The sequence below is a fragment of the Phalacrocorax carbo genome, chromosome 24 (genome assembly GCF_963921805.1).
Source record: "Phalacrocorax carbo chromosome 24, bPhaCar2.1, whole genome shotgun sequence".
NCBI lineage: Eukaryota > Metazoa > Chordata > Aves > Suliformes > Phalacrocoracidae > Phalacrocorax > Phalacrocorax carbo.
The window spans coordinates 5,775,916-6,055,991 of record NC_087536.1 but is presented as its reverse complement, the minus strand read 5'-3'; the positions used below and the strand labels follow the sequence as shown (position 1 = coordinate 6,055,991).

At 50.4% G+C, this 280,076-nt stretch overlaps 7 protein-coding genes, 2 long non-coding RNA genes and 1 other non-coding gene across 21 annotated transcripts; 6 read left to right on the top strand and 4 right to left on the bottom strand.

Annotated features, from left to right (window-relative positions):
• The first annotated feature begins 33,366 nt into the window (after positions 1-33,366).
• Positions 33,367-74,639, top strand: DUSP26 (dual specificity phosphatase 26). The gene is made up of 9 exons (XM_064472715.1): positions 33,367-33,473; positions 45,891-45,963; positions 52,863-53,056; positions 67,823-67,929; positions 68,396-68,462; positions 70,326-70,490; positions 72,536-72,808; positions 73,190-73,398; positions 73,865-74,639. The coding sequence occupies exons 7-9, from the start codon at positions 72,630-72,632 to the stop codon at positions 74,062-74,064; spliced, it is 588 nt and encodes a 195-aa protein (XP_064328785.1). The 5' UTR covers positions 33,367-33,473; positions 45,891-45,963; positions 52,863-53,056; positions 67,823-67,929; positions 68,396-68,462; positions 70,326-70,490; positions 72,536-72,629; the 3' UTR covers positions 74,065-74,639.
• A 145-nt stretch (positions 74,640-74,784) lies between these two features.
• RNF122 (ring finger protein 122) lies at positions 74,785-85,108 on the top strand. Its single transcript, XM_064472716.1, has 6 exons — positions 74,785-76,839; positions 82,086-82,242; positions 83,189-83,234; positions 83,492-83,533; positions 84,391-84,473; positions 84,563-85,108. The coding sequence occupies exons 1-6, from the start codon at positions 76,815-76,817 to the stop codon at positions 84,675-84,677; spliced, it is 468 nt and encodes a 155-aa protein (XP_064328786.1). The 5' UTR covers positions 74,785-76,814; the 3' UTR covers positions 84,678-85,108.
• Positions 85,109-85,393: 285 nt separating this feature from the next.
• LOC135317157 (small nucleolar RNA U13) lies at positions 85,394-85,488 on the bottom strand. The gene has a single exon (XR_010376258.1). It is a non-coding gene; the product is annotated as a small nucleolar RNA U13 (small nucleolar RNA).
• Positions 85,489-85,756: 268 nt separating this feature from the next.
• TTI2 (TELO2 interacting protein 2) lies at positions 85,757-108,648 on the top strand. Of its 7 annotated transcripts, none has more exons than XR_010376211.1 (10): positions 85,757-86,623; positions 86,896-87,082; positions 87,575-87,667; positions 88,041-88,225; positions 88,314-88,457; positions 89,024-89,186; positions 89,475-89,582; positions 95,121-95,264; positions 98,620-98,742; positions 108,426-108,648. XR_010376211.1 is itself a non-coding variant. In XM_009505130.2 (7 exons), exons 1-7 carry the CDS (start codon positions 85,971-85,973, stop codon positions 89,553-89,555), a joined length of 1,506 nt encoding a protein of 501 aa, XP_009503425.2. In that variant the 5' UTR covers positions 85,757-85,970; the 3' UTR covers positions 89,556-89,610. The 7 variants fall into 7 exon arrangements, 1 of the variants encoding a protein (XP_009503425.2); XR_010376214.1 differs by lacking the exon at positions 108,426-108,648 and adding an exon at positions 104,309-104,449; XR_010376213.1 differs by lacking the exon at positions 108,426-108,648 and adding an exon at positions 103,385-103,546.
• MAK16 (MAK16 homolog) lies at positions 89,578-93,079 on the bottom strand. Its single transcript, XM_064472714.1, has 10 exons — positions 92,996-93,079; positions 92,538-92,587; positions 92,231-92,340; positions 92,010-92,074; positions 91,750-91,901; positions 91,405-91,459; positions 91,242-91,316; positions 90,772-90,882; positions 90,473-90,529; positions 89,578-90,192 (listed from the first exon to the last, which is right to left on the bottom strand). The coding sequence occupies exons 1-10, from the start codon at positions 93,008-93,010 to the stop codon at positions 90,007-90,009; spliced, it is 876 nt and encodes a 291-aa protein (XP_064328784.1). The 5' UTR covers positions 93,011-93,079; the 3' UTR covers positions 89,578-90,006.
• SLC18A1 (solute carrier family 18 member A1) lies at positions 95,778-103,666 on the bottom strand. Its single transcript, XM_064472717.1, has 15 exons — positions 103,538-103,666; positions 102,959-103,319; positions 102,258-102,316; positions 101,908-101,991; positions 101,525-101,617; positions 101,124-101,213; positions 100,130-100,173; positions 99,909-99,969; positions 99,675-99,770; positions 97,814-97,892; positions 97,643-97,694; positions 97,367-97,430; positions 97,147-97,266; positions 96,808-96,941; positions 95,778-96,496 (listed from the first exon to the last, which is right to left on the bottom strand). The coding sequence occupies exons 1-15, from the start codon at positions 103,659-103,661 to the stop codon at positions 96,383-96,385; spliced, it is 1,575 nt and encodes a 524-aa protein (XP_064328787.1). The 5' UTR covers positions 103,662-103,666; the 3' UTR covers positions 95,778-96,382.
• Positions 108,649-109,696: 1,048 nt separating the features above from the next.
• ATP6V1B2 (ATPase H+ transporting V1 subunit B2) lies at positions 109,697-118,222 on the top strand. The gene is made up of 14 exons (XM_064472712.1): positions 109,697-109,846; positions 112,798-112,853; positions 113,544-113,642; positions 114,286-114,379; positions 114,480-114,557; positions 115,030-115,169; positions 115,309-115,410; positions 115,779-115,876; positions 116,128-116,251; positions 116,683-116,833; positions 117,219-117,301; positions 117,391-117,495; positions 117,719-117,848; positions 117,966-118,222. Exons 1-14 carry the CDS (start codon positions 109,735-109,737, stop codon positions 118,106-118,108), a joined length of 1,515 nt encoding a protein of 504 aa, XP_064328782.1. The 5' UTR covers positions 109,697-109,734; the 3' UTR covers positions 118,109-118,222.
• Positions 118,223-124,827: 6,605 nt separating this feature from the next.
• LZTS1 (leucine zipper tumor suppressor 1) lies at positions 124,828-145,368 on the bottom strand. 2 transcript variants are annotated; one of them, XM_064472905.1, is made up of 4 exons: positions 145,281-145,368; positions 130,336-130,820; positions 129,093-129,914; positions 124,828-127,775 (listed from the first exon to the last, which is right to left on the bottom strand). In XM_064472905.1, the coding sequence occupies exons 2-4, from the start codon at positions 130,684-130,686 to the stop codon at positions 127,110-127,112; spliced, it is 1,839 nt and encodes a 612-aa protein (XP_064328975.1). In that variant the 5' UTR covers positions 130,687-130,820; positions 145,281-145,368; the 3' UTR covers positions 124,828-127,109. The 2 variants fall into 2 exon arrangements, with proteins under 2 accessions (XP_064328975.1, XP_064328974.1); XM_064472904.1 differs by lacking the exon at positions 145,281-145,368 and adding an exon at positions 144,625-144,752.
• Positions 145,369-145,385: 17 nt separating this feature from the next.
• On the top strand, positions 145,386-148,746 carry LOC135317148 (uncharacterized). Of its 4 annotated transcripts, none has more exons than XR_010376252.1 (4): positions 145,386-145,552; positions 146,077-147,832; positions 148,006-148,123; positions 148,453-148,746. It is a non-coding gene; the product is annotated as an uncharacterized LOC135317148 (long non-coding RNA). The 4 variants fall into 4 exon arrangements; XR_010376251.1 differs by having other exon boundaries at positions 145,386-146,210; positions 147,099-147,832; XR_010376253.1 differs by having other exon boundaries at positions 145,386-146,210; positions 148,453-148,733.
• A 6,011-nt stretch (positions 148,747-154,757) lies between these two features.
• On the top strand, positions 154,758-277,762 carry LOC135317092 (uncharacterized). Of its 2 annotated transcripts, XR_010376205.1 has the most exons (5): positions 154,758-154,935; positions 259,723-259,810; positions 276,118-276,255; positions 276,350-276,416; positions 277,120-277,762. It is a non-coding gene; the product is annotated as an uncharacterized LOC135317092 (long non-coding RNA). The 2 variants fall into 2 exon arrangements; XR_010376204.1 differs by lacking the exon at positions 277,120-277,762 and having other exon boundaries at positions 276,350-276,917.
• Positions 277,763-280,076: the final 2,314 nt, after the last annotated feature.

Genomic DNA, 280,076 nt, shown 5'->3' with positions numbered 1-280,076 from the left:
CTGTTTGCCCTCTTCTGCCTTAAATACCCGCCTTCCTCCACAGGTGGGCTGGGGAGAACAGCCCCGCCCCATCAGCCCTGGCCTGACGCGGCCCACCTGGGCCGGGCGGAGCTCGCCGCTGGGCTATAAAACCCCCCTCAGTAGCGCTGTCCTTCTTCTAGAGACGGCTGTTGTGTGTTCTCTTCGCCTCAGCTGCCTGCAGTGCTGCTGAGGCGCTCGCTGCTCCTCCTCCTCAGCTACAGGTACCTGCAGTCTTGTCTATTGGAGTTGGGGGGGTTGCTGTTTCCTTCCTGAATTAAATGTTTGGCTTTAAGGGATGGCTGGCTTTGCTGGGGGCCTGTAGCAAGGTCGGGCTTTGTGTTGGGCCTTGGTTAAGCGATATGGGCTGAGGCTGTGCCCGGGCCTGTCCCCTGAGGGGGTAAGAACAGGCCTTAGGCCCTGCCTGCAGTAACACACAGGAGCTTGAGGGAGGGTCTCTGAATTTTTGCCCTTAGCACCTATTTATCAAAAACATGTATAATTACATGCATGTTCCTTTTTCAGGTTAAGTGTAGGTGGCCTGTCCAGCTTAAAAAAGTCAAGTAATAATTCTCAAATTTCGAAAAAAGATGATGTGTCATGATTTCAAGTCTGCTTTAGTCCCTACTTACTCTTTCAGTCCTTGGCTGACCTTAGCTGCCGCTGCTGCTCCCGTGCAGCAGAAGGAATCTGGATGAGGAGCCAAGCCTAACGGTTTAGGCTCTTCTCAGGCTGTGTCCTCTTGTTTCCCTCTGGTGCCAAGAGGGCACAGAGAACACAGTGGGGGAAATCCTTCAGGCTTTAAAAAGTGTCATTTTCTTGCCCTTTAGGCCCTTCTAATGTATTATTTTATCTTATTTGCTGTTTTTATCATGCTGTAACCTGGTGTGCTTCTCAGCATCAAAGAACATTGCTTTATTGTGACATTTTCAAATGAAAACTACATGGCAGTAATAGCTTTCCAAAGAGTGTTCATTTAGCTTGGCAACATTTATGTGTGGCAGGGAGAAGTAGAAGGGGGAGGAAAAAACCCCAACTCTACATAAAACTGGTGCTTTGAGCAAAACTCTATGATGATTATTTAGCAAACAAGCTCCTCTATTAGAATAGCAGAGAGGAAGATTGCATATCCAGACTAAATTACACTTTACAGGGAGATGGCACAGAATGGCTTTCTGCTGAGGTTATGCTTAAATTATAGCTGTTGCTAAAGCAAACAGCTCACAGTTTATATGTGAATTTGAATTATGTATCCAGCAGGCAGTATGTTTATAAAAAAAAACGAAGTCAAGTCAATAGAATGCTAAATTGCAACCACATTTGTAAAGGACAAAAATAACTCTGGTAGCAGGGCATCAAAAATGAACTGCAAACATGCATTATTTGCGTTGTCCAGCACTCTTAAGGGGAACAGTTTGGCTCTTGAATGCCCCAGGAATCATTGCCAATGATAAAATTGTAAAGTCACTAGATAAGTTTGAGTCCTGTATTTGTTTGTTTCATTTGGGACTTTCAGTCCATTAAAGTTGCCCAGTGCTTTGGAGGAGTATGTTCATAAATGTATAGAGTGTGGTGGTGGATGGTTTAGGATATCTTCTGGAGATCTTACTGTAGTAAGATGACTTATCTACATTACTTGGTGCAAATGAATACCGAGTGTTTGGAGCTAGATGTGGATTTGTTACCTCTATTGCATGAACTGGAGGCAATGTTTTCAAAGCAGGTTAGATTGAAAACACTGGTCCCTGGAGTGCTGCAGGGCACCTCAGGGTCCTAATGCACATTGGTGCTTATTTTTTTAAGTTAAGGTGCATGGAACATAGAGACTTGATTTTAAACATGGTTTGAATTTAGATGTGATGGCTGCAGCAGTTCTTTTTGTCCATCTGTGTGCTCCACCTCTCCACATAGGTTATGATCTCGACAGCAAGGGAGGTGGATACAGTTTGGCCCTATGTCTGTTAGTCTACGCAAAAAAATTGTCATCACTAAGTAGTGAACTGTGGCTAAGGCGTTGCACATCTGATTTGCTTTCCTAATAGAGCAATGGTAAGTCCTTCTGGGGCTGTGGGTCAAGTGTGAAGGGAGAGTCCCATGAGGGAGTTAGTGGCTGAGCTGGTGCTTCCTGGGAGATCTGTCCTTGCTCTGCTGCTAAAATGCTGTTCAGAGCGCCAGCACTGAGAGCACATGCTGAGCAATGCTTTGTGAAGTTCATAATGCCCAAGTGTTATAGTGGGCATAAAGGTAAACCTCTACAGTGTATCCCTTTCATTTGAAACCATTTGTTTTCTAATATTGTTTTTCTTGCTGTCTTTTAATAAAACTGGGCAATTGTTTTTTCTGTTCCAAGAAAATTCTTTATTATTTTTTCCATTGTTATAAATATGAGTAGAGCATATAAAGTCTCTAATGAAGATCAAAGTAGTATTGTTCTTGTTGTTTTATCATTACAAAGGGATGTGTAAAAGACAAACAAGACAGGCTTCCTCTGCCTCTTGGAGTGGAATTGTGCTAAGTAGAGTCTTAGAAAGACCATGGGTGTTCACGTACTGCATATTTACTATGCTCTGTCTAATTGCTTTTAATTGGAAGTACAAGCCTTAAATTTGTGATCCAATAACTGTAATGGTAGGATTGTCAGGACATTCTCCTCACCAGCCTTTTTATTAGAACTGAAGTAAAATGATAATGCAAGATTCAGTCAAGCATTTTCTCTGTAACATTTCAAACTGTCACTTAAAATGTACAAACATTCCTGAGCAAGGGAGATTTTTTCTACTCCCACCCTTTTATTCCTTTGTGATAACTCCCCTAACAGTACCTTTGACAGCTGAACATGGTTTCTGACTTGTGATCAAAACCACAAGGGAAATCAGTCAGTTCCTCCCCTTGTCTTGCTCTTCCTCCCCCTTTCTTGTGCAATGCCAGCCCTGTGCAAGTCAAATCTAATGCTCCCACTAAAAGATGCTGGTAATCAAATAATTACTTTTTTATACTATCATTTAGTTAATGCTTTATTATCCCAGGAACAGTTTTAACCTGGCTGAGGGGGGGAAAGACTGTTTGAAATGTATAGGAAAACTGTAACTTCCAAACTGAAATGTGAAGAGGTGGGAATATAACTGGTGTATAAAGGAAGCAGTGACACATACTGCAAGGATGCAGAGCTTCTCAATAGCTAAAAATGTGAGAAGGTGCATCTCAATACTTCTAAAAGCTCATCATTAGCTTTAAAAACAGGCTGTTTTTAAAGGACTTTAGGAAATGGGACATGAAGAATGGTTAAATAGATCTTCAGTCTCGCACGTGAAGCTTTCAGTGTTGAAGCCTTGAGAGCAAGGGCAAGAAATGGAAGGTGGAGAATGCCCTAAATATTTCCCTCTACTGAACTGTAACAAGCCAGCTTTGAACTCTCAAGGAGGCATGTAAATATGCACTAGGTATTTTTTCCTGTCTGTAAGGACCAGCTTCATATAAAGGCCTTATGAGAGAGGAGATGCAGCTGCTCAGCAAATGCACATGGAAAATTGTGGCAGATGCTCTCAAATGGAGAATCAAGAACCAGGAGAAAGAAAATGGAAGATTGAAAGCATGTGTAAAATGCTAAGGGTGTGACTGTGCAGTTGGTATATGGCACAAATTGAAATCTGTTAGGTATCTCAGGTATGTGGATATGTAAGGTACTTGCACAAATTCTAGAGTAGTAAGTTCCCCATCATTAAAGTAATGAAGAGAAACTAAATAAAAATAAGAAAAATAGGGCAGAAATGGATAAGTACTAACTGCTGCTGCTGTACCTGAAGGAACTCTTTTTCCCTCTACTTGCTTAGGACACACATTATTTACCTCCTGTGAATCTAAAAGGTCTTCCTGATTTGTTCTAACACCAATCCAGATGATAGACATGAAACTTCATGGAGTGTCTCCCAGTAGTCGCAGCATCTTGTGTACTGAAAGGATCTGTTACTTGCCTTTGTAAAGAAAGTGGAGGTAAGAGTAAGAGAAGCTTGTCTTCAGCTGCACTAAGGCTCCTCCAAAGAACGGGAGTGTGAGAAGGTTTGCCCACAAGCTGCACCAGAGTGAGGTTTCCTGAGCTCTTACATCTTAATTGGCTTACGATATAACACCAGAGAATAGGTCAGAGGGACAGAGCTATTTGTCAGACTTATTATTAACACTGGGCAGGTTTAGTGTGTAGTCCTCCTGGGGAGGGAACATGTTCTGTACTGAGTGTGGGAGAGAGAGCAAATAGATGGAGTTGAGCAGTAAATCTAGAGATAAATGACTCATGAAGATGGAAGCAGCCTATAACTTGTCCATGCATTACACAGAAAGGTTGAGATAAATAAGGGGCTATCTTTTTCCAGGAAAAGAAGTAGAAACTGAGAGAAATAGGTGGAGATGTAGGATGGCATCCCAGCAGGCTGTGACAAAAGGGTAGTTAGTGCAACTAAGCATTAACAATGACTAAGTGAAAATTAATGCTTTGACGTGGCATTTGCTGCTGTGCTGAGCTATAGAAAGCCAAATGAGATGCAAGAGTCCGTATTTGGAGGTAAGCTTACATTCATGGAATACTTAGTTTGTGGAAATGGATCTTTGACACTGAGGAGGGCTGGGTGTAGTTCATGGTTTTCCCACGTCTGGATTAGCTGGGGAGAAACACAAAAGCACTGTCTCCCAAGTTCCCCACCTACATTTTTCTGTCCTTAGGCTGGTTTCCTGAAAGAACAAAAATTCAGTGGTCACACTGCACGTATGTCTGTTGCTGTGTCTTTAGGACTGGGATTGTTTCTTACTGTGTTAAGATAGAGCATCTAGAGCACTGGGGTCTAACTTTTTGGGGAGATACTAGTCCTTAATGAAACACAAATGAAAATAAAGGTGGCTTGGTCTCAAGGGGAGATAAGATATAAGCAGTGTCTTAGACAAGCACTTGGGATTGTGGCAGAGTTTGCAGAATTAAATTTTTAGCTCCTTGATTTTCTTGTTTTAGTTAAGAACTTGCCTGTCATTGCATTACTGGTGAAGAATTAACTCTAAGGTGCTTATTGTGTAAGCCACTGTGACATTCAGGGTGCAGTTGTGTTGATTCATAATCTCTTGGTCCCAGATGTTAAGGAATAACTGATATGCTGTCATGAAACAAATATGCAGATGTGTATCACTGAACAAGCCATGAGCAAATGCAGCCATCTTTTTATGTATGCATGAACAGAAGTGCTATTGGGAACTGCCAGAAAATGTTGCATTAAGATACAAATTTTTTACATTTTTTTCCAGAAAGGTCTCCTGGAAAATTTCCATCAAAATGTTAAAAAATGAGTTTAGAATAGTAATCAATCAGTTTTAATGTACAGCACCAAACATAAGGAGGCCAAAACCCTTTTTGGCCTTTCTAGATTCTAATATAATACAAACAAAACCCAGTAATCTAATTATTTCTTCCCTTTATTTTTTGAGATATAAAATACCAACATAAAGGGAGGGGGAAGTAAGGAAGGACCTGTAATTGTTTTACAGAAGCTATTAAAATGTGCTATTAAAATAAACTTAATGAATAGATATTAATATCTGGTTAGGGCTGCTCTGACCTCCTGTCTTATAGGTCCCATTTATGTCTTGTTTGATGAAAGTTCTCTGAGACTGCGAAGCAAAAGGGCAAACTGATTTATGAACAAGACTTATTGTTGCACTGGCAGATTTGTATAATGAGAAATATATTAAATCTAATGAAGGGAAAGCGTGCCTTTCCAAGTCAGTAACTTTCCACCATGATGAAGTGATTCAATATCCCTCAGTGGATTAATTTAGATGATGCAGTAAGGCATGCAGCCACTGTTGCAGCCTCTTGCACTAATGACAAATGTTAAACAATTTCGAGTATTTGTTTTCTCTTTTTAAGTGGTGTTGATACTGAGAAGAGGTTCACTAAGTGATGAGTTAACAAGTCCCCCAATGCCAATGTCCCTGATGATTGTCTTGGAAGAAGATGCATCAAAGCCTCTGTTACTTTATACAGGAGAATATTGTGGCGTATTCCATTTGACAAGAATTGACTATAGGTGATAATTTTTCAGCCACCAGCCCCTACAGATTAAAACTGTATCTTCAGTCCATTAGTTGTGTGTTTATAGTCCTTAATGTTTAGGTTTAGGGAGGGAGTTGTGGCTGGCAGTACATTACAGTAAGAAATGTGCAAGAAGCAGCATGATGAACCGAACTCAGAGCCAACGTTTTCAGAGCAGACATTTCCTTATCAAGAACAACTCTCCTAAGGCTGGAGACTTTCCACTTTCTGAAAAGGAGTGTGTACAACCTCACCTCTACATGCTCTATAACTCTGTATAGCTCCGTTACTTTCAGCTTAAATCTAGTGGTACATTGGCTTGAGGTCTACACAGTCTAAGCTTGCCTAACTTGTTCCAGAACTGTGTGCCTGGAAACATAGCACATATGAAGGACCTGCTGCTTGAAATTGAGAAGACATGTGGAAAAAGATGAAGATGGCATAATGTACATGGCCAACATCACAAGTATCTGCCTTCATTCAAGGTTTGGACTCTGCAGTTAGGGTGTTCTGGGTTAATCAGATGCCTGGGACCATGCCTGAATGTAGCTGCCTTTGTGCTCTAAGAAATGGTCATGCTCAATGTAGATATGCCCTTAGTACTAGAAGCTTCGACCTGAAATCTTGATGTCCTCTTAGTGAAGTGGCAGAGCACCATTTAGGGAGCAGGGGCTGCAAGTACCTTCCTGACTTTCTCTGCTTTGAAATATTGGACAGATTTGTGTCAAGGGAAAAAATGAAAAATTAGTGAGGTGTAGTGGAAAATATTTCCCCTCCTATCCCACTAAAAATATTGATAAAACAAAGGAAAGTCTGTAGAGATGGTGGAAAACAAGGCCAAAGAAGCCAAACACTGATAAACTTAATTAAATTTCTAATGAAAACAGAGGCAGCCTGTGGTGATTACTCTGTGTAACTGAGACTAATACACCAATTAGGCTAATTCATCCCCTGGTGCTCTAAACACAGTTATAAACTTAATCTATACTTCTGACGTGTCAACAATTGATTTCTTTCGTTTTGGAAGCTCCTGGTTTGGACATGGAAAGCAGCAGATACTTGTTCACCAGGGAGATGCCATGTAGGAACAGATAATGTCCTACAGGCAGTGTGTTGTCCTCAAGGGATTCTCTTTTCTTTCTTTCTCTTAATTTTTCACAGGAACCCTGATCTGTACTGAACACTTAATGAGCCCAGTTTATTATTAATTATTAATTAGTGAATTCAGCACTTGGAAAATATTATCTATGCTGGAACAAATGCACAACGGATGGAGAAATTCCTTATGTCTTTGGGATGAGTGAAACCTCCTGCACGAGGTGAAGCTCAAACCATTTCTGTTGGTCTTCGTGTTTTGGGGCCTGATGTTGCAAACCTGACCAAAGCATCAGGCTCATAGAAACTAATTTGAGCCAAAACAGAAATAGTTACTTTCTAATGTATGAGACAAAATAATGGATGTTGGAAATGGTGTGATTCCTGCTTTATTTATAAAATGCCATTGGATAGCAGTTACTAAACCCCAGCTGTTTAAAAAGACACAGAGGTTCAGAACTGCAAGAACAGTTTGTGTATTTATGACTGCCAGAATGCAGGTCTGTGTACCGGATTAATCCCATTTTGTGATCTTGCAGAAGTTTTAAGATGTGTTTAAGCTTTTGACATGTCTGCACACTGATAAATTTGGTTGCATACAGGAATTAGATAGTAGAAAGGTCAGCAACTGCCTGATGCCTGTTCTGTGTATCCTGGAAACAAATCCTGGGCAAGATAGAAGGGAGAAGAAACATCTAGCAACTTTGGCTCAGTTGCCTGTCAATAATGTAAACTTGGATCAGCTAGTTAGATACAGTGGCTGTACCAAATAAATACTGTCTCTGGCAATTAGCAACACTTAATTTTGAAAATGAGCTAATACAATCAATTATGTCTTTTAATTTGCTAGACAGTATTTTACAGGGTTTAATTTTCTGCTACTACACCTTTCAAATTATCTTCAGGTGCTGTTTTGAATGTCATCATTGATGCTTATTCTGAAACTATTAGCACTGAAGGTGCCCCCACATATACAGCCTCCTCCAACCACCCACAAAATATGTTAGTGTTCTGTGGGATAGAGGAAGGTGGCAGAAGATGTCTTGGCCCATAATGGATCCAACCTTTTCCTGTGTCATCAAAACTTTTTGATTACCAGATCAAGGGGTGTGAATCTGTTCTGCTGCCCTATGAAGCATGTGTCTGGCATGTTTTACTTTATCGCAACCTGCTGAAGGCTAACACTATTTCAGGGGGTTTTACAGGAGTAGATTAGAATTATTACTAGCAGGAGGATATGCAGTATGCAGATTGTGAATGGCATAAAGAGTGTGTGTGTATGCATGTATTTCTTTGCCTCCCCCTCTGAATCAGATAAGCCGTGCTGAGCTGCCTTGGGTTTGCACAGAATTTGGAATCAAAAGTTTAAAGAGAAAGCTTAAATTAAGGAGCTGCTTTTTAGGTAGGAATTGAATATGTGGATAAACTATGACCTACTAATCTGGTATTTCATTCATAGCTGTGGCTAGTAATAGATGGTAAATGCTAGTTGTAGCTTCTCTCTTCTGTTGTGTTCCCCCAAGCAAATGTAGCGTTCCTGGTAATTCAGCAGAAGGGAGGGATGGAGAATGGCTGAGTTTTAATGGTGATCCAGCTGGGGAGAGGTGGTGTGCATCCAGGCTCTGCATTTTTGGTTGCAGCTGATGAATCTTAATGGAGCGGAGAAACTCCAAGCTTATACTGTCTGTGTGCTCAGGGTTTAAGCGATCACTTGGTAGTGGGTTTGAATTCTTTGCTAGGTGAGATCCAGGGGGCAAAGGGGGAGGTTGTTCTCTAGCCCAGGGTACAGCCTGCTGCTTAGGGTGGCCCCCATTTTGTTTTTTCTTATGAAATTCCCTACGTCTGCAGAGACAAAGGGTGCTGCTTCTGTGCCTGCTCTCCTTTCTTCTCTCCAGTGCTGCCTTCCTGGCATGTTGTCATGCTGCCTTCTGTTCTGCAGTGGGTGTGTTTAGAGACAGGCAGGACTTGGGGTATGCCACCTACTCTGCAAACAGCTCCTGAGAATATATTTTCTCTGAATTTATTGGAAAAAGTTCTTGAGCTCATGTTTCTCAGTTACTGGAAAGGTAGTAAAGAAGCTGCCTTCCTCCCTGGAGGGACAGACCATGGCTCAGTGGTCTTACATCTATTGCACACAGTATCTGATTCTTCTGTGTGTTTCCTTACTAAGTCGTGAAGTATTTGAGGATGTTGTGAAACAGAAGTCTTTTATTCATTCTCATACAGTTTGGACTTGAGAAATACATAGCGCTCTCTTTGGTGGCACTTGTCTCGCCAGAAGGCTTCCTTGTGCCTGGCCTAGGCAGAAAAAAATGCATTTAAATCAAAGCAATTATATTTATGCAAATATAGTGAATGCGCTTTTCATTTTTTATTTGCCATGAGTTATGATTGCAAAAAAGCCATGGTTGAATAAAGGGCCAGTAGGCATTGCTGGCATTTGATTTCCTTCCCTTGAAAGGACTTCAAAGCAATGTGGTCGAGTTATGGCTGTATATATGGGGTCATTTCATTGAGGATCTTCTCCATTTCCTCTTTAAATCAGCTGGGCTCAGCAGGAGACCCAAGCATAAATCCAGAGTCAGAAGCAAACTTGCTCTGTGCCTCCAAGCTTCTTGTATTGTTAGGCAGTAGCAGCCACAAACAACCTGTAGTTACCAAGGCTATTTTCTTATAGTGTGTAACCCTTTCTTCAGAAACTTCTAAAACATACATAAGTCGGCACCTATCCAAGTAGTCCTGTCCCAACTTTGAGCCACTTCACAAGCAGCTGCTGAAGTCAGAAGCCCAGAATTGAATGTAATAATAAATTTAGTCAATTTACAGAAATAATGTGATTTCCTAAAACATGGGAATTAGCAAGTCAAGCCCAGAGAATTAAAATTGCCCAGAGGCTCAGATGCTGTGAAAGAATCCAGTAAAACTCCATCTAAAGTTAGTAAGAAACAGAACACAGCATCTGTTTTTATTATGACATCCTTAAGGTCAGACCAGCAATGGGGAGGGGAAGAAATTAAAATGTAGTTTCTCTGAAGACACTATTTTACAACACTTTTTGCTTGTAGCTTGTTAATTTTCACGGCAGAGTTGCCTTGGGATGTGAATTAAAGAAACAGATGAAAAAAGTCTTGTGCCTCTAACTGTACTGAAGGCCCTATGCATACTCCTGTGCCTTTGATGAGAAACATTAAACATTTTTAATTTAGCACATCAATTTGAAAATCTAATTTTTTTAATGCTTTGTAGCAGCAGACGCTTTTCACGGTGCTGTCACTACCATAGAAGAATTATGAGAAACTTGAACCGCGAAAAGTAAATTAGAAAAATCTCATTTCAGTTACTCTAAAAAGAGGGGAAATTAGATTTTGATTAAAATCACTCACACATACAATTTTAGGTAAACTAATTTAGCAAGACTGACTATATAATTTTTTTTGCTTGCCTCCGTGTCCTTTTAGCGGCAGCTGCAATGGCCTTGTACGAGCATCTCCTCTAACAGCCAGTAGGAGAGGAAGAGCGGTGAAGTGTGGTCTGTTCCTTGAGCAGTTGTAAGGCTATGGAGAAGAGCTACTTGTTTAATTTGTCAATGAGAAGTCAATAATTAAAGAAAATAGAATTTGTCATTGAAATGTGCCTTATTGGATATTTTATTTTTCTTCTCAATCTGCTTAATTAACTATAAGAACAGTCAGTTAATTTGAGCTGCTCAAAATTCTGGTATCTTTGGAAGGAGTTGTACATTTTGACTTGGAGGATGAGTGAGTGATTTCCACGAGGCACTGACTCTCTGCTTTTTTTAGTTCATGATGATTCATGAATTCTTGATGAATACAGTATGATTTTTCTGAAATATATTTGTCATTTTAAACTATTGACTCTATAATGACAGCATCTCATTTTTGAGCTACCATTTGTTTGAAAGGTGCTTATTGAGAGCTGTGTTTGATCTTTAAATGCATTCTGTGGTTTTAGTTTTGATATGGGTGATCAATTATATAGCCTTATTTTTTCTGTGCTAGTAGTCGTTAAGAGACAGGTTTACAGTGCAACTATCCACAGTGTTTGTGAAAAGTTTTTGTATTGTGTATGAACAGAAGCAATAAAACAGTTCCCACACTTCTTAGTGGTTAATCCTTGTAAGTACTTTATAAAATAGATAATTGAGTTATAAAAGAGCATGAGAGTAGAGGAAAATATTAAGGCTCTGAATCTGTACCACAGAGCTCTGCAGCAGAGGATGAGAACACTGGAATCCCAAACCCTGAGCTTTTGCTAATTCTTCCATCGTGTGTTTAAGGAACTGGATGTCTGATGTTGTGGTTTCACATGCAAGGTAAGGATTCTTCCTGTCTCACCTTCACTGGCCTTAGGTGTACAGTGATTATAGAACATCTTTTAGTAACCCCAGCTCCTTTCCTTGGGAGGAGTGGTACGCAACTGCACGCAACCTGAGGTGATGGTGTTTAAGCACTTCTGCATCCCAGGCTGGTAAAAGCAATAAATGTTCAACTGAAAATAACTGATTCCATGTTCTACATTTGGCAGTAGTTTGCATTTGACAACAATTTTGTGCACTGTCAGTAGCTTCCGAAGGTCCTAACCTTATCACCTGAACAGGTCTTAGTGGGACCACAGTGACAGATTGCATTAGACTGTTGCACAGGGATGAACTACATCCGTGTAGTGCTGCAGAGTGTTCTACTTTCAGTGTTCTGTTTCTCTTCATCAGTAACCCAGATGCAATAATAAAATATGTACTTTTTCCCTGGATGGTTGGATCAACTAAAGTCAGCTGGCTTTTATCTTTCTTGCTTTGATTTAATTTGAATATCCTTATATCAGAAATACCATGATTAAAGATGAAATGCATAAAGTGCTAAATGAATTTATTTGGTCCTAATATCTATGAGCTGTTTGTACATTTTTTAACTCCAGACCAGAACATTTGCGAGAATATACAAATGACAATTTCTTATTTTGTTTTAGGGACCTATGAGGGGATGGAGTGAGACGTGTCCCTGAGGAGAATTTAAGATGAAATACTGTATGCCTCAATATGTGGGGAGCTGAACTGCATAGGCTGGTGCAAAGGGAGTGAAGCGGGAACAGCTCACAGCGGTAAGATTACATGCCCTGTGCATTGGCATGCACGATTACACCAAATAGAACAGTGTCAGGACCAAGCAATAACATAAGGCATCACAGGAGGCGGAAGTGATTGATATGCTAAAGGAAAAAAAACATAAAGATGATGCAGGATAAGCTTTTGTACAAAAACATAACCTTAAAGATGACAAGGCCAATTGACTCTCTGTCCCAATCCAGTTTCTCTCATCACCCTAAGCTTATGTTCTGTATGGAAGCATGAGAAATGTTAGTCTGTCTCTTTTAATCACTTGTATTAAATGCTGCTTTGTTCACTTGCATCTCAGGGAGCAACACGATCTCCCTGCGGGTAAATTTTCAGCTGGTACAACTCAGCTTAGCACCAGGATCTTCAATAGAAGTATGTAATTTGTGCCCATGGTGAACCTGCCCCGTAAGTGTGATGCCCAAGCCTTTTTATTGCTCTAGCTTTTAAACTGCAGATTGCTCGCATTGTTTTTCCCCTCCTTCACAATATGTTCCCTTTTTATTAGCTTGTTCTAACCTTTTTAGTATATGATTAAATTATTTGGTAGTTTTATTACAAGATCCATAAAATAAGTAATTTACAGAGAACATTAAAATCAGTTTTATTTCAATAATAACTATTTCCACTGTAATGGTTCTGGTGTAACTGAGTCAAGTGAGAAAACTGACCTCTCTGTATCAAGAATTCCTTTGATACTTGAGCCAGTTTTTGCTATGGCAAGATGAATGACCTGAGCACCCTGGTAGTGGCTGAAGTTTTGATAGTTACATAACTTTTGTAAGGTAGCTGCACAAAATCCCAGCTGAAGCCATATTTGAGATCTGACTTCTCATCCTATTTCCATGTGAAAGAAGATATGAACATCATCTCAGACCCTTGTGTGGCAAAAATAGAGCACTTAGCTTTAAGCTGGTGTTTGAGTCAACCCCATCCAGAATCTGAAGCCGTATTTTCAGGCGAGGACCTGCTAATAAATATTGCTGAAATAGGGCCAAAAGTAGGAAGAGACCTACATATCTCCTAAGTACTGTCTAGGTCCTCAAAATAGAGGGGAAAGATGAAATTTCAACTGGCATGTCAGGTGTTGCACAGGTTTTCTGCACTGGGGAAAAAGATCGACGATCTGTATTGCACTCTCAGATTGAACTGATGTTGACTTCCCAATTTCCAGCCTGTAATTGGGCATGAGATTCACTTGGTTGCTGAAGGGACTGGTTGATAACTGTGGAGTGGGCTGTACTGATCAAAAGAAATAAAAAGACAGTGAAGGTGGCAGGTGTTTTTGTCTCTAATGAAGGCTAACTGGTGGAGTGCTGAGCTGAACACAGGAGTTTCTCCCTGCTGTTAGGAACAGGCTGGTAGCCAGTGCACACCTGCCCTTGTGACACCAAGGGTCACTTCATTACAGCAGGAGGTCCCTGTTGCAGCCAAGGGGAAGAATATGTGTCAAAGTTTGCAGGAGGAAATAAAAGTTGGAAGGTGCCTGTGTATAAGCCAATGAAAGGAAACATCTAGACTGCATGATGGGTAAGTTATTGCTCTGTACGGCCTTAGAGCTGCAATAGCTACTTGCTGGTGTCAAAAAGAAAGCTGTGATTTAGTGTTAAGGCCAAAGTTTGGAGATCTGGCGTGCTTAGTTGAGTATATTGCTGCTGCTTTTCTGTATGTTCCCAGGGAGAAATCGCCATGTCCTACCGAATACTGTTCACTGGAGAAGGTCAGAAAAGTTATAGCTGTTATGTGGGAAATAACTTAAAGGGAATAACTAGTTTTCCATTTTTCCTATGGGAATTTTCTCTGGAAAAGAAAGTATTATTTCTCTTCTCTTTTCCACCTTCTGTTTTTCATCTTCTATTTTTATAAATAGAAAAAGAAAAGGGACAGTCAACTCAGTGAAAAATAAGAAGCTTTGCTCTTCTATAGAAACTAGAAAAATAGGTGGCAACAAGTTAAAGGGGGGGGGGGAATATTATGTAAAAAAGCTTTGTTTTTCCCAGAAAAAGTACTCTATTAGGTTTGCTAGTTATTCTTGAAGTGCTTTTGGTGACTTTCCTATGTAAGTATGAAGTATCCTAAACAAGTAGATGTTTTCATATGGAAAAAATCCTGTGGTCTCTTGCCTGATGCACTGTTTCCTGTAGGCATTGGAAAACATTGGAGAAAATGTTGGTTTAGGTTTTGTACATTAAAATGATTTCTTAAGCTCCTGTAATCTAGGAGAGCACTTTTTCCAGAGCATGACCCAGGGTACCAGTGGTGAATGCATGCATCCTGCCACAGGGTGGGTTTGGGGCACAGCCCAGCTGTACACCTGGGCCTGGAAGTCTGGCACTGCTCCCAGGGCTTGGTCGGGAGCAAGTGCTGTGGCTATTCCTGCTCCGCTGCGGTGAGGGAACTGGTTTGGCAGTATGTCATGATTGTGTGATGCAGGACACTGACAAAAGATTCTCCATCTGTTTTTTCTACTGTCTTGGTAGGAGTTTTCTGTCACTGAGGTGTCCTGAGGATATAATTTATAAATTAATCTGAATACCATACACACTTAATCTTTCTCCCTAAGCAAATGTTGGCAGTTGGAGGCCATCAGTGTCCCATTATTACGTGAGGATGATCTGAGCTATCTGTGGGTTTGCCAAGGCTGATATTTATTTCCTTCCTTTCGTGTGTGTGTTTGGCCAGGAGAACATAGGAGCCAGTGCCCTTTTCTTTCTGCCCTGCAGCCATTTTCCAGAGCAGTGAATCACACTCACATGGGGGTGCAGCCAAGCACATGGTTAGAAGTCGTGGTTGGAAGCTCTTTTTATGCAGACAGGAGCTTATTAATGTCAGCTAAATCCATGGTGGTAGGAAGTGAATGTGGCAATGCTACCTGTGGAAACCAGAGAGCTGCCTACTCTCACTGTGTCCTGCTCACAGGTGCTTGAGAGTTCACTGGAAATATAAGAGAATCTACCTGCCTCCCAGTATTGCATTTAAATGTACGTCCTAAACATGGAATAAGAAATATAATTAGGAAAAAGAAAATTAAATTGCCCAATGTCTTTACAATATAACTGACTGATAGGAGGTAATAGGCTTTAATATGTTGTCATTCATCTTAGCTGTGCTCCCATGTACACCTTCCTAAATCTGGAGTAAGTCTGTTTCACTCAATGGTGCACAAAGTATTAAAAGGAGTTGGAACTGGTGGTCTGTTGCCCTCTCAAGGAGCAATACCACATCTTTTTGCACAGGAAATGTAGCTTCCCAACAGTGTGATGGCAAGCAGAGCGTCTGCTCTCAGGAGATCCAAGGAAGGTATGATTTCTGCTGTGTCCCTGCAGAGGAACAGAAGATTATTTAAATTATATAGTTGGGCACTAAGGCAGCAACTCAGTGAATAAGTCTGTGCAGCCAGATTCTAGTCACCCACAGGGATGGGTTAGGTGTTGAACCACGCATTGACTGGTCTAAATGAAAAGGTAGGTTAGTTTGTGTTTCATTACTGGGTAAAGACTAGAAGAGTGAAGATTTATAAAGTTAGGTGATGCTGTGTCCCTCTATCACTTTTTTCCTTTCTTACTTGACTCTTTCTTTGTATTCAGACAAAATCTCCAAGGTAAGGAGGGAGGGGTGTGCTGCTTAATAGACTTGATTTCCTGAGGATGTCATCTAGACCAACTTCCTTCTGCTGGTGGTCTTGCTGAAACATAGGTACAAAATGCCTGTGTGGCCAGTTGGGATAGCACTTACCTGTAGAAGATGATTCTGCTCAGCCCAGGTTGTTTTAAGTCTGATTTAAAACCAGAGTGTTTAAATGCCCTGTGGGCAGTGATATACCCTGTACACACAAATTTATACATAGCCCTGTAATAGACATCACAGAATTGTAGAGAGGTTTGGGTTGGAAGGGACCTTTAAAAGTCAGCTAGTCCAACCCCCTGCAGTGAGCAGGGACATCTTCAGCTAGATGAGGTTGCTCAGAGCCCTGTCCAGCCTGGCCTTGAGTGTTTCCAGGGGTTGGGCATCAACCACCTCTCTGGGCTATATATGTGTATACTTCAATTTCTCTGAACTAAACCACTCGGAGCTGAAATTTTGGTCCTAATTTAATGGAATTCAGTGTCAAAAGGACTAATCAGTGAGTGCAGATTTTTACCTGCCATCTTTTCAGTCTTTGAATGAGAATCCATCCAGGACTGTGATCATCCCCTCTGCTGGTCTCTTAACACCTATTTTGCTATTGCATAGTGAGGTTCCATTTCTCATCTCCTGGCTTGGAGATGCTCCAAATCTGGCCACAGGTGTATCACTGGTACACAGGAATGGAAACGCTCTCTACAAATTAGTTTTCTCCATGTTCTTGGGTTTGAAACACAATCAGCAAAAATTAATTTACAACAATTCCTAGCAATAGGTGAGTGGCAAGTTTCCCAAGGACAGACTAGCAGGAATCTGGAAGTGATTGAACAGAAATAACCAGGCAGATTTTGATACTGAAATAAGTGGTAAAAATGTATTGCGTTACTATTAGCTGTAGTAGTAATAGTGGGAATAGTCATACTGGTAGCTGTTATGAAAAATCTCAAATCTAAAATTACTAATTACTATCAGCACTGTTAATCAAGCTGTGAAATCCTTCAACTGGTATCTAGAAAAATAAACCCTTGGTCTTCATTATGGCTGTCACTGAGGGGCAGGCTGTGCTGGAATCTCTCTGGACTGTCGTGCTTGCCCTCAGAGACAGTGTTCAAAGTATAACACAAGGAGCAACAGCTGGATTCTGCAGGCAGATGTGGGGAGCAGCGAGTCAGACTGCTGTGATTAGTGAGATAAGCAGCAATCACAGCACACCAGCTGCCTTGTCACTTCCAAGGTTTTTGCAACCTGCTGTAGCTTCTGCAGTGCCTCAGCCTAGGCAAGTCCCTAACATCTGTGTGCAGAGATCAGACTTCTCTGCAGACCTGGAGCTCACCTGTGTGAAGCATTAAAAGATCTTCGACAGTGAGCTCTGCAGTTACTGCCTGCCAACCTGAGGTACCTGTGGCTCCCCTTCTGTGAGGTGGATGTAGTCCAGAGCTTTATTGGTGCTCATGGCATTTTGAGACCCCTCCTCAGTCCCAGGTGAGCCATTTCTTCACTGTTTTCTGAACTCTGTCCTGACCTGTATGCTGAGGCATTGTTTCAATCTAAAGGCAGATGACATTTTTCCCTGATTGCCAGATCCTTATGATATGATGTGACCTGATAAGTGTCAGCAGAATGCATCCATCTGGCCTTACTTGGTTTGATAAAGCGGCAATGAAGCGAGATCCAAGTTATCTGTGGAGAACACAAGTGCCCACATGGGCACCCTCTGTGCACCCCCGAGTGTGCTTCTCTAGTGCTTCTGTTCAAACATGTTTGATAATTCTCTACCCATGGGGTAAAGCAGAGGACCTCTGTGTGGCCTGGAAGCAGCCTGTCTTCAAGACCTTGGTAAAACCCCAAAGTGTTCCTGGGGCTTCGTCAACAACTGGCAGTTTATTTAGCTGTGGCTGTACTCCTGACAAGGCAGTGGTTTCACAAGACACTGAGGGCTGGTGGTTGTGAATGGGTGTAGTTATTGTAACCACAGCCTTTTACTTCATTTGCTATCAAGTGCTGAAAGTATAACTATGCTACTGGTTTTCTTGGACACCCTCTATCAATGGCATACACTTATCCCAGAAAGCCTCACACTTAAGACAGGGAATGATGCCAAATGCTCTGGAAACAAGAGTAACACCAAGAGATGCTCATAGCCACAATGGCAAAAGCGGTTTAAAATATTACTGCCTTGCCTTTATTACCACTAGCCTTCCCATATAATAAAACGTAGCAATGTTCCAAAGCAGTGCAAGGCTGGTCACTAAGCTCAGAGTGCCTACTGCAGCAGCTATAACTAAGCCAAATTTTTTCACTAAAGTGTATGAAGAGAGTTCATGTGCTCTGTTTTACCAGAAAACCTTTAAGGATAGTATCTTTTGTCAAAAGAACAATTTAAACCATTGCAGCTATTTTGATAGTGAATCTTTTCTATAACCTAAGAGCTAGTTCCTTCCCTGATGCAATGATGTCCTAAAAGCGTAAGGCATATGTGGAGGAAAAGGCAGGGTGATAGTTTCCATTTTACAGGTGGCAAATGAGGGACATGATGGGATTTTTCCCCAAACTTCACAGGAACTGATAAAAACCACCAGACTTCAGTGGAAACGTAGCCATTTTACAGTTATATTATGGGAGGCAAGTGCAGCTTGTGGCTGCAACTGCAAGGTGATGCTCTGATTTCAAATTTTCTTGTTCAGTGTTGGATGGGGGGAGCTGGGTGAAAGCAGTGAAGCTGCTGAGGGGACTGTATAAAATGTGCCCGTGTAATTACAGGCCAGGGAAAGGTGATGGTTGAGAGCCTATAGTCTTTCAGCACATTTAATAAAGAACTCTTGCCTGCTGCAGCAGCTGGGGCTAACAAAGCAGTGTTTGCATATACTTGATGTTTAACCTGAGACCGTTCATGACTTCCAGTTAGTGTGTGTCTGTTCACTGAGGGTCAGAAGGCTGCAGAACAAGTCAGCTTATAACCTCTCTCCTTAGAGCAGTTCCTTGCATAGTGCTCTCCTCTATCTGCTGTGAATGCCAGCTGGATGGATATAAACACAGGAGGGTTTTTGCATATGGGAAAATACACCAGGAGAGGAGGGGGGATGTGGAAACCTCCCTGCAGAGAGTGGCATAAATTATCTCTTGAAGAGCAAGGCTGTGGCCCATCACCATTACCTGAATTACAGGTCTTTAGTCTGAATGGCTTCAAAGCAAGCTATGCTTTTGTATATTACCCCTTCATCCTTGAATATTTAGAAGATGAAAGGAATGATTTCAAGCACCACTGGGGTACGTAGGCAGGAACAGAACATTCTGTTATTGTGTAGACAGAGGATGTCTCTTAAGGTAGAAACTATGAGCACAATTACATTGAAATGCTCATTTCTAATGGCTTATGGGATATGCCTGGAAATACAGTTTACCTATGTGTGTTCTGACCAATTCGGGCCAAAAGTAGGACCTACCAGAAGGCCTGTGGTCTTAAAGTTTTCAGCTCAGTGTTTGATCTGCTGGACAAGTCTCAAGTCAAAGCTGCTGAAAGCTAGCTAAAAACAATGGGTGAAGTTAGTTTATAATTCCATTAATAATTACAAATAATACTCTTGATTTTTCAGAAGAAAATACCTAGTAACAATAGCAACAAACCTCCATTTTTGGGGGCTTTCTGGTAGACCAGAAAGCAGCTCTTGCGAGACATAACTTTGTATGATGCCAAGGAGAAATGAGAGCTAATAAATGCAGAATATACATCACCCGTTTACATTTATTGCACATTAAACCTCGGCACACACAAAAGATAACGACAGATGCAAATTGAGAGCACTCGAACAGTGTGTCTGTCGATGGGGAATGGGCACTGAGCCAGAGACCCATATTTTCTGCGACCACATGTTTTGAGGGAGGGTCAGGGAGGAACCAAGCCTGCAATGCAGGGTCTGTTAGACTGCAGGTTAACCGCACCAGGGAAGTCTGCTAGCACCTTTCCTTCTGTTCCACATCCAGATTCACCACAATTACTTGCAGGGATGGGTCTGAAGCGGAAGCCAAAATACCACCTTCGCAAGCTTAGAATTCTGATCCAGGCAGCCTATCTTGGACTCATACAACTGTTCATTTGTATTACGGCAGCAGTGAGGAGCCCCAGCTGAGATCAAAGTCCCATTGTACAAATGTAGAAAAGGCAGTCCCTAGCTGGAAGAATTTGATATAAATAGACAATTTGGACAAAGGAGTTAGCAGCCCTCTTGCTCAGGTGGGGTGACACTGAACTTTGGTCACACACATAAGATCCCATGTGGAGTGTATGGAGGAGCTGGAAATAGCCTTCCACTGCGCTGTCCTTGTGCCAGTGTGTTAACAAGGCAAGCTGTCGGCTCTAGGAAGCCGCTGGCTAGTTCATTCTTTCTCCTTATTCTGTGTATTCAAACTGTTTACTCTTCTTAGATCACTTTTCTTTAGTCAATCAGCACAAGAGTCTGCTCCTCTAATGCAGAAACTCCCCTTTCAGATGGGAGCAGCGGAGCAAGATGCAAATGTCTGCACAGCTGGAGCATAGTTATAGTACTGGAGAAACATCTGGACAGAACACAGAGCACTTAATGTTACAAGCGAGTGAGTTGATGGGTCTCTATCAAAATAGTCACCTGGGCAATTACCTAGAGATCTGATCCTTGTTCAAGTATGCATTTTAAAGAAACAATGCTGGCACCAAAAACTGAATGTATTTGTCTTCAGCCTTTCTGTCTCTCCCCTCCTCCTGTGAGCGAATTGCTACAAGAACATTTTGCTGCTTCCTTTGCTTCTGCTGTGCCAAAGATAAACAGCCTGTCAGCGCAATGCTGAAAAGGAACAGAGAAAGGGGGCTGGAAGTAGTTTAATTACTAAGAGTGCTTGTTTTGTGTATGGTGATTGCTTCCTATGATACAGTAACTTCTCTTTCCCTATGCAAGCATGGTGTTTCTATTTATCAGGATGAAACTGAAGCAGCAAATTACAGAGGGAGAAGGAGCAACTGTATTGCTCTATTTGTAAGCAAAACTGGCAGTGTGTGTGATAAAGCAGGAGTTCCTGTTGGAAGCCTATTATGGATTTTCTCTCTGCAGAATTCTAGCTCTTCGGCCCTTCCTTGTACTTCCTGTTCTTAATTAGATGTTAAAAGATTGCCCCAGTTCTTGCCAAGTTTGAAAGAGTTAGATACTATTCCCATTTTACAGAGGGGAAACCTAAGACACAGAGCAACTTCTATGTATGAACATTGGTAGTTACCGTTTTTAACACCAAAAATGTGTTGAAGCTGGAAAATCACATATAATGGACAGCAAAGCTGACTCTGCTCTAGCTCCTGGCTTGCAGGGAGCTGCCTCATTTGGGTCCAGAGCTGCACCAGAAAACCTGCCTCAGTGCAGCGATGCAACTGGCTGGAAAGATGTGGTCCAGCCAGTGGATTCATCTGCAGATTCATGTGCAGCACTGGGGGCTCTGGCAGTGGGGGGAAGGGTTCTGTTTACGTTAGGTAACATTTCTATAATCACCTTTCCTGTTTAATTTTCTGTGCTTTGTGCTGCCTGCTAGGGATCGTTAAGCAATACTCTAGTTATTGCTGCATATCACTTAGTGTGCTTTGCTCTAATAAGCTTTTGTAAATAAAACCCAGAGAGATGAAAAGGCCAATGCCTGATTACGAGCTACCAATTTTGTCTCATTAAGTTCTTATAAGGGGGAAAAAAGTAAATAGAATCTTTATCAATCTTATACACTTACAGTGCTGAAGAGAGCTTTCCACATTCATTAAGGAGGATGCTGAGAATAGAGATGCGTTTCTAGGCGCTTTTGGCTTATGAAGCTGTTAAGGGGTATTTTACTGAAGATCAGCTTTTACTTCAATCAAAAGATGAGAAGGTAAAGATGGAACCAAAGGAATCATAAAATATTTATATGCAGAGTTTGGAAGAGGCCAATAGACAATGGTATTCCATTTTCATTCTTCAAATGTGTTTACTGGCAATGTTACGGATACTAAAAGAACTTCCTGCATTTCTGTTTTGGAGCTGTTTACATGGGATTACCAATAAATGTGGAAAAATATAATACAGGAACCGTACACAATTAGGTTGACCTGTCTGCTGATCAACAGGAACTTACCTGCCCTTTTGTATTTCTTTTCTACATCTACAATTAAAAAACCAAACCTGAAATAGATGTCACTTATCTGTTTCCATCTTTTATCATCCATACTTTCTTGAATGCTAGTCAACAAACCAAATTTACTATTGTGTTCATTTGACTATTCCAGTAAGAATATCCATAAATCTCCCTAAGCAAAACTTAACACCTAACTTCACCTCTTACTAGATAAACACCTTTACATGAAAAGCCTTCCTGTTGCAGGTATTTCCCTAAAATTTGGGGTAACGTTTTCTCCGAAGTCTGCAACTGGAAAATGCTGGCCATCTATGAGCACACCCTGGAATTTTCATTGCCAATTTGAAATGAGGAGAATCCCAATGGGTTCCCTGCAGGGGCCAGGCTAGTAGCTTGTGTAAGTATCCTTGCTTTATTAGTTACGTATTATATCTCTTCCAATTCACTGAATACATAAAATCCTCCATTATTCTGTCTTCGATTATATAGCCCCCTTTTATCTCCTTGCATTTCCATACTCCAGCTTCAGTGCCCTTGTGTTTCTTTCCTCCATTAAGACAAGCAATTCATTCATCAGAGAAATTCATGAAATACATGAGTAGAGACGCCTCAGTTAGCTAATTTCTTGTGGGCGTCAAAGAACAAGTAGATGATTTAAAAATTATAATAGCATTTTCATATGGTGGAGATATAGAGTGGAATTTTTCTTTTCGCTTTTCATGTTTCTCAGGTTTTATTTAGTCTTTTTACCCAGCATTCACAGCTTTGACCTCTATCATTTCTGATCATTCCTCCTTTCATCCTGTTTAGGAACAAGAGGAATCTTCCCCACGAGGTACAATGGCAAGGAGCTTAACCTTAGCCCCTTCCTTTAAATACTGAACAGAAATCATCCATTAACATTAGCTGAATGAAACCTGCGCTCCCAAAACTGCTTGGCATTATTATATTGACATTCCTGACCTCTGATATTTGAAGCCTGACCATTTTTCTGGTGTGCTTTTCTCTGAAAACCACTTTGACGCACTGCATATGAAGTGATCTTTAGTTCTAGGCTGCTCAGGAGCTGTGGGTGTTGGAAAGGCATTCAGTAAGCATTGTGTTTGAAAACTGGGCGCTTTGCTGTCTTAGTTGTGGTGGCTTGGGTTGGATTTCCTGCCTTCAGCGATCGTGCCACCATGACTGAACTCTCTGCCTGCTTCTGCTGTACACATTTGTGTCGTAACTGCAGCCCCTTCTCGCTGTACCCGCTCTTCTGCACTCTCTGGGCTGTGCAGTGCTCTTTTCATTCTGTTCATGGGCTTGGATGGTGCCAAGGTGTGCTCTCAGCCATTGCAGACTGTCTCGGGCTGTAGCCTCCAATGCATGAAGCTGATGCTGCAGAAGCTTGGAAAAGGTTTTGTGAAGCCTGTAGTTCCTCTGGGACAAGTGGCTACTCAGGGTCTGAGAGAGCCTGGAGGACTTGTCCTTCCAGTACTTCCATTTCTGTTAAAACCTCGCTAAGGCTGCTTAGCTGGTGATGCCATGCACCAGTCTGTACCTCTGGCTAAAAGCGAGCTGAGCAGTGGCAGGAGGAATACAGATACACCAGACATGTTAATGGAGAAGGCATACATGTGGGTGCCAGACTTAAATATGCCTTGTGAAGTTAAACAATACAGTTTTAATCTACAGGCAACTTGATTTAATGTTTTCTTTAATAAAAAAAAAAGCCTATTTGCCAAAGAGTACTGCCCTTAACAGTAAATGCAACAGCACCACCTTTGGGTTCTGGAAGAAAATGCACTTTGAGCCGCAGCTACTTTCCTCCTGTTTTTCTGTGTAGCTGACTTATCTGCTGCATTGATGAAGATTTAATATGAATAGTAAAACTTGAGGGGGGGGGAGGATCTGCTGCAGTACTGAAGTAGCCTATCACAGGGTAGAAGCAATGGCAGGTCCAGAGCCATTGTATACATGATGTCTTGATGCTGGTAGTCAGATGGTAAGCACAGAATGTAGGGACCAACTCAGACTTTGTAGGCTATACGAGGACCCAGAGTCAGGCTAGAGTGAATTTTCCCACCTCTATTTCTTTTTTTTTTTTTGCATCTGGCAATAATTCATGCTAATGTTATGCATTTTAATTAGAAAGATTAGCTCCATGAATAGCGAGCCAGGTACTTCTTCCTCAGGAAAGAAGGTTTTGAATCTTTTGCTCTCACTTAGAGAATGTGTGTGTCTGCCTGAGACTGCATCAGATGGGCACATGTGGCTGTGCAAATACGCAAGCATGCATACGTGATGGTTATGCTGATCAGCGCAGCTGAGCATATGCCCAGACTTCATGCCCGTGTGTCCAGGGGCAGTCAGATATCTGCATAAGCAAGTGCTTGTATGAACATCATTCATGCAGCTTTCATGCTGGTGGTGTATGTGTGTGCTCCCATTGATATGCTGGGGGCTTACTGTCTTTACATCAATACATCTATAGGTGATGCCTGTGTGTACACAGATAGTTGTTGTGCTTGCTTAAGAACCTGATCCCTATATAACTCCTTGTGCGCACGTGGGAGTGTTTGCACAAATACCAGTGAAGTTTAAAAAAATTCCAGTAGAAGTAATTGGGTATATTTATTATTGTCAGTGCATTCAGGGAGATTCCTGACCAGAACAACTTTTCCCCCTAAGAAACAAAACAAAGCCCCAAACAACCAAGTAAATGAAGTAAAAATGCTATTGCTTTTATGTGTGGAAGGTGAAATCTAAACCTTGTTAGCCCTTGCTCTTTCACATGGTCTAAGCAACTGGAAACTCACTAATCACAGGGAGATAAACTGGAGAAGTGTTGCTAACAAGCCTTCAAACTGACAGCAGGATTTGGCAGGGTTGCTGTACTGCTGTGTTGAAAGTCTTTAAACTTTAGGGGTCATTATCCTCTGACCCTGGAAAAACCCCTACCAGATATCCACATGCACTGGCTGCACAGTTCTCACTCTTAATTGGACACCCAAGCGTGCTAAGGAGCATCTGACATGGCTTGACAGACTATCTGCATAGTTTTCATGTCTCTACTTTGCACCTTTACAGAACAAGAGAACGGCTTGTTCTGTGTCTGTCCAAGATGGTCATCAGCCTCGTACCAAACTGTGGATGCCAGTCAGAAAGCTCCCCTGGGCTCCAGCAGTCTTTAAGCCAGACCTGGCCAAATCCTCTGCTCTTGTTAGGTATTTGTGTGAGTGTAAATACAACTCCAAACTTGATCCTTTGCATCAGTGTTCACAGGATCCGCAGAGATTAGCGACCTGCAAAACACCTCTTTGCATTTTGTGTTCACAGCCAATCCTATGAACTGGCCCCTTTACATTCAGGCTTGATATTCCTGGGAGTACAGTCCTTCAGCACTATTATCCTTCAGTCTGCTTAGCTTTCAGCAAGGTCATTTCCTCACCTCTCTTGTGTCCTCTGTCATTACCTCTTCCTATGCTTGCTTTGATGCAATTGATTTCATTGCTGTTTCTCAACTCCCCAAAGGGTTTTTCTCAGATCCTGCCAAACATGCTACTGTCATGTACCTCTTAGCAGTGTCTAGCTAGCCTCTTAAGACCCTTTAATTGAAAAGGCTCCTAAGATGTAGCCCTGTATGCCTGTATCATTTGAAGTAGCTGTATTTTTTCCTCATAGTTCACTTGCGTATAATGCTTAAAGGACTAAAATTAGTGAAGAGGGATTTTGCCTATTCTGTCTCCTGCTTTTCATTCCCTCCCTGATCTCAGAGGCAACGGTAAAAGTGAGGATGTGCCTGTCCACAGCCACAAAAAGAGATCAGCTCCCTGGGGTGGAAAGGACAAAGCCCAGATTTGTATTGGTTCGTCTTATGCTACCACTGCTCTGCTCACTTCCCATGGGTTCTGACACTGGAAGACTGAGCACAGCGCTGATTCCACAAAAACTTGTCTGATCTATGCTGTGGTCTCATCCTCATGTTGTCAGAGCCCCCTGAGCCTCTTTTTGAGGCAGAGTACATTTAGCCACATGCAGCTCTTCCTGGAAGAAGCTGCAAATGCAGAGCAGTGTTTGAGATGAGCCCCCCGAGATCACTTGCTGCATGTACCTTGTTGTCCCTAGAAAGGTCTCTGGGGCCATGTGCTCTCGGAGGTTGGGGTAAGCTGTGCATTTTTACAGATCTGTGCAATGCTATAAATCTGCACGGTGCTTTGCACGCATAATTTTAAGTCGCTGTGAAAAATAAATGATAGCAGCATTTTCACACAACCCAATCCTGCCAGGTGCCATGGCTTTCCTGGGGAATAGGATGGTGCCAACTCCCTCTGACCTTGGTGCTTGAGATGCTGTTGTGGTCTCAGGGATGCATCCAGGTAACCTCTCTGGACCAGGACCTTCATTAGCAGTACTTCCATACTGCATCCATTAGAACCAATTATCAGCTGAATTATCAATAACTCATAGAATTATTAAGGTTGGAAAAGACATCTAAGATCACCAAGTCCAACTGTCACCCCAACACCCCCAGGCCTCCTAAACCATGCTCTGAAGTGCTGCATCTACACATTTTTTTTAACACAAGAGCAGTGTGGTGGCAGTAATGGGTGACCTGTTGGACTAGCAAGCAAATGTGTCTTGAGAGAGTTCCTTCACGGGAAGGGAGGAAGGAGCAAGCAAATGTCGCTACTTCTGTAACGTTTCTTTAGGGGAAAAAAAGTAAGCAAATGAGGTGGAATAAAAGCTGCAGAATGGAACACCCCTGGTCCTTTGCTACTGAATGTAGTTTTTCATTTAGAACCAAGAAGGTGGTTCAGAATGGGAGCAGCACAAGGGGCACACAAGTGTAGGTGCCATCCCAGGCAAATCTCAAAGAGTATCTTGAAGAATTTGTGCGATTAGCTGGAGTTACACAAAGATGCACAAACAACCTTGGCAGAATGGCATAGAGCAAAAAGGGGAAAAAAAAATCCAGTGCTTCACGGTGTCTGATGCTATTTTGTCTTTTGATGTTTGTTTTCTGCACAGTGCCAGCAATTTTTGTCATCTCTTGTGCATGTTGCCAAGTCTATTATTCAGGATGATTCCTGCTTTAAATATTTTTAGCAGCAGCGGATCTTTAATCATGGGGAAATTGTTTTCAGGAATGATTATTTTATGTGCATCCAAAAGCGTTTGTGATCATCTTGTGGCCAAGGGACAAAGTAGGAAGGATGGGACAAACTCAAAGGCCATTAAGGAGAAGGATGTTTCATTTGGATGAAACAACTGATCTCTGCCCTCTGCTGAATCTGTAGGGTGCTTTTGGCTGGTAATGATAAATTCAATCTGTGACCAGAGAAAGCAGCCTACCCTCTGATATCCATAATGCTGGAAATTAGGTATTTATCTGCAGCATGTTTGTGATGAGCTAAGTAAATCATAACTGTAGAAGAGACCTTTTAATGCTCCAGTATATACATTGTTCTTTTGAAAGAAGTAATGGCTTTTGATGCTTGAGAGTTAGATACCCAGCTGGTGTGCGTCTGTATAGCTCCATTGACTTCATTAAGGAAACAGCAAACTGGAGAGAGCACAAATGTAAAGTCAAGCTTGTTTATTTCATTCCTAAGATCCTGGAATAAAACAGTCTGATTTTTGAAAAATCCTATTAAGAATTTAAGAACTGTGGCTTTGGAGCTAAGTGAGACATTGACCTTGAATTTGTTCCCCCTATGAGGTAACTGTCACCCAGGATACACTGGTGTTTGAGTATTCACCTCCATGAATTTTATTTGCTGTGTTTGTGTGCTAAATACTTCTGATGATGTTACCTCAGTATCAGAGGATTGAAGGTTCAGATAAGCACGTAAAATCTCAGATGTTTATCTGAATCAATCTTGGAATGTAAAATTAATATAAAAACTGAACAGGAGCGCAGCTTTTCTAATAGCCTATCTGCAGGACTCCTATTGATTACTATTTGTATTAAGGAAGCACCTGTAGTTGTCTACTGAAATTAAAGGCTGGCATTTTTCATAGTCACGCTTAAAATCTGTAGTCAGGGCGTGCAAACTCAGAAATGTGCTCGCAACATGCATTCATAGGGATTTCTGTGCTGCTGGTGAAGCAACAAAGATGTTGAAGCTTGTTTGTACAGGTAGACATATCAAAACTAATCCAAATGAACTTTCAAAGCAGACTAATTATGTGACCTTAAATCGTGGTGTGGACAACCTCTGTCAAAACTAAAGGAAACATAATTCAGTGTGGATGTAGGATTAGAAAAGACCAAGCCCCACAGCTTTCTGAGCTACCACCTGTCAGGTGCACTGTGGTTAGTGACCATGCACAGCTTTTACCCTGGCTCGATTGTAAAGCAAAATCCCAGTGAAGCGAACGTTTTCCTTGGCAGTTAGGATGGGCTAAGAGCATATGCACAGGCAGCTTCTGCCCGATATGAAGTTATTAAGTCGTGGTAACTTGATTGCTCTCGACAATACCTGTTCTCTCTGGATGGAATTAAAAGTTGCTTCAGTTATGAACGTGTGTCCTCATGAGGCTAACTGTGTTTTAACTAAACCATTCTAAATTCACATCATTAGTTAATTAGGATCAACTTTCCTAAGTATCTCAGTATTGTATAGGAAAACTAGGGCAGAACAGGGAGAGACGTTAAGCAGCAACTTCATTAGCCAAGATTGTCTTTTCTGTCTTTGCAGCTAGATGTTTTCCACAGTATATTTTAGTATTTTGCTCTCGGTCCTTCTCTGAGCCTACTGACAGGAAGAGAATGTAAAAGGACAAAGCAAGTAAGAAACCCCATAGAATATTTTGGCCCTTCCAGACGGAGCTGTTGTTCAAGGTCCAGCCTGGGTCCTGTATAGACACAATAGCTGGTTCTTATTTTAGCCCAGGGTATGTGGCCCACCTCTGGATTCTGATGCTTGCTCTCTAGGCTGTATCATTGAGCACAGTGGTATTTTATGACTTCCCCAGAGCTGTCACCTCTGCAGAGCACTGCCTCACAGCCCCGAGCTGTTTGACACTGGGGTGCTGCCAGTCCCTTATGCCGTGTGTGTGTGTGTGTAGCTCTCAGTAATGGTAATTTAGGCAACGTGGGATCCTACTGCTGTGACAATCCAGGGCGTAGTCTTAGAGCTGCCCCTCTCCAGCCGGACCTAATCTTTCCCAGCTAGAACGCTGTCAGCTTGGAGCTGGAGGTTTTACCTCAACAGAAAATTACAACAACTGACAGGACCTAGGTTAGTTATAGTAAATTAGCTTTGGTGACACTCGTAGAGGAACAAGCGTGCAAACAGTCTCTGAAGGAGTTTAGCTGCTGCTTGCTGACTAAATCAAGATGGGATGGCATGTGGATTCCCCTCCTTCCTTTGTTTTAACCGGGGGCAGCAGCCTGCACTGCAGTGCTTGGGCTGATCCAGCAAGAGGCATTACTCAGAATGGAAACTTACGATGCAATCAATTTGGTAATTTTTGAAGAATAGGAATTGAAATCCAGAAGAGCAATTCCTTGTCTCTTTTGCAGAAATATGTAGGAGTTGGTTCATTCTGAGTTATTACAATGTGTGCCAGTCAAAAGGGGTGTGTGAAACAGGCTAAAATGAGGCATATTATATTTCTGTTACTGGTACTGTTGCTGCAGTCTAGCTTTCATTAACCAATTCCTCAATGGCATAGACATACCTGCCTCAGGAAATTAATAAGTGTGATTGAGACCATCTTCTGGGTCATGTGGGCTCTAATCAACTCTAAGTCAAAATTAAATGTATTGGGGAGAGTTTAAGCTTAATAAATCTTATATCCTGGGTGGTTCCAAACATATCCTTATGCCTTGCTTAGAAGGAAGCTTAGAAATAAGATAATTCGGTTGATATAAGCATTTGAGGGCAAGGTCTGTCATTTTCTTTTGTCTTTGTATGATAGTTTTCTTGTTATACCTGTAGGTGCTTGCTATAATAAATACAATGGCATAATGTACATGCAGAGCTGCAGTACAGGGGCTGCCTTGGGTCAGCACTGAGGTCAACAGAAGACCTAGGAAGGAAGAAACCCTCCCTGCTTGAATAATAATCTGATGTGTATTTGTTACTTAGCCCTGCAGAGAATCAATAGGTGAAATATTGATAGTACTGGGCCAGAACAGGTATATTTCAAGCTGATGCTAAATGCAAAACATAATCACGTGCTTAAAATCTAAGGTGCTGTATACATGCGTTAAAAGAGATGACTGTAATGAAATTGGCCCCAGGAGCATAATTCAGTACTCATTAGCCTCCTCGCTTTCATGATTATAGTAATCCAAGGAAGGAGACAAGGAGATGGCTGAGGTAATCCTACTAGTGATCTTTAAAAAAAAAAAAACAAAAAACTTGTTTTAAATCTCTTATAATTTTGAGCTGAAAAGAAACCTGATCATTAAATACAATGAACAATCCCAAAGCAAACCTGAAACAAATCAGACTGTTTCTTTTTTTAGTTCCTACATCCTTTTTCCTTTTCTTAATATAGCAGTTTCTCTGTGGCACTGTAAATGCAAACAAATGAGAAGGGCCCCAAGAAGGGACTACATTGTCTGCAAATGAGCTAATACAATGCAGTCCATGATTTGGCTGATCCCTTGGCACTCCAGTAACAGAGCTGTTAAGTATGGTAATTACACAGTCCAATCAAGAGGTTAAGGGCTGCTCTGGTTGCTTTACCAGGTGGGGCTCTGATATGTATGAAAGATTTCAGGGCCACCAGCTGTTCATGGAAACTCAGATAACTCAAAACATCAGTTTTGCAGCTTTTCATCAGGAAGAATTCCTGGGCCTGTCAGTTCACGCTGCAAAGGTGGTGTCGTAGCAAGGGGAGAACATCACGGGGGAAGGGAGCTGGAAAAAGAGGCCTTGCAAGCCTGTTGCAGAATCCAGCTTCCTTCATTAAGCTGCTGTTGCAAACCAGGGCTTTCACAGAAACATGAGGCAGTCTGCTTCTGTGGGAGAGCCATGTACCATTTGCTTTTCATTCTTTAAATCACTTTAAGGCTTCTAGTTAGGAAACAGACCTGTAAGACTTACAGCAACCAATCTGCCATCACCAAGAGCAGGTAGCTATGTAAAATTTACTGAGAGAATATTTCTAGGATTGCAAGCTTTTAAGGGGATAGAAAGGAGATATTCAAAGTCTCCAAAGGGATTTATAATGTTGCTAGTTTTTGTGATTCTATCAGTACAAGTCTCTCAATATTTACTGTTTGTTCTTAAGGCTGCATTTGTTGCAGAGATGCGATTACATGTGAATCTCAGCATTATGCATTTGTTTCTTTAGGTTAGAAACAAGGGTTTCTAACCCTTGTAGATTTAGAGGAAAAATGGGAGATGTGCCACACCCATACCCTGGGGCAAACAGAAAGAAATCTAATCTCGAACTTCAAAGATATTTCATAAATTTAACCAGATTTTTGCATTTTGAGCTGTCTTTGACACATGATAGCCTTAGAGCTGTATACTGCCTCTGTATCTCAGTTTCCCTGTCTACCATACTTGAGGCAAGTTGCTGTCTTGATAGTACTGTGACCAGTCCAGAGGAAGTTTTCTGTTCATCAAAAGTCGCTCAGGTGTAAATACCTAATTCCTAATGCTGTATGTTTATACATCTGTACCAGAAGGATATGCCTCAATCTCCAAGACTCACTGGTTTCCTCTGGGCTGCGATGGGACAGGGATACAGCAGTGCAATTTCAGCCACTTCCTCTCCTGCCAGAGCCAGAACCACATGTGTTTGGAAGCTTTTTTTCAGAGATGTGCTCCCTTCACCCATATTTCTACTACCTCACAGCCAAAGCAGGGCCACGTCCTGGCCACTGCATCCCAGCCTAGTAGTGCACTAAGCCACAGATCTTCTTTTACCCTCTGACAGTGTCACTGTCTTCTCTAATGTAATTAAATGATAATTATTCCCTGTCCAGAACATTTACTTATAGTCTGTAGAAGTATTGAAGTTGATTAAACACATATGCTGCTGGTAGATAGTTCCTCCAATCACATATGGAGTGATAAAGGGTTAGCTAAGGGAGAACAAAAAATAATGCAATACCCTGCTGCTGCAAAAGAAAGGGCAACTGAAAAAAGTGGAGTCTGTAAGAGCAGGAAGGCCTACATACAACAAAAAGACCTCTTGGCATAAGGTAGGGCTAAGGCAGTAGGGAGAACAGGCCTATAGATGTTTTGAGAGAGCTGGGAGAGCTTTTCTTACCTCTTTAGCTGGTAGAGGCCAATTATCCGCACCGCCAAAGCTGACCGTTCAGCCAAGAGACAATCCTAATACTCTGCCCTCACCAGGTGTCCGTGTAATTGCTTTGTTACAGTTTGTGAGGTGCACATGCTTGTCTTTGAATTAAGTGCAAAAGCAGAGAGATGGCTTACCTACACACATGCCAGATCTGGTCTGTCCATCTGCCTATGTTTGTCTATGTGTCCATATGTCTAGTCATCTATTTATTCCTATATTTATTTGCTGCTGTTTTACATATATCTTTTCTGAATCCTGATAGAACAAATGGAACTAGAGGGGCAATGTTAAGAATTATTTCATGGTGTGATTTCCTGCATGCCGGAATTGTTAGGCAAGGTCTGAGGTATACGTAGGAACACCATCCTGTCTGACAAAGCTGGCTTAGGGCTAAGAGCAGTTCAGGGTTAGCACCAAGGGGCCCAGCTGCTATGATGTTTTCCCCCTCAGGAATGCCTGTGTGGGCACTGGTACAGGAACACTGCACTGTCCCGAGCCCCCACGTACTATGAATCACCAACAGTGGAAACCCATGGCGGTTTTGGGCCTGAAGAAGACAACGGAGGAAAGTTCGCAGGCTTTCAGGAATAGAAAGAACTTCAGTTGCCAGGGCTTTCAAAGAATTCTATTTAACTAGTATGAAAACTACTATGAAGCCAAGCTATTTCCTCATTCCCTGATTTCATGGACTAGATGCAAACTGCTGAAGGTGGCCATCTTTCTCACCACAAACAAATATATCTTTATGATCTTAAAAGCATTAGTAAGAGTGCAAGATGAAAGGGACAGAAATAGCACTTCCTTTCACAGTGTAATTGCCTGTATTCCATCTGGGGAAGAAGTGTGCGTTTTCTAATTTGCAGAAGTCACAATCTAAAATCCTTTAAAATGTACTTGCTTTTTTTCCCCCTTGTTCCTCCCATGGAAAAAAGTGCTGAGGTAGATTTTTCTTTCCCTGTAAACAGGATGTATTTTATCATTGTGGTAGGTATGCTGCAAGCCTTTACAAAGAAAAGAGAGTGGAAGTCAGAGTGAGAGAGAATGACAAAAGCTTCACAGATTGAATTTGCTCCCCTGTATACTGGAGGGAAGGAATAGGAGCATGTTGGTATGGAATGAGGTCTTTGATCATATGAAAAAGTGGAGGAAGCTGCAGAGGTAGGGGCAATTTTTGAATAACTAATAACTAAGAAAAAATTGTTTAGTGCACACTCTTTGCTCAGAATTTATTCCTTTCTAATCAGTACCTCTGACAACTTGCTTTTCTGCTGCTGCTGTCAGCAAAGTTTCACAGAAGACCCAGGTTCCTTTTCCTGCTGCTTCAGTGACAAGGCTGAGTTACTTGGGCTGGGTATTTTATAAGACTATAACCTGCTGAAACACAGGTTTACATTTGCCCACCTTCTTGACCCACACATTCTTCTGCCCACGTAACTTTCTGTTAACCTGGCTGTACCTCAGGGCTGTTTATTTTTTAATATACACCTGCGTGGTACCTTAGTACAAGGGTGAGGTCCAGAGTCTCTTGCTGCAGCTGTAAATGACAGAAATATCTATCTCTTACTGCCAGGAAATAGCGTACCATGAGGACTCCCTTCTGCAAGACTTACTTTCCCTTTCCAGAAAAAGCCATGGAGGATTTTTCCCCTAAGGGAGGCCATGGCTATCTATGAGAAGCTCAAATGTTAGGGTCCAGCCTGTAATTTGGTTGTACATCCAAGGTCTCCAAGCCTGAGATGCAGTTTAGATGAGATCACGCCTTTGAGCCGGTTCCATGTGCTGTTACCCTCTCCAATGCTTTGCCCATCAGTGGCTACAAATTAGTGTCCCCCACTCTCCGAGACAGGCCCTTGCCAGGCATGTGATACAGCTTTCTGACTCAGCCTTTGGATAAATTGAAAGCTCTACATGACCATCTATCTTGCTCTGGTACACGAACAGATGATGAGTAGACCCTATTCTGGTTCATCCTCTGCTCATCCATCATCCTCCCTGCCACCTGTTCCCTTAATGAAGGGAACAGAGACAGATGAGAGCTAGCCAGACAAATGGACAAAGACTGACAAAGGGATACACTCCTGGGTTTACCGCTCTTAGCACCGTATGAATAACAGATACATGGAGCTAACTGAACTACTTCCCCATGATGGAAGCTCTTCCAATTGTTTTTTTTCCCCCGATATTTTTTTTTTCTTAGGGATTTGCAGGTAAGTTAACTTGGGAACAGTATCTACACAGACAGGCACACCTTTGTGGAGGATGCAGGTGAAGCAGGAATCATTAACCAAAAGATATTGGGGGAATGACTCCCTCTGTAGAATGCTAATGTACTTTTGTGATATAGCCTGCTACGACACGGCGCACAGAAAGGAAGGATGATGTCTCTGTATGAGCAGGAGAACCCTGTAGCTTCATGTCTCACGTTTTTATAAGGAAGCTAACCCAAAGGTGGTTGGTATCGGGCAAGGCTGCAGTAGCTGTTGGATCAAGCTTACATTTACAGAGTAAAACATCTGCAGCTTTAATTGTACTCAGTACTTTTATGGCAAGTAGATTTGCAAAAGCAGTTTGCAAAAGCAGGCACTCTAGTGCACTGTCCCTTGTGCCATGTTGGTACGTCACCCTGTGCACGCCAGTCATGCAAGAGAGATGATAAAAAATATCTCCCTGGCAACCTTCTCATTTCTGATCTTAGGTTACCGCTACCTACAAGGAGAAAGTCTATGCTTAAATTTGACTGTCAGAAAACAGTGACAGAGCACTAGTTTCCTGGCAGGCTTGTCTCTCCCAGAGAAACCACTACAGAGTTTCCTCTAACCCAGAGAAGGTCTGCTCCTGTGCCAAGAGGACATGTAAAGGCACCATCTGGAGCCCCCTGCTACAGTGGTATTAGCAGAGACGTCCAACTGAACTGACTTGCAATGAAAGTGCCATTTGTTTTTAGAAGGGAAAATGGAAATTCATTATCCTGCAGGAGGGGGAGGTGACACTAGCATATTCTGCCCCAGCTGCCAGTTTCAGTAAGCATCGGTACAAACTGAGAGTAGAAGTTCCCAAACATTTACACTGATTCAGAAAGTTGCAGTAGGAAAGCCAGCTTGTCTCCATCGTGTAGTGTCTGGCTTTCTCTTCTCCTGTGGAGTTATTTCAGGTCAGCTCATGCTGAGAGTTCCCTGCTAAAGACTACTGCTGCCCTCATCATTGCTAATATATATTGACATACTCAAGAATCTCCACCCTCGTTTAACTTGACAGAAAATATTACGCTTCTGTAAGTACTGTTGATGCAATAAGTTACGGCCGTAAGCTCACCTGTCACCTTCTTAGGAGTGGGAAAGGATGAGGATGCAGTCTTTGAAGTCTCTTTGCTCAGTGGGTTTTTGAACAAGGCAGAAGAAAATTCTGAGAGGGGTGGGTTTTTTGTTTTTTCTGTTTTAAAGCAAACTGGTTTTGTTATAGAAAACAAAAGAATGTGTGCTTAGCTTTTTGTTGTATACCCTTTTTTTTTTTGGAAATACCTTGGAATAGAAAACCTTTGTCCTGACCTCACCCAGGATTTTCCTACCTTTCTGCATAACCCAAAGGGATATTACGCCAGCTGTATGCAGGACTGTCTGTATTTCTCTTCTTGTGGTTATTGCCAAGAGGATTCAGTAACTAGCGTGGATGCTCAGGGATTCGAGGGAACAACCTGATAAGAATGCAGTTGGCGTTACTGTGGCGCACACACAACTCAGCCGCAGAATGCCAGTGCTCTGCTTCCAGACAAACTCTGCTCATTGCCACTGGCAGTTTGCTCTATGGGATGGATGCGTGGTCAAGACATAATATAAAAGCACTGAAAAACTGTTGCAACCTGCCGAGCCACCTGCAGATTGCAAAGTGTGCCTGATTATAGATAAAACCAGACCTGGTGAGATGCTATTGCATTCAAGTTGTACTGTGTTCTTTAGAGACAGGTAGCTGACTCCCCGGGTGAAAGCAAATACCTGATTAACTCTGGCACAGTGTTTGGCAGATCTGCAGAGCCCTGGGAAAAAAGAGAAGCACAAAGAGAGGGATCCATGAGCAATAATTAATTGCCATACTCAATGTTTTACTGAGAGGCAATTATGCTGTTCTAAAACTGCCTTTTCTTTTTCTCTTCTTGTTCGAGCTTTGTCAAACTTTCCATCCATCAAATCCTTTTTCGAGTGAGCATCTCAGCGATGACTGTGTTTTCAGTCCTGACTGGGTACCAATGCTATAATAAACACAAATATCTTCCAGGCCTCTGATCACATCCAATACAAAAGCCACATGAACACTAATTGTCTCCCTGTGTACTACTTCTGGATGCTGTACACAGGCTGTGATGAACTTACCAGCTTGTTTGGCACCATCCAGATGAAGCGAGGGCACTGCCAGTTATGCTTCTGTACCTCCTTTGCCAGCAGATAATTAGACCTGCACGAGGTGGTCCTTGCAAACAATATGATACTCACCTGATTTAGCAGGAGATACAGGTTATGTTCTTTGCAAGATTCATGAACTTTTCAACCTATACAGATTCTCGCCCTGCTCAGATAAGGATAACATCTGAACATCTCACTAGCAGCATGAATGCTTTATTCTACCGATGCTGCCGCTAGCTAAACAAGGATTATTCCCGTTTTATAGGAAGAACTGAACCACAGAGGGATCAAATGACTTATCACAGGGTATAGGTGGTGGCACCAGAAAATGGATGTAGTTCTGCTGCCTATCAGCTACTTTGATTCACGTCTCTGAATCTGACTGCACATGGTTATTGGTGACCATTTAGTGGCTTTGCCTCAAAGTCAATTGAAGCTGGCAATTTTTCAGGGTTTCAGGGTAAAATCAGATGCCATTTGTCATTGGGTTCCATTGTTTAGTCACACAATAGGACAGTAAATTTCTTGCACATAATGTCCTACAAGGACAGAGAATAGAAAAAGGCAAATCTCCCATTGCCTTCAAGTGAATCTCTGCCTGCCCATCTTGCAGCACCAGAGTATTTGAAGAGGACTGGGAGCTTGTTTAGATTAATGGGAACCAAGCACAGTCAGGGGTAGGGAAGGCTGCAGTGATTTAATATCATGTAACTAAGGAAAGAGAAAGGTGCCTTTCTGCCTTAGCTGAAAGGAGGATGGGAAAAGACAGCTCTCTCCTTCCCTAAACGAAGCCATCTGCAACACTTCCAATTTAAATCCAAATAATATCTGAGGTTTGGGATTCGGCAGCAAACTAGCTTTGAGTCCTTAATCCCAGTGCCTGATGTTTGGGGGTGTTGGGATTTGGAGCTAATTAATTCAGCCACCTGTAATTTTCGCTCACATGTACTGTCTGCCTTTTCCTTAGATATATCATATGGTTTGGAAGGCTGAGACAATGCTGGCCTGAATCCTAATCCCCCATACTGCCTTTTTTTTAAAATCTTTCCCTTATTCTTTTTTTCCCAACGCTTTTTCTTGTTTCTTGTTCTTTTCTTCCATCTTTCTCCTGTTGCTGTCTCCCTCTTCTGGGTACTTACTCAAAAAAAAAAAAAAGAAATATCTGACATTCAGTAAGCAATTCGGCTCTGCACGGATGGATCAGCCTTGTTCCCTTCAGGGCCGTCTGCAGAATGATGCTCCCAGTGCCTGTCCCAGTCTCCCTGGCTGGTTTCATCTAGCACAAAAGATTCAGTGCTGAGTGCTCCTGTTGGGCACAAGGCTTCAGGTGATAAATATTGCAAGATCCAGAAAGCCCAGGAGTCCTGTCCTGATTTCTTTCCCTTGGCAGTGAAAGGATGGGAGAAGAATGAAAAGATAATTAGTTTGGAGTTTTCAGAAATGAAATGGAAAAGGTTAGTTCGTTCCCTTCTAATGCCAAGTGAAAGCTTGGGCTTAAACTATCCAGGGTGCAAGGTTCTGCAGGCAGCGAATGTGTCTGCTTGCTTGTTTGCAAAACACCCTCTGCTCTTTTGTTCCTGTAAAAATAACGCCTTGCAATAACTGAAGCTGGAGTCAGTTTTCCCACATCTGTAGAGCCTAGAGCTGTTATTTTTTATGACTGCTTTTCATATTACATTAGTGCCAAGTGAGCCTGGGAGCCTGATTCTACTGGGTGCTGCACACACAGGCAGCAGGAGGCAGCTGCAGCCCGAGCAGCTTGCTTGCAGCCCGAGGCCTCCAGCCAGGAACGAGCTCTCTGCAGCAGTTCTGGGCATCGTACAGAGGCTTAATGGCTTCAGTGGGAGCACCACACTAACAGGGGTGTCCCTTCAGATCTTATGCAGGCCCGGAGGCTAATGGGTACGTGAAAAAATGAAGAAGGATGGAAGATGTCAGAGCAACAGGAACAAGATAGTGTTGTTGCATTGGTTACTTTCACATCCAGCTTTTAGGTGCCTAATACAGATGCACTAAACCGATCAACAGTACAAGGCTCATCTCGTCCTCTGTCCTTCCAGTATCAGCAGGATTGTGAGCTCCTGAGCTAGTCTGTTAGAATTTCCAAATCCCCACCAGATTTACCTTGGTTTTGCAAGGGAAAATGATCAGGCTTTGCAAGACTTCCTACTTCAATCCCTGTTTTCCTGGGCTGTTAAGGATGGCTGGTAATAAAACTTCCCCTAAGCTACATTGGTCATTTCACTTTACATAATTTGGTAGCAAACTTCAGAAAATCCTGCAGCTGCAAGCCCTTCGCATGGTTTGGAGCTCCCTCCTGCAAATTATGTCCTATCACTCCTGCCTGATTGTAAGTGTGCCTGGCAGATTCAGGTGTGTGAAAACCCTTCTTTGTCTCCTGCTACTTAAGCAAGCATCAGCTTATATTCTTGTCGCATGCAATCAGGCAGCAGAGCTGTAGTTTCTGGTGCTGGCAGCTGTTCATTAATATTGTTGTCCATGCTTGGATCTCTTGTGAGGACTTGGGTGAAGCACTTTGATACTGGTACGGTCAGACTGCTAATGCATGCTGCCACTGTTTCTTTTGCAGAAATCTTTCTTTTGAAGGTACCTAGAGGCCACCCAGGTTGTTTCAGTTGAAGGTCAGAGGACATCTGCAGTGGTAGCAACAAATAGGCCAAAAGAACCCTGGAGCTCTTGGGCCATTGCTGTTTGAATGAGATAAAGTTATAACTATTTAACATTCCTGGGTGTGAAATTAGAATGATCACATAATCTCCTTAGTCTCTGACTACAGGTCCAGCGTGGGAATATGAATCTTAATTGGTATTTTCTTATCAATACACTCAAGTTGAGGGATTAAGGATAAGAGTCTTAATACAACCTGAATTTTTGGAAGATGCTTCTGATTTTAGTGTGATCAAAGAAGCATCACTGGTGCAGAGAGAGCCTGGGGAGAAGGAGTGTAGGAACACGAACGTCAGTTCTCAAGGTGCACATACTCTGTACACATGGTCCCACCGTGCTGTTCTTCCCCTGCACACCTAATGTACAGGCTGTGCAAAATGTCTCAAAGAATCAGTAACACAGACGGATAAGAAATGCAAGTGCACTGTCATTTGGTCTCTAGGTAGTTTTTTAGGCATTTTATTGGTATGACAGTGCTTTAAACGATCTCCCATAAAAGAGATCTGTGACCATGTGAATAAATACACAAAGGACTCCTGTTGATTGCTCTATTTTTATTTGCCATTTAAAGTTAAGGGCACGGTTAAAAACTTTGCTGAACAGTGATGATAAGATGAATCCCCTTAATACATACCAAAAGATGCATTACAACCACAGATTGCATCCCCTCTGTCTTCTCCTAAATACGGCGTCAAGTATTACTGTGTTAATGCAAAATTCCTGCCATCCTAACAAATGAAGAGTGGCAGGTATAATATACCATCAAACCAGTCCCAGAGCACCAGCTGCTGGCTTTGTCAAGGTGATCTGAAGCAACAACAGGGTGTGTGGATTGGTGTATTTTCCTCTGATTAAGTGCAAACTCAGGGCTCCTTGGAGTACATTAGTGTGCAGGAATGCCCTCGGTGCGAGACTGCCTGCCAACACGCATCCGTGTCCATCTTCATTTACAGTGAAAGGCAGAGGTTTGTACCTTCTGTGGTAGTAAATGGGCAAATATGACTGCAATAACCAAATCTGCAGTTCACTTCTGTTGTGGGAGCTCTTCCTATTTGTTCTCTCCGTCAGCTCCAAGTTGCATTTCTCTCTTATGTCAGCTATAACTATATATCTCATCCCTCCTTCCCTGCTCCCCCTTGTTCCCTAGGGCCTTTCCTGTGAAGTTCTTGTATTTCATTCATTCTTAACTGCAGTTATGCCCTCTGCCTGACCATCAACCTTAGAAGTTGAATGGATACAAGGAAATACTGCTATGTAGGGGGATATTTCCATCACCTTACTCTCTGAAACGTCTGGGTTCAAAGCACGTCTCCATAGAGTCCTCTCACCGTTGCGAGACAAATTCCTCCTGTGAGCAATTCAGAGCCAGACCTAGCTTAGGAGCAGAGACAGCTTGGACTGAGGAGCCAACCGTATCAGTTTAATAACCATTCTTTTGCGAATGAGAACTTCTGTGCAGACAACCCTGGGCACAGAGATGATAAGGCAAGCACCCCCACTTGTTTTCATTTTTCATTGCTGTCAAGCAGGAAGATCACAAGATTTGGCTTTTGTATCATAGCGTATATAACACTGGGCTGTGTCTTCTTTTTAAAGCGTTCAGTGTTGGCGGCTGACAGAGCCATAGCCCAGACAGTGGCCTAATCCAGGCTGAGTTGCAGAGTTGCCTGCATGAACATGCATCAGGCCTGATTCTCCTCTCAGAAAACTGTATATCAGAAATATTTACAATTGTGTATTCCCACCTTGTAACCAGCCAAAGAGTTGTACTTTCTTTTCTTAGCTTCAGTGGCTGAAAGGTTAGAAAGAGAAGAGGATATTTTATTCCTAGAACTCAGAGCATTTAGCATTTTCTTCCTTATACAGACGGAGGTGGGGACACATGGAGGGGCATGACTGCATATATTAAGGATGTCATATATGTAGTTAGCGGCAAACTGGGAAAAAGTCTCGTAAGTCCCAAGACCAAAGTGTATTAGAGAGAGCAGAGGAAACGCCTTGCAGAAAACTACAAACATTTTCTTTCCAGGGATCCAGAATGCCATCTAACTCAAACAGCCACCAGTACTGTTCTTGGCACTGTAGTGTCAAATCTCCTGAAATTGCCCTGCTGTTTAATCCTTCATGCTTAGCATAACACGATGCTTAATTAAATGTACCGTTTCCTCTTCCAAGTAACGTTTCAGGAGTAAATGGAGCCCTTGGCCTCAATGAACAGGCCATTTTGTGTGTAGTTATTAGAGTCAGTTTGTGAAACGAGCTTGCTGTGCTGCCGGGATGGTTATTTTAATACAGCTGTCAAAGACAGAAACTGCTCGCATCACAGAGGGCGAAGGTAAGGCTGCCCGGCGCAGGGCAGCCTCCCTGCTCTAATGCGGCGCAGCCTGGAAGATCTCCAGCCCTGGGATGCAATGCAGCATCCCAGTCTAGCCCCAGTCGCTCAGGCTGGAGCATGACAAAGCAGGACTTTCTTACTGATGAGAGCAGGAACAGGCCATGTTATACCACTGCGCAGGGCTGGTGAGCCCACCCAGGCTGTGCTGTTATCCGCCTGCTTTAAGTGATCTTTTTTTTCTCTGTGTGGCATAGCATCAAACTCCTGAACTTAGGAGCCTGGTGATACCTGGCTCCTTAGTGCAAGACACCTGTTTTTAGAGCACTGCCAGCATAGCAAAAGTGTGCATTTGCTGAAACCTAAACCTGTGTGGGGAAACAACAAATTTCTGCATGGAGCAGAGCTATCAGTTTATGCCTACAGCTGTGTAAGCATGCTTTGGCCATGCTCAGGGCCAGCTGGATGTCAGCCAGGCCTGAAGTGGAAGCCATATAGAGGTATTAGTGCAGCGCCAGCACCAGGCTAGTAAACCCTCCTGAGAGGCTGGGCATATTACCCTGGGCTCAGTAGTGCTTTAAAACTGGTTCACCTCTTTTGGACTGGAGCTGGCTCACATCTGCCCATAGCTGACCCTGTAGATACTCCCTTAAATCCATCATTTGCATGCTCGTTCTCTGCATAATGATGAATCTCCCCCAGTATAATTACTGTCCAACTCCAGTCCCTGAGGTGAGAAGCTGGTTCCAAGGAGTTAAAAGCATATCCAGGAAAGTTTGGGTGATCTGGTATGCACAGGCTCGCACTATCTGGAATAGTTCAGTTGAGGAGGCTGCACTTAATTAAAACTGCAAAATGGAACAATTAGCAGAGGCTGGAAATTTCCTACAGCCTCAGCTGAGTGTAATGGGTGTTTTCTACTCTCTGTATTTATCTTACTGTTAATCTGTAGCTATCAATTAAAATAATTCTCCAAACTTTGATGGGTCCATTTGGAAACTACTTGGATAACAATAGAATTATTTCACTTTTCTGTTGCGAAGCTTATTTTGCCTTCACTTTCTTTTTAGTGCTTGCCATTATTAAAGGGAGTTTGTGCTCTGATCTTGGACCTGGTATGGTACGGAGGATGCAGTTGGGGTACCGGCACTGGCTGGGCTGCCAGAAAGGGCAGAAGTATCATTTATGGCAGTTTTCAGGTGCTGCAGTAACTCCCAGTTGTTCTAACAGTTTTAGTCAGTTGAGGGAAAACATGCAGCAGAGTCTAGGGCCGGGAAAGAGCAGCTGAGGTATGGAGCCTTTGAAGTCTGAAAATTGATTTTCTTCAAAAGGGAAAAAGCTTCCTATCAGCTCACAGCTACAGTCATGGGCAGCGGTGGCTTTTTCCTGTAGTCACAGTTCAAATCTGGACTAAGAGTTAAAGAATAAATAGTGTGTAATGCTTAGTCAGTCACAAAGCATTACTTTAGGTCCATTTTCTGCTCGTCAGGCTGGGGGCATCTAATTGAATTGGCACTGGTGAGAAACTATATTGCCAGTTCAGGGTGTCACAAACTTCTGCTGATGCAAGGAGGCACAGCGCACGAATTCAGTATGAACCACACAGCTTCTGCTAATGTGTCACCCCGTCTGCGTGTCCCAGGCCACCTTGCAGGGAGGCTTGCTGGGCTTAGGGGTGGTTTAAGTGACGCCATTCTGTCCTGGCTCGCTCTGTTTGCATGGTAACAAGGCTGGCTGTTCTGGTGCATGTGCGTTGTTGGGGGTTTTTTTAATCCAATGTAGGCGCTGTTCTTTCAGGCTGTTTCACACAAGTTGCTGGGCAGGCAGAAATAACCTGTATTGTCCCCTGGCCTCAGGCAGTGCTCAGAGCTGTAGCACAGGGACAGCAGCTCTCCCTCCCTGCCCCCTCTCAGGGGAGCCCTCCAGTTCCACCTTAGCATTTGATTCAATAATCATGAATAAACTGTGGGAAGAGCTGACCTTTGCAGTGACCCTTCCCGCACAAAGCTCATGTTCTAGCTGAGAGCTGCATTTTTGTTTTTAGCATGAGTTTTAAGCACTCTAATTAAATCAGGGACCTGGTTTAATAATCCTGGTTGGCTCAGGCAGCTGAGACAATTCGTTCACAGTTGCTTTATTAATGCGGTGGTAATCTCCAGGTTGGGAGTTCACTGCTTTATTCATTCATCCTATTCTTTGGGAATGGGGAATGATTTTTAAAGCAGTCCATGCTCTAGCTGGGAAGGCCCAGCCTGCAGCCCAGTGCATAGGTTTAAAGCACTTGCCCGAAGAGGGTGGAGAAGGATGGAGCAAGGAAACCACACTGGCAGTTTTCCCTCAGGCTTTCACATTATGCCATTTTGTGTTTCCGCAGCACCTGGCATAGTTCAGGCCTGTTAAGCCTCGCATCTGAGCTCCTGGGCACCCACTGCAATTAATAAATCTGTTGTCACCTGTCCATGGTCAGAGCAAGCCTAGCAAAACCCTGACCAGGTTTTGAGCTGAAAATCATATTGTTCTGTAAGCCATAACTATGTGGCTTTGACTATGGAGCTTCCTGTATGTGTCTTGGATTAGAATTTATTCTAGTACCCTCCCTGTAAAACTGATATATTCATCCGATGGCTGATGCTGTTTGCACTCACTAGGGTGTAAACCAGCAGCCACCCAATTCAAATTGACAGCTACACCACATAAAAATTGGTGTGAGCAAGAGGAGAATCAGTCCCCTGTGTATTTTCAAGGTGTAGAATGAAATGCCTTTCAAAATGCTGCATAATATACAACGTAGCGAGCATGCAGGATGGCTTGATTTCTCTTGGTTCTCCAATATATGTAAGAGGATAGAGATATAAAAAGAAAAAATATGCATTGCTCATTACATGGAAACTATATCACAAAATGGCTCTAAGGCAGATATATCTTCTCAGATGACACCAGTTTCTTAGTAAAATATCTGACGTCTCAAGTATTGTAAATCACCGTTGCTGTGTTGACACAAGTGAAGCTGCATTGATTTACACCAACCGATGATCTGGCCTTTATTCATTATTATGGCCTCAAATTAATCCCTCCGGAGAAAAACAGAGAAGTTTGGAAAGTTGGGCTAGTTAGTTGTGCGTGTGTATTCAGTCACGAGGACTTCCAGAGCCTCAGATAAAGAAAAACATTCAAACAAAGCAAAGATGAGTAACTGACGGTCACAACTGTGATTATAAGGTATAATTACAATTAGCTGCACAAGGGTCTTAATCGTGAAAATAATTACGTCAGCTGTTTCCAAAAGAAAGGGGAAGGTAATTAAGTGGCCCAAAGGGGTGACAAAACATAGCACAGGAGTGAGAGAGACGGTGTTGACAGAAGGAGAACCCGAGGGTGCTTAGAGGCCAAGTCCACTGGATATTTACTATTGCCTCAAGGCTTTCTGAAGAAAGAAATGCAGGGAGTCAAGCTCATAGCTCTAATAGTGAGCTGTTTAGGTTGATTGATCCAATTTTAACACCACTAGAAAATGGGGAAAAAAGGAGTCTCAGGGATACAGCTACTGGGTTTCTAATCTTTGTTAGGTTAGGGCTGTCTTTATTTCTTTTGCAATGCGATTAAGACCAGACCAGTCCTCAAGCCACCTCTCCTCTACTAGACTGTACTACCAAAGGAAGCTTATTGTTGTGTCCCACAAAATAAGTCTTGAGGCAGCTACCCAATTTTTAGACAATATGTATACAGCAAGTCATTTCTGTTTCTCATGGCGTTGTTTTAGCTGGCTGTACTGGGAGCATGCTTTTGGTCCTTCCCCTCTTTTTGCTTAGACAGCTACTTCTTGTTCCAGCTGGTGTTGGGTGAATCAAATATTGCAGCCTCCAGAGCAGGTCATTGTGCCACAGGATATCTGTCAGAAAACCCAACCGTCCATTCCCTTACACACACATCGTGAATTATAAAAAGCTCTCTTCAGGGAGTGAGGGTGGCAGGGTCCTGTAATTTATCTTGCATGAAATGAGCTTGTTTGAATGGACTGGAAAAGCCAAGCCATTAATTTAGAACAGCTTCTGGACTCTGCAGAGCTGCAATTCCATTCTACATATCCACTGCTGTAAAAGTTAAGGGATTTTAATACCCTTTCCTTTTTTTTTTTAATTTTTTTATTTTGTCCTGCTGCAGACTTAGTGCTGGCTGCTCCCGTTGCACGCTTCTGAATGCTTCTTCACCTCACCAGTCGTGTGTGAACAATTCAGTGAGTTTGCTCAGAGTAAATCCTCTTCTTTAAACTCATTAAAGTGTGCCAAACCTCTCCAAGAGCCATTTGACAAACTCCCCTGAGTAGCAAAGTAATGTTTATTATGATTATTATTACTATTATTATTTTTCTCTCAGCCCATCTGTAATGTAAACACCATTATGTTTTAATTATCTGTTTGAAAAGGAGATTTAAAAGTGAATCCTGCAGGAACCTGGCCAGCATACACAACAGAAATCCCCTTGAGAGTCACTTCAGGAGGTGAAATCTGACATGGGAGGCATCAAAGATGCACTGGAAGGGACAGGGCTGAACGTCACGGCCATCCTGTACCCACAAAGTCTTTTGTCCCATACTAGTGGGACTGCAAGTTGATGGAGCACCCCCTCCAAGAGGGTGGATTTCCAGGTCTACTCTCAGCTGTGCGTTAGGGGAAGGAAGGTGCTGGCAAAAGGATTCTCTATATTTGGTAAAGGGATTGTCACCCGTTCAGCAGAGAAGGGACTTGGGAACTAAAGGAGCATCATCCTAAAGATGAGGGAATGAAAATGCATTGGTTGCCATGGTGCCTCATCTCAGACACGATGATCATAACAAGCATGAGATCACGCAGGCGGCGTACCTCTGCAGACCCCATACACATCAACAGCTGGAGATCTGGTGTTCTTGGCCAGCTTTTCAGATCCCCTTTTTTCTCCCTCGCTCCTAAGCCAGCTCTGTCCTCTCCTCCTGTCGTGCCCTACAAAGGGAACAAGGAGTCTCTGTTCTGTGCTGGTTTTCCTCCCCTTTCTCATGCTTAGGACTGTGTTTTAATGTGCAGGATTTGGTGGGGAACACTTGGACTCACCCAAGTAAAGGAATAGGGAAGGTAAGTTTTTAGGACAGGTGACCAAAGGGCATGCAAATGCATTCAGGAATTTAAAAATGCTGCCAAAAGGAAAGGCAGACTGAGGGAGTGAAGTCAGATCAAAAACAAGGCAGGAATGAATTGTGGCAAAACCCAAAAAACATGTGTCTCTTCTTAAGCTTGAAGTAAACTCAGCTTTGTGACCCCTTTTTCACACCCTTGCATTGGGACAAATCTATTTGCCAGTCCTCCTCCGCAATGTAATCACTCCACTGTTTAATGTTCTGCATTTTCCATTATTGCTAATCTCCTCAAATGAAAGGCAGGAACCCAGGCTGCTCCTGCGCCAGTGCCAGAGCCAACGCGTTAATCGCAGCCCTCCTGCCTGCCAGGACTGTGGGAGGAGGATTCCCTCCTGGCCATCCGTCTCTTCCTGGCCATCCCCTGTGCTGATGGCAGTGAAATCATCTGTAGGGAGGATGGACAGCAATGCACAATGGTCTTCTGGACTGCAAAGCCCTTTTTCCCCTTCCTGTGCTCCAGAGAGGTCAGCAGCCCCCCAGGAGAAAGTCCTGAAACATCATGACTTACATGTAACCCAAACACCTTAAAACTAAAGGGTTCCCAGAAACTTGGAAGAGGCCCTCCTGCATCTTGCAAATCCACAAAGCTTATAATTCCTTTGGGAGGAATGACACTGTGAAGATGCGAGATGAGAATATTAACACCCCCAGGGTTACCAAACATGCTGGTTTTGGCTGGGATAGAGTTAATTTTCTTCACAGTGGCTACTATGGGGCTGTGTTTTGCATTTGTGCTGGAAATAGAGCTGATAACCCAGGGATGGTTTTGTTCTGGCTGAGCAGGGCTTGCACAGAGCCAAGGCCTTTCATGCCTCTCACCCACCCCACCAGTGAGTGGGCTGGAGGCACACAAGGAGCATTGGCACAGGCTGCCCAGAGAGGTGGGGGAGTCACCATCCCTGGGGGGGTTCAAACAATGTGTAGCCGTGGCACTTGGGGGCATGGTTTAGGAGGCCTGGGGGTGTTGGGTTGGAGGTTGGACTTGATGGTCCTAGAGGTCTTCTCCAACCTTAATGATTCTATGGTTCCATAAGGAGCTGGGGGGGGCACACAGCTGGGACAGTGACCCCAACTGACCCAAGGGGTGTCCCACAGGAAGGGGGGACGTTGGGAGCGATGGCATTTCTCTCCCCAAGTCACCGTTACACATGATGGAGCCCCGCTGCCCTGGAGATGGCTGAACACCTGCCTGCCCTTGGGAAGGAGTGAGGGAATCCCTTGGTTTGCTTTGCTTGTGTGCGTGGCTTTTGCTTTACCTGTTAAACTGTCTTTATCTCAAACCATGAGTTTTTTTACTTTTACCCTTCCGATTCTCTCCCCCATCCCAGTGCGGGGGAGGGAGCAAGTGAGTGGCTGTGTGGAGCTGGGGTTAAATCATGACACCAAATTAAAAAAATTGATTTTTAATAACTCTAACCATCTCGTCAGCTTTCATTAGTCTCCTCTTTGGCTTCATAGTGTTGGGCATGAAGAATATGAGGATTTGAAGAATTAACTGAATTAATGAGGGCTGATTATTAATGCTCAGAGCTCAATAAAACAGGGAGAGAGAGAAATAAAACACCAAAAAATTAGCTGAAAATAAGGGTAATCTTTCATTCCCCCAAAATGAGATACATTGAATTATTGCTATACTTAAAATTGAAGCACCGAAGGAATGGAAATAAATACCTCCCATTAGCTATTGGAGGACCTGTGAAATTTACTGCAAGCAAATGTCCAAGTCAGGGGAAGAGGATGATAATGAGGAGGCGGTACCAAAGACTGCAGCTGAGGCTTTGGGCAACTCCTTGTGGGCCAGACTTTGAAAAACGCTCAGCCTCTGTATTGTGCCCAGATCACCAAAGAACCCAGTGCCACTTCTGCCCTGCCCAGGGGTCACAGGGGATCCTGGAGTGGGGAGAACCTCGTCCATAATCGGAAGCTGTTTAGGGGTTCAGCTCCTCTAAAGGTTTTAGTATTCAGTCTTGTAAAAGGCCTGCTCCTTTGCTCCTTTGAATATCTGAATATCTGATTTAATTCCTCATCTCCAATGGGAGTTGTACAGACAGAATCATTAGTGCTCCCCTGTGTTTAGGTTGCAAAATCTTCAGGAGAGGGATTGTGAAGTCTGAACTTAGTCCAGGCCTGCAGTCACAACTGTAGTGCAGATATCACTAGCAGTGATCCCTACCTCTCCTCCATCCCAAAGGCCTAACCAGCTTCGCCCTTACAAGAACACCAAAGTACTTAATTATCTGCATAGAAAGAAATACAGAATTGACTGCCATTGCTCCTTGTCAACGGGTGGCATCGTCCAGGATTGTCAGGGCTAATGGTAATTGATGTTTCCTTTCACACCTGCTCTCTTTCCTGCTTTATTAAGCCTCTGCAAACACTGCTGTCTCTGGGGAAACAGTGGGAGTGGAGGAGGAAGCCTGTGGAAGAGAACAATTCCGGTTGTTCAGCACAGCGCTTTTCTAAATTGCATTCAGCCTCTTTTGCAGAGTAATAAAGTGTTGTCTGAAAGGCAGCATGGAGTTTTAATTTTCTCATTGTCAATGGATGCTGTAATCACGTAATTAACAAAGTGCGGGAGATAGTCATTTAAAGCAAGCCGAGAAAGCCAGGACATGAAGCAGATGCTTGGGGGAGTGGAGCAACTTTATTTGAGCTCTTCTAGACCTGGAGACCTTTTTAGTACTTGAAAGATGGAGGAATCACGTTTGGATAACAGGAGTAGTTAAAAGAAGCAGTGTGCTTTGCTTTGCTATTTCATCCCTGTATGAACTTAAAAATTCAAGGGTTAAGTTTTCCCCTGCATTTCCCCAGTCTGAGAGCCTGGGTACTCAGCGAGGGGTAAATCCTAGCATCCAGTCCACTGGCTTCTGTGGTCCCTGGTCTCTATGGTCTTGTGGCCCCAAACCTCATGCTGCTTTTTCTCCTGCAACTTCAAGATTTGTCCCTACCCCAGCAGTCTTCACTATAGGTATTTTTCACAGCCACTGCACCTCTGCCGAAGTTCATCACTGGTTGGAGAGAGCCCTGACTGCTTTATATTACAATGACACCAGCGTTTCTTCTGCTGTGGTTTTGTGTTTTTCTCAGAAGCGAGCAAAGGGCTTTTTGGACCAAATAGCAGCAGTGCCTCCCCCTCCTGATAGAGCTGTGAGGGTGTTGGGGTTGTCATGGCACCCGCACAGCCATAGCCTACGTGTGTCATATCAGAGTAATCAGCAATCTGCGGAGAGACAGCAGGCGGTGATACGTAACCAATAACTTCTCATACTCTGTGATCAGCAATAGGCAGCTGATGACTTTTTCAAAGTAACTCTAATAACCCAGTGCACAGACCACGGGCACAAATGTGGCAGCTGCATCCAGACAGCTCCTCGTGCAGCCCCGAAGCCCGTTGTGCTGGGTGGGCAACGGCTGCTGTGCCTTAGCCCCGGCCTGGAGTCAGATTTTCTAGAGCTGGAGTGAGTAGTGAGCATGGTGGTCTCTCCTCTGTTCTGCACCAGCTCGCCTCGTGGCTTTGGCACGTGCCAAGGCCACTTGAATATTCCACCGCAAATGCTGGCTGCATGCCTGCATGCTGCGTAAGCGCCCCCGGGCTGCTCCAGTGCTTGGCCTTGGGGATGCCGAGTGTGGACCGGGTCTTGCAGGTGCTGAGAACAAGAGGAGACCTGTCAGTGCATCTCTTCTCCGCAGAGCCTTTCCTCAGCATGAGCCAAGAACTAGAGGGGGTCAGGCCATGGTGTGCCCAGCAGCCTCCGTAAAGCTTCCTCTTACCCTTCCTCTTTCTCTTCATTGGCAGATATTTTAGGGTGAGGAAATCTAATCTATCTGTAGGGAAAACTTTCTTCCTCAGTGGCTATTGCCCAAAGAAAGAGACTGTCTGAAGGAAGAAGAGAGGTGCTATTTTTTATGCAGGAAATGCCTCTCTATGTCTAAGAACCCAGTAAACAATTACAGCAATGGAAGGATCCTGGAGATTTAGAGATGCAAGAATGCTGACAAAGGCTAAGCTTGACCCATTTATCTCTCAGCCCCTCTCAGCATATTTAGCAGCAGCTAAGAAGCACCTCACAAAATTGAAACCCGTGAATTTAAATGATAGCCCCTTCTGTTCTGGCTTTTTAATTTCACATCCCTTGGATACTCCCTTCCCCACTTGGAAATATGGAGTCCTCTTTGTCTCCAGTGATATACGACGTGTCTGTCCCCACCTCCACACTGCTGAACTGGAAATTGTTTATAAAATGGACATTATGGGTCTGCTGACTTTAATTATGAGGAGATACCAGCTCACAGGTCACAGGCAATGAAGGCTTTGGGAGGAGGTGAGGCTTGAAGGGCTGGTTTGTGGACCAAAGTGAGCTCAAGGAAATGTTGCAGGTAGTCCAAGGTCACAGTGTTCCTCCAGATCCTTGCTGCTGTGAAGCTCCTTTAACTATCAGACCCCTTTTAAAGAAGTTCTTTGCTTTATACCTCATTAACTGAGAAAGAAATCACCCAACAGAGCCCATAATTTTGTACGCCTGACCTGTGGATGCTCTGTATTTATATGGCTTTGAAGAAACCATCAAGATTTCTAGTAGTATTTATAGTACGATAGCGTTTACAGGACCTGGCTGAGAACAAGACCTACAGTACGAGGTCTCATACATACATAGTGAAAGTGCATGAGGTACGAGCTTATGGGCTTTAAAGCTGAGGGAGCAAATAGGCTGCAGGATTGCGTAGGAGGGCAGTGCTGGAGAGCAGTCCGGGTCTGACACCCCGCTAACAGGGCCATGCATGTGACTGCCCATAAGCATCAAAGTAGAACTCAGTGGAGCTGTGCTGAAATCCAGTATCCTCTCAAGGCTTCAGTATGTACTGGGATTTAATGGGGAATGGTTTGGGACAGAGAGTGCTAATGGAACTGCCCCTACAGTCAATGGAAGGAAGTAGCTGCAATTCTTGGGTAAATCCTCTCTAGGAGATGACATTACTGCTTGATATTGCACCCCTAAGTAGCGTGCGATGTGCATGCCTCACTGCTGTCGTGAACCCAGGCATCGTAGCTGGTGGTTTACCTCTCAGTGCCTCATTTAGTGTTTTGGGTGTAGGGCCAGGAACCAAAGACCTCCAACATCTCATTTTTACCCATAACATCACCACATCTGTGCAAAATTGATGCCAGGTTTATACACAAGCACTGGCTCAGTGGAGTGACTCCCAGTTTGCGTGGGAGTAAATAAAAGGAACATGATTTCTGTGCGTGCTGCACACAGTCCCTGCTAAGATTTTCTCTGGGACTGTCCCTGTCTGCAGTCGCCCTTCCAGACAGGAGAATAGGAAACCTTGCTGGTAGCTACAGTGCTAGCAGCAGTGCAGAGCTTGTCTCTCATCTGCAGGTCACTGCTTGCACAGCCCGCAGCCACCCACAACAGTAATTATTCACAGCTCTTTAAATTCCTTTTGTACTGCTCCACTGCAATTTTAAATCACTCCATCAGTTGTGACAGTTTATGAGAGCTGATGTGGCTCATCCTCTGGAACAGACAAGCGGGCATAGGAGAGATTATTCCATGAACTCCATTTTATTTTTTACCCTGTATCTTCCCTGATCCTTAAGCTTCCCCTCTTTTTTTTTTTTTCTTCCCCTTGAGCAACTCTTGTCAGCAGGGCTGGAGCCCAAGTTATTTTTTTCATAATGCCCCAGTGTGTTCACAGCTCCACCACTCCTCCACAAATGACAGGCTCCGTATTGTGCCAGGGAAAGGTAAATTGTTAAGTGCATTTACTTCTGTTAACACAATAGTCGACACAGCGCAGCCTCCTGTTTGAGCTGCCAGGCTTCGTATGACTTTCAAGCAGCTGTCACTTAGGTACCTTGGAAGGATAAACTGCACTCTGAAAACGCAAAGGTGTGGGGAAAGTATTTGTTTATGTAGCTCCTGTAAATGATGAGCCCTATTAATTAATCACTCCCTTTCCAGGATAGGTGTCAGAATCAGACAAGAGCCAATCAGTAAACATGGGAGCACGAGTACCCTGCAGGAGCGGTGCTGGCAGCAGCAGCAGGGAACAGGACGAGGCGGAGAAGGAGCCGTGCCAGGGAATGAAGGCATGACCCCCGCTGGTGTGTTAGACCCCAGGATAAGCTGTCCCAGAACTGACCAAGGCCTTACAGGTAAACTGTAACATCCCTCCTTAGCTTCCCCCCAGCAATGTGTAATAGCAATAGCCCTACTGAAAGTTAACAGGCTGTGCCAATGTAAAAATCACTGAAGCCTAGAATTTTAAAATTTGTTTAGGTGCCTAACAGCCACTGAAGGCAATGACAGCTACTGTGGAAAGATTCCTGTTGATTGCAACAGATACTCATCTGAGATGGCAATGTAAGACAGGATCAGGGAATGGTTTGATGTGGCCCTGTTGGTTTCTTCTAATGTTACTCTACAGGTGGTCCCAGTCTCACTGAACGCCTGCACAAGCCAGGGTTCTTCAGAAAAAGAGGCATGTTCAGATGTAAAACTCAAGCAATAAATTGTTTCCAAATGCACGGCTAGGTCAAGGGAAGAAGTCAGCAATCCCTGGGCAGTTTTATGATCTAATTTCATTTCTCAAGTGTATCAGTCTGTGGTTCATATAGTCCCTGACATATGTACTTGGCCAAAACCTAGGAATAGGAGTGTGTGGGTGGCAGAATAACTCTGGATGAGACAGGAATATAGACTCTTTATCAGCAGAGTGAAATCATCAACCCTTTATTGGTCTGAATTGCTTACCTTCACTCTCCTACCGAGTCAGATCTCAGGCTGATATATAGCAGCTGAGCATCTTCCTCATGGCAGCATTATCAGCAGAGAATGAAGTCCTTAGAAATGTGCATTAATCATCTAGAAGGAAGCGTGTGCATCGACACACGCAGCTGAATTTCGCCTTAAGGTGTATCAGTTTTGTCTCCATTGAAAATGGTGGCTGTGTCGTCACAGCCAAAGGCAGAATTCATGCCAGCGTGGTTTGGAGCAGCAGATCAGACCAAGGCGTAAACATGGCCAGGGCCTTCTCTTCTCACATTCCTTTACAAAACTGGCCAAGGTGAGCCTGCATTTGTTTGATATCCTCACTGCATTCAGAAGCATAGAGAATTATTTCAGGCTTTGTGCTGAGAGCTGTAGTCCCCTTCTACTCCAGACAACAGCTGTATGAGGCCACCCGAGTGTCTGAGGAGAGGAATTAAGCCGCAAGATGGCTGCTGAGGTCATGTAACACCATGAAAGCTGTAATTTTCCTGCAATTGATTTTCTAAAGACAACTGGTGGTCTGTGTGCAGTGAAAGCTAATTTAAACAAGAAAGATGAGTCTTTCCAACACACCTTGATTGGCAATTGTGATAAATTCCTATAATTACTATTGACTCCACAGAGGTTTTTCGTTTGTTAAAGATGTTGCTGGGATGACAGCCCAACAATGAATAAAACAGGTGAAGGTGAAAGTCGCATTAAATGCCTGTCTTTGCAGAGTTCCCTGAGTAAATCTGTGATGAACCACGAGTCTTCCTTCTCTCTCCCACCAGCACCTCACCTCCCATAGTCAGAAAATGGACACTGAAGTTGTTCTGTTCTGTTTTCTGGCCAGGTAGTTTCCAACATGGTCATTTATTATTCAGGCCTTGTACTAGAACATGGAGCAATGTGTGCTTGAATCACATGGGGTTTAGTCACAGGAATAAAATATTTACAAATGTGAACTGCTTAGCAAGTCTCTATGGCGTCTACCAAGCATTGAGAAATTAGGAGGGTCATCCAGAAATACTTTGATCTCTTTTTAAAAAGTCACAAGTTTAACAATGCTATAATACATGTGGCATCTTCATCTTCTGGTTTCAGATTCTTCAAGTTGCTCTTGCTTCATGTTTTCAAGCTTTTGTCATTCCCCCTCTCCTTTTAAGAGAAATGGAAATTGTGATGTTTTTGCTGTGATTCAGCTGCTAAAATTGTAAGAAAAAATCAGAGCTGAGACCCACAAAAACATAGCAAAACCAGGCAACATTACTACACCCCCCAAAATTCATGAGGAGCTTTGCAAAGCCCTAATCTCTAAGCAGCCTTTCCAGAACTGTTTGAAGGTTGTTCTTGCCTCAAAGCTTCCAGGACAAGAAGAACAAGGAAAAACGAGAACTGCAGATGGATGCTGTGTTAAATCAGCAGCGGCTGGGAGGAGTCCTGGGCTCTGATGCATTGACTTCAGCAGGATTTGGAAGGAGCCCAGGAAAGAAAGAGATCCAGAGCTGTTTTGCTTCCCTTAAGGAATGAAAGTATGAGGCCAGGTTACTCAAGAGCTCATGCTGGATACTGAGCTCTTTTAACAAGCAGACCACACGTCCACTAAGTTCATTATTCCCTTCCCTGCTCTTTGGAGACGCCCCAGAGCCCATACTGTTTTGTAACTTCACAGATTAAGAAACACAGGCCTGGAGTTTCAACGAATGCCAGTCTGCATGACCAAACCCAAAGGGGTCAGATATTTTCCCTCTGAAAAGAAAACTACATGTTTACATGCACTATTTGTTTCCAACAGAAAAACAGTTTATAAGTGACAGACAGAGGCCACGTCTTCTGTGTGAAACACTCAAAAGCAAGCAGGAATCATATTGGCCACACACAAACCTGCCTCTCTGCATTATACATTTTCATACCTTAAATTCGGCCAATTGTGTGGGTGTGGAAAGCTCAGCCAGAAGCCGTGTGTCTTGCAGTGAAGAAGTGAGTGAACACAAAGCAACAGAAAGGAAAAGAACAGCAGGTAAAATGAGTGCCTTGTAGGAGTCCTCCATCATTACTGCAATGATGATTTGACTCGTGTACTTTTGCTTTTGGGCTGTTTCCCTCCGTGGAGACAGAACACTTAATGATAAAATACCACCTTTGTTAAAGCAGAACTAATATTTAACAGCTGCAGAGCAACCAGTTCACACTGGAGTCAGCTTCTTCAGTGGAGAAGGAAGGGGGAAATGTCAAGGGCACAGCAGGTGCTGCAGTTTCCTCCCAGCCTGCTCGCGTCTGTCCTTAAAGTGGGTTTATAGATAGCTCATGAGTGGGTCCATAGGCAAACTGCAGATCCAGCACTACACACGTGTACATGGATCTGCGACATGTGCAAGTCACGGCTGTGAACACACTTGGACGCCTGCAAGGTGTGGTGTTACCTCTCTTCACCTGGCAGCGCTGGAGCTGGAGCCGATGTGTCCCCACGGCCCCCTGCATATCTAAGAGCCACCAGATACACGCACTAACGTAGACATACCTTATTACAGGTATCAACATGCAACTACGCAAACTCCCACAGGACTGCAGCCACCTCAGGGGTACATGACCCTGCTCACAGCTGCAGAAAGGTCTCGGCTTTGCTTCCCACCCTGAAGAAGTTGGGAGCTGTGAACAGCTAAAACCATACCAGCCGCAGTCCATCCAGCCCCTCCAACACTTTGTGAAAGAAGCTGACGGAGACCACTCATAGGCAAACTTTTTCATGGGGAATGAACATTCAGGTCCCAGCTTAGCCCTGCGTACAAACTGCAGTCTTGGGGTATTTGCCCTGGAGGAGGAGGGCAGACTGCCCGGCATGCACACACAGAGCAGGCTGCTGAGCCAACAGAGGAAGGGAAAATACAAGCACATCCTACAGAAATATGTGACAAGACACGGGAAATTCTTCAGGCAGAAAAGTCACTGCAGTTTTGTGTTCCATAAGAACTTTCTGGGCAGAGAAAGAGTGAACTTCTGGCGCTAATGGACATTTCTGAATCAGCTCTTCCAGTGACTGCTGAGACTGTGCTGGAAAGCTCAGCACAGGAATTTGACGGACTGAGCCTTTCCAGTGACTAGGTTACTATTCTCAGTAAGGGTCTGTGTTCAACTCAAAGACCTCCATGCTGAAAAGGAGGGCGAAACATCCTTTATCTCCCCAAATCTATGTTTGAAGGCCCAGTTGTCTCCTTTAGATTCTCACTGGTTTTAGTGGGATGTGCAAGGGAAGCGAGGGCAGAATCAGGACTTGGAACTTGCCTTTTGCCCACTGACAAGGGAAGAGGCAGGCCTTCAGAAAGGTGTCCTGACTACATCTTGCCAAATTGGGAACTTATTTTCACTGGGACAGCTGCTGTGGACTTGGTCCCACCAGAGTGTCCTGGAAATAACCCCACAGAAAGCTCACAGGTACAGATCTGTGTTACAGTGCGAGAGGAGTAAGTGGGAAACTGGGTCCTATGTCTGCGGTGGGGAAAGACAGATCTCCAAAGATTAGTTCCCTCACTTATAGTTTGCCATTGTTTCCTGTTAACTGCGTCATCCAAAATAAGCCCCTTTTCACTTCTTTCTTAACCACCTCCATGCCAACAGAGCCCTACGATTCCCAGCGGAGTTACTTTGTAGATACGCTGTTTTGGTGAATGGCAGAATTTGTCCTGTCCTGTTGCTACACAATACTTTCCTATCGTTCCCACCATTCCTAGGTAATTACAATAGCTCTGCATTATTGCAAGGCTTATATTATTGGCATAACTCTCCTCCTTCTCTGGAATTCCAGGAGTATGTATACATATTCCTGATATATTCTGTGTTCTAGCTAAAGCTTGGCGAGTGCAATATGTGTTTCACACCAGTTACAGCTATAGCGTGAGTAATTTGGGGGAGGAGGGAGGTAAGTGAGCAGAAAAAGAAAGAGCTTCTCCAAATCCTTCAGCTCTTCACTTGGACACTGTGAATGAGATATTTAAATACGTTGCCGTGGAAACAATCAAAGAGGGGGTCTTTTTGTGTGTGTGTGTGAGTGTGTGTGTTTTAGTAATCCCAAAAGGGCTATTTAATTGGAATCAACCACAGCTTTTTATCTGTGTTTTAAATTGGAGAGAAATAAAAAGAAGAAGCTGCCAGAAAAGGAACATTAAATAAAAAGGGGGAAAAAAAAAGCCCACATGAAACAAGATGGGGGGAGAAAGAGAAATCAAAAGAATACATTTACTGTAACCAGCAAAGGATTCATTAGGGTTACAACAAAGCTCAGTTCAATTTCCCTCCTATTGACATTAACGAGTTTGATGTAGGTCCAGCCTGAAAGGCAGCAAGAACATCTTTCTCTCTCCCACTCTGCGCCTGGTCCCCGGGGACCAAGCAGCTGCCTGTAAATTGCTCCACACAAGGGGAATAAGGTTTTCTTCTTTCCTCCTTGCATTTGTCTTTGTCCAACCGCACCTGCACTGAGCAGTGCCCTAGGAGCCTGCCCTGCCACTCTCCCCTCATCGCAGCACCTCTCCTCCCTCCTGGACCCTCTGACTGGGACACGCCATTTTACTCTCGATGGACCTAAGATGTTATTTATTACTATCCTGCAGCTTGAATACATTGAGCTTGCCAGGGTTATTTTTGGTTCCAACAACAGCCCTTCTAGGCTCGTAATTAAGTATTATTATTGTTAATGTTAGTATTGAAGTTGCTGTTTAAGTTAAAGGACACTATTACTGTAAGAACAACCTCACTGTGAGTAAACTTATGCTAGAAATTAGATTTCTACGCATTGGAAAGACTGATCCTGGACTAAGGGCTGCAGGAGAGGAAGCCTAACACTTTTAAGAGGTAATTTGGTGGGGCACGAATGAGGTTTTATCTCAAAGAGCTGAACTTCATGGTTCCAGAAGGTCTTTTCCAATCTCTTGCTCCTCTGTTTTATGCTTTTTGTATTAAAATGAGATGTGAAAGGGTCTGAATTACAATGCAGTGTGTATTCAGTCACGCACACAGAGAGTAGGAGCCAGTTCCTGACCCTTGTGTAAAAAGACAAGATTACATTTGAGATTAATTCTGCATGGACAGAGGTGCCAGTACTTGCACATTAAGGAAGGGGCATTGATCGCGGAAGCCAGGATCAGGCTCTGATGTTCTGCTGCAGAGAGAGCCAGCACAAAATTAGCACACAAAATAGACAGTAGCTGGGAGGAGTCCAGAGGCACAGCAGAAGGAAAGGACTTGAATCAAGGTCCAGTTTTAGTGTTATTTTTAGACACAGCACATTTTCACCATCCTCTGGAGAGGAAATGGGAGAATGATGCTTGGTCCTGCTGCCTTTCTAAAGGACTTGGAGCTCAGGTGACAGAAGTAGTTAGATGTTTTTGTCACTATTAATAATCACCTATTGGACTCATAAGTGCGGTTGTTAGAAACTGGGAATGCTCAGGGAGGTGAAGAAATGAGAACAAGAGCAGGACCAAGCTAATTCTGCCTCAGCTTGTGTGACCTTGCAGACTGGCTCCGTCACACTGAGAGATCTGTGTGAAGAGGTCGTGGCTGTGATGGAAGTGCTCTGCGCTTGGTACTGTCCCAACGCACAAGAAAAGCAGTCTGTCAGAGATAAGCCTCAGAGACACTGTCAGGAGCAGCTTTACCTCATGGACCAGAAATTAGGGCATGCTCAGCTCCCATCAGTTGAAAGCATTATGTTCTGGCAATCTTCTCCCTTCCCACTTGTCCGTTCCTTGACTGGATCTTCCAGTTTTCAACCACGACAGCTCCAAGCCCTAGTTCAAGGGCAGAAACCTCTGCTTGATTCTCCTTCCTTTTCACCATAAACCAAACTCCTCCTACCAGCCTTTCCCTTTCACTCCCCCCACTCTTTGAAACTGGCACCTTCCTTGAAGAAGAATAGCAAGAAAGAAAATGTATAGCTGTAATAGATTTTCCCCACTGGAGTGTACATTAAATTTAAGGCTTTGCTCTGGACACTGAATGGTTGGTCATTAACGCACCTCGAACCAGCAGCATAAAACAATCCTCATAAGTGCTACCATGAAAAATGGTGGCAGAGATCAGAAGTGATCAGAATGCAGACGGGAGCTGCAGCTCTCGGCGTAAAAATGATTAATGAAAAATCCCCAGCATCCTTTCTTCTCTTTGCAAGCAAGGAAGCGAGCGAGCTTGACAAGAACAACGGCTCCTCATGTGAGGAGGATAATAGCAGGAATGATATGTCTCCAGGAGATTCCCAAGGCCTTGTGTGCGCATAATAAATTGCCCTTGTCACTTTTGGGAAACTTATGAAGAAAGATCGCCAAAACCAGCCGAAGCAGTGAGGGAAAAGAACAAAAGATTCAGTCCAAAAGAGCCCAGCCTTGTGTGGGAGATGCACCGGCTCCGCTCACCCCTTTCCTCCATTTGCTCAGCAAAGTGATTTTGAAGAGAACAGAAGGAGCTGGGTCCCCAGGCTCATAAAGTATCTGTCAGTGTATGACGGCAGTAAAGCCAAGAAAGGGACCGCAAGATGCGGAGCTGCAGATCTTAAACCCTGTGTTAGAGAGCAGAGGAAGCCCCTGAAATGCTGGGCTGTGCTGCCATGGCAGATGCTTGCAGTCAGGTGTCCAGGTGACTGACAAGGATGTCATGGTAGGGAAGCGCTTTGGCTTAGGAGGGCTTGCTTTCTTCCTGAATTGTGTCAAATTTCTCGTGCAAATGGTGCAAATCAGCTAATCTCGTCCTGCCTCAGTTCCCTACCTGTAAAACCGAAATGTTTCCTTTCTATGCTTCCTTGGCTACTTACATTGGGATTCTTCGGGGCAGGCGCTATCTCCCACTGTACATGTGCAGCCCACAGCTCAAGAACGTGATCCCGCAAATACAAAAGCCAATTGTCATACAGATGCAGCCAAGCCTTTAGATACTGCTCCAGTTCTCCTTTAGGCATGCAGTGGCATGCAAGCCCTGCCACACAGGCTGAGCTTTACCCCTGTGAGTTTGCATAAGCCCACTGGTGAGGTGAGGAGGGATTCAAAGAAGGGGGTCACACTGGGAAATCTGCTTTAATTTCCTGCTCTGCCTCGAGCTTCTGTGTGACACTGTAAATCACTGACAGCAAGAAACGTGAAGACAGATGAAGTTTGCAATGCTTGACTGGTACTGCCCAAAGCACACTGGGACCATCTAACGGAGTGCAATCAACACAGCTCCGGGCAGCTGTTTGTGCATATTCAGGAAAGGCAGTTTAACAGAGCAGGGGTCCTTCAGGCAGTGACTCAGGAGCGAGATAAGTTTCCTTTTGTGAGTCAGCTGGTAAGACTTAGGACCTTGCAAATGATCTTTGTGGATTTTTCCTTTAGTGTCTCTCTGTCAAGCTCTCTATATTTTAATGATGGGGATGGCAGCACTTGCTGTTATCCCTCTTACCCGCGGGCATTTGTTTGAACACCTGCTGCAGGTGGTTCATCCTCCCTTGCTAAAGCACCGTCGACCTCAGGTGTGCGAATATTTCCATTAATACCTGCCAGGTGTGTGGAGACGATAAAGGCAGGTCCTGCATTGATGGCTGCTCTTTGGATTTCTGCCATAGCTCCAGGACTGGCTGTGAAAGGAGGGCTGGCCAGCGGAGGGTAAAAGTACCCCTTGGCAGAACAGGGATGACCACGGTCAAACAGATGCCACTAATTCTGCATTGTTATTCCACTGAGGATAACAGAGAGGAATGGCTTTTGCTCAAGCACCAGGCCTGTGTGGGGAGATAACAGCCCATTGAGGCCAGGCCAGCGCTGTTGTTGGTGAGAAACCCATCGTGGAGTCAGAGGAGGAGCTTCATACCACTTTCTACCTCTGGGCAGTATCAATCATCCGAGAGCCGCTGCGCAGCAGTGACTCCCCTCACCAGGATGGCCTCACCTGGACACACTTGTTTACCTGCTGTCATATCCCATTAGTCCCAGTGCTTTATGCAAGGCAGGCTCTGGCCTCCCAGGCTCAGCCAGGTTCTCTCAAGGTATTTGCCTTCCTCTGTGCAGCACTGGAATAATAGCGGCCAGTAGCAGGGTCATTTATTTGGCCTTTCATCCTTCAGCAAGATGGATGAGGATACTGATAAATAGCTGCCTCTATGAGAAAGCCTGGTTTTGGTCTGTAGCTCTCATATGCGGCTGTATGAATTGTCTCCCTGCTCACCTGTTTCATGAACAACCGTTAAAGACTTCTGGATCTTTGAATGCTGTGCCCAGGGTTAAAGCTGGGCCTTATCATAAGGGCTGGGGATTTTCTGCTCCCTTACTGTAAATAAAAGCGACTTTCTTCTCTGCTTACAGTCAGAAGCTTCCCTTGGGACAGTGTCTCCAAGGAAGCCCCACAGACGCCCCTGGGGTTGCATTAAATCTTCATGGATTTCACAGCCTGTTAAGTGTCCGATCCCTTGGCATTTCCCAGCTCTGAAGGCACTCCGTTCCCGAGGGACTGATAGTTGCTGTAACTTCCAGGCCAAGGAACCACAGCTGCGTATCCCTCAGGAGAAGGGCAGAGGGACAAACATCCTCATTGGTTACAGAAAAGTTAGGAAAAGGAAAGCTGTGCCGTGGGAGTGCTGTGCAGGAAGCTTAGGTTCAGGGCTGGTTTTGCTTCAGCTCCCTGCATGACTTTGCAGCAGTCACTGTGCAGAAGTATGTGCTTTAATTTTCTCTCCTGTTTCTGAGCTTTTTTTCCCATTATTTTCTGTTTTGTCTATGCAAGACAGAACTCAGGATAGATTTAGATACCTGCATTCTGTGTCTGTACATTTCCTAGTGCCATGGGACACTGATTTCATTTGGATTTCTAATTTATTTCACAATACTGTGGAATAATTAGAATTATTAAAGCCAAAATGTTCTTTGCTGCCTGTTTCTATTAGGCAAAGCAGCTCAGACTGTCAGGTCTTTGGGGAGGGAGGAGGAGGTTTGTTTTTTACCCCCTCCCAATCTTTTGTCCTTCATGACCTTTACTTCTTTTGCTAAAATTAACATTTGTGCAAAAAAACAGAGGTAGAAAATTGGTCCCTCTTCCCATTGCACCAAACATTCCTGCGATGAAAGGTTATTTTTTTCATAGCTGTGCTGTAGGGCATATTGGATGATATGATCTGCCCTTTCTCAGGGTAAATCATCAGCTTTGTTTTCCTTCTTTCGTTATTACTATCCTCTCCCTGGGACATGAGTACTTTCCATGTTGACTGTAACATTACTGTCTCTGCTGGTAGCAGATGGAAAGCCAAGCTGGAGGTACAAGCCATGTTGCCATTAAGAGCCAGCAGCAAAACGTAATGGTTTCTAATGTAACTCTTCAAGTCATTGACAGAGCTGTTTCTCAAAAAGAAAAAAAAAAAAACAAACCCACAAAACAACCCAACCCTGAGGCACAACTAAGTGTACTGGTAAAACCCTGTCTTTAATATGTTGAGAGTTTCACAACTGGTTTTGATGCAACTGGGAATTTTTAGCTTTTTATTGGAATAAATCAATCAATCGAGAGCTTTCCTGGGCATAAGCAAGAAAGAATTCCCATCCTATGAAATCAAGCAGCCACGTTTTCAAAGGGAGGACTATTCCTGGCAATCTAATTTGAAACATCAGTTTGGGGTCTAATCAGCTGAAGCAAATCAGGCCCACGTAATCTTGAGTGCATGCAATGAAAATCAGAATTTCTGTCTGCTGGGGAGAGCCCATGTGCCTGCATTTGTTCTAAGAAAATGAGCGATTTAGAAATGGCAAAACATTTTGTTGCAGTTTGTTAACTTAAATTGTTCATTTTGGGTTGACCCAGTGTAATTATTCTCCCCTGCTGACATCTTTGCATTTCGTAATGAGCTAAAGGTTCCTATGCAGATATGAAGTTCACATGTGGATTCTGGTCTCGGTTGGGCTGGTTTCATGCTGGTGCTGAGCCATGGGCTTCAGGGGCATCCTGCTTGTTAACTTGCATAGGCAACGCAAAGATTGTAGCTGGATCACTCTCGTATAGCCAAGGCAGGAGGGCGGTTAAGGTGTCCTGCTAGAGATCCAGGCTGTCTGGGTCCCCGCTTTGTTCAGAATGGGCACTAGAGGCACATCTCCCTTGCCGCGGCTGTGAAAGGCAGCTGGCCGCCGCGGGTAGGGAGTGCCGGGAAGGCCGAATGTGGACTCGAGCCGTGCCACTTTCCTGGATCTTTGGATATTAAAGTTAATATCCCTTGACTGTTGACTTGCCAAGGCCTCTACAAGCTTTCTAGAGCCCCATTGCTGGGATCTAGAGCATCAGTGCTCGCCCAGTTTAGAGATCCCGTACAGCCAGCTGCCATTAGAGAGCAAACTCTGAACTCAGAAGGAAAGAGAGGAGCTGATTTTGATTCATTTCACTTGCAAATTTAGTGCCTCGCCATTGTTACATCTTTAGGAGCCCTATAGCCAGTATGGGATTTTAAAAGCTTTCTGTATTAGCTGTCTCTCCCTTGCCCCATTCCCGCTCCGCCCCCCAGCCTCCTCATTCCCTATTCAAGGAGCTGCGGTGAGCCTTTGTGCTCCGAGCCCCCAGCAGTCACCATTGCGTCTCCGTTCATGGTTCATCAACAAAGAGAAACCTTATCTTCTGATGGACACATACAGAACATTCTCTGTGACATTTAAATCTCCCTTTGTAGCCAACTCAGATATTTTTGCTGTTAAAAGAAGACCGTACAGCCGGGTGATTTCATTACTGCAAATGTTATTACAGTGAAAGCCTGTTTAAGACATAATGTCACTGAAGGGAAAATAGGATCTAGCAGCAAGTGTGGCCTGATGGAGGGTGCTGGGATTCATCACAGGCTGAAAGAAACCTCTCAAACATCAGACCTGCTAATGGAGCAGCTTTTTTCTTCATCAAATCAAACCAGCCACTTCCTCAAAGCCCTAAGGCTAGGAATTAGAAAGAAGGTTGAAAGGAATTAGGCACCCAACTCTCACTGACTTTATATCTGAGCTCCTAAGCTGTTCTTGCTGCTTTAGAAATCATAGCTGGGCTGCTGGGGTTCTTAGTACCGGAGAGACAGTGAATAGAAATGCATTGTGTTAACAGCAGCCACAGGCCTCAAAGAGACACCGTGGCTGCGTGTCCATGTTGGTAATGATTAGTTCTTGGTCCGAGAACACTCGAGAAATAATCACAGACAGGTCCCCGCCTCCCTGAAGCCAGTGTGAATTTGCTAGGGACCTGGTCCCAGTTTCCACCCTGACGCAGATATAATTCCTTTCCTCTCCAAAGCAGATTTCCCTAAGGATTTTGGATTTGCAAGAGTAAAATCTGAGCTTCTAGAGTCAGAGGTGTCGCGCAGACTGATCAGCAGTCAGCTCTGGGAGCGGGTGGCTTTGCACCCGTGGGTTTGAGCCGCACTCTGCAGATGTGGTGGCTGGTTACACAGCAGAGCCATCCAAATGGACCTGCACCATGCTCCCAGCCCTCTGCTTTTGAGCTACTGGTTTCTAGTGTTGATTGGCTCTGTTTTGAAGATCGCTTTGCTATGCAAGATAGATGTGACCTTCATCTTAGCCTTTAAAAAGTGCAAGTAGCTCAGACTCCTTGCTAATGGGGATCGTGAATGTCTCAGCTGTGCTCCCTTCCGGGGGGTGTGGGTAGTTCCATTTGACGTCTTTCCGAGTGTTGAAACACAATGAGTATCAGGTCAACAGCAAACCTCCCACCAGCTTCAAGAAGGTTTGGACTGTGCCCCAGCCTGCTCTGCTAACAAGATGTGACAAGCTGAAGTGAATAGTTAGACAGAAAGCATCAGGATTTCACAGCATATTTTGCCAGTAACTTACTGTTTTTTCAGCTGTTTTTTCTTTGATTCCCCCCCGCCCCCCCGCGCTGTAGCAACTCAAACCTATCCCAGGCTGCTTCTGACATTAACAAGACAGTGGATGACAGGCAAAATGTGTCCACGAGCAATTCAGAGTCTCCCCGCTAAGTAATAATAAACACTGCAAGTTTGCAACAAAGCAAGCAGCTGTCTTTCTCCCTCTGGACAAGGTCTGCTTCCTCACAAATTGAGGCTCTGCAGGTTTTACAGCTGTCGGACAATGAGTCTGGTGCCTGTTATTTCCTCCTCTTTTTTTTTCTTCTTTTTCTTTCTTTTAATGGAAAATATCTCAGCATTGCCAAAACTCAAGTGGCCCCCTCCAGCAGTGAATCAATACAGCCAAGTGACGAGGCTTTAACTTTCTGGCGGACGCTACTGGAACGGGCACAGAGGGGTTGTGTTACTTGCACATCCTCTCTTCCAAGGGTTTATTACTTTCGATCACATTTCTTACAGGGAAGGAGATATGTATCTGGGGGCTGGGAGAGGATTTAAGAGCAGACAACTTCTGTCCCAGCAGTGCTGAGGGTGAGGAGGCTGGGGTGGGTGGGCTGGACTAGGGAGAGCCGCTGGCAGGGTGGTCACCTTGAGCTTTGCAATTTCCTTCCAGACTTCTAGAGCATGTATGGAGCCCCAAAAGAGATCTTTATCCCTGACCTAAATGTAGGCAAGTAGAGGTTGAAGATTACTCTTTATTACTTCATTACTTTGCTAGAGAGTTGATCCTACCTTGGATTCACTGGCCACATGACTGTAACCTTTTCAGATAAATATTCTACGAAATATTGAGGCAGCTTGCAGTCGACCCCACCTTTACAACACTTCATCCATGGTGCAGTTAGAGAGGAGCCCCTGCCACAGTGCGAGTGGTGGATCTACCTCCCCTAGCTGATGTTTATTGCCCCCTCAGCTGAGCACACAATTCCTCCTGGGCAATTTCAGTGCCAAGTAGATTACATTTGTTCAAACCCCTTTCGGTCTGTGGCTGTAATGCTGCTGTCATCCTGCACTACCTTTTTCAACACCACCTTCTTACCCTAACTTACAGTAGGCTTAATTTTACCTTGTTATGCCACAGCTATCTGTGGCCTCTGCCCTCCCTCCATCTGCCACCCTCCTCTGCAGTGGGTCTATCAAATAGCACACGTTGGATGAAATACATGTATTCTTTCTGTTTATGATTGAGTATAATAAAGTCTGGCTGCTGTGCCTTCCAGGTGGCTTTCGGACGTGCAGCATTTAGTGCGTGAAGTGATTGATCTCTGATCTTTAAAATAGAGCTGTGAAGACCACGGTGAATTTGCATGCATGGGGAGTATAAAGCCAGGAAATCACAGCTCTGAAACTTTCTAACCCCTGCCCTTTATTTCCTTGTGTTGAGTTTTCCATGTCTGACAATGAGCACAGTGGTGATTTATGTATAACCAGAGCAGCCTCCAGTGGTTGGATCTGTGAACTTTTCCAAGCAGTCCTTTATGTCGGCTCACTTGTGGTTTTTGTAGACCCCAACCCTGATGCCCCCTGCTCTGAGCTCATCAGAGAAGGGGGGAGAGCTGGGAGCTGTGGGTGCCCCACTTATTCTGCTGGGAGCTGATGCCTTCCCTAATTGAGCTGAAAACAGCCTCTCCATCCTTGCTGCCGGAGACCTGCTGCGCACAGCAGTTTTTGACAATAGCTGAGATACAGGGATATCATATCTGCCTGTGCCAGCATCCCACCCCTGTCGTAACAGCAGCAGCCCCCCCGGCAGGCAAGTCTGCCCATAAGGGGATATAGGAAATCTCTGCCAGTGCTATCCTTAACCTGTCCAGCCCTCTGTGCGGTGGTGCTGGTGGCTGCGGGAAGCCAGACCTTACCTCTCTGTGTCTCTGTAGCTGTGCTCCTACATAATCTTTATCTGCCAAGGACCAGATGATCCTCCTCGGTTAGTGGCTCAGGCATCGTGGAGTGATAAAGCTCGCGGGGAAGTGAGGCTGCAGGACAACTTTGTGTGCTGTCCTGCAGCTGGACGCTTCCCAGAGGGAACAGCTTTGAGAGAATTGCTGCCAGGAGGACCGAGAGTTTTGGGGTTGTCTTTTAAATTCTCTCCCTGTGCCTTGGTGATTAGTTCTCAGAGTGGTTTTTGTTTCTTAGGGCCCTTCAGGGCAAAACAGGTGGGACACAGGACTCTGACCTGGGGGTGATTAGAAGGAGGTGGGGAAACCGAGCAAGATGTATGCCAAAGCCACAACAAACCCCAAGCAGTGTTTGTGCCCCCGCCGAGCCTGCAGACCAGTTCCAGTGCTCTGAGTGGCCTCTCGTCTTCCAGGACAGGAGCTTCACAGGCGATGTACTGAGCTGATAAATCCTACCGGGGGCAAGGAGCAACTCGGTCTCTGCTACATCACTGATGTTTATGGAAAACAAGGAGAGGAGGTGAGGCAAAGAGGTCTAGTTTGTGTCTAAGAAACTTCCCTTAGAAAAAGATAGATTGCTGACACTTTTCCTTGATGCAGCTGCCCAGGCATTTCAAAGCATCTGAGATTTCATTATCTACGAAGCAGTCGCTGGCTTTGTTGGGGACTTCTGGCTGCTTTACAAAGCAATTCCAGTATTATTATTGGAATAAAAACATAACAACTACTAATCCTCTGCTTAAATGACCAGTAAGTTCCCTGCAGGCAATGCTCTGCCAAAACATTTATCCACCTAATTTTATTTCATGCAGTTTTTTAAATTCGGATTTAACCTTTTGTGGTGGGTGTTGTAGGCACTTCTCTTTAGAATTGCATTTTACAGACTACTGGGAACGTGGTTCTTTGGTGCAGGAGAGGGAGAGGGCCTCTGCTTGTCCACGTTAAAGGGGTCTCACAGAGCTGTGAAAGTGAAAATTTCCTTTTAGGTCACTCGACCCCTGTGTTTTGGAGGAGCGCTACCAGGCAGAAGGGAAAAGCTCAACCTTTCTGCAGGTAAGTGGAATCAAACCCCGTAGGGTACAGGACAGGCTTTTCCCAGGATGGCAGCATCACACAGCAGTGAAATACTGTTAGTTCAGTGAGGATAGCGAAGCCAGCCCTTGCCCAGGACCTCCTGGGCTCTGTCCCTTGCTGTCGCCTGTGAGCCCCGGGGCCTCTGGGCATGGAGGAAGGGGATGAATCAGGTCACTGGGTGCTGCTTCTCATGTGTTGCACAGGAGCCAAAGGGTGGGACCAGCAACTGCTCCTCGCTGCCTGTCGCCTGGGAGAGGCAGCTGCCAGCAGGGCAGCACTTCTTGAGGGCAGAAGCTTTTGGAGGCCATGCCAGGAGAGGGTGAGGCTGCTCCTGCCCAGCCCGTGGGGCTGTACCTAGTAGCTCTGCTGGCTTGGCATGGACAGAGCTGGAGCCTCGGTTCCCTGAGGATCAGGTGAGTGTAGCTGGCAGGAGGGCTCATGGGGGCCCCCTGGATCTGCAGCTCTGAGAGCTTTGTCAGTCTTGCGTATGGGTCTCTCCTGGGACTTGTCAGCACAGGGTGAATATTTCTGCAGGTGCAAAGGAACTGGAACAGACAAAGCCCATCATCCCTGGTACCCAGCTCCTACAGCGGCCAACAGTTACTGCTTGGGGAAAGCAATTAAGAGCAGGGCATATCCCAGATGCTTTCCTGAGCACATCCTCCAGCCTCTGGGGCATTATCAGCTTCCAGGGCTGAAGCCGTATCCAGAACTTCATGGGGAAGGCTGAGAGATCTGAAATCCAGGTGTGTCCAAAATCTTTTTGAGCCCATGAATGCTGTTAACCTCCAGTACAGCTCCTGACAGCCCTGTCATTGAGCTATGCACGGTGCGGGGAAAAAACAGGCCTGTGATATACTGAAAGGTGTGTGCTGCTTTGAGGCTGCGCTCCTGGGACCTGCGCTGTCTGTGATGGATCTTGAAAAAGCCCATCGTGTGTACATACTGCGGCGCAGGTGGGGCGGGACGGGTGTCGGGTGATGCTGAGTTCATCCTTGAAGCTTCTGAGGTTGCATCCTGGGATAACCACAAGTTCAGCTGAAAACAAGACAGGAAATTTTCCTAGTTTTTAATCAAATAGGAGTGGGGGGAGGGAATGGCATAAATCTTCTTGGGATATGTCACTTGGCCTGGAACAGCATGTTTCGATTCTTCCCCAGGTTGTTTTTCCCACCACGCTCCTACATTCTGATTTGAGTCAAACTTTTAAATTAAAAGCCAGCACTTCAAAAGGGAGAGAATATTCTGCCTGGAAAATGTTTAACTGAAATATTGCAGCACTTCTGAAATGAATGGTGTCATTTGGAAAATGTCAAAACAAAAAGCTTCAATCTTTCGAGTTTCCTCTTTTTTTCTCCCCCACCCCCCCACCCCCCAAAAAAAGCATTCCCTGACTTTCACATGAATTTGTAAATAGTTTGTCATGTCACCACATATATCTTCCCTCCCCGGCTTATTTTCTTAGCAAAGGAAGACAATGTCATCAAGCCCTGGCTCTGCCAAAGAGACCCTGGCAGAGGGGGAGGACAAGGTCAAGTGTTAAAAAAAAAAAAAACAAATGAAGAAGCATCCCCTAGAGATGGCTACAGATTTATGATATGGGTAATCATGTCATCAGCACCACTTTATCGGCTTTTTCTTCTCTCCTTCTCTGCGCGCCTGTGGCTTTTGGTTTGCTGGAGGAGGAGTGAGAGAAAAGCTGGCAGGAGAATTTTGATATGTTATTGTTGCTGTTGTTTTTGCCTGCGTAGTAATGGGCACTTATATGTGGATGTCTGTGCATGCTTGCATGCGATCTCTGCGGTTGTGTCCGTCTCTCTCATTCCTCCCTTATCCGTCCAGGCACAGCATGATATAAACAAACCTGCCTCTGGACATGTCATGGCTTAAAATAGATGTTCATACATCAGCCTTTCTACAGCAGCGGCGGCAGCAGCAGGAAGACATGGCCGACTGGATCTGACTACAACACTCACTTTGAGCAGAGAAATCACAGCCCTCATAAAGGTAGAGTAACGGGGTGGGCGTCTCCTTCCTCCTGCGTGTCTGTCTGTCTGTCTCTGCAGTGTGCGGGGCTGAGCAGCCTGCGCTTGTTCAGCGATGCCTCTTCAGAGCTCGCTCTGTGCATCTAGGCAGGCTCTGGCTGTCTCCCCTCCCTCCGAGCATGGCACGACTGGCAGAGGGGCTCCAGAGGCAGCCATGAGCGTGCTCGGAGGAGCAGGGTCTGAGCCCCCGGGCTTGGCTACCAAAAGGGGGTGGGGTACAGCCGATGCCTGTGAGGCTTTTGGGTGCCAGGAGTGCTTTGGGGTCTGTTGTGAGGTCTTGGATGTGGGGCGGTTTCTCTTCCCCTGCAGCACTTTGAGGGGGCTGGCATGGTGGTGTGTTGGGGGTGGGATGCTGGAAGCCAGCTTTGGGCCCGAGGTTTCTAGAGCTACATCCCAGGATAGGTGTGGATTGCTATTTTTCCAGCCAGCTGTAGCAATAAGAGGATCTGCTATTTGGCTAGTTACAGCCTTATACTGATGACTTAGTTCCTTTTTTCAGACCCTTCTGCTGTTTCTTAATGCTGCCCGGGGCTGATGGCATACGGCTGTGCTGCAGCCAAGGTCACACAAGGTTTAAGGGCCCCAACACATGGCCATGCCAAATGCCTTTGCCAGGTGGGGTTTGCCAAGTCTGAATTCCCAGCATGGAGGAGTCCAAAATTCATCGGGACAGGGGAGCTGTGTCAGGGGGAGATCTGACCCGTACCCTGTGCTCAGTGCCAGGGATGGCAGCGCAGGCAGGGCTGACCTCTCCTGTGCAGCATCCCAGCATGCCAGGGAGGGTCTGAACCGCCACCCTGGAATGGGGAGTGGGGAGGGAGACAGCCATGAGTCTCTCTGGACTGCCTCTGAGCTCCCCTAGCCCTTGCAATGTTTTCCTCCTCTGCACATTGCCAAGAAATGGCTGGAGGCTTCTTCCTTCTGCACCGTTGGCTGCTGGCTGGCGCCTTAGGCAAAATGTCAAAGCAGACATGCTCTGCTCCAGCCTGGCCAGCCCAAGGTCGCTGTGTTTCCTCCCCCTAGTCCCAGAGACAACTGGCCAGCACTGAGCTGCTGCTGGGGAAACTGTGATGGGATGCTCTTTGGATGCCTTCCAGGGCAGCAGCATGATGGTGGGAAAGAGAATTGTATTCTCATGTGGGGGGTGTTCTGTCAGTGGGGCAGCAGCAGACGAGCAAAAAAAGGCAGCTCTGCTGAATGTTTGGCTGCAGGGACTGTTAACTGCTCCGCGTGGGTAAGGCTGTCCAGGGAGGTTCTTGCAGATGTGTGACAAGTATCAGCATGATCTAAAGGTTTGAGAGCAGAGCTGTGTCCTAGAGGATCTGCTCTGTAAAATGAGCTTTCTCATCCCCTGAAATTAACTCTTCCTACCCCAAACCAGTCCTAGATGTCCAAATGCAGCTGCAGGGCTGCGGTACTTGGAGGGGTTAATCCTGCCTCTCCCTCCCTGCAGGCTTTTGTGCCTGGTCCGTAGGAGCCCGGGGTCCTGGCCAGACTCTGCATGTTGCCATATGGAATCCTCCACCTGTTTGGGGGTTTTTCCTCCCCAGTCCTGGTGGCTTGCCCAGACCTGGCCGCCTTTCATTGCTTCTGATCGCAGGTTGGCAGCATCAGTTCTCGAGCTGGCATTGTCCCGCTGGCAGGCAAAGCCCCAGAGTCAGCTCAGAAGGAAGGTGGTCCTGTGTAGAACATCTCTTGCCAATGTGGCATCAACCCAAAGTCGTGGGGCTGGAGCAAAACCCCAGTCTGTGGAGACAGCGATCTGGCTGCCTCTCTGGCTTCCCTCACCAGCCCTGGCATCATAAACTTCTCCCCAGCAGTATTGCTTCTTGGAAGGGAGTGTAGGTGATACTCTGTCTCACAGTGGGAACCACTGGGTAGCTGACTTGACACTGCCCTCTCATCAGAAAGGTGAGAATTGCCTGCTTTGAGCCAGTATTTCTATAAAAGGAATGGAGTGAGAGATCCCCAGTGTTTCTAATGGCATCTCCACTGCTTCCATGACAGGACCGTGGGTGGCAGCAGCAGCAGAAGCGACCTCCAGGCCACTCTCCGGCCTTCACGAACCCACAGGTATGCCTTGTGGGTCTCGGCAGCTCCAATGGCTTTCCTGTCCAGGTTCTCCAGGAATGGCACCAGGTCACCGAGCCGGGGCTCACGGGAAGAGCGCAACAACCACCCCATCCTCAGCGTCTTTGAGCTTGAAAGGTTGCTGTACACGGGAAAGACGGCCTGTAATCATGCTGATGAGGTCTGGCCGGGACTCTACCTGGGCGATCAGTATGTATCGGAAGGGGACAAGAACGGGGCGGGTCAGGGCTATTTTTGTGAAATGGGGAAATCTGGGAGGGGGAGGCTGGGAAATGTGAGGGGGAGGATGACACAACGGGTGTGGTACATTGGGACAAAGGAGGAGGAAGGACATAAGCACGGCTGTGCAGAGAGTTCAGAGCGCTGCTGTGGTGGGGTAGGCAGAGGTGGAATGTTTGTGGCGTCAGGGACTGTGGTATTGACTTAGAAGTTAAGAATCTAAAGAGTCTGGCATTTTTCCTTTGCATCCAGCTTTCTCAGATGTAAATTTTTGTCCATGCAAAAGTGTCCTTGGAAACTTTTATTTTGACTAAACTGGCGCATCTCTGTGCTGTTTCTTACTCTCTGCAGAGATATAGCGGCCAACCGGCGTGAGCTGGCCCACCTGCGCATCACCCACATCCTCAACGCCTCACACAGCAAGTGGAGGGGGGGTGCTGAGTACTACGAGGGCACGGGCATCCGCTACCTGGGCATCGAGGCCCATGACTCACCTTCCTTCGACATGAGCCCCTACTTTTACCCTGCAGCTGACTTCATCCACCAAGCGCTGAATGAAGGTCAGTGGTAAAGATTTCTGGGAGAGAAGTGGGGAACAGGGATGGGAAGAAACTGCCCTGAGCAGGTGGGAAGCTAGACTGACGTCCTATTGCTAAGCATCCTAGAAAAGAAAGGTATTTCTAGCCTGGGATGGTGTCTTCCGCACTGGATCACCTCCTCCAAAGAGGGAACAGGCTAGATGAGAGCACTGTCCCCCCAGTCACAGCCCCAACCTGTCTCCTGAGCTGTGGCTGGTCCTATTTAGTCTGTTTTGGGAGATCACAATACACTGATACCCTTTGCCAAGAGGGGGGGACCTTAGCACATCACTGTCATACTGTAACTGGGGTCCTACATCCAACCCCAGAGGCTGCACACCTGAGCCACAGCTCCAGAACACACCATGGCACACAGTTGGGTTCCTCAGTATTTTTTTAATGGGCATATTTGGTCTGTGGTGACACAGCCCCTGTGTTTCACTCCCAGGAAGGATCCTTGTGCACTGTGCTGTCGGGGTGAGCAGGTCGGCCACTTTGGTCCTCGCCTACCTCATGATCCGCCACCACATGCCCCTTGTAGAAGCCATAAAGACAGTCAAGGACCACCGTGGTATCATCCCCAACCGGGGTTTCTTGCGCCAGCTGGTTGCCCTGGACAATTCCCTGAGGCTGAAGAGGAGTGCGTGAAGGAGGACGAGAGGGGTTGTGCGGTGGGAGCGTTGTGTGTGCGATGCTCACCTGACCCCGATGCCCGCTGAGTGGCAGAGGTAGGGCTTTCCTCACGGTGCAGACGCTTGGCAGCTAACGGGTTACATGCAACTGGCCCCTGGGCCTCCCCCTCCGCTAAGGGGGTCCCCAGACATGCGAGCTATTCCTAGTGGTAAAGCATAGGCCCTCAACCTGCAATCTTGCCACCTAGGTAGGCCTAGTGTATAGCCTCCTTCCCAGCCTGCTCGCTCCAAGATGTCTCTGGAGGGACTCAGCCCCACGTTTCAGGTTACTCTATCCCTGTTGGCTCCCAGAAGCCTTCAAGGCTCCGTTCTCCCATGCGGCAGATGCATTTGCCAAGCCAGTCCTGTCCCTCCCTCCTCCTCCTGTCCTCTGTGTGTTCTGTGTCCTGTTTCCCATTCGTTTTTGGTCTGTGTAGCAATGTGAATTAGGTCTGGTGTGTGGGCTCAGGCAAACAGGCCTTTTGTCGTAGTGTTTGGATGTCCTCATGCCTAGTGTTAACCTGTGAAAATAAAAACAGTGCTAAGGAAAAAGCTTGGCCATCCCTTGTGTGCTTGGGGACAGACTTTTATGCATTCAGGCTGGGATCCGTCGCAGGAGTTGGTGAGAGAGGATTGCCCTGAGTGCTCTGGGTTGAGATGGACCCGAGTCCTCCCAGAGCTGAACTTGTCAGACCCCACTGGTGGCCAGTGCCTCTGCTGCGCCTCCCCACTCTTTTTTTTCTGGCAGTGGGGACAGAAAGGGGGGCTCCTGGTGAAAAGCAGAGCCAGGCGGGCAGTCACCATCCATCACAAGGTGGCGATGTCAGTCTCCACAGGCAGGCACCAAGCTATCCATCCAGGCTTGCAGAAGGGCGGGCTGTCCACTGGGGCCTGCAAAAAACACCTTCGCTGCTTGCAGAGGGGATGGGTGAGCCGAACCCCAGGAGGGTGGCCAGGGCCAGGAGCGAGCGTCGCGGTGGCACTGGCCACATGAGTGCTGGGTGGCCCCACGGGTGCTGGGCTGCCCCTGCACACTGCCAGCACTCATTGTGCACCCGCTCTTATTATAGCCCCATTCTTCCTCTGCTTCCTGAGGGCGCATGAAGCACTGCTCAGCTGCCGGCTATATGTTGTGCTGAGATCACATAAACATGTAGTGAGAGGAGCCCAAAGGTGTGCCGCTGGGCTTGGGGCGCGCTGAGGCCCGAGCTGTAGCCCCCCACCTCTGCTATCCGGTGGCCCCAAACAGCCCTGCCCCAGGGAACGCCTGCCTTTAGCTCGGGTGCAATAGGGAGAGCAAATTTTAGTTTGCAGCAGCTGTGGTGTCCTCTCTGTGTGTTGCCCAGCTTCTGGGCTCGGGGGCTCTGCTCTCACAGGCCCCTGAAATGCCCTGGGGTGCTCAGGGCATGGCACCATCCCAGAAAGATGCTGGCAGAGAGAACAGCCCAACTGCTGGCAGCAGGTCCAAGGTTACCCCGAGCAAGGGCTGCAGACACCGAGGCAAGGAGGAACTGCCATTGGGCAACACACAGGGGCTGGTCACGCTCTGTGGCGGCACTGGGTGCTGCTGGGACCGTTGGACATGCCAGAAGCTTCGGCGGGGGGGATTGCAGCTTGGCAAGGTCCTGGGGGGGCTGTAAAATGCCTCCTGTCTGATTTTGCAATTCTGCTTTGTGCTCCTTGCTGCTGTGAAGCTCCCTTTGTGCAGCCTGCTGCTGATCAGCCCCCGAATGCTGAGCGTGGCGGCTGTTTGACAAAGCTGGGATCAGGGAGGCTCTGAGCATGAGGGGAGATTGTGTTTGGAGGATCAGCAAACTAATCCAGGGAACGAAATCACTGACAGAGCCTGTGGTGCGCTGTACCTTACTGTGTGCTTGCAGTGGCCAGGCACCTGCGTTGGGAGATCGAAGTGTAGCATGGGAAAGTACCCCAATTCTGGGAGGGCTGTCTGCACAGCCCCAGCCGCTGGCCGCAGAAACCTGCCTGGTCCCTGGGGCGCTTGGTGGAGGAGGGTACACAGAGCCCACGGTGCTGCCATCCCTGGCACGTGGCACGTGGGGGGCACACGGAGCCGTTTCACAGCCCCGCGCTGCCAGTCCTGCTGCCCTCATGGTCACCAGTCACCTGCAGGATCCACGGTTTGGATGGAGGCGCTGATCATGTCCAAAACCATCCCCTGCACAAGACCGAGAGCCGCCAGGAGCTCAGCGTGTTCCGGGCAGTTCCCGCAAAGGGCTGGTGCGTGCACAAGGACGGGCCGGGCTCCAGCCAGGAGGCACATGCGGCAGGTAATCCAAACTTGCGTCACGGTAGTGCATTTTTGCGGGGCGACGGGGCCGTATTTGAGCAGAGCCCCTCGCCCGTGCGCGTTTTGCGGGAACCCACGTGGCAAAAAAGGCACGTCGTGGGCACATGGACCACGGGGATGCGCGTGGCGGGAACGAGGATTGCTGAAACGTGCGTGGTGGGAACCGTGCACGGCGGGAGCAGCCTGGGCGCGGGCTTCTCATCGCCCACGGCCCGGGGAAACCGTGCCTGCAGCTCCCCACGCCTCGCTTTGCTCCAGCTCCGGCGGGGAGCCGGGGCTGCCGGGGCGGGGTTTGCGGGCAGGGCTGCTCCCGGCCGCTCAGCCCAGCCTAGCCCAGCCCAGCCCAGCCTAGCCCAGCCCATCCCCGCTCCCGGCCATGGCCCGGCGGAGCCTTCCCGGCCCCGCGGAGCGGCTGCCGGATGCCCCCCTTCCAGTGGTGCAACGGTGAGAGCGGGGTCCGGGGGGGCGCGGGGTGGGGGGCGATGGGGACGGCGGGGGGGAGGCTGCGGGGCGTAAATTTGGGGGGAGCCGGCATCCCACATCCCTCCCCCCCAGCTCCTCCGTGCTGCTCGGGAGAGTTTCTCCTGGCTGCCGGTCCCTGCCCGCCCTTCCTTGCCCCCTTCCCTCCCCTTCCAGCCCCGTTTGCGGGGTCCCCGGGGCCGTGCGGGGCAGGGGCGAGCCGGGGAAGCAGTTTTACTTCCAGAGCAACGAGTCCTGCTCAGCTCCTAGGAATAAAGCCAATCACTACATAAGTTTGCCATGCTTTCGCTTCGTGTGCTGGTTGCAATGAAAAAAAAAAAAACAAACCACCAAACCCCAACCCACCCCTCTTTCATGTGCCCGCAGAAGTGGAATAAACTTATTTTTAAAGGACCCCAGACAAGGCCCTGGCTCCTTGCTCTCGTGTTCGCTCTAAGAAGTTCTCAGGAACATGGAACTGAGTTTGCACATGTGAGGGGGTTTTGATTTAAATGAGAAGTGGTTTATTTTTATGACTAAGTAGTTGAGAAGCGCTGGGAATTCCACCATCAAAGCCCTGCCTGAGCAACAAAGGCTGGGTTATTCTAGTTTATGAAAGGGTTACAGCCTTTGAAGCTAAATATAATGCAACCAGCGGCTTTCTCTCCTGTAACACATACCTTGTGTGTTCTTGTGCGACGTGGGGGATAAGAAGCCACCGGTCCTGCAGGCAGTTAGCCTGGGTCATGTGGCGAGTGCTTGGCTTTCCATTAAACGGAGGACATATAAATGTTCCTCAGCAGAAAAGGCAAACTTGGTTGTGTTAAAGAAACATCCTAAATAAGAGAGACTTTGCTTCTCGAGGCTCTGAGAAGCCACAGCTCTCCTCAGCTTCCCAAGGCGCGGGCTTTGGGATTCACCGCGAACAGAGCTCACCCTTGTTCAAAGGCCAGGACGTGGGTTGAGGAGAGCAGCCGCGGGTATCTGACTTGTACGTCTTGGCTTTAAGCCCTGAGCTTGCAAATATTTAAATCAAGTGAGTCCAGCAAAATTGCTTATCTGTGCGCTACTAAGGACCTTTGCAGAATTGGGGCTGTTGGTGTAAATAAGTCTGAGACCCAGTAAAGAAATCACATTTTCAACCTAAATAGGTATATTCAAAATTAATATCTTAACGGACAGTGTATACTGTGCTGCCTTGGCGTTTCAGCTCCTCTTTTGCATCACAGTTTTTCCTCCTGTTGCTCAGCTGTAGTTTAGGGGACTTCCTAGTCACCGGGCACGAGCCAGGTAACTTCAGTTGGAGGGGAGCTGGTTACCCCCCATGGAGAACTGCTTGGCTTAGGGGCAGCTTTTGCAGGAAGCCTATTCCAGCATCCCGGCAAAAATTATATGGAAGCTGCATTCAATTTTCTGATGCAAAGCCCACAGCTTTTGTGTGGGAGTAAAAAGAATGGTTTTATTTAATGACCTGCTGAGTTCTCTATTTGTTTTATTGAACAAGAATTGGGGTGAGGTAGAAGCTCTGCTCAGCAAAAACCCCATGCCTGCACAGAACGGGCAGAAACTTGCGTCTGCCCTGACTTGAAATACTGTAAAATACTGCAAACTCTTGTGTCCGGAGGGCCAAACCACGGGGCGTCACTGGAGCACGAAGGTCTGCCTTTGCAGATGTGCCGGCCAGGCTGTTTAGTGGGGTCGTGATGGTTAAGTCATGCTTTAGGGTTTGGTGTGCGGGGGGAGCAGGGCTGGGGTCACCCCATTAGCCAGCTCAGCCAGAGGTGCTGTGTGTCCTCACCGCAGCTTGCAGCAGGGGTATTTAGGCCAGCTCAGCACTTAAATCTGCCAGGAAGCCATGTGGGTTGGACAAGGAGGTGAAACCCACAGCCCCGATGGGTCGAACTCCACCCTTGCTGCTTCTGCTTATGGGGGGGGGGTTTTGCAGGTTGCATGAAAAAACACTCCGCTGGCACGATGAACCACCCATCTGAGCATCCTTCTTGTAGTGAGAAGGGTCCAGAAAGTCAGTGCGAGTCTGTAGGCACTTTCACTGATTTCTAGTGGCCCCTCTTTTCTCATTTTTCAACTAAATAATTGTTCTAGCATGCTACCTTCAGGGATTCTGGTTTCAGGTACAAAACTGTTAGACTTAAGCTGGTGAAATGGATTGTTTCGATTTGGGTTTGGTGCCCATCAGATCTTCATTTCGTGTTGGTTAAAACCAGATTTGATCCATTCCCCTTGAACTAAAAATACGGATGCCTTTGTCAGGCGAAGGGGTTTGCGCTAATCAAAACCATCGCTCAGCCAACGCGCCCACCATGTCGATGAGCTCTCGTGGGGAGGAGCGGGAGGGGAAGGGGCTGGCCAGGTTTGGGAGGACCTCGCTTTTCGCATTGCCTCGCTGAGACCCGCTGCTTGAGGGGTTGTCCTGGCAGGACCTTCTCATCTCAGCCGAGCCGATGGCTGCTCCCCGGCCTGGGAAGGGCACCTCCCCGGAGCCGCGCTCGCTTTTCAGCATCGCAGCCTGGAGCTCATGAATTCTTGAAAGCCTATTTAACAGGAATGAGCCTTGCTAAGCTGGTGAGTCTAAAATTAGCCTTGCCAGCTGTGTTGCGGCTGGCAGGGACATCTTAGTCCGGCTCCTCTCTGCTTCTTTCGGCACGGGGCTGCAAGTTACAGCGTCTCTTGTTCCCCCTCAGTTTTTCCCCTGCTGCTGGTCTGATGCCCCTCTCTCGGCACCCATGTGGCTTTTACGTGCAGCTGTTACCGCTTGTGGGGAATTCAGGTGTCTAACGTGGAGCAGGACTCAGCAAGCAGCTTGTGGGCTTGAGGAGTACGATTTCTGCCCTGCGGGATGGGGCACAGCTGGGCAGAGCGCTGGGGACTTAGGGACAACCCCGTGCAGAGGAGCGATGCCTGGGTGTGATGTTCAGGGGTTCGTACGCTGGGTTTTGAGACCCTCAGGATGAGCGCAGAGGGCTGCGCTGGGGGGCTTAGCATGGGATTGGCAGCGTTTGTCTCCCTTGGGGCTCTCCTTTCCAGCCCACCTGGTGCTTCTCCTGGAAAACCTCTGGGACGCACATCCCAGCCTTTCCCTGTGCTCTGCAGAGCTGATTCTCCTCCTGCTATTCCCTGACAATGGCTTTTCCATCTCTTCACGGGTGGCCACGCAGCTGCCCACGGAGCAGGTCCAGGTCACCCCTCGCTGGCTGGTAGGGAGCTGCGGCACGTGCCCCTCTCCCCTCGCCTCTCCCAGGCTGTAACTCGGGGTCGTTTGGCTGTTTCTGTCGCTCCTGTGGCATGGAGGGGAACGGCTGGTGCTTTTCAGCAGATTCTTGGAATAGCTCTCGGTTTGAAATACACGTAGGAAGCGTTATTGTTTCACTCGTGACCCATTATTGTTACCAAAACCCCACCACTCTCTGGCCAGCTCCAAATGAGGCTTCCTCATCCATCAACAGCTGCTCTGCAGCCTGTGTCCCACCACCACGTGCACCGGCATTACCTCCCTTGGTTACTTAGTGGCTTTATTCCAAGCTGATATAACCTTTTCTCTTTTTTTTTTTAGCATTTCTCAATCATTTCCAGCAGGGAAATGGAAAAAAAAAAACCTTTCTTATTGTCTTTTCCTGCACCTGGTGGTCTCCAGAGCAGAAGGCTGGGAAAGGAGGACCCAGCAATCCAGTCCTCCCTTTCTCGCTCCGTAGGTGAGGTGGCTGACGAATGGTCTCTGGCGATTACTAAGAGGCAAAGATTGGCAAGTGGCTCTGCCCTCTGTAGCAGGAAAAACCCATTTCCTACAGTCCAGACGCTCGTCTGGTGCCTGCTCCGGCTGCACGGCGGCAGACCCCGGTCCCCGGAGCCGAGCGCCTCTCTGGCCGCGGTGGCCTTGCCCATTGCATCAACGGGGCACGTAAATTCAAAGCGCACCACAAAGCAGATACCGGGGATCAGCTGGGAATTGAGTGTCGCAGGGCAGGATCTCACCCCAGGGGTGCTGCCTGCCCGTCCTGCTCGGGCTCCCCTTGCTATGCAGATGTCCTGGGCCTCCCTGGAGCAGCTGCAGGGGGCCTCTCCCCATCGCGGCGGGGGGAAACCAGACAGACCAAACCTGGGATCTCGCCGCCTGTGCAGAGGTTTCTGCCGCCCGCTCTCTTCCTGTCTTTGCGCTCCATGGTGGAGAGCAAATTTCATTCCCTCATGAGAAACAGGCAAAGGGTTTTAGTGGGCTGTAATTAAACCCAGAAGTGTTTCTGTAGGGGCTTTTTGATGAGATTGCGCAGCGCGGGAACAGAGGGTGCTGAGCGGAAGGGGCGGGGGGAGATGCTCCGTGGAGCACAGATGGGGCTCGGGGGCTGCTCTCCTTTAAAGTCCCATCCGAGTGAGATCTGATGAGAAATCAAAGCTCCAGCTCTTGTGGGGTCAGCATGATTTCGAGACATGAAAAGCGGTGCTTATTTAGTGCCAGAGCCTGACTTTCCATCAGCTCCCAGCAGAGGCAGCTGCCGCGGGTCTGGTGTTTCATGCCTTTCCCCCTAGGTTAGGTGGGGACCCTCCTGGGATGGCCGTGCTGTCACCGGCCCTGCGTGACACCCTCCTCTGCGTTTCCCCCCGTGGTGTCAGACTTGAGCGAGACGCGGTGGCGCGGGCAGCATCGCGTGGCTGGTGTGTGCGGGCACCCACGGTTTTGCTTGGAAAGGGGATTTGGTCACTGTGGTGCTGAATGTGCTCCTGCGCAGCCCCGGCGCTTCCACCAGCTCCAAGGACGAACCAGCCACTTGCTCTTTCTGGCTCCCATGGAGCAATGACAGACGCCAACTGTTCTTGTTTTTCAAGCTCTTTTTTCACTTTGTCCTTCACTAAATCCCCTTCCAGCCTCCATGTATTTCTCTGGAGATGAAAGCACGGGGCCTCCTTTTCTCCCAGATGCCTGGATTCTGCCTGGGGTACGTTTGCGCTGCTGGAGAAGGGTTTTGTGATGGTAGAAATGCAGCAGTGGCTGCTGCCTGTGCCGCGCTGAGCTGCTCTAAGGGGCTGCTGCTCTTCCCAGGGAGATCTCCAATTCACAGGCCACGAGATGATGTCTTGGCATCGGTTTCTGCCCACTTTGCAAACTCTGGAGGGGATGGAGTCAGTCCAGGCTCCCTCCCCTCTCACGGCACATCATCTTCACCTCTTTTTCCCCCTCTTCCGTCCTAAATGCTGACTTTTCTCTTCCCCCCTCAAAGGGTGCTCCTGCAGTCTGGGGCTGATTTATACCAGTAGACGCTGCACGATGCCTCCCATCACATTCCAGGACCTGCCACTGAACATCTACATGGTCATTTTTGGCACCGGTATCTTTGTCTTCGTGCTCAGCCTCATCTTCTGCTGCTACTTCATCAGGTGAGCCGGGGGCCGTGGCAGTGGGTTGGCATCCCTGGGGCACCCCCCGCCCTTCCCAGCACCCTGTGGTTTTGTCCCGTAACGCGGGAGCCGCTCGCCACGAGCCCCGAGAAGTGGGGCCGGCCGCCTGCCGTGCTCGAGCCAGGCGTGCTCGTGGTCCCCTGCGGCTGGAGCAGGGCAGGAAACGCAGGAAGGGGCTCTTGTTTTTCAGGGAACCGCGTGGAGGGACGCATTGTGTCGGGCAGGGAAGGAGCCGTGCTACACGGGAGAGGATGTGTCTTTACATTACACTCCCTGTTCAGGGAGGGCTATTTTTAAACCCAAAGCTGAGGCAGCAGCTGGTGTTTCTGCAGCGCCCGGCTGGCTCAGTCCTTCCCTGAGGGATGCCCTGGCTCCACCGATGTCCCATGCATCTCTCAGCCATTTTTGAGTCTGCAGAAGCACGTCCCGGTGCCTCGGTTGGAGGACAAGCGAAGGCTACAAGCGGTCCCCCTTCTCCCCATCTCTTGCTGGGTTTCTCTGCCAGGCGGTTTTCCCCAGCGCCTTTGCCCTGGCCAAGGTCACAGCAGGGCTGGGAGCTGCCAGCGGGCAAGTGCTGGAAATACAGCATTTCCTGCGCCACGAACGACTTCCTAAGGCAAACAATCAGGGCTGCCGGCTGCTGGCTCTTATCGCTCCCCACTGCCCATTCCTGCCGGCGCTGGGGGCGGCACGGGGCCCCGCGGCACTGCTCTGCCCAGGGCACGGCCTTGGGCTGGTCCTGCCCGCAGCCACGCTGCTCCGATGGCACAAGCGCAGCCTCAGAGCTGCTTATCCCCGAATGCTGGTTGGGAAGGGGCGTGTCCCCCTGATTTCAGGTGCCTGCATATATTTTCAGCTGCACTGCTCAGGCGTGACCCTTGAGGATGCCGTAAAACTGACGGTGCCTTTTTCTCCCCCTCTCCAGCAAACTGCGGCACCAGGCTCAGAGCGAGAGGTTCGGGTACAAGGAGGTAAAGTCGATGGTTGTTTCCCGCACATACCCCACAGCAGCTCGGGGCCGAGCGGGAGGTGGGCGCAGGGGGGTGGGGACGCAGCAGGGGCCGATGCTGCTCATCCCAGCTGGGCGCACTCAAAAGCAATGTGACGGGACACGCTGCCCGCTGCGCCCGGGCTCCTCCTGCCCCAGCCCGGCTCAGTTCAGCTCCCACTGGGGGTCCTGGCAAAATCCTTCCCAATGTTAAATTCTCTGCCTCCTTTTCTCCCTCAGGTGGTTTTGAAGGGCGATGCCCGGAGGCTGAACGTGCATGGGGTGAGTGGTGCCGCTTCTGGGTTGGGATGGAGCCGGGGCCAAAGGGGATGGTGCTGAGGGGCACGTCCCCCCTGCTCCACGGGGTTGAAGGCAGCTTGCGGGTGGAGCGAGGCCAGGATTGGGACGTGTCGGCACCATGTGGTTGGGAATCAGGAGGAAAACCCCTTTTCACCTTGAATCCTGGGTTCCGTTTTGGGCCCCTCAGGACAAGAAGGCCCTTGAGGTGCTGGAGCATGTCCAGAGAAGGGCAGCGGAGCTGGGGCAGGGTCTGGAGCACAAGTGTGCTGGGGGGCGGCTGAGGGGGCTGGGGGGGTTTAGCCTGGAGAAGAGGGGGCTGAGGGGAGCCCTTCTCGCTCTCCACAGCTGCCTGAGAGGGGCTGGAGTGAGGGGGGGGCTGGTCTCTGCTCCCAATAACAAGCAATAGGATGAGAAGAAACAGCCTCAAGCTGCGCCAGGGCAGGTTTAGGTTGGATATCGGGAAAATTTCTCCACTGCAAGAGCGGTCAGGCCCTGGCACAGGCTGCCCAGAGAGGTGGGGGCGTCACCGTCCCTGGGGGAGTTCAAACAACATGTAGCCGTGGCACCTGGGGACATGGTTTAGGAGGCTTGGGGGTGCTGGGGTGATGGTTGGACTTGATGATCCCAGAGGTCTTCTCCAACCTTAACGATTCTCTGCTTCCCCGGGGGCGGTTTGGGAACTGGGCTGAACTTCCAGCTGGAAATACCTGGGAAGAGGCGCCGCAACAGTGGCACTTCCCCAGCCACGGCATTTCTGGTGGGAGCGGGGCCACGCGTGGATCTCACGCTGGGTCCCACATGTTCCCACCCACCCTCACCCTCCGTCTCGCCTCCCGCAGCAGACCTGTGCCGTCTGCCTGGAAGATTTTAAGGTGAAGGAGGAGCTGGGGGTGCTGCCGTGCCAGCACGCCTTCCACAGAAAGTGAGTACGGCCAGGGCGGCGGCGGAGGGCTGCGGGCGGGCGGGTTTCCCCGGTGGGGATTCGCATCCTCCCACGTTTCTGCCCCGCAGGTGCCTGGTGAAGTGGCTGGAGGTGCGCTGCGTTTGCCCCATGTGCAACAAGCCCATGGCGGGTCCGGCGCAACCCCGCGCCGGCATCGGCACCCTCCTGGATGAGCTGGTGTGAGCAGCCCCGCTCCTCGTCGGCCAGATCCCGCCGGGGCCGCGGCGGCTCCGCAGCGTCCCCCGCACGCGGCATCGCCCATCCCCGCGTGTCCCAGGGGGATCCAGCGGTTCGTCTCGAAGGATTCGGCATTTCCAAGCTGGGATTTTTATCTTGCAGGTCGCGGCTTCGGTTTTGGGGTGGGGGCGGGTTTGTTCGGTTGGGTTTTTTTACGTCGACCCAGTTGCGCCCCACGGGGTCGGTGTGGGGCCGGCGCCGCCCGGGGTTGCCCGTGAGAAGCGGAACCCCATGGCGCAGGCGGGGGCCGCGGCCTCCACTTTTCCTGCACAGAGTATTTTTGTACCTGACCCCCTCCGGGCCCCGCGGCCCCGCGCAGGGGAGGGGGAATGTACAGTTTTGTGTAAAACAACCATTAAATGGACAATTTCTCAGCCCGTGGGAGCTGCGGGGACTGTTTCGGGGAGAGCCCAAACGACGCTGCTGCGGGGGGTGGGGGGGAGGGAGCAGAGACACCCCCCGCCGCGGAGAGGGGACGCGCTCGCCCGTGACCCCGCACGCGCGTCAGCGCGCGTCACCCGCTCTTTAAAACGGAGCAAAAAGAGCCCAAAGTGCCCGAAACAGCCGCGAAACGAAGCCGCGCTGTTGCCTTCCCACGCCGCTGCTTTTGAATAAACACGGAATAATATGACGTCACCAGCGACGCCCCTGACCCCGCCGGCGCTCAGAAGGGACTGTGCTACGTCGTAACGCAGGGCGCACACGTCACGCAACCGCGTGCCACTCCCATTCATCATGCGCTATGAACCGGAAGGATCGGGCGCGCGTTTCCCGCGCCCGAACCCAATACTGCGCCACTCTCCTCTAGGTCGGGGCGAGGAGAGACCCCCGCCCCAGCTCTGCCGCACCCACCGGTGCGGGCCCCGCTGCACCAACCGGCCCCGCGCTCACAGCCTCCTCCCGCCCCTGCCCGGGCCGCACGGCCGCCTCTTCCCCGCACACCGGTGCGTTATTACCCATGCTAATTTATTCTCATAGTGTCACGCCCCCAGCCGCCACCTTTACGGCAAAGTTGGGATTTTGCGACAGCGGCGCGGTTTGCGGCGGCGGCCGGGGTAGATGGTCGCCCGTTACTTTGAGGCGACCCGGGGCGCTCCTCGCACGGCGCCGCTGCCTGCGGCCAGCACGGGCACGTGTGTGTGAAGGCGTGCGTGGGGGTGTGTGTTAAGGGGGGTTTAGAGTGGGGGAGGTCACGCCGCAGGGTAGGAAGCGGCCCCGGGGTGCGGCCCCGGCCAGGCCATGGAGCTCAGCGGCCTTGTGCGAGCCCTGGGGTCGGAGGGGCCGCGGGACGGGTCGCAGCCGCCCCACGCTGTCCCGCCGGCCGAGCAAGTCCTGCTCCAGGTCGGGCTGCTGCTCTCCGAGGGGGCCGGCGGCGCCGCCAAGGCCGGTGTGGTCAGAGACCTGGGAGCGCTGGTCCAGGCTGCGGACTGCCGGTGGCTGTTCGGAGGCCTGAGCCCCGCCACGCTGGGTGAGGTGGTGGCTGCGCTGAACGGCTACGCAGCACCCCCAAAGCAGGAGCAAGATGCCGCGGATCTCCCCGGTAAGGACAGCGCGTACGCTGCCACGGCCGAGAGAGCGGCGGAGGTTGGCGCCGTGTTTCTACACCTGCTTGCGAAGCTGGAAGCTGCCAAGACCCAGGAGTCTCTGGGCGTCCCCGTGATGGGTCCAATCCTGTGCCGTGTGATGGGGCCCATCTACATCTTTGCCGCAACGCATATTACGGAGCAGCCCTGGACAAACGTGAGGTCTCAGTCGGTGGCGCAGGAGCTGCTGGTGCTGCTGCCTCAGGCCGCAGGCTGCGGGTCAGTGGCTGAATTCCTTCGGGGAAAGAATGAAAATGAGGAAGGAAGATTTGCAGCAGTGATGGGGCTCCTGAAAGAGGAGTTAACCAAGTGAGTAGGAAGGGGAGAGTGGTGACTGAGAGGGTGGTGTGTTTGGCTGGTCTCTACGTAGGAAATACTGGAAACTTTGGGGAACCTGTGTGAGCTCAGGCATCACAAGATATTCAACAATAAATATGGGGCAAGAGCTTTATCAATACCCCAGTGATGGAAGGCTGGAGGGGGGATCAGTCAGAGCTTATTGTCAGCTGCGAGGCCCAGATGCGTAAGAGATGAGCGTTAATTACTTCCAGTGTTCACTGAGCTTATGTTTATATTTCCAGAGACACTTGGAAGCGTAACCCTGCCACAAAGTTTGTGTTCTCCTGGACGCTGCCGCATGTCACCCGGCCCTGGCTTAGCCATCACCTGGAGCGTGTCCTCCCTCCGTCGCTGCTCATCTCGGATGACTACCGGGAGGAGAATAAAATCCTGGGTGTGCGCTGCCTACACCACATCATTCTCAACGTGGTGAGGGATTTGAGAAATTAGATCCCTTCCTGGGTGTTGCTGGAAGGAAGGGTGGGTTGGATACCTGTTAGGATTCCTAACTTGTAATCCTGGTTCTGCTGTTAACATTGCAACTCTGCTCCGTGCTGTCCCTGTGTGTTTAAATACATGCAGTTCTTATACCTGTTATGCTAAGGAAACAATCACTTTGCCACCTTTTGAACTCAGCCAGTTTGCATATCGGCCTGACAGTGGTTTGCAGAGCAGGATATTAAAGTAATGCCAGTGGAACTGCAGCCGGGGAGGCAAAGCAAAGCGGCTGCTCCTGTGCGTAGCAGGGTTTAACCTGCATTTATTATGGCTCCCGCTTTCTTGTAAGCAGTGTTCCTAATGCACAGTATGTGCATGGGTTGTTTTCATAAGACCTGGGCTTGTGAAGGCCGCTCTCTTTTGTTAGGTTAAGCGGGTGCTGAATGTGATGCACAGCAATAATGTTCTGTTCTCTTGTTGCAGCCAGCTGCTGATCTGTGCCAGTTCAACAGGGCTCAGGTCGTGTACCATGCCCTTTACAACCATCTCTATTCGCGAGAGGCCCCTCTCATTCAGGTAGGACAGCAGAAGGTCACTTTAATCTGCCTGTGGCATTGCGTATCAGCCCTACGAGGGATAGCCAGTGTGAGGAGGCGGAATCCCCTTCCTTGCAGACAGTCCAGTCAGGCCATTACTAGCTGATGCCCATGGCCAGGAGACAAAGTAACTCAATAGACTTCAGGAAAATCTCAAAGTGGAGAGAAGACCTCTCACCTCCTGTCCCCTTTCAGGTGACAGCCTTGCTGAAGAGGGCGGTAACAGGTAGAAGTGGTTGGGTATGTCAGGTGAACTGCAGCAGCTGTGGGTGGTCAGCGGGGTTGGAAGTTGCTGGTGTTTTGGAGAGAACACCAGCAGGATTGCCCACGTTTACTGTCTCACACCGAACCAGGCAGTACTGCTGTGCCTGCTAGACTTGCTGCCCATCCTGGAGAGGGCCCAGCGGCAGCAGAAGCAGGCCAGACCAACCGCGCCCTGCGATGAGGTGCTGCAGCTGGTTCTGACCCACATGGAGGCAGAGCATCGCCTTGCGCTGCGGCGGGTGTACGCCAGGACCCTGCCTGCCTTTGTGCAGAGGTGAGAGCAGCAACTGCAGCCCTGCGGGGACTTACTTTGGCCTTGGTTTATATGTCCCGTCTCAGCCTGTGTTTCTTCGTGTCGGCAGGCTTGGCATCCTGATAGCGCGGCACCTGAAAAGGCTGGAGCGAGTTATCCTGGGGTACCTGGAAGTCTGTGATGGCCCCGAGGAAGAAGCTCGACTGGGAATACTGGAGACACTGCAACGCACCATAGAGCACGCTTGGCCCAGGTACTGGTCTGGGTGCGAAGGATGCTGTAGAAAGCATATCCTGAATGCTGTCCCTCTTTTGGAGCCAAAGTTACTGTTGCTTGAGGAAAAGGCCCGGAAGTCTTAATGGAGAAATCCGTCATGGGGTGGAATCACTGGCATTACTGCTTTGCCGAAAAACCTAGCCCAAAAGTTAAGCTGGGTCCTCATCATTTTGATCTGACTCTGCCTGTTCTAGAAGCATCAGCTTGGCTAAAAACTAAATCTGTGTTCTTTGCAGAGAGCAGAACTATGGAGTAAGCCCTGTGCTGCAAATTAGGCTGCCCAATAAGAGGCATTCATGATACACCCTCTCTGTGTGCAGGGCCTGTCCCCTCCCTCTGGTGGGCATACTGACCGAGGCAGCTTCTCCAGCCTCAGCGCTGAAGCAGTTGCTCGCCTTAGCTCAGCTACAGCCCTGCTCCGCACATAAATGGCAACTAGCGGCTCCTGCCTCAAGTGCCTCGGAGCTGCTAAGTGAGGCTGTGCTTTCCCCTGGCTTGCGAAAAGGATTGAGAATAAGGCACGGTTGCTGTTTCCCTTTGCAGAATGCCGTGCAGACTCCCTGTGCTCCTCAAAGCCCTGCTGAAGATGATCTGGGATGTACACACTGACCAAGGCTCAACGCCAGAGCCGGTAAAAGCCACCTTGCTCCAGAGCGCCACGGAGTGCCTCATCCTGCTGGATCGGTGCTCTGAAGGGCAAGTGAAGGTGAGCCAGGGACCCAGCACTGCTTCGCCTCCGATCCCGTCCCCCTTGGCAGGGGTAGCACGCTGTACCCAAGAGCCCCCTTGCTTCCTCAGCCCAGCAGTGTTTTGAAAGCATCCATTTCTACCGACCTCAACATTAGTACTTGATTGATAAGTACCTTGGTACATACTGACAGGCATCTATATATGCTTTGTATAATTCTCTTTCCAACAGATAGCTGGGAGAGGGTTGATAACACCATAAATCTGTGTGCCGAGGCACTGGAAATTGCTGCTTTGCTCGTTTCAGGTCCTGCTGGCAGGCGTGTACAGCAGCTGTGAGGAGAACCGCGTACGGGAATGCATCAGGAAAGTGCAGGAGAACACGTGAGGCGTGGCTGATCCCACCCCGCTTTTTGTACAGTAAAAGTTTTTATTTATTTAAAGTTACTGTCTTTCTCATCCCACTCCTGTTAGCCCCGTACCTCCCCCTGACAAGACACACTGGTGTGCTCACCTAGCCACCCGCGGGCTTCTCCTGCTTTAGAACGAAGCAGCAGTGCCCCCCGGGCCAGGAGCCTCCCTGCAGCGCAGTCCAAGCTGAGCCGCGCGTGGCTGTAGAGAAGGTGGGGAGTCGTCTTCCCTAAAACTGTGCTTCCCGCAAGAGTGGTACGCACTTGCGGCAATTGCCAGGGGTCAGGACAGGAACCCTTCTTCTCTTAAAGAAAATTAATAATTAGAATATTGAAAAAAGAGTAATTTGAGGGTCCCGCATGGAGTGGCGAAAGCTGGAAGGAGTTCTAGTGACGGATCTGAGTACAAAACGCGAGTTCAGGGAGGAGTCAGGCTGCTTTTGTTTTGGTGGCTGGCTCTGTTTCTTCTTCATACTCTATTTCAATGTAGGGACGTTTTCTTCTGGCTGGTCCTTTCAGGGGAGTTTTCCCCTTAGATTTGGAGCGAGAGGCTTTCTGCTCTTCTTCTTCCTCTTCCTGCTCCTCTTCACTACTTGTCTCCAACTTATCCATGTCCTGAGAAGGAAAGATGAGAGTGATGTCAAAGCACGCTGTGTAACTAAACCTCCTCTTTCTGCAAAATTATCTCATGTATCTGATTCCACTTTATAATTCCTGGCTCCAGGCTGTCTAGCCGGAGGAGTTGGGGTGTAGTGGGTACAGGGCAGTCTGACTGTATCATTATGTCCACAAATCTGATTTTACTGGCTCTTATCCCATCACCAGAGACGCTAAGAGGGTGGAGGTTACTTTCAAACAGCTCAGCCTGACAGTTCGGACCTGGTGCTTCACCTACCTCGAAGTCACTGAGGTCACTGTCGTCTGCTTCCACAAACTCTCTTTTATCCGTGTCCTGTAAGAAATGAAGTCAGCTGCTAGTACGTGCCCGCTGAGCACAGTACAGTGTCACAACCCGCAGTGGAAGAGCCATCGAGGCCACCCCTTGCACACACGCGCTTCTTTTCGAGTTCACCTCTCCTAATCTGTTCCTCTCACCCCAACATTCACACTACAACGCCCAGCGTGCAGGTGAATTAGAGGTGCTGCACCAGGCCAGGGAAGGATTAACTGCGGTGCTGTGCCTGAAAGCATTACCTCTTCATCTTCCTCTTCATTCTCTGCGTCGGACTCGCTCTCGCTTTCTGCATCTTGCTGTTGCAGAGCTTTGTCAAAGGCGTGGATGGGGAAGTTGTAAATGTCTCCGTACTGAAAGGGAAAACGTGGATTTTCTGAGAGTCGCAGGAGGAAGACAGCTGTTGGTGGTGGGCTCATCTAAACCCTCTGGGCTGCACGGAGGCAGTGTCAACCTAGGGTGGAATTGTGGCTCAGCCCCTTCCCTAGCTCCGAAGCACCCACTCCTGTACAGAAAACAAGGGGGTCCGTGTTTTGGGGGAGCAAGTCCTCCAGCCTCTTGCAAAGCCACTCGAAGGGCAGCACGCAGTCGTCCCCTACCCCCCAACCCGGGCGATGCTCCTCTTTCACACCAACGCCCGCGTCCCTCCCTGGAGGGCCAGAGGGCAGCAGGCGCAGTTTTACTGCTGTGCTCTGAAGGCAGCGATCCTTACTGTGTCCTGCTTCAGTCTTTCCAGTAATTCCTTCTCAATGGCGTTATCCAGCTGAGCAGCGATCAAGGCTTTCTCCTAATGGAGTGAAGAGGAGCTGTGTCAGTTCAAAAGATGGGTGGAACAGAAGCAATAGACAGGAGATGACATGAAAGAGTGGTTTTACCTCTCTTCTCTTCTCTCGCCTTTCAATCTTCCTGCGTAAAGGAACGAGCTTCCTCCTACAGGGAGCAAGAGCCAGTTAGTGAATCTGCCACCCTCTTGTGTAGCAGATGAGCAAAAGCTCATTCAGGGTGTCAACCAGCAGCTGCATCACTAGAAACGTGGCTGCAACTAGTTTAAGTGCATTTATACAAGCAGACCACGCTGCAGCTGCATCCATTTCAGCCAGGTTCATTTATGAGCCTGCCAAAGCCTCGGGAAAACAGCTTGGGGCGCGAGGGCTGTGAGCGCAGCCAGCGACAGCGGCTCGATAAGCCAAGCCGTGATCGCTCTTAGTCGTGTCACTCACTGGCGCTTGAGCGTCAGCTTCCGGATGCGGATGAGGTACTGCGTGATCTTGGTGAATCGCTGCTTGCATTTGTGTCGGATGAACCGTGGCCAGTAGATGAGGTTCTCGTCTATCTCCTCCAGTGCCTTCTCGTAGTTCTTGCTGAGCAGGACCTGGAGTGGGGCAAGGGTTGAGCTGGGGAGCGGCAACAAAGCGGGGACACGTCGCTCCCTGGTTAGGTGGGAGCACGCTTGGTTAGAGGTCCACTCTCCTTAACTCACCCGTTCCCAGAGTCGACGGGGAAAAGCTGCCCGTTCTATCGTCTTCATGTACAGGTAACACCGCCCTAAAGCAGAGAGGAACGCGGTGAGCCCCGGAGGGAAACGCCAGAGCGTGCCCCGGACAGCGGGACAGGGCTCAGAGCTGGGGTGCCCGCAGGTGTAGGTACTGCCCCCCTCCCCACCACCCGAAGGGGTGTTCGCTGCAGCTGCGGGACTCTCACCCTTTTCCTCCCTGACGGTGGCATACTGGCTGTTCGCCAGCGGGCAGGAGGAGCGGTTGCACAGACCCGTCAGGTTATACTCATTGCGGCAGAAATTCTGTGTTTTTGTCCTAGAAAGTAAAAAAAATGAGATAAAGGGGAACAGAAGGAGCGCCCCACGGCACGCCCTGCCCCTTGCAGCTGCCCACGTCGCCCTCCGTGCCTGTCACGGGTGACCGTAAGGATGAGGGGAATGCACTGGGGCCTGAGGGGCACCCACATTTCTGTCCCCCTGCGCCCCGTGGACCACCCCCCTGTGCAAACTCACGTTATCTTGTAGGAGCAGAACTGCCTGTTTCCCAGTGTGTCCCAGACAACCTGTGAGGACAAACAGCGGGTGACACAGACTGCCACCACTCACCCAGCGCCCTGTCAGCCCCCTGGCTCCTGCAGCCCCCGGTGAGGGTCTAAAAGGGGGACACCCTACAAAAATGGGGTCCCCTCTCTGCGTCCCACTGTGAGGAAGGGCGCAGGGCAACAAGAAGCGGAGGGACACCACATCTCCCGCTGCCATGTTGCCATTTACAGCCCCCCCCGGGTCTATCTGCCCCCCAAACTCCTCGGGATGGGGGGGGGGACCCCAACGCCACGTGGTGGGTTTGGCGGGGAATGGGGGACGCGCCCCAGCCGGACGCAACCGACAGAGCGGCGGGGCGGGCGCTGATTGGCTGCGGCGCGGCCGCCTGGCGGCGGGGCGGACGGAACCGAATCAACCGGCGGACTCACGTCGTCCGAGTGCATGGTGGCGGCGGAGGCGGCGGCGGCGGCCTAGAGCGCCGCCATGGCCGGAAGGGGCGGGGCGAGGCGAGGTCTCGCGAGAGCGGAGGGGCCTGAGGGGAGGGGAAGGGCGGGGCTGGGCCTGTCATGGCGGCGCGGCCCGGCCAGGGGCTGTCAGGGCGGGGAAATAGAAATAAACCCGTGTCCCGGCGCTGGCCGAACCGTGTGTCCTTGTATCCTCCCTGAGGCATTGGTGTGGCCGCAGGAGGGGTCCGGCTTTGGGCCGCCTCTCCTCTATCGTTCGTCTGCGCTGTTGGCCGTAGGAAATGGCAGCGGCCTCGGTGAGGGAGGGGACGAGCCATTTCGTCAGCTGCTCCCCACAGAGACCCACGGGGTTTAATTTGGCACCGTAAAAGCTGTGAGGGAAACGTTTGTCTGCAGATTCTCCCCGTTGCCTCTGCAGATTCTCCCCGTTGCCTCCACAGCTGCTAAGGCCCGACTTGCCTCCCTCCGGCTTCCCGAGGTGCAGAGCTATTTTATATGTTTTATGTAAACCTATAGAGAGAGAGCCATTTTGCTGTTTATATCACTCTTAACAATGAATTTTTTTCAGTAGGGTGGGTAAAAAATCAGGTTGTTCAATGCAAAGATTATGGCCTGGTTCTTCACTCGGAGCAGAGAAACTCCATCAATGTCATTAGCGCTGCAAAGAAGTTATTAAATGAAGCAGATGTGGATGGTGAAGCGTGGCTGGGTGAGGTGCCTAGGGGGGGGTTGGCTGGCGAGGAGCCCACCGTGCAGGGATATGCCCACCGTGCAGGGATGAGCCCACCGTGCAGGGATGAGCCCCCTGTGCAGGGATGAGCCCTCCGTGCAGGGATATGCCCACTGTGCAGGGATGAGCCCTCCGTGCAGGGATGAGCCCTCCGTGCAGGGATATGCCCACTGTGCAGGGATATGCCCTCCGTGCAGGGATATGCCCACTGTGCAGGGATGAGCCCTCTGTGCAGGGATATGCCTGCGGTGCAGGGATATGCCCACCGTGCAGGGATATGCCCACCGTGCAGGGATGAGCCCACCGTGCAGGGATGAGCCCTCCGTGCAGGGATGAGCCCCCTGTGCAGGGATATGCCCACGGTGCAGGGATGAGCCCTCCGTGCAGGGATGAGCCCACCGTGCAGGGATATGCCCACGGTGCAGGGATGAGCCCTCCGTGCAGGGATGAGCCCACCGTGCAGGGATATGCCCACGGTGCAGGGATGAGCCCTCCGTGCAGGGATGAGCCCACCGTGCAGGGATATGCCCACCGTGCAGGGATGAGCCCTCCGTGCAGGGATGAGCCCACCGTGCAGGGATATGCCCACGGTGCAGGGATGAGCCCTCCGTGCAGGGATATGCCCACCGTGCAGGGATGAGCCCACCGTGCAGGGATATGCCCACCGTGCAGGGATATGCCCACCGTGCAGGGATGAGCCCTCCGTGCAGGGATATGCCCACGGTGCAGGGATGAGCCCTCCGTGCAGGGATGAGCCCTCCGTGCAGGGATATGCCCACCGTGCAGGGATGAGCCCTCCGTGCAGGGATGAGCCCACCGTGCAGGGATATGCCCACGGTGCAGGGATGAGCCCACCGTGCAGGGATATGCCCACTGTGCAGGGATGAGCCCTCCGTGCAGGGATGAGCCCCCTGTGCAGGGATCGGCAGCTCCTCTCCTTCCCTGATGCTCGCAGGGGGTGGGTTTCCAGAGCAACCAGCCACCGGGTCCGCAGAGGGGTTTAGTGTTAATATTTAACTGGGAGGTGTGCTGCGGAGGTGTGAATACATCCCCAAAATAGAACAGCTTGCATTTTTTCCTTCCGTCACGGAAAGCAAATGCATTTTTCCTTTTATTCTTGGCGAAGCAGGGAAACAGGTGGAAGATAAAAATAACCAGTTTTTGAGAAGAGGCTTAGCATTAGTCATATCCAGTCAGCCTCAGAAATATAATTTCATCTTGTATGTGCAAAGCGAGGGGCAATGGGCCCACGGTGGATGCAGGATTGCTTGACAATCGCCATTTATGACCTTTGGTAATGAGTCATAAGGTACCAAATCTTGATGAATTGTTATTATCCTCCTGTTTCCCTGCTGGCAGGCGCATCTGCATTGTGCTGCTTGGGCTCCGGAGCAGTGAATCATCTGTCCTTTCTGGCAAGTGAAATGGCTGCGCGTTACACAACGGCTCATTCAAGACAGAGATGAGTTTATATAAACTGCCAACAGTGGAACCAGAGAAGCTGTAAGTTTGAGGTTTCACTGGAAAAAACGAGATTACGGGAATTTCTCTGATACTTATAAAATTAATTTGGTACCTCTGTTACTTCACTCCCTCTCTCTTACTTAACTGTAACATACTTTTACAGACCATTATACTCAATAATTATTGTTAACAGTGCAGCTGCTCTCTTTCTAAACTTGTGGCCGGGAAATTGCAAAAGGGCAATTAAACCCATCTATGGTACTTCTCGTTGCAGTGGGCCAGGACCATGGGCACAGCCCGTTGCCCCATCTCAGCTGAGGGGCAGGGATTTTTAACAACGCTCTGTCCCTTACAGTCACAAGGGATGTAACTAGCTTTGTTGGCTGAGTCTAAGAGTCTAAAACTGCTTTTGACCTTATTTCTACCTGAATTTCTCAGAGCTCTTCAAATCAATGAATTCATTTAATGGGTGGTGGAAGGGACACACAAGCAGCCATAAGAAGCACATAAAGCTCTGCCGAGATTGCAAGGAGTGCTCGTTTGTAACTGTCGGAGGAGGAGCGTGGAGCACGCTAGCGGTGCAGTGACACCTTTATTGCCTGGCAGTGACGCAGATGGGCAGTGCCCTGTTGTTACAGAAGCGATTCATGCTGGGGATTATAACAGAATTCTGGAGAAAGAAATCTCCCAAAGCTGATGCTGCTGATTTAATTCTCATTCTCTCCGTTGCTTCTTTTTCAAGAACAGTATGCGCTTTAAAGACGTTAACAAATGCCGCTGGACTCGACTGGGAGAGGTGTTGGTATGACCCCCTACTGCGTGGGTGGGCTGTGCCCAAGACAATATCGTTCTGCGGGACAGGATAATATGTTTCTTCCGTCTTGCAACCTTTTTTTTTTTTTAAGATGAGATGTAGTGAATTTGCGTAACTTGCCTAGAAGCCAGGCAGCGAATGGGTGGCTTAACTAAACGGATAGAGCCTCCAAATCCTGGGTCTCGGCTCCCTGCTGCGCATTGCATTGCCAAGAGGACAGCCCAGCAATGCAGCCTGTGTCCACCCTGCACCCACAAGTCTTTGGGGAGGCTGGGTCATTCTGGGGTGCTAATGCATCCATGCCTGTAGACGTAATGCTAGCTTCACAACGTCCTGGCGCTTGCTAGTCCGCGTTTTCTGCCTCCACGTCGCTGTCGTCTGTGAGAGGGAAGTCGCGCAGGGTTTTCTGGGCAGTGTGGCTTTTGGTTTGCATGGGGCATTCCTGGGTTAAGATTGCCTGCGGAAGGGAGAGGAGAAATCATGCTTTAGTAAAAATGGGGATTAATTTGACTAGTTAACAGGAGTGTTACAGCTTTTAGGGAAAGCATCCAACAACTTTTGGCCAGGGAGTATGAGATAGGAGTTAGGGAAAGGACCACAGCTCTAAACTTTTCTGGTTTTATTGTGTGTTTTTGTCTCTTTTTTGAGGGCAGAGTAAAGCCCAAAAGAGAAGACACAACCCCTGGCAAATTTATTCTAACAGCCCCCCAAAATCTCTGGGTGATCGCTCCCTTATACTTTAAGGGAATAAAGTATACTTAAACTCACAATCTTCTCCTCTTTAGTGGGAGGGTTGCGCAGGTACCAGCAGAGAGGAGCGTAAGCGATGTTGATAACTCCAATGATGACCATCAGCCAGGGAAACCCAATAGCTCTGACAACCGCACCGCCTGTGGAGGGACCTGCAAAATTAAAAATGATAAAAGGCTGAGATGATAGAGAGCGAAAGGTGCCTTTCCAGTCTGGAGGGGGTCTGTGAATCTGCGGTGAGCAGGTTGCGGACTTGGTGCCAGTTGCTTGCACTGAACACTGGGTGGAGGAGAGGGAGCGATAAACCGCGTGAGGGGGACACAGTGCGTCATCCCGTGGGTAGGAGCTCATCCATACCAATCGCAAAGCCCATGCAGAAGGCGACGTCAGCTATGGCGTAGACGTTGCCGTAGACAGAGGTGTGGCGAAGATCCACGAGGTAACCCATGATCGGCATCATTGAGGAGTCCACCATTCCTGCCCAAAGCAAGGAGGACCTCATTAGTCATCACCTGCGAGGGCAGTGGCAAGAGCTGCGTCCGAGCTGTGCTGCACAGCCCAAACACTGACAGCTTACCTATGGCAAAGCCAAGCCCACCGTTTGGGCCAATCAGCCCGTAAATGTTTTTGGCCAGAGGTACCTTTGAGAGAGGAGCGAGAGAACATGTGAACAAGGGCAGAAGAGCTGTGTGAGTCGTGAAGGTGTAACATAGATCTGCAAAACTGATACTCATGTGCCACCACTGAGCATCTACTGACGGCCGGGCACGTAACCCTGCTTCAGTCCTATCACCCGCGCTGCCCCTGCTGATTCTGCTACAGAAGGGTCTCGAAATTGTCTTGTGCTACTTACACAAAGGAGGCTAATTCCCACTACCGCCATGCCGATCAGGGAGCACAGCCACCTGCAACGAGGCCGCAGTTAGGAGGGGGCAGATGTTCTCGGTATGCACAGCACTGTGAGTGTAACTTGTGCTGAAAGCAGAGGGCTGGGTTGAGCTGCAAACTCTCACATTCCACTTACCGGCCCATTTTGTTAGCCAGAATCCCGAAGAGATTGGTGCCGATGAGGTAGGATATGCTGGCAGGGAGGAACGCCATCCCTGAGAGAGAGAGAATTAAAAAACCGTGTGTCATCCCCAAGCAAATACAGGGGATTTGCAAAATTATTCACTAACTGCGTCTCTCATTTGGAGAATATCGTGAGGTGGGCAAGGCACATGAATGTCCAGCGCCCGTGCTGGGGATGCCTCTCATGCAGCGGTGCTTCTCCGTGTCCGCCACTGCCACTGCTCCGTGTCACGGCTGCGCCGTTGCTCCCTGCCCTGTAGAAGTGTGGGGATCTTTCTCTGAAGGCAGAGAGAGGCATAGAAAGTGCGTTTACTTATTGATGGGGGGGAAACTGAGAGGCAGTGATTCACTCTGAGATCTGTGTGAATGATCTTGCACTAAATGCAGCACTTTTTTGTCCCCACTGCCTTAATAAACTCATCTTTCCTGTCATAGATTCTTCCTCTTCCACCTTTCTCCACTTGCCTTGTGCTTTTCGCTTACTAAATAAAGAGGAATAAAATAACTGCCTCAGTAAAAAGCTTAGGGATCATTATATAGTAAAATATTTGCACTGTTTGATGATTTACCAGTTGTTTATTTTTAATATACTCTCCTGCTGACTCAAAGTAAAACTGATCAGCTCCATTTCACTAAGACAACTTCCTTATTGAAACACACTGATTTATGTTTAATTTTCTCTCTTATCTTTCACAACTACAGAACACGGTTAATCCTGCAGGTTTAGTCCAAGCTCTTCTGTTTGTTTTTTTTCTCCAGCGTGATGAGAGTGGGCAAACCGAAGCATAGAGATAAAGAAGTGCCTTGAGGTCATGAGAGCTTGTGAGATGGGTGGCGTGCAGTTGAACTGTTGTCTAAATCCAGACTGCTCTCAAATCTCAGGTACTTGAAAATCTGGTTAATATATTGGGATTTTCTTTGATGTCTGCTGACTTCTGGGTCCTGCTAAGTCACCTCAAAGGCTCCCCTTGAGTTCAGTGGCAATGGGAGCAGCCCCAAGTGCATTTCTCACCCTATGACACTTGTGGTTCCAAGCACCTACACTGTCCCTTCTCCCCACTGCCCAAATCCTTGGGATGCTGCTTTACGCGCGCCCGTCCTCGCTCAGTCACTTGCCCTCAAGAAGCATCGTAGGCTCTTATCGGGATGGATGCTTCTGCCTTACCAGAGGATAACTCAATCAGGAGCTCTCGCAGCCCTCCTGCTCCCAGGCTGCAATTCAATTTGGGATCTAAGTGTAGCCTGGGGCACCCCCCGCGTCATTCCTCAGCCAATCGGGTTTTATAACAGTTAGTTTTTATTTTTGTAGCAAACACAGACACGGTTATCTTCATATCACATTTTCTAGGCAGCTGGTAATTAGCACGTACCATCCTGTCCTGCCTGGGACTCTCTAAATGGCCTTGTTTTACTCAGAGCTGCCTCTGCAAAACCCATCTGGCTGCCACGGTTTCAGCCCAGCACGATACCATTATCTGCCCTGCAGAAGACGGGATTTGACAGGCTTCCCGTGCACGAAATAGCCTTTCTTCCACCGTTATTGCTCTTGTGGGGAGTCTGATTCCATACAATTTTTTCAATAATGGAGAAAAGCACATTGTATAGCTACCACTAAGGACATTTTCAGCTGAAATTGGAGCAACACGCAGCCTGGGATCACTCACCCTGTGCGGGTGAGGCTGTATGTTTTCTTCTTTTTTAGAATGATATAAGAGATTATTCAATCCATCCCGCAGCGCCAAAGCGGGACCGGTTCTAGCTGAACTATATCAAGCAGCTGTTCAGGAGTGAGGGCTGCAAAGCACGGCACCTACCTAGCTGCCATTTCGGGGAGCACATGGTTTGCATCATCCAGATGGGCAAGGTGGGCTCGAGCATGGCCACCCCCATGTTGGAGAAGCAGAGGGCACCTGACGGGGTCAAAAGGGAGAAATGCTCTATTTTAGCCACCTTCTGCTGCTGTTTCAAGCATGCACGAGTGAATCTCTTTAATCATGAGACGCAGGCCCACAAAGAGGAGCGCGGCACGCACCGACATCCGCCTTTACCTGCAGCGATCAGGATGTAGGGGTCTCGCAGCAGGGTGGACACCGGCGTGCCTTTGGTGCTCTGCGGGGTGGCAAAGGGGGGGGTTACGTTGGCTGAGGGCCGCGCGTGCGTTCGTGCCTGGTCGGGGATGGGTGCCGGCACAGCCCTCCTCCCCGCGGAGCACCCGCTTCGCGCACGCCGCCCGGCACTGGCTCACGTGCACGCACACATCTGTACTCACCTCGGGGGAGATCTTAGAGGGCTGCAGTATGCAGAGCTGCAAAGCTGGGAAAAAACCACTGATGTTAGCTTACTTCTGGAGACAGCACCGCTTCAATCCGCATTTCCCTCTGGCTTTTCCTTCCAGCACCACCCCCTTCATCGGCAGAGCCCCCAGGGATGCAGTAACTGTGTTTGGGGACGTTGTTCAAGTGGGCAGAGGGAGAGGTGGGTCCCAGCCCTGCTCCCAGGGGCAGGAGCAGCAAAACTCCCTGAAGTGGACTGTGTTAGAAGTGTTTTGCCAACCCACGAAGCAGTCGAATATGCAAATGCTCTCAGTCAGGCTGCCAGCTGCCTGCTGGGGAGCCACAACTAGAGCATGACAGAAATTAGATGTGGAAAAGAATAGGATTAAAAAAGAAAGTTTCACATGTATGGGACCTACGTTTCATTTTCCAAAAGCTCTTACATGCTTCATTAAAGATGTCTTTGCATTACCAAGGCAAAGATGGTAACTGTGACTGTAATTTAATTAGCTTAATACTTCCCACTGAAAATGCACATTTCTGCTATCTATAACTTTGCCGTTACACTCTGAAGGCTCTCGTGGCCTGCATCTGTAATACAGCTATCGGAGAAAGAACAAGGATCACCATTTATCCTGGCAAAGTCTAATTCCTTTGTGGCACTGTGGTGAAGAGGCGTCAGACAAGCGTGCCTTTTACAAGGAATTCATGGTTCAAAGAGCTTTACTGAATGTGCTGTTCAAGCCAGTAAAGCAATCAAGGGGTTTATTAAGTAATGAAGGACTAATTCTTACTATATTGCTATGTCATGCATCTGGTGGTAGAAAACATATGATTTAGCAATAACAGAATAACCAGTGCTGATGAGATCACCCATGTCATATTAATCTGCCTTCACACAAGCCTTGTGAGATTCCTCCTGAAACATCTGCATTTAAATCTTTTCCCATGGGTTTTTTTGAGGGAGGCTTAAACCATTTGGCTTCTCACCTCCATCCAAGAGGGCGAGGAACGCCAGGACCAGGAAGGGAGATGATTTCCCCACGAACTCATACATCACGCTCCCAAAGGGGGCCCCGACTGCAAGGGAAAGGCTGCGTCACACAGTGGCAGTGCTGCCATCCCCAGCACCTGGGCAGCAGCGCTTGGCTCCTGCTGCCGTGGTTCTCTGAATCCCCCGGCGGGTTTGGTGAAGGTGGTGGGAAGGTGTCGGGGTCAGCGGGAAGTGGCCGCAGGCAGTGAGTGGGGGGAGGGAGGAGGACGGGCCAGCCATGCCCGCGGATGTGTCCAGGGAATGGGCACAGCCAGGGAGGTGGAAGCTGCAGGTGATGGCCGACAAGGGTCTGGAGATGCCGTTGATTTACACCCTGCTGGGAGCAAGGTTTCCTTACTCAGCACGCCCAAGGCCAAGCCTCCAAGAGCAATCCCCATCGCGTTGCCCCTCTCGAAGTCATCTGTGTACACGCTGGCCAGCATGCCCAAGCCTGGGAGCAGAGAGAAAGCAGAGGCCACGTGAGGCTGGTTGGTACCATGGTGGTGGGGCTCCTCTCTGAAAGCAGACACGGCTTTTGCGGGGGGTTTATGGGCTCGCCGCGTGGGCTGTGTGGGTGCACTGTCTGCACCAGCCAGGCGGGCGCAGCAAAGAGGAGAAGGAGTTTGAAGCCAAGGAAGGCACTCGGTTCATCCCTTCTGCTGATCGATCGTTCCTGAGATGCTAATTGAGCCCAGACAAGGGAAGCTAATGCTGAGACTAAGATGTAGTTAAAACATTTACCTGCGACGGATGAGAACGATGACCCAATGCCTTGGAGGGCTCGGGCGATGAACAGCAAGGTGTAGGTGCCTGAGAAAGCAAACACTGCGGAGGAAGGAGAGAGATGGCATCAGGCAGAACTGCAGACTGAGTATTAAAACCCTGCATAGGGTAAGAGAAGCCTCAGCTTGCACCGATTTGGGTGCTGGAGGGATCAGGGGGCCACTTGTCCTTTCTTGTCACCAGTTTTTGAGACCAGTTCCTCTGCTCTCGCTCCTTTCTCCTGCACGGGGACAGTGGTGCAGGCACAGACCAAAGTATTTTCTCCTGTGCTTCTGCGTATGAAGGGCAGGCGGAAGGGCAATACTCACTGACTGTGGAGAGGAACATGATGATGAATCCAATGAACATGGGGATGTGGTATCCTATCCTGGAAAGGGGAAAAAGAGGCACCATCTCAGGGAGATTCTTCATTCCAGGTTGATAACTGGTCTTGCTGCCCAGCCTTACCACACGGCGTCTCCTGAATGTGCGGATGTGCCCATGAGTGCTGTTCAAGGAAGCACCCCATGTCTAAGCGCCCCCAGACAACACTGTAAAGCACACCCAGAGGCATGGCTGTTTTGCCGACTCGTCTGCCCACCCAGACCGTGCGGAGGTGAGCCCAGTGCCCCTGGCACGTGTCTGCTAGAGACAAAGGTGGATTAAAACTCAGGGGCAGGCATCTGAACAACATCACATCCATAGCGGGGCGGGAATCTTTGTTTGATGGTTACTGGTATTAAATAGCATCTGTCTGCACCTGAGGAGAGCATTAGTGAGGCTTATGTTGTAATATAAACTTGCAAGCCATCTGTAGGCTTTTAGAAAAGGTAAAATTCATGCTTATTTTGATGCATATATTCTCCCCCTTGCTATTTTACTCACCGGTTCCTGTAATACTGTGATTGCAGGGGCTGCACATGTGCAGCACAGACCTTTACTGCTCAGCTAAGGGTGATTTCATTAGCAGGCAGGAGCTGCCTGTCCCTGAAGGGCTACACCCTGGTACAAACCCAGGTCTCTGACCTACCTGTTGGTCAGGAGGCCCACGGACGGGTTGACCAGAAGCTGTATGAGAGCCTTGGAAGCAAACAGCAGCCCCACACGGACGTTTTCCTGGGCGAGGAACTCCTCTCCCTCTGGGCAGCCGCTCGGCAGTGGTGGGCTGCTGGCAGGGGGCTGCGGCGGGCGGCTGCTCCCCATCCCCTTTGCCAGTTCTGCAGCGCTGGTGGAGCCCAAGACAGTCACCGTGGTATTGTCAAAATAGGAGAACATGGAGGAGAAAGGAGGAGTTTTCAAGGCTGGAGGAGCCGGCTCAGTCCAGGCTGGGGCAACAGAGCTGTTAGCACCTTCGTATTCTGTTGTATAAAGGAAGGTGGGGACAATCGGTACTGGAAGAAAAGCCAAGGAAGGGATTAGTTAGTAATTTTACTCCATTTTCTGGCTCGGCATGCAGCTGAATTGAATGGTGCTGGCTAGATGTCAGTGTCCTCCAAGCTCCCTGCACCCAGCCCTCCCCAGGGACCCTGCCGGCATCGACAGGAGACCGACCAAGGAGCCAAACCCCCGAGGCGCACCCGAAGAGCCCAGGGAGAGCCGCACACCATACCCACAACTGTCAGCAGCATGTTGTCCAGCAGCAGCGCGACGAACACCACCACCAGCACCAGCCTCCGCGACGCCCTGCCCGCCGCCAGCCATCGCCAGGGCACGCATTGGGCAGCCGGGGACATGGCCGAGAGCCTGCCTGGAGCTCACAGCCTGCGTCCTGCTGGCTCCTGGTCCTCAGGGCTGAAGGTCTCCTATGACCTGTAAAGAAAACACTCTGGGTTATGACCTCCCACAGCTCACAGCTTCTCCCTTGAGAAGGCAACTCCTGAGGTCACTTAGTGTCTGTGTCCTGCAAGAGCTGGGTGCTCTTCCCTAGGAGCTGGGACCACCAGCTTTGCTGTCAAGGACCATGGTTTTATCAAGCTTGCGTTTAAAGTTGCAGATGGAGTGCGCTCTAACCCATTACCATTCTACTGAGACATCTTGTACCTGCTTCAAGGGATCATTTAAGTCTTCTTCCAAAGACTCAAAGCACAAATCAAACCAGTAGCTTATCTGTGGTAATCTCTACATCTTTTATTCCATGTTTGTTCTTTGGAGATTAAATTAGGTCTCAAAGGAAATTCATTTACCTTACATGTCTTTTCATTTGACCTAATTGAAATGTCATGGCAAGATACAGGACTTAAAAGCCTAACATATGTGATTAAGATCAGAGCTTCAGAGGGATGGAGAGAAGATCGCTTGCTCGGTCACACTGAAAATATCAATCAGAAATTTGCACTAAACCGACCAAACAATTAGCCCTTTACTTTCTTATATCTCGTAGGCACTTCACAGACTAAGTGGCAAAACGGATGGAGCTGAGTCCAAACTATCACTCTTTCTAATACTCCTGTGGTTTCCTGAGATCCCAGCCAATGATATTTATCAATTTTTAATAAAAAGAACAAACTGTCCAAACCCTCTGTCATCGAATTTGAGTGCCACACAAGTCTGTTCTTTGGGAAACAGGGACGTACCTCCATGTAGTAGCAAAGACTAAATAATAGAATTAATGCAAGAGAAGATATATATATATATATATATATATATAAATTAGAGAGAGAACAAGTAAGGAAGCATAGACAAAAAGACCTGTAGACTAATGTAGCCCTTAGGTCTCAAGCCACAAACCCTGTCCCCTTCTCAGTGCAAACCTGTTGCGCAGAGCAGAGGAAAACGGACTCTTACCCTGGAGCGCATCTCGGTGCGAGGAGCCGGCTGCTGCTGCGGGAGGCGATGTGGTCTGCAGCTGCTGCTCCTGGAGGATTTATGATTACCTTTTATCAGAAGAGGATATGAGTGTCCCTCTTCCATGGAGATTTAATTGGAACCTCAAACAAGTTTCATTCAGCCCTGCAGCTCCCTCTGCGTCAGAGCAGGACTGTGGGGTGGGCTGAGGGGGATGAGGAGGAGAGGCAGGAGTTTTATCTGCAGCAAAGGCACCCGCTCTCCAGGCTTTCATCAACGCTTATCTCTCTCTGAGCACCTTAACTCTTGCCTGGGTCTGAGCACACCGACCACGCCGCCCTGGGACTGCACAGCCCTCTCCTCCGGGGGGGAAGCTTCTCTGCCCCATCGGTGGGTAGTTATGAGTGGCGGCGAGCGGGTTCATTGCTGGGAAGCGAGACTGGCATCATTAGATGGCCCTGGGAAATGCATTTATAAAATACATAATAGGCTAGGTCTTGGACTACTGTCCAGTGACTGATGGCCATTCTCTTGCTGCCTAACGCTGCTCGTCCTTGGTACGGCTGCCCTCGTTCCAACTGCGGCTCCACGTTACACATCCCGCAGTCAGACCAAGCGGATTTCACCAACGAGACCTGCAGCACCCCAGGGATTTTTGGTTAACTCCAAAACTCAGGGAGCACAATTTGACAACAGAGGGACATCGCATCAGTCACCGTTCCCTGCTCCCTTTGCATGTGTCTGTGCGTCACCACGGGCTGTATGTGTGTGTTTACCTCCCTGAGCCTGCAGATGTTGGCAGCGGGTGCTGGTGCGTGGGCTGGATGGGTGCGTGTTGCTGCCGCCACGTGCACCGGGCAGGTGGTGAAGGAGATGCATCAGCCAGCGAGTGAGGAAGGACTCGCTGTGTGGGTGGGGGAGGCTTCTGCAGGATACACAGCCGAAAAGGCAGCAGCTGGGGGTGTTGTGTGGAGGCTTTGCAGGGAGATCTGCGTTGCTTTACAGCCTGCAAAGGGAGGGAAAGGAGCTGCACATCCAACAATCCCCACCACAGGCAGTACCAGAGTCGCTGCTTCTCCCACGGGATGTGGTACAAGGGGCTCCCTCCAAAACATCCCTTTTTTTCCTTTATGTCCTTTTTCCCTTTTTATCCCAGTTTTTTATTTTATGTGCTGAATATTTTTAGCATTAGAAGGAAAACAAACAGAAAGAAAACTCTTCCTCAAAAGGAAAAGAGAAATATTTAGGTCACTGTGTCTCAGGCTGTGGGCTGGTCCATAGGATGCTGACAAGCTGCCTCTAGCTAGTCCACAGCATAGATCAGCTTTTCGGGATTTCCAAAATTATAAGTGTGATGGTAAGTGTTCATAGTGGACGGAAATAGCTTTAAGGCCAGAACGCACTGATCTGGCCCATGATTTCTGAGAGGTATGGGGGAATCTCGCCTCTCCCCTGGGTATCAAGAGGTTGTGTTCCCTCCACATCTGAGTTCTGCCCGTGCATGGGTGAGGTACTGCAAATGCCACTGAAAATGTGATATCTTTTCTTCCATCTTTTCTGTTTTCTTAAACTTTTGACACTTTGCTCCATGATTTCTTTTTTAAACCAAAACTGATACCATCATTCATTCAGGATACAGAGATTTACCTCAGAGAAAGAAAGTAAATCCTAAACATATTCACCTTTTCTCTGTCGGCACGTAAATCTGCCATTGAGGCCATTTATCTGGCTTCTGCATGGCCAAAAACTATTGCCAATAAGGTGAGATGAGTACATCCTACCAAGGAATTCCCTGGGTGTGCATTAGAGCAGAAGTTGAAGCCTTTAAATATATTTCATGAGCTGAGAATTGAATGTCTAGGCCTGGAAATTACTTTCTAAATATCTGCAAAGTAGACAGAGGATGAGCGGTGCAGCACTACCATCTACTGAGGGAGCTCAGAATTGCTCAGCTGTACCTTGGGCTCTGGACAGAAAATAATTCAGATTCTCCTTCAGGTGAGAGGGGACGTGTGGAGACAGTTATTATTTTTATTTTAATTTTATTTTTTTATTTTGTAGGCCCCAAGGTCAGGACACCGTCTCATTGGCAGCCCTAAGCAGCCGAAGGAGATTGCATTGTGTCACTTGCTTTGCAGAGATGATGGGAAAGCTTACTCAGATGTGCTTTGGAAGTATTTCCATCAGTCCGTCAGATTTTTCCAGGCAGTTCTCTTCGAGGTTTTCTTTTTTAACCATGATAAATGTTTGCCATGAATTTTTCTTTCAATAACCCTATGGGAAAAAAAAAAAATTACTACAATTTTCTTCCTGGCCAGACTGAGGTAGTAAAGCATAGTGAACATTTCTGATGTAATAAAAAGTATAGGAGAATTTATGGGCTGTCTCAAGGCCCAGCGTAGGATGTGGGCCTGAAAAATCACTGATAGCAAACCTCACGCCGTCTCCGCAGGCTGATTGCAATTCCGGTGAATTCAGCCGACAGCAGGCTTCGCTCGATGAGATTGCTCTCTGCTGCTGACTCACCTCAAAGGTGCAGTGAAATACATCCGCTGTGCAGCGAGGGCTCCTGCGTACCGGCACAAAGCAGCATCTTACAAAGCAGCGTGAGACAAATGGCTTATAGATGTAATATCGCCAGCGCGGGGTTGGGTGAACACAACAGCGTAAACACAGATTGGAACAGGCACCTGTAAAACCATACTTTGCTTTAAAGTCACTCTCCGCTAATATTTCCTTTACCAGAAGGTTTCCATTACCCGGCGCTGGAAGCGCTGCCCTGGCAGTGGCCGCTGCCTGTTGCCTTGTGCTCTCCTGCGGGCGAATTTGCATCATCCTCTCAAATGCTATGAACTGAATAAAAAGATTTAGAACACAAAATGGGCTCTTCTGAGCAATTGGAGTTTGCATCCCTGGGCCACCTTTTAGCCAGGCTTTGAATGCAGGTGGAAGCGGTTTGCAAAGCGGTGTGGGTTGAAGTAACCCTTGGGGCTGCCATTTAGCGAGTCCTGCTGGGTTGTATTTTGTTAAGTCCTTTTGACTATTAACGAACAGGAGAGCTCGGTAATGTGCTCAAGGTCATGTTACATTAGAAGGAGAGCTGAATCCTGGCCAAAGCCTTCCAGTTTTGTGTTTAATCCACTCGACGGCGTCGTCCCTTTGTCTGGGGATTATTTATTGTGTTTACTCCCTCCTTAGCCAAACAGTTTCTTGTGTGATAAGTTTGTGTTTGGGTTTTTTTCCATCCGTCTCACCAGTCCTTGGTACATTTTTGCTCCTCCGAACAAGCACAGAATTGCCAATATCTCTTTGAAAACATATTCCCCCGAAGTATTTCTAGTTTCAATGTAGAAGGAGATAGAATATTGATTTATAACATCAAATAATTCTGTCTCACTGCTAAGCGGGGAGGAGAATAAAGAGCAACTATTAAAATATAACATGTATGAAGAGATACATAGCCCATAAGGAAATAGAAGGTTGACAGACTAATGGTTTCCTGGAAAAAAGGTGTTTACAAATAACCCACTATCTTTTTAAAATGAAATTAAAGGTTTAGGGGGTAAGACAGCTCTCATTCTGTTCTTTAAACAACTGTACCAGTCAGCCCTTGATGTTTGAGTGTGCAGCATCAGAGCAAGTGGGGTGTTTCCAGTGACAGCCCTGTCTCATTGCCAGTTCGTACTTTATTTCTTATCTCCTGTCTCCCCTAGGCAGCTACTGCTACGCTCTCGGATCAAAGAGCTGGTTTAGATTGAAGCGGAGCCACGAAAACGCGGCTGAGGTACAAGGCCACCAAACCCCACTGCCGGAGCACTGCTGAGCCGGGGCTGGGACACCTGGGGGAGTCACCTGGGTGGGAGGCCAGGGCTCTGCTTTCCTTTTGCACCAGAATTGCTCCTTTTCTTGTCTTCTCAGCCATTTAACCCTTCTGTCAATCCATCAGTTAGCTCTCCTCTCCTCTCCTCTCCTCTCCTCTCCCTCTCCCTCTCCCTCTCCCTCTCCCTCTCCCTCTCCCTCTCCCTCTCCCTCTCCTCTCCTCTCCTCTCCTCTCCTCTCCTCTCCTCTCCTCTCCTCTCCTCTCCTCTCCTCTCCTCTCCTCTCCTCTCCTCTCCTCTCCTCTCCTCTCCTCTCCTCTCCTCTCCTCTCCTCTCCTCTCCTCTCCCTCTCCCTCTCCCTCTCCCTCTCCCTCTCCCTCTCCCTCTCCCTCTCCCTCTCCTCTCCTCTCCTCTCCTCTCCTCTCCTCTCCTCTCCTCTCCTCTCCTCTCCTCTCCTCTCCTCTCCTCTCCTCTCCCTCTCCCTCTCCCTCTCCCTCTCCCTCTCCCTCTCCCTCTCCCTCTCCTCTCCTCGTTTTATTCTTTCCTTTTCCTTCTGTTTCCTTTTCCCTTTTCCCCTTCAACCTTTTCCTTTTCCTTTTTTCCTTTTCCTTTTCCTTTTCTCCTTTTTTCCTTTTACTTTTCCTTTTCTCCTTTTCCTTTTTTTCCTTTTCCTTCTTCCTTTCTCCTTCCCCCTTCCCTTCCCCCTGCTCCTTACCCCAGCCCAAGTGCCCACGCCGGTGTGTCCCGCCCCCCCCCCCCGCTACCCCCTAGCACCCCATACCCACTCCCCCCCAGACCCCAGTAACCCGCCAGCACCCCGACCCCCACCCCCGGTGCCCCCCCAGCACCGCGATCCCACCCCCCCTGTGCCCCCCCCCAGCACCCCGACCCCCACCCCCGGTGCCCCCCCAGCACCCCGATCCCACCCCCCCTGTGCCCCCCCCCAGCACCCCGACCCCCACCCCCGGTGCCCCCCCCAGCACCCCGACCCCCACCCCCAGTGCCCCCCCCAGCACCCCGATCCCACCCCCCCCGTGCCCCCCCCAGCACCCCGACCCCCACCCCCGGTGCCCCCCCCAGCACCCCGGCCAGCTCCCGCCGCTCCCCCGCCCCGTCCCGGCGCGCTCCGGGGGGGCGGGGCCCTGCGCGGCGCCGCTATATCAGCGCATGCGCAGGGGGGCGCGGGTCCGGGGCGACGGAGAAGATGGCGGCGGCGGTGCGGGCGGTGCGCGGGATGGTGAACGGCGCCGGGCCCGGCGGGCCGCGGGAGCAGGCGGCCGCCCTCACCCGCGACTACCTCTCCCAGCCGCGCCTCAGTGAGTGCGGGGCCCGGGGCGGGAGGGCTCCCGGGGCGCCCCGGAGGGCTGGGCCCGGCTCGGGGGCGAGCGGCGGGCGGGCAGGCCGGGCGAGCTGCGGGGGAAGCCGGCGGCCCGGGCCGCTCCTGGCGGCAGAGCCGGCCTCCCCCGGGCCCGGGAGCCGGCGCTGGGCCGGCCTGGATGGCTTGGGGTGTCCCTCTTGAGCCGGGCTTGGAGTTGCGGCGGTGCTTCTCCCGGCCTCGTCCTGCCCGAGCGCTCGCGTTAGGCGCCGGCTGCAGCCACCAGCCTGGTCCCCGCTGGGCAGCGTAGGCCGTTTCGGGGTCCTTCGTGAAAAACGTAGCGCTTTTAGCAGGAACTGAAAATTACTGTAAATTGGGGGAGTGTTCCTCTAAAACGAGGTTGAGAAATCTGATGGAAAAGAGGAAATACAGTAGCCTGGTAGAAAACCCTGTATTGCAGGGTAGTAGGGTGAAAGTCAAAGTTTGAAGGTGTATTTTTTCTGGCTTTTTTTTTTGATCTAGGCAGTAATTACGAGTGGCTCTACCTGTACACCTCAATAGTGTCAGTACTTGCAGGGTGGTAGCCAGGGAGCTTCTCGGCCATGGTTTCTTTAAAATGTCAGTCTAGTTTGAAAGCTGGCTCGGTGGTTCTTGGTGCCATTCCTGCTCCCCCGGGTCCACTGCTGTGCTGCACTCTGGAGTAGTGGCTTCTGTCAAGGTTGGAACCAAGGTGACTTCATATTCAGTTGATGTTTTTCTATGTAGATTTTGGCTTTTGCCCAAGCAGGTGGTTTTTTACAAGCTGGATATGAAAAACACTTCAGTGGCTTTTGGCTTGTCATAGAACTGGTTGGCCTTATTGGAAACAGGGATTTTGAGTCAGTGGTGAGCTCCTTTCAAGGGGAATTGATGCTGATTGATGTCAAGGAAGTATTTTCTTGTGGACAAAGCGCAGAGTGTCAGCCCTCTCCTGTTGACTGAGGAGGAAGTGCTCATGAGACAGTCATGGGATGAAACGCTTTGCTCAAGATAATATTTTCCATTTCTTGCGGACAGTGGGCTCAGGCACTTGCAGTCTAAGTAGTCCTCTTCATGGCATAATGTCTGTGTAATTCTTGCTCAGGTGAAAGGAGCGGGCCAGCTTGTGCTTTTGATTAAGACTAATTCAGGGGCACATGTTGTGTCTCGGCACATTTAGCAGAGCTTTGACAAGAGTAAAAATGAGAAATAGGAGTTCCAGCCCTACACCATCTTACATACCCAGTGACCCTCAGACCTTATCTGATGCAGTTTTGATTATTGCTGTTTAAGAGATTACATTGCAACAGTTCATACTGTTTGCTTATGTGTAAATGCTGCATTGTTGACAGTCTAGACAGCACCTGGTAAGTGTGCCAGGCCTGGGCAGGCTGAAGTGGCTCAGCCCAATGATTCTCCCTGTGGCCTGGTGCTGGTGGAATTTGTGATCTTTCCCAGTACCGTGAGTGCCTGTTTCCTCTGCCTGTAGCGTGACCAAGGGGTGCTGGTGCCTCTCCTGTTCTGCAAATGGCTCCACTTGCTCATTTTTCCCCTTCCAGGGATAAGTGATTAACAGTCATTCTCTTGTTCCTTGTGACCCTGATAAAGCTTTGACTCAATGTTACTTTATCTGTGGATCAAGTGATGCTGGGCTCTAGCTGGGACACTGGTGTGCCCTAGAGCTGTGCAAGGGGACTGCTTACTACATTTTCACAGCTTTTCCCCTGGGCTGGTAGCAGAGTGATGAAGTCTGGGCACACGGTGCCTCAGCAAATTGTGGGTGGTGCTAATACTTGAGCTGCTGATGTTTAAGACATGAGCTCTCTGATGAGCTGGCTAGCTGTGGCCTTCTATCAGGTGTCAATCCTTAAGTTAAACCAGGATAGCCCAAGAGCAGGAGGAGCTTGGCTAAGGTGAAATTCACTATAGCGCATTGACTTTTTCTTAGGAGGCAGGGAAGGTATTGTAAGGCTTCACCTTAGCAGTGTTCCAAAAAAACACTACTTGCTGTAGAAGTTCTGCTGATAATCTTTTGAGCAGGAGATCTGCTTGCTTTAAGTCCAGGCTTTCACATGGGTTGTTTCAGTGTCATGGAGCAGGACAGTTCTGTGGTTAAAAGAAAAAAAAGCCTGGAAGTTGAGTATTGATATTAAGGTCATCTTACCATTTGTTGGACATGAATTGCAGTGCAGCTTCTTTATCACAAATTACAGATGTTGGTATCCTTGCTTTTTTTAAAGATCTTGCAACTGTATTTTTCTTAGCTTAAAATGTCAACTCTACATGGTATTGGTGTTCTGGGTGGCATCAAATCATCCTCGGATATAGACTTGCAGTGAATTTCTGAGATGGACAAGAAAATGGTGATAAATATCTTAATGTTACCTCAGGTCCTCTGGAAGCGGAAAAAAATGCTGGCCACACAATTCAGTACTTAATCCTTCTCATAGGGTTCATAATAAACATAGAAATGATACAGAGCTGGGCTCAAAATCTGCACCCCTGAGACTGGGACCTCATCAATACTTATAAATATCTGAAGGGTGGGTGTTAGGAGGATGGGGCTGGACTCTTTCCAGTGGTGCCTAACGCCAGGCCAAGGGGCAACGGGCACAAGCTGGAACACGGGAAGTTCCACCTGAACATGAGGACAAACCCCTTCCCTGTGCGGGTGCCAGAGCAGGGGCACAGGCTGCCCAGAGAGGCTGTGGGGTCCCTTCCTTGGAGACATTCACCCCCTGCCTGGACGCGGCCCTGTGCCCCTGCTCTGGGGGTGCCTGCTCCAGCTGGGGGTGGGACGGGGTGCGCTCCAGAGGGCCCTTCCAACCCCCTCCAGTCTGGGATTCTGTGATAGGAATGAAACTTTGAAAGCTTTGTGTGGGATATTTCTGATGGTCTGAGGAAACACCTGACCTGTGGCTTGCTTTGTTTCAGCTTACAAAACTGTATCGGGTGTGAATGGTCCCCTGGTTATCTTGGATCAAGTTAAGGTAAAGTTTCAGATTCTTAGTGAATGAAGCTTTTTGAGGGAGAGTTGACAAAAACTGTGACTAAATCCAGACTGTTGTGAAATTTATGGGTCCACTGAGCAATTTTAATACAAGAACTGTTTCTGACTGCTGAGGTAAATGCGAATACACAAATTGCTGTAAAGCTAAGGACAGTTGTCCATGTCCTGGAAAAAATGGAAGGTTGTTGAGACTCTTGGGGAAAAGAAGGGGACAGAAGCATACCTATTCATTTTGTTCTTGTCTTTTTTGTTACCAAAGCATAAGTGCCCTGTAAAAGGGAGCTGTAAACAGTTTTGGCTTGCTTTCAAAATACTGGCAAGTTACTGTTGAAGGCAATCAACTGATGCTATGTACAGGCACAAGCCAGTTTTATCTTTTTGTCAGATGCTGCATTGAGGCTTTCTGTTAGTATGTCAGGACTACTAGGGTTTTTAGGGTGGGTTTTGTCAGGTCTTTCTGCAGCCTGCAACTCTGAGCAAATGTTGTCTAGTCCCTGCAAAAATGGCTTTAGCCTGATAAATTTTAGTTGTCATAGAATGAGTTTTGTTCCAATGAAAAAATTATTCTTAATAATTGTAGTTGCTAAACGTAAGCTTTCTTGAAGCAATGTTAGTTTAATGACTCTTCTGGATTTTAATGCTTTCCACCATCTTTTTTGCTCATCTTCAGTTTCCTAGGTATGCAGAGATTGTTCACTTGACTCTCCCTGATGGCACAAGAAGAAGTGGGCAGGTTCTGGAAGTCAGTGGCTCCAAAGCTGTGGTTCAGGTATGATTAGTGACGGGAGCGTCTCTTGTTGCAATAGAAAAGTATTTTATTAATCAACATGTGCCTGAGCTGTGTCAAATCTGTCTTGTGATATGTTCTTTTGGTAAATGAATAAATTGCCTTCTTATTCCAAGTGCAATTTGCTTGAATAAATTTAGAAGATAGAAAATGTCCTTCTGTACTCCAGTTTTCAATCTGCATCCCCCTCTAGATTTCTTTGTTGCTAGATTAAAGGAGTTGCACCGTAATTGTACAGCATTAGATTCAAGATCAACTCCTGTGCTGTGTGGATGCAGGTATTTCTTCTAAGCAGCTGCTTCTTGTTAATATTAATTCTTCTTATCTGAAGAACTTTACCCTGTTGGCAAAGGGAGATACTTGAGATCAAAGGAATGGCACCGGGTTTGTTGGTTGCTGCTGATACACTTTGTGAATCTTGTTTAAAGTAGGTTTTTATGTGATGTTTTGTACTAGTGAGCTGTTCTTGAAATCCTCTGCTTGCAGAGGACTGCCTTGCTTTTCTGCCCTGTGGCTGATCAAGTTCTCAAGCTGTGAAGCAGCGTTCTAGTGTGTTATTTTGTAAAGCACAATACTTAAAACACACAGGATAAAGGAGGTTTTTTTTCTTCTGCTATGTTTACAGGTATTTGAAGGAACTTCAGGTATTGATGCTAAGAAAACATCTTGCGAGTTTACCGGGGATATTCTTCGAACCCCTGTCTCTGAGGATATGCTTGGTAAGTACTTACATCTTGCTTTGAAGGATGAACGGACTGACCACACACTAACTTATTTTCACAGTAACTTACATTTTTATTTTGTTGCTGTATCTTGTAGGCAGAGTATTCAATGGATCAGGAAAACCTATAGACAGAGGCCCCATTGTTTTGGCTGAAGATTTCCTTGACATAATGGGTATGTTCTTAATCCATTTCTGGGAGGGAGGTAAAGACAGATCTGGTGTTTCTGATTTCTGAGTGTTGCCATAGTTTTGGTTTTGAACTGTTAGGGGGAGTTTTAAGTATGTGTGTGGCATCAAACTCAAATCAAATTTACATGAGCGCAGGACAAAGAGGTAGTAGAAAATAACTGGTTTTGGTAGTGCTTGGAAGCTGTTCTTTGAAGCATTTGTAGACTATCTGAATTATACAGTCTGCAAAGATAAAAAGCTAATAACCTGACAGGCTTTTCTTACTTTTTACATGACCCCAGAATGCCATCTGCAAAAGGCTCAGGTTTGACCAGACGCATCTAAAGATTTGTAGGCCTAAAGGGGGCTTTGCACATTTTGACGTGAGCCTTGGATCACAGCTGAAGGTCAGCGGTAGTTTGATCAAGCTTCAAACATGTACATGGAATAACATGTGTTCTTTTAAAAACTAAACAGGTCAGCCAATCAATCCCCAGTGTCGTATCTATCCAGAAGAAATGATTCAGACTGGCATTTCTGCTATAGATGGTATGAACAGTATTGCCAGGGGGCAGAAAATCCCCATATTTTCAGCTGCAGGCTTGCCCCACAATGAGGTGAGTACTCAAAGCTACTCTCTGAACTGGTAGTGGCTTGTGTTTCACTGGGATTAAAAAGTAAACCAAGTTAAATTCTGGTCTGTGTAATAGCATCAAATATGCAGGAGGACTAAAATGTTGGGTTTTTTCCCCCTAGATTGCAGCTCAGATATGTCGCCAAGCTGGCTTGGTGAAGAAATCCAAAGATGTGATGGACTACAGTGAAGAAAACTTTGCCATCGTGTTTGCTGCTATGGGTGTAAGCCAATATTGTTGGAGGAAAATGATGTTTGAGTAATAAATAAGCCAATGCTGAGTATAGCTGAGGGTTACTTTTTGAAAGCGTGCTAAGTAGGTCTTATGTGTGTAACTAAACAGTGCTAAATTGGCTGAATGGCTGGAATTAACTGTAACAAAGTGTGTCTGATTAGGATAAAATATCTTAAACTTAAAATCTCTAGCCTGGAATGCTAGAAATAACTCGTTCTGTTGGGATTGTAGGGGAGTCCTCATGATGCAGAGAGCTTTGCTTATGGATTATTAACAAGGTGTTTAGACCTTAGTATGATGCAAAATATAGTGACCTAAAATCTGGTCTGGAGCTGATGCCTTAATATTGTGATTTAGGTGAACATGGAAACTGCTCGGTTCTTCAAATCGGACTTTGAGGAAAATGGGTCCATGGACAACGTGTGCCTGTTCCTGAATTTGGCCAATGACCCAACGTAAGTAGTTACAGTGTGTTGGTTGGGGAAAGGCTGAGAAGAACAAGTAAACTGGAAGCTGAAGCCTCGCTGGTGTCCTTCCAGATGTCAGTTACATGGACATTTTGCAGCAAGTTGGCTATGAAATGCTGGTGCTCCAGTTGGTGCGTGTAGCAGATTTTCAGAGCGTTTTAAGCTATTTGTATCTTCAAACTGTTACCTTGCAGCCTTAAAGCCCTTGGCATAATTAACGCCATACTGTTCTATTTCAGCATTGAACGCATTATCACACCTCGCCTAGCTCTAACAACGGCGGAGTTCTTGGCGTATCAGTGTGAGAAGCATGTGTTGGTCATTCTGACAGATATGAGCTCCTATGCCGAAGCTCTGCGAGAGGTACGCATTTATTACCTTGCATGCTGGGCGTTGGCAGAAAGGGTTCCTGGTATAAAGTGAGAATGTAAACTTCTGCTCAAGCTGTTAAATTAGTTCTTAAATTACAGTGTTCTGAAATAGGCAGTGAGGCTTTTAGTTGTTCATTGTTTGTCTAGGATTATGTTCAGCAGTCAAACAGCTATTTTTTCTGGGATAGCTAAACTTATTTGACTAGTGGCATTCAGCAGTTTGATATTAAGTTCCTGATTTGCCTTGGCATCTTGTCTTGTCATACGTGGTTGTAGTGACATAATAGAGGTTGGGGGGGGCTGTATTTTGATATCACCTGCAGGAAGAGGTACTTCCAAGTCACTAGTGTAGCTTAATTAGGGGAGCAGCAGTTCTGCGCAAGTGATCTGATTTCTTGGGAACGTTTTTCTGGGTTGCCTCAGGTTTCGGCGGCTAGAGAGGAAGTCCCTGGCCGGCGTGGTTTCCCAGGTTACATGTACACTGACTTGGCTACTATATATGAGCGCGCTGGGCGCGTGGAAGGCAGAAATGGTTCCATTACTCAGATTCCTATTCTTACCATGCCCAATGATGGTGAGTTATTTTCAAATGTTTTTAATAAATAGCACTTTAATGGACTCCTTTAGAGAAACCTGCCTTATTCTGGACACACAGCAAGATAGGAGGTCCTCTGTGGCTTTTAGGTTTCCATTTGAATATTGCAGGTTTCGGCTGCCTGCTCTGTCTATATTGCTAATAGAAATGCTTTGCCCATTTCAGACTGCAGGACCATTCTCCAGCCCCCCCATCAGGAGTGCTTGCAGCTCTAATCCTCGTGAAAGAGCGCTTGGTGATATGTGGGGCCGTTAACTGATGGCATTTTACTTTAGAAGTCATTTAACTGCCAAAAGCTGCCACATCAGTGCTAGAACAGATGTAAAAGGTCTGAAAATTATCCAACTGCTTTTTTCCCCCATAGATATTACCCATCCTATCCCTGACTTGACTGGATACATCACTGAGGGACAAATCTATGTGGATAGGCAGCTGCATAACAGGCAGGTGCGTACCACACCTGTTAGAACATATTTAAGGTTCCTCTGTACTTTCTGAAGCATTAACGTTGAAATCCTCGGATGTCTTTCCTCCAGATTTACCCACCTATTAATGTCTTGCCCTCCTTGTCTCGACTGATGAAGTCAGCCATCGGAGAGGGTATGACCAGGAAGGATCATGCGGATGTCTCCAACCAGCTGGTATGTAAAAACCTCTTCAGAGAAGCAGAGGCACATTTCAAATATAACTCTTGCCCAACAGCCTGTAAAGGGCAAGGCAAACAGTTGCAATCCAGAGCACTCCTGAGGCGGGTTTAAAAGCATTGGCTGAGTGCTTAATGCAGTCAGGTGAGAGCCTTTGGGTTTGAACTGAAGCCGTTACATGGGTGGTGACGGTAAAAGCACTTGTTTCTGTCCCTCCCAGTACGCCTGCTACGCTATCGGGAAGGATGTGCAGGCGATGAAGGCTGTAGTTGGTGAGGAAGCTCTTACCTCAGATGATCTTCTTTATCTGGAGTTTCTGCAGAAGTTTGAGAAGAACTTCATTGCTCAGGGTGAGTGTTTCAAGAACATCGCGGTATGTGTTAACACCGGAAGGTCTTGTCTCAGATCTCCCTGGTGGTGAGACATTTTCCTGCCCCGTATTTCAGTCTGTGGTTGCTTTTCTGCAGGTCCTTATGAAAATCGCACTGTTTACGAGACCTTGGACATCGGGTGGCAGCTTTTGCGAATCTTCCCCAAGGAGATGTTGAAGAGAATCCCTCAGACAACACTGGCTGAGTTCTATCCTCGAGACTCTACTGCAAAACACTAGCCACAGCTTCATCTCTAACTCCTTGCTCTGTGAAATGCTGTTTGTTTTCCTTTTTCATGTGTTGGTGTTTACTTGTCGCCCTTACAATTAAAACCAAGACTAGGTGACACTTGTGCCAGTGTTCCAGTGTACACTGATACCAGTTTTTAAAATATCCCTTCTTCCAAAGCCTGGATCTTCAGGAAAATATTTAGGCCAGCTCTTACAAATGTGCAATAACTATCACAAAGCTTTTTTTTCCTGAACTGGACCTTTTTTAGACATTTCAAGGGAATGTCTGAGGATTACCAGAAATTGCAGATCTTTGCTTTCAAACCCGGAGCACGTGGTTTAGAAAACACGAAAGAGCAAATGTGACTTCTTTGTCCAAAGCATCTGCTCAATCTGATCACACGCAGTTGCCGCGCTGCTGGTAGAACAGATGGCACTCTGCTGTCCTGCTGTTGTGCCTGAAGGCCAGGCTAATGTGTGGAAAGCGTGGTACGTGACAACGTACCTTTCTGAAAAATGCAAGTCACTGATTTTTCAACTCTGGCTTAAGATTCTTGAAGGTATGCATGAGCTGAGGTTGCTGCAGGCACGCTAGGCGCTTTTCCACTAGCAAAGGGAGGCAGGCCGGAGGGTTGCTACCTGCAGGTAGCACGATATGGCTTAATTACGGAATGAAAGGGTTTAAATTGAAGTTTGCAGAGCAAGTTTCCTACGTACCCTTTTTTTTTATTTGAATTCTGGAAATGCCAGAGGCACAAACCAGCAGCTAAAGCATTCTGAGATCAGTAGTGTCCCAACAGGCAAAACTGTAGGTAATTCAAGGCTTTGTGCTGCTACTGAAGGGGATTATACGAGATGTGAAAAAACTCTTACACCTGACACAGTTGTACTGGTGGGAGGTCAGCTTTTAAAGTATGTCATGTACTAAATGATGCAACAGGAGAAAGCAACTTACGTGTGAATGGATATTTTGAATTCTGTTATAAAGCATGCTCTAGGTGGCACTGGGTCCCGAGTCGTGTTTGAAACTGTTGTGGTTTGCACTCCAGGCACAGATTTGGCTAGCCAGGAGAGCTCAGCATTCCCGAACACTGCAAACTTGGCTAGTCAGCTCAGTGTTGTTTTCAGACTGGTTCAGATGAGGCTCCGAGCCCAGTGCTGGCAAGCTTTCTTGCTTTTCTCCAGGCTTAATGTAGTCTAAGCTCTGGTCTAGCTAACCAAAGCATGTTGCACCTCTCTGAACGCCTTCAGTGCTTGTCTAGGAAGGTGCTAACATGACTCGAATGATAGTGTACTAATTCCAGCTTTCCCTGACGTCTCCTATGTGCAGTTCTTTCTATAGTTCGTTCAGTGTTCTCTGTAACTTGGATGCAATAGCAACTTTATTCCGGCGCATTCCACCCTAAAGCTGTGTCAAGTCTATTTTTCTTGAGGTAGGGATGGGAGGTTGGAAGTGTTGGCATGAGAATACTTTAATGTAGAGAATATCTAAATAAATTAAATATGGAAGGTGTTGAACAAAACGGAAGCTTTTGTGATTCTGTGGTTAAAAATGACTTTGGTCTTCCAGCAGTGGCCAAGATGTCCTTTGCCACTGGGGTTCCCGTTTCCATGAATGAAACTGCTTCATAATGTGCCGAAAACACTTCCATTTCGCAGCGAGGGCCGCTTGAGCCACCCCCACTTCATTCCTGGAGCTGGTTGCTTTCGCTGGTGAGGATTTGGCCTTCGACTTGAGGACCGAATGCTTCGTGCCGGTGGGGCAGTCACGGGTAGAGGCTTTGCAGGAATGTCGGCGGGTAATGTGATACCACTGTTTCCACAGGCGTCTCGACGGGTGGTTTGCACTAGCGGAGGCTAGGAGACCTTAAAAGGCTTCTTGGAAATGAGCTTAGGCGTATGTTGACTTTAAATTTTCCGTATGAACAGCACTACGAAGGGTGAGGGGGGCCTGGGAGGGTTCGTTCAGGTATTCCCTGCAGACAGACTGGGGCCTGGCTCTGCTTAAATCCCTGGCGTCGGTCCCGCTCCATGAACTGTCGTAAGGGTTCCCTGCGGGGGGTTGCAGCGCGGCTGGTGACGGCGAGAGGCTGAGAACGGTGTGAAACGGGGAGATCCGGGATTCTTCCGACGCACGTCGGGGAGCGGAGGTAAACCCAGACCTACCTTCCTCCGCTGAAGAACGCGCACATCGATGCCGGGCACCTCGTGGGGGGAGGGGGCACCTCTCCTTTCTGCTGACTCCGCTATATACGGTCAGAGTCCTGCCCTGATGCGCTGCACCGACACAGCCTCTGTAAGCCAGAGTTTGTTCCGACTGATGAAAGCCTGAGGCTGTCTCGGGTCTGCTGCTTCTAAATGTTGTACTATGATAGAATTTGAGCTGTTCCTTGTACACAAGTTACACGCCCTTCAGGTAAAAAAAGACATCGGCTCTTTTTTTTTTTAAAAACCTCATTTAAATGTCCAAGCTGGTTCCTGCAGTATTTATTTTTGCCAGACACTTAAGTTAAAAATCCCTTATCCTCAGTATTAATAATGGCTTTGATTGTCCCACCGAGCTTGAGAGACTGCTCTTTCAATGCAGAGGAAGGAGGACCTAGTACGCAAAAAACACGTCTGATGGCTTAAAGGTGTTTGTCCCAACTTTTTTTTACTTTTTCTACCCATTTACCCCCTTGGTGACAGTCACTGTCGTGAGGGAGAGGCTGGGGTTAGGGCACGAGAGTAACTTCCTGAACAGCTGGCAGCCGTCGCTGCTCAGTAATGCAGGCTTTGAAAACATGAGTAAGAGAAGAAATTCCAAAGTCCAGCGAATTCCTGAAATCCTTCAGCAGGTGACAGGCTTTGGGGACAAAGGTGGAACAAGCATTCCTGAGGGTGGATGGCTTTGTTTTGCCAGGAGAGGCAGGTTGCACAACCTGCAACATCTGCAGGTGGGTAACGCGGCTCCTGACGCGTGTATGTTACAGAGCAAAGCGAAAGCAATTCCGCAGTTGTAAGAATATCCATGGTCATTGAGCTCCCCTCATTTGCAGCTGATGGGAGCGAAGGGGAAAGAACGAGGTGAGCACAGGCAAGCCATTGATGATAGCGTGGCTCCTCCGGGCCAGACGGTGGTTTGGGCTGAATATAAACGGTGAGGGCGGCTTTGTGCTGGGGATGAAATACCCGCTGTCCTCAGCCCGCGGCGCGGGGAGAGGCCGGCTGGGCTGTGGCGAGCGTGGGGCTGGATGGAGCGCGGCAGCCCCGCAGCGGCACCGCGTGTCCAGCCGGCAGCGAGCGGAGGGGATGGAGCACGCCGGCTCCCCCATCGGCGGTGTTGCTGCAGTCCAGAAGGACGAGGCTGTTTCAGATCCTGTATCACCTGGAAATAACATCTTTTTTCCAATTACGTATTTAAACAGCAGTGCAAGAGCTGCTTCAGAACTTATCAGACCTGCTGGAAGCGGCAGTGCACGCAGCGATGCCTCTTAACCAGCTTGGATGCTGCTGACTGCAAATGCACTTGAGGTTTTTGAACAGTGCTTGTGGGGACCAGGGTCTGGTTCTGGTTTGCTTGGCTTTGTAAGGTCAAGGGAGAAGGTTGTGCTTATAGGCACAAAACCAGCCCGCTGAGGCTCTTCAGCTCTTATCTGGGGGAGTTAATTCAGGCTTGCTTGCTGTTTAAACCTCTAGGACCTCTGGTTTAATGAGGTATGTTCCGCAGGAACACCCAGCTCTGACCTGTCCCCTCTGCTCCCGGGACTCGTGCACCAAGCGGCCGGGCTGCTCCTTGCTGGCAGCGACTCCCGCGGGATTGCAGGCACGCCTGAGCCTGCTCTCCTCCCGCTCCGGAGGCTTGAAGCAGGGCAGAAATCTCTGCCTTCCTCCTGGCTCGTGCTCCCCGGCTGCTGCAGGAAATGCATCTGCCACCGCAGGCAGAGCATCGCTGTCGCCCCGTGCACAGGCAGGTCCCCGGGTTGCAACAGAGCCTGTCCTGCTCCCAGGAGCAAAGAGCCTGAGCCTGGCACAGGGCCCTGTAAGGGAGGCATGACAAAAATAGCTTTGGCTCCTGTCAGCCGGAGGCCCCGGGAGCAGGCTGGGGCTTGCAGCACAGCTATTTTAGCACAGAGCTGAGAACATAGCCCTTTGCTGGGAAACTGGGGTGGGAAGGAAAAGGGGCGCTCAGGATGGGGAGGAAGGGGTGTCCCTCTGTGCCGTGAGCCGTCATCGGGCAGCTCCTGACACGGCGCTAAGCCGGACGCTAAACAAACAGCCCAATATTTCATGGTGTGGAGACAGCAGGTACCATGCTAAATGGGACGTGCTGATCTCCCAGCTGCTGCCTTAGTGCATTTACACGCTGTTTTCTTTTCTCTTTATTTTTCGTAATGACTAATGAGGACTGCCTGGGGGTCTTATCCCCCTTTGCCAACTACTGTCAGCCAGTCAGGTCCCTCTGAGAAGCACACGCCAGCTGTCGACTCATTTAGGAGGGGAGGAGAGCAAACATTGGACACGTTTCCCCCACCCTGCCCCTTGGGTTTTCAGTTGGGACTGGCAGATGTAAGGCAGGGGAGCAGGCTGGTGGGGAGAGCTGCTGCAGGTTATTTGCACATCAAAAGCAGTTTTGCCTCCGACCCTCTATCACCCTGTGAGCAAGAGGTGGCTCGATTTAATTGCTCTTTCAAAGGCAGCCCTGGTCTTGTCTTGGCTGAGATTTTAGGTCTGACTCTGCCCACCCGTAGCCAGAAACTGGTGCACTGGCACCGGGGTGTTAAAAGAAGATGCAAATCAGCTTTTCTCCGTCTTGAAGCTTATTTGCATCTGCTGATTAGTTCAACAACTAATTCAACTCCTTCTGTTTGAGGACGGTTGGTGCTCGGGCAGCTGGAGCAGAGCTAACCCAAAGCACAGGCGAAGCAGGGAACCCCAGTGACTGCGGGGGAGATGCACGAGCTGGTGCCGCTGCTCCTGTTTTGCCCCCCAACACCTGAGCCAACTGTGCCCCTTGTTTTCGAATGCTTCCTCAGCCTGGGAGCCATGACACATGCTGAGGCCATCCCGTTCATGTTCAGCCTGCCACAGAGGAAGCATTGGGTGTCGTGAGGCTTTACCCTGGTATTATCAGGGTAATGCTAATTCATACCTGTTGAGCATGAAGCAGTGGGGTTGCAGCAGGGCTGGGCTGCCCTGTCCATGGCTGTCCTCCACTGCTCTGCTTTCTGGGTGATCTCACGGCATCCTAACGCTGGAGCTGTGCTTCTCTCTGTGCAGCAGCCTTACGAGGGCAGGCAGTGCCTGCTGCCTGATTTCTGCTGCCTGAGGCAGAGGATGCTCAGAGCCCCACCTGTGGGAGGACACTGCTTTTTCTCATCTGCAGCTTTACTGGGGTTTTGGTGGAAAAGGAGTGGGACCCTCACCTGGTGTAATGGAAGAAGCAGCCCAGGGTCGCCAGGGCTGGGGTTTTGGCTTCTCAGTGTCCTGGGCATTGCCAAGAAGCCGTCCCGACAGCGCACGTGCCTGCGGGGATGCTGCGCTCGCTCCTGGGCCTCTCCTGACTCCCGCTGCTGCTCAGCCCCGGTAAGCCTCTGCTCTGCTGCGCTCCCGCGTCTGCAATTTGGTTGTGATCTCTGTGGGCCAGGGACGTCCCCTGGGATAACCGCCAGCTTGGGGGTCTCCTCCTCGCTGTGCCCCTGACCCAGGTACACGGACAAGCCTGGGGAGGGCTCGGCTGAGCCAGCAGCACCCCGCAGGCGATGGTCAGAGGCGATTTGTAACAGAAGGTGCCGCTCAGGAGAAGAGAGTCCTCGCACGTGGTTTTCTATCTCCTTCCTCCTCAGCAGTTTTCAAAGGCTCTAAAAATAAACTTCCCTCATGCCTCAGGCAGCGTGAACAAAGCCAAGGTTTCCCTGGAAAGCGTCGGCGGGTGCCGGGTGCCCTTTTGGGGGGCACAGAGCAGTTTGTGTGTGACTTCTGCCCCCCGCCCTGCACTGAGGTGGGGCGAGTGCCCTGTGGAAACAGCCAGGTGAGTCAGGATGAATAGTGTTTTCTGCAATTTGAGTGTTTTCCCCCCATTTTCTGTCCCTTCAACCTCCCACTTTACCTCCCCCCACGCGGTTTAGACCTGTGAAACTGCCAGATCTGTGCAGTGCAAACAGGCTCCGGGTTGACTGGTTTTGGAGGAAAACAGCTTAAATAGTCAAAACATGTCCTCGGTTTCGTTAAGGCATTTCCACCGTATCTCTATCCCTGTAACGGTTTCCTCTGGCTCTGCCAGCCAGGGGGCTGGACCTGCCCGTTCCAGGGATGGTGGGTCAGGGACCGCAGGGGCTGGGGGGCTTTGGGCTGCACGGGGTCGGGATGAAAATCAGCCTCACCTGCAGAGCAGGAGGGCGAAGCCCGTGGGGTGCAGGCTGGGAGTGGGGCCAGGCAGATTATCTCCTCCTCTCCGCTACCCCTGTGTTCGCCAGAGGCAAGTTGCTGCTTTTCCATGCATGGGTTATCCCAGCTGCACAGCAGAGATAATGCTGCTCGCCCACGCAGCAGAGCGCTCGTGGGGCTGGAAACAAACAGGACCAGGTGCAAGGATGTCCCCAAAGGGGACCTTGGTGTGCCATGATAAATGGTTGGTGGCTTGCAGGGGTGATTTGAGAGGGACACGGCAAAGCACTGTCCTGCATTGCTGCTCATTGGCAATGAAAACTCCCCGAATGCTGCCAAGCCAGACACTCAGAGAGGCTAAATAAGTTTTTAAAAATTTATTTATAAATAAAAACATAAAATTACCAGTAGTTTACATCAGTCACCAGAAATAACATCCAAAAAACCTGCAGAAAAAATAATTGGATGTACAGGCAGAGCCCGGCCAGCCGCGGAGCAGGCAGAGCGGCCGCGGCTCACACCGGGAGCGACACACCTGCGATGCGGACGGTCACACAGCGTTGTGCAAAGGCGGCACGTCGATGCCTCTGGGCGATCACATCATACAGCGCTGGCTGGGGAGGACACGGGGCTGGGGCGGTGGGGACCTGCGATGGTGCGGGAGGGAGCAGGAACAGGGCTGGGCAGGCGGGCGTGGGAATTGCTGGGATGGGGGCTGCGGGACAGGGCAGCCCGGGGGGGCTCTGCTCCCCTCAGCAGCCCGCGAGCATGTGGCACTGGAAAGCTCCTGGAAAGCTCTGGCTCTGCCGTGGGGTGCAGAGGGTGTGCAGAGCCCTCGGTGCAGGGCTATGGCTTGGATGATGCAGAAAATCCCTTCTGGCCTCACGAGCCAGAGCGGAGCCAGGTGTCGTCCTCTGTCCCCTGGTCTCCTCTCCAAAACGTCCTTCGGCAGGTCTGCGCAGAGGCTGGCTGACCCGACGTGGCCCTGACCTACAGCCGCAGGGCTGGAACCGGGATTTGAAGTTGGCTTTTCTCCAGAGGACTGTGGCTAAGGGTTGGCTTGTGCTGGGTGCCGGGAGTGGCTGGGATGTCGTGGGGCAGCACGTGGTGGGGGTGCTTGGGGGCAGGTGCAGAAGGCACAGACTGGTTTCCATGTGTCACCTTTACAGGCTGGCTGGAGCGGGGTGAAGGATGCTGAATTTTGCTGCTTGTGCACAGCGTTGAGCCCTTGGCCGAATTTGCGGCACGGGATCGTGCAAGGTGCCCCCCACAGCCCTGGGACGGGGCTTCCTGGCTGGTGCCCAGCTCGCTAGTGGGTAAACAAACATATTGCAGCAAAAATACCATTGCACTAGCACAAAGTGGTCTCAGCGGAAGACCTCCACCCTGGCAAGCTGGATGCCATCTGATTCCCTCCCGGCCCATGCCGAGCCGCAGGGGGACAGGAGAGTCACCGCTAGTGACGTGCAGTGGAGATTTGTTATCCACTGGCTGGCAGCAGGAGGAAATTTTAAGAGCTGGGGTAGAAAACAAAATGAAAGTGATTGGTTTGGGGTTTTTTTAACCACCTCCTGTTGATGGGATGCCGCGGACGTAAGGGCACGGGAGGAGATAAGGCAGCCCGGGTTCCCAGGAGGGACGGTCACAGCGAGCAGGTGAGAGCGTGTGGGGTGGTGGGGCAAACACAACTGATTTCCCCCTCGATTCCTCAGGTCAGACTGTGGCTTGGAAATTTCTGTTAATTCTTAAATCCAGTTGCTCGTTCAGCAGCTGGAGAAAAGGGACACTGAGCGTTTGTCCGTCAGAGCGGGGAATGCTGGGCTTGCTGTGGCTGTGCAGGTCTAGGGAGGAGGGATGTGCCGGTGCGGCCGTGGCCAAGGGACGGGGTGGGTGCAGGGTGGGCTGTGCTTGTTAGTGAAAAGTGATTTTGGTGGGAGCGTTGGCTGTAGTGAGGTGGGGGTGTGTGTGCAGGTAAGGTCCTTCCTGAGGCATTACAGCAGCCGAAGAACAGGAGAAGTGGACGTGCAGCCTGCACCGGTGGCAGGAGGCGGCTCCTCGGTCCCACGGCACCCTGGAGATCAGCATCGACCGGAGGAAGGTTAAGGAGGTGTGAGAGCAGCACAGAGCTTCCTCCGGGCTGTGAGCAGGGAGCGGCTGGAAATGTGCCGTGGCTGATTCCTCTCCAGGGCCCTGGCGTCCCCGGCCCCAGAGCCGTGCTGTCCCGCGATCCCTCCGAGCCTGGCACAGAGCATCCCTGGGAGTTTTGCATCATCTCGTTACCTGACGGGAGATTATTTGCTGAAGTCCTGTTCCCTGACCGCCCCCGTCGCCGGCTTCTCAGTCCTACAGGGGGCAGAAGGGATGCTGCCGAGGTGGCAGCGGGGGGCGAGGGGGAGCTGCTGGCACGTCACCATTGGCACAAGTTGCTTGTTCACCTCTGTAACACGACAGGCAGCGGAGGGCATCGCTGCGGTGCGACGCGGGGAGGGGAGAAGGGCTGGCGAGCTGGCCAGGCCACCAGCTCCGCTAATAAATACATGGCTCATCTGAACTGTACAAGGCGCGGGCCGAGCTGCGGGGCAGCGCTTCTTGCCTGGAAGAGACGCCCACCCCCGAGCTGCAAGGAGGAGAAGGCAGAGCTGGCTCAGATCTCGGTGGCGATGATGTCCTCGTAGGGGACGTCGGCACCAGGTATGTCCAGCTCGATGGGCTCCTTGCCGTCTTCCCCTGCGGCGAGCTGCTGGAGCATCTTCTCCAGGTTCTGGTTCCTCTTGTACATGTGCAGGTAGCTCTGCTGCAGCTGCTTCTGGTAGTGAATCACCTTCTCCTTCTCCTCCTTCCACGTCTGCCGCTCGTGCTGGAAGCCAGAGGTCATCTGCTCGTTGTTGTCCCGTTCAGCCTTCAGCTCTGCCCTCAGCCTCTCCACCTCTCCCTGCAGGGCTTGAGCATCCTCCACCATGGCGCAGGGCCTCGCCACCTCCCGGGCTTCGCTCAGCTGCTCCTTGAGGACGGCGAGCTCCGTCCGTAGGTCCACGATCTCCTGCTCCAGCAGGTTCACCTTCTCTCTCAGCAGCTCGGACTCGTTCTTCTTGCGCTGGAGCTCATTCTCGCACACCTCCAGCTCCATGGCTTTGGTGCGCAGGGAGCCCTCCAGGTCCTGGGTCTTCATCTCCAGCCCTTCCATCTTCACCCTCACCTCCTTCAGCTGAGCCTTCAGGCTGAGGATCTCGGTGGTCTTGGTGTTGAGCTCTGTCTGGGACTCCTTCAGCTGCTGCTTCAGGAGGGAGATCTCCCCCGATTTCTGGCACACCTGTGGGGAGGGATGCAGCACCCGAGTTAGGGCTGCACCTCGGAGGAAGCCCACGGTACCCCAGGCAAGCCGTGCTGGGCACAGCCGGCGTTTGCCATGCAGAGACCCTGACCGCGAAACCCCATCCAGGGAGATGCCCTGGCACAGAAGGCGATGCCCCAGCTCTCACGAGGGCTGGCGGGGACCCCATACTCTCCGTGCATCAACACCCCAGTGACCACAGGGGGCTGCTTGTGAGCATCCGTGAGGATTTAAGGAGCTGACACACCTCAGCTGAGGCGCGGAAATGGATGGTGTCGAGAAGTGCTCAAGCCTCCACACCCTGTCCAACACGTTTGCCGAAACCACCGCTGATGGCTCACACGGTCAGTTAAACTTGCTGAGCTTGTTTCGCAAGCAGACACCCAACTGCACCCGACACCCCGCAAAAGCATGGCTGGGAGCAAGGCATGTAAATCCCACTGGAGCATCCTGCTGGAGCCTAAAGCATGGCTGGTCCAGCTGCTCCTGGAGACAGCTTTTGGGGAGTTCAGCACCCGGCCGCTCGTGGTGGGACCTTGCAGCTGGAATTGCAGTAGGGCTTGTGAGCAGCCTGGAAAGGTGGGTCAAAAAACGCAAATAAACTAGAGATATGGAAAGTGATATGAGGAAGGAGAGGAGGTGAACACCACGCTCCTCGAAGCAGACTGGGCAACAGCTATGCTTCTCCCTCTACAGCTGCAGTGAAATGATATCGGTGTATGTTATTCGGGCAGCCGAGAAGGCTCACTTCTGAATTTTCAGCTGTTTAACGGTCTTTGTTCAGCGATACACAATCAGTGAGAAAATTAAGCTTAAGCAGAGAGTGGAAGGTTTTACAGCTCTCTAATAAATGACCATGGCAAGTCGCAGTAGTTCCTATCTACACGTGGGAAGGCAGCTTTACTGCTCCTCTGGGGCAGGCAGCCTGAAAAACCCTGTGCTGAAGGTTGGAAATGTTAAGTTATTTTAATGACTGGGGTTTTTTTTTAATGCAGTAGTTGTTCTCTTATAAGAGAAGAAGTGCTGAGAGGTTAAGAGGGTCAGTGAGACACTCAGTTATAACTTGCAGAGCCTCCACATGACAGACTAGGGCTCTCCTTGGCTTTAATATCTATCTCCTACAGCCTGGGCTTAATGCATGCACCATCACCTCCGTAGTGCTGCTGGATGCAGGTATAGAAATGGAGAGCAGCTCCACGGTTTGTTGCTGGTGCCAGAGCTGTCACCTTCCATGCTCGTGCTTTGCTTTCAGCATTGGCAGCCCAAGATACCGCTCAGTGCTCCAGTGCCACTTACCTCCCACTGAGTCTCCTCCAGCGCTGGGGCGAAGCTAGTCTTCTCCTTCTCGTAGGACCTCAGCTTGGTCTCCAGCAGGTTTTGCTCTTTCATGAGGTTCTCCAGCTCCTCCCGGAGCTGCTTCTTCTCCTGCTGCAGCTGGAACACCTGGAGGTGAAGGACCTGCTGCGTCCGCTGGGTTTTCTGTGAGGTTTGCTTGAGCTTGCTGTTGCACTTCTGCTTGAGGCCCTCCAGCTCTTCCTTGCAGCGCCGCTGCTTCTCCTCAAAAGCCTGGCAGGAGCTGACTTCCTTCTCCTCAAAGCTTGACTGGAGCTCCTGCAGCTCCCCCTCCCTCTCTAGCAGCTTCTGCTCCAGCTCCTGGATGGTGGACTCGTCCGTGGAGATGGGCGAACGGATGCAAGTGGTCTTCTCAGCGGCGTGGTGGTGGGGGGCTTTGCCAGGGTTGAGGATCTTGTTGCCCCCGTCAGAGAAAGACATGGCCTTGAGGCTCATCATGTTGCTGTCCTGGATGATGGCGCACTGCAAGATGTTGTGGGCTGAGCCCCCGAAGCGGCTGATGGGTCCCATGGGCGTGACGAGGGGTTCGAGCTGGTAGCTGCTGCTGGTGCTGTGGGTGGGGAGGCTGGACATGGAGTTCCTGCCGGAGTCGGACAGACCCCCCGAGCACAGCACCGGCTTCAGCTCCTGCTCCTTGGCTTTGTCCGTGGGGTGCAGCTGCTGGGAGAGGTGACCCCCATTCTCCGGGGAGGAGTGGAGGATGGTGCTGGACCGGGGCAGCACGGGTTTGAAGGCGGTCGGTCGCACAGCCGGCTTCTCCGTGCCCTGGGGAGAAGAGCAGAGCCCGTCAGCACAGCCGACACGTCACCTCTTTCCCGCCCTCCCTTCTGCCCCAAGGATGAGACCCCCGCAGCAGGGACAGCCTGGGTCTCCATCAAGGGCTGAAAGCTCAGTAGGATGCTGATGGCTAAAACTGCCTCTGTTGGGAGGCAAACGGCAGGTTTGGAAACGGAGGGATACGGATCATATTGTTGATCCAAATTCCCAAAAGCAGAGGGTGGCAGGGTGCCCTCAGCCCTCCCCGCTGCCTCTCTCCTCCCGCTTCCCCGGCACAAGCTATTTCCTCTGAGCCTTCTCCTGGACCAGGACCCAGGACAACCCTGTGGTGGGACCTGCACCCGCTTCGAGGGCAGACGCAGTCCAATGGGACACCCCCACTTCTGGGGCCACCGGGCCCCCTACTAACCACTTCCAGCTGACTGGGAAAGGGCATCAGCTTCTGCGGCGTGGGCGTCCCGAAATCCATGCCGCTCGTCCCGGCTTGGCTGCCCAGCTCCCCGCCGGCAAGCGAGGTATAGTCCGCTCGGTGGGAGCCGTGCGATTTCTGGCTGACCTTGATGTAAAAGAAGTCCTCATTCTTGCTGCTTTTGGAGCTGGACTTGTGGCTGGAGTCCTGGGAGAAGCCGAAGCGGAGCAGCCCGTCCGAGTACCTGTTGAGCTTTTTCAGGTGGGACGACTTGCGGAGCTTGTACTGGGAGGCTCGGCAGTGCTTGCTGTGGAAGCTGTGGCCAGAGATGAGGCTACTGACGCTGCCCATGCTGCTCCCGGGCGGGGGGCATGCAGCGGGGGGAGCGGAGCCCAGCTGAACCGCGCGGCGAGGGGTCTGGCAGAGGGTAGAGAGCTGCTGCTGCAATCATAGCAAAGACCTCGCTGCACCCAGGAGCTGTGAGCCTGGGGGAGGCAAAGATAGCAGGGTGAGCAAAAGCGGTCTGGGAGGCGGGCGCAATGCTGCGCCCACGGTCTGGACACGGGCAGGAGCGGGGCGGCTTCTGACAATGTGCGTGTGTAAACACGCGCCTCGCACGCACATTTGGGTACAAGCTGGCATCGGCACGTGAAACGGCTTGTGCAAAGGGGGTGTGGGCACACTTCCCTGTGTGCGCGCCCAGGGTCGGTGTGTGTCAGGCTCGGGGGGTGTGCGCAGATGAGCTGGTCGGTCCTCGGGTGTGTGCAAAGGGAGAGGGATGCTTGCTGAGGCTGATCCTCTGCTTCCAGCCCCGGGCTGCTCTTCCCCGACCCTCTGCAGAAGCCCCGTGTGAAGGAGGGCAGCAGATGAGGAAGGCAGGGAAGTGCAGGGCTTTGCCCAGCGCCTGGGGAAGGCTCCAGGAGCCCCCCGTGACCTGCCTGCATCCCCCAGGCTGGCTGGCACCGCCGTGGCATGGCCCCTGGCCAGCTGGGCGCATCCTGCCCTGCGCCTGGGGGCTCGTCGGGAGCAGCTGGGTACCACGCACCCAGAGGAGGCCAGGAGGATTATGAGACACAGGCGTCTCTAAAAATAAGAGGAGGAAAAGGGATTTGTAGTGGCTTTTAGGTGCCTAATAGGCACGAATTTCAACAGGCGCCTGTGCCTCCTGCTTGTGCCGTGCAGACGCACCACGCACGTCTCCTGACAGCCGCGCTCGGTGCTGTGAGATGCAGTCACAACCTCTCCTGCATCACCCTGTCACTCCCTGATTTCTCTCCAATTTTCAGTGCTCCTCTTAACCTACCTGAAAAGGGATGCTGCGAGGCTTAATTACGCTTAATGTCTGCGCAGCACTTAGGAAGACGAGAGGCGTTATGTGTGTGCTAAGTATTGTGATTACGGTTCAGAGGTATGCGGGGCTGTGCATTAATGCTCTTTGCTATGGGGGGAAAAAAAAACAGAAAGAAAAAATCCCAGCTCCTGGTGGCCTCTGCAACGTTTGGCTCCCAGTGTCAGGGCTATAATGGAGGTGCACCTTCCATCTAGGTAATTAAAGGGCGAGGTGGGGAGGAGGGGGAAGAGCCGCTTGTAGGCAGAAGTTAGTGCATAATCAAAATGAGCCAAATCCCGGTTGCACAGGATGATGAGATGGGAACTGTTTCTGCTCGCCGCTGGGCACAGAACAGCTCAAAGCTTCCACTCTCGGCAGCACCAGTGCTGTGTGGTCCAGCTCTCCTCTGGAGCCGCCCTGCGCGGGGCTCCCATCGCCCCAGCAGGCATCCTGGGGGTAAAATATCATCCAACAGCAGGAGAGCGCTCCGGGTGTGCTGGGAGAGGGTTGAGTGATGGAGGGTGCAGGCACGGTGTGCCAGGGCATCCTCGCTGCCTCATCCTCAAGGCCTAGAGAGTTGCTCCTATATTATTCCCTTTCTTGGTTATGCCCTGCCTTACACCGGGTCCAGTGCAGGCTCCTCTGCATCCCGAACAGGGTAACGCAAACCTGCGCTCATCCCTCAGTTTTGTTTGTTTTCTTTTTCTCTGTGCCCTGAGGACCCAGGTTGATGAAGTCTCAAGAAAAGTCCCAGAAAGACAGAATATCCGCTTTAATCCCTAAATCCATTTTAGGGAGATTAAGAGAAGTAAGTAAAAACCAAGGTCTGAACCGCTGCCTGGATGCTGATATGCTAAAAGTTATCGATGACTTCGGCTTCATTCATTTTTACAGGGTAAGAGGCATAATGTGTGCGGAGGGGGAGGAATCGCTGCAGGGAACAGGATAATTGGCGCAGGAGGCTGCTTCGCCAGCATGTGTTCCCGACACCACGCTTGTGTGTATGTGCCTGCAGAAGAGAAAAAGCAGTGTCACAGCAGCAAAGCTGCCAACTCTAGTGACAGCATCCCCGAGACAGCGCTCAACATGTGCGAGCGAGCCGGGGGGAGAGCAGCTGGTGTATTTTCGTACACCTATGGCAGAGATGTCGGGGAGCTTTGAGGTCTTAAAACATGGAGCAGTGCAGGGTGCATGGACCTGGTGCTCCGGGGATGCCAGGTTTGCTGTCCCCATCGCCAGAGCACCTTGCTGGGGAGCAACGGGGTCCCTTAGGTAGATGCACCCTTGGTTTCTTTGGGTGCCTGCAGGAGATAGAGGTATGGGGAGGGAGAGCTGGGACTTTCCAGCTTCTTGGCAGGAGGCGTTTCCATCAATCCCAGCCCTCCTACACATGCCTGAGAGGGTTGGGCATGTCTTTTTCTTCTTCTTCCCTCTTTCGATTTAGAAATGAACACTTTGAAAGCCGTGGAGGAGTTGGCATTCATGCACAGCGTTAGCAGAAAGAGAAAGGCTCTGGAGACAGCACAGTTGGGAGTGCACGAAGTGAGCAGAGGGCACAGGCTTCTGCTCCAGCTTTGGGGCACCTCCAAAAAGGGGGGACCAGACTTGTCCCCCTTCCTTGCTCAGCCTCTGTGGTACATGCTCACATCTTCCCCTGTGTCAAATCTAGTGACTGTGTGACTCTACAGGGAGCCAGATCAGTTTGCTGAGCCAAACAAAAACTAGTCATTATGTATATACATATATATTTAGATGCGTGTGTGGATATATATGTATATTTTAAGGGCTTTTGCATGCTTGGCAACAGCCACAGTCAGTTAGGTTAGACACATTGCAAAGTGTAAAAAGGGGGGGGGAGTAAAAGTGATACTGAGAGCGCAGGGTCTGAAAATGCCCCAGCAACGGTGGGTGCCCCGGCCCGTGCAGCTGTGGGAAGGGTGCTGGAGCTGGGGCGCATGCCTGGGTCAGCGGGGTGCGCGGCACCACGGCGGTGGGCACAAGCTCACACCGCGGTGAGCGGGGCAGGCGGCCTGGCTGAGCGTGTGGGTGTATCAGGGCTGGGTGTTCGTGGGGTGCGCTGTGGGTCTGTGCGTGCCTGCCAGCGCGCGACGGCGATGCCCAGCTCTGCCCCTGAAGCAGACCGCTCCGGCCCCCCAACCCGCTCAGCCCCCCACCCACTCAGCCCCCGGCCTCGCCTGGCTCTCGGTGCTAAATGTGATTACTTTGAAACGTGATTTGCCCTGTCACTCACCAATTAATGAGGACAGAAAGCCAGAAAAGACACAAGCCTTCCCCTCTCACTCTGCTGCCTCCGGCAAACAAGCCCCTCAAAGCTCTTTTGTTGCCGTGGTGGGGAGGGGGCCGGGGCGACGGCACGAGCCCCGAGTCGGTCAGACCCCCGGGGTGACCCTGTGCCGAGGGGCAGTGCCTGCGTTCGAGTCTGGCCCCGTGACCCTTTGCAGGACTTCAAGGGGCTGTTAACAAAGCCCATCGAGGTGGAGTGGTAAGCAGGGAGGTGTAAGGCTCCAGTGGTGATCGCCTGTGGGATGGACTCCCAGTAAACACCCAGGCAGCGTGGGCTAAACCCACGGGATCAGGAGCTGAATGCATGGATGCACCCACTCTTGATTTTGCAGAAACAGAGGGGAAAAAATGAATGGCCGCCCATATTCATTGCAGTCATGCCTACCCTGCAATCGCACGTGGGAGAGCGACTCTCCCCATTGCCTCCTTTCTGAATGGGCTGCAGGAATTTAGTCTTATCTCCTCGCAGCGCAGTTTCGTTGAAGCCTTTCCCTCTACCCTGCAGAGTTTTCACAGGCCGTTGCTTTCCCTCTGCCTTCCCTAGACAGGTCATCCTAGTAAGAGCCTTCGTTTCCCTCCAGGCTTCGCAGTGTTACTCTCTCCCTGCTGATCCTGTTCTTCTCCCCTTGGTATGTGAAAGCTTCCTTCTCCCCTGCGCTCTCTCGCCTACTCTTTTTCCCTTTGAATTATTATTCATCATTTCTGTGCAGATGCACCCACACATTTGGGTATTTGTTGGGAGATGCAGCGATAATACAGAAGCAGCAGCAGCTGCCAAGAGCCTGGATCCAGGAGCAGCCTCCTTCCTCTTTCCCTCGATCGCTGCCAGGTGATGTGCCCCTGTTTTACTCAGTGATTTGGGTCTTAGAGACACCAGGAATGTGGCCCCAGGGGAAAATGTGGGCATTTCCGTGGTAAAAAGCCATGCACATGCTACCTGGAGCATCTGACTTATGTTTTAATGAAGAGAACGGCTTAATCCAAAACTGGGAGTGCAGCAATCCCGCCGAGCTGGATTGTGACCTGCAATCAAAACTGGATTCTGATTTCAGGCCCCCCAACCCCCAAATGCTAACGAACACCAGGCCGATGAGACGGACCCACCCCAGGCTGCCTGAGCATCTGCCTGTCTCTGCTCAGACTTACAAGCTCAGCCCTTTCCCCATGCCCAGCTGGAACTGGGCTCTCCAAAACCTGCTCATTTTGGTCTCCAAAGAAATGGCAGCAGTAGGGCTTGGAGAGCCCCATCAGCGGAGCCGACCTTGCCCCCATCCTGTAATCTTCACCCTAATCACGCTAATGGGGATGAATTCAAACACCGCCCAGGCAGACGCCATCCTTGTGGTGTTCAATTGTGGCTCCGTGCGGGCAAAGGGCCCTATTACAAGGCTTTCATTCACTCTAATTCATTGTCCCTCGCTCACTCATTGACATTCATTGGGATCATTTTGATCGGAGGCAGGGAGTGAATTGAGTCCGAGGTGCACAAAGCATGCACCATGTGTTCTGCCCTGATTTGCCATTAGTGAAGGGGGACACTCCAGATGAAGAATAACCAGCCTCAATTACATGTTACATCCACTCTAATAGCCCAGGAGTCCATCACACTTAATGTTATTTCAATGAACACTAAGAGAATTCACACCCACTGGCTGGTGCTTGTTAGAGGAGCCAGCAGTGGCTTTGGCAGGGATTTGGGTGGGCTTCATGCCAGCGCAGCAGTAGTAGGCTGTGCGGTGTCTCTGCCAGTGTCCCCCGGCAGCTGGGCTCTTACGCCGTGACCGGTGATCCTGCTGCAGGCCCTGGAGGTGAAGGTGCAACTGCTCAATAGGGAAAAAAGCAACAAAAGGGAATCTGCATCCGTTTCAAAGCTCATCGGCAGCACCAACCGCTGCCTCTTCGCACGCAGCTCCTGCGGGAGAGCGGCTCAGGTCAAGGTCACTTACACCCCCTTTCCTCCTGCCAGCCAACACTGAATTCAGCATCAGCTTTGGGGAGAGCTTGAAGGAGCTGCGTACACCTCTCCCAGCCATCCAGCGACCAAGGCACCAACCCTGACTGGGGATGACTCAACAAGTGGCTTTAATGGGAGAGCAGGACAAAATCATCCCTGGATGATGTAGGCGGCACTGAGGCGACCGGCTTGAGCTACGTTTGGGGAAGCCAGTACTAGAATAAGAGGAATTTCTCAAATTAACAATGAATCATATTGGCAGAGCGAGCTTCAGAGGATATCGGCTCAACACCTGCTGTGCTGTGCCTACTTCTATAGTGTCTGGTCCCTCCATGGGGAGCTGGCAGCGTTTCCCTGGGCGGGAGCCCTGGCTGAGGTGGGAGAGGCTCCTGTCCCTGCCCAGGGACGATTGCTCAACCCACAGAACATCGATGTAAGTCAGCAAAGTCCCATGACTTTCAACGTCTGCGTTTCTGCAGAGCCTCACGCTTTTTCTGCAGCAAATGCTTTCTGGACAGTTAGCTCGAGCACAAACCAACAGCACCAGCAAATATATGGGCTAGGAAAAGTGATGTATTATTCTTTCTGTCTCCCTAACAGGGACTTAGAAGTGAGACAAACCATGATTGCTTGGTGCTGGTGGCCAAAAGGCTGTAACCTCCACCAGCAGGCATTTATTCCCGGGAAAAGCTGGAGTTTGCCTTGGCAGCCTGGGGGGGAGTTACAGCTCACAGGGAAGGCAGGAGATGAGCAAAGCGACCTGCTGGGAGAGGGCTGGGGCAGCATCACCGATCCTCGGGCTCGGCAGGTCACCGAACGATGCGGCGATGGGGGATGAAACATTGCCTCCTTAACCTGCTCCCACCGGCCAGCAGTCAGTGGTGGGATGGTGCTGTTAAAAGAAGGCCGTGCTGGGAAGCTGATAGCCCCCGGCCAGCCCGCAAGCACCGCTCGTGCCGATCCGGGGGAGACGGGGCTGTTTACAGAGCCAGCCTGTGTTTCTGTGCACAGAGCGACAAGGGATTTCTGGTGCCGAAACGTCCCGGCTCTCCCCTACACAGCTGCAGTTATATTAAATAGCTTCATACGCAAGCAAATCCAAACAGTGTTATCAGGAGCAGGGCTTGAGACAGTCCCGGCCTCCCTCCTACTGTCCCTGTACCTCCATCCGACCTTGGGAGGGATAGTTCCCGAGAGGAGCTGGCCCCATACGATGCCCTGCCCTTGCTGGATGCAAGGCAGGGCATCGTGGGAATATCCCAGCACTTCTCTGGGAGCCTGATTCTCCATTTTATTACCACCTTGGCTTGGTCTAGAGCATTTTATGCTCTTGATGTCATACATTTCTGTAAGTAACCCTCAGTCCTACCCACGACATCCCCAGCTCTCCACTCAGACCACAGCCCAAATGCTTTCTCACTCTGTTTTAGGTTAAATGCAACTCCAGGAACCCTCCAGCTCCCAACCTTCACTTGACCACACGCGAAGACACCCCACCTGTGCCACCCAGAAATACCCGGACCTCCTCGCAGCTTCATCCCCGCTCCTGCCAGCAGCCTCACATCACACGGATTTTGGAGCTCGTCAGTGATTCAACAGCCAAGCACAGCACCCACACGAGTCGTATCAGTCATGCTCCCGGTACAAAGGAAATGCTTGTATGAGACATAGTTAAATATTCCTGGGGTGGAAAGAAAGATCTTTTCAGCTTACTTAATTCCTAAGAGCATCTGGATTTTCCCACTAATGAGCAACTATCACTGCAGTTAAAGCCCTGCTAATTGGAAACTCAGAAATGCTCTGGTCCTTGCTTTTGTCCTTCGCAGGTTTGGGCACACCTGAACGGCGACGCCGGTGCCGGGGAATGGCCACCACCTCCAGGCCGGCAAATTCACACCCCTCCCGTGACAAGCACCATCGTTCCGTGGGAAACAGCTGGGTCAGCGCCGAGACCCTGCCGTGCCACGGCACCCTGGCCACCAGCACCCGCTCAGCCTCCGCCGGCTGCTCGCAGGACCCCCTCTGTTAACGGGACGAGTTTCGGGGAGGGGCTTTTGCAGCCCGGGGATGCTGTCGGGGAGAGGATCCTGTTCCCAGGGAGGACCTTGCAGAAGGCACCACCCATGGCAGCCTGTCCCCGGGGAGGCTGGCAGGTGCAAAACGGCCGCTCCTTCCCTCGGAGGAGGGCGAGGGGGCCCTCGCACCCCCGTCGCGGGTTAGTTATTTTGGGAACCGTCTGGGGCTGGCAGCTGGTGCCGGGGTGGGTGACAGCTGAGCACGGCTTTCACTTGGAATCTGCGAGGCCCCTTCTCGCGCATCTATTTCCCACCCTGTAAAACACAATCTGCCAGGGTGTGAGCATGGGGGGGGCATCCAAAAAAGCTGGTTACGAGGGACCGGCTTGCCCAAGGCACAAGGCAGCTCAGGGTCTCTGTACATCTTGCAGTGTGGTTGGGAAGTTGCAGAGATGCTGTCCTTTAACGCCTGCCTGCGCGGCACCGACGCAGGGAGGTCTGTGCCTGGTGCTAATCAGCGTAGCCGCAGCCCCTGTCAGCAGCCCGACCGGCGAGGTTTGGTGTCCTACACATCTCCCACGTGCTTTCTGTTGGGTCTAATTGATGGAAAGCGTTTGCCTGTCCAGCTAAAAATAGCGAGAACTTCGTGTAACTTGAGATGAGCCCTAAACACTTTTCCTCCCAGCTTTCCGCTTCCACAGGCTTTGCACGTGTCTTGCTCCATCCCCTTAATTATGCATAAGAATAATGAGGGACAGAGCATCCGTTTCTCCCAGGTTATGACAAGATGATAGCACCAAAGGTTTCTTCCACGAGCCGGTCTCTCACCAGCCACCGGGAAATACCTGGACTAAGGCTCTTTCTGCTGCAAAACTCCCCCAAGAGCACACAGGGGAGAAGCATCCTCTTCAAGTACAGGGAAAATTTAGAAGTGGAGCTGTAGGCTACCATGGAGACAGGGCTCTGTTTGCAATCGTTTTGCCTTTTGTCTCTCCTCCTCTCCCAAGCGGTTGAAAAGCAGCCAGGAGCATGGCCCGCATTGCCTTCCGTGCTCCTGCTGGCCACAGCTGCCCAGCCCACCTTCCCTGGCTGCCGTGTAAGTGCTTAGGACGCCCAGCTGGGTCGCCTCTCTGGGTCCTTCACCTCCTCCAGCCTTTTGGCACCTCCTTGGTGTATCTGGGGATCACAAAGCAAATCTGTGCTGCTTCTCTCTCAGCCTCGTTGGGTTCACGTGCAACGTGGACCCGCCATCCTCTCTCCCTTGCTCTTTGCTCACTGGTGGTGGCCAGGGAGCTGAGGCTGTCAGCAGCCAGAGGCTGAGGTAGGGCTGCTTCTCTTGGGACATTCTCCTAAAGTCATAGGCTGGAGACTGCCTGCTGCAGTGGGAGGCTCCAGCTGCGTCCCTAAGAAACGGGAGGGGAAATAACTGACCATGACAGCAGCTGAAAACCCTCAGTCTCTGTCCTTAGCAGCAAGGCTGTGAGTATCAGAGGAAGAATTTCTCTGAGGTAGGACCTAAAGGTCTTCCATCAAAGTAAACTTCTCCATGTCAAGTCTATTCTTGGCCTCACGGCACCTGAGCCCCAAAACTAAGCTGTGTGTTATTTCTGTGCTGTCCTTCCTTGTTTGTGATACCAGTTATGCTGTGGTTTGTCTAAATGCTGGGTATTTTTGTACCCTGCATGATTCTCAGCCAAGTGGGAGCTGAGAAAAGGCAACTTCTGCGTGTTGACGAAAAGCCAATCTCAGACCTTGCTGCAAAAAGCATCTGCTGCGCTGCCGCTGTCTTCTCATCCTTCACCTCCCTCTCTTGCTTTCCAGAGTGTTACGTGTCCCCATCCCTGCTCTGCTCAACCAGGCTTCAATGCAGCAGCCGCAGAAGGGAAAAAAAAAAAGGCAAATTCAGTTCTCGCTTCCTATTTTCCTCCTCCTCTTTTTTCAAACTTGGCCCATTGTGAAAACCACCCCTTTAATGCCTGGCTGCCAAATGGAGCAATTTTCTCAAAAGAGAAATGTACATCAAAGTTGCAGGGAATATTCAATTAACCTTTAAAGGAGATCATCCATAACTGGTTCACAGAGATGTCATTTAATTATTTAAAAAAATAAACACAGGCAGTTGCATTTCAGAGGAGCATGACTTGAGACAGTTCTGGCTTTTGCTGCTGCTACCACTGATATCTTGCTAAAAGGCAATTAAATACCTACACGTTTCTTCCAACTTGGGTTCTGAGCTAGAACCTCTGACATAGTTACCTTTGCTTAGGCAATATGGCAAGTGGCCAAATTAATCCAGGAAACCTCGATAAACTTCTCTTAGAAAATGCCATTGCTGGCAAATAGCCCCGTGTCATTGCACGACGGCAAGTTAAGATGAGCCTTTCGGAGGCTTTTTCTCTTCCAGGAAGAGGGGGGCAAGCGCCCAGCGGCAGCCTCTCGGCTCCCAGACCTGAGCACTGACGATGCTCTATAGGGGAGACATGCTTACCTCTCCAAAAGTCAGAGGTCCAGGAGATAAGGCTCTTTAATAAATGATTAAAAATCCTCTTATTCTAAGGAGGAGAGTGTGCACATGCATTGCTACCCTCTGCTGGAAGGAGCTGGCTTTCACAGAGGCCTTAAGCTGCTAACGAGATAAAAGGAGATTTTCTTTTAGCTCAGGAGGAAAACTTCTGTGTGTGAGGAAGAGGAAGGTCTGAACCGGAGGGCTGCTGTTGAGAGGACCCGGTTGCAAAGCAGTGCAGGGTCAGTGTTCACTCCTGCAGCTCTGGAGTAATCCAAGCACTGCTTGTGCAACAGGGTGTCCTCCTTCCCCTAGATTTTGCTCTCCAAAACCAGGCAACGTCCATGTGTGCACATATTCAGGGCTTCCCAGAAACAATTTGTTGAGCCTTCCTACTCAAGGGGGGGAGCTTTTCTTAATGTGAGCAAGCATAAAACCCCAACAGTAGAACCAATCTGTGTAGGAAAGACTTTGTGACCCACGTGCCAAATCTTTGTACATTCCCTGCTATTTTTAACTAATCCCTAATGGCAACCGTCCACTTAGGTCCTGCCCGCTCCCGGCCGCACGCCTTCACCGCTGCTCTCCCTGACCCGGGGGCCGCACGCTCCACATCTCCTCCCCGCACGCTGCCTCTGCTGCTGCTCGCTGTCCCTGCCCGCAGAAGGGCTTTCTGCAGCCTTATACCTACAGGTCTCCTGGAAAAAAAAACCCATGACAGCAAACCCAAAGGCAGCCGGTAAACATATACCAAATCAAAATCAAATAAAATAGGCAGCGGGGGGCTTTTAAGACCTTCTAAGAGAAGGAAATATTTATAAGCGCGTGCAAGTCGGTGGTTGGGTGGACTAGAAAAAAAAAACCCTCCAAGTTTCCCATCAATGCTAAGCTTTTTCTAAGCGCCGGAGGATTAAGGTCCCATGCCTCGGGATGCAGGGCATGGGCAGCGCTGCCCGAGGAAAGCCCGCGTGGCTCCGTTATCGAGTGGTACACGGTCCTGTCCTGCCTCTGCCAGCCTGCGCTGCTTGGAGGAGCCATTATCGCACCCGTTTCCTGCAATGGCTGCAGTGATACTATCTTTTCACACTTGTCCACGCAGCACCTTACACCATAGCCTCTGAGCACTGCCGGGATGTCTGTGGGTGACTGAGCGTCCTGGGGAGCGAGCCTGGAGCTCAGCTCTTGCTGTCGGAGATGGGGATGGGTTTTTGAATGGTCTCAAGGAAAGCAGGTATGCAATTCAGCTCTCGACCGGGTTTTGTTCCCTGTTGCACTGCAGCGGCTGCTCCACGGCTGCCCACCTCTCTGCATGCCGCAGATGCCTCACCTAAGAGTGTGCTGAGCATGACTGTACCTGCCCACAGCAAAATAGAGGCTTTCAAAGAGGGGAATAATAGTGGTTTAGGGCTAAGGATATCATCAGAGCAAGGGCTGCGGGGGACATGGGACGGGAGGGCAGCAGCACCTTGCTGGGGCAGCATCGCTGTCTCTGCCGGGCCCCGCTCTGCAGCGGAGCATCTGCAAGGGCTGGGCTTTCCCCCGTCTCGGTGCCATGGCCCCTCTGCCCAAGCCTGGGGTGGGGGCTGCCCCGTGCACCCTCGGTACGGGAAGCCTGCCCTGGAAGTCCCTACGCCTGCTTCGGTGGCTCGCAGGGGAGCTGGCTTCTCTTGAAATCTCATTTTCCTGCCTGAGTTTCACATTCATTTGCCTCCCACCGCTCCGCAGCGCAGCCTGCCAGGGAAGAGTGACTAAGGGGTGGGTGGAAAAGAACGACTCAAGACCAATTTAGCAGCCTGCGGTGCCAAAAGGAGGGGGTCACCTGTGGAGCAGGAGGGACACCGGCACAGCTGGGGGCTCCGAGGGCGAGGGAGGCAGCCCCTCGCGCGTGTGCGTGCTGCGGGGCTGCGGCTGGAGGCCTGGCAGGGAGCTGCGAGCATCCCCCGTAGCGTGTGATTGTGTTCCTGCGTGCACTTTTGCAGCTGCCATTAATTGCCCCCACCGCTGATTGCACCTACGATTCTTTGTCCCACTGATTAATGGTCCTGGTGATTAATTGCACGGGTGATACCGCAAAATGGCTAGCGGCGGGTTCTGCAGACCCTCGGAAAAGCCTGGCTGCAGGCGTAGGTGCGAGCCGGGCACGTCGGCGCAGCGTGACACGGAGGGGCTTGGGGAGACGGTGCGCGACGGTGCATGGCCGTGACTGCAGGCCAGTGTGGGAGGCTGGAGCCAGGCGAGGAGCAGCCGGGCAGGCTCTGCCCTGGCAGTGATTTCAAAGGGAGGTTAATCAGCGTCTGGAGTGATGGTATCAGGAGGACAGATAGTGGAGACTCACAAGGACTTTTTCTTTCCTGCTCATATTCCACTTGCTGCAGCCTTCAGTGAGGAAAACAAGCTCTCAGGAGGAATTTGGACAGCCACGGTAACTAGTGAGGGGACGGCAGCCTGCTCGGGAGAATGGGTCAGGTGCTGGTCCCTCTGTGGGGAGCACACAGATCACACATGCAAGGAGTTCACAGGTCTCAGCTCTCTTGTTAACACAAGAGAGAGAAAGAAACGCCCCCAGCGCCGCTCTGCTGGGACAGCCTCGGCTGAGGAGGGGCCTGGCACTGCTGGAAGGGGCTGACGCTGGGGCCAGGGGACTGGTAGCAGAAGGGGACAGTGGGAAAGCAAATGCAAACTCATGGGGGAGAAAGGGGTTCGTAGCAGGGATGCAGTGGTACTGCTGCTGCAGGTGGGAGTGAGGTGTGTGGGCACAGCCGTGCAGGTGAATCAGGGCTGGGGGGTCTGGATGGGAGCTGTCACGCCTCCCCCACAATCCTGGGCCAACTTCTGTGTGCGGGTCCCTCCTGCCACACCACTGGGAACCTGTGCCCGTGGCCAAATATGCCCAAACCGTGAGAAAAAGCGAGTTGCTCCCTGCAGAGCCTGAGCAGGCATCGAGCCCCTTTGGAGACAGCACGGTGCAAACTTCTCAGCCAGCAGAGCAAAGAAGGGAGCGCTGGGTGTCAAGCCTGGGACCCCGCTCCCTGCTTGCTCCCAGATCTGCAGCGCATCAGCGGGGTGAGAAGTGACAGCTGCGAGCTGACTTCTGCCACAGCCACAGCCAAGCTTGAGCACTGCTTTTAAAGACAGAGGCTAATCCCTGGCTTTCCAGGACCTGGGCAGGCACCCCCCCCCGAGAGCCGTGCATCCTCCGGTCAGCAGTGATCTCCCTCCCACGCATTTACCTGTGTCCACAAATAAGCACAGATCCTGCAGCCCGCGCAGCGCGCACCCACACCAAGGAAAGCATCGCCAGCCCTGCCTGGCCATACGTGCGTGCAGCCAAGGAAAGGCTACAACGCTTCCAGCGATACCTGGCTGCACACTCAACACGCAACGATACCCGCATCCAGAGAGAATTAGTATTTGCACGCAGAAGCACCCGATGCCCACGCAAGCCTCCGTGCTTGCTAATCCTCTTCCACCCCCGCTGCCCACCGCTTGCTGCCCCTCCTACCCCACGCACACAGGCGCTACCGGCAAATAATTTCTCCCACGGGCAGGCAGCCCCTTTCCCGAGGGTGGCTCGACACCGACAACAAGCCAAAGGCATCCGCTCCTTTCTTTCTCTTCCCGGAGAGTTTGGGGACTGTGTAACCAGAAGCAGCCTGAACCAAGGTGCTGAACATGCAGAATTTTCTCGTTGCCTTGAAAAGAAGTTTTCCAGACTTTAGAGGGAAGTGAAAAGAAGGAGCTGAGCCCTGTGGGAGCTGCTGGCGGCTCCGAGCTGGCAGAGCTCGCAGAGGGATGTGCAGCCCGGGGATCGCACCGCGTTTCAGCCGCTCTCCGGGGCAGCCCTGCCCGGGGGGGCTCGGGCAGCGGCTCCCACCCTTTGTGCCCAAACCCCGCGCCTTGTCACCGCAGGGTCGGGCCGGGAAGGGTGCTGTGCTGTGCTGGGCACCCCCGGAGCCGGCTGTGCCCCCGGCGGAGGCGCCCACCGTGCCGGTTAACCCCTAAAGCGACGCGCTCCGTACCATGCTTGGGGGTAGGGGGGGGGAATGCCGGGAATCCCCCCCCCCCCCACCCCGTCCCTGCCCCTCTGCCCGGAGGACGGAGCCCCCCGGGCAGCAGCACCCCGGCGCCCTGCAGCGTTCCCCCCCCCAGCCCCCTCCATCCCCAGCCGCCGGGTTTCGCCCACCTCGGGTGGCCGCTGCCTCCTCCGGCCGGCGGCGCGGCGCTCGGCGGGGCTCCCGGTGCGGGCCCGGCAGCAGCATCCCCGGCGCGGCGGCGGAGGAGGAGCCTGGAGCCCCGCACCCCCGCATCGGCCCGCCCCGGCGCAGCCCCCGGCCTTTGTGTCCCGGCCCCGCTCGGCATCGGGGGGGTTGGGGAAGAGTGTGCGTGTGGGGGGGGTCCTGTGCTCGCTCTGAGGCCGGGGATGCTAAAGGAGAGGGTGAGGTGAGAGGTGCTTTGTGTAAACGCGGCCGGATTCGGAGCGTCGGGGCGTCCGTTCCTCCCCGGCGCTGGGATTCAGCCTGGCGCCTTGGAAAGCTCTTCGGGAAAAGAGCCGAGAGCCCAGGGAAAGCAGCCAGCAGCGAGGGAGCTCGCCCGGCCGGGAAAGGTCTGGGCTGATGTTCCTGTTTTGCTTGATTCGGAGCAGGGACTTGAAGCGGAGTCTCCGATATCCCCCGTTTGGGGTGAGCGGCGGGCTGGGCCCGGGTGTGTCTCACTCATGCCACAACTAGTCCTCGCAGCAGAAATACGGACACGTTCCCTGGGCCTCTGACCATGGGGAGCCAAACTGGGGCTGTGGCCAGAGCCGTCCTGGGTGCACCTGGGGAAACTGAGGCACGGTACCTGCAGACCTACTCCAGCTGCAACGGGCGCACAGCTGCGCTGTCAGGTGTCAGCAGAGGAGTCTCGCCTTGCTCAGCCTCATGCTCAGTTAAGTGGCTTCGGCTTCCGCTGCCAGTGCCCGTGTGCGTCTGTTTATCAGGCAGAAAGGCAAATAAATGCAGGACAAGGGGGAGCTGAGCCACAGCAGCCTGTGCACGGGTGGCTGCTCCCATCCCGGCTCCAGCTTTGTCAAGCCTGGCAAGAGTTTGCTCTGTGCACAGCCCTACCTTCAGGTACAGAAAACATCCGAGAAGCAGCAAGCTGTGGTTGGTGCAGACTGAGGACCATCTGTGGGGCTGGGAATTGCTGTGCCGAGGTGCAGATGTGGGGGGGGACCATCCTCCTGACCCCTCCTGGCCTTGCCTTTAGTGCTGAAGCGTAGGGAGGGATGCTTTAAACAGGAAACCCTGAGCACCTCTGCTAAGTCACCTTCCTGAAGCGATGCAGGCTGGGGCTCTGGTACCGATTTCTGTAGTGCAAGCAGGCTTTGCTTGCCCACAGGTAAAGCCCATCCTGCTTGTGCAGATGTGATTTTTCCAACATCAGGAGCAAGCCGAGCAGGTACCCACACGCACTGTGGCTTTCCAAGCACCAAGCAGCGTTTGGTGCACCCCGCTGCTCCCTGGTAGGCTGGAGCCAGGCTGGAGGTGCAGTTATGTTCCCACATCCCTTCCTTCCTTGTACGTCTGCCCCCAGGGAGATCTGTTTGCCTCCTTCTTCCTCACCTAGTCGTTAATCTCTTCCTACACGGAGGCAGGTTTCCCGCCTGCGTGCGCTGAGCAGGCCTGTTTGCCATCGACGGCTGACGCAGCGCTCAGGAATTCGCTGGGTGGCTGGCAGCACATCTGGACTTGCCCCGTGCACGGCGCTGCGTGGCTGCGTCCCGGTCAGGTATGCAGCGAGGGAGGCTCCCCCTGCTCCGGCACACACCTGCGCCACGCCGGGGAGTGGCCGGCAGCTCCCCCGAGCCCTGCGTCGGCTCCTGCCCTTCTCAGTGCTGAGCTGGAGCGGGGTCGGGGAAGATGGGAGCGCCAGTGTGAGCTGGTACATCACGGCATGTGTGTGGCTGTACGGCAGGAGAGCTGCAGCCATTCCCTTCCCAAGGTCGGCGTGGGAAACCATCCTGGGTACAGCATTAGCGTGCACGTCCCTGCGCGCACACGCTGCCCCAGCAGCAGTGCACGGGGAGGCAGGTGGGCCCAGCAGGACCCCCAGGAACGAGAGGACAGCAGGTCCTCAGGGGCAGGGACTAAACCAGTCTCAAACTGGTCTGTGCACCCATCAGCCGGTGGCTCCCCGTGGGACCGGGCTCGTGTCCCACGGACGGTCACGCCACGGTTGCCAGCCTTTGGCATGACTTGAGGAGAGCAGCTGGGGCTCGGCGCTGGGGTTTGCTTTGCTCCCACTGCGGGAGCCTGGCCGGCGCCATGTGAACGGGCAGGCGGTGTGAACCGGCGCAGCGAGGTCTGCTGCAGCCCTGCCTTCCACCGGCGTGCGCCCGGATCCCAGCCCTCAGCTCCCACTGTCAGGGCATTTGACACTGAGCAAAAATAGTTACGCTGGGGTGGAGCACGGGAGAAGCGAGGTTTTAGCTCTGCACAAACCACAGGGCTTTGATTTATGGAGCTGGCGCTCGGCAGACAGGATCCACCCCCCTGCTTTTTTTAATATTGTTTCCTGGCAGCTTAGTTGGTTTCTCTGCTGATTTGAGCAACGCTCCCACAATCCTGCGGGTGCCTCGTTGCCTTGAAAGCAGTCAGCTGGAATTTGCTATTTTAGGACCTAAAAATTGAAGAGAGGAAGAGGAAGAAGGAAAAGGAGAAGGAGAAGAAAGTGTATTCATGGGAGAACAGAGGAACGGTTTATCAGGATTTCACTCAAGGGGAAAAAGCACAAAAAATAAATTATGATTCATTTTCAGTTGAGCGGAGCTTCGTGTTTCTATAGTAAGTCGTAACAAAACAAGGCGGCAAAGCCAAGCAGTTATTTGTACCAGATGGGCCAGCGGTTGTATCTGCAGCTTTTCAGGAATCATCCTGACTTGGGCAGATTTTGCAGCCAGGAGCTCAGGAGTTCACCCATCACGGAGGGGTCAGGGTGGCGGGGGGGGCCACAACCCCGCTGTGTCCCTCGGCTCTCCCTGGCTGGCTGGGGGGGGGGCTGCGGACCCCCAGCTTGTATTGCCGCCCCGTCGGCCTTGTGCTGGAGCGGGTCCTCCTGGGCTGAAACTCGTCCTCCCCGGCTCATCCGTCCCGTTCATGTCAGCGCTCGCCCCGTCTGCCGTGTCCTCGCCCCCGCAAACGGGTCTGACTACGTGGCGTTGCCTCACCTCTCCGAGTCACCTGGAAGCTTTCCCAGGGCAAGGGAGCCCCGGAGAGTAATAGCAAAGGACCCTCACGGAGATTTGGGTTATTGAGGAGTGAGGGGAGAGCACCCAGCCCCTGCCCGTGCGGGGGGGCGCTCGGGCAGATGCCCGCCTGCATCCCAGGGCAGGGGGCTGTCCTGCCAGTGTGGTGAGGAGCTTGGATCTCCCCAATGCTGGGAGCTGAGCCCTGGTGAAAGACCTCCCTGCAAACATGCCCGTCTCCTGCCTTCATTAATGGAGCGATTAATAATTCCTCCAACAAAATCCAACAACAACAAAAAAATTTAAATAATCCACTTTTCGCACCCTCGCTGCAAACAGGTGATGAAATACCAGCAACTTGTTTCCTTGGGGTAAATTGGAGCAGCGAGTGGATGAGATGCTCGAGTCTGGCACCTCCGGCTGCTGCTGGCAGTGCCAGGACCGGCACAGGTAGTGGGTGAGTGAGTCAGTCCCTGATCCCTTGATGCTAGTCTTTCTTAATCACTTTGTATAGTCATCCTGGATACAACCCTAAGTGAATTTGCATGGCTAGATTGAATAAGAGTCCCTTCTTCCTTATATTTTAGGATAAAGGTTAAGCAGCAATGACAAAGACAGGATTTTTTCCTCTTTTTTTTTTTTTTACTAACAAATTATTTACAAATCCATTGAAATTGGATATAATTTAGTTCATACTAACTTAATGCTCTGTTAGGGTATTTCAAGATAATAAGATCAGTGATAAAAGCAAGAACTCGTCGTATTTAATGACTTTTTCCCCTACAGAGCTATGAAGCAATATTGGAAGAGTGAGGCAAGCCTGGGAAAAGGAAATGAACCCACAGAATGCTCTGGAGGGTTGGAGGGCTCAGATGGTACCCGGAGGAACAGGATGAGGATGCTGACAGAATAAATAGTACCTTTATTTTTGCACATTAATTTTAAACAGCGATACAGGCACCAGACGTGAAGGCAAGGCGGGAGGTGCTGGTGGCACAGGGAAGGGGTATCCCTCGTGCTGGGGCCGGCGGCCGGGCAGGCTGGGCCAGGCTGTGCCCAGCGCAGGGGGGTGTCACGGCCACCTGGGTGCCGGGGGCAGAGGGGCTCTGCCTGCACATGTCCTGCCTTGCTTCCCAAAACCTCACAGCCGGCTATTTCCCTTCTGAGTGGGGAGAAAGCGTGGGCAGGTAAAGCCGGCTGCGGTTCAGCTTGCACGTGAGAGCGCTGCTGGGGGGCTGCCCAAAGTCCGAGCCTTTCTGTGGGTGACAGAGTGGGGACTCGGGGCTGCAGGGCTGGGGTGCGCCCGTGCGACTGCTGAGCGCTTGGGAGCATCAGCCCTCATCCCCCCCGAAAACCAGCTCCTTAGTACAGCGTGAGCTGAGAAATGCACCCCCCGCAGTAGGATGGCCCTCCCTGGAAGCGCACACCGCCCGCTGCAGGGAAGTGCTGTGCTTGGCCCTGCCCAGGGATTTGGAGATGAAAAGCAGCAGAGGATGAGTGTTTGGTGGTTGATTATTTCGGCTGGGCAGGTGGATTACAAATGACAATTAGCCTGTGAGCCTGCCCGGCATTATCGCGGCGGAGCTGCAGGGACATGTGCGTGCTCACATGGGCTGTCTTGCAGAATAGAAAAGAAGCCGGCTCAGCCATCCTGTTGGTGGGTAAATACTCCGGTAGCGATCTGCGAGATAGCGAGAGAGGAGCCCATGTACGTGGCCAAGGAGGATCTCGGCTGGTGCTGGTGGTGGCTACTTATGTGTCATGCGGGCTTTGCTCGAAGCTTTGCAAGGCTGTTGTGCAGGGGGTGATGCATATTAATCAGCTCAGCCCCGCTGTGGCCAAGCCACCAGCTGATATCCCTGACGTGCCCGTGATATTGTCCTCATTGTGCTGCACAAAGCGATTTCCAGCCAGGGCTGGGGATGTTTCTCGTTTTGGTTGAGGTGGAGGGGAGAATCCATCCAGCTAAGCCCCTCCGACCATACCCTTCCTGACAGGGTTTAAGGACAAAGTGAAGCGACGTGGCACCGACACGGTACTTGTCAGCACTCCTCTGCGCTCTCTCCTTGCACGCTCTGTAATTTTAGGTAAAATAAAGCCGGTCAAAGCTGGAATGAAAAGTAAACCCCATGTGGCTTTCCCTGCCTAGCAGCAGACTTTCACTTGGTGAGTTCAAGCCTACTTAGACCGGCCTTTGCTCTCGGCTCCCTTTCCTGGAGCCCCGAGAAGCGGCCAGAAGCCCTGGTTTCAATCCCAGACAGTTTAGCAGCAAAAAACGCCAAAAGGTCATGAGAAAAGCAGATCACATCTGAGCTTATAAAGGCAGACTGAAACTTCCTCTTCCACTTCTGGAATTCATCCACTCCTTTCCCATTAAAATTAATGACAAGAACACATCTCAGCTCCTTGGTAGCTCTTTAGCCTCTCCTTTGCTTGATGCTAAAATAGAGACAAGCCCAGACTATGTCCCCAGAGCCTCAGAGCAAAGTTTGCTGTCACAGTTAAACAAAGCAGCTTCCTCTGCCCGGCAGAGTTGCAAAACAGCGATAAGTTGCTGTGTGGTTCTTGGTATTGATCTGCAATGCTAATCTGGACATCCTGGTCACACTGCAAAGTCTTGCTTGTTTAGTCCAGATCTCACGCAGCAACCGGGAATTCTTCTAAAGCATCATCCTGGCGTCATTTCATTAGAGAAGTTCTGATAGTAAACAAAGTTTCTAGTCCTCAGGGCCAGAGAGAGAAGCTGGAAAATTTGGCTCCTCGAGGCATTCAAGACAAAAGGCAAATGTACACAGACCCTCAGATAGACTATCGTGTAGAGCATCATGCGCTCCAAACCCTGCTTATAATTTGCGGAGGGAGCTGATGGATGGTATCTCAGAGGGTGAAGATGGGGAGAGCGAGTGGGTGATCCCAAGCTGCAGGCAGGAGCTGGAGCCGGGCATTACAGCTGGGGGCAGAAAGAGAACTCAGCTGCAAAACTGCAATCTCCCAAGCCCCTGTGCTGGCCCGACCCCGGGGCTCAGGCGGGGTTTCTCACCAGGTAGAGAGGAGCAGAGGTTTTCCCTCTTGCAGCCTTTTCCTCCTGCTGCTCCCCTCCTCCTCCTCGGCATTACTCACTGGATTATGCAATGCTTATCTCCCAGCCCTGCACACACGCCAGTAACCAGTTGGGCAGCAAGAATATTCTGCTGGAAAAAGCAGTTTGTCTGACTCGTCTGCCTGCCTCGCTCCCAGGACTCACCCTGAATATTGTTCAGGCTGCTTTTCTACCGCTTACCCGGGCAAAAAGAAGAGGAAAAAGGGCCTGGTTTTCTCTTGGGACTGTTCAATGCGCTGCTCAGCTCAGTTTGCTTCTGCTTCATTGGCCTACAAATCCAAATCCCCCTAAATAATTCAGCAGAGCTGCTGCGCTACAGGTCTAAATAATTCATCCCAGATCTTTGAGGAGGGAAATGTGGTTACATCACCCTTCAAAGCAAAGCTTTTGGGGCTCCTCCACTCCCTTCCAGAGCAAAGTTTCCCTCTGGTCAGGCCAAGATGCTCAGAGCTGTTGGGAAAGGTGGGCTTTGAAGGGAGCTGCATCCCACGCAGCGCAAAGGGCTGGGGTCCCTTGTGTCGTGGGCACCCAAAGGTGGAGGTGTTCAGGGCAAAGCCTGGCCTCAGCCAGGATTTTCCAAGAGAGGGGAGCAAAGGGGCAGCATGGGGGGCTGCTCCCGGGGGCACGGGAGCGAGCTGTGCCACGGGGGGCTGCACCCACGGGCGACAGCGTTGCACAGGCTGCGCCGGCTGCACTCAGCGCTGAGACAGCGGAGACTTGCGCTTCTCCTCTTCTCCCTTCGGATATTTGGGATCTGGCTTGGCTGAGACAGCCCGGTCCTCGGGCTGCGCAGGGGGAGGACGTTGGGGAGGACAAGGGAAGGGGTGGCCGTGGTGGGGGTCGAAGCCATTGAGCAGCCGCGTGTGAAACACCCGTGTTATTTTTTCAAATCCCTTTCGCCGGAGATGACTCTCCCACAGGGAATCGTTGAGCAACTCATGTCAGCAGCCGGCTGATTTCTCCCTGAGCAGACATATGCGCCTGCTTTTCCAAGGGGCTGTTTAAATTAAAAATTCCCCATCAGTGGCTGGGGCAAAGCGATGATCATTAACCCAGCTGGGGGCAGACCGGCTGCAGGGGGCAACTGTGAGTGTGGCACATACACAGAGTTATCCCTATATATTTCAGTTCTGGTGCTCAGCGTAAGTAGCACTGTACATGTATCGTGCTGAAAGCATTTTGCTTAAATATTGATGAAATCCTTCCAGGCCCAAAGCACAGCCAGCTCTGCAGGTGTGCAGAGCTCTGCAACCGGCACGAGATGGGGGCTGGCAGGGCCGGCTCGGGGAGCTTTTGGGGGTGACGCTGTGCCGTGTTAGGCGGTGGAGAGCTGGACAGTTTTGTCACTTAGAAACAGCTGAAAGAAGCAGGGTGCTGACAGTTGCTTTTCCCTACCCTGCCACTGCAGCCCCAGCCTGTGACCTGGACCCCAAACCCACCCCACTCTGCACCCCGGCCCCCAGATGTGCCCCGGCTCAGGGAGGAGGGAGAAATGCAGGCTGAGGTTCACAGTGGGCTGAGGGTGATGGCATTTCTCGTGGAGGAAATGGGGGTGAAAAAGCTTGAGCAAGGGAAAAACTGATAATGCCCTTCTGCTGGTGGGGCCCTCTTCGTTTGCCTGACCAGCAATGCCCCGCTCTGCAGGCTGCAGAAAATCCCCTAAATCCCCAACCAGTCTCCTTATATTTCCCATCCCTTTCTCCTCTGCATCCCTGTGATAAAAAGCTGCCGTATGGCTCATTCCCCCCATATCCTTCCTTCCCGGTGTGGGGCTGGGCCCTGGCCTTATCTCTGCACAGAGTAATTTGATTTTCACAGTGGTGGAAGCATTGGCAATTACCACAATAAAAGATGGGATTTGCAGCCAAGGGAGCGTGGTGGCTGGGCTGACGCCACCATCACCTTCCTCCATAGCTCAGGGGTTCCCCACCCTCCCAGGCACGTGTGAACCATGCTCTGGGGAATATCCCCGGCCAAAAAAAGACAGGAAAGGGTCTCCCCTTCTCCTCCTCCCGCTCCTTTGATCTGCATGTGGGACAGCAGTGGGACACACCACTCCCACAGTCCCCTGGGGGTTGGGGCTGAGCTGGGGCTGCAGGAAGGGGATGCTGCTGCCCAGGGGCCCCGTTGCTCCACGCTGTGACGAGATGTCTGTAGCAGCAGAGGGAAAGGGGCTTGGACAAGATCCCTGGTTTTCGGTTCACCCGGCATCGTTTGCTCCGCATCCCGACGGGGACACGATGCCCCCTGCGCTGCCGCCTGGCCCGGCCGCTCTTTCCCAGGCGTGCTGCCGCTCGTGTTTATGGCGCCCATAAAACCCAAATGCACTTTGCAGTTTAGCTTCATATATTATAAACTGTAATCCAAACCCCATAAAGGAGAGAGTCCTTTGCATAATGATCACATACGTCTCTTTATGTGCTTTTACAGCATGGCAGGGCTGTGGTTACAGCAGCTCTTCACCTCGCAGATATGCAATTAGAGCAGCGGGAGCGGCTGGCTGGGGCTCGCTGGATCAGTCCCCTGCGGAGACATCGGTCCCTCGGTGGGAAGATGAGCAGAGCCGGGGGCACCCGGCAGCCTGGGGGGGGTCTGTCCTGGGGGGACCCGGCTGGGCTGTGGGAGGTGGGAACCATGCTGCCACAGGGAGAGGGGCTGCGCCGGACACGGCTGCTGCGGGGGCCCCTTCCCAAAAATGATGCTCTGATGCGGCCTGGGCTGAGTTTTGGGTCAGGACTGGAGGATGTGGGGTTATTTTGCCACGTGCTGGAGGTAATTATGGTGTGTTTGTGCAGGGCAGGAGGCTGTGAAAGGATGCCAGGAAGTATTTTTAGGGAAGTGTTGGGTTTTTTTTAAATCACAACTCAGCCCTTGTCTCTGCCTCAGTACAGTCACAGTTCAGGAGTCCTCAGACCTAAGCAGAGGTGAGGCAATAGCAGTCACCATTCAAGGAGAACTGGTGATCTGTTGATTTGGTGCATGCAAAAACCCCTTATATTTACCCTTGCCTGCACCCGTGGCTGGACCCCACATCCTGCCTTTTCTGAGGCTCCTGGGGAGCTCGCGGCTCTTTTTGGGCATCAGTTAACCCCGGCACTCTGTGCAGGATGATATATTTGCACTGTGTCCATTGCAACTAGATAGAAAAAAGCCCCATGGAACAGGGAGCATCCACTGCTGGGCTGAAAGGAGAGCTTTCGTAATGAGGTTTTATCCCAACTCAAATACAGGATGTTTAAACTGGGTTAAATGGCCCCACGGGGACAGTTTGGGGGATGCAGCACAGCTCGGCGTTAGAGCCTCCCGTGCTTCGTTTCGGGAGGAGCAGGAGTCAGTGCCTGTGAAATCAGCTTTAGTGGGGTCTAAGAGCTCATCTCCACGATTTGTTTATTTATTTTTCCCTGGTGAGAAATACTGATTTGGCTACACTCTTGCAAATTTGAATCCCTTAAATAACTTAAATCACTTATAAACGCAAGCAGTAATCCAGGGATTTATTGAAGTGGGGTCTGCAGAAACACAGATATAAACTGGTTTCACTAAATCAGGACAAAACTCGAAGCAGCTGTTCTTCTCTGCTTTTTCTTCAGAGTAGTTTAAACCAGTTTCAAGTTGATTTAAGCCTGGTTGGGAGAGGTAGGAGACTTGACACTTCCCCCATCCTCACTCCAGCAGACGGCAGAGCTGCCTCTGCTGCAAAGAGCCCAGTGACCCGTCGGCAGCTCTGCCGGCTCCGTCTCAGCTCAGTCCCACACACGCCTCCTGGGTTTGCACATCTGTCGAAGATCTGTGCCCAGATAGCAGTCTTGAGGGCCAAAAGCTTGTAAGGAAAGCCCATTTTTTCCCCAAAAGCCCACCCCAGCAATCACAGCAGCAGTGGGCCTCTCAACCCAGGGCGGGAGGCTCAGGTGTGTAAAAGCTGGTTTTTGGGAGACAGGGGATGCCCACAAAAGCAGAGCCACAAGCGTGAATGTACCCCACAGCAGAACTGAAAGGGTTAACTCGGAGCAGAGGGCAATTAGGTAATTTCTGGCACCTGGGGAGCTCCCACGGGTGGTGTAAGCAAGGTGGGCTGAAGCCCATAAAAGGGCTCCTAGGGAGCAGGGGAGGTTTGGCTGCAGGGGGAGAAGCTAGAAGTTCAGGGGCTGTGGCAGAGCCTGCTGGCCCAGGTAAGTGTGCGTGTGCCTGGGCGGTCTGTGCTGTTGCTTCTGGTCCTTACCTGGCCGGGTTAAGGCAGGTATGGGTAGGAGCGTGTGCTTTGCAGTTGTTCCTCCTGTGGCAGGACAGAGTGGTCCCCAGAGACAGAGCCTCCTGAGCATGTAGGTGCTGTTCTCTGGTTAGGAATTAACAGCCCAGAGGAAAAAAAAATAGAGCAGAAACTGAGATGCAAACCCTTTTCCTGGGTGCTCTCTGCATGGTCTTTGAAGTGTGGGCAAGTGTGGGACGCCTGTGTTGCAGGTGGTGGTCTGCAGTATGGTCTGTAGCCTGGTACCCTCCACCTCTTGGAGGTATGGGAGAATTTGGAATACAAAATGCCGCTGGAAAAAGGGGCTGGCTGTTTTCCCTGCTCAGGGGACTGTTTGTTTCTGAAAAGCTCTGGGGGCTGTGATGTTTCTGGCGTGAGAGGGGTGGTTTGCTCTGTTTGCATGCACTTGGCAACTCTGTGCAGCCAGCTGGTTAATGGAGAGACAACCCTGGGAGGGGGCAGAGCTGAGATTTTTTGCTAGAAACCCAGCAAGAGGCTGGTACCTTATGAGGCGGGGGGCTGGCAGTGGGCTGCAGGGGGGACTGGTGTGGTGCTGGTGCGGAGGAGCAGCCACAGTATGCCCTGGTGAGCTGCTTTGGGATGGATGTCTCATCGGCCTCAGTCATCTTGGGCCTTTCTGTAAAACCTCTAATTATTGCTCACCCTGTGGTAAAGATTTACATCCTCTCAGGAAGGTCCATCTTACTTAAAAAGCTGTGTTACGAAGCTGAAAAGATGATTATGTGGGGTTGTAGAGGTGGGGACAGGCAGGATTTTAGTGGGGAGGGAGCGGAATTTAGCAATTGCGTGCTCGCTGTGATCCGAGAGGATTATGCTGCTGGTTTTGGCACAGTTCTTGGGCTTGGGCAAAATACTTTCACCCTTCCTGTCTACTTAGTCCTTACTGTACCTGTGGGCGGTCTCCTACTGTGTTTATCAAGTGGCAGCAGGTTAAAGACAGTGTTCGCAGTAAATCCCAGGTTAGCCTGGAGCAAGTTGAGTGGCATCTGGTTTGAGTGGTCCTACTGCGAGATAAAATCATGGCTGTGCCGTGCCTGAGTGGGAGATGCTGGAGGAGAAAACAGGATTGCTGACAAGATAAGGTCTGGCTTATCTATGCAGAGTGTGACTTGAAGTCAGCACTCCGCCTAGACAGTGCAGTAAGTAGAGAAAGCTGATTTAATCACTTAGTCACAAGGTAATTTTGTCAGGCGAAGCCCTTCTAATATAATGTCTTTTACGTGTGATTCTTGGTTAATTCTGTTAGCAGAGCTGCGCACTGATCAGAGGCATAATGTAGTCAGGGGATGCGAGTTTGGCCTTAAAGGGTTTATTGAGGCAAGATTCCACAGGTGAGCACGGACTGGTAGCATCCTGCCTGTGGATAGGTGTTTCATTTTACTTTTATTTTTAGATCTTGAAGGAGGGAGAGTGGAGGGCCTGATTGTGCTGCCTTTCCCCACCTAAGTGAGCAATGGGACAACTTGCACAAGCACCTGCAGCCCAGAGCCCCAGGTTTGGGTGCTCACAGCTGTAGGACTCCCCTTGCCCACAAGAGGCTGCTGGTGCTGTTTGCAAGTGTCCCTAATGCTAGCTTTTCCTTTTTTTTTTTTTAAATCTTGCTCTAAAAGAATAACAATAATAAAACAAGACCAGAACGACAAGGAAGAAGTTGCTTCTTGCCCAAACGGATGAGGGGCTGGGCGCTTTCCAAATGTGCTGGGGGTCACCCCTGGAAAAGGGTGCTGGGACAGGGCAGGGCAGCCCCGCAGGGGATTTCCCTCAGGACAGCCAAGGGGAAAAAATACCTTGAGCTCTGGGGGATAGGGCAAAAGCGATCCTGTGCAAAGAATGAATGAATCAGCTGTGTGGTGGGTGAACAGGAGTCGGGCTCGTGCTGAGATCCTGTACATCTGCGCAGCGGTGCCTTTGTGCTTTGCTTGGTGTTTTTGTAGGGTTTTGAGGATCTGGGACCTGTGTTCCCATGGGACTGTCCCGCTGTAGGGGAGGGAAGAACAGTCCCAGCAGCTGAAAGGAGGGAAAGGGAGGACCTTGTTGTCCACAGCCTGTCAAGGGGAGAGCAGATACCTGGAAAGAGGCAGAGATGAGTGGTTGAGCTGGCCGGGGCTATGAGGGGAGGCCTGGCCGGTCTCATTCTTGAGCGGTTTTGGTCCTACTCCTCATGCATACTAAAATGTGTTTACAGTGTGTATTATTTCACATCAACAAACCTCGTTGTGTGCCAAGGGGCCTGCAGAGAGCCACCTGAGAATGGCACTGCTAATAGATGGAGCTCATGCATTTTGCATGTGAATAGTTGGGACTGGATGATAATAAAACAGCAACACCCTGTGGTGGGCTTTGCTGGCTGGTTTTCTCCTGCCTGTTGGTAGCAAGTAGCTCCTTGGATCTTATCCTCTGCATTAGCTGAGAAGTGATGGCACAGAAAGGGGGAGCATCAATCCTGAAACCAGAGTGTAATTAAAAGTACTCCATCTCTTTACTCCTGCAATCTGCTCTGGTCTTTGCACTCTCCCGGTGATGGGCTGGGAACTGCTGGTCCTAAAACCTGTGTCCTCCTGCAGTTGGCCTGCCCCTCAGTGCCTTTTCTGGCCTGCTCTATCTCGTTTCATCATGAAACTTGGTGTGGTTGGTCTGTGAAACCCCTACGGATGTTTATCTTTTAAATTGTTGTGGATGTGCCTGTGCATTCAAGCAAAGAGGGAATGGAGACAAACAGAATGAACGTTCAAGGTTCAGCCTACCTTTTATGTGGTTATAAATGAAACACAAAGGCAATGCTGCGGATGGTAATCCCTGGATGGTTTTAGAAAAAGCTAGCTGCTATTGAAAGACTTTCTTGTAAAAGCTTAGATGGCCCTTCAATTAAGAAGGCCTGACCTGCTGCACTGGAGCAGGTCACTCCTGGAGCTGGCTGTGAAGCCCAGGACCCCCAACCCCCTCGCTCTGCCACTGCGTGGCCAACAGTGCCTTTGGCATGTCTCATATGCTGGGTCCCCAGACCGTGACTCCCTGACACCCCCTGAAGAGAGGAAAAACTCTCACAGTTTCCCAGGAGATTCCAGCATGCAACAGGTAATTTCTTGAATAAGAACAATCTAGGAAATTGATTCATAACGAGACTTAAATTTCTCAAAGATCAAATGTAATTTTCTTTTTTTAATACTGATGCACAGTGAAGTTATTAGTAAAAAAACTTGCTATTCCTGGGAACGCAAGCCTGACTTGGACAAAACACCTCTGACGCTGGGGCAGGTTTTGCTTCCTGACCTTGGCGAAGCCTGTGGGCTGGCAGTGCCTTTCACTGGGCAGCCTGTGCCATGTTCTGCTGAGGGTTCCTTGTGTTACCTTGGCAATGCCATCTGACTGCCTTTTCTTCCATTTCCCAGCCTCAGTCTTTGCTTGCCGTGGCCGCATGGTTGGCTTATGGGCTAGAAAGTGCCTTGCTCCCTGTTAGGAGATGCCCCTCGTCTTTCTGTGGGGATGCACTGTGGCTCTGGCACCCCTCAGCCTCTTCCAGGAGGTTCTTCAGTGCTCCGGGCTGGGAGGTGGCTGAGGTGTTCAGAACAGAAGTTGGTTTCTTCTGGCTGCATCACTTTGGTCATTGAGGAGAAGCCAGGAGCAGAGTTCAAGCCATCTGCCCAAGCTCAGAGCTTCCAAGCTGTAGGCACAGTGTGGAGGGGAGTTTAAAGCTGGCCAGGTCCCCCAACTCCTCCCCAGCAGTGGTGCCTAAAGCCCCTCTAATTTCCTTGCATCTCATTGTGTGGTGATGGCCAGGGATGTTGGGTAACTATGGCAACTCATTGATTAGCATCCAGCTCCTGTGAAATGAAGAACATGCAGCCATAAGAATTACAAATGATGCTGTATTGTCTGCTGCCAATAGGCTGATTACTGCCATTTTCTGCCAGGTAGACCAGCTTTTACAGGCAACCTGGTGGTGTGTAATTACCATGCTGTGATTGATGCATTGCTATAGTTACTATCTGCTGTGTTCCCTGACTAATAGTTTTTAAATTCCTCTTCAGATGGAAATGCATTGCCTGTAAATGTGAGAGGCAGAGGTCTACAGAGCCAGGAGATTCATCCTGAGAGGAGCCAGTTTGGGTGTGGAAAATTGTCTTCTAATATAAAATGTGGTGGTCAAGCCTTGCTTGGGTCCAACTGCTGATGAGGTTGGATGAATGGGGGGGATAAACCAGGCTGTGAGTTGAGGGGGGAGGTGTGATGGCACAGGCAGCTGAAATGTTTCTCCAGGCCTAAAATATTTGTCACCTGTTGATGCCACATGGTTGTCTTCAAAAAGGAAAAAAAAGCCAACCCAAGAACCAGCAAAAAACCTCCCCTGGATCTGAGCAGGATCTGGCATCCTGTGACCTGAAAGCATCCCAAAGCAGGGATATTTTTTTTACTACCGAAGGGATGCAGCCTGTGGGGTGGGTGTTGAAAACCAAGTCTCCAAACACTGGTGCTTCTTACATCCATCCTCCTGCAGCGGCCAGGAGGAGGGATGCGGGGGGTGCGAGGGCAGGCGCGGGCGGGTGGTCTGCAGAAGCTGGCGTGTTGTCCTCGCAGATGTAGCTGCGAAGCCGTCCCAGCTGCAGGGAGCCGGTGCTGCTGGCAGCTGATGACTCAGGGACTGATGTCAGACCTCGGTGCTCCAGGTCTGTCCTGGAAAGGGATCAGGTAGATCCTGGCTCAGATCTGGAGGACTCACGGATGGGCTTTGCCTCTCCTGGGGTGAGGACGCCAAGCAGTGCTGCAGACCTCTTCTCTCCCCTGTGCATTGCCTCTGGTGTTTAGACATCCACATAACCTACACAAAGTTGAAAGGGGTTTGTTTCTTTTCAGACTGAGTGCAGCCAGGGTAATTTAGTAGAAAAATGTCATGCTAATGCAATTCAAAGTTCAAATGACCTTTCATTTTGAGGGAAAGGAGAATGTGTGTGCAGTCAGAATGCTAAAACCCACCACTTGCCCTGTGATTCAAATAGAAATATGAGCTTCGAGGGATACATAAGTCACATGAAGTACTGTGAGTGAAATACAAAATGAATAAAAATGATCTGGAAGCCATTATTAGCGTTGCTGGGGGGCAGATCCAGCTCAGAACAAGTGCAGCGGCAGTCAGGAGCAGTGATGGAAAGGAGAAGTTCGCATGAAATTACAATAACATGGAAATAATGAGAAAAAGTTATCAGTAAGACATTTTTCATATTAATATCTAAATGTTGCAGCCCAGGTGCTCCTACCCCTCTCCAATCCCCATCAACATTCAGGCGAGTACTTAGTTGAAGAGCGGCACATCGTAATGAAGCTCTGTTTCTTCGGCGAGGGCTGTGTTTGGGAGCAGTGTCTGCGGTAGCTGCTGCTCCAGCTGTGCAAGGAGGAGCTCTGTTCCGTGCCTGGAGGATGCTTTGGGTCTGAAGTCCCTGGGATGGCGTGGTGCTCAGTGGTGGCCGTCCCCTTGCGTCTGTTAAACACGCTGAAGTCTTGATCTGAAGGTTGCTGTTGTGGTTTGAGAGCCTTATCTTCCGAAAGAGTGTGGAAGGAAGGGAGCATCAGTGCCTGGCAGGGTTTGGAAGGGCAGGCAGAAGGGTTCCTGTAGGAAAAGGAAAGGCTCCTGTAGGCAGAGGGAGTTAGCAGTGGCAGCCGTCCTCGGAAAGCCAGAAATCATCCAGGTTCGGTGAAACTCAGCAACTCGCCCTCTGTCTTTTGAAGCAGAGGAAGGGGGAAGTTTTGTGACATTGAGGAAGACTGTTTCTAAACAGAACTGTTCAAGCATCTCCGGGAGGCAACAGCCGTGCTTTTAATCCAGGAGAAGCCAGCAGAGCCTCCACTGCCGCCTGTGAAGTTGACAGAGGAAACTCCCAGAGGCAGAAGTCCTCCCGTCTCTCCTGAAAATTGCAGGCGAGTTCCCTGCCAGCTACAGAAAACCAACTCTCAGTGTTTCCATTGTCTTTATCTTCCCTTCAGAGCGTTGTCCTTTCGGTCTCCCCAGCTCTCCCTCCCTCTTTCCCTCTGTAGTCACCCTCCCAATGGCAAATATTTCCAGCTCCATGGTTTTATTAGCACCGACAGAGGTTTAACACTCACATAAGGCTTTCAAGACCCATGATTAAAAGTCAATAGTGGAAGCGTTCACTGGCTCGCTTAGAAAAGGAGAGGGGGAAAAAGAAGGGAAGACGGCAGAAAAAGCATCTCCCAAGAGGTGATCGGGGAAAGGCGGTGCCAAGAGGAGGCTGTGGGTCGGAGCATTTGCTGCAGCGACGACAGCCGAGGCTCAGATGCGTGCTCGGTGCGTGACAAGTTGTGCCACTGAAGCAGAAGGGGGATGGATGGGAGCGAACCACAGCAAGGGATTCAGCACGCTGTTTCAACAGGTTTGATGTTAGTTAAAGTAACGATCAGTAAAACCCTCCTACCTGGCAATGCAGGGAAATCCCATCTGGAGAGAAAACATTTAAGAGTTGTACTTAAAACGCGTGTCACTACCAAAATCCCGAAGCAGAATCGTGTCTTCATCTAATATAATTGTAACTGTGTATAATTTTAAGGCTTCTGAAACAGTTAAATGTGTGCGTCCAGAGAAACCATATTACCGAGGTAATTGGGCTATAAAATAGTACATGAAGACTAAGGGTTTCCATCTGGTGAAAGCCTGGTAATCTGGAGAGCGAAATTTGATTTTTTTCTATAATCCTGGAACGTGTGTTGCTGAATTAAAAATTTTTTGTGGTACTGTACGTTCCTGAAAGGTAAGGTAATATTTTAACAAGAAATTCTTTATTACATTCCCGCATTTAGTATAACTCTTCCCTGAGTCCCCTCGATAATTGTTTGCAAGTATCTGATTGTTAGAAAGAAAAGGTAATTGCGGAAAGAAAATGAGGCTCAAGAAATCTATTCTGGAAGTTGAGCAGAATCGCGGTGCGAGCAGCAACATGGCTGATTGCCTATAGCTGATGAAAATAATTTGCATATTCCAATTTTTTCACTGCATTTGGCATTTGTCTGCCTCTTTCACCAGCATGTGAAGCCATCCCAGATGGCTTTTATAGCCTGAAACATGAAAATCGATGCCCTAGGGATTTTTAAGCTGCTCTGTTTTGGGTCATCAGGGACAAGAGGGATCCATCTCAGGGCTCAGATGGTGCTCACAGCCTGGTACCGCAGAGCCTTGTGCCACTTTGGATTTGCCTTTGCAATAATCCACGGGGGCAGGACTATATATAACACAAGAAGACATAATTTCTGACCTGAAGAGCTTAGGATCAGCTTTAATAAAGGTGTTTAAACAGCTGTCCCCTCCTGGAAGCAGCGGAGGAAGACTCCTTGCTTTGCACCATCTGGTGAGCCAGACAAGGACTTTGTATTTAAGGAGTAGATGAATGAAAACACTACATAATAATACTACTAATACTTGACAGCAGCCATGTAGATGGCTGCTGCAACCCACTGCTTGAGCCCATATTTCCTGTGCTCTAAAGCACAGAGCTGTAACCGTGCGCGTTGTGGGGCAGCTGGATGCAGTGAGGGGCTCTGGGAACCTCTTCTCGCAGAGCCTGTATTAGATTTTGTCACTTTTTGGGCTTGGCAAACTGCTTAAACACCTCTGGGACTTGCTCTCCTTCTTTCTGCAGGAAGAAGATAATATTTACTGATCTATCCTATCGTTCATCTTATTGTGGCTGGTATGATAGTGCTGTCATAAACATAAGTAATATAAACTGAGCTAAGACAGGATGTTTTTCACCTGGTATTTCATATTGCTTTTTTCCTGTTTCATCATCTCAGAGCCTGTTGTTATTATATCATGGGTTTTAAGTATAATATAGTCTTTTGGTTTTGATCTGCCTCAGACAGGAGGAGGGAGTTTTCTCCAGACTTGGAGCGGTGGCTCCCAGAGAGATCACAGTGCACGGTGGAGCTGGTGACCCTGCAGCTCATGGGGGGATGATGCTTCTCAGGTGAAGCCGAAGGCAGGCATCTGGCTGAGGTTTGTAAAGGGCCTGCTGAGCTTCAGCTTGACTCTGCTGGAAATCTCTGCAAGCACCCAGCTGTGCGCGCAGATGCTTAAAAGAGGACAGTGTTTGAGAAACCCGGGCTGGAGCTCGGCTCAAATCACTGCTGATGCAGTGACTGGTTGGGAAAATATCCCAGCACCAAAGTAGAGGCATTTTCAGCCTCAGGGAGTCTGAATCCAGGGATGCTTAAATAAAATGGTGCTTGTTTCTGGTTACCCATGAATTTGGGGAAAAAAATGTGTGGCTGTATGGATCCAAACTGCTTCAGCCACTGGGCACATCTGTGCTGGCGGTGGAGCGGTGATTTTATGCATAATTATCAGTATGTTGGAGGGAAGCCGACTGCAACTGGGACCGACCCATGGAGGCGGATCCTGTCCTAAGGAGTTTGCAGCAAAACTATCCCCTTCTTGGATGGAGAGCTGAAGGAAAATGCCAAGTCCGGTTAAAGAGGAGGGCCGCTTTGGGGAGCGCTCCCGTGTGCCTGTCCACGTGTGTGCAGGGAGGCAGGGCCGGATTTACAGTCTGTTTAGCAGCACTCATCACCAGGGATGTTTATTGGGTGTGAAATGCGTTTGTTCCTTAGATAACACAAGCTGTTTAGCAGCAACTGACTTACGCCAGCAGCGCTGCCTATGCCATTAGTGCCCTCAGAGGATTAATTACAGCGAGATATACCCCTCTCTTCAGATGTCTCCGGAGTGGGGTGTTTGTAAATCAAGTGTGTGTGTGTTGTGGGCAAACTTCTCCAAAGGCTCTTTGCCAAAGGAGAGGGAGGAGAAAATGCAGCATCAAAATGCAGGGGCTCATCTCTGCTCTGGGGGTGACAGCAGGGCAGAGGGGACAGCTAGCACGGGAGAACGGGTCTGTGTCACCAGAGGGATTCGGGCCTGGAAAGATATAAGTGAATGGAAAAAATAATATACTAACTTACTCCTTTTGCTAAAGCTCATCGAAAAGTAGGACTTAATAGCTTGACTGTGTTGGTAACAGATCCTAAAGCACTTTGTAGTGAGCGCTATGGATTCTGCTCTCACACCGCTATAAATCCTGACTGATCTGGACTGATGATTAGATCACCAGCTGCAGTGACAAGGCTTGAAAGGCTCTAACCAGAGCGGAAAAGTAGCTTGGCTGAAATCAAATAACTCAGTATTGATGACTTTCCAGTAAAAGTGATTGTTTATTGAAAAGATGACTTTGCAACAAAATTAACCTCCCCAAAGCTTTTGTTTCATTTTGACATTTTTGGCCAAAAGTCTTAAACATTTGGAATGAGATGATCATTTCCAACAGCAAAGCTATCTCAGGTACAAGACAAGACTTCAGAGATAAGGCTGCAGACTGCAAATAAACCGTAGCTACTGGTGATACCTGGTGGTACCTGAAGCCATTTGTCACTGCTGTGCAAGGTCATCCCTTCTCTCTGCTCCCCTCGTCCTTCCTCCAGCCCCGATGGAAGCAATGCAAGCTTGCATCCCCGAAGTGCCCTCCTGCTGCATGGGAGATATTTCCTGCCTCGGATGGAAATACCTCCTGCTTTTGATACACACCAATTTCTTTGTGGGGAGAGGAATAATTCGTGTTAATGACACCGTTTTCCCCACGCCCCGCAGCCTTTTCCTTCTTTCCCTCTCCATCCGGGTAGGCTATGCGTTGGTATCTTGCTTTTACTTAATGACTCTCATCTATGGAGGAAGTTCCCAGGCAGAATTCACAAGCAGTGGCATTATGAATTCCTCCTGCCTGGTTTAACTTTTTTATAAGGTTTTTATTCTTTAGATAATATATTAAAACCATATATTTTGCCAAGTTTGTCTCTGCTCATTTCTTGCCCTTGAATTTCCCCGCTTTCCCTCCCCCTTTTCACCTGAGTGGCATTTTCACTGGAGATGTTTAATACAGCTCTAATCCCCTGATTCCCCGAGGTACACGAAAGCAGCTTTACGAACCCATAAATCGAGAAAGATAAAGTGCATTTTTATTAGTCTTGTTGCCATGAAAGTACAAAAAAAGTAGTCTAATATGAAGCAGTCAATAACAAATTTGCCTAATAGTTCCGCTTATTATAGCGAAAGCACTTGGAGAGAGGCTCTGCCAAGGTGTTGGTGACGGGGAGCGGTGCTGGGATGGAGGCGAGCAGCCCCGAGGGCTGGGAGCACCACAGCTGGGGAATTAGTGGGGTGCAGGGGGTGTGAGACCCCTCAGCCCTGCAAGCACGGCTTTCCAGCCCAAGCCCCTTGGTCCAGGTGATGGCTGTGCAGCTGAACGACTGGATTTGCCTGGTTATGCAGGAGGGGGATTGCGTGTGGGCTGGGGGTGAATGGGGAGAGGCGAGGAGAGCCGCGTGCTGTGCGACTCAAAGCCGTGAGCTGGAGGAGGGCCGCGCCGGCGGGACCCACCTGCAGTGCCGGAGCTGTGCCTGCGCGAGGCTGAGCTCCAAAGGCACAGAGCGGCGGCGCTGGGCGGGAGTGCGGAGCAGCCGCGGGGCTTTTCCCACTCTACATTTGTAACTCCTCTGGCTCCAGCCCCACAAAAAGGCTCTTAATTCTGAGGGCAGCCTGCCTGGGGCCGCCGGCGCCCGGCTTTCCTGCTGGCACGTGTGCAGCCCCTGCAGCAGACACGCTTGCCAGGAGGTCACCCAGAGCGACTTCGCAGGTCGGTGTAGCCTCTGCCTCCAAGCTGTGCTGGGCACTGAGGAGCAGCCACCAGAGAAGAGCCCTTGTTCTCCATCCCCCCCTTACAGCATCGCCAAGACCCTCTTCCTCTGACCTCTGCTCTCCTGTCTGACCTTTCTTCGGCTGCTCTTAGATATTTTTTTGTCCCAAAGCCCCAGCCTGTGTCAAGACCCATTGGAAAGAGCCATTTCCCCGCGTCCCTGGTGAGATTTTGCACTTGGCCTTCGGCCTCGCCGCCGGCTGTGCGGCGGGGTTTGTGGGGAGCCGGGGCTGCTGAGCAGCACTAGATGGCAGGAGTCAGTCACGCAAAAGGGTGAGGGCTGTCTCCCTCTGAACATGCACTTGAAGCTGCCGAGGTGGAAATCTGCCAACTCACTCGGAGCTGCGTGGACCGGGATGGGCTTAAGCGGCAAAAATCCCTTCTCCAGCCAGGCTGTAGGACTCGGCCTCCTGTCTTTCCTACAATCCAGGAATGCCCCTCTCGAGGATGGTGGGATTTGGCAAGGCTTTACAAACTAGGGTTGTATTTGCCTGATGAATCTTGGCTTGGATTTTGGACGTGCTCAGAGTGCTGGTTTGGACGTCTGAGGTTTGGGGGGTGATTTTGTTGAAAGGCATGGCCAGGTACCACTGCTCTTGCCTCACTGAGGAGCGTCACCCGAGAGCCGAGCTGCAATAATAACAGATTTTTACACACCCATCCCCATTCTGCATTTAGATGTCATCTTTAGCTGCGTAACAAACTTGCCCTCGCTTAGACTTTTGCAATTCTGCCCGCTCAGCCCCCGCTTTCCAAAGCGGGGAGGAAAGCAAAGAGCCAGAGGAGCCGGGTGTCTGTGTGAGGCACTTTGCATTTCCAGCCCATGCCCATCCCTCCCAGTAAGGCACAGACAGGCAGCACCAGCTCTGCGGTTTGGCCGAACAGCCATTTAAGTGAGAGTCACACAGAAATTCTATATTGCTCTAAGTCTTGTTATAACTTTTATCTTGCTGCGACTTTGCTTTTAGAGATGCTCTCGGTGGCTGGCAGCAGCAGGAAGGCAGCAGCTGTCACACATCCCACTCCCTAATGGTGTTTCCTATTGAGCACGCACCGGTGCTGCTGTAACCTTTCTGTAGTCTGTGCTGTGATATTATCGGGCCAGAAACCCGAGTGAGACACAGATGATGCAAAACCAATCTCTGGCACACCTGAAAGAGAAGATTGGTACCAAATGTTGTAGCAACAACAAAAGAAACCGTTTCTTCCTCAAATTCTTTGCCTTGGAAATTCCTCCTGGGATGGAGATGAAGAGTTGCTTTACCTCTTCCAGGCTGAAGTAAACAGGGAGAGGAATAGCACCAGCCTGTGCCTCTGCATGCCAAAAATCTGGGGGCAGAGCAGCTACTGCAGAGTAAACACAACAAAGCTGGTCTGTGCTCTAGGGAGGCAAAGATCTGAGCAGAGAGCAGCCCGTCCCCCGCGGCTGGTGCAGAGGAGGCATCAGGCATTGATTACTCCTTTCATCATGGCACAATTAGAGAGGATCGCTAATGATCTAATTGTTTCTCTCATCCCAGCCCTAAGAACTAAGAGGAGATAGCCCAGTGGTACTAATCTGGGCTTCAAAGGCTTGCTCTGCCAAGTTATCCCCTCTGACACTGTCTGATCTTTGTCAGTCAGTAATGGTAAACCAAGATGTTCCCAGTGCCTGTGCTGGGAGCCCAGCCCAGGGCAAGGGAGCATCCACCAGCTGAGATGGTGTGAACTTCACATCGCTCCGAACTCTTCCTAAGTCCCAGGGTTTATACCAGGGCAGGAGCCGTCACCTGGTACCTGATCCAGCCCGTGGCTCTGAGCCTGCAGCCTCCCCAAAAGCCTTCTCGGTGCTGATGTACCCACTGAAAAGCAAAGGCAGTTTGCAGACACCGTGTCTGATGACAAGGAGGCACACGTGGAAGGGATGTGGTAAGCCTGAGGGATAAGATTAAAGCTGATAGGAATCACATTGCAGAATACAGGCTTATATCTGCTGCTGATGGGGATGTTTATTTTCAGCGAGGCACATGTTTCCTCCGGGAAGGAATTAGCCCCAGCACAAGCTCTAAACCTGATGTTTCCCCATGAGGTCGGAAGCTCTGTGTATTGCGTTGGTTACAGGAGCGGGGGTTATACACGGGGGGTACGGCTGTGGCCGTTATATTTTACACGTAATCTTTCATCTTGTAATAACCCACGGTTACGATAAAGGTCCTCCCTGATTAAGAGGTTCCCAGACTTGAGGCTGAGCCCTGCGTGAGTAAGGAGATTCCCTGCAGGGATGCGGGATGCAGTTGCTTGATGTGGGGGTGCACTGGGCAGCAGGGCACAGCTGCAACCTGGTTTTTGGGCTGGCCCCTTGCCAGAGGGGACTGGCAGACATCTGGGCAGAGGTAGCATGTGCAGACAGCTGCTTTCTGCCTGAACATCTGTCCCTGTCCCTAGAAAGCATCCCCTCAGATCCAGAGATGTGCAGGCACAAACACTTGTCTACAAGGATGTTCTGAAACTTGCCCCCTCCCTGACACCAGCTGGTGCCTGGGGATGCATTGAAAGACCCTGAAGTTGGGAAGCATCAGCAGCAGATTATTATGCTACTGCATTTTTATCCATGCCTCGTGACATAGCAAGGTGGCAAACCAACTTCTCTTATGGAAGACGGTCACAGCCTCATTCCTCCAAGCCCATCTCCTTTCAGCAGCTGGGCTCAGCAGTCTCCCGGCAGCCTTGCACAGTTTCGGCAGGGCTGGAGCTGACCTTTCCATATAGAGGAGGAGAAAATGAGAGGGGAAGCATCTCTGTCTAGCACTCTCCATTCCTGAAGCAGGGAGAAAGTAGATGCTGCCATAGACCATCTCAGGCTGAATGGGAGAGCCAAAGCCTGGGGTTAATCATCCAGGCTGGGCGTTGACAGAGCATCTCTATGCATGTAAGAGCTCTTCAGGAGAAGCGTAATTTCTCTGCATGTGCACCACTCACAAGAACAAAACAGCTCCCCGGAGCTGGTTGCAATAACAGAATTGTCTTCTGAAGAGAAATCGGAAAGCCAGAGGGCTTTGGAAAGGGCAGTGCAGAGGCTTTTAATGTTTTTATTCTTTCTAAAATAAAGATGATGTTTACTACTTCCCTCCTTTTCCCTTGCCCATGCAAAACAGATGTTGCTGTGCAAAAGGCAACCACGCTGAGCTGATTATGCTTCTGTACGCAGTGAGGCTGCTGGCTCTGGGAGCGGGGCGCTGGGGAAGGGCAGCCCCTCCAAGCAGAGGGGCACTGGCAGGCAGCTACCCCTGCAAAAAAGCGTGGGTGGGTGCTGCCGGGCACAGCCCGCTGTGTTTGCAGAGACCAGGACTGTAACAGCATGTGTGTGGGATGGGGAAAGTTGGGAAGGCGGCAGCGGATCCGCGCGGTTCGAGCGTGGTGCTGTCGGGGTGAGGATGCGAGCGATGTTTGTCACGCTGGATAACGTGCTGAGCTGCTGCTGGGGTCAGCACCAGGGCACCTGAATAACGGGGAAATAGCAGGGCTGCGGGCAGGACCCCCGGCTCTTCCCACCCCTATCTATTACTCTTGCTCCCCAAAGGGGCTGGGGGAGATGTTGGGGGAGGGTGCGATGTGGAGGAGATGAGGAAAGTGGGAATTGAGGATGAGAGAAAAAAAAGCAAGGGGAAGAGAAGAAGCAAGTGGCAGGGGTGAAGGCAGGTGTTGCTAATGTTTGGCAAGATCTCCAGGGTTATCCCGGGATTGGGGATGATTAATGTGCCAGAGGACTTCTCTCTCTGTGGTCTGCTGGCCGGGCGATCCGTCACTGCCTTGTGATGGACTGCCTGGTTCTCATGCGCCTCCATTTTAAGGTGGGTTATTGATGGCCTGCCTTTACAGACCATTCCTCTTAATTACTTCTTGGCCCAGGAAATAGCAGTCAGAGCTGGCTGGAGAGAGGGTGAAGGGGTACGGCTGCAGCAGAGGCGGTCAGGAGATGGCCAAAGGCTGTGGTCCAGCGAGTCTGTCCCCCCCCATCCCAGGGGCGGCAGCTCCAGACCTGCTGGGTCACTTATGAAGGTGTTTAATCACTGAGTGGTACTGCTGAGCGCTGGCTGTGTGGTGGGATGCTCCTAATCAGATCAGGCGCAGAGATGTCTTTGAATTTCTCCATCATTATAAACCTGGTCTCAACATAGCACATAATCAGCCGGCGATCGGCGCGGCGTGCCTTGCTGTCCTGCCCTGCCTTCCCTTTCCACTGATTGATTTGTTACCTGTGTCAGACCTTTCATCTGTGACGGGCAGAGATGCTGGAGGATCCCGTTCTGCCCTTCCGCCCTGTATTTGCTTGCTTTGCACAGAGTTCAGATTAGCTGAGTAAAAGCTGCTGCTGGTTTGATTGACTCCCAGATCAATTAAAGCAGCGTGTGGACAGATGGAGGGCTCAGATCCTGAATTTTACCCCAATCTCCTCCTTTCTCCATTCTCTAGGGGCCTTTCAGGTTAATTGCCCTGATCTCTCACTGCCTTTTCCTGCTGGCCCTGAAGGACTGTCTGGCTAATGTTGCCCTACGTGGTCAATGCTGTGATGAATCCAGGCTGGGGAGGTGCTGGGGAAAAGGAGGGAGGCAGAGAATTGATTTGCTCCATCAGGCAGCAGCAGTTGCTGCCACTGTTTAATTCTCAGTTCAAGCCCCATGGAGAATGCAAACGGCTCCGCTCCTCGGCCAATTTACAGCTGCTGACAAGCTGCTAAACAACATCTTTGTTAAGTGCACGTGAGAGTCCGTGGGCTCCTCTCCGGGTGACAGCATGATGCACAGGTACGGAGTGCAGGTGCTGCCGCTATTTCTAATGAGCGCTGCCCGCTGCACCCCGAGCACCACTGCCTTCTCCCAGCGCCCCGTGCAGCCCTCTCTGCAGTCAGAGTTTGCCTTGTCAGCTTCAGTGGGCTTTTGGACGAGGCTGACAGATGAAAGTTTGCCTCAGATGGAGCTGGGACCTTCAGCCTGAGCTGCATTTGGATGGTTGTGATAAATGAGGTATCGATGGCCGTACGCTGCCCTTCGGAACACATGGCTACGGGTGCCGACCGCCTGCACGATCCCGCAACACCGAAGTGAGGCAAAACTGTGCAAAACCAGAAGACTTTGGGTTCTCATTTGGGATTTACTGTGTTGGAAGGAGCGCCCTGGAACAGCGCGGATGCTCAGCTGCAAGGCAGATGCCTTCCAGCAGTGACCCAGGGCACGGAGAGGGAGGAGATGGTGAACTGGTCTCGCTGCTCTGGACTCCAGGCTTATTTTTAAGACAACACTTCCACATCAGCGCTTATTACACGCCATCCTTTTGGTCTGAGGCTTGCACCTCTCTCCTTCCAGCTTTCCAGTGAGCAGTCCCTGTCAGCCTGAGTGCTTCCAGGGACTGCAGAGCTCCACGAATCCACGCTAATCATGTTTATCAGCACTAATCCGAGGCTGGAATTAGCTGGTCCTATGTTCAGTGGAAGCCTGCTATTGCATTTAAGTAAATTATCTCCCTAATAATGACAAATCAATTATCGGTGCTGCTTCCAAGGAGAATGCTTCGGTCTACCTTTTTCAAAAAGCAATAAACCGGTACGCTCTCGCTGCCAAAAATTAGCTGCAGCAGTACAGCCAAAATAATAAGGAATAATCCAACCATACAGACAGCAAGTTAATATATTATCCTCTTGCAGCTGGAGGTGCTGAAAAGCAGCACAGAACCAGAACATACCCAGAAACGTTTTTCTACTCCTCTTTACAACCTTTTTTTCCCCCATTTTTTTTTTTGGCGTCATGAGCCTTACTGGGCAGTGTGGGTTGTGGCTGGGATCAGGCCGGTGTCCGCCGCACGGAGCTCAGCTACAAGCTGCGTCATGGCTAATTGCAGCCGGGGACACGTCTTTGGGGCGTCCCCCACGCCGGGTGCCTGCCGAGCTGGGGCAGGCGGTGGGAGAGCACCGTGCCGTCGTCTCTCTTGCTGGCAGGACATCCAGTGCCATCGTCGGTCTAAATCCGGGTCCGTGGGGATGCTGGGGGGTGGGTCTGGGGGAAGCGCTACCGGGCGCTGGGGTGACAGGCGCGGTTTGGCACCAGCCGTGGTTCGGCACCACCAGCGCGGCTCCGCTCTGGCGCGCGGAGCTGGGAGCGGGTGGAGGAGCGGTCGCCTCTTGCCCGCCGCTCTCCCCCTGCACCTTTTGCGGCTGTCTGTGGGCTCTAATTAGCAGTCCTGCCATTTGGGTGGCATGTGGGCATCCATTATTTCGTGGCATTATTTGTGTTGACAGGGTTGATGGGACATTTCATCAAGCAATTAGGGGGAAAAAAAAAACCAGTCTGACTTGTTCCAAAATACAAAGGCAGCAGCCGGCATAAATTAATGTGTGTAATTTTTAAGTGTTTACTACAGCACTGTTTTCCTTTGACTTCCCACAGGATATAATTAAGAAAGAGGCTGTTTCTCTGCCACCATTAGGTATCAGGTGATGTTGCCATATCCCCTTAACTCCAGCAGACCTCCTTGAATCTGACGGATGATCAATTTAGCGTATTGAGAAGAGGAGGCTTATTTCTTTTCCACTGTAAGTTTAGGTGGTATTATTTCCCCGGGTGGATTGATTCATATTTGGTTGGCTTCATTAGTTGAAATATGCCATAGATGAAATTAGCGCTGAGCTTTCAGTGATCAAGAAGGATGGAGCAGTTTGTTCTTATCAGTAATTGATCATGGAGCTATTAATGGATGCAAATGTATTTGTTCACTCTGCTTTGATAAATAATGGCTTGCTGCTCCTCTGTGATATGATTTGTGCTCGCATTTCCTCTTGCTGCTGTACAGTCCGCAGGCCATGGGCTGAAGCATCTGGCTAGCAGGAGACAGATCTTGTGGCTTAATTTTCTTTTGCTATCAGATATTGATGGGCAAACTTCCCCAGCTGATTCATCCCGGTGCTTTGCTCCAACTTTCAGCAAGGCGCTAGGGTTTTTGTGGTCAGAAAGCTCTTCCTCATTTTTGCAACGTGGGTTGATTTTCATTTTAGGATTAACCTTTAGTCGCTGTTCCTGCAAGACGAGGTGCTTTAGTGAGAGCCGTGCTGTGTGGGGGTCCTCGCTGGTGCACTTTCCCTGTAAGCAGCTGCTGAGTTTCAGCCTCTCCTGCACCCCCTGGACCCAGGTCCCTGCTGCAGCCCCTGCCCCGCATCCCACCCAGGGCACGGGCACCCTGCAGTCTCTGTGTCGTTTGATTTCTTGAAGTTCTTGCTGGGGATTGACCAAAACAGGCATCTCTCTGCACCCATATCTATTCACCAGACGGTTTCTGGACCCTCTTGGAGAGACATCAAGGACAGCGATCAGGAGCAGAGGCAATGCTTGGGGCTGGGAGCAATCACACCTGTGTTTATCTCGGCTCAGTGGTCTTGGAGATGACCTGGACAGCAGGGTGCTGCTGAAAACCAGTACAGTGTGTTCACTCTTCCCTGCCACTGCCTTTTATCAGCTGTTTGTAGCAGCTTCTCCTTTGCAAGTGCCTGTGCAGCACTTGGCCCCGTGGGGCTTTGGTCTCTAGTGGGGTCTCCCGGCTCTGCTCTGGTGTACATGTTGGGGGCACAGAAGAGGTATTTCGTGAGGACACCTTGCAACCTTTTGCTACGAATCGATCTTGGATAATGTTTTTTTTCCCCTCTTCATTATGGTAATAGCATCATTTTTGTGTATAGCAATTCTCAGACACAAATAGCACTAAATCACCTTCCTCTTCTATGGTAACTACACTAATATTATTAATATCCTGCATTCATAAAACAATTTCAGCATCTCAAAGCACTCCGTGCACATTAATTTAGCCTTACAACCTTCCACTGGGAGAATTGCTGGTATGAGTCACATTTTATAGCAGGGTAGAGGGGGTAGCATTGAAGAGGAGAACAAAGTTCTCATATTTACACCAGCAGAGGCGCAGGATAAGTGCACTCAGGATGGTGGCAGATGCACTTGTGAGCGTGTACAGGATTTGACTCATACTGGGGGGAAGGACTCTCCTCGAGGTCGCTCAGTGACTCATTTGCAGAGCCATAAATAGAGCCTGAAGAATCCTCAGCCTCCCTGAGTCTGTGCATGAGGCATGTTCCCCAGCGAAGAAAAGGGTTGTGTTTATACCCCGGGTGAAAAATGAGAATAAGAATGATTTTAGGAAGCAAGAAGTTGCAGGGCGCGAAGGGGGGTATGCGGGGTGGAGAAGGGGAGGAAAATACCAGATCCTCAGTCTTCTGCTCTCACCTCCTCTTGATATAAATGTGCAAGGATTTGGGTTTCCCTGCAGAGCGGGGACCCTTGTCCCTCTGGTCCCCAGCTCGAGCACAATCCTTATCGTCCTGCGGGGAAGTCCTGGACGCGCAGCGTGAATCTCCCTTTCCCCTTCACTTACAAGTGTTTGCGGGCAACGCCTATTGCTGGGGAGATATCCTTCAAAGGGTTAAATCTTGAGGCACAACAGCTGAGGTGTTGGATGAATGCAAAAAGCCAAGTGGTTCTCAGGATTTATTTTAATTACCTTCTTCTGCCACGTTTTAATTTGAGGCATCAAAGACAAAGAAGTGCGAATCTGGTCTGTACCTGCAGTGGAAGGCTGTCTGTCTGTCATCTCAGTTCCTTTGCTGGGGACAAACAAACCCTCTCTGCTTTGTTCTGTGGCAGTGTTTTGTTCCATGCATTAATTTCTTTTCTAAAATTAAAAAAAAAAAAATCCCCGAGATTCGGCACATTGCAGAAGGGAAAAATGCTGTTTAGGGGATTAAAAAGAAAATAACTCCTTTCTTTCAAATAAATTACAAAGCACTCTTGCTGCTTTGTACCTGAGAACCTGTAGGAAAATAGCAGTTTATTTTTAGTGCCAGATTGGATGGAGAGATGAAATGACTGAGTCTTCTTCAAAAGCCACCAACAATGAACCAAGCCAAGGAAGTGAGGCTGCAAAGTGTTGTTATTGTTTATTTTTTTTTTTGTCCGGAGTGGTTTGACATTCAGCTTGTTTTATTCTTAGTCCTGATCAGAGCCTGAGACTATTGCACATCTCAGGGAGAGGAGGGAGCTCAAACGCAGGGTAGGATCAGCAGATTCATACCCAATGGAAGGTGCTGAGCAGCGCTCCTCTGCCCCGCTGCAGCCCGACGCCAGCGCCTGTCTCTGCGGTTGCAGCTCCCTTTGCTCTGCCGAGCCTTGCGCCCTCCCCGAGCTCTGCCAGCGCCCCAAACCTGGCGAGAACCCCCAGCAAAGCCTGCCTTGCTCTCCTCTGCTCGGGCTGCCTCGCTGGCCGGCCCCGCGCATCCTCCCGGCCCCGCGGTGGCCGGGACCCGGCGTCTCCCCTGGGACGAGCTCAGTGGTGACGGTTTAAGTAAGCCAAGCAGCTGCTTGCCTAGATTTGACTCTGCTGAGATGCTGATGCTTCACGGCAGATTAATACCATCGTGTTGTTTCAATGGGGGCAGAATTAAGGTCTTTAGATCCATATTCCCTACACCGCTTCCCAGAGCAGGGCAAAGCCCACGGGGCCACGTGGGTGGGGGGGGTGCAGAGGCTTTCCCACGGTGCTTTCCCCATCTCCCACGTCTGGAAGGGAGCGTGGTGGTGGAGGAACAAGACGTGCAGGTGGAGCTCTCCGAGCATTGGCATGTATCATCTTCTTTATTGCTGTCATGGTGCTCGTAACTACCTCCATCCATCAATCCCTCCGTACCGCGGTGAAATTAGCCTGGTGCTTATTGGAGCAGCGTGCGGAGGTGCCACTCTCCCCCGAAAGCACTAAGCCATCCTCTGCTAAAAGTCTCTTCATTTTCCTTTCTTTTATTTTCTCCCTCCCCTTTTCTTTTTACTGCCACATTAATGAGCTTTCATTTTCATAGCGGAACAATGAAGGCCATGGCCAATTATGCTAAATTACAGGTGCGAGAGGCGCCCTGTCAGATGTCCTCCTGCGAGCGGCAGCTCGGCTGCGCAGCCGATTGCAAACGCTCGTTTGACTCCTGCACCATTAAGTGACCAAACGCCACTTTCATCAAAGCGCCGAGGACAATTTTAGCAATAAACCGGATTGCATCTGAAGTGGATGGGTCCATAAAGCCCGCTCCTGCAGCTGCTACGTGCCGTCGCCTGCGACAGGAGGCCCTTTGGGCCTTGAGTTGTGGGGAGGGAAGGAAGGATTCGAGCGTCACTCTTGGGCTGCGCTTAAAATATACGTGGGGATGTTCCTGCTGGCAGAGGGTGCGATTTCTTCTTTCTTTTAAGCTGCTCGTCTATCCCAGCAGAGCTCCTCGTGTGAAGCGCTTCTGTGGCTGTACCTTAGTTTGTTCAAGGAAACAATTAAAGCAGCAGTGGTAGTAATGGTCTTTTGTCTTGGAATAAATGTGTTAAGAGTCTGTTCCTGGGATTTAAACTGCTGGCGAAAGGTTTGGCTGCCAGGAAAAACATTATATGGACTATTTGGATTTCCTTCAGCGTTAAATTCATATCCAAAAAGGTCAATTCCTTACCTGTAACTCCAACACTTTGGCATCCTTCCCGTAAAGTAAATTTTCTGGAGGCGATTGCAGCTCAGCAGAGCCTGCGCCCAGCTCTGCTTGTTGGGGGTGATGTTGCATGATATTCACGTGGAATTTTCTGTTCGCGCACAAACTCTTGAAAGCTCGGGATCGCCTCTGCTGTGGCTGTGGGTACACGACCTCCCATGCCAAGGGCCGCAAGTTCTCCGGTCCTCTTGCACGGCAGCAGCAGGATCAGTGCAGGGAGCCGAGCTGAACAGAGACCCTCTGGGGCTGGACCAGTGAGGGCTTCGGCTGTTGCTTCGTCCTCCTGTTGAAGCTCTGAGTCAGCATCTCATCTTCTGTTTTCTTGCTTTCTGCCTCTTTCCCCAGGAAATCCTGGTGTCATGGTAGCATTTAAACAGACGCAAATTCACGTTTCAACTTCTCCTTGTGTATCTTTCCTCTGGGTAAGGTTCACCCTCAGCCTTCTGCCTTTACCCGCCAGGCTGCCTGGTGTCGACACCGGCAGACGCATCTCTTTCTTGTTTGACAAGCATTTGGTGGTTGTTTTTTGGGGACTGGTGTGTGCAAAGCTGCTCCGTGTTGCCGTGTCTGTAAGTTATTACAGATGCTAAACGCAGAGCATCTCCTGACAGCTGAACATCTCAGATCTCTCAGCCATCAAAATCACTATGTTACTTCTGACTGAACTTAATCATCTCATAAGAAATGATGGAGAGGAAGGGGGAGGAAAAAAAAAAGAATAGAAGTATGAAAATCACTCCTGTACCACCACACCTCAGCTTCAACCTTTCTTCTTTCATGTCTTCCCTGATTTGTTTTGATCACTCCGAGCCTTCACCGCTGAAGTTTGTTTGAATCCTATTCAACGGGGAATTCATTGGAATAAGGATCCACTAATGAGCTGTACAACAGCTGGCGGAGAGGAGCAGCTGGCGGGGCACCGCGCAGGGGTGTGGGGTGCTGCGGTGAGCCAAAGCGCCTGCAGCCCCAAAGCGGTGCCAACGGGACCTTCCTCCAGCTCTTGTGAATACAGGCAGTGGCAAGGCTCGGCAGACGCTGAAGTGAGAGCGGTGGAGAATCCCTTATACTGTGAACAGCTTGTTGAAACATTTTTTGGGGAGGGGGGGAAGGTACTTAGTGTATTAGTGTAGAATTGAGTGGATTGGGTTTTTTTAATATTGCAATTCTGATGGGAAACACTTGTGGAAATAGAATTTGTATAACTAGGCAGCTGGTCCAGAGTGAGGGCTTCAGGAGGGGCCAAGCTATTATTTTTATTCCTTTTGTTATAATAAAGCTTAGGTTAATTCCGGGGAAGGCCTGCTGGTGCTTACGTGCTGTATGCACACGGCAGCAGCCCGAAGTCTTCCAGGCAAGAAAAGAGGAAAACTCATCTGTTTTACAAAAAGATAAGTCAGCACCTAACTTGGAGTGTATTTGACTTATTTTTTTTTTGCCAAGGGCACTGTCCAAAGTCAAATAGGTAGGAATTAAATTCACATTTTTGTCTCAGTCCATTGTTTCTAATACAGAGGTATCTTCACCCCTTTTAGGGTTATTTTTTTCCTCTTCCTATTCTAAGTAATTGCCTGGTTGCGCGACTGTCAACACATCCAGATGGAAAGAAAAGCTCTGGTTTACATACACTTAAGTCAAACTCATCTCAAATGATCCAGTTCTGAGCCACCTTTTTTCAATGTTTAGTGTAAGGAGAGGAAAAAAAATAACCCAGGGCCATCTACCTCTACTGAAAAGCACGTTTTGGACTTGCCCAGACTGACTGGCGTCCTTCTGTCCCAAAGGGTTTGTTTTTTTTTTGTTGTTGCAGATATTTTCAATTTCTCACCAATTTGTTGTAATTGTTATGATAAGCATTTCTGCCAAAATGGTAGTAAAAACTCAATTTTCCCGAGGAAAATTAACAAAATACGTTCACGGCTCGTGCAACCTGTTTATTAAGCTGTAGCAGGAATTGACTGCAGCTGTGAAGTGAGATATAATTAAAGTCTGGGGTCCTCTCCCAGATATCAGGTTTTCAAAATTTGTTATGCCGCGGATACAGGAATTATGTGGCCAAACAGCCCAATCTGTCACCTGGGAGCGCTTCCAGCAGCCGAGCGTGTGTCTGCGCATACCTGGGAGAGGTATGTGGTGGTTGGTGTTTGTGTACATCGTCAGATGTAATCAGTTCATGCCTAGAAAATGGAAAGGAAATAGTATTTTTTCTTTTTTTTTTTTTTCCCCCGAGACATCAGCATCAATCTTTTCTCCTTTTCCTTAGGATCTCAGAGCAAAGCTGTTACAGGATTTTTTTTTTCTTATTTTTTTTTTTTCCCCTCCCAATGGGGAATACAGTCCCCTCCGCATCGGGCTGGCGAGGAGGCAGCGTCCCTGGTCACTTCGCAGCTGACCGATGCCGTTTGGGTACATCAGCCCGGAGGGTGTCGCCTGGCTCTGACCCTCCATTTGCACCCGCGGGAGTTCGGGGAGGAGGAGGAAGGTGCCGAAAGCCGGCGGCAGCCTGTGGAGGCGGCTGTGGGGGAGGCAGGCTGACCTTACATCTCATCATCGCTCCTCTTTGAAGTGTCTGCAGTTCATTCTCAGCTCTCTGTCGCAGCTTCTGGACCTTTTGGGGTCATGGCTTGTTCTCAGCAATAAGCAAACAGGCTGACACTGTATCCCTGACACTCGGATTTAATAAAGAGATATTTAACTCTGCCCTGCTGCAACCCTTTCGAAAAGACAGGGATCTCCATGGCAGCTGGAAAGTCTCGCACTGGTCAAGAGGCAATTTTCTGATTAAACAGTTTTGCATGGTGTCTGGCAAGGTCTTTTATGTGCTCATTTAATACCCTGATCCTGTGCTGTGCCGGAGCGGGGAGGAGAGGCTGGGAGGCGATGGCTGTGCTCAGCCGCTGACTCCCCATTCCTCCCTTCCTTCCACTGCCGGTTCAGCTCCAGAGATGAAGCCAAACCATCAGCTACAGGATTATAAAGAATTACTGCTGTCCCCTTCATTGGTCCCTGCAGCTCCGTGTGCTTTCTCCCCTCCTCTTCCACTTGTAAAACAGGGTGTGAATATCTTCTGAGGTCGAACGTGCTTCATGCCGCTTGTGCTGGCGGTGCTGCTCAATGCATAGGGCGTCACACTTGAACTTCAGGGCCAGGTTGTTTCTCGCTTGTGGAAATGTTTTTTCCCCCCTGTAAAGCACTGTGAGAGCTGCTGATGTACTGGGGCTCGGGCATCCAGCTGTCTCTCCAGGGATCTGATGCACAGGGAGCGTGAAAAGTGCATTATAGGGGCTTGATATAACTGTTGTTCTGGCTGTGTCAGAAAAACATATTGGAAAACCTGTGGGCAAGTCGAAGAATTACTTGGAGAGTGCTTAGAGATCCTCGACTGAAGGAGCAGGCGTAAATCACCCTGACTCTGCTGTTCGTTCTCCCGGTGCTCAGGGACAAAAGAGGTTTGCTGGATGCAGGTGCTGCAATCGGAGCTGTCGCTTGCTCAGGTTTTAGGGGTGTCACTTCCACACGGGTCTGCGGAGCATCCCTAGGCTGGGACAGATGCTGTATGGCAAGCTGCGAGCCTGACGGGCTGTATCTTGTGCCGTTCATCCCCCCCCGCCAAAACATAAACCCTGAAGGAAGGCGCCTGAGTGACACCAGGCGTGGACGGATGCCGTGAAAGGCACTAAGCACTGTAATTTGTTGTAATGACTCAGATTCAAAACAATAACCCAGAGGCACAGCGTGTGGGCCGGCAGCGCCTGCCGCACGCGGTGGGGTCGGTAATGGGAAACGAAGGCCTTGATTCGGTGGCAGCGTGATTGCGCCGTGGATGGAGACTGGAGTGCCGAGCTTCCCACCGCGGGTAATTTGGGCCACTTTCCCCCCTGTTCGCTAAAGAGCAGCTCAATTGATGGGGCCACTTTATTGCTGCCTTTTTTTAAGGCTGGAAGTAAATTTCCCAGGGCCGGGAGCAGGGTGGCAGGGCAGTGGTGGTCCCCGTGTCCCCGCTCGCTCCTGCAAAAGGCTGCTTGAATTCTTCTTTCCCCAGTCTGCTTCTCCATGTTGTATTCGTCTGCAAAAAAACCCTCTGGGCAGCTTGATCGTTGGATCTCAGCTGTTAGCGACTTGCTTTAAGCAACCCAGAAAGAAAAAAGTCTTTATGGTGTTTGCTGTTCTGCAAGAGAGATGAAGGGGCACATATTGCTTTGTAGGTGCAGCAGTGGGGTCGTTTCCCTGTCCCTTCCTTCGCACAGACCTTGCAGAGGGGTCCCTGAAGTGGGGCACTGCCATACAGCTGCGTCACCTCCCTGCTGCTGCCGGGCCCTGCTTTCCCCTCCCAGCCAAAATATGTAGGTGCTGCTGCTTTGACTTTCTCCCTTCTACCAGGGACAGCCAGAAATGGCACAGGCTGCTCCTGGAAAAGTCAGATTTGGGAAATAACCGTGTCTGGTTTGCTTTTCTATTCCTTTCCAGTTAACGCTGTTGTGTGGCATCCCAAAGAGGTAACGTGCTGCGCAAATAAAGCGTTAACTTATCAGTATTATCACCTAACGTATGGGGCGGCCAGAAATGAGGCCAGGAGGTGACACGGTGCGAGTAACTGGGTTTTTGGGAGCACCCAGAAAAGGCTCCGTCGCTCCCAGCTGCGCAGCGATCGTCGCACACGTGTGGCTGTGAGGGGTGGGTTTGGGGCACCCGCGCAGTTTTGGTTTTCCCTGCCAGCACCCAGCTCTGCGTTCCCCCTGCGCCGGGATGGGGAGGTTGCACGGGCCAAGGGTGGGGCCTGAGACACAACTGCTATTTTCCATTAAGGTCTCCCGTCACTCAATTAATTCAGATTTTACCAGACAGCTATTTGTTTGTTAAATTAAAACCAGCTGGTTATTGAAAGAAACATATTTATTGGGAATTAGCAGCCATGTGCTGGATGGATATTTACTACCTAGTTGTCAGAGCTCAGAGAGTCTGTGTTTAATAATCATTTTTTCCTTTCAATTAAAGCAGAGGGGGGGAAAAAATCATCCCATTAATTCCATATTAAGTGCACATTTGGAAAACTTCAATTCTGAACACTGCTGACTTCACCGTTGTATTACAGCTGTGTCGGGCCTGGCTCTGGCGAAGCTGTTCTGGGGCAGGGATTTGCCACCCTTTGCCCTGACCGAAACCTGGCCCAGGGAGGGTCTGGTACCCCCAGAGCCTCAGCTCGGCCCTCTCTAAGCTGACCCAGACGCCTTGCAGTGAATCTGGCCCCTGAGCGCATTGGGTACCGAGTGATGTGCAAAGGCAACCTCTTCCTCTCCTTCCAGCGCCTGGAAAATGAAAAGTTTCAAATATCTCAATGGTTAGAAGAAAATGTTGGTAATTGGGTCTTCCTGGAATAGGCAGGGAGGGCCATAAATCATTCAGAGCGCGCTGGATGGCAATCAGAGGGCTCTCCTGCACCGTGCGCTGCCTTTCTTCCTGAGCTTGCTGTTTGCTAAAACATTTATTGGCCATCGCAAGCGGTTTCCTCAGGTGCCCGGTGCCTGTCCAGGCTGCGCTTGGCTTTTACCAGCTCTGTGAAGAAATGCTGTTTATCTACACAGAATGACGAGTGTGGGGGTGGATATAATAGCTTCCCGCCTGGACCCAGGCGCCGGGATTTGAGGAGGCGGCATCTCCACCCTGCGTCCCGCGATGATGTCGGATGCGCTGGGGCAGCTGCTACGGGTGTTTGGTGGGTGTGAGCGGTTTTGTGCCAGGGCAGCGGGTTGCAAGATGTGGTCTCGTCTCTTGAGCCCTTGGACAAGTCGCTCCCCTTGCTCTGAACCTCGGCTCCTTGTCTGTAACAGGGTCCGGCCGCTGTGCATGGGGGCTTTGTCATCCAAGTGCAAACTGCTTGCCGACTGAAGGCACCCTTTGAAACAAGCCCTCAGTGCCCTTGGGAGGAAGTTTGTGTCTCACTGCCTGGGCTTTAAGTCAGTGCTGACTTTTTTTCGTGCACACCAAAGGTGTCTGTCAGCTCTGCCCGGCGGGGGGCAGCTACGCTGTGCGGATCCGTCGCTGCCGGCTGCCCAGCCAGGGGCAAAGCTTGACCTTTGCCATCTTCTTCTTAACTGAAAAGAGACGGGGCAGGGAGATATTTGTGCAGAAAACAATTTGTGAAGACTGTAGAGATGGAGAGAACAAAAAAGCATCTGAGGGATTGCTTCCAACTTTTATGGCCGTGACGAGGGACAGTGTTTCCCCAGAGCTCCCCAGGGCTGCGCTGCCGGAGAGGGGATGTAGCACAGGCGTTGCTGGCTCTCCCCCTGTTCCAGCAAGCCCCTCTTTTCTAGGGCAGCAGGGGGTGTGATAGAAACAGCGCGGAGGGCAGGTTCGATATGATGCATAGGATTTCTGAGGCGTCGCTGTAAATAATCATAAGCAACGAGGGCGATGGAGAAGCGGGCGGGCTGGCGGGGACCCCGCTAGATGGCAATGCTAAACTGCGCCGCAGCCCCGCCAGCCCCGGCGCAGCCAGCAGCGGCTTTTGGGAACGTGCTGGGGCCTCGGCTCCCCGGCTGCTGCCCTGGGGTTGTGTCTTGCCCTGGCAGGGCCTTGCACCCATGCATGGGAGGGTTAGATCAGGGGAAGGCGTGAGGAACCCCGAGGGCAGATACGGAGAGGTCTGCCCTGGGGACAGCTTCTTCTCCAGCTGATGCAATGAGTTGCTTTATATATCAAAGCTTTTACGAGAATAAAGGAAACACATTTTTTTCAAATGCAACAGATAGTGAGATCATGCATGTGTGTGCACATACATATGTACACCTCTCCCTTTGTGAACCCTGCTCTCCCACGCTTCCCTCCAGCAACGAGTTTCCCGCGTCAAAGATGACAGCCTTGGGTGTCAGGGACAACCTGGGGGCTGGGCAGAATTTTTTCCTACTCCTTTTTTTTCCTCCCCCTTTCAAGAGCTGCACGCTTGCTGCCTCAGTAGCACAGCGTGCTGCCAGCACCCGGGCTGCACGAGCCGGCAGGCGGAAGCACCCAGTCCATGTCCCCTTCGTTCCTCTGTGCATCCGTCGTGCCCCTCTCCCTCCCCTCCTCTTGAAACTGAGTAGTCCCAGTGTTTTCCCTCTCCCCATTGGAGATCTGTTCTCAGCTGCTCCCTTTATTCTCTGGCAGGCCAGCAGATACACCAAATCTTCTTTTTTTTCTCCTCCTGGGCACATTTGTCACTGTTTTCATGCCCTTGGCTGTTTTTACTTTAGACTCCCCCTCTCCATGTGACCTGCGACTGGCTCTGGATTTTGGTGCCACTGAAAAACTGCATGATTCAAACTCCCGCATCTTCTTGCTGTTTAGCCTGACTGCTCTTCCCCCTTTTAATTGCTTTCCTCCCTTCTTAGGAGCTGGGCCTGCCGCCTTTGACATTTCTTAAGTAGCATCCGTGCTGAGGTGAAGGATTTTAATTAGCTTGATAGGCTCAAAGTCAGCGAGGCTGTGGATGCGCTGCCTCGGGCGCGCAGCCCTGGCACCTCGAGCCGTGGCAGAGCTGGCTCCGCTTTGGGCATTGAGCCTCGTGCAAGTACCCGTGGGGATGAGCCCACCAGCAGATAGTCATGAGAAACGTTATCCTAAATCAATCCATGTAAATCCGTGCAGTCCAACATCCCACATCCAGCTAGTGAGCAAGGACTGCCTGTATCCTCCGGATTTACACAGCACCGGCACCCTGCGAGCCCGGCCCTGCTCTGGCAACGCTGCAGCAGTCCCGGCCCGCAGGTGTGATAATTCCTCTTGCCCGCTTCGTGCCCATGGTTCCCACCACGTCTCTGCAAGTAGCAGCCTGTGAGCGAGGATTACCTGGGTGAAAAAGGACTTGCAGGATCAGGCCCATGTTTAGCACATCAGGCATCAGCTGTTATCTCTGATACCGAGTACTGAGAGGTAAATACCGGGGCTGAGCTAATCCCACTCCATGGCTTTTGGCTGTCCTCCTGCTGAGGACTTTCTCTCCCTCCTGCTCCCACCCCCAAACCCCACGTTTCCCAAGGGAGCGAAGCACCTGATGGGGTTAGTGCCAGTGCCTGCCGGGCGATGCTTTGCGTGCCGATTGCCTTCCTCTCGTGGCACACCTAGGCAGGAAAAGCTTTAACCAAGGCAAGGAATTGTATTTGAGAAGAACAACAAACCGAGATCAATAAGCAGGCTGTGATTTCTGCTGGAGACGTTTATGATCTCTCAGCTGGACTGGCCAGCCAAGAAATAGTCATGCAAAGCCGTCCTGTGGCCAGGGATCAGTCGTGATGCTGTTACTCCTCCCAACCCCCAGGCGTGCTTCCCCCCTCCCTTCATCCCTCCAGCCTTATTCCAGCCCAATCTCCAAAGGAAAACATGGTCCTTGTTATCAGATTTTAAGGAAAGAAATTCATGGCACTCAGGGTTTGATTGAAAGTCTCGCTTTGAAGGGGAGGGAGGGAGGCGGGAGGCAGGTACCTCCCAATCCCCCCAGGCTGGTCCCTGCCCTTATCTCCAGGTTTTATGGCATAATCTGCGGCGCTACCCAGCGTGCTCTTGCCTGTGTTTGCTGGCTTGGCATTAGATAAGGGAGAAGATAGTGAGGGAGTATAAAGTTTAGAGCCTGTGGCGGGGACTCATTTTTCTCATTTCAGGCAAGGGGAAAGGATATAAAATGAAAAGCAAGCAATCAATAAAAGAAGAAAGTTGTATTTCTTTAAAAGAAAACAACAAAAAAAACCCCTGCCTGCACTTTTGTCTGAGGCCTTACCACCGGAATAATGAACTGCAAACCCTATTTTAGCAGTTCAAAAGTCCTGAGATGGTGCTATGAACCCTTGCCTCTCCCCACCTCTGAAAAAATCCCAAGCGGGACAGATTCTTCCCTCCATTATAGCTGCATAAATCCAGGATAATGGCATTGCCCTCCGCAAGGTTATTGCGTGTGGGCTGCAGCAAGGGGAGGAAAGGATCAGCCCTGCTACCCTGTAAATCAAAAACGCTCTAATGACTGAGACTGTGTGACTCTGCCTCCACCTTTCCCAGTGACACCGCTCCTGTCCGACTGGGGACAGCCACTCCTGATCTAGGGCAGATTAAAGGAACAGGAATAATCAGTCCCTGCATGGCTTTTAGGCAGCAGCGAGGTCCCAGCTCAGGCTTTGCAGATGCAGCTCCAGGAGCAACAGAGCACTTCTTCGCCCACATGCTCTTCCACTCGCCCCTCTGCGGTTTACAAATAAAATAGATACAGAAATGTAAAAAATAAACCCGTTCTTGCCAGCATGTACGATAGACTGCTCTGATTTAATAGCTATGCAGTCATTCAGTTGTTAACAAATCAATATTTTCCTAAGAAACAGTATGGCCTGCCATAAATATCTTCATAGTTACATGAACCTTATCCACATAATTCATGTGCTGTGGAGGCCATAATGAGTTAGATGATGGCTGTGTCAGGGGGAATATTTATGAGGAGATGATGGTATCTGGGTGGCCTGTAAAAGGTTAAAAAAAAAAAAAGAGGAAACAGGAAAACCACAGACCTGTTCATAATTCTTGTTTCTCACAGTATGTATTGCTTTAAAGTACACCTGCTCGTTATTGAGGACTAAATCAAATGGCTTTTGGGTAATACATGGAATTTATTTGCACTTGCGATATATAATCTAATACATATAAATTTACAACTAAATAGAAACACTCTCGAGCTCTTGAGTGGAATTGATGTTGTGGTGGAGTGAGCAGGGTCTGCCAGCCCAGGAGAGGCTGGTGCCTCCGCCACCTCCAGAAATCCCATTTAATTTGGGAGCGCGTTGGGTCTGGCTGCCCGCAGCCGGCATCTGGGCTGGAGCCCAGCGCGGGCAGAGCTGCCCGCCCCACCTCCTGCCGGGGGATCCCGTGGCGTTTAGGGTGCTTGGGGCCTAACACTGGCTCAGATCTGACCCCACATCTCTCTCCCTGCCCTGGCTGGGCTGTGGGACCTTTCCTTTGGATACGGAGCCGTGACCGCATCGCTCCTCAACGGCCACTCCACACCCGAGCCCTGCCCAGCCTGGGTTGCCATCATGGGAAGCCTTCCCCGAAAATGTGCTGAGAATATACTGTCTGGAGAGGAAATGAGCAATGCTCACATGGCAAGAAAACATCCCTATCATGCAATTATTTCTAAACATGTTATTTTATGATCCTTCAAAAAAACCCCTGTAGAATAAGAGAGGAGGAGGAAAAGTGAGCAATCAGGGAATCATTCTCAGTTTAAATTGCCCTCAGGAAACGAATGTGTCAGAGTAGATTGAAAGATGGTGTTATCCCAGGAGAGTGAGAGAGAGACAGAAACAAATAGAGACAGGGAAACCGTCGTACAAAGAGATGGAAAAGATCTGTAAAACCTGAGCAGATCGCTGGTGGCGATGTGCTCCGGATCCTCTCCGCTGTGGTGCAACTCTGTTCAGACCTAGCTGCACTTTATTAGGAACAGATTTATAAATAGCACACGGAGGGTAAGTAAATGACAAATAGATGTTTTAATAAATGGAGAATTAATTGCTAGAGAATCCAACAGCTCAATAAACTGCTGCTTTACTGTCTCTAGGGCTTTTTTTTTCCCCCTTTTTTCACTGTAGACTGAGGCATAACAACTTCTGTCCTCCTGGCTATGTGCCACACAGACTGGTCACCAGGCCTCCAACATGCTTGGCATGTCTGTGAAGTGGTGATTTTGCCTTTAGAAATCACTTATAAATGAACCATCACCAAAATGAGCAACTGAGCTTCTGATTCAGGACTAGACTTACCCACCTCCCCGGCAGCTCGCGCCTAAGCCCTTTCCAAGAACCGCGTTTACCCAGAGGCTCCCGTTTCCCGATGCCCACTCGACAACAGGAATATCCTTTGGGTTTCCAATTTTCTCCTGGATTACCTGTTCCCTGTGTCTGTAATTACATGGAGCCATAACAGCTGTGCCTCTGCCTTTAATTAGTACATAAAAGCCACTTCAGAAAGAGTGGTCCTGGATTACACCCATTTTCTGGTGGCTTCGCTCAGTGGGCTGTTCCCGGGTTGTTTAGCACTCCAAACGGATCTCGGTTTAGCGGTCCGGGAGGGCTCCAGGGAACCATTACCCTTCTCCACAGGCTTTATACAATTAGCAGCGTCTCAACTCCACCTTCCTTCCTCCCTTCATGAGCACTGCAGGGCTTCAATCGCTGAAAAGTGACCCGCGAGTATCAATTAAAGGGAAAAGTGCTGAACCGTAACCCGAGGTGATGCTGTTCGCCGCCGGCCCAGGCTCCGACCTGCTCTCGTGCCTGGGCAGAGCAGTGCCCAGGGGCCTGCTGGACCCATCGCTTTGTGCTTTTCCTTGGGACCCGATGGCCTCTGGCATCTCACTTTAGCCCTGCTTCTGTTTTCCCCCTGTGCCTTTACCCATCTTATCCACCCAAGCAGTATTGCTGTGGCGTGGGAGTTTGGGACCAGGCGCCGATTCTTTTTGCGTAGCCACAAAAAGCAGTGCTCTGGGTGGCCGCCTCCTGGGGAAGGCAGAGACGATCTCTTCCTTTGGCCGCCCTCCCACAGCTCTTTTTTCGCCAAGGTTATAAGGCTTATAAGATCCTTGCAAAGAAGGGGACAGGCTCCCTGTGACCCCCTTTGCCACCGCGGCCGGGCGTTTCAGTGCAGGGATGCTAATGTCGCAGCTGGGGCTCGAGTGACCCCTCCACAAACCCCCTGGCATGTGCTCAGCGGGCTTTCCTTTTGCTTACTTAGGAGACACAGGGCTACAAAGTTGGGCTGGTTTAAACACTATGGCTGGGGGAGACGGCAAAAGACGGTTTCATGTGAAATAATCTCGCTGAAGTACTGGTTTCACAGAACACATAGTGCAAAAGATTGGAAGCAGGGTGGATCAGATTTGCCTGTCAGCTGTGAAAATCAAGAGTATTACTTGTGACTTCAAAAATATTACACAGGCCTTTCTTCGGAGTAAAGGAAACCAAAATTTGGGCCATTGATCTCAATTGAGTTATCCTTTAATGGATTTACCCCAGTGTAATTCAGAGCAGGGGTTTACCCGTAATGATTTCACCCATGACTGAGTAACTTTCCCTTCATCGTCTCTGCCTGTGCCAGAAGCACGCTGGAGAAACCCAGCAATCAAATCACTCATGTGCACCGAAACAGTTCAGCCAGGTTCTCGCCGAGCATCGCTCGCGCGCGTGCCAAGGAGCCGCGTCGAGACAAGATGATTTAAGATGTGTGTTGGAGTTCTGCGCCATATTACATCTGTTTTATCTCCCTTCAGCCGAGATGAATAATCAAGGGGAGAGCGTGCCAGGGTGATGGCGAGGGAAAAGGTGGAGACTCCTGTTAGCACCATGTTAAAACAAGCCGTGCAGCATCATCCTCAGGCGAAACAAACCATTTGTGCGCTTTTTTTTCTCTTTCCCTCTCCTCTTTAACCACCTCTGTGCTGGCAGGAGGAGCCAGCAGAGGGGATGCATGGATGGATGCTGTGTTTTCATCAGGGATGAGAAGGGAGGGATAAAATGCCCCCAGGGAAGACTTTCCTAGCTCTGCCGCCCCGTGAGCCCTCCCTGAGCATTGGGGTGAGGCTCTGGGTCCTCCCTGCTCTTCACAAAGCAGAGGAGCCGACTTCAAAAAACAGCTGAGTTTTTCTTCTCGGGCTGGGAGAGCTCCGTGAGATTCAGTGCCGCCGAATTTAATGCTGCTGTTTGGGCTGGGGTCTGGGATAGCATCCATCAGCGCAGCTCTTGGACCACGATCAAGGTCATCTTTCCAAGACAAGCGGGGCTGTACCACCGGTGGGCTTTGCCGGAGGCGGGGATGGGTTTTGCCTGGGCTGCAGGAGCCCGGGGAGGCCGGGGCAGCGCTGGCAGGGTCTCGGTCTGGTGGGAAAGGTGGGATTCAGCTGACACGCTGCCCACCGTGCCGAGGAGCAGGGGGCGAGGGTCAGAGCCCCGCGTGCTCCAGCTCTGTGCGCTCCCTTGTCGCCGAGTGCCTCCCCGGGGAGCGAGGCCGCTTGGGAGCCAGCTGCGAGCCGGAGCAGAGCTGCGGCTCTGACCTCAGAGGTTGCTGACAAAGGATATTAATGATTTCCCTAAGGGCAATGTTCAGGCAAACAGGTTTGTCATTTATTTTGCAGATTTACTCGAGTATTATTAATTTACTAGGATAAACTCCATTAGGAGAAAGCATTCATTTCTGAAATATAACTTATTCACAGCGTCTAGACCTGCTCTTCAGACGGGGATTCCACCGGTTAAGAATTATTCAAATATTGATCTGGACATTTCTAATTAACTTTGCCCATGCATTATTATGCATATGCACAAAAATTGATTTTTGCTGGCCTAATAATTAGATTTAATACCTGAGGTAACTTATATTTATGTGTTTAATTATGAGATTCATTAGCAATTTTAATAAATACTATCGGCTCAGGAATTAACCACCATACTTGACACTTGTTGACTTTCCCAGGCACTGGTGAAATGACTGCCTAATCAGAAGAGGAGAGACAAAAGGCTTTCTTCAGATCATTTTGGAAGTAATTATCACGTTGTGCTATATAATTATTAATACATTCCTCCTGACTGCAGCGTGGTTAGTTCCTGAAACCAAGGCCACCTGTGATAAACATATAAATATCTAACAAGCTTATCTCGCCGGGCAGCGCAGAGAATATAAAATACGTGGGAGGAGGAGGAGGCAGATGCGATGGGAGGGGGATGGGGACTAACGGCGTTCGAGTGATAAAGCCTGGGGTGCTGCACGAACCGGACCCCGGCTTCCCATTGCAGTATCGAGGCAGAGAAAGGATGGGGCTGTAGCGGCAGGGGGAGGGCGGCACGGTCTGGTGCGTGACCCGCGAATTGCACCTCCAAGCTGGCGTGGAGCAGAGATGTTCTGCTCCAGCTCTCCAAAAGCAGGCACCTGTGCTGTGGGGAGGTGAGCAGTGCTCTGGGAAAGCTGCTCCTCTCCTTGCCAAATGTGTCTGCTTAGAAATGTCTGTGTTTTCCTGCGGGATCACACCTTCAAATACATCTACCCATGAAAAGAAATCTCCTGAAAATAGTGGAATTAAGCACTGGCCTTGCAGGTCTGCAACAAGCACCCCTCGATCTGCCTTTCTGGGGATCACCGGGCTCCCCAGAGGTGCCCAGCCTGGGGCAGAGCCCACCCTCCTAAGGTGAAACTGGTAGTTAAGTGAGCTGTACTAAAGCAACCTTGCAGTCATAGTGGGAGCTGAGCAAGTGCCCCAATTTATATTGGGATCCGTTTCTATTTCGGCATCCTGGAGCCATGAATAATATGCAAAAAAAGCCCCCTTTCCCAGCCATCCAGGAAGATTTGCAGCGTCGTCTCTGAAATGCATCATGAAAATGTGCTTGTCTTTTTACCCAAGATGTGGCCGGTAAAAACCTAACAGCCCGTTTCTGAAGGGTTTGTGTCCAGCTGCTGCCGTCGTATCCCGCTCACCCTCTCCTCCCTCCCCTGCCCACAGATGCCTGTGCAGCCGCACAGTATTACCGAGCATTCACTTGCAATTTGGTGCCGGGGCCATTGGGAAATTGCTGACAATTTAGATGAAAATGGTTGGAAAATTGCAGTGTTTAGGCCCATTTTGCGTGGCCGTGTGTGTGCAGAAATTGCAGAGGAAACATTGGAAGAGGCCAGTGGTTAGAAATAGGCGCTGTTGTTCTGTGGGTGGTTGGTGGCCCCCCCCCGCACCAGTCATTATGTATTTGTAAACAAATGTGTAAATCGAGCAAAAGAAATTGCCCTTGAGGGAAGCAGAGGACAGATAAAAGCACTGGGAGAAGGGAAACGCGACTGGGTGCCCAGGGTGGAGCTGCCTCTGCTCTGCCACGCTCACGGCTAAAGCTTACCTTGGCTTAAAGACATCCTGAGCCCCAGCGCGGTCATCCCTTGGTGCTGATTGGGCATTTAATAAACATATTTTTGGGAAATGTATCAGCAAGGCTGCTTACGCATTTGATCGCTCTTCGCTTACACATCTCCTCCAGAAATTTGCCCCATAAGCTCGCCTGTTAGCTGGAGTCATTTATGTCCTGGTGCGTTTTGGGGTGAGCAAGAAAGTCTTGGGTTCTTTGTCCACGCGGTTTAAGTAAAAGGCCCTTTGCAGGCTCGCACGGGCGATGGGATGGTTCCTTATCAATAAGGGGCTGGCGTTACCCTGGGCCGGTTGAGCCCTCCTCGTGGGCACAGCGCCGCAGAGGCGGTGGCACAACGCGCTGGCTCCCAGCGGCATCTATTGATCTCTAAAAGCCTCTTGGAGCAGATCGACGTTTCTGCCCATCCTGTAAAGATTTATTCTCTTCCTGCGGTGACAACAGGGAATAACCCTCATCAGGAGAGGGAGGGGGATACACGCTCAGGGGTCCCCCCCGCCAGTCTTTGCCCGGAGCATCATCCCATGCCTGGGTCCCAGCCCCGTGGCTGCTGGACGGTGTCGGCTCAGCTGGCACCGCACCGGCACGGGGGGTGGGACCGTCTCCACCCTCGTCCTTCATTTTCTGGGCTGCAAAACCCCTTTGTTCACCAGAACCTGCTCTAGCCCTGCTCCGCGAGGCTTTCTGGGGAGAGCCTTAGCGGCAGCATCGCTGCAGTAAGAAACTGGAAGGGAAAAGCAGATTTATGCAGGTTTGGGTGCGATGCTGCTGCTCACCTCTCCCTAAAACTCACTTTCTCCCCCCCACCCTTTCCCTCCTTCCAAGCGCAGGAGCCCCACGAGGTTCGTGTTGCACAAGGCAGTTTACATTCAATCCAAAAAAACCTTGTTAAAGACAGGAGAAGCAGGGAAGGAAGGTGGGGGGGGGGAGAGAGGAATCAAACTGTTGATCAAATTAGACAAATTCTCCAAGCCTGGTTTACACGTCCAGAATGAGATGCTAATTAATGAACAGCAAAAAAGCAGCCGGGCTCCAATTTGCATAAATATGCATTGTCAAACTGTTAGGTAAACAAAAGGCGAGTAATGGCAGCACAAGCAGGATTCATTATGCAGCGATCCCAGCGAGGCTGTTCAGTGGGGATTACAGCCTCTGCAGTTTTATTATTATTTTTTTTTTTTTTCTTAATTTCTCTTTCTGTCTCCAGTTAGAATTCAAGCCGGTGTCTATAATCAGCTGCAGACAGAAAACCCTGATGTAAAGCCTTGACACAAATAACGACAAAAAGAAGCCGCCTCCTTTTGTGTTCCTCCCTTGTGCACGCAAACGTGTACGTAGGGGCGGTAAATAAAAATTTTGGGATTTTAATAGGTGCATGTGAAAATGCACGCGGTGGATTCATTCTAATCCTTCTTAATTACAGCTAATTGGGATTCCGATTGTTCTGAACATTGAGAGCTGGAGCAGGGAGGTCAGTCCGTTTGGTTGTTCAGAGGGTAATTACATACACCGGAGTTAATGGGTCACTTGGGAGCTTCCTTCAGTTCAATCCCCGTTGATACAAGGGAAGGATCCTGGTGGGAATGAGCCAGGTCCCTCCCGGGGGGTTTGGGGGACCGGGGACTGTCCCCCCCCCCCCCCCCGCCCAGTGCAGCAGCAGGCATACATCTCATTTCTTGGGAAAACACCTCATTTCTTGGGAAATCTTCTAATCTGCTGGGTTTGCTTCCCCGTCCTTGGGTCGGAGAGGTGTCACAAGAGCTTTTGGGAACAGAAAAAGCACTGCAATGCCCATAAAATAATAATAAATATCCTTTTAACAGCTAATCGAGAATCCTCCTTTCTAACAATTTGTTAGATGGATGGACAGATAGAATTGAGGAATTACGATGGTTTATTATTCACTCTTGGTACGTTTTCATTGATGCTCTCTGGGTCATTTATTCTACCACATTAGCTGATTTTTATTTTGATATTGTAATTTTCATTTTGGTAAAAGCACCCACAGGAACTGAATGGGAGCTCATCAGCATAAACTGAAAGGAAGAAAGAACTTATATTAAACGTAATAATATTTTTCTTAAATAAGAGAAGGAACCAAAATGATGTAAAGATATGGACGCGCAAGTGAATGCAATCAAGCTGCTGCAGCTTGCAGGCCTGAGCTGGGAAAACTCATCATTTCTGTGGTATTAACTTGAACAAGTTGCAAAGTAAAACGCTTTTCTCTGCACTGACTGTCCCCTCCGTGGGCGCGGGCGGCCGTCGGGGCTCGGCGGATGGATGCTAGTTTGCAAACCCGCAGTAAGGTGATGGTGGGTGATGTTGCCGTCCCCTCAAGTGTAGCAAAAATAAAGGTATTTCACCTTTTCCCCTTTGCCCCACCACAGAGGGAGCCAAACCCCGAATCAAGGGGCCCGCTAAGGGCAGGTTTCCCTCCCTGCTCGTGTGGCTGCATGAAACGCCGCCGCCGCGTGCACCAACTGTGCTTCTCAGCTTAAACATCTCCCCCAGACCTGATTTCAATATATCTCAGCTGTGCCCTGCAGAGAAACATTCATGTGTGCAGCTTTCTGTTGGGGAAATTACGTCTGTTCTCCGCTTGAGAACCAGCATGAGCTGGGAGGGCAGCAGGAGAACAATATATTAGCGTGAGCGCGCAGCGGATGCTTTATGGGATCAATTACTGCGGCCAGGCTTGAGCGGCTGCGATACCTCCAGTCATGGGCAGAGTTGGGCAGGTCAAGACTATAAGTGTTTGCATTTTGGGGGGCTGCAGGAAGCTCTAAAGCAGACCAGAACGCCTCGTGTCAAACCTCTCCCCGTCCGCTGACCTTTGTCTGGTTTCGCCAAAGGTTTTGAGCACCAAGTGTAAAATTAAAAAAACTGAAAGCATTTTGCTGAATTGGAGGGGAAACCGGTAACAATTCCCTGGCAGATTTCCCGAAGCCAAGGAAATCGTGTGGAAGATTGCATTCTCATCCTTGGGTGTGCTGCTTTCACCCTGGGTTGGCAGCAGGCTGATACTAAAGAGGAGTTTTCAACAGATGAGGATCCAGTTGGCTCCAGCTGACCCCTCAAAGGGCTTTGCTGAGTTAGGGCTTTCCAGCAGTTCTTTTCAAGTTGCATGGTTATTATTTAGATTTTCTGGTGCTGTCTATTCTGTACAGGTCTGCAGGGTTTTTTTTTTTTCCCCCCACAAGGAGCTCGTCGTTACTGTTGATTCTTTTTTTTCCTACTGCAAGGATTAAACACAAATCATTCTCCTTTGGTGCATCATCCTCTCCCGGACACTGGCCTCTCCAGGCAGGTTGCTGGGCACTGAGATTTGCTCCCTTCGGGGCCATCCTGCAGCTGGTTTTTAGCTGGGGCTCCTTCCCAGGCTTTGTCCTTCCATCAGCACGGACCATGCTGCTCCTTCCTCTCCGCCGCAGGAAGGTGCTGGGGGTGGGAAGTCAGGACACGGTTTGCTCCAGGAGCCAGGCCAGGCGCCTGCCATCTCGCTGTGATCCATCCCCGTGCAGATGTGGCACCTGCCCTGGCCCGGGGGACTCCCTGCCGTTCGGCAGCGGTGCTGCGCTGGGAGCCCCGGGGCTTTGCAATGGGGCTGTTGTAAAGAGATTTAATTTCTTCGTGCTCCCAGGGGCTCTGTGCCAATTCAGGGTTAAATGGACCCCAAAAAAAGGCAAGCTGTGGGAAAGCTCGGGAGGGACCAAAGCGATTTTGCCTCTAAGGGAGGATGTTCCTGGGAAAGCAGCTGGTGGTCTCATCCCCAGGGAAATCCGCTGGTGGGGGTGAGCGGGGGGCATCTCATGCAAGGAAATGCTGTTGCAAAAGGGATAGAGGGCACCTCGCTTGGGTTCAGGTCCCAAGGAGTTAATAAGAAAGGGGAGAAGAGTGATTAAAAACCATGAATCACATCTTCATATCATTCCTTGAAGGTCTTCCAAAAGAATATGAGAAAGGAGGGAAGTGATGGTCGGGCTCCTCGCAAGCTCTTAATCCTCCCTCCTTCCCTTGGCAAAGATTTGTGAAAGAGGCAGATGAGAGATTTCCTGTTTGGCAAAGAGCGGGGAACGGGAGATTAAATCAACCTGCTCGTCTCCGCACTTCTAACACAGTTTGAAAGATGCTTAAATATTTATTTAAATAGAAGGGGGGGGGGAGAGAAATAGAAAGAGGGGGATACATAAAATTAAAATGTTCATTATCTCACAATTCATATTTAATAAGAGTCATCGTTACAGCTGGATAATGGATTTCCTGCCAGAAATGTCTTTCCCATTTCTGCGGGCCCAGCCTTGGCTGGGAAGGGCTGGGGACACCTGGCAGGGGGGAAGGCACAGATGGTGCTGAAATGTGGGAGTCAGAAGAACATGCCCCCAGATCCAACAAATTCTTGCTTTTCTGAGACTATTTCACCCTGTCCTGCCGGAGGGGAGGATGGAGGTGCTGGACTTGAATCGCTGTGCTGCTGCTCCGGGTCTGGGGAGTGCTCAGGGTGTTTGTTTAAAGCAGAGGCAACGCTGGGGTGGTCAATGAGCTCTCAGCTGCCGGTCGGGCCCGTATTCCCATTTTCCCCAGGATCTCCCTCTGGGGACCTGTCAGCTTTGCTTTGAAACAAAAGCTTTTGTTGAGCAAAATCGCAGGTCCGTTGGCTCCGAGAAGGTGCAGCGTAAGGGCTATTAAATATTAACGTGCCAACAACATTAGGAAAATCCGATGGAACTTAAGTGACTTTGAATGCGAAACACTGATTAACTGCTGGAGGGGATTATCGAAGAGATAAATGGAAAGTAACACAGGGAATTGCCTGATATGGATTGATCAGAGGCTCCCTTTGGACCAGGAAGGGCTTATTAGACACACTACCTGATGCTGCTGTTCGGAAGCACGGTTAGCCAAGCTACTTCGGCTCTTTCCTTCTATCAGCTTATTAGAAACCCCCGGGTAGTGAAATATCTCCAAATAGGATGAAGCTGTATTTACTAATTTGTGAGGATTAGTGGGAATAGAATTATTAAGATCCTTATCAGAGGCTGTTGTGAGGTATGTGGCTGCTTTCATTGGATCTCCAACCTTGGGAAGGCGGCAGCAACGGCCTCGGATGCCCTGAGCGGGTTGAGCCCGGGCAGAGGGATGCTGAGCTGCTGTTGGATTTCCCCCTGCCTTCCCAAAATTTTAGTCAAAGCCTCAGGAAGCCAGAAAAAGCTCCCCGAGAACAAGCAAAAAAGGGTAACGTGCTTCTCTGCCTTTGCTCAGAGGCTTTCTGCGGACGTGGCTGTTAGTGCTGCATCTCTGGCAGCAACCTGTGTCCGTCTCCCGTGGGATCCCTGTGCTGAAAGGGCGGCGAGGGGCCGGGAGGAGGTTTGGGGTGAGATGCTCCAAGTGCCTCCTGGGCTCTTTCTCTTGGCCCAAGGTGGATCTAGGGCAGGGATGGAAAGGAAAGAATTGCACCAACTTCATAGTAAATGTCTCCAGCAGGGACGGGTGGCTTTATTAACTCCATTTGTCTTCCACGGCCACACAAATAGTGGCAATAAATCACCCAATCACCGACGTTAACGGACAGAGCTCACGGGGACAGCCTGGCCCTGATCCCTGCCCACCCGTGCTCCTCTCCGGGAGGGTGCAGCCAGCGGAGCCCATCGTGGCTTTGCAAATCGGGGAAAAAATAGGTTTGTTGCCAAAAGTGGCAAAAAGTTGGTGGTTTGCTGGGGAAAAACTACTAGTCCAAGGTACACGTGGGCGGATGCAAACCCTGCTTTTGACCTGTGCCATGCAACTCCCCGGGGAAACTGAGGCAACGCTATTGCAGGAGATGACTGGCAGCAAAAGCCCCCACTCCTGTTTGTACAAGAGGGCTTGTGCACATGCAAGCTGGTGACTGCAGCAGCGTGGCCTGGCCTTCAGACACCAATCCCTTTCCCGCAGCAGCCAACGCACGTGCTGAGCTGCTGTGCCGGCCTCTAAATGCTGGAAATACAGGTTAAAATGTGGTATGGGCCAGGGGCACTGGGGGGCTTTCTGGTGGAACGGCATGGGCAAGCTGTGGGCCAGCGGGGTGGCCAACTTGGGTTCCAAGCAAGGCCCCCGGCACATCACACCGGCGTGGTTTAACCCGGTGCTGCACAGCGAGAGCCTCCGAGGAGGCACTCACACAGCGCAGGGCTCCCTGCTACCAGGCTGCCGCTCGCCTGCTTCCCCCCCTCCACCCCCAAATGTAGGTTTTTATGTTTGCTTTAATAGAATAGTCTTGTCTTATTGATTTCAACCCGCGTGCCGGCGTGGCCGTGCGTAGCATTGGAAGGCAGAGCGAGCAATCGATGGGGATCCCAGGGCGCAGCGCTGCTGCCGCCTGCACTCGTGCATTGCTTTGCTCCTTGCTGCGGTGGGAAGAGCTTGTCGTCGTCATCCCCCCCGGCTCCAGGCTCAAACAACCCTGCCCGTCTCGTGCTCCCAAGGGCTCTCCTGGGACATCCGACACGTAAATCTGGCTGCTGTCCTCCCTCAGAGGTGGAGGAGCTGGGTCCCCAGCTCACATCCAAGACAAGGCAATCCCTCCCGGCCAGTGAGATTCAAAGGCTCGAAGCCTGGGGCCAGCAGTAATAGCAAACTAAAAATATTTTTTTTCAACTTTATTGCTACAATTTGTCCTCTTTCAACTCCTATCTTAGAGAGGAATATAGCTTTGATAATGGATTGACTGTTTATGTTTAATATTGCTACGTCATCAGAAGGGAATCTCGTTTTTGCTTTCTAAAAAAAGCCGGGAAGGGAAGCGGGGTTTCCAAACGCCACCTGGGAAAATCCGAGTTGGATGTGAATGGGGATGGGAATGTAACCACCAGCATTTCCCAGGGAACTTTGCGTTTCTATCACCCCACCTTCCAGAGCATCCATTTGCTGGAAACCATCACCGCTCTCCCTTGCTTCAATGCAGAGCCAGAGAATAGTGTGAAATATCGGTATTTCCTCTAGAAGGGAGACCTGCTCTTTCCCCAGCCTGCCAGGGCTCCTTTCGTGTGGCACAGCACGAAGCTGCCCTGCAGGTCTGCCCCTCGGCTTGCCCCCCCCATCGCGGTCCTCAGCCTGTCAGCCAGAGCACGGGGTTGTGAAGACAAGGGCTGCAGGAGGAGCGCAGCCCTCCCGGCAGCCGGAGCCGCCGGCCGTTAGGTGCGATGCCTCCAGACACCGATCCGCAGAAATTCAGGTGTTGTTTAATGCTGCTTTTGGGGTGATGGATAACAGGGAACACCTGTGGAGCTGGTACATGGTCCCTAACACTGCGGTGATCTGCCTTCGTGGGACCTGGGGCGAGGGAGGGAGGGAGAGAAGGCTCCTTATCTGTCTATTTATCTGTCTGCTTTTCTGGCCAAGGAAACCCTGATTTAGGTGGCAAGGTTCCACCTTTTTAGATCTGGATGAATGAGACTTCAAGGGAGGACTTTATTTCATCTGTATTTCTTTTATTGCTTCACCATATCATAGCCCTGTCCTTCTACAGCATTAATCATTCTCGTTCCTCCTCCAAGATCACTAGTCTTTCTAATTCCCTGATGTCTTTTTTCGGCTGCAGAGCTGTGAACACAGTAGGTATAATGCAGATCCAGGGACTCGGAGTGGGTTTTCTCTGCTCAGCTCTGCCTACTTCTGCCTTTGGTTGCAAATACCTTTTACTCCTGCCTGCAGTCCCCAGCTGCCGGTGCTGAGCAGAGGAGCTGCAGGTGGGTTTTTAGCTGTTGCCCCTTTTTTCAATAAATGTGTCCGTGGAGTGCTCTGGGGACACTGGGGTGTCCTGGTGGATGTTACTGGGTCGCTGCCCCTGGAAAGTGGATACAGCCCCCATCCCTTGGGAGCTTTGATTCCTCGGTTCAGGCAGTTTTGCTTCTCACGGTCGGCTTTGGCAGGTCGGAGGGCCTGTGAGGATGTAGCCTGGATGAAGGACAGCACAGGACAGCACAGTCCCTATGCTAGTGTGTGATGTGAAGCATTAAACATCCCAGATAACTCCCCCTGGCCCACCTCAATCAGCAAATCCTCCCTGGCCGTAGCCAGCACAGGTATTTCTGCTATGCCTTTGGGTACCAGTGAACATCTCTTCTTTATATTTCTCTTGTAAAGCACGTGAAAAGAATTATTTTATATAAAAACAAAGACCCTCCCAGCAGGTTTGGATGATATGGGGAGGGGATGCTGTGAGCCCTGCAGGGATGGCTGTTGTGAAAGGATCACACAGAAGAATTGTGTTGGCAACCGTGAGCACCGACAATGGGGTTTGTTTTACACTTGTTTTTATTAGCACCCATTCAGCTCCAGAGTTGAAGATCCCCTGGATGAAAGTGCATCTCTGAAAGCTTCAGCTCTTTCCCCCCTAATTAAAGTTCAAGGCAGCGATCCATATGTCTGAGCCTTCCAAGGGCTCCTGCAGGAAAAGCAGCCTTGACATCCCCGCTATTTTTAAGTTTAGAAATAAAACCTGTCATCACCAAGAACCGCAACTTTTCCCTTAAACACAAACAAGCGAGAGGAGACAAAGATCTCTCAGACCTCGTTGTATATCACAGAGCTTCTTAAACATCAGGGCCTTTAAAAGAGATTTCCTAGCAGCGTCGGCACGAGGCGCTCTGCAGGGGGAGGCCAGGCTTCTCCGCACCCATCGCCGGGGGGAACCTGCTTCTCCCCTTCCTCCAGTCCCCCCCCTTCTCATCCTCGTGGTGCTTTGCCCTCCCTGCCCCGTCACTTCCCGGCGTATAGCTGTGTGCTTTTCCCTTCCAGCCAAGGCTTTCCCCACTTGGAATTGTTCTCTTATGATATTTTTTGTTTTTTTTTTCCTTGCTGCCTTACTGCCCTGGGAGGCTGAAAGACCCCCGTGTGTCCCAGGGGCCCCTGCCCCGCGCACGCAGGATGCCCCTCGCTCCCCGCGGCTCCGCTCAGGCGCGCGCCTGCCCGCGCGCTTCTCTCCCCTGTAATTTTTCTTTGAGCAATCGTGCTTGAAAAACGTCTTACGTGTAGATCTCTAGAATGGGAGGGGGGGGAAAAAAGTTGAGTGGGTGGATTCAGGGGGAAATAAAGGGGTTTATTCTTGGTGCCAGTTAGTGAAATTAGAAAATGGAGAAGAGCTTGCCTAATATCATACAGGGAAAGATAAAATAGATTTTAAAAAATCACAATGCTGCAGCTCTCTCTAAATGTCAAAATATTACATTTTTTGGGTGATAAAGATGGAAGAAATAGCTGGGTTTCAATTTCAGGTGCCACATCATATCTCTTACCCTCTATAATTTTTATTAAAATGTGAATGTTCCAGGAAGTCATTATGTCGTCTTTATTATGTTTGCATAGGAAATAAAAAGTTTATTTGAGGAAAGTGCGTAGAAACAAGGTCTGCACGTATCATCCTTCAGGGAGAGTGGTGTGGGCGATGACTGCTCGGCTGTCCGCCCTCTCACCCAGCGGGACCCTGGCCGCCGTGGCGGAGGGTTCAGCGTCACCGGGGCCACCGCCTGCTCCCGGTGTACATCCAGTGTACGCCCAGTGTGTATCCAGTGTGTATCCAGTGTACATCCACGCATCCGGTGTACACCCAGTGTGTATCCAGTGTGTATCCAGTGTGTATCCAGTGTACATCCACGCATCTGGTGTACACCCAGTGTACACCCAGTGTGTATCCAGTGTGTATCCAGTGTACATCCACGCATCCGGTGTATGCCCAGTGTGTATCCACGTATCCAGTGTATATCCATGTATCCAGTGTATATCCAGTGTACATCCACGTATCCAGTGTATATCCACGTATCCAGTGTATATCCAGTGTATATCCACGTATCCAGTGTGTATCCAGTGTACATCCACGCATCTGGTGTACACCCAGTGTACACCCAGTGTGTATCCAGTGTGTATCCAGTGTACATCCACGCATCCGGTGTACACCCAGTGTACGCCCAGTGTGTATCCACGTATCCAGTGTATATCCAGTGTACATCCAGTGTATATCCAGTGTACATCCACGTATCCAGTGTATATCCACGTATCCAGTGTATATCCAGTGTACATCCACGTATCCAGTGTATATCCACGTATCCAGTGTATATCCAGTGTACATCCACGTATCCAGTATATATCCATGTATCCAGTGTATATCCAGTGTATATCCATGTATCCAGTGTACATCCACGTATCCAGTGCATATCCATGCCCCCCATCCATGCTCCCCGGGGAACAGGCGCAGGTGGGATGTGCAAAAGGCTCAGCAGTATAAACCCACCACTGCCCGTAGCTACTTGTTGGTTGCAATAAGGTTGTGCTTGAAATCAATCCCAGCATCAAGAGCGCTTATTCCAGGCAGCGGTGAGGGTCTCGGCCGATGATTTTGGCCCAGCAACCTGCTTCGTGCCAGCAAAGAGTCGGGGTCCCTCCGCTGCCAGACTCCCCTCTCCCTGCCTTTAACACCGGTCCCTTCCCCCACCCTCGGCTGCGCTCTGGGTTTCCTTTTCCCCACTGGGTTGCTCTAAGGGGAAGCACCAAAGAGAAGGAAAGGTGCTGTGGTTTTACTTTTTCATTGGTTTTCTACATTTCTCTTTTCCTGCGGCTGCACTTATGTTACGCGTTTGGGCAAATCTGTGGATGTCTCTTGGTTTTGCTGCTTGGTGGGGTTTTTTTATTTTTTGTTAGTAGGAAAAAAAGCTCAGTGAGATCGTTTGACTTTTTTCAAACTTTCTCAAGGCAAGGCAAAAAGAAGCACATTGCATTCATGATACAGGCGCTCTCCCAGCCAGGTCCCTCTGACCTCGCAGGGTGCCTGCAGACAGCTCTGCATGCCCAGAGCCTGCTTTTCCTTCTGCCTTGCCCTGACGGAGGCGTTGAGGCGTAGAGGCGGCCTGACGAAGGGTGCTGGCAATGAGATATAAAGCTTTTAGCAACCATGGCTGGAAGACACAGCCTGCCACATTCACATGAGAAGTTAGGTCCATTTGAGGTGTTTATTGCAGGGAGAGTGATGAATTGGCTCAAACCCCCTGGGAAGCGGGAGGTTTTCTCCGCATCAAGCTCCCTGGAAAGGTCGCTTTTGCCAAACACACCCTATTAAGCTCAGTTCTCGGGCAGCAGATGAGATTGAAGGCTCTGTGATCTGGAGGAGGTCAGCCTGTGGGTGCTGATGTTCCCTCCTGGCTTGAAAGAGGACGAGTCGATGAATGTCACGGGTGCTAATTTAGCTCAGATTCATAATGCCTGAGTGTCGGTGTGAGAGGAGGCAGATGGATTTCCAGCCCCACGGTCTCCACTAACACTTGTTTCAACCCTCTTTCGGCAGCCAGAGCAGAGAGGGCAAATAGCAGCCAGCCTTGCATCGCCCACGACACCCACCTGCAGCCACTCGGATGCAATTAAAAGAGCCCCTGAATCCTGGAGAGACTCTAATTATTGCAGCCACTTCTGTGCATCTGCCAGATTGGGTAGGAGGGAGAGGGAGATCCCTGCCTTCGGGGCCAGGGCTGCAGGGAAAGGGATGCTCGGACACGGCGCACGACTGTCCTTTCGCAGTACGGCTGCTCGCCGTACCACGGGTCTCGAAGCAAAGCCTGGAAGTAAAAGCCTGGCTGCACAACTGAGCGCATTGGTGGGGTTTCTTGGAGGGAAAGCAAGGGAAGCTGAGCTTGTACGAGGGCCTGATATATTCCTATATATTGTGTTTTGGGTGGGAATACTGTCTGTGTGGCTGGCCTGCCTGGGGCTGGGGCTCTGTGGCTCCTGCAGAGCCAAGCGCTGGCATGCTTCCAAGCAAAAACACACTTCAAAAAGAGTATTTTACTTCCCAGCACATCGCGTGATGCCGCAGTCATGCAACCTTTCCCCTCCGTGCCATCGAGGGAGGGGGTCTGCCTTGGGTTGGCGCAGTGAGCAGGGGAATTAGTGCTTGGCGGAGTCTTGTTTCTAGGGGATTATAGCTGTTTTTACAGAGCTCAGCTTGCAAATGCTGGGCTGGGGCAGGGTGGGCTGGTGCCCAACACAGCAGGCTGGGGGCTCCTGGGGTTCAGCCTGTCCGAAAAGGGATGGAAAACACCCTCCAAGCAAACAAGAAAGGGGCATGGAGTGAGGATGCCGAGGATGGGCATCTCACAGCCAGTGCAGATCCCTAATTGCTTCTTCTATTAAAGGTAAAATCCTTCTGGGAAAGTATTCATGGGTATTGACTGCAGTAACAGAAAGGGACAGCTCGGTGCTCCCAAACTACTGTATAAATTGTTGAGTCTGCTAGCTGTAATATCAGCTTTTAAATTTAATAGCATTTAGAAATAAGTCATATGTTTCTATGAGATTTACTTGCACAATTAGAAGCCTGGAGGGATTTGGTTTTTTTAATTCAAAGCATTGTCATAAAAGCTTTTGGAAGAAGAGGGAGAAATAGAAGCATTTTAACTCTTCTTTTTAGTTCCTAAATAAAAGTCTTTAAACTGGATCATTTTGGAGTAAACTTTCCAATAAACGTTAAAAGAACGTAGCCACAGCTGGAGAAGTGACAGTATAAATATAATGATACGCATCCATGTATATCTCCCTTTAATAATTTCTGGATTTATCCCCTGTAAAGAGAATAATTTTCTCTCTGCCCCCGACACAGGCACAACCTGGGCTCCGGCCCCGTGGTGCTCCATGCGATCGGCGCTGGAGCTGGAGCTGTTTCCAGCCCCTGCGTTAGAAAATTAGCTGTAATTAGCTTTTCCACGGCACCTACAGGGAGCAGAAATAATTTTGTGAAGGAAGAGAGCACTGGCCTTGTTTTACAGAAGGGTAAGCTGAGGCAGCGTGCAGGGTAAGGGAAGGATGAGATAGCTTCGAATTGAAGGCAAGCGTTTATAAAACAAGAAAGTCTTGGGGGCTCGCTGCAAACCCGGGCTTGTTTCTGTCGATGGGCTGAGTGCCACGAGCCTTTATCCCTCTCCATCCCACCCTCATCCCCAGCTCCCCCCTCGCTGGCGATAAGCTGAGCTGCCGTTAAAGTGAGGAATCACCAGCACCACCGGTTATTTTAAATCTTTAATAGACATATTACCTTACATTAAGGCTTCATCATCTGCCTCCCTGTATAAGCACAAAGAGAGCATCCATCACAATTAGTGCAACATCCCAAAAGGCATAAAGAAGATGGACGCGAGCGCTGGAGGGAGGCACGAAGCGCTGTGCACCTCCTTTCCGTGGGGCTCGGGCACGGCTCCAGGGCAAACCCTCCTCCGGGCTGCTGCGGCAGGGGGCTGGCAGGCAGCGCTGCCCGAGCGGGTACCAGACATGAGATGCTGCACACGTGTCCGTGCCGCTGTGCCGTCTGCCCTCCCAGCCCCGCCGGTGTTTTCCGCAAAGCCCTGGTGCCTGGAGTTATGCTATTGTGTGAGAATCTCAGCTTTCATTAAATAATAATAATAATCATCATAAAAAATAACAGTAAGTTTCCAGCCCTTGTGATTCCCATTAAAAGCTAGAAATACGACCCGTCCCTCTTAAACCAAGAGGAAAAGAAAATGCAAATCACATTTTTTAATTGTTATAAAAGGTATCGCATCTTTAGGACCAAATTGAGTTTTAGGGGGTAAAAGAGGCCAGGGAGGAGGCTGTTTCCTGGGTTTCTGCCTCCTCTCCTTGCTCTGCATCCCTCACGTCTCAGAGCTGGGTTTGTTTCTGTGTCCTGGACCCGTCTGACACCACGAGCATCCACAACCCCAGTCCCGAAGCTGCTTCCCGTGATATGGGGAGGTGAAAGCAGGAGAAGAGAGGGTCTGATGATTTCTGCAAGGCCTGACTTTTCAAGGGCTTCCTAAGCAGGAAAAGCTAAAAAATCTCCCACAGATATCAGATTTCTGTATTTTTATCCCAGGTTTACTTTAATGATGCTTCTCTCCTGATCCCAGGGTCTGCGGGAGGGTAGCTAGAGCAGCTTTCCAGAAGCAATGCTAAGCCCTGGATCCCAGGCAGGAATATGAAACATTAAGGAGCAGCTAACTAGAGGAGAATTGAAAGGAAGCTTTCCCCAGCAGAGATGAGTGGACTTGTAAAACAAAAAGCCCAGAGGCGCTTAGGAAAGAAGCAGCAGCCGGGAGATGCAGGCGGCAGGGCACCGCTCCTTCCTTGGCCTCGCCGGCTCCCGGCAGCTGCCAGGCAAAGCCGGAGGGATGCTGGTGGAGGGGATGGTTTTGTGAAGGGGCTGCCAGGTCCCTGGGGACCTCCATGGTGGAGCTCTTTGCCCTTCTTGTCAGACAGGCTCAGGATCTCCGCCTTCCCCGGCAGAGAGATGTGGACGTAGGCTTTTCAAACGGGAGCTAAAGAAATAAATAACTTTTGTCTTGTTAATTCAGTATTTTGGTAAGGCAGGAACAGGCTTCATCCGATCAGGGCTGCGGTATTATAACAGAGCATGTCATCACGTCCTCAAAGCTTAAATGAATAAAAAGCAATTAAAGTTCCCAAACCTGCTGATCTGTACATGGCTTCCTCCCCTCCCACCGTTTTTTGTGTAGGTCTGATCCATTAAAGAAACTAATTACTTTCTTTTTCCTTTTGTAGAATAGCTGGGTTGGGACGTGAATGGGTAAGCCCCGACTCGCTGACCCCTTTGACTTGATACCAAGTGCAGACCAAAATTAGTCTTCCTGATGAGGCTTCCCCTTCCCGCCAAGCCGGCGAGAAGAGGAGGAGCCAGGCCCGGATCACACCACTGAGAATTAAAAACACGTCTCCAAGGCCTGCGAAACAAACCCAGGCAAGGAACCGCAGGAGCTGGGCTTTGCACAGGAGGGTGGGAGCATCCCTGCCTGCGTGGGGACGTGGGAGCCCGAGAAAGACAGAGGGGAGCTCTCACGCCGGTAAATTTTTAATCAAAGGTGGCATTACTGAAGTCCCTGGGTTTGCAGCGCTCTTTTATCTCTGTCGAAATGCTTGGAGCTGGAAGGATCCCCTCTACCTGACCTGTATGATTTATACATCTGTAGGCAGGAGGCGGCCGAGGTGCGAAGCGCCAGCAAAGCCAGGATGGCTTGCTTCCCTCTGCTCTCATCTGCGTGCTGCGCTCCCATCGCAGCTCCGCCTCGGCTGGGCTCGCTTGCCCTTCGCGCCCCATGACCAATTTCCTCGCTTTTCCTCTTATTCTGAATTGGCAGCTCTGGTATGGTTTGCTTGGCTGGGAAGCCCAGCCGGCGTAAGGGAATGAAGCGTGAGAAATCAGGGCTTTTTAACCCACACAAACATTTGCATCAGCATTTTCAGGCTTGAAACATTTTCAAATCTCTACATTTGAAAGTTTCCTCTGTTTTTTTTTTTTTTTTCCCCTCATATTTCCATGTTAAAGCAAACACGGATGTTTCTTGCAGGAAGCAATCCCGTTTTGAGGAGAAAAAATCATAGATATTTAAAGTTTCAAAAGGTGTTATTAGGTCCTGGTGGCCTCCTGAGCATCCCAGCCCTTGCGTTGCGCCCCAGGTGCCCTGCAAGCTGTGTCTGATGAAAGCATCTCCCTGACTGGTCTCGGTGTGTTCGTGGTAGTTTGTTCCAATGGTTTATCACCATCACTATAAAAATTTGAATACTTTATTTCCCATTTGAATTTGTTTAGCTTTAGCTATTTGCTCTTGCTGTGCCTTTCTCCGCTAGATTAAATAGCCCTTTAGCACCCTGTATTTTTTCCCTTTGGAAAAGGTCTTATATGCTCTAATCAAGTCACACCTCATTCCTCTTTGGGATAAGCTAGGCAAACTGAGCTCTCTAATTCCTCCACGGCAAGGCATTTGCCCAGCTTTCAGACGACTCGATGCCACCCTCTCCTTCTCTCCCAGCATTTCCAGCTTTAACCTGTGGTGTGAAGCCCTGGAAAACCTGCGGTGTGCTGGGGATGGAGAAGTGCCCTGTGCGGTGGGACATACACATGACCCTCCTCTCCCTGAGCCCTCCTGCATACGCCCCAGCCCTGCTTATCTGCTCCCCCAAAATATCTCCTTTTCCCCTAAAAAAAGCCCAAACCCACCTCTGAGCCGCAATAGTTTATTTAGCTCTAAGATGGAGGCAAAGCCAAAGCCGTTGTTTGCTCCCTTCTCGCAACACCTTCAGTCGAAGGAAGGCCAAGAAGCAGCTTTTATTGAATTTGTTTTTCCCCTTTAAAACCAGGGATATTTTTTTCCCGAGGAGGCGGACGCACACGCGGGCCAGCGTGCTCTGCCGGGGAGTGTATAAATAGCCGGGGCTGAGAGCAGAGCACAATAGCTGTCACTCGACCGCAGCAGAATGGGGACATGAGTGGTAGCAGATGAATTTCCTAAGCAACAAAGATCCTGTTTTCATGCAAATATCTCTTAGTAATAAAATCCAGGAGAAAAGAAAGACAGATAATGTGTTATATAAGCAGAATTATCTTGGCACAGAACGCTTCTTTCAAGGGCTCGGTTTCTTTTTTTTTTTATTACTTTTTGGAGACATCAGCAGCCTTTCAGCAACTTGATTTGGGCTGCGAAGGAGAGCAGTGGTGAATGATGTGCAGTAGAGAAAGTGCTTTAGTCGCCTACAAAGCACTGTATGAATTTAACACGAGCAGCAGCTAATGCGAATAAAACTCAGCAAAAGATTCCTTGCCATGATAACACAGCCTCTCTTCCCCATAGGATTTCTGAGCACTTTGCAAACATCCATTAATTAAGCCTCAAAGGAGATCCCGTCCCCAGTTTTGCAGCCGTAGCGAGATGAAGTGTTCTGCTCTACTGCAACCTCTGGGAAGGCAGAGGGCATTGGGATGCGACGGAGCCGGGAGCCGGACCCCCTTTAGCCCCTCTATCTGCTGCAGAGACAGCCGGAAGGAGGAATTTTTAAATTCACAGCTCTTGGCCTTGTCAGGCTGGTCTGAGACCGATGCCCTGTGTCCCTTCTGGGATGTTTCCATCTCTGGTGTCACCCTAAAACTCCAGCATGGAGAGAGCAGCGATGTCCGTTCATTCTTCCATGGAGACACCTCCATTCCCAGGCAGCTCTCTGCTATTTCTCCTTCTGTTTTCCTTTATATTTTTAAGATTTTATGTCTTCTTTTTTTTTTTTTTTTTTGTGGGGTCTGCGACAAAGCAGCCTCATTTGTAAACATGCAGGCGATACCCTGAGTCTGTACCTTGGGCAGAGTGGGCTGACGCGCTCTGCACGGGTGCGCAGCCACCTCTGTGAATGGATTAACCATGGGGAAAGCAGAGGGAATATCTGACAACCAGGAATGCCAGTCAATAGGCTGATGAAGAGGCCAGGCATGGAAAGCAAGAGGGAATGCAAGAGATAGGTACCCTCACTTGCAGACCCAATTCAATATATGCCCAGTGCTTTGGCACATCCATACCCTGTGCCATCTGTCTCTATTTATCACAAAGTGCTTGGATTTCCTCACTCGCGCCCCTCATCCTGACACGCATTACAGTAACTTGCCTCAGCCTGTTATGATAATTTAGTGTAAAAACTGATTGAGATGGTGGCTTTCAAATAGAGCACTGCACACATCCAAAATTCAGGTCCAAAAAAATCCCAAATTTCAAACCCTGGGGATGCTTGAAATGCAAACCCGTTTCCAGAACCGAAGCCCAGGCCTGTTTATCTTTGAAATCTGACATTTGGAAGCTGAACCCCAATTTTTGAGTGTTGAGCATCCAAATGAAATTCAGCTGAAAGCACAGAGCTTGCTTGACTTTAAACCTCCCCCGAGCCCTTAGGAGCTGGGCAGCTAAAAGCACTCAGTCGTTCCTCCTGTTGTTTTTGCTTTGAAAGGGGGGTGTCACCCTCCCTTCCTCATTTCTGCGGTAATGAAGCTCTAGAAATGTGGTCTCTGCAGATATTCCGCTGTTCCCCAGCTCTCCCTCACGTCCCGCGCTGCGGCACCTTTCCAAGTAGTAACCCTGCCGCTCGTGCTCTCTCCGAAGGAGTCAACGGGGAGCTTTCAGCTCTCCTGGTTTTGTTGGTCTCCTGGTTATTAGTGCACTTGGCTCCAGTGACAAGTGTTTCTTGAAGCCCACAGGAGCTTTTACGTAGCTAAAGGGTCTCTTGTGTTGTCCTTAAAAGTGTGCGCCTCCGTCCCGCTGCCCCCTGAGCACGGCAGCCTCGGAGCACCTGCTGATGGGGAGCATGAAGTCGGTCTGTTCACTGGAAGATGAGTTCATTTTTCTTTTCTAATGAACGCAAGTTTGGGGCAGAACTGATGTTTCTCTTCCCCATTGCTTATGTCTTTACGTGCCCGTGACAGGTTCAAGTGCAGAGCCGATGCGGTGTCTGTCTGCAGACTGGGGCTCCTCCCCGTGCCACTTATCACAGAATCCCAGGCTGGAAGGGACCTCAGGGATCATCTAGTCCAACCTTTCTGGGAAGAGCACAGCCTAGACAAGATGGCCCAGCACCCTGCCCAGATGACTCTTGAAGGTGTCCAACGGGGCCGAGCCAACCCCTTCCCTGGGGAGATTATTCCAGTGGTGACTGTCCTCACTGTGAAAAATTTCCCTCTCGTGTCCAATCGGAATCTCCCCAAGAGCAGCTTGTGTCCATCCCCCTTGTCCTCTCCATGTGACTCCGTGTAAAAAGGGAGTCTCCGTCTTCTTTGTAGCTGCCCCTTAAGTACTGGTACACCGTGATGAGATCCCCTCTGAGCCTCCTTTTCTCAAGGCTGAACAAACCCAGCTCTCCCAGCCCATCCTCGTATGGCAGCTTCCCAGTCCTCTGACCATCCTGGTGGCCCTTCTCTGGGCCCCTTCCAGCCTGGCCACATCCTTTTTGTACAGCGGGGACCAGAACTGCACACAGCGCTCCAGGTGTGGCCTGACCAGCGCTGAGCAGAGCGGGATGATGACTTCTTTCTCTCTGCTGGCGATGCCCTTTTTGATGCAACCCAGCGTCCTGTTGGCCTTCTTGGCCGCAGCAGCCACTGTTGGCTCATGTTGAGCTTCCCCCCACCAGGACCCCCAGGTCCCTTCCCACAGAGCTGCTCTCCAGCCAGGTGGATCCCAGTCTGTGCTGCGCTCCCGGATTGTGTTTTCCCAGGTGCAAGACCTTACACTTCTCCTTGTTGAACTCCATAAGGTTCTTGCTGGCCCACTCCTCCAGCCTATCCAGATGTCCCTGCAGAGCAGCTCTCCCCTCTGGAGTGTCTGCTTCCCCGCTCAACTTGGTGTCATCTGCAAACTTCATCAGGATACACTTGATGCCATTACCCAGGTCACTTTTGGTGCAAATCATCTGGTTGCTTGAAAAAGTTATTTACGCCCCGAGAGCGTGCTGCGGCAAGCCTCGCTTTGTTAGGGACTGGCGCTAACGGTCCGTGCGGGATCAGGAGATATCCTAAAGCTGTGATGATGGGGGGAGAGGGAGGGGAAGGTGCTGACGTGGGAAAGTGGTATCTGAATAGGTACCACCATGGTACCACCACCGTGGGAGGTGTGGGCAAGCACTGGCATGCTGGAGGTTGCTGGAGGAGCTGGGAATAGGCCAGCTCACTTTGCAGAATGCCATTTGGAAACGAGAGTGGTCCCCATTTACCTGTGCGCCCCGTCCCGGTTCCAACCCGGCACTGTTTTGTTTGTTTCTTCGTGAATAAACTTCTGAGCTCCTTTGAGACCTTCACTGGGTGAAGGAAGAAGGAAATTTATGCCAGAGGAGAACAAGACCCTCCAGTGGCAGCGAAATTTTGCGATCTGTATTGCCATCATCGTGGAGGAGGTTGTCATGGTGACTTGAGGTGTCAAGAGACTGCTCCGGAGCCGGGAGCAGGGGAGCAAGAAGCTGGCGGAGGGAGGCAAGGAAGAAGGGGAACAGGGTGAAATAGGGAGAAAGCGGAAAAAAAAGTTCAGGAAAGAGCGAAGAGAAAAAATGTAAAGGAATGGGGAGGAAAGAGATTGAAAAGAGAGTGCTGCAGGGAGATTTGCACTTTATTCCCTTCCCTTTACGCATCTGCTGGGCTGGGATGAGCAGAGCACGGCGGGGGGTCAGGATTAGGCGCTGCCCACTGGGCTCCGTGTTTGGGAGGCAGCAGTTTTGCAGCCTGTGCCCCAAACGCCCTTCACCTACTCATGGCCCCCGCCCTGCTCCAGCATGGGAAGGTATGAAATGGGGATGGATGTGCTTTTGGGGCGAGGGCAGCTCCGTTAAGGAGCTTTCAGGCAGGTCTTTGCAGGGATGTGCCAACTCTCTCCCCCTCCTTTTGCCCTCTCCCCCCAGCAGCTCCTGCCGAGCCCCCTTTCACAAGCACTAAATCTGCAAAGTAAACCCCAGCGAGAGCACTTTCCAAGGGCTGCCGGCTATGACAGATGTTATTTTATGGAACACGGCACCAGAGATGTGAAATACATAGTTCATAAATGTCAGGAGGAAGGAAGCAATATCCTGGATTGAGGTCGTTTGACTTCCTTTTTTTTCTCTCTCCTGAAAGCATCTTTCCAAATAAACAGCAATCCAGGCCTTGCTGCCATTTGGAGTGAGGAGCCTTGGAGAAGGCTCCGGCACCTGGGGGAAGGTGCCTGAACGCGCAGCTCGTCTGAATGTGAAAAGGATTTTTTTTTTTTTCCCCCCTCGCCCCATTGCAACATCTGTCTGAGAAACTCAACATCAGGAGATAAGGCTGAGGCTTTTCTTAATTGAAGTCTCCAGGGAGGGTGTTGCAAGTGTGCATCTATAGGTAAAGACTGTGTGTGTGTGTGTGTGTCTATATATATATGTGCATATGGAACTGCAATTAATTACGCCCTCACTTAGTAACAAACTAGCAGGGTTTCCACCATTTCCAAAATGCTTCATGATTAATGCTGGTTTTTACTCCTCTGGATGCTCTCGTGGTCTGTGTTAATGCTCAGCTTAATTGCCCCCCCTCGCCCAAGCCCCGAACCCCAGCAGCGTCCCGTGGCCGTGATTTCCCCCGTCACCCCATGCCATTCCTCCTGCCCTCAGCCACGGCCGTGCGGGTGAGTTCGAGAACCAGAGCTGACAAACCACCCCCTCTGAGGTAGTTTTTAATACAAGGGTGTCAGAAAGCGTTATTGAAACACTGCAGCTGCTTGGCAGGGCGCTGGGGAGGGCAGGGGACAGCCTCATGTCACCCACATCTGCCCGCCTGTCTCTGCCGAGCATCGTATGCCCGGTGAAATGCATTTCCACGCAGGCACGGCTCAGAAGCCAACAGATGTGGCATTTAATGCTAATCCCCGGTGACTGGCCTCCCCCCAGCCCCTCGCAGCTCCCTGCGCTGTCACATCTGCTCAGGAGGGGCCGGCCGGAGCGTGCGCGGCACGGCCGGGCTGCAGCTGGGCAGCGACGGCGTTGGCCACGCTGACCATCGGCTTCCCTGGGACAGCATCGTGGGAAAAGCGTACGGGATCATCTCCAGGCTTTTTCCTTCTTGGCTACCATGAAAAACATCCTGTTGTTCCCAGAAGATGCTGCATCCCTGAGATTTTTGGAGTGTGGGGGGGTGTCACAGTGCAAACCGTCAGATTTCTATTTCAAAGGGACAAAAAAATCTTAAATTTCCTTGTGCTCTCGCAGCAAAGCTACTTTTGGCTGGAAAATAGGCCAATTTCCACCTTATCTAATGCCTCCAGCTGTGATGTGAAAAGCTCAGAGGAAAAACCGCATCTATCACGTTATCTCTTAACTGCAAAGTTTAATTATCCTCAGCTCCTCTGCTGAAACGTGGCCATGCCCGGGCTGCGCCGAGCTGGGGAGCGTGGCACGAGCAGGGGCTGGAGATGGCACTGGGGGCTTGGATATGTCAATGCCAAGGCAATAATACCTTCATTTTGGTGCTTGAATGGGGCAGGTAGGAATATTCTCCTTTCTCCTCCCATCAGCTCCGAGTTTCTGTGATGAGAAGCACAAATTTCCCCTTTTCTTGTTCCCCAGGCTCTGTGCATCTTGTGTGCACACGCACAGAAACCTGTGTGGGATCTGTACGTAGCTGAGATGTCCATCAATTATTTATAGAAGGAATATATTCATTTTGCTCTTAATTTATTCACCATTAGCTTCATGGTAAATAGAAGAGAATAAAGGGCTTACGTACTCATGTGGATGGAGATATTGAATAACTCTACAGAAATAAATCCACAAAAGAGGGACGAATGTTAGAGAATGTGGTAGGGAGGAGACAAGAGTTAGAAGAAATAAAAAGCTTTAATCTAAGCAGGGCTTAAATACACTTGCAAATGTCAACTCCTTAATAGCTTGTCCTAAATCTCAGCATGATAGGAAATAGAAATGATGGAGAGATCCTTCTCTCCTTCCCACTAGCTAACATCAGTAGTTTTATACACCTACATCTGTTCCCCTGGACTACAGCTGGCCTCTTAGGTGGTTCGTTTGGATTGTTTTTAATTCATTAATTTCTGTTTGGATGAGGCTTTCTTCTTCCTCCTCCTTCTTCTTCCCCAAACTCCTCTTATTTCCCTTTAGGATTCAGAAAGAAATTGAATTCTTGCAGCCGATGCTTTCAGAAGATCTGGGGAGCAATATGGTGTGATGTCTTTTTGTTTTTTTTTTCTTATTTTTTAAACAATCCACTTTGCTTTGGTAACACATGATATTACATTAATGAAATATTTAATACAAACAATAACAGAGGAAACTGGGGGAATTTTGTTCCTCCATTTCACTTTAGCCGACCCCTTGCGTGGAGGTCTCTTCGCAGCCTGGAAAATGAGCTCTTGGAGCCTGAGACCTGCTTATACCTCGCGATGAAATGACCATAAATGCCCTGGTGCAGGCAGGGAAAAGCTGTGCCGGGGCCCTTGGTGGCTGCCCTGCTGCCCAGCTTGGGGTGGTGATGCTCGGGTGGCACTAAAAAGCCTGGAGACAGACGTCTAGTAGGGCCTGTAGCAGTAGGACAAGGGGTGATGGTTTTAAACTAAAAGACGGTAGGTTCAGACTAGATCTAAGGAAGAAATTGTTTACAATGAGGGTGGTGAAACCCTGGCCCAGGATGCCCAGAGAGGTGGTCGATGCCCCAAGGCATCGCTCAAGGCCAGGCTGGACGGGGCTCTGAGCGACCTGATCGAGTTGAAGACATCTCTGCTCACCGCAGAGGGTTGGACTGGATGGGCTCTAGAGCTCCCTTCCGACCCAAACCAGTCTGTGAGTCTGTGAGTCTGTGGCTACGGCCTCACGCATGCCGTGCAAAGGGCTCAGCAGGCGCCCGGCGCTTACCCCGCTGGGTATTTGGGTTGTTACTGGTCCCGGCTGGAGGGACGCGGTTTCCGCTGGCCCACCCTCAGCACCCGCGTCGCCTCGTGCCCACCCGCGTAGGTGCCGCCTGGCCGTACGGAGACGCAACGTCTCTGCAGACCTCTCACACCCGCGGGAGGGGCGAAGGGGTGAAAAGACCCCTCTCTACCACCCCGCCGAGCTGTTGATGAAATCTCTTTTCCCTTCTTTTCTCTGCACCAGCTGGGGTTTCGCTGATCTGCCGGAGCGGTGTTATGTAGGTTTTATTTTTTTTTTTTTCTTTTTTTTTTTCCCCTTGCAGACTAGTATTTCCTCCTGGCTCTGTGGCATTTTTTTTTGTGTATTTGTCAAGGACACCACTGTTTAGGAAAAAAAAACCACACCCGCCAAACCCAAAATACACAACACTTGAAAGACTGAAAGATCAAGATCTCTGTCATCTAAAGGAGTAAACTAATAGTGTGATTGTAAAAAGCCCCCGTGAGGATCCTATCTGTCATATCGCTGTCAGCTTTGTACTAAACATCCATTAAAGAGCATTTACATGAAAAACATGCAATCTTCTCTCCAATCAGATGGTAACCTAATCCTGCCAGCAAATTGAAGGTGAGATCTCAGGCGAGTCTGGCCTTTTCAAATGCAACAGGATCTTTTCTTCCCAGACCTTTCCTGGGGTGAGAGCTGCAGGAACAGGGGCTGCATCCCATCCTCCTTCCCTGCTCAGCCCCACACAGCATCTGGCATCCTCTGAGAAGAGCTAATTCTTCTCCTCTTGCCAGTCACACCAGTATACAAGCTGGGAGTGAGGGTCCGACTGCCTGTTTACACCAGTCTTGCTCCTAATCCCCAACGTGGTTTCTTCTCCTTTGGGCAAGTGCTCTGAATCCCTGACTGAGGAGTCATGTACATGGGTGGAAAACGGTGGCAGCCTTCAAACTGGGAGCCTGCATGTTGTGCAGCTATAAAGCCAGTATCCCGAGGCTGTGATTGGTGGAAATTCTGTCATTAACAACCAAAACATTGGATTTTCCAATGCAACAATCGTCTTTGCTCCAGCCTTACATATCCCCGACAAGGATGCTCTGCAGCTCTAGACTACACTGAATTTTAATCCCCCTGAAATCAGTTGTTCCAACCACTCTTTGAGGCCCCTTGGCTCTGGCTGGGGAGCTTTGCACTTCTGGTTGCAGCTAGCAACCCCAGGAAAACGCTCTGAGAGTCTTGTAAAATTAAATTGCGTCTCTGTATTCACGGGGGTGGGGGAAAGCTCAGCATAACCCCTTGGAGGAAAAAACCCACCAAGGTCCCTGGTAGGTGAGGGACTCAGGTCAGCACACTTGGGACTAGCTGTGGGGGATTTTAAAGCCGAGGAAAGGGAGCGGTGCCCAGCCTCTGCGTCTGGAAGCGAAATCAACCAAGCTCTAACAGAAAGAGAATCCGTGCTTTTATCTGGCCTGGTAATTAATCATGGGATCCATTACCAAAGGTCAGCTGCCTGCTTCTTTAAAAACAGAGTCTCACTCCATCCACAGGCAGTTGTACTTGAGGTGGGAATCACTGGGTGAATTTATACGGCCCTCATCAGGCAAGGCGTCAGGTCAGGTGTGGGAAATAGCTCCTTTTGGCCTTAGAAATGACAAATCTGTGAAATCCAAAGCATTTTGGCGGAAGTTTAACCCAAACTCTTTCAGCTCCAGGCACTGCAGCTCTTTGTCCTGCCCAGTTTCGTGTAGGAAAGGAATAGAAAAAGCAAGAAGATGAGAAATTGCTGGACCGCACTGCACTGCCACTCGCAGGAGCAAAGCCATAAATAGGAGGTAGAACAGCAGCCAGGTGCCAGAGGACTCAAGTTACGAAGACGGTTGAGGGAGACAAATGTAGGATAATAACAGCATGCACGTCTTCGCAGCACCCGTCCTGCCTTATGCGAGGGATCAGGGAAGAGGCTCAGGAGTGAAGAAACAAATCTTTGTCTGTTATTAATGAACAAAGAGAGCAGAAAACACTGACAATAGAGCTTTCTGCATAGAAAAGTCGATGCCTCTGATGGGCTCTTAACGCTTAAAGGAGCTGAAATTTCTCCGCAAAGCCGTGGGATTTTCAGTTGAGTTCCTAGTTCTATGCTGATATGTAATAAGGGCTTTGGGTAGGTTTAATATCAGCCTTATATCAACTGTGTCATCGTGTGAGGCTACAGGCACGCACTGCAAGAGTCACTTGCGGTGTGAATGTCTGGTGAGACGCCGAAGCGAAGAGGTGGGATGAGCAGCAGCATCGGGAAATCCAAGTCACGCAGCCAGAGACCTCGCCAACTCCATAGCAAGGCTGGGGTTAAAATCCCGCTTTCCAGGGCCGAGTTTTAGCAACACCTTGTTGCTCAAGGCCACTTGCGCCGAGTGCTCACGGGTGTTTTCCATATGCAGAGAAAAGCAAACAGAAATAAAGCGCCGGCTTCTGCCTCTTGTGCCCGGTTTGGGCTGGGAACACGCGTGTGCTGCTCACCACCAAACCGCCCAACCCCCAAACCTCCCGACATGCAGTGCTCAAAAAAATAGCAAGCTAAAAAGCTGGGAATTGTTTAGCAGAATAAATCAGCCACTAACTAAAATAGTTACAGCAGCGGAGGAGGTTAATGCACGCGCTGCAGCCAGCCCACAGGCTGAGGTATTTGCAATATAATATTGAGAGAACACAGTCCACCTCTCCCTTCCCGATAGTCCAGGGAGAAGTTTCCATCTTGCCAACAAACACTGTGCCTTTCTATAGCAGACAAATTATTCCAAATGGCTTTTGTGGAGTCATGATGACATATGTTGAAACATATTTCCAAGATGATGGGAGGCTGCAGGGGAAATGTGCAGGAAGCTCTTTCCCAGAGGAGATGCTTTTAAAACTTGCTGTGAAAAATCTGCTGCAAACGCATCCAGGTCAGAGTGTTTGACTGTGTAAATCAGCGTAACTCCAGGGCCAAATCCAGCTCCAGCAAAACGCGGGGAGCTTCGCCCACCTCCCTTGCCTGGGGAGCCACTCGGGTTGGTACCAACCTCGGAAACGACCCACGATTTGCAAGGTAATAATTCTAGGTTTAGAGGGAAAGGTGAATTTTGTCTGTTGACCAGGAAGTTAGGCTAGAAAAACAAATTCCCTGAGCTTTTATCACTTTAATGCCTGCGAATCATTAACGCCTTTGGAGAGCAGAGGATATAATATAGTTTCTCCATCAGAGTACGGGGCTTACGTGCAGTTTCTTTCCTTCTTCCTGTTTTAAAACAAGCTCCCTCCAAACAGGGCATTTTGAAGCCAGCAATCCCATCTCCTTCATATTCCTTAAAATATTTAAAGATGGTCTCCTCTCCTCCCAGAGCTGGGTGTTAAACTCCCTTTCTTGGGAAAACCCAATGTGAAAATCATCCAAACAGGTTTCCTTGACTTGCAAGTTGTGTGGAGGGCTCAAAACCTCATCCTGTCCGGGACATTTTCACGGCAACTTTGCTTAGGGTTGAAAATCAGCTATTAAATCCCAAAGGCCTAGTAAAGAAAGCAAGCGAGCTGGGTTGCTCTCCCTGCTGTGAGCTCTGGAGCCAGGAGCTACATAGCTACGTTATGGAAAACAGGGAATTTCTTCCCGTACTTCACTGCTCTGTAAAATTGTGGTTCACATGTGGATCTCTGGAGACTCTCAGTCCTTGGGGCTGGCTGATGTGCGTCCCACATCACTTCTCTTGCTGTCAAACGTTCCCTCCGTGCAGTAACTGAAATGATTAGGTGTCTCTCCAACAGGGACCGGGAGTGAGGGTGTTGGGAGCTGTCAGTGCTGCTCTCCGGAGCAATTTGTCTGCATCAGGTGGCTGCCAGGCCAGGCAATCTCTTGCTAACAGAGTTATTGGGGCGTTGGGAGAGGTGAACAACTCCCGGATCCGGTCCTGAGACATCCCTTTCCCACCCTGGGGAGTCCTTTCTCCAGCAGCCCCCCCGAGGCTGCTGCTTTATCCTTAATAATTAACCCCCCTCTAAGCATCTTCCCCAGAACCATGGGGTTTTCTGCTGGGAACGCTGGGCTGAGCTTTGCTTAGGGGCGCCTCACTCATTTTATCTTGTTTCCCTGCACTTGCAATCTCTTGCTCGTTTTTAATCTGAAGGACAGATTTTGCAATGATTTATGTCTTGGCCAGAGCGAGAAGGGGACCAGACATGGAAGAAAGCTGGTCAGGGCAGAGAGGCTGCCAACATTTTATAACAGATCAAGGCATTTTGTTTCTCTGCCATGTACTAACACAGCTAAGATGTTTCTTTCTGCAGATCTCTGAGGCAGGCAGCCACGGCCAAAGATTAGCCTAAATTTGCTTAGCCCCTGGTTCAGCAAAAGTATTTAAGCAGATGCTGGATGATGATGTTCAGCACACACGCAGCTCCTCGTCGGGGAAGGGGGGGACGTCGTGATGTTGCAATACCAGTTCCTTGCTGGCATCAGTTCTTTTTGGCACACCAGGACGTTCATGTTCAACGTTTGGTGTCGAGTTTTCTTCACTGCAAGTGTTCTGGAGAAAACCCATCATTTCTGGGTGTGTATAATCAAAGAAACTCTTCTCTGATTAACGTATAGTATCCTTGGGGAAGGGGAAAAAACGGAAAAGAAAACAAACAGAAATTGGACCCAGGATCTTTCCACATAGTGCTCAAGGCAAACAAATAAAGGATGATAGATAACCAAATACAGGAGAGGAAATTGTGCTCTTCTCTCCTCTAACAGTACCACAAAAGGCCCATCTCTCTAGTTTCCTGGTAATTACCAGCCTCTCTGTCAGTGGGTTACCTTATATTAATTAACATTATTTATTGCTGTTGGCAGAGTGACTGCTACAGTAAATCAAGCAATTAGCAGCCTCGCATATTGCACTCGGAAGAGAAGTAACCAGGTGCCAGAAAGGATTTACTTTCTGCTTCATGTTTTATTCACGGACTCTCCATTTAACGTTGCATTTCTCCATCGCAGCCACCATTGCGCTGCAAGACGGCGTGGAGGAGCGCGTCGTGTGGCAGCACCGTTGCCTGCTGCCTGCGCTGCCGGCAGCTCGCAGGCAGCAGATGATCTCCTGGAAGGGAAGGCTGGGATCCCCGGTATCTTCTTTGGCCTTGGTGTCCCCACCTTGGCCAAGGAAAGGGACACCGTGGCACCGGGGCAAGGGTTTTCTCTCTAAGGAGGAGAAAAAGTTCATAATTTTTCCTGCTGGTGGTTATTAAATTTAATTGCTTGCAATAAATAAGAAGCAAAAACTGGCTGGCAAATGGAAGAAGTAACTCTGCACGGTGTTGTAAATGCTTGTAGAAGTTGGTCATGGGTTGTTATCTCCAAAATTGACCCTGTGAGCAATGGGTGAGACCTCAGGTGCTCCCCAGCCTGGGTGAGCGTTCGCACCAAACCGCTGCTTTCTTGCCTGGTGAGGGTTTTGTCCCTTAAAGAGTTTTGCTGGCTGCCAATTCTGATTTAATTATATGGTGAGAAATAAAATGTGAAGAAAAGACGGGGGGGAAAGCCCGTGCAGGCATCCCAAGGAGACACTTGGCTTGTTAGAGCAAGGCGATCGCAGTTTGCTGCTAATTACAGGAAAAAATACAGCAGTCCCTGGAGGAAATGGCAAAAGAGAGACTCATAAAACCCACAGTATGAGTATGAAATGTTTTCTGGCTGTGCAGAAGCAGGGCACAACAGCAACAACCTGCACTGCTCTGAGCAGGGGATCCCGTAACTTTTGCAAAGAGCTTTGCACCGCGGTCGCGTGCGATTGCTGGGCACCGGGCGCGCGGTCGCACTTTGCCTGTAGCTCGGTTGTGTCGGGGTGTAGTTCAGAGATGCCTGATGAGATGCTCTGCTGGGGTGGGGGGCCAGGAGGTAGTTCCCTAAATATTGAATAAAGGATGGGTTTTGCCAGCTGCTGAAAGCAAAGTACCTTGGGATAGTTCTGTAATGTACTTCTATTTCTTTTCAATGTGCAGAATTGTAAAAGAAACAGAAACTTCCCATTCAAGAGTTAATGTGGGGGGGTGGAATCTAGAAAACAGTCTTTGGAAAAGCAGCTGCGAGCCTGGGCATCCTTGTCCCCACCACCCAGCTCTCTGCTGTGTATCAGGGACCGACCGTCGGAGCGCTGCTGGAGCTTCATGTCGGGTTCAGCCCTTCTTCCACTTTCTCTCAGCCTGTCTCAGCTCCCGCCAAACCCTCGCTGCCTTATCCTTCTCCTCGGCTTTGCTGCACGGTTTCGCTGCCGGTTTGTGCCTTCCCAGCTGCCCTGCCTGTCTCCATCAGCGTCCAGCATCGCCGCTCAGCCGGTGGATGTCAACGCTGGACCTCGAGGGTCTTGAGGTGGTGATGGAAAAAGCCCAGAGCTTAAAACCTTTCCATTCCCATCTTGCACTCCCTGCGTGAGACTCCGCAGGTGAGAAACATGCTGTCCTCAGCCAAACGCCTGCTCTCGTGCATTGTTTGAACAGTTTCCTAAACACTTCTCCGAGAAAGTCCTGTAATGAAAGGAGTGGTTTCCTTTGGCTCCCTTCCCAGACCTACCCAAACAGAAGGATGCTGACCTAAGGCTGTTAAACACTTTGATGTATGGCTGTGTCTCCTTAAGTAGAAGATCCATATTCTTAAACTAAGCTGCCATGACACAGGGACATTATGAACTCTCTGAACCAACTGAATCCTACAAATGAGCCATTAGTTGGCTCTACGGCACATTGGCTTCCCTGTGCCGGAGGGGGCTCCCGTTGAATAAGACAATCATTGCTGTCCACGCGCCCGGCAGGCTGCTATGTGTTAATTTTAATGCAATTTGTCTTGTCCCCTTTCCCCCCCTTCCCCTGAACATAGCGGTCAGGAAAGCCCCATGCCGCTGCGCTGGGGGAGGCCGTGAGCTTGTTGTGCTCCGTGAACAGAGGTTCAGCAAGTTTCTTTCCACGGGAGGAACCAGACACCTTCCTCCTTTGATTGCCGGGGAGGAAACTTGAGGAAAATCCCCTGTCACATCAGCAGCCATCAAAACCCGACTTCCTTTACCCCTGATGACAAATAGTTTGCCCTGCTCCTAAACCAGCCCCTAGTAACCTGCCTCTAACCGAGGATCAAAACCTTACCGAGGAGGGGTCCTGGGATACTTCAAAGCTCCTGAGCATCCTGTGAGCACCCCAAATAGCTGACATCACCCTGCTTAGCCCCCCCTTTTGCACGGTGCTGGCGAGGCACCTTCTCCAGCTGTGCTGTTAAGCCAGTCGCAGGTTTGAACAGCAGCGTTCAGAGATATTCTCTGGGTAAAAACAGCACTGGGGAGTCTTCATGTAAAAAAATAGGGGGAAAAAAGTAAAAGAGAAAAAAAAACCTGAACAAAAGCATGGTGTAAAAATGAAAGATTTCATCGTAAAGAGGTAAAATACCCATGCAGCAAGTCCAGCCCGAGGGAGGTGCCCCGGAGGGTATTTACACACCCAGCACATTTCAGAGGCATTTCTTGTCCCTTCGACATGCGCCGCCTTTGCTCCTAATGTTTTTGCTCCCTTGATGGATCTAATCTGCCTTGCAGTGTTGTCTGCATGCAGACGTGTGAACTGGGGGTCATCGTTGCGGAGAAGAGAGACGTACGGGTAATTTATTGCATGGTAAGAAAGCGAAAAAGGAGCCCAACTCCTGAGAGTCGCGTGCGTAATTACAGTTTTACTCCCCGACCTCCTCTGGAGCCTGCTTCGAGGAAACTCTGGTCATCTGAAAATGGAAGCAAAATATTTGCTTTAGATGATGAGGCTTTTAGGGCCTGTCGCTGCCGTGTTAGTGATGGGAGCGGTACGAGAAGGAGGTCCTCTGTCTGTACAGATCAAGGCACGGGAGATATGTATTTGCGAGGCATCGGTCAACTGCTCTTCAGACAGCTTGCTTTGCTCCCGGGAGGGAAACTCATTGCCAACATTTTCCTTTGGCTTACAGGCTTTCAGAGACACCTAATCCTCTGCTCCATCCTCCAAGGCCAGAAGGGCCTTTTGAGAGCTGGACTGGAAAGCATAAATGACTCAATACTGGCCAGAAATGGCCATGCTGGGTGACCTCCTGAGAACTTCCCCGCCTTCTGCTCCCACGCAGCACGCGAGGCTTGACGCTACGGCAGCTCCCGGGGGCTGCAGCCCTCCGGGATCGATAGCGGAGCCGCCTGTGTCCAGGTGGATCTGGGTGGAAAGGGATTTTTCAGATAAGCTGGCAAGATACTTTCTGTTTCTCTGAAGTTCGATTTGAACACGCAACACTTTTTCTTCACTCAAAATTGAAGAAAAATAAATAATCGGGTACCCCCGGGTGCTAATTACCCGAATTTATTTATGTATATTGTGAATAGCAGATGGGGCCGTTGTTCTCTCCGTGGGTAACTCCTGACCATCATGAGCAGGTGAGAAAACTGGCCCAATGTAGGGCAACAGAAAAAAATAGCTCCCCGTCTCTCTCCCTTTCTGGTGAAGGATTAAGGATTTGGACGACTGGTTCGCAAGAAACAAGTGATGTCTTCACCCTCCTCTTTTGATACCTGATCACCCACGGCGTTGAGAGCATCGGGCTGCGGCAGCGAGCAGCCGTGGGTCCGGTCGCCCGCCCGCTCCTGGCTGCGGAGGCTTTGGGATGCTCTCGCGGCCGGGCTCTGCTCCAGCCGGCTCTCAAATCACATGGTGGCTTCGGCCAGGGAGCAGAAACAGCCCTGGCCATTGTAGAGCGGGCTCACGCTTGGCCAACCTGCCGAAACCCAAACTGGGTTATTTTAGCTGAAAAGCAAGGAAGACCCTTGACAGGCAGAGCATTTGCCTTCATTTTACTCTGATGTATTTGTGGTTGGGATTCCTAACAAATATAAGCTTGCACAGCAATTAAATTACATTTAATTTGATTAGATTAGAGCTGAGGGAAGCACTCTTCTCCCTCTACAATGTAAGGAAAAGAGAAATGAAACCTTTCAAGACAAAAACATGACTTGGGCTTGGAAATGCAAAACAACCCCAAATTTATCTAGATGAAGAAAGGGAGATGTAATGAACTTCAATTGAGCAGGAAGCCTTGAGAGAGAATCCAAAGTTTGGGGGATTCATCGGAGGACATAATTGCAACATGTATATTGATTTTACAGAGATAAGAAAACAAATGCTTGTGGAGATTGGACTTAGTTTATTACATTTATTTCCCCACAGAGCTGATGTTTCTCCATTAGAAAAAAAAAAAACCAAACCAAAACCGATGTTCTTAAACGCATTGTTTTTTCAGAGATGCTTATTAAGTTATTGCCTGATCCCACTGGCTCTATCTTTTTGCAAATTGGTTTGTCTGGAAGAAGGTTACACTTTTCAGGCAGCTTATGAAGCATCCTCCCCCCCCCCCCCCCTTAATTGTTTGCATTAAAGGACTGGGATCTTGCTGTGCCCATCGCTCCCCGGGAGCTCAGTGAATAAATCCCTTTTCCTAAACGCTTGCCAAAACCCAGGGCTCGGGCCAGCCCTGCCTGAGTGCGTGGGGACGCCCGAGCCCCTCCTGCACGTTCATCCTGATAACTGCCCACTGACTTCTCACGTGCCCTTAAAATACTCCATCCTGCACCTTTTTCATGCGACGAAGAGAGAAACTGAGGCACCAGCAGGGAAAGGACCTACCCGCAGCCCCGGCGCCCAGCTGCGGCACCCCGTCCTCGCCATCCACCTCCCAGGGGGGCCACGAAGCAACGCCGGGAAAACCTAATCGGAGAGGTGGAGGTTTCTTTTCATTCACCGCCGCGATGACTTCGGGCATGTACGTTATTCAGCGTTAATCCCGCACGCTCCTAAGTCTCCTGGTGGCTTTACAGGGCTCGCTAATACCGCGGCTTAATCACAGCTTAGGCACCGCTGTCTATGTCGGAGAAACAACACTTCCAGGTCTGATTGATTGGGATTTAAGTCCTGATTTCTCTTAGAGCATAATCAGGCCTGAATGGGGAGATTTTTACAGTGACAATTAAAATAATGAAAGTGAACTTTAAATGACATTCAAACACTGTCACCTGCTACCAGCTCCACTCTCCCCTCTGCATTCTGGGAACTGCAATTTTGAGCATCATTCACTGCAGGGTGATTACAGCTGCATCTATTCAGTGAGTCGAGCTAAAATACTGCAGCAGCCTGAAAGGAAGCATTTTCAGGTGTCAGGACTTGCCAGTGCGCCTGATTTCCAGGAAAGCTCAATATTTTGACTGCATGGTGGGGGCTGAATACTTACAAAAACCTGGAACAGATTCTGGATTAGTTTTTCTCTATGTGGCATTTACAAATTATAATGAATTCATATTATGTTCGTGGCGCATAATAGTAAGGGGTTTATTGATTTACAGATCATTATTTTACTATACATTCAGATAACAGCAACCTGTGGAATTACTCCTGTGGCCAGGGTCAGGGGCTGTTCCAAAGCTGCCTCTTATCTATTCTGTTCAGATCTGGATCTGGATAAGTCAAAGCCCAGCACGAACAAGCTTGATGTTGAGGGTAAATGAGAAGCAGGGTGCTCCGACGCAGGGGGGTGCTCAGCACTTTGCATGGTCTCGTTTAGGGGTGCCCACGTTTAGGGACCCTGCCAAGCAGCTGATGGGGTGTCGATGCTAAGGGAGCGGGCAGCAGCAAACCCCGTTTGCAGGCTGTGCTCCAGGGCTGGGTGGGAGCGAGCACGGCCCTGGGGCAGAGCTCTCCGGAGGCGCTGGTACAGCACGGAAAAGGGTAGGAGCAAGGTCTCAGCGAAGACCCAATGGTTTGGCCTCCTTAAGAAAAATTTGCTTTAGCATTTTGAGGCTTGCACCTCATCCAGGTGACTCAGTTACAAACTCCCGTCTCTCACTCTTGTTTCTGGCAGGGGATTACCTGCCTCCTGGCAGGATCCCCCCCTGCAGCCCAGCAAATGGGACTGATCAGGCACAGAAAGGCTCCCTCCTGGGCTTGTCAGCTCCTTTGATGAATTAAAAGGGTTCAAGGGACTCAGTGAAGCGGTGCTTGTACGTCAGCGCCAGCAAATAAGTACTCAGTGACTTCTGGGGAAAGGGGATGTTAAAAGTCACAGCTCCTAAAGGCGTGCACAGAGCAGCCTCCGTGGGCTGCAGAGGGTCTGAGCTGCCAGGCTAAGGGTGAGAGAAACCTCCTGCACCAGGGACGGCTTTCGCCCCCATCCCAGCCTGTCCCCGAGGCTTTCCAAAGCAGCTGCAGCAGTCCTGGCAGCGGGTTGCTGCTCCGTCTTGGCCGCCTTCTCTATGAAACCAGCTTCCAGACTCTGATGCTCTCGGTCCTGTATTTTGCTCAGGGAAAGGGACCCAAATCCAGCCATCACGCCCCATCACTCCAAACCTTGCAGTGATGCAAGATCGAATAAGTTTCCTCTGCCTCCTTCAGATCCCAGTCTTCCCCCGAGATGCCGGCGTGTGCGCCTCAGGGTTAAGGAGGGCTTTGGAGCAGCTTTCCCGAGCAAAGGAGCTGTGCCAGCAGAGCTCTGCCCTGCTCAGCCACGGTGCTGCAGTGGGCACGGAGGGATTGCAGAGCGAACTCGAGGCCTGACCCCCTTCTGGGGGCACACAAGGAGCCTGACAGCGTGGTACAACCCTGCCCCGCTGAATGCAACAGGGCTACTGACAGCAATGATAAATGACAACGGACAGGGACCCCACGGCCACCTCCCTGCTGGCAGTACCTCCCAGCCCTGCCTCGTGGTCCTGGTCCCCCTGTAAAACTCTGCTGTATAACCTGTAGCTGACGGCTGGGTTGATTCTGTGAGGTGGGAGCAGAAACGATGCAGTACGAGAGGCGACGTTGCTGGTTACATCCCTGCAACCTGTGGCCTCCAGTGGGGTCGGTGCCCTGCCGTGCCGGCAGCTGTATGTGCATAGCAGAGAGCTCTGGTCCAGCACCGATGCCTTCTGCAAGATTTTCCCGTGGTGGGAGAGCACAGGGGCTGCCCACAGCAGATGTACATATGGAAAGAGAGGCAGGGGCTGCCTCGGAGACATGGTGTTCCCAAGGCTGGGAGCGCAGCAGGAGGCAGCCAGGGCAGAGGGACGCAGGAGCCAGGTACAGGTTGCAAATAGGTGAGGAAGATGATGGTACGTCCAGGTGGGAGTTGAGGGCAGAGGGTGTTGCAGCACGTTAACCTGCATCTCGCAGCCGAAGCAGGAAACAAAACCAAGGCTCTGTAACGCTACATGAGCGCTGTAGCTGCAACACCGGTTTTTCTGAGATGCTTATGTGAGGGATGTCTCGTCCCTGAACTCATGCCATGTTTTCTCACCGAGCGTCTCTGCCCTCTTCCCCAGCCAGAGGAGCCGCTGCTGGCTTTATCTCCTGCTCAGCAGGAGGGGTGTTAGCTAGAAAAGGCTGCCAGCTGCGAGGCAGAAGCCTGTCTTCGGTCCCTGGGAATCTCCCATCAATCTGCTGTTTGGAGATGATAAAGCTTTTGCTCGGATGTTTCCAGCATGTTTGTGTTTTGGTCTGGGAGCTGCAAAGATGCGAAAGCCCTGGTGCCGCCAGCTGCAGTGATTTGCGGGGCATTTGCAAACCTCACACGTGCTGCTGGTGGGACCGAGGATGCCAAAGGGCTCTGCAGGGCTCCAAACCAGCACAGCTCTGCCGGGGCAGTGGTTTTATGTCCGCTCAGGCTGCAGCTGACGGGGACACACACTCTCGAACGCCCCAGCATTAAAATTCCTCACCGAGCCCTGCTTGTGCCTTTGATTTTGGTGGTTGTGCCTTGCTGAGGGACAACACGCTGCTCTGTTCATTTGTTTTCTGATAATCTCTGCTGCTCTCCAAGGCTTCTTTCCCCCAGCTTCAACTGCTGCCTGCTAATTTCCATCCAAATCAAGCGGGGCTCTTGGCTGCTCATTGCGCAGGCACAGCTTTTAACCAGTTAGCCCAGCTTGCCTTCCAAAGAGGAGGGATGTGATGGGCGAGCGAGGATGCTTGAGAAGTTATGGGGAATGCTGCTTGCTGGGAGGCAGGGACAGAAACATCCGCTGCTGTCACGGGCAAAGAACAGCATCATGTCCCAGCTGGCAGAGTCACTTTTGAGACGTTACCGTAAGAGGCAGAGGAATCAACTGAGATTCTTCGCAAGGCTCACTTGCACGAGTCCTGGCCTGGGTGTCTCCAAAAAGAGGATGCAGAGACCCTGGGATGGCACAGGTGTGTTAGTGCAGGAGGGCTGGGGGTGCAGGGCAAACACTGGGGATGCTGCGTGTCTTGGGGAGGGAAAGGAAAGATGAGGGATGAAAAAACAATCTATTAGCATCAAAAATCAAGACAGCACAATTGCTGTGATCGCCTATCTGCAACCGAAGCAGCTTTGCAGCTCTTCACTTCTAATTACCCACAGATAATAAGCAAATACAATAGTGAAGGATATTAGAATAATTTAGTGTTCATCAAAGAAAAAAGATTGGAATCATTTGCCTTCAGTGTATCCATTTCTGTAACGAGGATCCTACCCAAGAGACCTTCCAATCAGCCCCTTCTGACAACTCTTGCCAAAAATCCGTTACAGCTATTAGCAACAAAGTTATTAGCTGGTAATTAACTCTGTAATTAACTTGAAGTGACTTCAGCAATCAACAGTGAGATCTAATGCGAACATGTCATTAAATCAAGTGCCATTAATGTGTGGGAAGATCTCTCCACGGTGGCTGCGATGACAACAACCCAAGGTTACCACGCGGCTGGTTCGTTGGCGTTGGATCGTCTTGCAGGGAGCAGGCGGCAACAAGTGGGATGCAAGAGCTTTGCGGAGAAGATGCAAGAGCTTTGCGGAGAAGCTGCCTTCTGCTCCCTCCCTGAACAGGTCGGCTAAACCCCGCCACAGGCTCAGCCATCACTTTCTGCGTAGGCTTCCCCGAGCATCCTGTGTTTTCCAACTTCTCAGCCACTCTCGACGCTAATTGCGCACAACCCCATGACTCTTGGGGATTTTTTTGAACCGGAAAGCATTGCCTTTTAATTCTTTGCATGAAGCATTGAATGGATTTCTTCGCCTCCTTCTTTATTAACAAAGATGTTGTCACCTTCTGATCTTCAGGCCAATTTTCTCTCTGCTCTGCCTTGCAGCACAACCAGACACTCCAGCTCAAGTGGGTTTTATCCCCCCCAGCCTCTCTCCTCCCTGTCCCTTCCCTCTCCACCCACTCTCTCCCCGACACGCTTAAAAAAGACACAATTGAGTCGCGTTACTACACCCAGCTCTCCTACGTGAGAGTTATTCTGTCTCATCGCGGATACAGAGGGAGAGGGAACAGATTTGGCATTTAATAGAGCTATCCTCAAGGACACCAAGGCAGCTATTCAGGAACGATCAAATGACGGGTTTGAATATCAAACAGCAGCCCTGACAGCCAGGGAATCGGAGATCTCTTGCCGTACACCTGATATCCTAATCTGAAATGAGAATCTCGGGGGACGTGCATCCTTTTCAAAGGGTGCTTTTTTTTTTTTTAAAAAAAAAAGGTAACTTCTCCTTCTGCCTTCAGAAGTTTAACGAAAGTGCATCCATTCAGAGAAATCATTTATCTCCAGTGGCAATCAGCTTAAATATGTCCCATTATCAAGCTGCCTGCCACTGTACATCGGCAGGCGCTGTTAGGACACGTGGCTGAGCGTGGATAACATGCTAGTAATTTCTTGTCTTTGCAAAATAACTCCAGCTGATGAAGAGGAAGGGCGAGACGGCAAAGCAGCTAAAGCCAAGGGAGACGGAGCAAGCGTGCGGAGGGCAGGGAGCGGCCGGGAAAGGCTTGACATGGAGGTCCCCTGCCTCCCACGGCTTGGTCCCGATGGGGCTTGCCTGGTGTGCCAGCGCATGGCGCAGCATCGCCCCAAGACATCCCTCTCCTCCTCCAGCCTTAGACTCTCCAAAATACTGAATTACCTCCAACCCGCGTCGGAGCTGCGACGCCCACAGCTGCTGATGGACTCGTGTTTTTGCAAGTCACCCTCCTGGTGAGGTTCGGCTCCGCGGGGTGGCCGTGCCCACCGGCCTCTGCCGGGGAGCTTTGCAGGAGGGAAGGCTCTGAGTGCCTAAACCAGGGCAGCAGATACCTGGCTGTGAGCAGAGACACACACACAGGCGATGGCAGCCTTCCTCATTTCAAAAACCATGTAAGCAGGACTGTATCTCTATACCCTATATGTATATTCCTTGATATATAAGTTAATAAAACTTTATGGACCTAGGATAAGGAATCCAGGCTGAATAGATGAACTGGGATTGAAATATGGTTCAATTAAGTCTGTAACAGGGCTGGCTTTACTTTGAACATCCTCCAACTTGAAATGAAATCTTCACTGAAGGAGATAAATCAGCCAACATAAACTGCAACCCCGCTTCTGCACCGCTCCCAGACGAGCAGGGATCAGCCCAGCCTGCAATTTTTGGGAGGCAGAAGATGGATTCCTATCGGGGTGCGCCCACTCGCAAGGTGTTTGCAGCCTCCTCCCCGTGCCTGGGCTCGGGCAGCTCCTCCCCAGCCTCTCTGCGCCGGCTCTGCCAGGCCCCTCTCGCTCATCCCCGCAGAAAGAAAACAAAACAGCAAATTGTTTTGCCGTCATGTTCCCACAGCTGCAATTAGCACATTCGTGCGTTAGTTTTATTTCCCCTTATTTGGCATCCTCTTTTTTTCTCTTCTGCCGCTGCTTCCAGAAAAGGAGACTATTTTTAATTACAGTTTTACACTCGATTAATGAACGTCGACGCTGTGCTAATGAACGGGACTGCGGCACAAGGACACGATGCGCTTCCGTGGCTTTCAAGGGGTTTCTGTAGGCATTATTTATCTCCGGGCTGCCCCTGTGGAGACTCGGAGATGGGGAAGGACAAAGAAGGCAAACAGCAATGTTATATTCTCCTGGATTCAGGCACATAAAGTGCTCAGGATGCAGCGGTCTGAAATGCCCCAAACATTGACCCAACGTGGTCCCGGGACGGGTCTGAGCATCCTGGGGGCACCGAGGCGGGGGCTTTGCTGTTGGTAATGGCCATTTCTTACGTCCCGTCATCCACTTGCAACTAGAACAGTGTTAATGAAAGTTTTATCCTGATGTCATTCTGCATAGTCAAAGAAAATACCACTGCTCTCATTTTCTGATTCATGGTGATATCACCCGTGGAGTTTGAGGCTTTGTTTCTCATCAAAAGCAGCTTTACTCTCCCCACCCAAATGCAAGAAAAGGTATGGGTTTTCTGCATGTGGAAAAGGTCATTCCATCATAAAAACCTGCCGCCTGACATGCTGTTTTTATTGAGGTGAAAGGCAGAAGTATTGAAATTCTGCCAAGCCAAATGAAAAGAGAAAGCAAGCTCTCCAAAACAAATAGCAACCATCCAAAAACCCGAACAAAAACCCTACGCACACATTTCTGCAGGGATGAGACCGTGGTTTTCGGAGGCAGCCCAGATCCGGCAAGCTCACCCTCTCCCCAAGCCTTCGCCGTCATGTCATCTTTGCTCGATGTCCTTCCGTCTGAGGGGGAAACCGGATTTAAATCCTAGTGGAAAACACCCCGTGGGCATCCCTACTGCTGCAAGGACTTCATCCGTCCTTCCTCCTGGCCTCTCCTCCTTAAATCCTCTGCAGAAGCCTCCTGCTCCTCTCCAGCTTGCGGCTCTCGAGCTCTGGGTGCCCCTGGGTGCTGTGTCGACACAAAGGGGCTGGGAGGAGGGTGCGGGAGCACGAGCAGAGGTGGGGGAGCGCAGCACCCCGATGGCACCCACTGCGCCCTCCCCTCCGTGCGCCGAAACAGCGCCCTAAACCCCTTGTATTTACCGAGCGCCGTCGGTGTAACACGGTTCTCGCTTTGTCAGGGAAAATCGGCTTTGGCCGAGCACGGCGGTGCTGTCAGGGTAATTAGGCAGCATCTTATGCTTATTGTTACTGCTATATTTAGGGTTTTTGGTGTATTTATTACATGATAGGTATAATAATGGCAAACCCTGCTTGGGCTAAAGAGAGCCCAGAGGCGTGGGTATCCTCCTGGCCATCATCCCCCCAGCAGGTGCCAGCCTCACATCTGCAAACCTTTCAGCACAAGGTCTGTCAACTTCTTATTTAAATGAGAGACGAGATCCTCGTAACACTGCGGAGATGTCTGGAAGAGCTTTAAAAAGCCAGGAGCTATCACAGGAGTCCTGATGAAACCGTAAAAGTATCTTATCTCCTCTTTACCTACCTCCCCTTGAACTGAGATTGTATCCATCCATCCATCCATCTATCTATCTATCTATCTATCTATCTATCTATCTATCTATCTATCTATCTATCTATCTATCTATCTATCTATCTAATCTCCTTAAACTGAAGACCTGTGACTTTGCTGTACATAAAGCATGCATGCCAAAAAGAAAAGCTGAGTATCAAAACCACTCTCCCCCTTTTTCTCATGTTTTTTTTCTGATATTTTGAGAAATACAGGTGAGGACTTTTAGTTTTATCTTTAAAAAAACATGCTGAGTTTGGCTGGTATATTTTTACAGCAGCATTGGCCCTTTAAGTAAGAGATGTATTGAGTTCCTGCAGTCACTGAGCCCAAACCAGGTTGGACAGACATCCCACCCCCCTCCCCCCCCCAAAAAAAAAAAAAAAGGAAAAGAAAATGCAACCCAAAGGAAAAAGCAAATAAAAACTGTATATATTTGTTTGCCTCCCGCAGAAGGGCCCTACACTCATCCTATCTCCAAGGCTCAATGCGCATATGTCCCCAGCATGATAAGGCTCCTTTGAAACTGTTTTCAATCCCCGTGCTCCGACACCATTGGCTGCCTTGTTACCGAAAATTTACCATGAAAGGAAAGGGGAAAAAAAAACCAACCTAAAAAGACTCTGGACTGAGTCAAATCTATTTACTCATAATTCACCGAGCATTTTCCCTTCCTTCCCCGCCCCCAGGAGGGATGCAGATGCCAGCACCAGGCTGCGGGGTGCAACGGGGTCCGGGGTCCCCTTCACCCACGGGGCATGGGGGTGAATAAATAAATCCCTCAATAAATACAGGGTCATGGACGGGGTGGGGGGATGAGGGGGTGGGAAGGGCCGGGGAGCCTGGTGTGGAAACCTGAGGTGGAGTTAATGCCGCAGTTGTCAGTCGCTTTATTATTTATGAGCCTGGAAGCCTTTTATGACGGGAACATAGTTTGATCCCTCAGCTAGAAAGAGGCAAGTATCTAATGCTGTCTAACCCTTTTCCATTTCATTCAAGAGCAGGCTGAGTTTGCCGACACTTTCTGTTTTCATGTGCAATAATTGCTTAATGGTGACGATTAAGCTTGGCAACACTCTGCAAACTGTCACTCTTCGAGAGCTTGCAATTTTTCCCCGGTTTGGCTGCTTGCAAGATTTTCTGCCTTTTTTTTTTTCCCCCTTCTTTTCTTCCAGCAGCTCAAAACCAGAGAAATAATTTGGTTTCAGTTTTAAAAGAGGGGCTGGTGACCCGCGTCCATATTTGCAAACCGTGACCTGCAGGGAGACCTCTGTGCAAGCTCTTGAGCTCTGTACTGAGAGGACTAAGCTTGCAGCTGGTGTAAATCAGCAATAGCATAAGTATTTTCAGCTCCAGGGGTTTAAACTCATCAGTCTGCATCTGCCAGGATCTGGGCTTTGAAATCATCTGTACTTTGCTTTTTGGGTGGTGGCAGCAGGGCTGGAGCAAGCCAGACATACAGCAGGATGTTAAATACCCAGCAAGGCGTTTAACTCATACCTACATCACTTAAACAATTATCTTGTAGTAACATTTGGGGGGTTTTGTGCGTTATAAGGTATATTAATGATGAACAGGTTTTGGAACTGAATTCCCAGGCTTTAATGGGCTGCTTCCCTCCACCAGCAGATGTGAGCTGACTCTGTTTATGGCCATCCTTTTGCTGAAAAGGCTTCGTTTCAGCAAGAGGGGAAAATGGCCCATGTCACCCTGAAATGTTAGCAGGGTAATCAGGAAACACAGTGAAATGAAACACTAAAACACCCCATAAAACCTAAGTGCTTCATCACCGTAACTAATGAAAATATATGATTGCCTAATAAAAAGCCCTTTGAATGGGTCGCACATGGTGGCCTTGCTTTTATTAACACTTGTTAACACCTGAGCAGTGGCTGCAGGACAGCCGTGGTGGCTGCGGGGACAGCCGTGGTGGCTGCGGGGACAGATGTGGTGGCTGCAGGACAGCCGTGGTGGCTGCGGGGACAGCCGTGGTGGCTGCGGGGACAGCTGTGGTGGCTGCAGGGACAGGTGTGGTGGCTGCGGGGACAGCTGTGGTGGCTGCAGGACAGCCGTGGTGGCTGCAGGGACAGCTGTGGTGGCTGCAGGGACAGCTGTGGTGGCTGCGGGGACAGGTGTGGTGGCTGCGGGGACAGGTGTGGTGGCTGCTGGGACAGCCGTGGTGGCTGTGGGGACAGGTGTGGTGGCTGCAGGGGACAGCTGTGGTGGCTGCGGGGACAGGTGTGGTGGCTGCGGGGACAGCTGTGGTGGCTGCTGGGACAGCCGTGGTGGCTGCAGGGACAGGTGTGGTGGCTGCAGGGACAGGTGTGGTGGCTGCGGGGACAGCTGTGGTGGCTGCAGGGACAGATGTGGTGGCTGCAGGACAGCTGTGGTGGCTGCGGGGACAGGTGTGGTGGCTGCGGGGACAGCCGTGGTGGCTGCAGGGACAGATGTGGTGGCTGCAGGGACAGGTGTGGTGGCTGCGGGGACAGATGTGGTGGCTGCAGGGACAGGTGTGGTGGCTGCGGGGACAGCTGTGGTGGCTGCAGGACAGCTGTGGTGGCTGCGGGGACAGGTGTGGTGGCTGCGGGGACAGCTGTGGTGGCTGCAGGGACAGCCGTGGTGGCTGCGGGGACAGCTGTGGTGGCTGCAGGGACAGGTGTGGTGGCTGCGGGGACAGCTGTGGTGGCTGCAGGACAGCTGTGGTGGCTGCGGGGACAGCTGTGGTGGCTGCAGGGACAGCTGTGGTGGCTGCAGGGACAGGTGTGGTGGCTGTGGGGACAGCCGTGGTGGCTGTGGGGACAGCTGTGGTGGCTGCGGGGACAGCCGTGGTGGCTGTGGGGACAGCTGTGGTGGCTGCGGGGACAGGTGTGGTGGCTGCGGGGACAGCTGTGGTGGCTGCGGGGACAGCCGTGGTGGCTGCAGGGACAGCCGTGGTGGCTGCAGGACAGCTGTGGTGGCTGCAGGGACAGCCGTGGTGGCTGCAGGACAGCTGTGGTGGCTGCAGGACAGCCGTGGTGGCTGCGGGGACGGGGTGGAACCGGCCAGCTGCCCTGTGCCGCCTCAGCGCAGCTCCCACCTGCAGAATCGATGGATGTGCTGTTCCTCCCGTCCTGCGCGATGGATGAAGGCTTGGCTGGACTCGTTCTTTTAGCCCCGAAATAGATTTTTTTCCCCGTTGCTTTCTGGCAAATCTCGTGTTTTCAGGTCTGGGCTCTCACGCAGTTTTATCAAGTCCATGTCCTGATTTTCCTGGGGTCCTGCGGCTCCCACCAGGCTCTCCTTCTCCTCCTCCTCCCCATCCTCCTCCTCCTCCTCCCCATCCTCTTCCTCCTCCTCCCCCTCCTCCTCCTCTCCTGCATCTTTGCTAGTCTTTAAGTTGAACAGAAATAACAGCGCTGTGGAGAAATAAGATTTTTACTTAAAAAACCCCACAACTCATTTTATTCATAGTAGATAATTCCATTAATTATGTTATGATGCAATTAAGCATTTCATTTCCTAGCTATTAAAGCTTAAATTATTTATTAATAATTACAGATCATTAGCTGATAATGTTCTTTCGGCAGCTCGGGAGCTGAATAATTCATCTACTTTGAGTAGCCCCCCCCCCCCACTTGACATTTGTCTGTAATTTTTTCTCTAAGTTTGGACATTTGTTTCCCAGTTGAGGGAAGAATCCCAACCTCCAGCAAGCTCCAGTGCTCCCAGGAGGGGCACAGCCCGGTCTCAGCCCCCCCGCCCAGCGCAGAAAGCCCCTCACGGGCCCCCCCCAGACCCTTTTCCAGCTTATCTTATGGCTGGAGGCAGAGGAGCCCCGTGATTTCCCTTCTGCCAGGACAGCGGCAGCCCTTTTGGCTTTCTGAAACTCTTATTAGCATAACCAGCCCAATAATAATCAACCAACGACGATGATAATGAGCAAACCAGCTCAGGACGGGCTCTGGGGTCGCTGCTTCGTTAGCTGGTGCCGACGATGCTGTGGGAAATTATGCTGTGCCCCGTGCCCTGTTTTGCAGGCCAACAGCCACACCTGCTAACGGGGATATTTTCCCCCCAAAGCTCAAAAATATTCCTTTTCTTTACACGTTGGCCTTGCAAAAGGGAGCTGGGGGTCGCGGGGGATAACCGAGGGGCTTCTCCTGCGGGAGCAGGGAGGGATGCTCCTCGCCCCGCACGACGTCGCTCCCCGTGAGCAGGGAGGAACATCACTGAGCTTTGAGACCGATGATACATGAGAGTTGCTAAATAGCTCAATACCTAGGGGGAAATTACCTTGCTTTGCAGAAACAGTGCAACAGGGTCGTTTAATTAAGACTATTGTAGATTTGGATTTCTAGCATTGATTTTTGGTTTTTATTCGTATGTATGAGTTTGTGAGGATCTATTCCAAGGAAGAGAGGAGAGAGGAATGGGTGAGAAGGGAAAATGAGAGCTGTGCTGCGTCTTCATAGCATCAGATAACTAAAAGGATAAGGACTTTCTACTGGTGAGGGCATTAGACACGGATGCTGAGCACCTGTGCTCTATTTCTAGCCTGGCCATCAAATTCCTGCAGGACTATGACCCATTTACCGAGGGAGAAATGAAGCAGATAAAGCAAATCAGAGCTAATATTTCTCGGACGGTGTACGGGCAAGGGAGAGGCTGCTTGGGAGCTCTCTCCAGGGACCAAAGACCAAAGCAATGCTTTCCAAAGCGAGGGATGACTCCAGAAGTTCATCTTTCTTGTAATAACCAGCACTACTTTTTTTTTATATAGGGCTTGAAGGCCGTAAGTGGGACTGATGTGGGACACGGGGAGAGGCAGAGGGAGAGGAGCAAATGCCTCCCCTGCTCCGGAGGGAGGTGTCCAAGTGAGCAAAGACGCGATGAGCTGCCTAAGGCCATCCGAGGCGCACCCAGCATCCCCTGCCCCGCTGCTGGGTGGGAGCGGCCTCGTGCAGAGCCAGGCAGTGCCGCAGTGCACGGGGGCCTGGGTGCTCCCCGGGGAGCCGCTCCCACCGCTCAGGCCGGGGGAATAAGCGCCTGAGACAAGACAGCTTCAGATGCACGAAGCAATAAGAGGAGGGTGGAGGGGAGAGGAGCTGGGATAGAGTCCCCCTTTCCTCCATGCCTTGGGGGAAAAAATAAAAGGCACTTCACTGTAACTCAATTAATTAGTTAATGCTTGTATGGCACTTTTGAGATGCAAAGAGTGAGGTAAGAGCTTGGCTTTATTACTGGTAACTCGGATGATCAGCTTCGTGTGCTGGATGTGCTCAGAGCCAAAGCAGAGGAGGTGGGGAGGATAAAGCACCCTGCTTTCGGCTCAGAAACCCTCTTGGCTTTGCCCAGGGAGCCTGGAAGCGCTGGAAAAAAGGGAAATAAGAAAAGGGCCATGCTTAGAAGGGCTTGTTAGGTTTGTAACAAGGAATCATTCAATCAAACAGAGAGAAAGCTTTTTTCTCTATGGTAATCGCTTCCCACCGGCAAACCTCGCAGGGGCAAGAGGTTCGGCTGAGCCGCGCCGGTTAAACGGGGTATGAAATGAGGCACCACCTAAAGCAGAGCCCTGCAGCTTCCCAGCCGGCGGCCCCCGGCCCGTGGCTCTCCCCGCTGTGCCTGGGGGGGCCGCGGGAGCCGAGGTGATGGATGGAAGAGGCACGTGCAGCCTCTGCTGCCGCCCGCCCTGTCTGCAAGGCGGTTGTGCCTGGGGGAGCGCGGCGTTTTGGGGATGATTCGGAGATCTTTAGAGCAGAGATTCACCTGGGAAACGTGGACTCCTTGGGGAGCAAAGCGACCGAGGGAACGTAGCCATCCTTTCTGAGGGACGGATGGGATGAAAACCACGGGAGCAGGCAGTATCCCCTGGAAAAGCAATTTCCCAGCCCCGGTGCAGTGCAGTGAAAGGAGAGGTGACAGCAAAGTGAAGTGTGTTGTTGCAGTTAATTAAATGAAGCTCTGATATCCGAGCTGAATTCCATACGCTTACATAAAACTTTCATAAAAGTGTAGGTGTTTGTATAAACCACCTATAAAACCGTACCATTTCCTTACTGCCTGGTGGGTTGTTAGCAGGCTCGAGTGGGGAAGGGCTCTGCTTTTGCAGGCAGCGGCTGCAAATTTTGATATTTTCTTTTCCTGCCTCAAATAAGGCTGTAAAACAGAACTCTCAGAAGTTCTTCGGGAGGCAGAAACCGAAACCAGAAAGCAGCTTCTTTGGTCAAACTAGTAGCTCCCTGCAAAGAACTGGAAATATTTTTTGTTTCCTTTCTGGCTTTTAATACTTCTTACTATCAATTAACATTTCAAAATGAAAAGTCATCTCGGCTGAAAAAGCCGGAGGTCTCAATTTGAAAGCATCAGAGTTCGACTTTCTGATTATTTCAGCTCTTTTCTTTTGTAATTGGGGGAGAATTCATCGAAGCAGATCCTTTTCAGCACTGATTTCCGCTTCTGATAAAAGAGTATTTTTTAATTAAAGGAAAAATTACCAGTGCTGAGGCTCCATTTGCTGGTGAATTTAAAGACGGACTGTTGCAGTGATGGGGATAATGTAGGTTGAGGCAGAGGCTTGAACCCACCCCCGTTCGATGGCTGAAACTGTGTCCAGATGTAATTAAGATCTTGACTGCCCTAGAAATGCCTTGAACTACAATAAATAATTCATATAGGGAAAAAAAAAAATTACTTCTTATTCAAAATATCCACCCAGAATAAAAACCTCCAGATGGAGAACGTGTCGGTCCTTTGCTGGCAGAAATGCACGTGCTTTGATGGGGCTCCGGAGCGAGCAGGAGGAGGGGGCACAGGGAAGGTGAGGTTTGCGGGGCTGTGCCAGGGTTTGGAGCCGGGACCATCAGTCGTTGGTTCTCACCATGCAAGGGTCAACCTGTGGCTCAGTAACGGGTTTCAGGCAAAAAGGAGACTGGGTTTTCCCATCCACCAGGGCCAGGCTGGGGTGGTCCCCGTCCCGCAGCCCCCAGGGCCGGAGCTGCTGGAGGAGCAGATGGAGCTGTGCGCCAGGTAGCAGAGGGCATCCCCAGCCAGAAATGCAATTTCCCAAGCGCGTAGGGGTGCGGTAAGTCGGGAGCTTACACTCGCTTTTCTTCATAAAACCCAAATCTGATGCGAGGTAGTTAATTTGTACGGACAGGGATGGCGTGTGGATGCAGTGCGACGGCCCCATCGCTACCCCCTCCTCCACACCTGCGCGATCTGCCGTGCAGAGGCTTTGCTAAAAACCTCGGGTCTTTAAAATAATTCCTGGCAATCTTGTTTCGATGAGTGAAGGGGAGGGGAGGATGAAATCAGTGTCAGCAATAAACAAAATTTGTTACATAAAGCCTGGCTCGAAAACAAGGAGCGGAGTGGAATTGAGGCTGCCTTTTAAACTGAATTATGCACATGTTTCACAGCCAGGGTTTATAGAATCATATGGTATAAACCATAAACAAACACTAAAAACCTGGCTGTGTTGACTGCAACAAGCAACAAAATGATCTTTAAAGATCAAATATTTATTTACAAATCCCAGGAGCAGAGCTTCCAGCATAAAAGTCAGGAGGGAAGCGGTCCGTCCCCCGCAGACGCGGCGTACGCGTCTTCCTCCGATCGGTGCATAAGCAAATTACCCGGCCCTTCGATGGAGCCGAGGAGGCGGCTGCTCCCAGGGCTCTGCAAAAGCATAAACCTCAGGGTCTGCACGTCGCTGGGCAGTGAATGAATCTGTGCCCATCTGGAGATAACTCAGCCGGGTGACGCAGGCGCCTTCCCATCTCCATCCTCGGGGACGTGCGCCGGCGTCGTGGGCATCGTGTGCCCCCGTGGTTTGCGGGGTTTATTGGGTATTTCTGCTCCAGGGCTGAAACAGCACCTCTCTCTCCCAATTTTTTTGGGGGATAAAAACTTCCAGGGTGGCCGTACCCTGTCAAGGGCCATCCCAGCGTCAGCGGCGCCTCGCGGCCGGCTGCTGCCCAGCGCTGCGCAGCCGGAGCAGGGATGCATTTGGGGGCAAAGCACCGCAATTCGTTCTCAGCCAGCAAAAGCATCCCTGCCACCGGGGATGCAGCTCTGAGCATCACCTCCGCCTCTCCCTGGCCCCGCGAGGGGCTCTCTTTGGCAAAGAGCTAACAATAAGAACAACAATCCGAGCAGCCAAACCTTCAAACCTGGCCGCGGGGCATGTTCAGGAGGGAGCGAGTTCAGCATGCAGCCGGGGATCTCGGCAGTGATTTGGCATGCTCTGTTTTAAATAATGCAAGCTGTGAGCTCTCTGCCCTCTCTCCTGGGGAATTATTCTGCTCTCAGAAGCTCCTTGCACCGTGATGTTTCCTCTGATACCCACCTCGGGAGCGTCAGCTCCTTGTAGATGCCCTTCAAGCAGCCTCTCCCCTTTCTGCCGGTTACAGCGGCTGTAGGGGGGGGTCTCAGGTGACTTTTTGCCGGTGCTGGATGCGTCCCAGCACAACGTGGGTGGGTGCCGAGGCGTACGGCAGAGGAGATGCCCCATCAGCCCCACCATCCTCTTCTGGGGATGAAGCCAGTTTCCCCAGTGTGGGTGACACACGCTGCTTTGGGGACCGCTCAGGGGCCGGGTGAAGGTGGGATTGGGTGATGGGCAGCAGGATACCTGGGATCCTGCCCATGGGATATGACCTGGGGTTCGTCATCCCCTTCTCATTGTGCCCCCCTCCCCCCCGAAACTGCCCCGCCGGGCTTCGTGCTGCACTTTAACATTTACTGGCTGGCAGTCGCGCAGATCGGTGCGGTTTGAGATGCTGCTTCTCAAATCCCCCACGGCCAGGGAAGGAAATATTTATTTGCAGCTGGATATTTATTGAAGAAATATGAGAGAGAGAATTTTTGGGGAAAAAAAAGAAGAACAAACACAGCAACTCAGGCAGCCTCCCCTGCCTTACCAACGTGCCAAGTTCTCCTTCATCCGCTCTGAAATCTCTATAATTTACTCTTCCTTCCCTTGCCATGTTTATGGCTTTTATGTTGTTTGAAGGTTATTTATAACAATTATGTAAGGAAGAGAAAAGTGCCATAAACTGAGGTAATTTACTGTAAAATATCTGAAATGCTAAATAAATAAATAACTAATCAAGCGGCGCGTCCCTGTGCGGTTACGAGTGCTGCAGGTGGAGGCAGCCGTCACCGCAGGCAAGGTCCTCGCTCTGCCTCGGCACAGTCGCCTTTGCTCCTGGTTGCGTCCAAGCAATTAGATTAACGATCTCAGATCAGGAAAGAACAGCGAATCGTAGCATACAGGGGAAAGACATGGGGGGACACGGGTGGGAGCGAGGCTGCAGAAGTCTGGCCAAGCCAGCAATGACCTGGGCTGGGTTTTACCTTCATTTTCCGGAGGAGAGGAGCTGAGAGCATCCGTACCAGCCTGCCTGAGCGCCGGGAAGGGTCCCGCTAGGCTCCACACCAGATCCCTTCTGGCCCTGGGCTGCAAATGAGCTTTTCTTCGGCTCCCCAGCAGGGCTGGGAAGCCCTTTGTAGCGCTGGCAGCACGTCTGAAGGATTGCAATTCTCAGTGGCAGGCTGCTTATTCAGGTCTGCCTCTGCAAATTTGATTATAATGGCTTAAAGAGAATCACCCCTTGATAAGGCTACCAAAAATAATAATAAGAAGAAAGGCTGAATGGGAATAAATGAATTCATCAAACTGAAAAACTATAACTCAGTTATTAGACACATGCAGTGAAGTGAAGCCAGCAACTGCTGACGCGGCGTTTGCGCTCTTAATTCGGTCTCTCCATCACTTCGCCCCTTCTCACCCCCGCCCCGGAGAGAGGGAAAACTCAGCAAAACGAGTCAAACGCAGCCAAAGGTGCGGCAGTGCCCGTCTCCCCGCTGCCGGCACCAGGCAGGGCCAGGGCAGACCAAACCTGCCCAGGGCCCCGTCCTGGCTGAGCTTTATAATCCCTCCTGCGGGAGGCAAAAATAGGTTTCTCCCCTTTTTGTGCGTGTACGTGTGTTCTTTTGGTTTTACTTTGCTTTTCCAGTGACAAAATTGCCTCTACGGGAGATATTTAAGGAGCACCGTAAACAAGATGGAACCTAAATGGAACGAAAATAGGGAACAATTGACTGTAAATAAATACACAGGTAACGAGAGCGCGAGCAAAAAAATTGTCTGATTACACAAAACTCATCAGGTCTAAGCTCTGCAGGTGCCCACCTGGGGTCTGAACTGAGCAGCCAGAGCAGCTACTGGGCGGGCTGGGAATAACCCCACGAGCGGGCAGCGGGCTGCTGTGCCGGGGAGCTCAGCTCCTCCACCTCACAGGCACCATTGTGGTCCCTAACGTGCACCCTGGATGGTCACGGAGGTGATTTTGGGTTCTCCCCAGGTGTACCCCTCTTTCCTTGCCCGTTGGAGGGCCACGCCGTGGGTGCAGAACCCATGGGGACAAACGGACAGGGCTGCAAACCCCAGACCCGAGCATCCCTGCAAGGCTCCAGCTGCAGGGGCGTCTCGCTGCTGGTGCTGCTCTGACTGAGAGAGGGGAAAGAACGCCGACAGCAATCAAATGCTGTGACAGCCGAGCATGCTGCAGCTGCCGAAACGCTCTGGCTCACCGCAGGTTGATGTTTTTTGGGGGGCAGGGAGGCGTCTAAATGTACAAGCAGAGGGAGGACGATGCACGGGGATTTGACGAGGCTGCTGCGTCGCGCAGGCAGCCGGAGCCCCCGCTGCGGCAGCCCCTCTTGGAGATGCGGGTCAGAAGGCAGGAGGGGAGGCAGGAGAGCCGGGAGGGCTGTCTGGCCCCGCTGCCCGGCTGCCCTCCTGCTTTGAAGCCGCCTTAAAAGAGAATTTCCGATTAGTCCATTTGGGCTCCATTTTACTGGGAGGCAGCAGTGGTGGTTTTTCCCACTCCCAGTTCACCCGATTTGGAGCCCAGGAAGTCTGTGCAGGGGCTGTGGGTCATTTTCTCATGTGAAGACAAAAAAGGAGGGGGGTTTTTTTGGCTTTTTTTTTTTTATTTTTTGTTTTTTAAATGATGTTTGCTAAGTCACCGTAGGTTCTTATCAGCCCTTTCCATTTCCTGAGGAATCCCATTCTCTTTTCCGTCCTCTGTGAGCTCTGAGACCTAGATCTGAAGAGCTGTTTATTATCTGCTTTGCCTTCTGATAAGCTCCTGTTTATAAATTCGCTTCCCCTGCTATATATCTCCATTTGTTTTTTTTCTGATTATTTTCCTTTTGAAACTGTAGATAAGACATTTTCTTCCTTCGCTGGCTGACTTCCAGCCGAATCACCCAGCCTGCGGCTGGCATGGCGCAGCACTCCTTCCTCCGCGCCCAGCCCCGCCATCGCTTCGGTGACGTTATTTTTGTATTTCTGACAAATTAGTTCTGTGCAAAACCACCTGGGATGGATTAATCTACCTTGACTACCAGCCCTGGCTGGGACCTTCCCATCGCAGGGGGGCTGCTGCTCCCGGGGAGCTGTGGGCAGGAGAGCGCCCGCCTCCCGCACTGCCTGCTCAGGGACTCTCCCCACCCGCCTGGCTGCAGCGATAGGAAACCACCAAAAATCCCTCTTTTTCTTCCAATTCCGTGACTCCTTCAGGCTTGAATTGCCATGACCAGGCTTCATTGGAGCTACTATTTATAGTGCAGAAATATCTGTAGGTGGGGGCTGAAATTGAGGTGTATTTTGCAAAGTGAACATGGGGAAACACCGTCCTCCTGCCCTCGGAGCTGGCACCCGGAGCAGAGGAACGAGGCGCTGCTGGGACATTTCGAGGCAGCTCCTGCTCTGCTTGGACCTCGGCAAGCCGGGATGCTTTATTTTGCTGCCAGCAGGCCAGCAAATGGCTTTGGGAAACTCTCCGCTCCCCCTCCCTATGACCGCCCAGAAAGCACAGCCCCCCACATGCCAGGGAGCAGCGCTGCTCTTAATTAAGTGATGCTTTATTAAAACAAATGTCTCTGTGCTCTTAAACGATAGGTGATGGCTGTGGTCTCCCTGGTAAATATTTACAGACTGCGAAGTTTTCTTGAGTAATCATTTGGGGGAGAAAAAAAGGACAATTCATCACGTTGATGTCAGATCATGGCCTCTTTGTTCCTTGTAAAAGCCAGATCCATCACACTCCTTCTGAGCAAGGACACTCGGCAAGGTCTCTGTCACTTGGCTGAAATATGCCAGCGCAGCAGAGGCCATCGTGGCTGGGAAAAGTTTGAACAAGCCCAACTTCTCCTTTTAATTACTCCCAAGGCTTCCACCGCTTCCCATCCACCGAGAAGCTCAAGCTGCTCGGAGCAGGGGCCATATGGTCCCAGCACGCTCAGGACAGATTTCCAAAGCAGTGATTAATTAACTTGGCTCCAGGCAGGTGAAAAGGGTCATCGGGGCTCACTGTGGTTTTCGAGGCTGGGCACTGAAACCAGCGGGTGTGCCTGAAATTCCCGGGCAAATATGCCAGGTCCCCTGGTAGAGGTGCGGGGACTGGGCAGGGGAGCCGGTGCCCAGGTCCCGGCTGGAGCATCACGTCCCCGTGGGTGACCCACGAGAAACTTTGCCGGGGCTGAGTCTAGCGACGAGGACACTGGGATGATGTAATTATTCAGGAGGATGCAGTGTGCCATCGCTGCAGTCCCTCCCGGCCCCGTTTTGCAGCGGTCCCGCTGAAGGCAGAGAGCGGAGCCTGCGACCCGCCCTGCCCTGGAGATCAGGGTTGCATCGCACGCCGGGGTGAGCGAACCGGCACTCCTGAGGTGTCCAACAGCTCGCCTGTGCGTGCGGCTGGTCAAAGACAATAAAAATTACCCTCCTGCCCCGCAGATTTTTTCTCTCTGACATCCCATTTGGGGCTGATTTGTGGGGAGGAGGAGCCCACTGTTAGCGTTTGGGCCCCCACGAGCGCAGCCGGTGAGCAGTCAGGATCTCCCTCCGTCGCGGCGCCGGGGGGAGCAGGATGTGTGGTGCTTTGTCAGAGCCTCTTTCAAACAGGATTAAAAATGCATAAGCAGATAAGGATCATAAATGCGAGTCTGTCGGGCCAAGGCAGCTGGGAACCAGGCTGCTACGCTGCCTTCACCCTCAGCCCTTCGCTCTCCGCATCCACCACCGGGACCCCCGGAGCATCCCTGCTCCCGGCTCAGAGAGGCAGGCTGGGGGTAGGGGGGTGCTCTGGGCACCCAGGACAGTGTTATATGGGCTCAGTGAGTCTGGGCTGGGGCCTGGCAGAAACAAGACCCTACCGCTGTTGTGAAGAGGGGTTTCTGTGCCGGGCTGGCCGTGCCCGAACCCCATAGGCAGCACAGAGTGTCGCAGGCTTCCTCCTGGGGCTGCAGGAGGAGCACGGCGTGGCTGTGCCGTTCGAAGCAGGGGCTGCACGTGCTGTGCCGAGCTGCCCCGGGCTCCCTGCTGCTCCTTGTTTTGCAGAAAAAAAGAGGAATGCTTTGTACTTTGGCCAAAGCACTGGATACAGCACCGACCTCTCCTGCAGACTTGCTCTAGGCAGGCTTTGGGTGCCGGCGAAGCTCTGAACACTTGATATTTCATCCCCAAATTCACTGTATCATCTCAAGTCTGCCCTACGGAGCACCCTGCCCATGGTCCCTTGAACAGGCAGCCAGCCCTGACCCGGCACAGAGTTTCTGACGCTATTTCAGCTCTATTTCAAGGCTGTTATTGCCCTCACCTCCGGACACAGCGACGTTTTAGTATTCAGCTCTCAGGCACCCGCAGCTCTGCCATAACACCCATTGCTGCCTTTATTGAGCATCTCTGCTGTTGCCTTGTGCCAATCTTACACTGCAAAAAGATATTGCCTGAGATCTGCAGGGGAACCGGCCAACTCGGCGGGCTGCTGTGCCTGCAAGGTGAAAAGTCCCGCAGAGAGCCGGGACGCCGTCGCCAGCTCCCGCCGGAGCCAGGAGAGCTCTGTTTGGTTGGTGTGGGCAAAGGCTGGGGTTTCATGCAGTAAATTATCTGAGCAATCCTTTTCTCTTCCCCCCCCACACCATGAAACTTCTAGTTTCTGGAAGTCGCCTTCCCTCTTCTACAGATCCGACGTGTGACAAAAACCCCAATGCTCAACATATATAAAAGGAAAAAATGAAGGGGAAGGGGGGGCACAGCACACCAGAAAGGCGTTATTCACATTCCAGTTCAGCTCACAGACGTCAGGTTGTGTTACACTGAATCTCTTTAAACACTGACACTGTGCGTGGGCCTTAGGGCAAGCTGTGCGACACAAACTGCGGGGTGAAATTCAAATTGGCAATGGGCATTATACGGAAAAGCAATGTAAATCCAAACGGCGAGGGCCGAGCAATGCACCAAAATCTCAGTTAGTGTTACCGTGGCTCTGAATTAAGGCTACGGGAAGGCGGCACCGAAGAGCATTGATTTAGGTTATAATGGCAGATGTGCCCTTCTGTCACTGGAGGAGGGGTGGATGACAAGCCCGTGCCCTCCAAGAGCCTCGGGGAGCCGTGTCTGCCTCTTGAGGAAAAAGAGCAGCTTTGCAGTTAGTGAGTGCCATGGCCGATGTGTACCCTGTCGCCTCGCCCCGCGCCCAGCCCCGATGCCCGTGCACAAATACAGCAGTGAGAGACGTCCCTGACAAGGGGCTGAAGCAGGACAGGGCTAAAATACCCCAAATCCTGGTGTGATGTGGAAGAATAGACGAGCTGGATGTCAGCACCAGACCCTGCACACAGCTGGGCTGTGCTGAGCTCCTTCCATCTGCAGGAGCCCGTGCGAAAGCACTTTCCTCTTTGTGGCTGAAGATGTGATCCGAGCTGACACCCACCGCTGTTGCAGCGTGTGCAGGGAGCATCTCCTGCGCCAGCCGTACCAGCTGGGTGCACACAGCGTGCCCACCCTCCCTGCCCTGCTGCCAGCCCCCCAGTCTTCCCACCGGCGCAGGGACTCACTTCAAAGCCTAGGATCTGGTGAACGCATCCTTGTGTTTCTCTCTCCAGAAGCCAAGATATGCTGTGACATGTTGCTGGAGGAGCAGCCGTCGCTTGGCACGAGCTGGGACCTCCCCGCAGCCACCAGCCAGCCGTGCAGCTGCGGTGGAGAGCAGGGGGGCACCCAGGGCAAGCAGGTCCCTTGGCAAGGGTACCCAAGGCAGGAGGAGCAGGAAGGTGGCCACAGCTGAGCAAGGAGGTCCAAAGAGGTCAAAACAGGGAGCTACAGCATTTCCTTGGCATCGTGGGGTCTGGCCATGCTCGGGACAGGAGCTTTGAGCATGCCCTGGCACCGGGCTCTTGTTAGCAGAGCTGACAATATGCTCCTAAACCTGGAAATCATTTAATGAAACCACTGCAAACCCACCCAACTAGGTTGTATTTTTTTTTTAACGAAAAGGCTGTTAAAGGCAGTGCTGCTTTCGGTAGGAGCCTGTGCAGGTGTGTACATGCACAAAAAAAGGGTCTGCAGGGCCCCTCTGCCTTGCTCCAGGCACAGAGGAGAGAGTGGCAAAGCCCCGGCAGCACAGGGCACGGCAGAGAGGAGCCGGGAGATGTCCGGGAGGTGATGGAGTCACCCCAGAGGCAAAGCTTCGAGCCGGCACGTCCCTCACCGCGGCAGTTCGCAGACGGGACGCTGGTGGCTGCCCGTCAGAGCCGCTGCCGCGGCGGCACGTCTCCCCACCCGTGGCACTTCGATCTCTCCCCGGATAGCTGGCATTTGAATGCAGGATCTGACACAATCACACGCCCAAGTGCTTTGCTGTAAACACGCTTTTCCTTTTAGAAGAGGTCTTGTCCCTCAGACAGCCGAGATGGATGAAGGCCCCAGGTAGGCGATGATAACTTGCCAGGAGGATTGCCTTGCTCTCCCTCCCGGCCCGGTGCCGACACCACTGCCCAGGCTTTGCAGGTGGGCAGAGGAAGCCCCTGGGGAGCACAGCTCTCCCCAGGTCCCCCCCAGCACCTGTATTTGCAGAGATACCATGAATAAACCACCCCCGTGCTGGAGATGGGGCATCCATGCAGAGCATGAGTGGCACCGGGCACCCTGCTCGCCCCTGCCGGGTCCAGGGGCGATGGGTTTCAGCAGCGACTGTCTGTAAGCAGGTGGTACAGGTGACTGAAACCCTCATTTGGGAAGGGAGTTGCCATGGAAACCCATCCCTTTCTTTTTTGGCCACTGGAGAACACTTGTTCTCCATCACCAGGCTGAGGTGGGAAACTTTAGCAGGAGGGGGGTGGTTAATAAACCTGGAAAAAAATAAAAGGCAGAGGGAAATCGCCCTTGTGAGGCTGCGCCTTGTCCTGCTCATCCCTGCTGCTCGCAGGGATGTGCCAGCCCCGGACAGGGCCACGGGGTAACGTCCCCAGGCGCTCCCAGGCTCTCCCCGGGGTCCCCGCTGCCCAGCTCCGGTGCTTCGGCATTATTTTGGCTGCTGGGTAAATGGCTCGGGAATGAGCAGCCTCTGGGAGGCACCTGAACTTTAATTCCCATGGGGACTGGCATGAGCTCTAACATTTTCTTGGAGGAAAAGGTTGTTACTGAGATTATTGACCTGAAGGGCAGAGTTAAAGCAGGCTGGAAATCGTAAAAAAAACGATTCCATTTTCCACCTAGACTATCAAGGCTCCCAGCAAAGTCTTCCCGTCTCTTTTCTTCTCTTTTTTTTTTTTTTTTTCCCCTGTTAACAGGCATTTTTTAAGGTCATGGTGCCGGCTTGCTGTGCATTATCAAGTAATTTGCACAATATATTTCTTCCCTGTGTGTATCTTCTACTGATAATGTATCAAATGCCAGAGCATTAACAGGAGGTTTTCATGCGGGCGTTTGCTGTGTAGGCAGCAAGAACTGAACTCTCCCTTGAAAGGACAGAGGTGAGAGCAGCAAGGGAGAAACGTGCGGAGGATAGAGCAAAAGGCTAGGAAAGGTGAGAGACACGAGAAATACCAGAAGAAATCCTTGAATAAACCACGCTTTGCATTTTTTCCCCCCACTCCCCTGCTGCTACACTGCAGGACAAAGACCTGGGGTTTTGAAGACCTGAGTTTGACACCTCGCTTTGCCCGTGGTCCCGCGGGCTGTGTCTGAGTGGAGTTTGTCAGGCAGATGCTGGCTCACTTCGCCAGCAAGTCATGCAAACCGGGAGCCATGTGCATGGAGAAGATGCTGTTTTCAGCCGGTGCGAAGGGCCTGGCTGGGCACTCCCCGAGCTCCCGGGGTGCAGGTGCTCGGGGTGCAGCCAGACCAAGGAAAATCCCCCCCACCATCCATCCCAGTGAGGCTGGGGTGGCTCTGGGGCAGGTTTTCAGTGCTGGTGGCCCCAGCAAGGCTCCCGCTACATCTCATTTGGGCAGGAGAATAGTCCCTAGGGTCTATAAAGAGTATTTTGGAGACACTCCTCCTTCCATCCCATTCCTCTGGTCCTGCCTGCAGAGCAGGGACCACAACCTGCCCTTTCCCTGGCCGTTGGATTCCCACCTACTGCCCCACAACCCAGCCAGAACACGGGCATCCCCTGCAAGGCTCCTGTTCCCTCTTAGGTGTGACAGGACGTGAGGCAGAGACAGTTTAAAGGACTCGGTGTTTAACCTCTTTTTTTCGTCCCTTTGCTAATTCACACTCTGGGGACTGTCAGTCTCCCGTGTCCCCAAACCCGCTCATCTGTTCTGCTCTGTAGCGAGTGGCAGGGAGATTAAAAACCTCCCTGGTAAGACATGCCTTCTGTGCAAGTGCTTGGCAGAAAGCGAGCTGGAAGCTGCTTTGCACAGGTAAAGCATCAAACGCACAGAGCCAGGCTCCCTCCTGCAACTGGGGACAGATCTTGGCATGGGGGGTTTGGCCCCGAGCCTCCCCCCAGTTGGGGAAGAGGCTTCTCTGTTCTGCCACAAGCAGGGAAGGGCACACAGGAGCAGCTTTAGAGCACAAAAAGGGATTTTCTGGGGACTGGAGGCCTGGGTGATGGCTACGGATTAACGGTGGCGAGGGGCACAGACAGGTGGGAGCCGCAGGGTGCCTGTGCATGGGGCGGATGCAGACACTGCCCTGCTGCGGCTGAGCCAGTCCGGGCTGCCAATAGCCCCAAAAATAGGCTTGGAAAGGCAGGTCTCCTAGGGAAGGTATTGATTAGGGCTTATCCTGGATTCAGGCCACCTTGGTTCAGCCATAGGCAAAAAGTCTCTTTAGTCATCTACTTCCCTCTACAGTCGCTGGGAAGAAACAGCATCTTCCGACAGCTCGTCCCCATCGGGGAGATGGTTTCCCCCCGGCCCCAGGAGGTTTGTCTGGGGTCACCCCTCGATGGGCAGCCCCAGCCTCCCTGGGGGATGAGTCCCAGGCTGGTGCTGTGCAGGGAGATGTCTAGTGACGCACAGAACTGCGAACCCCAAATCTGGCGGGTGGCCCCGGTACCCTCCTGCTGTCGGGGGAAGCGAAGGGAAGGCTGCCGGGTGAGGAGGGGCTCACCAGTACCAGCTGTCCAGGGCAGACTGGGCAGACTGGTGCACAACCAGCCTGCCTGCTGCCCCAACCCTTTCAGGCTGATCTGGCTTTTAGCAGGACTTTGGCTGATTATTAAAAATAACTTAAAAGGAAGAAGAAAGCACTTCATCATCTGCCTGGAGCCTTGTAAAGCCCAGGGAGTAATAGCATCTTTTACCTGCTCTCTTTTCTGCTCAGAGAGCTCCTTTGCTAGGTAGAATATATTGCCTGCCTGATGCGCAGCGGCTGCCAGCAGATCTGCGCGCTGCCCGGCTCCTTCTGCAGGCTATTTCTGTCTCTGCCGCTCTCCGCCTCACTTCTGCAGGAGCAGGAGGAGTTTTGCTCTTCGAAAGTTTGTGCCTAGGCTGCCAATGCCGCCAAGCGCCGCCCATCCAACCCTCCAGAGATCTGCTCTGCCCGCTGGCGGGATGCCCTTTCCGATGGCAGAAGCGGGAAAATTTACCTTGGGGAGAATGACGATAAAAGGAGAAAGCACCCATTTCTGTGCCGGCCTGTGACGGGGACGCGATCCCCCGTCCGTGCGGGTGGCAGATGGGGCGTCTCCAGGCGTTGCTCAGGCTCCCGAGCGAGGGGCCGTGGTGGCATGCGAAGGGCGGCGCTCCCGGGATGCTGGTTGGGGTCGGCGGATGCTGAGCGGTCCCGTGCGCAGCAGCGGGTGGGCAGGCGGCTCCCCCCGGGCGTGGGAGGTTGTGGGGGGACACAGGGCTGGAAATGAGTAGGTCCTTCTTTGCCGTGTGGGGAAAGCAAAGGCATGAAGGAAGGGGAAGGTATGAGCTCTGAGCAGGGCTTTCAGAAATGCACAGGAACAATTTTAGGTCCTCTGGGAGTCCCCGGAGAATTAGTTGTTTGGCTGGAGGTGAATAATTAAGGATTCTGATGTGGGCAGGTATATTAATGTGCCTCTGAAAGCTTCAGATCAATGATGGAAGGGAAAAAAAAAATAGAAGATGCATATAATAATAAAAAAAAAACACCAGAAACTTTGCTTGACATGATGACATTACTGATTTTTTTATGATCCTCTCAAATAAACTCTATAACAGTTATTAATTTAGTGTCGTTAATAGCTCATCCTTCAAATGTCAGGCAGAAACCGAGGCTGCAAAATGGGATTACTATGGGCAAAGTCGGGAAGAAAAACAGTAATCCTGACTTGTTCTGAGCGCCTCGCTCAGAAATGCGGTTACACCCAGACAGCCCTGGCATATCCGTCCTGGATGGGTCAGTGGCTCCATCCCAGAGGGCATGGGAAGGGAATTGCAGGATCACCCTCCTTTCATCAGCCTTTAAACCCCCTAATCCACACCGGGTTTTATTTTTGGGTTTTTTGAGTTTCTTTGGGGTTGGTTTTTTTTGTGGTCACCCCCACTGAGCTGGGGCTGTGCTGCAGCCCAGGCACAGCTGCATCTCAGCAGCCCCAGAGCAGGTGGAAGGTGCTCTTTAAATAGCCCTTTAAATAGGGATTTAAGCTGAGTTGCTAAAGGTGTTGCAGGAAGGAAATTTGGCCCTCCCAAGAGCAACCCCTTGTATTGCTTTAAGCAGCCTTGGAAGCCGCCTCTGACTGTTTCGGCGTGGTTTGCAGCTGGTTTTGCATGTGGGCTTTCTCTACTGAGTACAGGTACATGGTGTAACAGGGTTTTACAGGTTGCAGGAGAGGGGAAGGGAAAGAGAAGAGAAATATTTTGCATTGGTCAGGAACACTGTGTCTTCTAGTATAATATTCATGCTGTTACCCCCAGGAATCAATGCTCATGAATTTATTAAGACCAAGAGGTTGCTATATTTGCAGGAATATGAAACCAGTCTGTTCCTAACCAGAATGCAAATTGAAGTGTGTGTGTGTACGTGTGGGGATAACAACTCTGTGTGTGTGTGTAATTTAATTTTCTGGTGTATAAAAAAGGGGCAGACGTGACCGTAGTCCTAGTGCTTCAATAACACTATACAAATAACGTGGGGATGTATTAAAAGTCAGTGCCTCTGTGCTGGTGTCTGTGTGCACACAGATTTGATGTGTGCAGACAGGGAGGGCTGCACTTAAGCATCCCTGTAGGTGCTTGCTGAGAAGGAAATATGGGTGAAAAAACCACTGTGTTTTGGCTGTTAATCACTCTTCTGGTATTCAAAATGAGAATATCTTTTGCTGGCAGTGCCTTCAAACCCAGAAGTGCCTGACCACGCATATGGTGGGGCTGTGCGTGTGTCGATTGGCGCGGTACTGACGCAGCGTTGGAGCTGGTTTTGCACCACTCCCCATCTGGGTGGGTAGAAATGTCACCACGAGGCCTCTTCCACTTGTGTCGTCATGAAAGCTAAAGATAAACCAGCCCTGACGGATCCGTCTGTCCGTCTCCTTGGTAGGTGTGGTGGCGTAGGGGAAAGGGAGGGTGTCTGGGGATGTGGGGGTGTCTTCAGCCCCCTCCAGATGCTTTTACCAGCAAGGGCACGCATTGCCCCGACCCAAACAGCGGCTCTTCTTCCATTGCTTTATTCACGCACCAAGATGCAGCAAATAGAGTGAATTTTCTGGGAGAGGAGAAAATGGATTTCTTAATCCAGAGCTTCCCCAACCCTGTCCAATCTGCCCCAAGCTGTGAATTCCCCTCACCAAAAAAAACGCCCAACACCCAAACCCCTAAATAATTGGGTTATTTCTGCTAAATACAGAAGTCACTGAGACGATGCGCTGGTCCCCCGGTTTGGGAAGCTGCTGGTAGTTAGCGTGAGTGATGCACAAAATGAATTCCTGTCTTTCTCCTTCACCCTGGCTCTTCTTCCTCGAGCAATACTATTGGCACTTCTCAGCAGCAGAGATGGGCAAATCACGGGTTTTTTTTTTTTCTTTTCCATTCTGTGAAAGTAATTTATTCTTATTTGGGGAAAAGGATTAAAAAAAGGAAATCATTTGGGATCGACTCAAGCCTTTCATTTGACCCAAGGTTAAATGTTTGTTTCATTTTGGAATTAATTATCTCCTGCTCAAAAAATTCCTCGAGTCAATGTGTCAGTGGAGGGCTGGGGGAAATGCCAGAGTGTGAGGGAAAAGCTGAAACTTCTCCAAGCGGTGAGAGGGGGAGGCTCTGCGGTGCTCGGGGGAGAAGGATGGGGCATTGCGTGGATGGTGCTGGGGAGTTGCTCTGCAAACCTTCTTGCTGGCATTACCCAGCCGGGCTCTTGTGTCTGCGACTGGCCTGAGACGTGACCCGGGCTGGGGCAGGAACATGGAGGGAAAAGCCCTGCTTGGTCCTGGGGGGACCCTGAGCGCCCCCCACCAGCATGGGGGGATCAGAAGTAGCTCCGCAGAGCTCAGAGCAGGGCGTGGAGGAAGGTGTTCAATCACAGCAGGTCTCTGAAACGGAACGTCGGCACCTCCAGAGCAGAGCGCGGAGTAGCTCTGGGGCATTTTTCAGTCGAAAAATATAAAAGGGAAGGGAGAAAAAAAAATCCATTAAAAGGGAGAAATGGTATGAAAAGACCGATACTGGCAAACACCCAACTATAAACAAGCACTAGTCAAAGAGGTACAATGAACAAGGTATACCAAGACGTGCCCAGGAGATGGGGAAGGAGAAGAGCAGCGGTGTGAGAGATGTCCCACCGGTGGGTGACTGCCGGAGGCGAGGGAAATCATCTCCCACATCCCTCGTCCTGCCTCCGTCCCTCTGGCTCAGGGAGGTTGCGATGGCAGCTTTCCGAAGCACGCGCTTGGACGCGTGCCTGCTTTTCATTCAGATGTAATATACTGATTTACAGAAGAAGGGCAACAAAAAAAAAAAGGAAACGGAGAAAGCAAACCCTCAGAAATTCAATTAAATCTGTTGCGTCCTTTAGAAAAAGGCTACTCACTTTGAATGTGGTAAGTGTTCCTTTCTTCTGTAAATCAATTTAGTTTATAAAATGCAAAAGGGGGAGGGGAAAAATAAAAAGACAGGCCTGGTTGTGCATTATCAGCCCACGGGTCCCTCACCTCCCGGCACTGCTGCTCTCTTTACCTTGCTCTCATCGGTCCTCCCCCTCCTCTTCTTGATTTGTGGGTTTTTGTTGGGTTGGTTTTTTTTTTTTCCCCCAAGCAGAATGGGCAGGATACCAGGTGTTAGGGTTGCCAATTCTCTTCTTCCTGTTAACAGCTTTCTGGCCATCAATATTTCATTCTCGGAGATGTTAATGGCTTTGAACTCCTTTCTTGGGTGCAGTCCAAGCAGAACTCGCCACCCTTCGCTCAGCTACACTGTGTGTAGGTGCATGTGTCTCTGCTGGGACAGGCTTCATCACAGCTACTCTGCTTGGGAAGGGGAAACAGCTCCTGTGCAGGCAGGAATGCAAAAAAAAAAAAAGAACAGCCGAGCATCAGCTCTTCTGGTCTCTCCCACTGCTCAGCAGACACACAGGTTGCATCCTCTTCCCCATCCCTGAGCGAGGGGTGCAAGGCACAGCTCGACCGACTCATCCTCGGGACCGTTTGGCACGACTGCAGCCCTGAACACAATTAAAGCAAATTAGGTTTCAGCGCAAACAAATAATTTGGAGAACAGCGATCGCTGGGCTGTGTTTGCCCAGCTTTCAAGACGCCACCTCTCTCTGCATGTTAAAATGGAGCTTGGCAGATGCCTGAGAGCATCCTACAGCCCTGTCTCGCCAGTGCAGCTCAGAAGAAGGTCGGAGCAGAGGGGACAGGCTGGGGACAGCCTGGGGAGCCAGACCGGGCAGCGGTCCCCAACCTGGGGCAAGGAGGTGGCCATGACCCCTATTTTCCCTGGCAGAGAAAGCTAATCACCCAGCCCAGATTAGGCAGCTACATGACGTGGTCTGAGCAAGACCTAAATACTCTGGAGCGGTGTCTTGCAACGTGCATATACAACACCCAATAAAACAGGCGCTGACCTCAATTGAAGACTCTCAGAGCCACTGCGATATAAAAATTAATGAACTGGCCCAAGGAGAAGATGCTGTCATTTCAGGCTAGAATGAATTCCCTGTGTCACCACGGCAGTCTCCTGGCTTTTTCTTTCCAGGGATGAAAATCAGAGCCCGTGCCCAGCCGTCCTTGCTTGGCAGGGTCGGACCCTGCTGGCAGCGTAGCTTTTGCAAGGGATTACGACAGGCAGGGGCTGGGTGGCTGTGGGAAGAGAAGAGGAGGGGGAAAGAAAATGCAGAAACTGCTCGAGCTTAACTGAGCCTCTGTGCTGGAATTCTTACCCCAAATCTTCTAATTAATAGTCAGGATTAGCAGCTGCTGAGGTTGGGTCTTAGCCATCTAATCATGGCAGCACAGACCGGCTGTGCTCAGCATCCCGAGCACAAGGCAGCCTTTCTAGGCTACCAGATAAATAAGTTCGCAAATTAAACCACAACAAAAAAACATTAACATTTGGATGGAGCTGTTCCTTGCAGTTGTGCTGTTTGGAGAGGGAGGATTTGCTGTTGCAGTGCAGCTCCTGCTAATAAACCCCTACTTTGTACTTGGGATCCGGCTCAGATTGCCACAGTCATCTTCCAAAATACCTCCGATCCCTCCCTGCGCTGCAGAAATGTTCCCCCAGGTCCTGCATCGCCTATGGGTCCTGCACCCGGAGCCACGCCAAGCCCATTCCCATGCCAGCCATACCTCCTCTGGGCATGCCTCCCTTGCCTGACCGCTGGTGTGGACATAATCCATCCAAAACAGCCAGGCTGACCCTTCCCGATGCCTCTGTCAGTGCCCCGGGTGCCTTCCCAGGGCTCCTGGATTTCTCATGGGGATGCAGCTACAAACTGTGCAGTAGGTGCCTGGTACCTGGGAATCACCCAACCTCGCGGTGCCCCAGCTGGGACCTTGCTTCACCGTCCCTTTGCCAGCCCCTTGTACCCCGGGACCCACGATGCGCTCGAGGGGACGGGAGTGGGTGAGCGGCGGTGCAACCCGCTGGGTCGCTTGTAATAGCTTTTTATGTTCTTGGGTTCTTATTTTTCCTCCTTAACAGCACCGCCTGCTCTTTCCTTGAATGTACAGTAGGAACAAAGGAGCTCAAGCTGTTTGTCTTCATTTCTCCTGCTGTCTTTCTTCCATTCAATACTTCTGCCTCACGAGGGGTTTTCCTGGCACTGTGGGGGGGGTGTGCACACCTCCGAGATGGGGCAAAACACCCGGGTACCCTCCTGGGCTGCCAGCCCCGCCGATGAGGGGTGCAAGAGGGGCTCAAGCCTAAGGCAGATGGGGTTTCAGGGTGTGTTTTGCTGCTTGTGGCATTCATGAATCCAGCTGAACTTCGTTTCCTCGCGCATTTTCGAGTGCCGCCTTCTGCCAGCTGCCTATGTCAGCTCTGATGGGTAGCTGCAAGTTTTCCGCCTGCATGGGGTATTTTGAAAATCCCAGCTGTATCGGAAAATGCAGAGCTCCAAATGGGGTTCTTCAGAGCAAAACACAGCTGAAATAATCAAATGCCACATTGTTCCTGTGCGGAATGGAAATCAGCTAGAGCTTCACCCTAACTCTGAAGGATTTATGAACTTTGCTGTAACCTCTTTGTTTGAGAGCCCAGGAGATCTGAGAAACCTCCCGTCCCCATCACTTCCCTGCGGTGTCACGTATGGGGAGAGGGCATTCGATAGGAGAGCCTTGGGTTTAATTTGTTCTAAAAATTAATGAGTTTCCAGCCATAGATGTCCCCTGGGAGCTACACGTGGGGTTACTGGCAGCGCTGGTGCTTGTGGGACTGGGGGGCTCGGACGCGAGGGACCCGCAGCCCCAACCTGCTTCTCCCCCAGCGCCCCGGCACAGATGAGCCAGAGACACTTCGCAACTTCCAATTCTCTTTTATGGAGCTCCGTACTTGTTGCCATCTGCTCCCAAATGTTCAATGCAAATTGGCATTCACTTTTATGGTTTTAATTAACCTAATAATAAGCCTTGCATGCCAGGCAGGGGAGGCGCAGGCACTGGGGCTGTGCATGCGCCCTCCCAGCAGAAGCCTTTGGTTTTGGGACAAAACCCATCTCTGACCCCAAAATCAGGGGAAGCCATGAGGCAGTTGTGTAATAATTCATTACCGAAGATTAATTAGCACTGTTAGAGCTACTTCAGCTCTTGGTGGCAATTGCTATCCCCTCTTGCAGCCTCCATCCCTCCCTGGTGTGGAAAAAACATAACACATAGATGTTTTTTTCCTGCTCCCCGTACAAGTCCAGCACATCTGGGCTCCCCAATCCCCTCGGGTACCCTGTATTCGCTCCTGCAGCTCAAACTCTTTTGTGATATTTCAGCCGAGGGAGAGCGCCAGCTCTGCTCACCCTGGCTCGAGCCTCCCAGCCCTGGGATCCAGCCTGCAGCAGCTGGGTCCCCCCTTTGCTTTGGCTCCAAGGAGAGTTTTAATTTCATGAGGTTTCCATTTCCTTACTGGGCTGTAAAGATGTTTTATCTCAGAAAGGCTGGTTTGTTTTTTTTTTCTTTCTCCCTCTTTTTAAGCATAGGGGAATAACAAAGTGAATGAAAACATGCCCTTTGGGTAGATAAACATACTTTTCTCTCCTGTTTTCTATGATGAATGTGTCAGAGAATAGGGGGAAGGAGAAACAGAGGGGAGGATGGTAGTTATAAAAGTGTATGTGGATGTATGGGTAGATAAACAGACATTTTTGTTTCCGATGTTGACTGGGTCACTAAGTGGATAAACAGATAAATCTGTGCCTCTTATTTTCTGTGGTGGCTGAGTCACGGAGGAGCAAGATAGGGAGATACTCCACAGTCAGACACTCCCCGCTTTCGAAAGCATCGTCGGTGTAAACTGCTTTTATTCCGGCATTGCAAGATCTGGGCCATTATCTCTCTGTTAATTACTTTAAACTATCTTTTGCTGAGTTTCACCTTTTTTTCTTTTCTGCTATTTATCCTGCCTTGTATCATCATAATAATACCTCTGATGTCTTCCCTCATCTCTCGCTTGGTCCCGGTGGGACGGTGGTGGGTTTGTGGATGTGTGTGAGAGAACGAGAGAGCAAGTTGTTTTCTTTTATCTCCTTTCCATTCCGTATTATCGCTCCCCATGCCGCCTCCTGAAGTGTGATATAATTGCCTCTGAAAGCACTGCCTGCCTGTCATATCTTATTGCTTGCGTAGGGTATCAACAAAATGCAAAACTGCCACAATTTAAAAGCATTCAGTGTCTTTTATATGTTTCCACCCTGTTAGAAACATATTTAATAAAGTTTTGACGTGCGGAAAGAGGCCCAGTAAGTGATGATAAAACTCTGAACAGCAGCGGCGCACCAAAGGGGATGTATTAAAGTTAATGAATAAATGGGCTGATTTCCACTGAAAACGTGATGGCAAATAAGCATCATCAACAACAACAACAAAAAAAAACCGAGGGCAGATGCCGTACATCCTCATTCGGAGGCTGTGGCAGCGGAGATAAATTGGGCATAAATAAAAACCCTAACTAGGGCTGATGAAAATGGATTAAAAGAGGATTAGGAGATTTCTGATGGATTTAACTGAAACCTGAAGGAAAAGTGAGAACAGGCCTTTTAGTGGAACTTTCTGAGCCAAACTCAAAGGACTTGGGGAAACGCGGCTCCCGGAGAAGTGCCTCCACCACGAACCCCTCCCTGTCTGTAGGAGCCCAGGGATGCTGCGCACGCAAAGAGCCAGGCACTAGCCTAAAGCAAGGACGCGATGTGGGATACGTACGAGAAACACAAAGATAGGCAGGAAAACACCGTGTCCTTTCTCTGATGGTTCACGCAGCAAATAAGCTCAGTCCATGAATAAATTGTTTGCTACAGATAGTTCACAACGCTTGGGTCTTCGGCCACGCACCAGCTCCTCACCTGGGAGAAATAGGAGCAGTTGTCTGCTAATTCCAGCCCTTCGTTTGGTCAAACCCATCAGATTAATTACCTGATATACCCCTCTATACCCCTGTATCCTTCCCCTCGCTGGGAGGAAGGACTTCCAGCTGTCCCCCCTCACCTTGTCCAGGTCTTCGGGGTACAGATGCTCTACCTTAAATCCCCCCCTTTTATTTTTTTCCCCTCTTTTTAGTGTTCGCAGAAGCTGCTGCTGTATCTTGGTTACTGCAAATATATTTGAAGATCACAGCAGAGACATTAAAGCTCTATTAGACCATCCAGTCTAACCTCCCGCAGGTCCAGGATGGGATCCTCCCATGGACAATGTAGCTCATATTAAACGGATGCTATATTTAATCTGACAACAAATCATCAGGCACAATGAGGGAAGGAGAAAACTGTTCCTACAGTGATTTCTTTGCCTGGAGGATTCGATGCAGGGTGAATATTGGGGGAAACATTAAGGAAAAACAAACACTTGTTTCCAAATGTCCTGAAGAGCTCTATTTGGTGGCTGGTTATTTAGAGGAGCCTTAACGCTTGAGCAGCCCCTGTAATACTGCGCGGTTGGGTGTGCTTGCTGGCCGCAATGATGCGTCTAGCCCTTAAGTAAGAGGTCAGCAATACTCTCTGAGAGTCAATTAGTCAGGGAAACCAAGGCACTTGCTTCGTTCAGGCAGGCTGGAAATGCCGAGCAGAGAGTTGTGTTGTTCAGGGCTTTTTTTTTTCTTTCTCTTCCATGATCTACCATGGTTTCCCTTTGCAGGTCACTAGAAACTATGAAGAGAAAAAAAGAAAAGGCAAAGAAGCGCGAGCCATGCGTGTGCATCCTCCTGCCTCCCTCTAGTGAGAAGGTGATGCGGAGAAACTGATTGCAAGTTTCTTGTTGAGTTTGCACGAGGGGACTTGATATTCTGGCTCAGGGAAGAGTGGTCTGGGCAAGCAGAGCTGGGGACGGGAGCGCAAACCCACTCCCAGAGCGATGGCAACCCCAGGGCAGCCAAGCACAACTGAAAATGAGCTTTGTCTTGGTTTTAACTAGTAATTGCCTAGCTTTAGGCATAGCATTTCTCAGCTCTGCTGCTCCCATTTATATACTTTTAGGGTAAGAACATCTCCCGGTCCAAATCAATACTAGCTCTGACTTTGCAAACCCAAATGATAGGGCTTAATCCATCTCAGGATTGTTCTAAGTCGAAGCAATCTCACTTGAGTCAGCAAGATGACGTGATGAACATCTGGTGTAAACTAAATAATTTTAATTTTCGGTCTGGCCAGGCAGGACCGCACCGATGCTTACGAACAAAGTGAACCCAGCCCACATCAAATAAATGTCGTTCACCGTTTCCGATGAGTGCGGCGGGCCTGTTGTTGCACTTAATGCTACACGACGTTTAATTAACTGTGGAGCGGCTGCCTTGTATGCTGTTCTGGGACGCGGCTGCGTGAGAAAGGGCCACGGCTCCGTGCTCCGAGCAGTGCCAAAGCTGGCATTGCAAGGGCTCCCTGGTTGGAAGAAGTCAAGCCGCTGGCCTGACTTATTATGCAGGGAAACTTTCTCCGGAGTCTGAAGCGGTGACTCCGTCTCCTCCCCGTCTGCCAATACGGTGCTGCATCACTGAACTATATAATTGCATGTTTGTTCCTGTTGGGTTTTGAAAAATTAGGATCCAGAGTATAATTCCACGGTGCCTGTGCGGCAAATTCTGCTGTGTAACTACAGCAGAGGAGTTGTGCAAGGGGAGCTGCACCCACGGAGCTGCTCCGTGTAACCAAGCCAAAATTGGAGCAAAAGCAGGCGGGGGAATAAATCTCTTCTTTCTATGCTTCCTCCCCACCCCGGAGCGGGATGCCTTGGTGCTTTATGCTGAGCTGGAACGTGCAGGATGAGCCCTGCCCTTGTTTTTGCTGCTGTTTTCTCCCTCCATCCTTTTTTCTGGGAGAAGTAGTTTGGGTTTAGGTTGCGGGCAGAAAGGCATAAGTGGGTTTTCACCTTTTAGCTGGCTTCTGCCGCGGTGCATGCGCCCACGGGCTCTGCACTCACTCCGTTCCCACCTGGATGGCTACTTTCCTACCTGGATGCCAGGAAATCACACAAAAACTGGAATATTTTCGTGTTTTCCCCTCCTTTCATCCCTGGAAGGCACACGCTTACCCAAACCACTGGGTTTAAGTGACAGCACCTTTGCTTTCTCTGCAGCAATAAAGAGGAAGAACGCCAAAAATATGACATATTGGCAGAATTGTTTCTAACTAGAAGGTTTTTCAAAGTTGTCTAAGTGTCAGCAGCTCTTCTTATAGCCTGGATTTATTTGGCATGGTGTCACAGTTATCTCTGTTAAACAAGTCCTCATATGCACCTTTCAGAGCTTAAGAACACCTGAGGGAAAATGTATTAGGATCTCTGCTTTCAATCTTGCCATAATTTCTGCCTTACTGGGGGCAGGGTGGGGGAAGAGGAAACGTAACGTTGCTGCTGGGGATTTTTTTATTTATTTATGTATTTTCTTTTTAATCCAAAGTGACTTTTGTGATAGGGGAAGGTGCTCTGGCTGGCAGCCCCTTGGAGGTTTATCCATGGTGGCCGCAGACGTGCCAGGCAGCGTGGGATGCCCTGAGCCCCGCGGCTGAGCCGCAGCCCTGCGGTCCCTGCACGGCGCAGGGACCCCCTCTGAACCCGACCGCTTCGCTTTTTTCCTGCGATAATGCCATCTTTGCGTGTTCGCCCATCAGAGGGAATTACAGGGATAATAAATTTCAGATGCTCATGAAACTATCGCCCAGAGAGCGGGCAGAAAAGAAACCCAAGCAAAAAAAACCCCTCAAGTATTCTGCTGTTTACTGGGGAAAGCCTTGAAAGAAAATGGGAGCTGGGCCCCTTTCATGTACCTCTGGGTTTCTTTACTCCCCCTTTGGCTATGAAGCTGCATGTTGGTCTTCAGAAAATAAGGATTATAAACCCCCAGCTTGAGTAGGGAGCATCCCGGCCCAGCATCGCGCCTCTCCCAGCCAAGCCTGCGGTCGATCTTTGCCTCGGTGCCGCTCACGACATCAGCAAGTCGAAAGACTCCGTCGTGCAAGTTGCTAAACAAAATCCAATTAAGCGGCTGGGTTAGAAATGTAATTGTTACGAAAACTGGCTTGTCTGATGGTGAGATGTTATTAAAAAGTATAGAAAACAGTTTGCACTTTCCCTTTCCCCCTTTCCTATCGTGCCACAAACCCTTCAGGTTGCAAGCGTGCCATACAGCTGCTCTTCCAGCCCACAGCCCCTCTCTTTAAAGGTTATTCCCTGCGAGGAAAGGGAGCTGGAGCAAAACATGTGTTGCCAAAGGATCCGTTTCAGGGAGGGGCTGTGAAATTAATGCTATTGCTTACAGAGGTAGAAATGCATTTTATTCAGCTCGTTAGGAGGAAGGATGGGGGGTTGGTGTTGGGGGGGGGGGGGTGCTGCCCAGGTGTGGCAGGGGGTCCCACAGGCACCCCACGACTCACCAGGGGGCTGAGATGGATGAAGCGTGGAAAACAGAGAGACTTTCTCCTTGCGGCACGGGGGCGGCTGGGCTGGTGTGGCCCTTCATGCATCAGCCGGCGCCCAAGGGCGCTGCGGCTCTGCAGGACTCGCCCAAGGTCACAGATAATCTGGGATGGGGAAGGCCCAGGTGTGATGCACAGCGCAAGCCCTGAACCGTCCCTGCTTGCTGCGGGGTGGGGTGGGGGTCTGCAGGCTCGGGTAGGGAAGGTTGCATTGCTTCGGCGCTGGTTGCCCGAGAGCCTTGCTGCCGGGACTGGCCTGCTTTTCCTCCTGCCTTTGCTCAGAAATCAGGCTTAGCCCACTCGTGCTGTTCAGCGCTTTGCGAGCCTCGCATGCACAGTGCTGCTAATGACTAAACATTATTACTAGTATTATTTTTACTCAAAAAGCTCTTCAAACAAACATTAAGCCATCTGTTTCTTGAGCAAACCCTCGAGGTTATGTTTCGTCCTAACTTTCTGCTATTATTGTTAAGCGTGGCCGTTCAGAGCTGCTTCCCATTATCCCCCATCCCCTGGGAGACGTGTCTAGCAACAGAAAGGAGTGTTGCTCCAGCAAAAGCTCATGCAACATCCTGCAGCCCGTGTTTGTAAGGTGATTGGGGGGTGGGTGATACTTGTTCCCAGGAGGGTTATGATAACCGAGCATCCTGTCCTGCCTCCAGGGTCTCTTTTTGCTGCCAGACTCTGGGTAGCTTCAGCCTCCTGCAAGTATTTGAAGTGCAGAGCATGTTTTTATGACTCTGATTCAGCTGAGCACTTAAAGAAGTGCTTGGAATTAGTGCGTGCTTACACATTTCCCTGACACCAGACTTATTTCCATGCAACTATAAGTTAAAAAAAAAAAAACCCAAACAACCCAAAACCGGTTGGTGAGGAAGAGGAGAGCGCTGGCACCCTGTGGAGGTTTATCTGGAGTGACTGGTTTCATCATCCTGGCAGGCGGCATCACTCGGTACCCACTGGTGAGCGTGGCAGAGATGTATTTCTCATGCAGGGATCGCTGTGAGGGGCAAACCCAGGCGATGCCCTTCCAGCCAGGGCATCCCACAGTGGGCAGCAATCAGCCGGAGCCCCCCCGTGAGCTATGGGAGGACAGTTTCCTTAAAGCCAAATGGCAATTTCCAGCAGGTCTCTGCTTGCTGCCCACTCCGACAGGCACATCTGGGGCGGGCGCGGGCCGGAGCCTGGGAACGCAGCTTGTGCAGGCAGGAGACCGTTAATTCCCGTTTTTCCTTTGCTGAAGCAAATGACAGCAGAGGGGCACTGGGAAAGGGTAAGAAAAGATTCAGAGACTGGGAAGGGTAAGAAATACTCACCTGAGCTTCAGAGTTCAGCTCCTGAATCGATTTTTCCCTGTGTTTGGAGGTGTTTAGTGGTGGGGACCAGACCAGTAAATGGAAAAGAAGTCTTGAGGATGGGCATCCATGAGGCATCATATAGTGGAAAGGCATCCATGGTATGGAAAGCACAGCAAACCTTGAGATTGAACTGCTGGGGAGCAAAAGCCAGGCCCTGTTGGCTTCCCTCCCAGAAGCTGCCGCCTGTGGTCACGTTGCTCCGCTTCAAATCTTCCACCACAATTATTTCTTCACCTTAATAATTGCCCTCAGTTTATTAATTTGCAAAACACATGCATTATTATTTTTTTTTTAAAAAAAAAAAGGCACTCAGATGATTTCATGGCAAGCCAACCAGAAAGGAGATGAAGGTGATGAATGTGCTCGTCCTGCAAGATAAAGAGCGCGCCGTGGGGATGAGCGGCGTCGGGACGGCTGCAGGGCTCCTCTGGGACAGCCGCTGCCCTTTCATTGCCACGGACTCTTACAGGAGAGCCCTGGAGGGAGACGCTAAACTGCAGTCATGCAGAAAGGAGAAGCAGCTCTGATGCCCCACCGCTGGGCCAAAACCCCCCGAAAGCACTCGGGCACTTTGCCATTCATCTTCCAGGCTGTGGCTGAAGCGGCAGAGACGGGCGCTTCCCCCCGCAGCCCTTCGCAGGGTGCCAGGCTTGGCTGCCTGGCCAAGGCAGCCTTATCTATAACACAGCCTCAAAATCAGCTAGAAGGGGAACTTTCAGATAACTGATCTGCTGTCCTGAAATGACCACGCTCCTGGCTTTGCATTGCACTACGCGCTGCATAAATACATGTGCTTATATGTGCAGGGACACAGACACAAGCAGCCGTGCGTTTCAGCTGATGGAGAGCCAAAGCAGCAGGGCAGGTCGCCTCCCTTCTGGGGCTTTGGATGCCTGGGATGGGAAGGAAGGTCAGAAATGCTGTCCTTTCCCCTCCCTTTGCTCCACTGCAGCACAACAGGGTCCCCAGACACATAGGAGAGAGAAGTGAGAGCTTGCTCACCCCAAATCACCCAGAAATGGGGCTGCCTGTGGCACCGTGCAGCTGGGCGAGGGGATGGAGGGGGCCAGGGTGCACTGTGGGATGGTGAGGAAAAAAACAACAAAGCTACAAAAAAAGGGTCTCAGGGCTGCTGCCAGGCTGGGGGGGATGACACAAAGCATCCCTGAGCCACGGGGTCCTCTGGTGTTGGTGTGGGCTGCACTGGTGCATCGTGCGCTCTCTCTCCTGTCCCTAAGCCTTCAGAGCTGCATTTGGGCTCAGGAGTGGCCTCAGTCGTGTGGCTGATCGATCTGCCCAGGAAAGAAGTTCTTGCTTTGGCCAGTTTTTTAGACTAAAAATCTTTCTCTCCCACCCCTAGAGAGGTGTGCGTGCCTCGGCTCGGAGCTCACCTCTGTCGGTCAGCGCATTCGGTTGTAATAGGATAAAAAGAAAGTAATAATTGTAATCGATGCTTCTTACATCTTTATCACCCCCAGGACATGGAGTGTCACAGATATTAATGAATTAATGTCTGCGGTAGCTGGTAGCGCTGCAAAGCTGTGTGCTAGGTGCCCTCGATGGGGGGTTGAGCGGTGCGGGCGAGCGATGCGCTAGGTGACAAGCCCGGGCATCGTGCCCGCTGCTCGTCCCCGCCGGGCTCCTGCTCACGGGGACGGCACCTCGCTCTCGGTGGGTTTCCCTTTCTCCTGGTGCAGCCCTGATCCCGCTGCCACCTCTGCTCAGGGCTCCCTCCCCTGCCCACCCCGCTGCCCCCATCCTCACCCTGCTGCATCTCGGGACGGCTCAGCAGCCCCGGCCGGGTGTTTCCCCCATCACGCCTAATCTAATTTATACACAGCTTTCTTCATATTTGCAAAACATAAAAAAAACCAACCCTCTTCCAACTAAGAGCCTGTTTTCCATTCCAGAGATAGGTTATATTCTTCACTGCACACATGCCTGCATATATTTGAACAAGTTTGATTCAGTGTAGCTGACACAAAAATCACTTACTTGTTTCCCCTACATCATCCTAAGTTAATACTCCTGGCAAGTGCAGGAGGCTTTTCAGCAGTTTTTCTGTCTCAGCTCCCTTTGCTTCCTGCTCTCGCTATTTCGCCCCTGCTGTAAAATTTCCCCAAGTCTAAGCAGCTGGCCGTACCCCAGCAATTTGTACCCAATATGCTTGAAACAAAAAAAATTGAAAGGGTGTCCACGGATGCACGATGCAATGACCTGAGTCACTGAGCCGGATTACATTTCTATGTATTTTGTGCACACTCTGTGTTTTCAAAGGAAATGAAAAATAGGGAGCTGGAGACATCAGGATCATTCACGCGTCCAGGTTAGGGCTAGTTTTGGTTTCGTCATTACTTCTGGGTTGCTACGAAGCCAGCTCTGCTCCTTTCTTAACTTTGGGGGCATTTTGTTAGTCCTGCGGTGGGTTTGATTTAGTGCTCCTACGGTGGAGGGGCTGGTCCGGAACCACTGAGCGAGGCATGAGGTCTCTGATATTTTTTGCATCCGTCTCCCCCGGGCTCTGCGGGTGCTTCTGGGATAGGTTTTTGTCCCAGCCGAGCCTTGAGCTCCTTCCAGCAGCAGCCCCGAGCCTCTCGCTCCCGCACCGCAGCATCCCCGTGCCCATCCCCTGGGCATCCAGTGGGTCGCGATGCAGCCCCCATGCACAGCACAGCGAGGAGCGGGTCTCGCTCTCGGTGTTTGTGCATATCCGAGCAGCTCTCCTGTCCCCGGGATCTCCTGAGCCACCCCAGCAGAGGAGCAAATACTCGGAGGTTAACTCCATCCGCGATCAGAGAGTGCTGCCAGTGATGGATGCGTTGCTTGGTGGGGACAATCAATTGGTAAAGCAACTCTGTCTGGAATTTATTCAGGGTTGAAATGGGTTCCCTAGGCTCTAAGTCTATCGATTCTCTCGGTGTAGGTTATTTTTACCATTATTTACGTGCTAGTAGCATCTAGGGGACTAACTCAGATCAGCTCTCCGTTGTGTTAGGTACTGCACGAAACAAGAACCGGCACCTCCCTCCTATAAAAGGGGTTATAAATAAACAGGAGAGGCTGCGCGGGAGGGCAACGACGCTCTCGCAGCCCTCATCTGCGCGATGAAGATAAGTGACGCAGCAAGGTCGCGTGGTAAGCCGATGTTGGTGCGGGAAGCCGGGCTCAATCTCTGCAGAGCCTCCCCCGGGGCTGAGCTACCAACATCTTACCCCAATGCCCAGCCCTCGGGGGGAGAATTGGCCCAGAAAAAGGACGGAGCAGTTCGTAGGGAAAGGTTAGTCTGGTGACTGAATAGTCTTCAAAGGAATAAGCCCTGGGGAACAATAGCTTGTAGCATTAACTTTGCCAAAGCAACAGGTATTATTTTATGGCTGATGCACTAATTGTTTTCCCCTTTTCCTGTATTCTCCTATTGTGAGCGTGTTTTCATTCCGTGCATCTTTTGTGGCTGCTTCTGAAAAGCTGAAAAGCTTATCATTCTCCTTTTCTTCGTGTCTCTAAATATTTATCCTGTAGTTTCATTTGACTGGTAAATAAACGCTTACACCTTTTCTATTCCCTAACATTGTCTTTCAAATTAATCTCTCAAAAAGTAACTGGGGAAAAGAGGAAGAAGTTAAAGTTGGCTAAGAAGTTAGATGAAACTGTGGCAAAACAAGCAGCCCCGTTCAAATCCTTCCTTTTAGTTAAATTTCAAACTAAAAATAGTCACAACTTTGACGTTCACATTTCTTAATTGCTTATTTTCCATATCGCCTGTAGGTAGGATAAGAAATCATGCTCTTAAATTGTGGCAAGAGAAGTTTGGGGCTGGATATTGTGATAAATTTAGCAATTGCGGCGAGGGACGGGAGGGGACGGCTCTCGACACAGGGAGAGAGGAAGGACGAACTGGGCTAAATAATATTTTTGAGGTCTCCTCGAGCCTTATTTTTTCGCTCTGATGCTTTGTTTAAATCTAGTGTGCCCACCTCTGACATACAGCACTCGATAGCTCCTGGGAGGCTGATGAAATAGCCTTTGACGCTTGAATCTGTTCTGTAAGGAAAAAAATAACGCTTTAACTTTTTGTTGCCTGCTTTGGACTCTGATCTGGCAAAAATTTACTTGGCTATTTAACATTCTGCACTCGGGATCACCGGGGCTATTCGCAGCGTGCAACGTTGTGCAGGTGCATAAGGCTTTGGAGGATCAGGGACTTGATTTGTATTAAAAAGTCAAGGAGAAATCCAGCCAACTGGCCCAGTTTAACAGCTTTACTGGAAGCCACGACCCCAGGATGGGTATTTCTGCCCAGCCCCGGGTCTCCTGGCGAGAGCTGCCCCGTTCATCCGAGACCCGAGGGACATCGTTTCCCACAGGTGTCCCCACCAGCCACCGCACAGCCACAGCCTTTTTTTTTTGCTAAGGATGTGATTCCCCTCTGGCAGAACCGACTCAGTAAATGTAATGACAATGTAGGTGTTGCATGGTTACCTCCTGCACAGCCCACCCAGCTTCCCCTCTTTTTAACTCCCCTGGAAATAAATACTACTTTGTCAGAGGATAAAAAAAATAAAACCAGAATGGGGGGAAAATCTAGAAAAGGGATTGAAACTAAATTGCCTGCTTCATTCAAATAACATCGCTGATTTAAATCAGGGAATGAACTCTCTTGAATTCCTGGGTTGTAATGAGGCCAATGCAGACTTATTGTTCAGAGTCTTTCAAGCAAGCTGTATCCAAAACGCTCAATAGAATTAAGCTCTGATCCTGCAATCACTTACGCCCATGCAGGACTGGGTGGCTTCACTGAAGACATTAGACGGGGTTATTCATAGCGTTAAGCATGTGTTTAAGTCTTTGCAAGGCTGGAGCCGTGCATAGCCGGGGAATTAAGCATCCGAACCTGGCGAAAGGGGCGAGGGGGATGGCCTCCGCGCTGCGCCCCGGCATCGCTTCGCGCCCGCGGGCGCTGGCAGCCCAGATGCGGGTGGTGGGCTCGGGCTCGCTGCGCGGCGCTGCCTGGATTCACTCCCTGGTTTAGTTCCCAGCGTTTTTCGCATTCCCGCTGCTCATCTCGTTTCAACGAGCTTCTCATTTCCCGCTGTTTGTTTAGTCTCAGTGCTGGACCCTGCTCAATATTTGCCTCCTCGTCCCTACTATTTGTTCTTATTTCCATGTGTTTAACATATATATTTGTTGCTATCTGCCCAGTAATCGCAACCGCTCTCCCTTGCTGCTTCCCTTTTCCCTGCTCGCGGTGGGAAGCCTCCGTGGCTTTCCAAGGGCAGGATGCTCCAAGCGCCAGCGGATGCTGGCGTCTCATTGCAAACCAGAGCAGGAGATGCAACAGCAAAGCCATGGGTTCAGGTTTTTATTTCTGAGCCACAGAAAGGCTTCCAGAAAAGCTCAATATCTTAATTTTTTTTTCCCCCCGCTGCGTGTAAAAAGGTTTTTCTCCAAGTCTTGGAGGGCAGGCTGTTTCCCTTGGCAATTAGCTATCTTTTATCCAGGGACCTTGAACTTCTCCATAAATGGAATCCCCCGCTGCTCTGTGCTTTGGGCACTGTATTGGCCACTTTAGCGAGAGCAAAACCAAAGCACGCAGGTAGCTCCTGTGACGGAGGGAGCGGGGTGCTGCCCTGCCTGCTCTGCCTGGCCGGAGGGACGGAGCTGCGGGGTGCTCGTGCTCCCAACAGCGGCTGAACCCTGCGGTGCCGCGCGGGGACACGTAACCCCGGATCCTTCCTTCCCCCCACCCTGCTGCTCTGCGCGGGGGCAAGCCTTCGCCCTCCTGATGCCAAGGGTTTGCCCGCTTGCTGCCGTGACTTTGAGAGTGCTGGAAGATGGGAATAAAGATGAGGAAGAAAAGAAGAGAGAGGGGAAAAAAGATGCACTAAGTGAGGCGCAGGCTGGAATTAGAATACACTATTTTGCTCCCAAACCACCCCCCCAGCCCCCCAGCCTATTGTTTCACGTCAGGTTTCCTCTTGAACAAGCAATTGTGAAGCCAACCTGTCCCGCGAAATGAGCTGTCACTCCACGGGCTGAACAAACACTATTGATTGCAGCGTGGGGGGGAGCCAGCGGCGCGCTGCTGCCCACCCCGGGGGGGCCCATTCGGCGGGGAGCCAGCTCCCGCTGCCGCACGTCGGGGCTTGGCGGCTGGCTGACGCACAGCACATCGGCAGAGCTCGTGGCGCGGGGTGTTGGACATCTTGGGTGGCACCTCAAAGGGGCATCAGCAGGTAGCGGCCAACATTTTTGGAAGGAGGACCTTGGTTTTGTCCGTAGAGTTGCTTTTTTCTGACATGTGGAATTTTTTTCAGGCTTTTCTGGCATGTGTTTCTTCTCTTGGGAGGCCCAGACCCTCCAAAATCACCCTTGTGGTCTCTCTGCAACCTCCTCCCCCGAGCACCTCAGAACACCAGATCCCATGGGGAGCGCAGTGTCTCCCCTCCTCCTTGCTCCTCTTCACCTTCCACCAGCTTCGTGCTTTGCTCTAACACAGGTTCTTTCTTGTTTTTATTAAATATTTGAGCTGGCAGCTCTGTGTTTTGCAAAGATCCCCCCTGCCTCATCCTGTCCTTCATTGTACCGCACTCGAGGCATCTCTGCCTTTCACCCGTGCTGCTATAGCAACTGCTGGAGATGCTACGGCAAGGCCACCCTGGCCAGGGCCATCTGCACAGGAACGATACCTACTTCAGGCATTTTTAGCACGAAGCAGGTAACGCTGCGTGTTGCAAAGAGCAACCATTGTGGCTCTGGAGCAATATCACCATCCAGAGGGTTCCTCAGCTAATAAACCCCCCCCCCCCCGTAGCTACGGCGAAGCATGTTTCTGCAGCTCGCTTGGCAATGGCATGCACACGCTAGTCCTGTGGTGAGTAGACCCAAATGCATTGGCCGTGATCATCCATCACGTTTATATACTGCACTGCATCCCAAAGGATGCCACCACGCTGCGCAGCAGGCCTTGTGCAATGGGATCCATCATCCGGCATCGAAGCGCGGCTGGATCCTGCCGGGATGGAGCACGGCAGCTGTCGAACACGGCTTTACGCCGATGGCTGTGGCAGAAGCTCATCCCATCGCCCCTGCAAAACCGCAGGAGAGCTGTGGAGGGGATGAAAGCCACCGCCAGATCAGAGCTGGGGATCTCAGCCTGTTGCTGGGTCCCATCCCGCAGCTCTCACTGGTCCTTCAGCCCCCGGCTCCTCTCAGGCACACTCAGACCTGCCAGTGCAGGTACGTCTGTGCTTGCCATAGACAAAAAATACTGTGTTTTCCTGCAGCTTCTGGATTTCTCGTGTCTGGAGCAGATAGGCTGATCGATGGGGTTTGGCATGGCCATAGCCTAATGTTGCCTGTCATGACAGTGCTGTGAATGAACAGATTTAACAGCAGCCGTGCAACTCCCTTTATAACCACAGCAATCACAGCAAGATCCACTTGTTTTGCAAAGACATGATAAATACTCTCTAGTTTCCCTTGTGCTCATTGCTCTTCTCCATGAACGCTTTGGGTGAGATGGGAGGAAGGTTGGTCTGGGTGCGTCACGGCTCCCCTCTCGCCTTGCCTCCCCATCCCGGCGCTCTTTCCAAAACGCTGTTGTCATCTCGATTTCTCATCCTCTCCCACATCCCTGGGCTGTTTGAAGCCCGTCTCCACCCCTCTCCCCGCTGAGGGATGGCTGGGGCTGTGCCGTGTCGCTTGTCACCCCCGCTGCAGGTCGCTGGCGTGGGGAAGCACGCTGGCTCGAAGCGGGGAAGGGGGAAAAGCACCGTGTGCCTCTTGCAGCCTGGGCTGGCCCAGGGTTAATGCGATCAGACAAGTTATACAGTAACGCACTGGTAACATCCCTGTTAACGCACTCGTGTCCCCAGCGAGCGCTGCAACCCTGCCAGCCAGCTAATGAGCTGCGCTCCTTGCGTTATCCGGTGTAATTGTCTTCATATTAATGGGAATAATCTGTTAACGTTAACACTCTGGGCCAGGATTTGCACGGTCCTCTCTGCACCCCAGCTGCGGGTGCTCGGGGTGAAAGCAGGGATCCCCGCGCACCCTGCGACCACGGGTGCCGAGGGCAAAGCCCCCCGGCCCCTCGCCTGCCTGCGGCTCCTTCCGACAAGTATTGCTCTTTCCATCCTGTAAATGGGATCATCTTTTAAAATATTTTGAAATCTACTGACGAAAAAAGCACTCTGTCAGAGGTAGATATTATTGATGTTGTTATTATTGCATCTCTCGTCTCGCTGCAAAGGATGCCTGACCATGCTGACAGCTGCTATTAAGAAAGTTGCACAGCCAGTGTTTCTGGGGATATAATTCTTTCTGAGCAAAGTTAAACACTAAAAGGGGTTATTTCACGAAGTAAAAGCGAGAGCTGTAAAAAAAGTTTGACTGTGACATGTGAATAGTAATCATGGTGTATATTATCCGGAGATAGACCTATTACGAGATCCCTCCGTGCTCTTTACAGACGCGGCAAAACCCATTAGCCCAATTCTGCAGCTGCAAAGGGTAAACTGGGTGACACCTTCCAGGTGTTCAGGGGAGAAATGACGTTGGTGTTCAAGGAGCTTCTCACGCTACGGGGCCAAGAAACGCAAACGGATTATTTTTCTCAATATAGACAAAGTTCTGAGCACACGCAGACCAATATACGGCTTCAGCCCCTTTATGGCTTTAACACAAAACCAGGAGACACGTGGCGGCTTGGGCTGGATTTTCTATGAGGTGTTCAAATAGCAGGAGGGGGAGAGAGAGGGATGGACCAGAGCAAGCACAGAGCACCCATCAAAGCCTGCGCCTCCACTCGCTGACTCCTGAGCATCTCTAATAAGCACCTAAAGGGACCGTGGTGGCACTTGGGTGGCTGCCATGCAAAGGGTGGACCAGAAAAGAGCAGGGATTCCTGACACGATCCTTTTTTTTTTTAAGAATCCTTCTGAGTCCTGCTCCGGTTTCCCGGGAGCTGAGCGGCAGGGACCAGCCTTGAAGCCCTGTCCCCATCCCACTGTCCCTCAGTGCTCAGGGACAGCCAAGATGTTTCATGCTGGCACCATCACCCAACTCTTGGCTGTCGCGAGCAGGATCCCGGGCAAGCGGCACAGGCTGCCATCCATTAGCAATTTGCCCAGCGCTGCAATTTATCCCTGTCATTTAGGGTCCATGTGCTATTATTTAGTCTATTTCCAAGATCTTATTACATTTTTTATTCATAGGGAGGTTAGATTTATATATTGAAGATCAATAAAAGGCTCTATCATGGCTACATTATTAATAAGGAATACATTATATGTAGACAGACAGCCCGCTCTATTGGATTTACTTAGTATATATGCTTTTTGGGGGCAATTCTGAAAATTTACTACCTGTTCGATCTCTCTTCCTCTCCTTGCCTCTCCCCAGGCGCCCATCCCTCCCTCCTCCTGCACGGGGATAATAGCAACTTTATTTAGCAGCATATGTCCTTTGTCCCTGCAGATGACACTGACATGCCTCTATCCTCTAACAGCCCCTAAATCTGCGCGAGAGGCAGGGCACGTGCCGCGGGAAGAGCATCCTCGGCGCTGTGGCATCGTAGTCACAGTCTCTTTAGTATTGTGGCACTTTATTCCCCTCCTGCTTTATCTGTCACGCCACGGCCGGGCAGGGAACATGGCTGTGGCCACCTCCAGCCCCTAATAGCGACGTCCCTGCCATAAGTAGGAAATCGAGGCAGAAACGTAAATTAGGAAAATTCAGGATAAAATCAACTGCTGATGCTTGATCGCGGGTTGTGCAACCCCACAGCACAAGCACGGAAACTCCGGCTCCTGCTCCGAGCTCTCCTCTCAATGCAGGTATTGCGCCCCGTAGCCACCAAGCACGGGTTCACCATCACTTGCTTTCAACTATTTTGCACCATTTTGCACTCGGCTGTCCTTCCAGCTCAGTTCTCACTGGTATTTATGCGACGGCGTCTTCCAGAGGTGTAAAGGGAGGGGTGTGCCCCCGCCGTCAGGCGTCCGCACGCACGGCTCGTGCCCGTTCGGCGGCCCGAAGAGCTGGGCACACACGCTGAGAGCTCCGCAGCGCCGAGCGGGGAAGGATTTGCCCAAGGTCATACGGGGAAGGGACAGAAAAGCTCCGCCAGCGGCTGCTGAGCCACAGCCCTGAGGTGGGGGTGGCTCAGCAGCTCCTTGTGCTGGCGAGGGTTGGGCTCGGCACGGGTGACCCCCGTCCTCCCCGGCCAGCTTCCCGCGATGCACCCGTTCATAAATCTAATTCTAATCAGCTGTAGTTAACTTTAATCATCATAATTAACAGAGAGTCTGAAAATATTAGCTGGAATAATCAAATCCGATCAGTCTGATGCTGCCTTTGCCTTGGAAACCTGCAGGGGTGTAAGTCAACTCACCCGCACCGCGCTTGTACCCTGTCAAGGTTTTACAAGTACAAGGACCATCAGGCTCATCAGAAATTATTCGAGCTACGGTTCAAGCTCTGACCTCCTTCAGCTAATTACCAGCACGGCAGTTAATCACGGAGAAGCGTTAGCGGGTTGGTTCCTCCCTCTGCTTGGGCTGGTGTTTGTGCTGGGCAGGGAATGCTGCGCGGGCGGCCGCCAGCTCTGCGCTGCTGGTTAGCGCGAGAGGGGCTGGTCGGGATTGAGCAAGGCTGCGGGTCCAGTCCCGGGCTGGAAAGTCAATAAAATGCGTAGAGTTCTTGCATACTGAGGATGGCTTTCCTTCGCCTGGTGCTTTTGGCATTCAGGACCTCTCTGCTCTCAGTCTTGAGCCCATGCATAGGGGAGAGCAAAGAATATTTGGCTCAGAAGGTTTTACAAATCTTTAACTATCATCCCTTCTGGAGGTGAGCAGTGTCAGGCAAGAGTTATAAGGGAAATAATTAAGATGATATTACAATTACAACAAGCAGCCTTCAAACACAAATAATACTATATATGAATAAAGCATCAGATGTCGTGTCAGCCCTTCCCTCGACGGAGACCCCAGGAGTGCCCCGAGGCGGCGGCAGCCCCGTGGGGACCGGCGGATGCCGGCCCAGCTGTGGCAGAGCAGCCCGCGACAGCGGCACATCTGGGGAGGTGGCCGTTCGGATGCCAGAGAGCGTCTACAGACACCGGCGGGAAGGCAGAGCTGCCAAATCCCTCCCCAGCTTCGCCCTCCGTAGGGAGCAGGGGGAAATAGTCGCCCAGAGCTGCGTGATGGAGAAAGCTCCTCTCCGCTGCCCCCCTCGCCTTGTTACCATTTGCTCCTCCGACACCTCAAAGGGGGCCTTGCTGCCCGTGCGCGGCATTAGCAGCCGCGCGTTGGTGTGATTGATGTCTCATTACTGTCACGGCACGGTGTGGCCGCGGCTTCTGAATGCTTCCTGCCCCCCCCGCACGGTGCAGCACCTCGAGGCTTTGCGCGAGTCCTCGGCGCTTTCCAGGCTGTCCTGTGTGAGACTCAGCCCTCGGAGTAGTCGTCTCTGCCTTTGAAAAGACACGTAAAATGACAATCTGAGCTGGTTTGTGCTTTTTTTTTTTTTTTTGTCTGAAATTCATATCTTTCCACCACGTTCCCAAAAGAAGGCAACCCAGCCGGTCAGCAGCAATAGTCGTGTGAAGTTCCAAATCTGCTCGAACTAAACCGTGTCCCTGATCAGAATGAAATCAGGTATTTAGTGGCATTAAGTGCATTTAATTGTATTATTTATTATGCTGTGGATCGCAGTTCGTTACAGGATTTCTCAGCCATTATATGATTTTGGAGGGGATTTTTTTTGTGTGTTTTCTCCCAGAAGCTTGTAACACTTAAAATTGTGTTGTGCAATAGTTCATATAATCATCTAAATTAAACGCGTCTCTGCTGTATGCTGCTTTATGTTAATTTTACAGCACGATAGCAGATGCATAAGCCATGGATGGGCAGGGTAGCTGTGAAAACGTACCGGTCTCGACGCTGCTCCTTCTGGGTGTAAATTAGGGGATGCTCCAGCGAGGACGGTGCAGCTACGCCGGCTTAAACCTGGCGAAAGGGAGAGCAGGATGGGACCCACCGGCTGCCTCGGCTGGGGATACGTACGGCAGAGCTCCCGGCAGCGATTGCTCCACAAGTGGCTGCCATTTCGCTCAGAGGGCTTTTTAAAAATGATTATTATTTCCATGATGGAAAAGCTTTCGCATCACACGTCAGAGCCATGCTCGCGCCGGCTCGGCTCCAAGCCTCCACGTCTCGGGGTGAGTTTGGGCCATCAAATTCCTTATGGCTTCTCCATCCTTTCAGAAATCGCCGTTGCCCTCTGCCTCGGCAGCCCCAGCCTCGACGGGCTGCCATTGTCCTGCAGCCCCCGGTCCCCGCGTTGATGCGATGGTGTCCCCAAGGAGGACTGCTCGGCCACAGCCGGGCCGGGGATGGCTCGAGGTGGGTGCAGCGGGGCTGGGCTCGGGGCTCACAGGGATGAAATGTATACAAACATTAACGCACGCTCTATTCCTCCTCCATCGCCCTCGCGCAGATGCTCGCATCTCTGCCAAGGCGGGTACAAAATGCAGCTACGGATGGAAGCATCAGCACCCAAAGAGGTGAAATGCTTCTCTAAAATTCAGTGGGTGTTTTGGGGCAGAATAAGGGAGCAAACCCAAGACTTCCAGGGTCATTTCAGAGTCACGCCGCTCCCAAGCTTGGAGTCAGCAGCCGGAGATGCTGGAGGCATGGCGCGGGGCAGAGGAGGCAGGTTAACCAACAGGTTGGAGACAAATTGGTATGCAAGCTACAGCCAAGGCAGCCTTTATATCAGAGCCTCACAAAGGCAATTTTCAGCAATTGATATAAAAAGGTGTCAGTTCTGGTTTAAGTACTGTATTACCAGCAAAGATTTATCTGCTTCAAAGGCAGGCCTCATGCCACCGAGGGAATAAACAGCTCTTCTCCTTATCTCTTTCGCATAGCACAATATTTTCTCCATTCGACTTTGGCTCGAAAAAGACTTTTTCTTCCACTTTCTTATTTGCATATTGTAATTTAGAACAACTCCCTGAACCTCCCTGGAAATCTCCCAGGGAAGATGGCTTATTGGGGTCACTGGGCGGGGAAGGTGGGTGGCTTGTGCCCCCTGGGAGGCTGCAGGAGGGGTGCAGGGGATGGAGGGGACATTTCTGTGGGTGCTGTGGTGGGAAGGGGCTCCTTCCCACGGGTGGAGGCAGCTGGTCCAGGAAACAGCTCCAGCGGTCGTAGCAAAGAGGAGGAGACCCATTTCCCCCCCAGCCATCTGCTGTTCCTGTGCAGAAATCCTGGAGGAAAACTGCAAACGGCATCTCTGACCGCCTCCACGTCCCGGCAGGGACGCCCTCAGTGCGAAGCAGTGCCAGCACGCCCGGCTCACGGGCTGGGATGCGAGGAGCGAGGGATGCGCGGCGGGGTTCATCTCCCCGTTTCTCTATTTGCCCAGAAGAAGAAGAGCGGGGGGAGCTGAAGCGGCCGAGCAGCCCGCGCGGCTCCGCACGGTGATGGAGCAGCTGCTTCGCTGCTGCTGGCTCGCTGGCAGGGTGCATAGATCGATAGATAAAACAGTTTTCACTAGCTCATTTGCCAAGCTGCTGAGTTGGTGCCATACCTGGGGCTGCCTGGGAATGAGCCAGCCCCGGCCCTGGTGCTTCGCTGAGCTTGCGGAGGGGGAAAAAGGAGAGGCTGCAGGATGCGGCCGGGCTGGGGCTCACCCTGTGCTTGTGATGGGTCGCGTGGTGGAAGGGGCCCCGCCAGCCCCGGGGGATGCTGCTGCGGAGTTCCCCAAGTAATTCCAGCGGACCGTTTTTAAAATTATGTCTTTAAACATATTTATACAGGCCACATATATTTTACATGCCTGCACAATGCATTTTATGAAGCATATAAAAAAAGCAGATAGAAATTATCTATTTCTCCTGTACAGCTTGTCTCTTTTGGGGCGGGGGGCGGGGGGGGAAGGGGGAGAGATAACAAGGACCTATTTCATTTTGCTGTTTGCTGCAGGATGCCATGCAATAAATTGAGAAGCCAAGTTTTGAAAAATGCTTCTTTCCCCACCCCGCCTTTTTTAATGCCATTCGAAGCTGGAAAGACCCAGCAAATGGAAAACGTTATTTGCAGGCTATCAGCCCGGAGTCCTTGCTGCTCCCCTCTCTTGTTTGCTCACTGAAATGAATGGGCTCTTTCGGCAGCAAGGATCATAACGTTAATCGGAACTAAAGAGCATCGTGTTTGCAAAGAATCAAGGATCTTCCCCTTCGCAAACTTTGCAAAACGGTTCTTCAGATATTTGGGAACAATTAGATCAAGCTCAAGCGAAAGCTGCTGCCGGGCGCTGATCAGCACCTCTCCTCTTCATCAAATATTCAGCATGGATATTTCATTATCAGCCTAATTCATACGCTGCATCCACGGCTGGGTGGTTTTAGAAATTAAACTGTACTTTCACCTCTAACGAATGCAGTCCCTGGCAGGCGGTGAAGTGGAGAGAGGCTGCCACGCCGCTGACTTACTGGGTGGGGTGGGAGGGGGCTGCAGCAACCGGGGCTGTGTGTGGCTTCACCTTTCATAAGCAAAAAAATTAATCACATCCAAAGCGATCGGGTGAATGAAGCTAGCAAGCTGTGCAATTACAGCAGTGTACAGGAGTTAATTAGTCACTTGCCTTTGCTGTGGAGAGAGCCCTGCGGAGCGCCGGTGTGAGCCGCCGAGAGCTGGAGCTGGCAAGGGTTTGCTGGTGGGGCCGGTGCGTGTTCTGCATCTGAGGGCTGGGATGGACCAGAAATAATTCAGCTCTTTGGTGATGCTAACCCTGACGTTCGGAGGAGCGATGATATGATAACGGTATGGCCATGCTGGTAGTGACATGAGGATCCGAGCGGGATGGGAACCAGGGGAGGTGAGAGGAGGTCTAGCTGCTCAGACACCTGGGATGCATCTAGTTGTTGTGAATTCTGCTTTTTGTGCCCACAAAAGCCCTTGTCTCCACTATGGGAGGGTTTACAAGCAAATAAATCTGTTGATACTACGAGCCGAGAAACATCAGCACCAGGCATTTGTGCCTGGCCCCGGCTTTACCCAGTGCTGGCAATTAAACTTGTCGTTGGCATGTGGGTTCTCAAAAAGGTTGACAGCATGTTCAGCTAATAGCACTGCTGGTGTTTCTCTGCTGCCTGCAGCAGTTTATGAGCACTTGAAGTGGCTGAACCAGAGTCAGGAACGTCCTCCCTCCCATGTACCCATCTTCTGAGACACAAGAGCGTCCGATTCCGCTCTGGGGCTCCTCAGACGGGAGTTTGTGCGTGATTTAGTGCGCAAGAAGTAAAAGGGACTCGCCCGGGCAGCATCGTCCCCCCACGCGCTGCCATTCTGTTCAGTCTGGGGTACACCAGGCGTGCGTGGAACAGCTCCCCAGCCTGCACACAGAAGGCCCGGCGGCGCTCGGGAAGCGCTAACCCATGCTGCAGGCGCAGCGCAAACGGCCTGCGTGGGCACCGCCAGCGCCGCGTGCCTGCCGGAGGGCGAGCGTCCGCTCGGGGCAACCCATGCGAAGCCACAAAAGCCTCCCGATGGTCTTTTGCAGCTTTTTCCCAGGTGGAAAAAAAAAAAAAAGGACTCACGTACGCGGGTAGCTCTGCAGCTCTATGTGGGCAGGCGGCACAGCGGGAGAGCCCGGGGCTGCCGGCCAGGGTGGCAGCAGCCAGGAGGGCAGGAGCTGGGCTCTGCAGAGCCCTGGCAGGTCTGGGGGGTCCCGGCAGCGGTGGGGGGGCTGTGCTGGGAGCGGTCCCTCGCTGGCGGTGCTGGAGCAGCATTGCCTGTGTGCGTGTAGGAGCCTTGCAGGGACAAGCTGTCCATCGGCAGGTGAAGCAGCAAAGCTGGATTCCTACGGAGACGCCTCTCTTACGGGAGCTGTGGCTTCACAGAAACCCCAAATCCATGCAATTTGTTCCCCTTTCAGCACAATTTAGTTGAAACAGGTCAGCGAACTGAACCGCTAGGGAGGGGAATGCACAGGCACAGGCGTGCACAAGCCTCCTTTCTTTCGGAAACTGGGCTACGAGGGCCCATGGGCCTTTGATTGCACAGCAAAATGGTCAAAGGACACAAACTGTGCTGCCCTCAGGCCCTGAATATCTCAGAGGGCTCTACGGGTGACATCCATGTGACGGTCCCCGCTGGGACAGTCCGAGGCCAGGCCAGATGCGGTCAGCACGATGTTTTCCCACGGGCTTCAGCTG

What these genes read in the sequence shown, in the direction of transcription:
- DUSP26 (XM_064472715.1), top strand. Translation starts at nt 72,630, where the DNA reads ATGGCTTTCCTGTCCAGGTTCTCCAGGAATGGCACCAGGTCACCGAGC. An exon ending in GGACTCTACCTGGGCGATCA is followed by an intron (nt 72,809 to 73,189) that starts GTATGTATCGGA and finishes TACTCTCTGCAG; the next exon opens with AGATATAGCGGCCAACCGGC. An exon ending in CCACCAAGCGCTGAATGAAG is followed by an intron (nt 73,399 to 73,864) that starts GTCAGTGGTAAA and finishes TTTCACTCCCAG; the next exon opens with GAAGGATCCTTGTGCACTGT.
- ATP6V1B2 (XM_064472712.1), top strand. Translation starts at nt 109,735, where the DNA reads ATGGCGGCGGCGGTGCGGGCGGTGCGCGGGATGGTGAACGGCGCCGGG. An exon ending in GCTCCAAAGCTGTGGTTCAG is followed by an intron (nt 113,643 to 114,285) that starts GTATGATTAGTG and finishes CTATGTTTACAG; the next exon opens with GTATTTGAAGGAACTTCAGG. An exon ending in TCTTACCATGCCCAATGATG is followed by an intron (nt 116,834 to 117,218) that starts GTGAGTTATTTT and finishes TTTCCCCCATAG; the next exon opens with ATATTACCCATCCTATCCCT.
- RNF122 (XM_064472716.1), top strand. Translation starts at nt 76,815, where the DNA reads ATGCCCCCCTTCCAGTGGTGCAACG. An exon ending in AGAGGTTCGGGTACAAGGAG is followed by an intron (nt 83,235 to 83,491) that starts GTAAAGTCGATG and finishes TTTCTCCCTCAG; the next exon opens with GTGGTTTTGAAGGGCGATGC. An exon ending in CAGCACGCCTTCCACAGAAA is followed by an intron (nt 84,474 to 84,562) that starts GTGAGTACGGCC and finishes TCTGCCCCGCAG; the next exon opens with GTGCCTGGTGAAGTGGCTGG.
- LZTS1 (XM_064472905.1), bottom strand. Translation starts at nt 130,686, where the DNA reads ATGGGCAGCGTCAGTAGCCTCATCTCTGGCCACAGCTTCCACAGCAAG. An exon ending in TTCCCAGTCAGCTGGAAGTG is followed by an intron (nt 129,915 to 130,335) that starts GTTAGTAGGGGG and finishes TCTTCTCCCCAG; the next exon opens with GGCACGGAGAAGCCGGCTGT. An exon ending in TGGAGGAGACTCAGTGGGAG is followed by an intron (nt 127,776 to 129,092) that starts GTAAGTGGCACT and finishes CCCTCCCCACAG; the next exon opens with GTGTGCCAGAAATCGGGGGA.
- SLC18A1 (XM_064472717.1), bottom strand. Translation starts at nt 103,661, where the DNA reads ATGTCCCCGGCTGCCCAATGCGTGCCCTGGCGATGGCTGGCGGCGGGC. An exon ending in CTCCCCGAAATGGCAGCTAG is followed by an intron (nt 97,893 to 99,674) that starts GTAGGTGCCGTG and finishes TCTCTCTCTCAG; the next exon opens with GGATGGCGTTCCTCCCTGCC. An exon ending in TGGGCTTGGCTTTGCCATAG is followed by an intron (nt 97,267 to 97,366) that starts GTAAGCTGTCAG and finishes TGCTTTGGGCAG; the next exon opens with GAATGGTGGACTCCTCAATG.
- TTI2 (XM_009505130.2), top strand. Translation starts at nt 85,971, where the DNA reads ATGGAGCTCAGCGGCCTTGTGCGAGCCCTGGGGTCGGAGGGGCCGCGG. An exon ending in GAGAGGCCCCTCTCATTCAG is followed by an intron (nt 87,668 to 88,040) that starts GTAGGACAGCAG and finishes ACACCGAACCAG; the next exon opens with GCAGTACTGCTGTGCCTGCT. An exon ending in GCTCTGAAGGGCAAGTGAAG is followed by an intron (nt 89,187 to 89,474) that starts GTGAGCCAGGGA and finishes TGCTCGTTTCAG; the next exon opens with GTCCTGCTGGCAGGCGTGTA.
- MAK16 (XM_064472714.1), bottom strand. An exon ending in TTCTGCTCCTACAAGATAAC is followed by an intron (nt 92,341 to 92,537) that starts GTGAGTTTGCAC and finishes TTTACTTTCTAG; the next exon opens with GACAAAAACACAGAATTTCT. An exon ending in GGCGAGAGAAGAGAAGAGAG is followed by an intron (nt 91,317 to 91,404) that starts GTAAAACCACTC and finishes TCACTCCATTAG; the next exon opens with GAGAAAGCCTTGATCGCTGC.